The 288358-nt window shown below is 38.5% G+C and overlaps 1 protein-coding gene and 1 long non-coding RNA gene across 6 annotated transcripts; both read right to left on the reverse strand.

The window, feature by feature from the left end:
- Nucleotides 1-3971: 3971 nt before the first annotated feature.
- On the reverse strand, nucleotides 3972-117514 carry DENND3 (DENN domain containing 3). Of its 5 annotated transcripts, XM_072602956.1 has the most exons (24): nucleotides 117318-117436; nucleotides 106671-106793; nucleotides 95562-95841; nucleotides 92601-92716; nucleotides 90310-90452; nucleotides 86238-86349; nucleotides 81950-82069; nucleotides 78994-79212; nucleotides 76526-76656; nucleotides 70244-70399; nucleotides 67425-67521; nucleotides 61644-61747; nucleotides 50457-50659; nucleotides 48649-49170; nucleotides 35138-35397; nucleotides 31540-31710; nucleotides 29325-29454; nucleotides 27277-27384; nucleotides 23221-23360; nucleotides 17988-18148; nucleotides 15902-16041; nucleotides 13028-13146; nucleotides 12788-12925; nucleotides 3972-7181 (listed from the first exon to the last, which is right to left on the reverse strand). In XM_072602956.1, exons 3-24 carry the CDS (start codon nucleotides 95821-95823, stop codon nucleotides 6981-6983), a joined length of 3753 nt encoding a protein of 1250 aa, XP_072459057.1. In that variant the 5' UTR covers nucleotides 95824-95841; nucleotides 106671-106793; nucleotides 117318-117436; the 3' UTR covers nucleotides 3972-6980. The 5 variants fall into 5 exon arrangements, with proteins under 5 accessions (XP_072459057.1, XP_072459056.1, XP_072459053.1 ...); XM_072602955.1 differs by lacking the exon at nucleotides 106671-106793 and having other exon boundaries at nucleotides 117318-117514; XM_072602952.1 differs by lacking the exons at nucleotides 106671-106793; nucleotides 117318-117436 and adding an exon at nucleotides 96307-104326.
- Nucleotides 117515-202321: 84807 nt separating this feature from the next.
- Nucleotides 202322-203953, reverse strand: LOC140500404 (uncharacterized). The gene is made up of 2 exons (XR_011965723.1): nucleotides 203871-203953; nucleotides 202322-203229 (listed from the first exon to the last, which is right to left on the reverse strand). It is a non-coding gene; the product is annotated as an uncharacterized lncRNA (long non-coding RNA).
- Nucleotides 203954-288358: the final 84405 nt, after the last annotated feature.

Consider the following 288358-nt stretch of genomic DNA (forward strand, 5'->3'; position numbering starts at 1 on the left):
ACAAGGCCTGGTACAAACCAGAGCAGGGTGTGACTATAAATGCCTCCTCCCCCTGAAATGCCCCTCTGCCTACAGGCATGTTCTCTCCACCAAATCTTGTCCCTTCCCTTCTTTAAGAGTTGGTAAAGACTATAAAATTCAGATTGAGGCAGTGACCCCTGCATATTTGTTTTTGTTTGGAATGCTGAATTAGTGAGTGACAATTAGAGTTATATTTTTTGAAAAAAAGAAAGAGCATCCATAAAGCAGAATTACCAAGAGAAAACAAACAAAATTTGGAGCAGGATTCAAAGAAGGCAATTTTATTGCTACCATGTTAAATTTAATACATATTTTTTTAAATGCCATATGAGATGACAATTTATATACAATCCTCTTTTTTGCTTTTTGAATACCAAATGCTGAAATTGTTCATGTTTGTCGAGGATTAAGTCCATGATACAGAAGAAAGTAAAAAAAAAGAAAGAGCTAGCTCAAATCTTGTTTCTAAATATTTCCTGAGTACCAATTCTGTGCTTGTTTGTATAAAAGAGACAGATTAAGGTGACAGTCTAGAAGGAATGAGATAGAAGTTCATAAATGACTAATTCAAGTTAGGAAGCTTTAAATGCTATGAGAGAATCACCCAACACATAAACATTTGATGGAAGTCTACTTATTACCAGGCGCTGTGTTAGGCCCTAGGGGCACATAACTCCAGCCACTTAAATTCTTCTGGGGAAGCAACATGTAAATAGAAGGTAAATCAGAAGTAATTTGAGGAGAGAGAAAGCACTAACAAACACTCAGGAGGCTTAGGAAAGGCTTCTCGTAGGCTGAGATTTCTGTGCTGAGACATAAAGAAAGACAACTATTCAGATGGGCAGAGGAAGATGTGCATTCCAGGAATAGAGGTGGTTGTGTTTGTCCTTCCTTCTGGAAGAGGACCATGACATCTGGATGATGACATGACATACAGTTGACTTTGAATTGAGGGAGGGAGGACTGTGCAAGGTCACCAACCTCACTTGCTTCTCCTGAGCCATCTGGGTCCAGTGGGCTGATATTCATCAGGATGACTGGAGATGGCCCAGGATGCAATGGGAGACCCTGGCCCTTTCAGGCTAAGGTCTTAATCACATTCTCACTTTGAGTGAGATACACCATTCAATGAATAGGCTTCTTTAAGTAGTTGCTCAAGGATGGCCCCTTTAATCGGACTGGAAGGAGAAGATCCTCAGGGTTCCTAGGTAAAAGAGAAACAATTATTATTTAGTATTTAAATGGAGGAGAGATTATCTGAATGGAAACAGGAGATTTAATGTTGAATGTAAGAAAGTACCAGTGGAATAAAACTGAAGTAGTAGCTTGGAGCCTGGTCCTAAGCACCAGGCTAGGCAGCTTGTGTTTTATTCCAGAGGTCTCTTTATCATGGAAGCTTTTGACTGAGACTGTGACATGGTCAGACCCAAGTCTTGGGATATTTTGACAAGTATGTGGTGGATAGAATGGAGAGGGGAGAGATTAGGAGTCTGTGATAATAATAGTCCAGTCAAGACTGAACTTGCCTGGGCAAGGGAGATGGCCATGGCAATAAAGAGGATATGAATTGGAGTGATGATGTAAAGGGAGAACCAATAGTCTTGACAACTAATTGAATATGGTGATCAAGGGAGGGAAAGTGGTCAAGAATGAGAGGAGCCCACAATGCAAAGTGGGTGAGAGTCCAGGAGTGAAAGGTCTTCACTGTTGAGACTATATTCCATTGGTTTCCTGCCTCATATACCTCCTTAAACATCTGTAAGAGACGGGTATAGCTGGAAACTCAGCAAAACTGATTGCAATGAGCTCTTATCCCAGCAACCTGGAAGGCAGTTCATGAGTAATTCAAATGTAACCCTAACTCCTGAATTTTTAGCAGCAATAGGACCACATCTGACCAAATGCCTTAAATGAGATAAAAGCCAAGCCAGGAACATTTTCTGGAGCTGGACATAAAACCATTATTGTACAATCATCCTTCCAACTAATACAGCGGTTAAATAAAATTGAGCACAAGCTTCTCACCAAGGTCACCAAACAACTTCCTGCTTTGAAATGCAAGTTTTCTCCTCTCACTACCCATTCTGGGGCTTAAAACTAGATTCCTGATATTTAAATATGTTCTTCTCTACTTTAGGATAAACATATTCACCCTGATTGAATCCAGGTTTTTTGACGACTGTGACCTTGAAATCCCCCTTAATAAATTCAAACTCATCTCAGTCCATTCCATGACAACGCAATTCATAATGTAATCATTCCAAAATGCAGAAACGGAGAAAGCTACAGGGACAAAAGGGGCCCTGTTAAAACAAAGCAGCACAAAGGATCATGTTTAAATAAATACAGAACCTGCCAGTTCTGGTCTTTTCAACTCAAACATTCATTCGCTCATACAAAAGTCTTGAGATTTTTCTTCTTTGTATAACTGATGGCTTTCCTAAAAGCCTCTCCTTTTCCTGTGTGTCATCTGTTTCAAATATAATCCCTGTGAAATAAGATACCAAAGATCATAACCAAATGCAGGAAGTAAGGAAGTTGCTTGAAACTTGAGGGGTAATAAATCAGTGACACGTTTTAGCCTCGAGGTATGAAAAGAGCCCAGGAACAGGGGTCAGGGTTCAAGTTTCAGTTGCATTCCAGTTATGTGCCTTTGGGCAATTTGTTTCTTATCTGAGACTCAGTTTCTCCATGTATAAAGTCCATATAATCTTTATGCTGCCTGATTCAAAAAGGGTTGCTGGTAAGGGACAAATAAAATGCATATGAAAACACACCATTAGTGCTTCGCCAGTTGCAAAGCATGACAGATTTCCACTATATAGTAACAGCTACAGCATTAATAGCTTACATTTATATATCGCTCTGAGGTTTGCAAAGTTCTAGATATGTTATCTCATGTGAACCTCACAACTCTGTGAGATAGGTGCTGTTATCTACACCTTACACACGAGGAAACTGAGGCTCAGAGGTTGTGACTTGCCCAGAGTCATGTAGGTAGGTATCTGAAGGTAGATTTGAACTTGGGCCTTCCTGACTCCAAGTCCAGTGTTCTCATCCATTGTACAACCTAGCTGTCTCCCAATTTGAATATATTCAAATTAACTGTCATTTGGAAAAATGAATCCAGCAGTACCAACTCCTCTTCTCCCCTCCCCCTTCTCATTCTTTGCTTCAAGGGATTAATAGTTTCAGGGTCAATCATTCAGAGAACTGATATTGAGTGATCCTTTAGATCTCTGGAGACCAACAGAATTCCTTCTCTTTCACCCTAGCTAGTTTCTAGCCACTAGACATCCCACACTGATTTGCTGCTTCCCAATTAATTCATCAACAAGCATTTAGTAAATGTCTATTATGTGCTGGGCTCTGTAGGTAAAAAGACAAAAAGCAAAGTTTCTGCCTTCAAGGGAGCTTACTTTTTCTCTTTAGGCATGTAATATTCTGCACAAAGTACAAGATAGTTGAGTTGGAGGTACTACCAGTTGGTTGGACAAGGAAAGGTCTTATGTAGGAAATGGGAACACAAGTGCCAGGCCTCCTGGTAGGTAGCTGGTGTTACTGGTAGGAAAATGATTTTGCCAGTCTTATCAGCAATAATAAATTTTATGCATATGTATATGTGTATGTGTATGTAAATACACATATATGTGTGTTTACATATATACACTCTCTCTTTCCCCCTTTCCCTGTTTCATTCTTTCTCTTTTACAAGTTACAAAGAATTTAGGTATGCTGTCTCATTTGATACCTACCCCATGACAGCCCTGTGAGGAAATTACGTATTATCCTCATTTTACAGATGAGGAAACTAAAACAAAGCTAAGGACTTTAAAACCAGGTCTTTTGACTGAGTGCAAGGCCAGAGTTTTTACCACTACAGAAAATACTATACAGTTTTAAAGACCTACTTGTGAAACTAAAATTGGAGAAAATAAAGAAACCAGTGATCATTATAAAATAAAAATGTTCTTTATTAGAGATAGGCTTAGTATATAAGTATACATAGCATGATATTAAATAGTTTAAACTATTGATTTTATTTCTATTATAACTTTACAAAAGCAGTCATTTATCTTTAAAAAAACACACTATTTACAACCTTGAACACAACACGTTTATTTTCCTTCATCTGAAGATCAAGTAGAATCATCTCTTAGGAGGGAAGTCTCCAACATCATGTAAAAATGCTCGTAATTCAGCTAAAATACACTATGTGTGCATAGATTCCATGATTTAAGACAGGAAAGCTACACTTTCACTGAAATAGCATTCTCAGAAACACATTTAAATTACTGCCTGTTGCATTATGGCAATCTTAACCTTCAGACACATTTATAAGCATAGCCCATATAAAGATGCAGTGATCAAGGTCATCCTGCAGTAATATCACTGACAGGTATAACCAGATTTTTATCACGATCTCATCAGAATGCTATTAGATAATGCTCATTAGATTGTAGGCACCTTGAGGGTAGGTTTTTTGGCTCTTTTTATATCCCTGCCACTTAGCACTTAGTGTCTGGCATACAGTAGGCGCTTAATAAATGTTTGATGCATTGATGTGTCCATTCCTAACATGAAAAGAATTCACAATTATATAGCCTGCTAATTTGCAAAGCTTTTTACATCTATTATCTCACTCAATCCTCACACTGATCCCACAGTAATATTACTAGATGATGATGATAACAGTATTTATATAAGACTTCAAGGTTTTCAGGGTGCTTTATATATGTCATCTCATTTGATCTTCACAACAACCCCAGGAGGTAGGTGTTATAATTGTCCTCATTTTATAGATGAGGAAATTGAAGTTTGAAGGGGTTGTGACTTGCCAGGGGTCACATTAGGACGTGTCTAAAGCAGGAGTTGAACATGTCTTCTTGACTCCAAGTCCAGCGCTCCACCCACTTTATCACCTACTCTTTGAGGAATCAGTTATTGATTATCAGGCTGGGTAACCCTGTATATAAAAATTACATCCTTGAAAACTCAAAATGTTTGATTCCGTGGGGAATGGGGGTGGGAGGGGAAAGGAGAGATAGAAGGAGAAAGAAGGGGATCAATCATTGACTCTCTCTAAATACCTGGACCATGGCAACTGGACACATGGCCTTTAGACTCAAGATTTTAGTTTCCATCCATTATGTCTGACATAATGGATAGAGAGCCCCAAATAGCTTGTGAAAAGAAAGTCTTGTTTCCAAGCACTGAAGAAATTTCATTAGGGACCCCTGGAATAAGGGTGCCTTATTAGTGTTCGAATGGAAGGTCTAGGAAAGTACATAGTACCTGAGATGGAGACTCACAGACATACACGCTCATTGTGTGTGCTGTGTTCTCTCCAATGCTGCACATATGACATGTTCAAAGTATAAATCCTTCCAATGGGTTGATAACATTTGTTTCCATTGTACTGATGTCGTCCTAGACTTTTTTCTGCAATAAGAGAATGCTGTCCTAACAAAAGAATTATTTTAAATTATTTTCAATCTCCATGCAAGTTCTCCTGTAACGCCTCCTCTTGGCACAGGGGTGAACCAGGATGGGGGACTTAATGTTCATGTCAGAAAAAGGCAAGCTCTAGAAAGTTTGAAAAGCTGGGAGTATGGACCTTCTGGCCGGTGGGGTTTGCAGTGTGAGAACTAGCCTAATCAAGCCCAACTTTCATCAGTAGGAAGTTGGCAGCCAGGTGATTTTTTTGGGGGGGGGGTTAGATTTTATAGGACTTTTGAAAGTGTCTACTACAGAACAGAAGAATTTCAGTTTGTCTGAATAAAGAGAGTACTCACACTGATGAAAATAGAGATAATTGAATTACTTAGAAATATAAACATTTTTAATATTGATGGTAAACTTCCTAGAACCTTTTTCTCCCTAATTTAAATAATGCAGCACCATATACATATGTAAGTAAGCATGGAAAAAACCCTGAAGCTGTCCCTGTATATCTGGCAGGCAGTTTCTACAGAGGTGACGTTAACAACCAACCAGATGGCTATATCATACTTTAAAAGTTTATTTTGTGGTGTGTGCTTTTTTAAGTGCCACCCTTACATAAGAATCTTGTTATTCAAGTATCAACTAGAGATACTTAAAAATGCTTATGAAAATTTCTTCATTACATGAGTTATAAGTTCATTAAGGAAAAATCCAGGCCTTGGCCACAGGGGGTATGACACAAATAGCCAGCCAGATCAGTCATTGCTCTGCTGTCAATACAGCTTGATCATATACAGTGTCAGGATGGAAATTTTAATGATGAAAATAAGAGTGCTCGTGAAACTCACCTGAAAAACAAACTATAAATACAGAATATTTAATCCCAAACCCGTGAATATGCAGGTGGACTCATGACATGTCCAACAGACAAAGCAAAGGGTTATCACTCAAACATCCAGGGATCTCTACTGAATTTGGTCAGAAAGTTTTCCAATTTGCTTTTACAAGTCACAGCACCATCGTTACTGCAGTTTTCAAGCATAGCCAGGAATTCACTGCATGGATAGTCTTGGGATTAATGGTTTTAACTGTGGGATTTTTAGGTAAGCAAGATTTGGCTGCTTAATGCTGACATTCCCTCAATCATAATTAAGTCTTAGTCCACTTCCTATTCCAGGTGAAGGATCAGAGCATAACTTAGCATGGCAAAGAATGCGATTGTCTTGGCCACATGAATATAAAACATCATGGTAGAGTTCACTCACAGTTCTGTGACCTCAAGTAAGTAACCTCCCTTTTCTGGGCTTCAATAAAATGGTTGTTTGAGTTGAGTTGATGAGATAAGTCGAATGAGTTGAACAGAAGGACTTCTAAAGTTCCTTCCACTTAAAAAAAAAGTGATGAGTGTATGATAACAGCAAGAATATGCATTTATTTAACATCACCCCCAGTGGTCCTATTTTCTGGGCATCACAGTAACAGTCTGTGGGAAATACATTTTAAAGTGCTAAAAATTATTCAACTTTCCAGATAGCAATCTTCCCCTCTTCTTTGCCTGAACCACTCAGCACATATCGGTCCTCTGCTGAACACAAAGCCTTCACTATGTCAGCATGGGCCACCAGCTCCTTCTCCACAATTTTCTTATCAGCATCAATTACATAGATTTTTCCCTTGTATTTTCCCTGGGATAGTCCTTTGCTGCCAATCCAGATCTGAAAAAGAAAAAATCATGGGAGTACATTAAAAACTGTAATTTATAATTTTTTTCTTTTGTTTTTCTCAATTCCATGCACACAATTTTTTTTAACCATTCCTTTTTTTAAATTATGAGTTCCAAATTCTCTTGCTTCCTCTTTACTTTCCCTCCTTGAGAAGGCAAGCAATTTGACACAGATTATATATGTGAAGTCATATAAAACATATTTCCATATTAGCCATATTGCACTTAGGGGCATAGTGGATAGAGTACCAGGTCTGGAATCAGGAAAACCTGAGTTAAAATCTGGCATCAGACCCTTATTAGCTGCGTGACCCTGTCACTTAACCCTGTTTGCCTCAGTTTCCTCCGCTTATCAAATGAGCCAGAGAAGGAAACGGCAAAACTAGTAGAGTATCTTTGCCAAGAGGACCCTGAAAGGAGTTATGAAAAATCAAATATGACTGAAAACAGCTAAACAATAACAACATGTAGCAAAAAGAAAACAGACAAAAAAGAGGAAAAAAGAACTATAAAGAAAGTTAAAAAAGTATGCTTCAGTCTGCATTCAGACTCCATCAAGAACTATCATTTTTTAAAAAGCATTTCCTACCTCCACCCATCATCCAAAAGCATTGTACAGATGAAATAGATCCCTCTCTACTAGGTACTTACATTCCGGTTTTGGCCACCACCAATACAAACAAAAGACATGATAATAACTCTGGACTGATGAATTTTGTAATAGGTCCTGCACAATCAAATGTGACAAAGACATTCTAAATCTTGGAGGTAAAAATTCTTATAAAAAGGTACCTTGGGAAAACAACAATGATGAATGATGAAAATAATGAAAATTATGATGATGACACATTTATAGAGCACTTCAGTCCCAAAAGAGAAAAGGTGCTGAGGCCTGAAGAAGGAACAACTTCCTCATTTCTATTTGCTGATGCTATGAGTTAAAGGGATGGTATAGATACCTGGGGAAAGTGGAACTTTTAGAGGAAAATGATCATATTTTACTATTTATGAGTTCCTTGGAAATTTTTATCGGGTTAAACATAACCTGTCCTATCAATATTTTGTTAGTCTGATTTCTTGCATGAGAACTGAAGGTCCTTCTTTTTAAGGGAGACCTAGGCACAAGCTGAATTCTGATATTCCAGTTAGGTGGTGCAGTGGATAGACCACTGGGCCTGGAGTCAGGAAGATTCCTCTTTGTGACCTTGGACACTTACTAGCTATGTAACCCTGGACAAGTCATTTAACCCTATTTGCCACAGTTTCCTCATCTGTCAAATGAACCAGAGAAGGTGATGTATCTTAGTTAAGAAAACTCCAAATGTTTTGGACACAACTAAATAACAACTGTATATATCTAAGAAAATTACTGAGAAGCACTCCAAGACTGAACCTAGGCCACGTAAACTCTGAGCCACAGCTTTTATATAAATAAGACTTTTTAATATATCCACTTAATATATCCACATTTTCTTCTTAGTAATTCTGTGACATAACATAATTAGCCCCATTTAACAGATGAGGAAACAGTCTCAGAGAAAATGATCTGCCCAAAGTCACACAGTCAAATAACACTCTTGCCCTTATGGTTGCCTCTTCTAATTTATGGGACTTTTGTAATTTTTCTAAAATGTTCTCACTTTCATCATCTCAAGTGACTTTCATGAGAGCCTTCTAAATTAGGAAGAATAAACGTTTGATTTAACTGCCAAACCCAGTGACCTCATTTCAATATAAATCCTTCTTGACCTCTCTTGACACTGCTGATAGTGCCCTCCTCCTCAGCACTCCCTCCTGGCTCTCCTCCCACTTGTCTGACTGCCTATCAGTTTTGTTGTTGCTTTTGCTGGATTTTCAACCATGTCATACCCACAAACTGTGGTTGTGCCCATGGCTCACATTATCCTGAGCCCTCTTATTTTCTCCAGTCTTTCATCACCAACTGCCTACTGGGCATTCTGAACCGGCATCTCAAATGCAATATGTTCAGAACAGAACTCATTTCTTCCCCACACCCTCCCCTCTTTTATAAACTTTGTTATTACTGCCAAGGGCACCCCCATCCTTTCAATCCCCTAGGCCCAGAACCTTGGTGAAATCCTTGACTCCTCACTCTCACTCATCCCATATAGCCAATCTGCTGCCAAATCCCATCATTTCTATCTCTACAGTTTCCCTAGCCTCTCCTCTCCATTCCCACCATACCCACTGGTTCAGGCCTATTATCTCTGACATGGACTACAGCAACCTGAACATCCTGCATTAATTCCAGCAGCCGTAACAAAGCTGCTAGAGGGGTTTTTCTAAGGCACAAGGATAATCGTGGAAAAGTCCCTCCATACTCAATAAGCTACAATTACTCCCTATCACCTCTAGAGTCAAATATAAACTCCTCTGTCTGGAATTCATTCATTCATTCATTTATTAGATTCCATTATGTTTGTTGTTTTTTTAAATAATATTTTAAAATTATTTGACACAGATTATATATGTGAAGTCATACAAAACATATTTCCATATTAGCCATATTGCAGCTAGCGGCATAGTGGATAGAGTACCAGGTCTGGAATCAGGAAGACCTGAGTTAAAATCTGGCATCAGACCCTTATTAGTTGCGTGACCCTGTCACTTAACCCTGTTTGCCTCAGTTTCCTCCTTTTATCAAATGAGCCAGAGAAGGAAATGGCAAAACCAGTACAGTATCTTTGCCAAGAGGACCCTGAAAGGGGTTATGAACAATCAAATAAAAACAAAAGAGAAATATAAAGGAAGTAAAAAACGTATGCTTCAATCTGCATTCAGACCTTGTGTGATCTCCCCTTCTGCTAGTGCTCTATTTCTCAAACTACTCTGGATTCATTTGATATTTATCTAGTTATCTACATATGTATGTATGTATACATATATATATGTACATATACATATACACACACATATACATACACATACGCACACACACACATATATATTCTGTATATATTTGGGCAGCTAGGTGGTGCAGTGGATAGTGCCAGGAATAAGTTAGGAAGATCCATTTTCCTGAATTTGAATCTGGCTTCAGACACTTACTAGGTGGGTGACCCTAGGCAAGACACTTAACCCTATTTGCCTCAGTTTCCTCATTTGTCAAATGAGCTGAAAAAGGAAATGGCAAACTACTCCAGTATCTTTGCCAAGTAAACCCCAAATGGGGTCACAGAGAGTCAGGCACAATTGAACAACTACTGTATGTATATTTATATATGTTCACATTTACTTTCCCCCTTTAGAATATAAAGTACCTGAAGGTAGGAACTATTCCTTTTGGCACATAAATACTTATTGATTATCTACCTTTTCAAATAAAGAAATTAAGGTTCAGGGAGAGGAAGTGACTTAAGCTTGCTAGGAAGTGTGGGAGCCAGAATTTGAATGCAGGTCTTTCTACTCCATAAGGTTTACAGATGTCTCATACATCATTCCTTTAACTCACATGGGTCTGATTCTTCCTCATGTTCTGGATTCCATTCTTTAAATACACACAAAGAAAAACTTATTATATTCCACCTCCGTCAGTATGTAGGTCTCTGTCGAAAGGAGCACTGTAATGACGGGAATGGTTTCAGAAAAACCTGAACGGATGCAAAGTGAAGTGCACAGAACCAGAAAATAACTATACATAACAGAAATACTGTAACGATGATCAGCTCTGAAAGACTTAGCTACTCTGATCAATACAATGATCCAAGACAATTCCAAAGGACCCATGATGAAAGATGCTCTCTATCTCCACTATCTCCAGAGAGAGATAACTTATGAACTCAGTGCAAACTGAAGTATAATTTTCTTTATTGCTTTTTTTGTACCATGGCCAATAATATGGAAATAAATTTTGCATGATTTCACATATATAACTGATATATTGCTTGCCTTCTCAATGGATGGGGAGAATTTGGATGGGGCTGGAAGGGGAGAATTTGGAACTTAAAATGTATTTTTTAAATGTTAAAAACAAATAAACAATAAATTTAAAAGAAAAAGAAAGAAGTGCAGTTTGGGATTAAATGGGAGTCTCTAAGAGGTAAATCACATCATAGCCACAAGATTCAAGCAAGAGGAAGGCTGGAGGTCTTACGTCTGATTCTATGTCCTTTTAGTATGTATTCTCATGGCATTCAAGTCCTTTAGAAGTAAAAATAATAATATAACGCTCAGAACCATGGTATCCTGGGATGAAGTCATAAAAGTTAAGAGGTATTTTACAAAAAGAAATGTATGGACCCCCAGAGAATTCGAAGAAAAAGGAAAATAACTTATTTGTACAAAAACCTAACAACTTTTTGTAGTGTCAACGGACTAGAAGGTAGGGGGATGGATGAATAAACTGTGGTCTGTGAATGTTATGAATATTATTGCACCATAAGAATTATGAAAGGGACAATTTTAGAAAAATCTAGAAAGATCTGCATGAAATGATACAGAGTAAAGTGAGTAGAACAGGAGAATAATTTATGTAAGACAAACAACTTTGAAAGACTTAAGAACTGGTTGATGCAGTTTTGTTGTCTGGTCATTTTTCAGTCACGTCTGACTCTTTGTGACCTCATTTGGGGCTTTCTTGGCAAGGATACTGGAACAGTTTGCCATTTCCTTCTCCAGCTCACTTTACACATAAGGAAACCAAGGCAAACAGGGTTAAGTGATTTGTCCAGGGTCACATAGCCAGTAAGTGTCTGAGGGCAGATTTGAGCTCAGAAGGAGTATTCCTGACTTCAGGCCTTGCACTCCATCCACTGAGCTCCCTAGCTGCCCCACTGATGCAACGATCAATCACAATTCCAAAGGACCAGTGATGAAGCGTGCTACTCATCTCCCAACAGAAGTGATGGAGTCAAGATGCATAATTAGATTTGGGAGAATGGTCAATTTATTTTACTTGGCTTGACTATGTATATTTGATAAAGGGCTTAGTTTTTTTTTCTTCCAATGGAGGATGGTGGTGGGAGAGAGAGGGAATAAATGCTTGATAATCAAAAAGAATAAAAGAAAATAAGATTTTAAAGTGACAGGGGAATACTGCTCCTCAGCAGCATCCATCATGCCTTCTGTGAGGCCTAAACTCCAACAACCCCAGCCCAGTTTTAAAAGTACAATAAAGCAAATTTGTTCCAGAGAACAAGACTAGCACTTCCATGCATGAAAGCTTTAAGGTGGTATATTCTGACTTAACGTAAGAGCCCTCTAATAATTAGAGTTTTCCACAAATGGTATGGTCTGCCTCATGAGGTGCTGGTTAGGTAACTGTTGCATGGGGAGTGAATGCCCTCAGGGCAAGAGGTTCCCATATGTTGCTTCAAAGTCACAGATATTGCGCTTGCACAAGGCCCTTGCCCACTTTACTGCCCTCTTCTATAAAACAAGGAAGAAATTGGACCAGATAGCCCAAAGATCACTGTCGTACTGATATTCTATGAGTTAATGACTGGTCCTGGGACACGTGTCCGTGGGATAATAGGCTTGTATTTGCTCACCTGCACACCAATATATCTCTCTTTCTATTGCCCTGGGTCAGGGATCAACCCCTATGACTTTGACAAGTGACACTGAAAAAGTTGATACCTGGTTCTTTACTCTGATCATACAGCTGATCTCTGAACAGTCTTGAAGCTGAATTTTATGAGGTGGCCTTGAGAAGTCCTTTATGTTCCAGACATATATGTCTCTGTGTCCAGCACATGCTGTCCAGACCTGGTCTTGCTAAAAATACAAGTGACAGTGTGACACTTTTATTCAGGTGTTTTACTGCTAAGCAGTATCAGACTTACTAATTATGTTCCACAATGAAATGTTTTGAAATACCTCCGGAATCAGCTGGAAACAGAGGAAAGAGGGGAATATTTCCTTAAAGAGCTCATCAACTTTCAGTTCTTGACGAAGAAATCCATTTGTTGTCACAACTATAATGCTATAGCCTATACCTGCAATGTTTAAAAAACAAAAAAGCTGCTCAGATTGGGCACGTCTTAAAAGTGAAATATGGCTTAACTACTATATACCAGATCAAGTGCAGAGCTCAGGTAGAAGTCATTTAAATGAAAGAAAAACATCCTTTCTGCGTTCCTAGGAGCACTTGTTTATTTTTTTACAAAGTACTTTTCAAATCTTTATGTTAAATATCAAATTCAAACATTTGTTAAATTCCTGTAATGTGCAAGGTCCTGTGAGAGGCAGCTAGGTGATACAGTGGAGTCAGGAAGACCTGAATTTGAATCCAGTCCAGACACTTAATTAACTCTGTGACCCTGGGCAAATCACTTCACCTGTGTCAACCTCCCAGGGTTGTGAGGATCAAATGGGATAATATTTATAAAGCACCTGCCACACTGTAGGTGCTCAATACATGCTAGCTGTTAATATTATTGCTAGGGTGGGGTGGGGAGACACGGATGAGTAAGATTAGGAGCTTCTGTTCTAGCAGGGACATGCTACATATCCAGATATCTATAAAGCAAAATAGAATGGTAACTGCACAAGAAATGTGTAAGAGTAAAATAACTTTTTAAAACATTTAATTAGAATGCATTTGTTGAAAAGGAGAGAGACCTATAGGGATAACTGTGGGACAGAGGAATGAAGTGAGTGCCCTTGGATAAATCACATCACCTGTCTGCCTTAGTTTTCTCAACTATAAAATGAGATAATAATAGCACCTACCTTGCGGGGTTGTTGTGAAGATCAACAATGATGAAAATAGAATTTACACAACTCTAACTATGGGCCACGCTCCATGCTAACTGCTTTATAATGAATATCTCATTTCATCTTCACAACAACCCTGAGAAACAGGTGCTTTTATCATTCCCGTTTTACAGATGGGTAAACAGAGGTTACATCACTTGCCCAGGGTCACAAAGCTAATAAGCATCTGATGCCAGATTGGAACTCAGGTCTTCCTGACTCCAGGCCCAGTGCTTTACCCACTGTGCCACCTAACTCACTCATGAGATCAAATGAGATATTATTTGCAAAAGCGCTTAGTGTGGCAGTGCCTGGCACATAAATGCTTATTCTCCTCTCATCTTCCAAATAAATAGTATGACCAGATCTTTGCATAAGATTTTCCAGTAAAGTTCCTGGAAGGTCAATTCTGTTTCATTTTTACCTCTGTGACCAGTAAGCAGCTAGTACAGTACTTGGCACACAGTGCCAAGGTGCTTAACAAATGTCTATTGATTTGAATAAGGAAGAATAATTTGGCAGCATTAAGAAGAATGGATTAGAATAGAATGGTCTTTCTCCTCCCCTCTGCCTCCTAGCTTCCCTCAGTGATTCAGCTCAAATCCCATTTTCTACAAGAAAGCCTTCCTGGCCTCCCCCTAACCCCTTCCCCTCTGCCTTCCCTCCAGGATCATAATTCCACTCACACCTGTGTGTGTCTTGTATGGACCATATTTTGCTCCTTGCATGCAGGGTCCATGTTCTTCCTTTTCTTTGTATCCTTGGGACATAGCACAGTAGCTGGCATGCAATAAGTGCTGTTTATTGACTGACAGAGACTGGGGGTGAGAATAATGAAAGAGCTCCCCCAGAAATCTCACTGGGGGGTGAGGGTGTAGATTGGTAGTGGTGGAGACAATGAGAAGGGACCCAGAGGGAGGGATACTGCAGAGACCTTGGCAACCTCAGCCAAGTGAGGATGCCAGCAGCAAACCCAGCGGAGACCGAGGACTGTCTTTGGGGAACGGTTTGAGTAGATTTTCACTGCCCTCATAATGTTCCCTGATCAACATTAATTCACAATAATATCCTTAATATGTTATAAGCTCCTTAAAGCTGGGAAACCCTGCAGCACTTTTAGACAGATCCCCATTTATAATGTTATTTCCCCCGGAATGTCATTCTGGGTAATGTCACGTTTTCACACAACCAATTAATTATGTTAGGGAAGCTATGCCTGCTTCTACTTTATTTCTGTGATCTTGTTACATATTTCATTTTGACCTTTAATGAAAACTTTTGAGTTAAAAATAACTGATATGAAGCACTGAAAAATGAGCAGAAGTTAAATTTGATTAGACTTAGAGTTAAGGGGATGAAGTAGGGAAAGGGCTGAATTTGGAGTCAAGGGAGACCTGGGTTTGAATCCTGCTTCTGATGACTATTAGTTATATAACTATGGATGAGCCACTGAGCCCCAAGCTCCTCTGCCAGGAGTTATTAACACCTGTATTAGTTACCTCCCAAGGTTGTTGTAAGACCACATGAGACAGACAGGCTTTGCAAACTTTAAAGCACTGTTATGTATGACTGTTAAAGGAAGGGAGAGAAGGAAAGGAAGGAGGGAGAGGGGGAGAGAGAAGATAGGAGACAGGACAGAAAGAGAGAGAGAGAGAAGAGGAAAGGAGAAAGAGAACTAGTTTTATGAAAATCAAAAAGTAGAAAGCAAAAAGAAATACAAAGAGAATCTACATGCTAAGACACACACACACACACACACACACACACACACACACACCCGCACACCTAGTCATTTACATTTTGTCTCCCCCCTCAGAACGTAAGAGGGTGGAAGGTAGGGACTGTTTTGGCTTTTATTTATATCCCTGACGCATAATAAGGGCTTAATCAATGCTTGTGGTTTTGCTGACTGAGGAGTGAGAATGAACTTAAATAAAATCACAGTGCTAAGTTAGTTTCAAAATACATTTTGATGGTGTGCATCCCCAGACTTACAGCACCAAAGGCGGCCATTATGAAGCTTAATGGAAGTTAGAGTTTGGCACGGCAGGTGAAATCTCCTGATCACTTTCAGGGTACTGACATTCCAAGCAATGATTACTCCATCCAAACTGCATGAATAGACTTCACTACTGCTGAAAGAAAATTTTAGGACTCACTGTTGTGTATACTTTAATTCAAGAGAGAATATAAGTCATCCCTGGATAAAGCTGTATGTAAGCCATGGGAACAGTAAACAAATTACATGGAGAACTAGGGTTGAAACATCAATGCTAAGAAATAAGAATGGCAATGTGGGATTGCCAAAAGTTTACTTAAACTTAATTAAGTCAAGGCATGACTGTCGGTTTGATAGGGTGACGGCTGCTTACTTTCCCTGACTACGCCTCTGCCTTCGATGCTTACTAATTACATGTGACCTTGTATAAGTCACTTGGCCTCAGTTTCCATATCTGTAAAATAAGGGGCCTGGACTAGATGACTTCTGAGGCCCTTTCCAGCTTCTGGTCTATGGACCTGAGATTCTAGGATTCTTTGTGGGCAGTATTCAATGTCATATTAGAGGGACTTATTAAACTCCTATGGCGATGATGTTGGTGATAATAGTAACAGCTTCCATTTCTAAAGGACTTTTCAGCCCTTTGAGAGATAATATTATATGATTAGTAATATTATTGATATGCATTTTTAAGATGAATGAACAGGCCAATCTGGTGGATTTAGTCATTTACAGGACTGTAGAGGCAGTGGGATAAGGTGAAAAGTCAGTCACGGAACCAGGAAGGTGTATGTTCATGTGCAACTGGCACAGTGAAAGGACGGCCGGCTTTGGAGCCAGGAAGGTCTGAATTCAGGCCCCACCTCTGATACTTATTGGCTGTGTGACCCTGGACAAGCCACCTATTCCCTCATTGCTCTGTGTGAATTTCCAAGATTATAAATAGTATTAAAGATGTTGACTTACATGGATAGAGGGAGTTTCCTATGCCAATGAAAACATTAGGTTAGTCCCTCACACCTCTCCCTGTCCATACCACTAATAAGTGGGGCAGTCAGGCCTCAACTTAGTTATCTGACAACAGACAGTGGAGGGCCCCTTTCTCTAATACAGGAATTATGAATATCTTTTTGTGTCATGGACCCCTCTGGCATCTGGTAAAGCCTACAAGCTTCTTCTCAGAACCGTGTTTTAGATGTATAAAACACAATATAGAGGACTACAAAGGACTGTATTGAAATAGATTTATCAAAATATTTTTTTAAAAAACAAGTTCATAGATCCCAGGCTACACAAACAAAACCCCGAATAACTGAAAAGCTAAAGATATAACTTATAATGCTGAAGTTTAATTTTTAACATGAACAATAGTTAGATACCCAAAAATGAGCCTTACAGGATCAGATTTTAATGAAGACAACACATTACCTTTTCACCCTGTTTTTGTTTAATTTTCACATTAATAACTTCTAGTTGGTGAACTCATTTGAACAAAACTTCCATTATTCAAAATGAAAGACTGTCTCATGGTGGGAAGGAAGTTAAGTGTTAACACAGTCAAAATATCACTGAGTGGTGTCAAGTTACTGGGCATCTATGTCTGGCTCTGCTATTGATTTGGACAAGTCCCTTCACCTTTCTGGGCTTCACCATCTTTATCTGTGACCTATCGGGGTTGGACTAGCTCAGAGGTATCAAAATTCTGGCATTCTTGAATCAAATTAAAATGTAACTGGGAAATGTTTAACAACAATATATAAAAATACACTACCAGCATAGATAATGTGAATTTGTAATTTCCTAAATCAATATGCAGTCCATAAGGATGCATTTCTATTTGAATTTGATACCATTGGATTAGATGATCTAGGGTCCTAATAGAATTAAAAATTCTAAGATTTGTTGGCAAAGGGAAAAATGCCATTCAGACAAATTGCTGCCTATTTTTATAGCCATGAAGACAATTTAATTCAGATTATGACCTCTTTCTGGAAACAGATTTCAAAACATTTTTCTTTTTTTAGTATTTTGTTTCTTATTAAAAGCCACTCGTCTTATTTCACTTCTTCAGCCTTAATTTACCTAGATCCCTTGTTTCCATCTTCTACAATTAAATCCATGATGCTCGAGCGATGATCAGTGAGCTGCTTGTTACAGGACATACTATGGATGTTAATAATGTAAATAATCGAGTCCTGAGAGCCGATCCAGACTTGATTCTGCTCTGCCATCAGCATGCAATTCTGCAAGATGCAAAGAGATTGAGAATTTTCTTAACAAATGAATAAAACTGAACATTATATCTAGAGATATGGGTTCAAAATTTTTGTCTGATTGTATAACCTTAAAACAATTTTCAAAAATGAATGATTTTTAACTTGTATTAAATGGTATTAATAGATGCAAATTATGGAAACCAATTAAATATTGCTTTTCACTTAACCATTTATAAAGGACTACAGTAAATGGAATTATTTCATTTCTGTGTTCCATGATGGTTCTATCTATTAATACAGATAATATGATTTTAAATTTTATCATGGAGGTAGGAGGAAGCCACTGGAGTTGATTGAATACGGGAGTGAGACAGTCAGACCTGTTTATTTGGGAAGATCATTTTAACAGCTTATTGGGGAATAGAGTGGCGTGGGGAGAGATTTGAGGCAGGCTGACCCACCAGCACACTATTACAATAGCCCAGGCACGAGGTTATGAGGATCTGCACCAGAGTGGCTGGTTGTGCTGTCAAAGGAAGTGTATATGAGAGATATTGAGAAGGCAGAATCAACCAACAATCAACTGGCTCTGTGTGTGTGTGTGTATAGTAAGAGAGAATCAAGGATGACAAGCAGATCACAAGCTTGGTAAAAACCAAGAGAAAACTCCCCTTTTTGTGCTTGTGAAGTTGATTTTTTTTACACCAAATGTTTTATTCATCATTATTATATTTCATCTTAAGAGACTGAGTTCAAACTTCTAGCTAACCAAGAACTTTTTGAATCCTGAATGTCATGTAAAGTCTCTATTTTGTATTACTTATAAATATATCATGCATGCCATTGTGCAATTTACCTAAGTAACTGATAATAACCTGAGTAATACATAATCTAATAACCTAAGTAATAAAGATACTGTGTGTGTTCATCTTTTGTTGCCAAAAAAGACCGTGCCATCAGAGAAATAATGACATGACTTGCACTTGACTTTGTTTTGAGTGAGGGAGGGCTGTGCAGGTCACCAGCCTCACTTCTCCTCCAGAGTCATCTGAATCCAGTGACCAGATATTCATCAGAATGACTGGAAATGACCCAGCATGAGGCAATTGGGGTTAAGTGACTTGCCCAAGGTCACACAGCTAGTGGGTGTCAAGTGTCTGAGGTGAGATTTGAACTCAGGTCCTCCTGACTCCTGCACCGTACCACCTAGCTGCTCTAGGTCAATATAGTGGTCACAGGGATCCATTTCTATTTAAACCTGACACCACTGCTTGAGACAACCACTAACACACTATTCCTAAAGGACAGACAGGTCTGACAACATCCTCCCCTGTTCAAAAATAACCACTGGCTCTCTACTACCCTTATGACCAAATACAAACTCCTAAAGTTTAGCGTTAATACAACAGGGTCAACTACAGATCTCTGGGACACTCAAAGATTTCCCTCCAGGATAACACCAGGTCATTAATTACTACACTCTGAGACAAGATTTTGGGGTGGGAGGAACAAGTGAGAGAAAAGAACACCCTAGCATTTGTCCAGATGAAGTCTCCTTCCACTGTTGTATCATGTGTCTATGTCAGATTTGTTGTCCATTTCCCCAAACTTATCTACTCTTTTGTTCAGCTGATTTGTAGTATATTTTCTTCACAATCTAAAAGCTCTCTGATTTTATGGTTCTTGGACTGGCTTCCATGAGCATATTTTCTTGTTTTTTAATTTTTTAATATATTTATTTAATATTCTATTTCCCCAAATTATATGTAAAGATACTTTTGTTTTTTAAAAAGTCTCTACATCCCTCCTTCCACTCCACCCTTCATTGAGAAGGCAAACAATTTGATATACATGTGCAGTCATGCAAAACATATTTCCATATTAGTCATGTTGTGAAAGAAAACACAAATCAAGAAAAAAACAAGAAAAATAAAGTTTAAAAAAGTATACTATCTGCATTCAGACTCCATCGGTTCTTTCTCTGCACATGAATAGCATTTTTCACCATAAGTCCTTCAGAAATGTCTTGGATCATTGTACTGCTAAGGCCAGCAAAGTCATTCACAGCTGATCATCGCTGCAGTACTGCAGGTACTGTACACAATATTCTCCTGGTTCTGTTCATTTCACTTTGCATCAGTCCATGAGTATATTTTCTTAACATGTAATGCAATTATTCAACATTACACTTCTCACATTCAGTCCCCTTCCACACACTCAACCTCACACTTATCTACTCTGTTTTCACTGAATGTCTTGTCTTCTTGTACCTGGAATTCACTCTCCTCCTCACTTCTGGCTGCCAGAATCTTGTTCTTCCTAAGAAGCTTAGCCTGGGGGAGACTTGAAAAAATTCATTTCCCTCCTTTCCTTGCTGAGATGTGGGAACCACAGGGTAGAGTACTGCATAAGTGAAGGAACATCCAGCAGGAAACCAGGTTAGTAAAGGGCTTTGAGATTATGGCATATGAAGGACATTTAAGGGAAATGGAGATGTTTAGCCAATAGAAAAGAAGACTTAAATCAGGGGCTCTTAATCTTGAATCTGTGGATGGCTTAACAGGAGGTTCATGAACTTGGATGGGGAAAAACATTACATTGTGATAAAAAATTTGATAAACTAATGTTTTTGTGGCCAGAAATAGCTGATGTTTTCCAAGCATCCAACTTGTAAGCAGTAGTATAACCTAGACCTGGAGAAAATGAATAACTAAATGGATAACTAAAATAATAACTTAATTTTTTAATTTTTTTATTAGTAGCATGCGACTGTTGTTCACTTATCTATCATTTGTTGCCAAATTTTTGGTCTTTGATCAGATCAAAGGCAGATGAGTCCAAGAGACAACACCTGCCCCACCTCCCTATTAGACTCACAACTACAAATACTGCAAATGCAAATTCATTATGACTAATGAAATTACTGCTGAGGCTAAATCTGGGTTGTCAGAGGTCTTCTGGGTGAGAGAGGTATCACTGGGTCTATAACTGCCTAATGCATTGCTAGTTTAGTGTAGTAGTTCTTAAATGGTGGCCCAAGATTCCCAGGAGCCCTCCAGGGAGGCTGTGGTTTTGTCTCTTTTATTACATAGGTTTTTAATAATGGTGGGTTTTTGTCTTTATTACTGATATCAATTAACATAATTAACCAGTGCTATTTAACATACATCCCTAAACACTGAACTTACTACCAAAAGTATGAGTGGCAGAGGGAGTGGATTAGATTCACCCAATGTGTCAGCACACTCAGGGATGGGCATTGCCATTAGCTCTTCTCTGAGGTAAAGGAGATGGAGAAAATGAGAACCAGAAAGATGACATGACTTCTCCAAGGTTAACAAGCTAACTAGTGAGGGACTCTGGGAGAAGAAGGGGAGGGCCAATGATAAGTCAGTCTTCGGGTATGCTGGCACGATAGCCAATGTTACATGCCTGGGACCAAAACAAGAACAAGAATCTGACTGATTAAATTATCAAAGATGATTCTTCAGATTGGAAGACAAGCAACTACTCTTAGCATTCAAGACATCAACATATAAAAAAATGTACACAGTCTAAGCACAAAAGACTGATGCTGCTCACTCATAAGGTGATGGCTTTATTTTGTGAATTTGATTGGAGTCGTCTGAGATTTAATCCCAAAAGCACAAAAAAGTAATTTAAATTTCTGTTTTAAATTACTGGACAGAAAAATATGAGCAAAGTGTTTTATATATGCCATCTCATTTTGTCCTCCCAACAATCCTGTGAGGTAGGAGCTATTATCATCTCCATTTTACAGATGAGGAAACTAAGTCTGAAAGGCTAAGTGACCTGAACAGGGTCACATAGTGAAGAGATGACTGAGGTAGGATTTGAATTTATATTTGCAAAACTTTTAAGAGCAGAAGCCTTAGATTTGAGTCTCAACTCCCAAACTTACTGGATATGTAACTCTGGGAAAATGATTTCATTTCACCTTTCCATGCTTCAGTTTCCTCACCTGTAAAATGGCGTAATAACATTTTCTCCACCTGTCTCACAGGGTTTTTGTGAAAACGTAACTTGTAGCATTTATGAAGTACAATATAAATATGAGCTAATATGGCGCAAAGGACAAAGCCCTCGGCTTGGGATCAGGAAGATTCATCATCACTAGGTGGGTGACTCTGGGCAAGTCACTTCACCCTGTTTGCCTCAGTTTCCTATAAAATGAAGTAGAGAAGGGAATGGAAAACCCACTCTAGTTTCACTGCCAAGAAAACCCCAAATGGGGTCATGAAGAGTTGGACTCAACAAGACAACTACAAAAACCCTCTCTTATTTGGACAGCTAGGTGATGTAGTGTTGATCCTGGAGTCAGGACAACTTGAATTAAAATCTGGCCTCAGACATGTACTAGCTGTGTGACCCTGGGCAAGTCTCTTAACTCTGTTTGCCTCAGTTTTCTCATAAAAGTGTAATGAAGCCAACTTAAATGAATCAGAGTATTTCAGATTTAAGTTGGATAATTTAGTAAATTAAAAGGAGTTACATGATATTGTGGAATATTATAACATGTTGTTTTGGTTGTTGTTAACCTTCATTCTTGAAGAGGACCTATGACATCATGAGTTTGTGATGTCTTGGCATGTGCTCAAACTGACTTTAAGTGAGGCAGGGCTGCTAAAGTCCTCCTTCTCTCCTCCTGAGTCATCAGAGTCCAAGGACAAGACAAATGTCACGATGGCTGGCGATGGCCTGGGATGGAGTGGCTGACCTGGCCTTTCTAAATCCAGGTCTTACCCAGGCTTCAATCTGATGAAGCAATGCCCATTCAATAACTAAGGGCTAGGTAAGAATTGAGATAAAAGACAGCCTAATTTACCCTCAAAAAATGTCAATCTAGGAGGAGACGATCCTTAAAAGTTCTGGCCAGAACAGAAAACAATTGCTATTTACACTCATTCTAATATTCTGGAATAAAATGGATCTGATTTTCACCCCCAAACTAAGGCTAGTTTATATTGGGACCTTGTCTAAAATTTCCAGAATTTGAGAGAAGAAATGCTGACAAGTTGGAAAACAGGAGTGAGGAGAGGACAGTAGGTGGGAAAGACTATGTCCTCCTTGTTACTCACCAACTTGGCAGTGCCTACTTTAAAGGACTGCTGATGGATTGTCCAGGAGGATGCATCAAACACAATCACTTTGCCTTCACTTAAAGCGCACCACAGCTTGGGATGAGCATCTTCAATCTTTTCTGCTGGATCAAGATGTCCTATAAAAAAAAAGGAAGTCAATCCAGAAACCACAAGAGAAACTTATCACTGCACTACACACAACAAAAAAAAATGCTAAATGATTTCTCATAGTCAAATCTTTTCAGAGGTAGGAATCCATCAATTCCTCAAATAATTATTTTTAATTTAAAAAAGACCAAAATCAGGTTTCTCTTTTATTCTATTGCCCAAGTCTCTTTTTGAAATCTTGTTCATCACTAACAGAGAAAATGATTAGTCACAAGATAAAAAGAAAGGCAGGCACATGATGGTGATTCTGCTTATCGAAGCACTTGTGGGTACATATGTTCTGCCATGTTCAATCAATCAACATGTTAAGCACCTACTATGTGCCAGGCACTGTGTTAAGGGCAGGGGGATACAAAAAGGGGCAAAAGACAGTCCCTACCCTTAAGGAGCTTACAATCTAGTGGGGGAGACAACATGCAAATAAATATATACAAACAAGCTATATACAGGATAAATAGAAAATTATTAGCAGAGGTAAGGAACTGAAATTAAGAAAGGCTGGGAAAAGTTTCCTATAAAAAATGGAATTTTATTTGGGACTTGAAGGAAGCCAGGGAAGTCAGTAGGTAGACTTGAGGAGGGAGAACATTCCAGGAAGGAGGGGATAGCAAGTAAAAATGCCCAGAGCCAAGAAATGGTGTGTGTTGTTTGTGGCCAGTGTCACCAGATTGATGAGTACATGTTGGGAGTAAACCAATTATAGGGAAAACAAAGATTAATTTTTTCCCATCTGAGCTCACGAACCATGTACCCCAGTTAAGAACTCCTGAGTGAGATGGTCACTGAGGTCACTTCTGACTGTGACATTCTGTGACTCTTTTATAGCATAACATCACAAGGATTTGAGGTTTCCTTTCAAATTGTTGGACATGGCACATATGTGCAACAGGAGAGATAAAACCACAGGTTATAGAAGTGTCCTTGAATACATGCACCTGGACCACACTTACACTGATTCTCACGTGTTTTCTTCCTCATCACCATCATCACTGATATTTTATAGTGGTTTAAGGTTTACAAAGCACATTATAAATATTATCTCATTTGATCCCCATGACAACCGTGAGAGGTAGCTAGGTGCTATTATTATTCCCATTTTATAGCTGAGGAAAGTGAGGCAAATGTGCCCAGGGTCACAGAGAGAGTTAGGTACCTGAGGCCAAATCTGAACTCAGATCCCCCTGATTCTAGGTCCAGTGCTCTATCCACTGTAGTGTTGTTCCAACCTAGTTGTTCCAATTCTCCTCCATCTTAAAAGCAACTTTGCCTGAACATGACTACTTGTCTATTTGAAAGGAAGGCATATACTAGAATAAAAAGAAATACTCTTTTGGACTAAATTCAGTGAACAGAAGGTACTATGCTCCTATGACTTTTCATGGAATTCTTTGACAAGTAAAATGAAAAAATTCTTATCAAGGAGACAGCAAGAAGCATTGTGGTATCTGTAATGTGCTGATGGCCAGTCATCAACAATTCAACACTGGATTTAAAATGAGATAATCTGCATCTAAATTCCAGCTCTGCCTCTCATTTCATGTTACCTTAGGAGACATTCCATCTCTCTGGTCTTTAGTTTATCCAACTCTAAAGAAGGAAGGTGGGACCTACTGATATCTGAGATCACTCTAGCTTTAAATCTAGGGTATTGTGATACTATGAATAAGCGATTATGAAATGCTTACCATGTACAGGGCCTTGTGCCATGTATTGGGATACAGAGCCAGACTGGAAGAAGCTTTAGCTTTAAATGCTAAGCAGCGGAGTTGGTATTTTATTTTAGACAAAGGGAGTCACTTCAGTGGGGAAGTTAAATGTTCAAACCTCTGTTTTAGGAATATCAATTTGTGTGGATGATGGTGTAGAGAAAGGAGTAACTGGAAACCAGAACACTAGTTAGGAGATTATTGCTGAAGTCCAAGCTTGATCCAGGTGATGGCCATGTTGGTGGGGATACAATAAGTGATGTGGACTCAGAATTGATACAACTCGATGCCTGATTGGCTATGGGAGATGAGTGTGACTCCAAAATCTTGAACTTGGGACAATGGAAGGATGGTGGTACCCTTAACATAAATGGGGAAGTGAGAAGGGGAAGGTTTATGGGGAAAGATGAATTTTGTTTTGGATATGTTGATGCCTGTGAGATATATGGTGGAGAAGTCCAGGAGACAGTCAGAGATGTCTCATGAAAGAGATAAGGGCAGAATATATAAATTTGGGAATCATCCTCATAGAGATGACAAAGGAACTGATGGAAACTGATTGGATTACCAAGAGAGAGTATGACGAAAAAAATAGAAGAGGATCTAGTATAGATACTTGAGGAAAATCTGTGCTTGGGGATGCAACATGGGTGGTGGGTGAAGCAGCAAAGGAGAATAAAGAAGGAACAGTCAGACAGGTCGGAGGAGACCCATGAAATAGTAATATGGCTAAGCAGGACAGAGTATCCAGGGGGAAGGAGGATCAACTGTGTCAAAAGAAGCAGGGAAGTAAAAAAGGATGAGAACTGAAAAAAGGCCACTGAATCTATCATTAAGAGTTTGTAGGTAACTTTGGAATGAGCAGTTTCAGTTGGGCGGCAAGGCTGTGAAACAGTTTACAAGGTACTGAAAAGTGAGTGAGAAGTGATGAAGTGGAAGGAGCAAGTGTAGATAGCTATATTTTAAGTGTTTGCTTAAAAAACTGGAAAAATAGGAAAGAAGATACAGGAAGATAGCTTAAGGTGATGGAAGATTCAAATGACAGTTTTTAAAAGATGGCCTATAAGGGGGATCTGGACATGCTTTCAATCAGCAAGGAAGAAGCCAGTGAAAACTCAAAGTTAGGGGGAAAAAAGTGGAGATGACTGAGCGATGATATATGTGACTTTGTTCGGCAACATTCAGCAGTATGCAAGGAGAAGCAGAGGAAGTAGATGATAAGAGTGATGTTTGGGAAAGCATGAGCAGCAATGGGCTAGGGGAAAAGGCATTTAAAGGGAGGCATCAATGGAAAATTGATCTGTTTAACTATAGGGTTGAGAATGTAAAGTGAGAAAACTGAAGTCAGAACAGAGGTGACTGGGAAAGCTGGCAAGGACAGAGTGACTAGAGGTCACAATGACCACGACACATAGTTTTAGGATGAATGAAGAAAAAGAGAGGGACAGATGGAAAGGTACATATAAACATAAGAAGTTGAGAGAAACTTTTCAGAGTTCTAGATCACGTAGGCTGACTAGTGATGGGTGATGGTGAAGTCAGAGGTATGATGACTGTTGGGCCTGACTGGGGTGGAGTGAAGGGAAGGGTGATGAACTGGTAGGTCAGGATGCTTGAGGGCACATCAACATGTACACCAATTTCCCAGTTAAGTGGAAAAGAAGAATGAGCCAGGGGCTAAACTTGAGAAGCAGGGGCGGGGGGGGGGGGGGGGGGGGGGGAGTCGAATACAAGAGTCAGCAGATTCAAACAATCTAAGACATGGATAGAATGGTGCAGATAAATGTAAGCTATTATCATCATTAATAAATGTCAAAAGAGGTAAAGTTGCTGAGTGATGTCAGCTAAAAGAGGATTTGGAAGTGGCAGGGGGAATAATGAGTATCCCAACTCCTCCTTCTGGTCAATGAGTCAGGATTTTTCAGAGAAAAGAAGCACCCAGGACTAGAGAGCGTGCCTAAGGCTGCAGCGTCTTCTGTGAGGAGACAGATTTTCATGAGTGCAAGAAGATAGGGAGGAACAGCTTCCTCCAGAACAGGCAGCCCTGCCCACGGTTATTCGACTTCTTTCCAATTCTCCATCTCACCCCAAGGCTTCCCATAGCTTAAACCATAAACTAATGTTTGTTTAAAAGTGCCGATCTCCCCTACCTTCCCCCCTCCCCCAATGCCCAACTCACCTGGTGTGTATAACAAGATATCTATGGCTTGTGGGCAAGTTTCTCCCAAGGAGGGATTTATTTTATGCTTCAGTGTTTCTGAAGTTGTTTTTGGAACTGACATAGGCACTAAAATAAATGAAGCAAAATAGTTTGAAAATTAGTTAAGTTTTCAAGAGTGGCATTCATTAATCTCCTACTACATACATATAAGGCATGATGCTAGTTGTTGAGTATACAAAGACAAGGGAGATGACATTCTTTCAGGGAAAGACAACATGTATATAGATGTTTATGAAAAAAGATATAAAGTAATTTCAAGAGGGAGAGAACATTCAACTGGGGAAACTGGTAAAGGCCTCCTGTGGTACACAGAACTTAGGGTATGCTTAGAAGGATAGTCCAATAGTCTCAAGATTTCTTCTTTCTCTACTGAACTACATTTTTTTGAGTGTGTGGGGAAAAGAGAGGCAGAAAATTTGCTAAAAGGACACGAAATATTTGTATAACAATAATTTGGATTATATAATAGCTATAGTATTAATAATGTGTAATATAATAATGAGTGGTTCCAATATATGAGGCGCAATGTATAAAGTATTATATTTTATATTATGAAAGAGGCTTAGGTGGCTTAGTAGACTGAGTGTTGGGCCTGGAGTCAAGATGACCCAAGTTCAAATCTGGCATCATTCACTAGATGTGTGACCTTAGGCAAGTCACTTAACCTCTATGCCTAATTCATGGGACAAGAAGATGGTAAACCACTTCAGTACCCTTGACAAGAAAATCCCATTGGGTGTCATGAAGGCAGACATAACTTAACAACTGAACAACACCACCAATTGTATAAAGTATCTAGCATTTGTATAGTAGTCTAAGGTTTGCAAAGTGCTTTACATACATTCTCATGCAATCCCCACAATAACCTGATGAAGTAGGTGCTACTATTATCCCCATTTTACAGATAAGGGAACTCAGGCAAACAGAAGTGAGATGACTCACCCAGGATCACATTAGTTAGTAAAGTGTCTGAGGAAAGATATGAACCCAGGTCTTCCTGACTCTGCTGGCCACCTGGCTGCCCAACACACACACTCACACACAATCAGATTTAACAGTCTTGGAAGATTCTCCATCATGTCCTAGATCCATACCCCAGGAATATAACAAACTTTCCACTGTTAAGTCTGGCCAACAAACGGGTGCCTCAGTACCCCTCAGAAGAGAATCCCCAGTCACCACTCTCTGATCATTCTGCCCCTTATGAGACGACCTCTCTGATGACGGCACCTATGGATTCATTATCTGAAGCAGGTTCCAGGGCCTTCTTCTTTGGGAGGTGCGTTCTACTATAACGCTGCTCCAAGTATTAAGGGAGGCCTCTTTCCAGTCTCTCTTGACTCTCTTACTTCCTCAAGCAAGGCAGGATGCCCTTTGTTTTCTACCTTGAAGCCCTAATTCTACTCCTTAAAGGAACACTTTATTTTTCTGGATGCCCTGGAGAGTGAAGCCTTGTTCCTCTCCTCCTGCAGAAAGGAGACCTTCCTACAAATTGAGTACAAGTGGTAGTCACTTGATGGGCATAAAAATAACTGTCTCATGCACATGCTATGCACGTCATTGCAAAACTCTCTGGGACCTGCTGGAAATGAGATTCCCAGGGCTGAGTCTTCTTGGGAATTCCTATGGTTAGTTCTGGCAAATTAGGACAATCTTTAAAGAGTTAATCATAGGTTTTCAAAAAGAAACAATTTCTATTTCTATTTTCTAGCTGATTTGCTAATTTGCATTGGAGGCTGTATAGTTTCTATTGATAGTTGTACAAAAAACAAGGCAGACTTTTTAGTGGATCATTTCACCAATAAGCAATAATACGCCAGAATAAAGAACAAGACATCAAATTAATTCAAAAGGAAAAATAATTCCTCCTAACTTCAAAACCTCCTCCATTCAAACAATCCCTAGAAAAAAAATTATTTGAGAAAATGATTTTGAATGATATAACAAAATGCCCATTCGATTAGAAACAGGATTGAATATTGCTATTCCAAAAATATTAATCTTACTTTCATTCTTCATCTTATCAAAATAAGATAATTTGGAGGCAGCATAAATGGCATTTGATGATTGGAGTGCACCAACCACAGCATCCATTAGCAGAACATTAGTCAGGGCTTGCTGGATATATTGGGGATCCTAGAAGAGAAAGAATCCACAAATCAATGCCAAATTATTCATCGGTTACAAGAGTGGCATTGCTACTTAAGGGTAAATTGTTATTATTAGCACCCCACCTAGCCTTCTCACAACCAACGCTGATTTGTAATACCTCTGTTAAAAACATAATAACTGGTTTGGCATATCTAAACACGATTCTGACAGAGAAATAAAGGATATAAATAAAAGAATAACAGTAATAAAGAGAGCCAGTATTTACATGATGTTTTCAAGGTTACACAGCACTTTATATATATTGTCTTAATTGATTCTCACAAGGTTAACCCCTGTGAGGAAGATGTGATTAGCACCCCCTTTATACAGATGACAAAACAGAGGCAGACTGAGGTTAGTTGGCTCATCCAGCATCACACAACCACTTAGTGTCAGAGGCTGGATTCAAACTCTGGTCTTCCTGACTCCAAGTCTAGCACTCCTATTCCCTCTGCTCAGTCCTGCTGTCAGGTGAGTCCAAGTTAAAACCTATCCAGTTCAGTCTTTACACTACCTACCACGTGGCTGACCTTCCCCGATGACTTTTTACCCCGATCACAGTCTGGATACCCCACCTCTCTCCTCTGTTCAGATAAATTCTTCAAAAATTAAGTATATCCAGTAATGATGTAAGCTTCTTGAGGGCGGGGGACATTCATTGTTTTGTCTTTTGTATCTCTGCCCCATGCCTTACACATAGTAGGTGTTTAATATATGCTTGTTGAAATGAATATGTCTTTGTAGAAATAATTAATAACATATTTCTATTTTTTAAAAGACATTAAACTCAGATGGAAATGTCCTGTGCATTTGAGATTTTTGTTTACATTTTTCTTGCTCTAAATTTAATATAACCTACAGTAATAAAAAATAAAACATATAACATAGCTAATAAAACCAAGTGGATAGTTCCCCAGCTGGACCGGAAGGTTATCCAGAATCACAGAATAGTGCGGTTCACAGTACTCTCCTCTTCCATTTCTGCCTCTCTACCTCTATCACTACAGAAGCAGAAAAAGGGCTACAGAGTAGGTGCCATTTTTTTGGTTATTTTTGTCCAGTTTGTGGGTAGCTGTAGCCAGAAATGTCATTACTTGATCAAGTACCTCTTTGTGCTTAGCTGGAACCACAGGAAGTTTTGAACCTGGGCACACACTCAAAGCCTTTCCCATGTAGAAAGGTCCACCTAAGCTTATTTTGGGCTGATCTCGCTGGGTCACCTCTATGCCATGAGGAGGCATCAAAGTAAAGGGGAAAGTTTGTAGTTGTGTATTGATAAGAAGAGTACCCAAGCTGCAGAAATCACACATATAACATGCCACAAATCAAAAGCTAATTTTATTCATATATTGGAAAAAAGTAGATTAACAAATGTTACAGGTATACATATAGGAAATTAATGGATTTGGGCACACTATATTTTAGTGTAAAGCTCAATGATTAGATCCTTTAGAATGGGTCCAATATTGTTGACTGAAAAAGCTTTTAAGACTTTACCAAGTATTTTAAGTGTTTACAGCCAAGTCAAGGCAGAGAGGGACAAAAAAACCAAAACAGAAACTCTGGTGAAATCTACTTTTGGTTGACCAAGACCAACACAGTCAAGCTTCTTTTTAACTTCTTCCTCTTAACCAGAACTAGAGCAGTAGAAACTGAGAATTTGAATGGGGCAACCCAAGTGATAATTGGGGGTGAGGAGGAGGCAGCTGCCAACACAGACATCAAGGTATCTGCCATCCTGTTTCCTAATCCACTTCTCTCCTAGTTCCTGGTTTTTCCTTCCACATGAGATGGTACTCGCCCAATTGCCACCAAGTCCTTTTTGGAGACAGACAGGCAATATGGTCTTTTCAAGATTTTGATAATTAAGACCTCATTGGACCTAATGCAGAAGCAGCTTGGTTATCTGCAGGAGACTGCAATGTGGACATCAGGTTCAAATGACTATTTCACAGGACCAGTGCCTAAGAGCTCAGCAGTTTGACATTCTGGCAAAAGAAACTGATATGATGAGGTCAGCAGTGACAAAAAAAACCCATAAATAAACAATTCAACCACAAATTCTCTGACCTTATAATCATCAGCCATTTTCTTTCCAGCCCACATCTCCTTCACCATCAGGTGCCAAAGATCACACTCCGTTTTAAGATTAGCCTCAAAGACCTCCTTTCTGGAAATAGTTTTAATTTTTAGAGTGGGTATCCGCAGAACCAGAAAGGCTACAGTTGTACTTTTCACTTCCTGTAATCAAGAGGGAAATAACAAAAGGAAGATTAGAGACTTCTACTGCTATCACTAAGTCAATTAGTTGTGTTGACTCTTCATGATCATAATCCCATTTGGGGTTTTCTTGGCAGAGATAGTTCAGGGGTTTGTCATTTTCTTTTCCAGATCATTTACAGATGAGGAAACTGAGGCAAACAGGGTTAAGTGACTTGCCCAGTGTCACAGATTTAGGAAGTATCTGAGGCTGGATTTGAACTCAGGTCCTCTTGACTGCAGAGCTGACATCCTATCCACTTTACCACTCAGCTGCTCCATAGACTTCCATAGTAGCCCACTCCTCAAAAAATCTTTAAGCTAAAAGCAAACACTTACCAATTTAAACTAATTGGAGAAGAAAGTAAGTTGAATTTTTGTTTGAATTAAGGAATATTTTTAAAGCTGTGCAGAGTTACCACCTGTTAATTAATACGTACTTGAAGGGTGGCCAAGGAGTTCATAGATTCTACAACTGGAAAGAACTTTGGAGGTCATTTGGCCCATCTCTCCCATTTTACAGAAGAAGAAACTGAGCCCCAGAGAAGTCAAGAGATATGCTGAGGTCACAGATAGTTAGGGGCATAGCTGGGAGATGCATCCTTTGCTACTCTAATTATCTAGAGCTGTTCTAATAATCAGGGGGAAATGACTAACAACTAACAGTTGTGAGTATACAATTTATTTCTTTTAAAGCTTTTTAAAGGAGTTTATTCCCTTAAGTACTAAAATACTTAAGATTTCTAGCATGAGGTTTGGGAAGACTGGCCTCTGAGGTCCCTTTCAGGTCTGGATCCTATAATAATAACAATGACAAAAATATTAAGGATTTGTAAAGCATTTTAAAGATTCACAAAGCGCTTTATAAATATGATTTCATTTTAGACTCACAAACACCCTGTGAAGTAGGTACTATTATTATCACCATTTTATAGTTGAGAAAACTGGGGCAAACACAGGGTCACACAGTTAGAAAACATCTGAGGCCAGATTTGAACTGAGGTCTTCCTGACTCCAAGCCCAGAGCTTTATTTATCCACTGAAGCGAATTATACAAGTAGTGTGAAGTTTCTCCATATACATTAATAAACAATTTTCCTGGACAGAAAAAAAGATTAGCTTTGGAATAAACTTTGCATTTAAAAGATAACTGTCAAACCCAGAATTATGCTTGCTTGCTAGAAATATATGAAGTGATAGTAACACTTAACTACGCTAAAAACTATACTAAGAGGTAGCATTGACATTGCACTTTAAGGTGTGTAATTTCCATATATTATTTCTATTGATTCTCACAACAATCCTGGGAGGTAGGTGTTATTATCATCACCTCCTTTATACTGAAGAGGAAACTGAGGCAGCAGAGATTAAATGACTTGCCCCAGGGTCACACAGCTAGTAAGTATCTGAAGCAAAATGTGAACTCTTGGGTCTTCCTGAATCCAAGTCTAGCATTCTGGTTACTATCCCATTTAGCTACTGATTTCACACTTTGATATAATGAAGCTGTTTCTTCTGATAAGCCTCACTAGAGATCAATACACTGACCATTTGCCTCAAGTAACCTGAAACCAAGAGTTGGGAATAGCAGTGACCAAATTGCCAAACATACTTCCAGTCCAGCTTCCCCAGTCATCACTGAGGAGGGACTCACCTGCCTCGTCCCCATCAGCAACAACTGCTAGATGAACACCAAGAGGTAGATCAGCTGAGGAGCCCTGTGAGTGGCAGCATTGCTTCTCCTCACTCTCACCCCCAGACCACCAGTTCCACATCCAGTCCAAGCCTCTGGTTGAGTAAATTCTGAGGACAAGGAAGCAGCTATGCTTACCCAGTGCCACTCAAAAGGCAAGCAAGCTCGCCTAGCTGAAGCAGCAAGCCCCCCTGAGCGAGAAGAAAAGAAGGTAGCATGGGCCTAGCAAGTCAGACTGGTGCCATGACCATGTCTACCATCTCCCCTCAGACCCCCAATGGAAAAAGACCAGGGCCTTGAACCTGAGAGCTTAGCGAACTGCAACCTTTCCAGCCCAGTGCCCACAGCCATCATCCAAGAAACCAACTGGAGATGCAATCTGGCCACTGTTCCTGCAGGTGCTAAAGTCGCATCTAGCAAAGACCCAGAAAAGAGAATTCCTATCACCAAAGTCCTTGGCACCATCAAATGGTTCAACATCACAAACTGATATAGTTTTATCAGTAGAGATTACGTTAAAGAAGAGGTATGACCATCTCCTCTGCTGCTGCACCTTACGGCCCATGAGACACTCCTATCTGAACTGTAGTTGAAACCTTCCATATGTGTTGTCTCCCCCATTAGAATGTGAGCCTCGAGACCAGGGACTGTCCTATTTTCCCCGGGTATTCCCAGCACTTAGCACAGCTCATATACAGTAAGGACTTAATAAATGGCTCTTTAAAGGGAGGGGCAGAGAGCTGCTTTCTAGTTCAACCTCTAACTGGGACCTCTCTTAGCCAACAAATAGAGTCTTGGTCTCAAAGGCCCCTGGATTTTTTCCATGTTCCCCAACTCTCTTGGATTAGCTGGTCTCTTCTACCTGAGAGAAGAAACCCACCTCTGTAGAAAGGACTCCTCGAAAGAACCCAGGGACAGCTATTAGGATCATAGATTCAGAGCTGAATAGGGTCTTAAGAGGATGTCAAGTCCAATCTCCTCATTTTATTGATGAGCAAACTGCAGCCCAGGGGATTGATGACTTTCCTAAGAATCTCATAGCCAGTAAGCATATGAGGAAGGATATGACTCTAAGGACTCTGTCCATTGTGCCAATTTGCTACCAAAGAAAGATTCCAAGCATCACTTCTTCATACCCTAACTGGATGTCTCATCTACCACTGAAAGAGTCTGGTGGTGACCACTTGCAAATTTGAAGAACATTTGTGGGGCAGCTGCCAGGTCACCTCAAGGACCCTCCTCTACTGCTGCTATGAGGGAAGGGTTTAGGAGCTGGAAAAATCAATTGAGAAAATCCTAGTGACTAAGGTTCTTCTGGATGATAGGAAGAAAGTTAGCCCCTGATAGAGAGAGCATCTTATTGCCCTGAACCTTAACTAGCACTCTTAAAAATTATATTTTATTTTTCCCCAGTTACATAGAAAGACAATTTTTAATATTCACTCTTTTAAAAATGTGATTCCAAATTTTTTCTTTCCTTACCTTACCTCCCTTCTCCCTGACACAGGAAGCAATTTAATATAGGTCATACATGTTCAATCATCTAGCAATCACTTTCATGAAGTAATGGTGCCCCCTTTCCCTTGAACTCTATCTAGTTCTTCCCGCCTCCTTGTGGTCACTGTTCTGTACTATGATCAATTTTTTTGACAACTTCAAGTAAGACACTGGACTCATTCTCACACTAAGACAAGATGACAATGACTCCCTTCTTACCTCTATATTTCTGAAGGTGGAAATTTCCACATAGCCAGGTCTTCCCTCCATAAGAAGGAACAAGCGCTTCTGTGTCATAGCTATTTTCCCCACTCCAAAGTTCGTTTTGACTGAGCTTGACAGTTTGTAGACACATTCATTTTTATCTAGGTGCTCAATGACCTCAGGTGGAAGATTGACTTCTTGGGCCTCTGCTTCTGTCTCTTTCCAGTAGTTGTAAAAATCTCTGAAAGTTTCAGGGTCAATTTGCTTCTGGTGCCCTTAATTTCAAAGAGAAATTACTCCTAAAATTAGAACCATCATGACATTCTATAAAACCCCAAACTTCCATGTAAGCTCACCAAAACAAGATAATGCTCCAGTCAATCTAGTTCTATGAAAATGATATCTCTAAATGTTCTAGGCCAGGTAGTTAACATGCATCTTCAAGTCAGTAGTTCTGTGAGAACGACATCACTCTGTGTTGTAGGTAAGGGCCTCAAATGGCCAGTAGAGTTCATGTACTCTCAAGTTAGTAATTCTATAAGAATGCCATTGACAAATGTTGTAGGCCAAGTCCTTAGTTTGAGTCTACAGACTTTTAATTAGGTCTGGTTCATTCAATATGAAAATGATATCTCTAAATATTTTAGACCAGTGGGTTCTTCACCTGGGGTCCACAGACGTGACAGATTTCGGGAGAGAGGAAGTCTGTGAAGTTGGATGAGAAAAAAATAACATTTTTAATTTCAGTATAATTGGTTTGTTTTGTATTCTATGTATTTTGTTTTATGCATTCAAAACTCTTATTCTGAGGAGTCCATAGGCTTCACCAGATTGCCAAAGGGATCCATGATGATAAAAAAAAAAAAAAAAGGTTACAAATCCCTAATTCTCTGCTCTAGGCTCTAGTGGAGAACTGAGGTAGCCTGTGCACAGAGATGGAAAAAGCAGTAAGATTAAATTACTAGCTCCAATTTCTACGCTGGATGGAAAAGCTCTATGGAAAAACTAATGGGTGATGATGGTAGTAAGGAGATGGTTTTTCTTTTGTGCATCTCCTGCGTACTTGATATATATGATGGGCTTGAAGATTTCACCCCAGAATCTACTACCCAGTCTGAAGGCAGTACCAGTTATGTTTCGTGTTACCAAACCAGTTAGGAAACATAATGTCTCAGCCTCTTATAAACCATACCAAGCACAACCGCTGCCATTGGTACCTAAGCCCTTGCCCCAGGACCTACTTCCTCACTTTCACTATCACTAGATCTGAGGGGAAGGGACTCTTACCTTGGCCCCCTCAGAAATAGAGTTTGGGGGCAACATTTCTTGACACCAAGTGCCAAGGCAGGTGGAATCTCTAGCCTGGTTTTAGAAGCTGTCTGACCTTAGAACTTATTGCCATGTATGAAAGCAATATCTACTCTCTCCTAAATTACCAAAATTACTGAGAAAACACCACCTTCATCTTCCATCACCTCTGAGCACACAGATATGGGGGTCAATTAGAAGCTGAATTCATGTTTCACTTGTGGGATCTGGATGTGTTTCATGGCCTATGTTCTTTGGATGAGGCAATGGAACTAGCCCCAAGGGTAAGTTCATTCAGGACCTGATCACCAGAAGCAGAATGTACAAGGAACTCAGCCAAGAGTAATGTGACTGCCTAGGGAAGTCACCAACCAACTTATATTTTAAAAGATTTATATAGCCAGGTGTGGCAGGACATATCTGTAATCTCTACTATCAGAGGTAGCTAAGAGTGGTAGATCTCTTAAGCTTGGAAATTCTAAGCTGCAAAAGGTTAGGATGACTAGAAGTCCAAACTAGCTTTGTTATCAATATGGTAAACCCCTGGGAATGAGGAGCTCTCATGCTACTTAAGGCTGAACTGGACCCATGCTGAAAGGGAACAGATCAAAGCTTTTGTGCTGATCAGTGGTGGTACTAGCTCATTAAGCAGCCCCTGCATTTGTATTCTGAGCAAAAAAGGAACACCAAATATGAAGACAAAACAAGACAAAACATTTAAGTAAAAAGATATATACAGAGGATGAAGTCAAGTACAGATAAAAGGATAAATTTTAAAATGTGGAATAATCCTACAAGAATAATGCTAAAGTATAGAATAAGCTGAGGTTGACTAGGAAAGCTCCAGATAACAAAATGCTGGGGTTTTTCTTGCTTTATCTTGGAGAAGAAGGGAATCTAAGTAGAGATAAGATGATTGCTCAGGGCTGAGGGGATGATAACTGATGACAAACAGCAGAGCTGCTCAGCTCGTATTTTACTTGTTTTCTGTGCCAAAGGAGAAAAAAAACACCACATACCCCACCCCCCAAAAAAAATAGATAAGGAGTTGATACACAAGAAAATTGAGAAGAGAGTAAGGAACCACCCAGCTGTCCCTGATGAGAGTAATTCATCCAGCCATGATATGCTACACTAAAGGGGGCTAAAAGAATTGGCAGGTATGAATGCTGAGTCACTAAACAAGTGAACATAGAGAGGAGGAAAGGAATCCTAGGACTGAAGAACTGCAAATATTGCCAATTTTAGTAATAATAAGAGATTGGAGCTCTGACTTTGATGCTTGGTCAAAATCTAAAATAGATTACTAAAGGGATGGTTAATAAAAATCTAGGAAAGGAAACAGTAATTACAAATAGCTGATGTGACTTCCTTGAGAAAGTCATGCAATAAAAAACTTGCAAAGACTTTGGTCAACATAATGACAAATTATGATTCCAGAGGATTTGTGATTAAACATGACACCCACCTAAATAAAGAGAGGTGACAGACTCAGAATGCAAAAGGAAGAAGAGCTATTTTTTTTGACACAGCTATTACAAGAAATTTGTTTTTCTTGACTATACATGTTTGTAATGGGTTTTGATTTCCTACTTTCTTAATGGTGGGAGAGGAGAAAGTGGTAGGGAGATAATTTGAAGCTAAAAATAAAATAAAACTTAATAAAGGACAAGTCACAACAGACTAACTTTATTACCCTTTTTGGTTTGTATTTCAAATATTGGAAGATCAAGGAAATTCTGCAGATCTTAGTAAAGCATATGACCAAGTCTTTCATGGTATGCTTTTGAAAAAGCTGGGGGGAAATGGGTTAGATGGATGTAGAATGGGTTGAATGGCCAGGCCCAGTGAGAAATTATTGGTGCAATGTCAAGTTGGAAGAATCTTCAGTAAAGTGCTCCAGAATCTGTGCAGAATTGTGCTGTTTAACAATTTTATCAATGATTTAGAAAAAAAGCAAAGACAATGTCCTTATCAGATTTGCAGATAATAGCAATCTAGGGAAAATAGCTAACACATTGGATGACAGGGTCCTGGATTCAACAAGTTTTTATCGATAGAATAGAACACTGGGCCAATTCTAAAAACTTCAAAGTTTGATGAAGTAAGTATAAGGGTTTATAATAGTGTTCAAAAAATTCCAATGAACCAACATGCATTTATGAAGTATCTGCTATGTTCCAGGCATTGTTCTAGAAACTGGAGATATACAGACCAAAACCAAAGAGCTCCTTCTCATAAGGAGTCTACAAGCTGGACTATAGTGTATGTAGGGTATGAAGGGGAGAAATATATAAGGCTGGAAAGGTAGATTGAAGCCATCTGATCCTAGAGGCAATAGGGTGTTACTGGAGTTTATGTAGTAGAGAGCCAACATAGTCAAATCTATACTTCAGGGAAATCATTCTGGCAGCTGTGGGGAGGATGGATAGGAAAGGGGTAAGCCAAGGCAAGAAAATATAATGTTAATGGTGGGGGTAGGGGGTAGGAAAAGTTGAAGATCTTCCCCATCCATAATAGGTCTTGTTAATTTCTAATGAACTGGGTCACAAGGATCGTGCCCTCCAGCTCTGAAAAGCGTATATATATTGTGAGGTGGGATTTTACTTTGGGGTTTATTTTTTGGAGGAAGGTTGGTATGCCAGATGAGATTCCAGGTAGCCCCTAAGGAGGTCCCCAGCTTTGAAAACCCAGATGTTGGTGTTTTTCTCTCTGGTAACTATGTATGTATTGTCTATGGTCAGACAATTGGAAGCCCTGTCTGTTGGTCTTTCTGCTTGTAATTTCTGTCTATATTCTCTCTCAAGTTCAGGGTGCTGACTTTTCCCCCTGAACTAAGTGAATGATATATGTGCTTGATTAAAGTAGATTAATAAAGTTGCTTTTCTTTTAGAAAAGCAGATCTAAGAACCTTTACAGCAGGCCCTCCTGTGAATGTCGGGGTCCTTGCTGTTAGAGAAGACCAGAGAGTTAAGGAATTAACTAAGTTAAGGAATCAGGTCAGAAGAGTATTTCAGTAGTCAAGGCAACAGATGACATGGGCCTGAACAAGGACAGTGACCAAGTGAATAAAGAGAAAGAGGAGGATGAAAAAGATGTAGATGAAGAAAAAAAAAGATTTGGTAATTGACTTGATACATGGGACCAGAAAAAGTGAAAAGGTTGTGAACATGGGTGACTAGAAGGATAGTAACAGAAATAGGGAAGTTTGAAAGAGGAGTGAGTATTGAGGGAAAGATAATGAGTTGTTATGGACATACTAAGTTTGAAATGTTTCTGAGACATTCAGTTAAAAATGCCTAATGGGCAGTTGGTGATGTGGGATGAGAGTTCAAAAAACAGATCAGAGCTGGATGCATAGCCCTAGTAGCTATATGTGGAATCAGAAGAACTGAGTTTAAGTCTTGGCTCTGCAATTTACTACCTGTGTGAGCTTAGGGAAATCAACTAAATAATCTGGGACTGTTTCCTCAACCATACAAAAAGGAATTCGACCAAATGGAAATTCCTTCCATTCCTAAAATCTATGATTCTACAAATTTTGGAAAGAGCAGTTTCAGTGAGTGATGACTGCCAGAAGTCAGATTGCAAAGAGTTGGGGACGTGTGTCTAGATAGCATTCTGAATGAAAATATACAGAAGTTTTAGGGGAAGTTTAGTATGACCTAAAAGTGTGACAAAATAGAAAGTCAATACAATCTTAGTCTACACTGAGAGGCAGAGCAGTCAAAAATAAGGAGGTAACAGTACCATTTGTACTCTGCTTGAGTCAGACTCGACCTGAAGTACTAAGTTCAGTTCTGGGTACCACATTTGAGGAAACACATTAATAAACTGATGAATACTGAAAGAAGGCAACCAGGATGGTAAAGAGCTGTGAGTTTATAACATATGAGGACTGAATGAATGGTTGGGAACGTTTAGCCTGGAAGGAGAAAACTCAGGGTGAACATGATGGCTATCTATGCATCTGAGGTGCTATCATATATAAGAGCAATTAGGCTTATACAGAACAAATGGCAGAACTAGGGAGGATGGGTGAAGATTACGGACAGGAAAATTTAATGAGAGTAGGAAAAACTTCCTAATGATTACAATTATCCAGAAGTGGAATGGTCTACATCCGCAAGTAGTAGGTCCTTCCTTCCATATCAACCAACTTGAGGTCTCCAAGCTAAGACTAGATGACCCCTTATTGGCTAAGATATAGAGGGAGATTCTTTTTTTCAGGTATGGGTTGTATTAGATGGCTGCTGAAGTATCTTCCAAAACTGAGATTCTGTGATTCTGTACTAACCAACTTAGACACCTAACTTTATCCCTTTGCTGACTTCAACCCTTCCCCACCTCCCACCCTGAGTTTCCAAATATTCAGAGAGAAAGCAAGATAATGGCACTTCCCTGCACAAAGGTTATCATAGGACAGTGGAATTGGTGGCCTCAGCCCAAGTGGTACTTGCTCAATCCTATGACTAGAAAATGAACCTGTTCCTTCTCCAATTCAGGTAATTCAGATCTTCCAACTGCTCAGGCAAAACTTCCTTTTCCTCCCACTACTCTGCTCTCTCATGCATAGCTAGATCAACTATGAGCTGCAGTCTCAGCTCTCCTCTGACTTTTTTTGTGTGTGCCAAAACTCTGTTAAACTCCCTTTCATCTTGTATATCATTTTACTTTCTTTTGCTTAAGGTCACTCTCTCTCTTGTTTATCAAAGAAAAAGGTTCACCTGATTCACAACCTTTTTCTTTACTCCAACCCCTGGGTCATACCTGGGGATTTCAATAAAACTCATGCTGAACATCCTTTAAACACCCTGGCCTTCAACTCATCAACTTTCTCACTTTCCATGACCTATAAACTCAGATCTACTTCAGCGAACTCAAAAGGCTGGTCATGTTTAGGTATTCCTATTAAACATCACTTCCCTGATCCTTAACTCTGAAATTCCCTTCTGAATCATAACCTCTTGGTTTTCCAACTGTCCCTCTTCTTCATTCCTCCTAAAGTCATTTTTCATCCTCACTGTGACCTTCAGTTGTTCACCTCCTTGTTCTCTTAGTCTATCACTTTTTTTACTTACCTCTTTTGAAACCCTGTAGCTGATTAGCTCAATTACTACTCCTCCTCTTCCTCCTACCACACACACACACACACACACACACACACACACACACACACACACACACACACACACACACACACACACACACACACACACACACACTTCTCTACCCTTGATTCCCATATCCTATCATTGGTCTTGGCTTGCCAAACCCTAAATGACATCCTCCTTCTCCACTCTTGCACTTATGCTGCTAAAGGAGGTCACAAAAAATCTCCTGATGGGGTCAGCTATAAATTCAGGTGCTTGTCTCAACCAGGACTTCTCACTGCTGCAGAATGATCCTTTTCTTCTTTCCAGCATGACTATCACATTCCCTAAAGCAACTGTCCCAAACCTTATTCTCTTTCCTCAAATCCTTTGCCAATCCTGTCCACTTTCCTTCTAGTAGAGGCCCTCACCTCCTACTTTATGAAGGAAATAGAGGCCACCCTTTATGAGTCTCCTCTCCACACCATTGAACACTCCACATACCATCTCCCCATTCTCTCCTCTCCACAGATGAGGGGCCCTTATTGCCAACACCAAGCCCTTTATTAATAACCTTGATCCCATTCCCTTCCATCCTTTTCTTCTGATTGCTCTTCTGATAATTTCCTCTAATTCATATTCAATCTCTTCCTAGCTAACTCCTTTGTTGCTGCCTATAAACATATCCAAGTCACCTTCATTCTTCAAAAATCTTCACTTGATGGTATACTGATTCAACCGTTCCGTAGAAATTTGGAACTATGCCCAAAGGGCTATAAAATTATGCCCTTTCACCAAGCAGAAAATCACTACTAGGTCTATATACCAAAGAAATAAAAAAAAAAGGAGATGGACCTATATGTACAAAAATATTTATAGCAGCTCTTTTAGTGGTGACAAAGAATTGGAAATTAAGGGGATGTCTATCGATTGGGGAATGGCTAAATAAGATGCTGTATATGATTGTGATGGAACACTATTGTGCTAAAGAAATTACGAGCAAGATGTTCTCAGAAAAACCTGTAAAGGTTTACACAAACTGGTGCAAAGTAAAATGAGCACAACCAAGAGGACACTGTATACAGTAACAGCAATATTGTAGGATGATCAACTGTGAATGACTTAGCTATTTTCAGCAATACAATGATCTAAGACAATTCTAAAGGACTTATGATAAAAAATGCTGTCTGTCTCTAGAGAAAGAACTGATGGATTCTGAATACAGATTGAAGCATACTTTTTCTTTATTTTTGTCTGCATTTTCTTTTACAACATGACTAATGTGGAAATAAGTTTTACATGACTGTACATGTATAACCTATATCAAAATGTTTGCCTTCTCATTAGGGGTGGGGAAGGAAGGAGAGAATTTAGAACTCAAAAATTTTACAAAACAGATGTTAAAAATTGTTTTTATAAGTAATTGGAGGAAAATAAAATACTAAAAAAAATTTAAATCTTCACTGCACCCTGCCCTATCTACTAGCTATACTTAGATCTCTTTTCCTTAACTAAATCCTTGAAAAAAAATCATCTACACTCACTTCCTCTATTTCTTCTTCTCACAACCCACTTCCAATATCACCACTCTACTTACTTTCTTAAAAGTTAGTAATAATAATCTTTTAACAGTTAAATCTAATTATCTTTTAATATTCTCTACTCTCCTTGACTTCTTGACAGCTTTTAACTACTCCCCCTCCTCATTCAGCTTTGGTGACACTGCTCTCTCTTGATCCTCTTTCCGTATATCTGACCACTTCTTATTCACTTCTGTTTGTTCATTCTCTGTCTCCTGTCTAAGAAACTGTATATCCCCAAACCTTATTCTCAGGGCTCTTCTCTTTTCTCTAAGGCATACTATCTACTGTTATGTGATCGAATATCACCTCTATACAAATCTCTGTGCAGCATCTCTATAAATATATAAGATATATACTCACAGGTGTGTATGTCCATTGTGTGTGTATATATGTTTATGTATTCAGTCCTCATCTGTTTCAGATTTCCAGTTTCCTATTTCTCCACTGCCTTCACTACCACCTCCATTCTAATATCCAGTCTTTTCTGTCTACCAATTCCTTCCGTGCTCCTGTAAACATGCCCACATCTCCCCCAGCATTAAAAAAAAATCACTTGATCTAACCATAACTATCATATATCTATCCTCCCCTTCCTGTCTAAACTCCTTAAGAAAGCCATCTACACTAGGTTCCTCTCACTCTTCTACAATCTGCACACTCTTGCTTCCAACCTCATCATTCAACCAAAACTGCTCCTTCAAAAGATACCAACGATCTCTTAGTTGCCTGATCTAATGACTTTTTCTTGTTTCATTCCTCTTGACATCTCTGTAACCTTTGACACCACTGAGCACCTACTTCTCCTGGATCCTCTCTCTTCTGTCACTACTTTCCCTTGCTTCTCTTTCCTCAACGATATCCCCCTTCTCAATCTCTTTTACTGGCTCTTCATCCATGTTATTCCCACTAATTCCTCACTTTCACTCATTCACACATCCAATCCACTGCCAAATCTTGTCATTTCTTGTTTCCCATTATGTCTCATATATCTCTCTCCCCTTTTCTCCACGCACAAACAGCCAGCAGCACTCTAGCTCAAACCCTTCTCTTCTGTCTTCTGGACTATGGCAATAGCCTCAAGTCTCTCCTCAATCTGATGCAACCCAGTCACACATTGCATAACAAGTGCTTAAGTTCATGTGGTACCTCATAGTTTATAAAGTGCTTCATAAAGTGCTTTCCTCTCAACAGCTCTGTGAGGCAGGTAGTGAAATACCCTCATTTAACAGAAGGTTGAGTGACTAGCCCATAATCATGTAGCTACAAACTATCTAAAGTGAGATTCAAACCCAGACCTCCAGACTCTAAGAGCATCACTTGATCTACTATGACATATCACCTCTTGCACAACACACTCAAATGTATTTTATTCAGTCAATTCTACTACGTCTATTCGTTTTCTATTAAAAAAAAAAACCTCAGAGAATCATAAACTCTTAGAGCTGGAAAGGATGCTGGAATGCATCTCTTCTTTTACCAAGGACAAAACTGAAGCCCCAGAAAGCTGAAATGACTGGCTCACAGTCACTGGCCAGTCAGCTACAGAGCTAAGATGACATCCCATGTTGAAGCAAGAAGGCTTGCGAAAGACCACTGATCTTTCACTCCATAAACCCGGATGTGAGACTCAGCTCCAACATCTACTCAAGATGTGAACTTCGGGAAGTCATTTAACTTCTCTAAGGTTAGTTTCCACAGCTATGAAATAGGAATAATAAAGTTTTCATCACCTATCTCAAAGAGTTAAGCCAAGGAAAGGACTTTGCATTTTTTTCTTTTTTAAAAAAAATTAAATTTATTTATTTATTTTTAGTTTTCAACAGACCCACAAGATTTTAAGTTCCAAAATTTCTCCCCATCTCTCCCTTTCACCCACCCCAAGACAACATGCAGTCTGATTAACACTTCCCCCAATCTGCCCTCCCTTCTATCACACCCCTCCTTCTCTTATCCCCATCCCCTCTGTTTTCTTGTAGGGCAAAATAGATTTCTATACCCCACTGCCTGTATATCTTATTTCCCAGTTGCATGTAAAAACAACTTTCAACATTCATTTTAAAAACTTTGAGTTCCAACTTCTCTCCCTTCTCTCCCCACCCATCCCCACTGAGAAGGCGAGCAATTCAGTATAGGCTATACATGTGTAGTTATGGAATACACCTCCATAAGAGTCATGCTGTGAAAGACTGACTATATTTCCTTCCTTCCTATCCTGCCTCCCATTTATTCTAGTCTCTCTTTTGACGCTGTCTTTCCTCAAAATTGCTTATTTCTAATTACCCCCTGCTCCTTTTTTGCTCTCTCTTCTATCATCCCCCATCCCCCTCTTATCCCCTTCCCCACTACCTTCCTGTAGTGTAAGACAGATTAGGAAAGGACACTGCAAAAAGACCCTATCAACACAAGCTATTATTAACTGCCTCCATACAGAATGTAGCTAATAATCAGGTCCATTTTGGTCTAAGTCTACTAAACATAGAAGCCCAATCTAAGCTTTTTTAACTGTAGAAATGAGACGCAATGGTGATTTATGAATAAGAACTGGATAATCTACAGTCTTTTTACTTTGTGAGTCAGTTTTTAGGTGTTTTTCATTTGAGTCTGGTAGTTTTTCATTCATTCATTCATTACCTTCTGGTGGCCAAAAGGTGGCACTGTAGTCTCTTCTACACATGCTCTCCAGCTTAGCAAGAACAAAGAACCGAGATTTTAGGACCACACTGGTGAACTAGAGCTAGAACCAGAGGTGTGCTGGACAAAGAACACAGATCTTAGGACCACACTGGAGAATGAGAGGTAGAACAAGGGTGTGCTAATGGATGGTCACACTTGTAAGTTTAATCTGCATTATTAACATCTTCTCCATCACTTTCGTAAGTCTTGACAATCAACAAAACAAAAAATCAAGCCCTGGATTTGTAGCCTTTGTTGATATCATGTGTAAATGCTCAAAATGAAAATTTAGCAATTGGGTTAGCCAGTATGAGCTGGCTCCCATACACCACTATCTAGAACCAACCAACCTCAATGGCCTTCACTGACAGAAGAGGAAACTATACACCTGAGAGGTTAAATACCAGTTTAAGGTCACCAAAGCAGTAAGTCCAAGAGCCAGGATTTGAACTCTGATTCAAATTCTTGATTTAAAATCCAGCAACTTTACCACTACACCTTTCACATAAAATAAACGAGCATTGATATTATCACAGGAACCTTTCTGACAGCTGATACATGCAGAGAACTTCCCCCCTCTTATGTAGACTTCTATATCACCTGAGATTTGCCACTTATGGTCATAATCCAATATGATCATGTAAAATTTCTTCTCCCTTATGCAGATTACCATATCATCTGAGGTCTCTTAGGGTCATAATCCAGTAGGACTTTGTAAAATAATGACAAAAATGTAAACGTGACCAAATTTCAGATGTGTTTCCATAGGGTATGAAAACAATTTAATGAATTCCACACCTACAGCTAAAGTGTTAGGTGTGGGAAGTGGGATATTTCCTGGGTTAGAATGAAAGGGATCAGAGAAATTCAGCCATGTGAGGGTGGAGAAAGTCAAAGAAAAAGGAGATATAGTCAGAGGCCAAAGGACTAATAAGGAGACCCAGCCAGCAAATCTCAAGCTCATAGTTCAAGCAAAAAAAAGAGGAAAGGAGAAAGGGAGGTAGGAAGGGAGAGAGAGAAGGAAAGAGAAAAAAAGTGAGGGCAGAAAAATGTTAGTATATGTTCAAAGGGTCAGCCTGCCTAATGCAAGTCACATGTATTACAGACTAAAAAAGTCAAATTTTCTGTTGGAAAGAAGAAATGGCACTTATATATCAATGACCATAGTACTATTTAGCTAATAGTGTTAAGCTACCCATGTTACCAGATATATAGTCCATCCTTACAAGAATATGCGTGATGCCATTCACAACTAAAAATAGGAAACATCTTCACCCTAGCCCATCCTGGCCATTTCTCTTTTCTGAATGAATGAATTCACTACTGGCTCTGCTACTCATCTGAGCGACCGAGGTCCCATTGCTATCGCCCTACTTTGTGTATCTCTGCTTTCCAATGAGACTATAAGCTCCACAAAGGTAGGAATTAGGTTTAAATACTTTTTTTGTAAATGTAATAATGATTGTTGCTGTTGATTAGTCATGTCTAACTCTTCAGGACCCCATTCGGGGTTTTCTTGCAAAGGTATTGGAGTGGTTTGTCATTTCCTTCTCCAGCTCCAGGAACTAAGGCAAATAGGGTAAAGTGACTTGCCCAGGGTCACATGGCTAGTAAGCGTCTGAAGCCAGATTTGAACTCAGGAAAACGAGTCTCCTTGACTCCAGGCCTGGCACTCTATCCACTGTGCCACTCAGCTGCCCAATAATAATGATTAACGACTGAATTTCTATAGTACTTTAAGATACATAAAGTGTTTAACATTTATTATCTCCTTTGATTCTCACCATAATCTTGTGAGGTAGACACTATTAATATCTTCACCTGACAGAAGAGGAAACTGAGGCTCAGAAAAGTTGAGTGACTTGCCCAGGGTCTGAGAGTAAGTTTCTGAGGCAGATTTTAAATTCAGGAGTTCTTGACTTCAAATCCAGTGTTCTATCCACTAAGTTATGCTGTCTCTTACACCACCCTGTCCTGGTCCCATCCCCTCTTACCTCTTAAGACACATATGTAGCTTCTAACACACAATTCTAATCTTGTATTAGGTGTTCAAAAAATACTTACTGAAGTCAACCATGCTCAGACTAATAATGGGAGAGAACTAATGAGAAGTGTATTAGAATTTATTCTGTCATTCCTTTCTCATCAGGCTAATCAAGACTAATAAAGAGTTCCAGCGTATTGTGAGGAAAGTATTTTGTGAACTGAAAAGCACTTTGTAAATACAAGCTATTATTATTATTACTTAATAGATATTTCTGTCCACGTTACACCAAACATGCACACATAGGCCAGCCTGCCTTTAAGAGCATTATATCAATAGAAAAACAAATAAAATTATCATATTTCCCTTTCATATTATACTTCAGTCACTGGATTCAGATGACTCTGGAGGAGAAGTGAGGCTGGTGACCTTGTACACCCCTCCCTCACTCAAAACAAAGTCAAGTGCAAGTCATGTCACCTCTTCTCTGATGGCATGGTCTTCGGCAACGAAGGATGAACACACACACATACCTCAATACTACAAAAACTGTTCATGAAACATCTGCTATGAGTCACTACACCTAATGAGATGGTGGTGACTTTCAGGGGAACCATAAGGGCACCCAGGAGTGATTTCCCTTCCCTATTCCACTTTAAAATTCTCTTTCTATTACTCCCTAACCCTGAGATTTAGGATTTAGGAACCAAGGTAAGTAGATACAACCTATTTCTTAAATCTCCAGAGTGCTGATGATTCCAACAATAGAAAGGACTGAATGCACACACATTACTGAATAACCTCTAAATAAGGTACAATTTAATAGGCATCATCCCACCCATACGATGTTTATATTGAGAGAACCATAATATACTTTCCTCTTACCGACAGTCAATGCCTCAAACAACCGGTGTATAATTTTGATATCCTTCACAATTCCTGATTCCTGGACTCTCTTCACAAAATCATCCAGATGCATATGTTTCTTTGGTAACTCAAAGTTTTTCACGTGGTCATCTATCTTGGTGACTTCTCTTGGTTTTTCCATTATTTCACTAATGAGTCTTTTGAGCTCAGGCTGCCATTCAGCTTGGGAACGCTCAGAAGAAGACATTGACTCCACCAGTCTATTTACAAGATCAGCAGGAAAAATACTTATGTCCGTTCTGTACAGACTCTGAAAATCTGAAAGTGCACCCAGGAGTTTCCCTTGCATTAAATTAATGAGTCCTCGAAGGTAGAAATACCTTGCCAGCAGCACAGAGTTATCAGATGGTGGGAAATTGATAGCCTTACTCAGAAGGCTGATAAAATCAGCAAAATAGGAATGAACACACTGACTCACCAGCGGAAAATGAATTTCTGGTATCTTGAATGTGTACACTGATTTGGAGGTCAGCTTTGGAACTGGAAGCCAACAACAACAACAACAACAACAAAAATACGGTTAAAAGTAAGAAAATTGTTGACATATGCCCTCAAAGTCATAGTTATTTGTTCATCATGACCTTTAGGTGAAATATTTGTATACTCTGGAAATCATGTCTATATGCCCCAATGTTACAAAAAATCCAAAAGCTGCAGAACCTGAAAATGGAGTGAGTTAATAATCTAGCATACATTGAACCAACCTCTGAGCATATTCCTAGACCTCATACTGGAAGTGTCTCAGAATCTGTTTTAATCAATTAATCAATGTTTATTAAGCACTCTTGTGCCTGGTATTGTGCTAGGCATTGGATTTTTTAACTCAGATTTTTTTCTTTTTCATTATAAATCTGACAAACATCAAACATGAACATTTAAGTATGCAAAAGGCAGGTAAAAGGGAACATATATGAAATTGTGAACTTCTATCATAGTTTCTTAAGTATATGTTAAATTGAAAACAATAGTAACAAAACTGCGCTGCTTATCTATGTCCCTTCTAAACTTCCCTCCTTCTGTTCTCTTCTGTGTATATTTTTTATATTTCATCGACACTTGTCTATTTTCCTTTTTTATTACTGCATCACTATCAACTCTTCACCCCAGGCAAAGAATTTCAATATAAACTCTTCTCATATTGTTCTGGATATAAGTCAATCAGTATTCAGATCTCTCCAAGGGCTCCATCCCATCCACTCATGAAATCAGGGATTCAAAATGGAACTGGAACTCTCCCTCTACTAATTCCCAAATTAGAGATAAAAAAGTATCTTCTCAAGCACTCTGAAGTCCCCACCATGGGGGCTTCTGGTGACCAAAAACTAGCCCAACAGATATTCAACTTGCCATGGCAGTTCCAACAGGGGTGAGTGTCCCAGCTCTTTTTGATACTTAGAAGGACCTCAGAAGCTCTAAAAAAAGCTGATGTTGCAGAACGACAGGTTATAGTTGACCCTGGACTAGTTTACAAACAGTTGGTCTTACACTGGCATATGATTTGTTGCAGCTCAGAGAGAAAATGTGTCAAGGGTCAAACTGTCGATTTATATTTTAGTGTAATTTATATATTCCAAGGGCTCTTTGGAAACTTCAGGATGACATTATGAGCTAAATTATTTTTACAAATTCAACGATTTCACATAAACATCCATTATATCATCCAGTTAGATTATTTTTAAAAATATTTATCTACAAAGACTAGGATTACATTTCTGAATTATAAAAAGTTGAGGGAAAGGAATGACACAGATAAAATACTTTATCACCTGTATTATTGCTTTTACAACTATTCACAGTTTCTATTTTCCGAAGTGATGAATTCCTTGGGGGTAATTCAGGTATTTTTACGTCTTGTAGATTTGGCATGCTCATTACCATTCGTCTCTTAGCCATGTGCTGAGGGGAAAATTTTCGAGAAGCCATTTTTTCAATCGTTGGTCTTCTTGGGCTTACAAGCATAATACTCATTCTGAAAAGACAAACAAACCTTAAGAAACCATATTCTACAGATGTTGCAATATACTGAAGAATATGATTTCCCCAAAGGCCAATATGAATGGCAATATAACAAGCAGAAAAGTAGAAATTAGGGCTGTTAATGAAATGGCAAGACATACTATATAATTAAAGAGTTGATCAGTAACCATTTATTAAGTACCTACTATGTACAGTGTGCCAGACCATTATGACTAACATCTAAAACTTAACCTGCATCCAAAAAAAAAATCCAGAAACTTAGCAGTGGTTGATATCTTTAGCTTCAGAGTAGTCTTAAGGAAGGGATTCTTAATAATATTTGTGTTATAAATCCCCTTGGCTGTCTAGTGAAGCCTGTGTATCCTCTCTTAGAATAATGTTTTTACATGTATAAAATAAAAATACATAGAGTGATTAAGGAAATTAATTGAATTGAATTAAAAGTCATCAAAATATTTTGTAAAAAACAATTTCATGGATCCTAGAATAAGAAGATATTCTAAACAAATCCAATTTAAGATATTTTGAGCTTAATATTTCAGCAGACTCTCACCAAACATGCAGTTTAACAGTTCAAGCATGATTATGTGTTTGTTCTGGGGAAATTCTAAAAAGGATTATTATGAGAAATGGTTTGTGAAAATAAAATTGGGTGATTTCAAAGAACATGGTTTCACCAAGAACAGGCTAAGCTGAACTATCCTAATTTTTAGTTGTTGACAGAATTGCTAAACTAATAGATGAAAGGAATACTATGGCTACAATATCACCAGATTTCAGCAAAGCTTTTGATAAAGTATCTCATATTATTCCTCTGGAGAAAATGGGGAAAGGCAGATTAGATGACAATACACTTACATGAACTCAGAGCTGGGTGAATGACCAGACTCAAAGAGTAGCCATTAATGGTTCAGTGACAACATGGCAGGAGATCTACAGTAGAGTTCCCCAGGGATCAGGGTCTGGTCTTATGCTATTTACCAGTGACTTAAGTAAGAGCTTAGATGCCACTCTAATCAAATTTGTCGATAACACACATCTGGAAGGGACGGCTAACACAACAGATAAAGGTCAAGACACAAAAGAGTCTTGACAGGCTAGAGCAGGGGTCAGCAAGCACCTGTTCTCACCCACAAACTAAAAATAGCTATTACATTTTAAAATAAAGTCAATTGCATTAAAAAATGTAAAAAAAAAAAAAACTGTTCTCAGTTCATGGACTTTACAACACCAGATCAATAGCCAGCCATAATGTGCTGACCGCCTAGGCTAGAGAACACCGGGCTGAATTGAATAAAAATATAGAGATAAATGTAAAATTTCATGTTTGGATACAAAGACAATCTACAAGTACAAAACTGGGAATGGGGAGGGGAGTGAGGAGAGAATGAAATCATTCTGAAAAATATTGGAAGGTTTTAGTGGACTGAAAGTTCAAAGAGTTGGCAGCGTAATGTCAACTCCAATTATTATTAATGCAGTCTAGGGCTGTGTTAAGAAAGTCACAGCTCCCAGGAATAAAAAGGTGACAGTCTCACTGTACTTTGCCACATCAGACCGCATCTAGAGTACTGTGTTCAGTTTAGGGAGTTTAAGAAGGATACTGATAAGCTCCCCAGAGGAGGAGTGACCAGGACCATCCAGAGTCTTGAGTCTATGACACATGAGGGCTGGTTGAAGGAAATGAGTAGAAGACAAGACTTAGGGGAGACATGATAACTGTCTTCAATTATCTCAAAGGCTGTCAAGTTGAGGGGAGATTAGAAGGGTTCTATTTGGCCCCAGAGAATAGAACTGACCACTCTAGGCTTGATGCTGTCATAACTGTAATAATGAGATCTGTCCCAAGCAGAATGGACCACCCTAAGAAATGGTAGGTTCCTCTTCTAGGAGGGCTTTATGAGGAGATTAGGTGGCCACTGTAGGAGGACCTAGGTGACACAGTTGATAAGAGTGCTGGTTGGGAGTCTGGAAGACCTGAGTTCAAATTCAACCCCAGGTACCTCCTAATTGTGTGACCCTGGGCAAGTCACTGTATCTGTCTCAGTTTGCTCAACTGTGAAAAAGGATAGTAACAGAAGCTACCTTCTAGGGTTATAAGAATCAAATGAGATATCTGTAAAGTGCTTAGCACAATGTCTGGTACATAGTAGGCATTTAATAAAGGTTTCTTTTCTCTCTCCCTTCTTCACTTGTCTGATATGTCACAGGAGAGATTCTTTTTGTGTGTGAGTGCTACTGAGATAAACTTCCAACTCTTAAATTCTGTGATTCTGTGATGTATACAGGAAAGACTAAGTGGATAAAGAATGCCTATTGTTAGAAGGACCACTCATCCATCAGTATAGCTAAACATATGTGTGTTCGCCCTTTGTTGCCAAAGAAGACCATGCCATCAGAGAAAATACACATACACACATACACACACACACACACACACACACACACACACACACATCTTGGAACAGATATTGCAAATGAACAATGTGAGCCAAGGACTGAGCAGAAGGAAGAAAACAGGCAATAGTCTTTGGTAAATTAAAAAGTTCCTTCAACGATCCAAAGGGTCTCCCTGAAACAAAAGTCAATCTTTATAATACCAATATTCTTCTGGTGATGTCTTGGGCAATAAATCATGGAACATTACAGTCTCTGAAGAAATGGAGCTAAGGGGGTTTTGGAGAAGTTGTGGTAAGTCTAATAGACTCTACAATATTATAAATGAAGAATGATGCAGGACAAGAAATATAAAAGTTGTCATCAGAGAAATATATGACTGGCAAAACCAAAAGAAAAAACATGATTGAGAGAGGACCAATGGACAGACAGCCTGTGTATTCCTTGGGTGCCCACAAAATGTCAAGAGAATAACAGGAGTTTCCTTACTAATTTGGGTGGGCCTTCCATGGAGGATTTATGGGAAGGTGGGGAGGAAGTCCCATAAGACAGAGAGATGGTATCTACAAGTCACAATTGCTCTGTTGGAAGGAGTGCTCACAATGATAAGATCACAAACACATCACAGCATCAGGAGAGAAGGGCAACACTTCCATTAAAGTAAGAAATAGATGATATACATATTTTACTATGTATATGAGAGGCAATTTTTGACACACACACAATATGGTACTAGGATTCAGAAGACCTAGACTCAAATCCTGGGCTTGCCATGTACCAAATGTACTACACTGATCATGCTGCAAGTCTCATCTGCAAAACAGAATGCCATCTGCCCAGCCCACCTCAAAGGGTGGTTGTAAGGATCAAATGGATCTATGATCTCACAGATTTGGGAGAGCATTCCAGTGACTGAGCTCACAGTCTTCATATGTCTGCCCATATGTATAACTCTTGTCCATGTGTTTCCTGAAATTCACAATAGGAAGTTTACCCCTTGTGCTGAGAATTTCCTGGTTTCTTTCTGCCACTGACAAGGTACCAGAAGAGTATATCAACTTGATCTATAGCCAGATAAAGAGTCCATCTTCTCTTCCACCTTTATTTTTTTATAAGCATCAAACAAGACAGTATTTGTAAATCATTTAGCACACTGCATGTCACATAATAGGTGCTTCTTAGAGCTTGTTTCTTTCTTTCCTCCCCATCCTATATTTCTTGGATGACATATCTTACTCCACTTCTATGTTTCTCATTGGTTCTAGACAGCTCACACACATAATATACCTCTCCACTGTCTTCTGTGGGAGATTAATTTTTAAAATTTTAATATTTTGTTATTTTAAACCTGACAAGTACCAACAAATGTCAACTCATACACAGAAAAGAAAAAGGATTGCATGTGAAACCACAAATGAATGCATTTTTCAATTTGAGTTTGTTATATTTCATATCTTGCTGCCATATAGGAATATGGGAATAAATTTCATATAGGAATAATATTGTTTATATTAAAAAGATGGGTCTATGTGTTCACAGGAAGCTTGCGGTTACTAAAAGATCCTGCAACTTCTAGTAAGACAATCTAGCCTACTCTCTTCCTCCTGTTCAACTCCAGGAACAGCTTGTTGTCTATCTGTACTCTCTGTACCAGATGTACAAACTGACTAGCCACTCTTCATGCACTTTTTCTTTCACTAGCCACATCAAACTCCTCTGATAGTTAGAAATCTTTTCCAAGAGGCTCTGTAATGTTCTAGAAGATGCTGTAACCAACACAATGTCATCCAAAAGTATCCAGAATAACTTTTTTGACTTGGACTCTGAGTTGGATCTCCTCTATCACAATGGTGAACACCTTTAGCAAACATACATATCTCTGATTTATGTCTTTCTGATGTTTATGAGCAAAGGCTGTTGAATAGGGTTATATCTGTTATTATGTCTTTCAAGGAATTCTGGATGCTTTTGATATATAGATGGGAAACACATTATTGGAAAGGTACCTTTAAGATGTCTTTTTCATCTATGTTCATAATCAAGAAAAAATAAGAACATTAGAATCTTATATTCTCTACATTTTTGAAGCAAAAATCAAGTCAACAGGTCAAATAAATAAATATTTATTGAGACCTACTATGTACCAGGTACTGTACTAAGCACTGAGGATACAAAGAAAAGCCAAAAATAATCCCTGTGAGCTCTCAAGGGGCTCATGGTCTAACAGAGGATACAACATGCAAACAATGACGTACAAAAAAAATTATCTATATGGGATAAATTAGATCATCTCAGGGGGAAGGCACTAAAATTGACTGACTGATGACTGGCAAAGGCCTTATCTTGAAAGGTAGCCACAGAAGCCAGGAGGCAGCCATGAGGAAAGAGTGTTCCAAGCATGGAGGGAAAGCCCATGAAAATGAACAAAGCCTAGAGATAGTGTTACCATGTTTGAGGAACAGCAAGGAAGACTATATCACTAGATTGCAGAGTATGTACTTTAAGGGCAGGGAATGTCTTTCTTTTTATTGTATCTGTATTTCCAGTATCTAGCACAGAGCCTGGCATGTAGTAAAAACTTAATAAATGCTTTGTTGATTGACTGATATGAAAGATGCAAGCTATAAGAAAACCAGAAAGGTAGGAAAAGGCTAGGTTATGAAGGGCTTCAAAGGCCAAACAGATGATTTTTAATATCATTTTATTTTTTCCCCAATTACATGTTGAGACAATTTTTAACATTCATTTTTACAATATTATGAGTTCCAAATTTTTCTCCCTCCCTCTTCTCTCTTTCTAAAATGGTAGACAATATGATATAGGTTATATAAGTGCTACCATGTAAAACATATTTCCATATTAGTCACAGTTGTGAAAGAAGAAACAGATTTGAAGGAAAAAAACACAAAAAGGAATAAAGTAAGTGGAAAAAAAAACTGGCTTCGATCTGCTTCCAGACTCTATCAGTTCTTTATCTGGATGTGGATAGTATTTTCCTTCATGAGTTGTTTATACTACTCTTGGATCATATTGTTGCTGAGAAGAGTTGAGTCATTCATAGTTGATCACCACACAATGTTGCTGACACTGTGTACTACGTTTTCCTGGTTCTGCTCATTTCACTTTGCATCAGTTCATATGAATCTTTGCAGCTTTTTCTGAAATCTACCTATTCATAATTTCTTATTACACAATAGTATTCCATTACATTCATGTACTATAGCTTGTTTAGTCATTCCCCATTCAGTCATTCAGCACAATAGTATTCCATTACATTCACATACCATAGCTTGATCAGCCATTCCCCAACTGATGGGTATCCCCTCAATTTCCAATATTTTGCCACCGTAAAAAGGGCTGCTATAAATATTTTTGCACATGTAAGTCCTTTTCCCTTTTTTTATGATTTCTGTGGAATACAGACCTAGTAGTGGTATTGTTGGATCAAAGGGTTTGCACAATTTGGTTGTCCTTTGGGCATTCATAGTTCCAAATTGCTCTTCAGAATGATTAGATCAGTTCACAACTTGACCAACAATGCATTAGTGTCCCAATTTTCCCACATCCTTTCCAACATTTATCATTTTCCTTTTTGGCCATATTAGTCAATCTGATAGGTGTGAGGTGGCTCCTCAGAGTCGTTTTAATTCGCATTTCTCTAATCAAAAGTGATTTAGAGCACTTCATCATTTACCTAAAGATAGCTTTGATTTCTTCATCTGAAAACTGCCTTTTTCATATCCTTTGACCATTTATCACATGACTTGTATTCTTATAAATTTGACTCAGTTCTCTTTATATTTGAGAATGAGGCATTTTTAGAGACACTTGATGCAAACTTTGCTTCCCAGCTTTCTGCTTTCCTTCTAATTCTGGTTACATTGGTTTTGTTTATGCAAAAGCCTTTTAATTTAATATAACCAAAATTAATTTTGTAATGCCCTCTATCTCTTGTTTGGTAATAAACCTATAACTCACTTAACTTCTTTAAGAATTTGGATGCTATACCACTTTATGCATATATGTTTACTATTAATGTTACTACATTATCTATGGTACTTTTTAGCAAAATATAGTTTCCTTCCTTAACTCTTTTAATTAGGTCTATTTTTGCTTTTGCTTTGTCTGAGATCAGGATTGCTACCCCTGCTTTTTTTTTTAACTTCAACTGAAGTGTAATAGATTCTGCTCCATCTCCTTATCTTTTCTCTGTGTGTCTCTCTGCTTCAAGCATGTTTCTTGTAAAGAACATATTGTAGAATTCTGGTTTTTGATCCATTCTGCTATCCACTTCTATTTTGTGGGAGAGTTCATCCCATTCACATTCACAGTTATGATTATTAACCATGTATTTTCCTCCATCACATTTTTCCTCCTGTTTGCCCTCTCTCTCCTTTCACCCTTCTTCCCTCCTCAGCAGTGGTCTGCTTCTGTCTACTGTCACCCTCAATCTGTCCTCCCTTCTGTCAATCCCTTCTTCTCTCCCCCCCTTTACTTAATCTCCTCCCTTCCTACTCTCCTGTCAGGTAAGAGAGATTTCTATATTCAACTGATTGTATATGTTATTCCCTCTTTGAGCCAATAATGAAGAGACTAAGTTTCAAGTGAGGCCCATTGCTCACCCTCCCATCTCTGCCTCTACTATAATACGTTTTTCTCACCTATTCATGCGAAATAACTTAACCCTGTTCTACCTCTCCCTTCCTTCTGTACTCAGTGTATTCCTCTTCCTCATCCTTTATTTTCTGATGTATTCCCTCAAAATCACCTTATACCCATATATTCCTTCTAGCTGTACTATTAGTGGTACAATTTTAAGAATTAGAAGTATCATGTTCCCACATAGGGATGTGAACAGTTTAGTTTCATTGAATCTCTTAGGTCTTTTTTTCCCTTTTGTCCATTTTAGGTTTCTCTTGGATCTTGATATTGGATATCAAATTTTAGTTCATTTCTGGTCTTCTCCTTATGAAAGCTTGAACTATTTCACTGAATGACCAATTTTTTTCTTTGAAGTATTATACTTAATTTCCCCAGGTAGGTGGATCTTGACTGTAGTCCCGGCTCCTTTGCCTTCCAGAATATCATATTCCATGACCTCTGATCCTTTAATGTTGCAGCTTCTAAGTCCTGTATAATACTGATTATGGTTCCTTGATATTTGAATTGTTTCTTTCTAGGCACTTGCAGTATTTTTTCCTTCACATGATAGTTCTGAAATTTAGTTATAATGTTCCTTGGAGTTTTTATTTTGGAAACTCTTTCCTGAGGTGGTTGGTGGATTCTTTCAATGCCTATTTTGCCCTCTGGTTCCAGAATATTAGGGCAGTTTTCCTTGATAACTTCTTGAAAGATGCTGTCCAGGTTGTCCCTTTGATTATGGAGTTCAGGTACTCCAATGATTCTAATATTGTCTCTGCTGGATCTATTTTCCAGTCAGTTGTTTTTCCAATGAGGTATTTTACATTTTCTTCTATTTTTTCATTCTTTTGAAGTTGTCTGATTAATTCTTGATGTCTCAGAGAGTCATTAGCTTCCACTTGCCCAATTTTAATTTTTAAGGAGTTGTTTTTCTCAGTAAGCTTTTGTACTTCCTTTTCCATTTGGCCAACTGTACTTTTTAAGGAGTTTTCTTCAGTGGATTTTTGTATCTCCTTTTCCACTAGTCAATTCTACTTTTTAAGCAGTTGTTTTCTTTTTCCAAGATGTTGGCTCTTTTTTCATAATTCTCTTGCATCACTCTCATTTTTCCCCCAATTTTTCTTCTACCTTCTTATATGATTTTAAGCTCCTTTCTTGAGCTCTTCCATGAGTTCTTTTTGGGCTTGAGACCACTTCCTCTTTTCCTTTGTGGTTTTGCCCACTGTTGTTTCCTTCTGAGTTTGTGTCTTGATCTTCCCTGTCACCATAATAACTTTCTATTGACAGACTCTTTTTTTGTTGGGGTTTTTTTTTGCTCATCTTTTTTGGTCTTTTCCCTTTCTTTTAAATTTGAGTTCTGCTCCCAGGGTGGAGAGGGCAGTCTCAGGCTTCTTGTGTCAGGGGCTGCAGGTCCTGGCTGTCTACCTGGTGCTGTACTGATGCTGCCCTAAGGGCTATTGGGGACCCCTCATGTCTGCTGCTGTGCTGAGGGAAGAGAAAGTGGCTGCCACTGCTGGAGGCCATGGGGTCTAGCTGAGCTAGAGCCCTAGCATCTGGCATCTGCTGAGGCTGGTGGGGTGTTTCTGTGTTCCTCTGAGACTATACTAAAGCATGTGGAGATATGGCCCCAAACAGATGATTTTATATTTGATCCCACGGGTAATATGGAACCACTGGAGTTTACTGAATAGGAGGTGACATGATGAGATTTGGATTTGTACATAGATGGCTCATATAAAGATTTTGTAGAGTTGGTAGAATGGGCATATAGGTTGGTCGTTGTGATTTTTTTTTTTTTGGTATTAATAAGGTCAACGTTTTTTCTACACTTTTGGTATTTTCCTATCCTTTGGCTACTTCACATATAGGCCCTCAGGACTTTCACTCTTGTGTCTTCCTAAAGCATGACTTGTTTCCATATATTTGGTCCAGTCCAGCTGCTTCCTCCTTTACCACCACTTCTACCTCACTTATCAACATATTTGAGACTGATATTAGATGTCCAAGGGTAGGAATACCACTACCCTGGATGGTGAAAACTTTGTCACCATAATCTTTACAGTCTTTTCCATTTTCATCCTTAATGCCCTTGGTATGATTTGGTTCAGTTGGCTCTCTTAACCAAGTTTTCCCTAAACTGGTTTTAGGCTCCACTGTTTCTCTCTCCTTCATAAAATGCTGCTACTCATGTAACCTACCACTTTTCTGCACAAGAGTATACAAATAAGCTTACGTTTTGAACAAGTGTTACCTTTGGCCACATCTCTCTACACTTGGTAACTAAGTCATTGTTTGCTTTCAGGGTTTTGTCAGTTTCCTTTTTGTAGCAACATATTTACAGCAGGTCAATGTCTCTATAAAATTATGTGATCAGTGTTGATGTTGAGTCATTTCAGTCATGTCCAACTCTCTGTGACCCCATGGGGTTTTCTTGGTAGATATACTGGAGTGGTTTGCCCTTTCCTTCTCCAGCCCATTTTACAGATGAAAAATTAAGGCAAACAGAGTTAAGTGACTTGTCCAGGGTCATCCAGCTAGTAAGGCCAGATTTGAATTCATCAAGATGAGTCTTCTGATTCCAAGCTCAGCACACTAGCTACTGCACCGCCTAGTTGCCCATGCAGTGTTGACACCATTACTGAAGTCCATTCCCATTTCTGATTGCTGGTACTTGTTTAAATCGTTCAAGATTGAGTTGTTTCAACTGTTGAGCATTTATTTTTCTAATTATCATTCTTTTTTTCTAGTTTTTTACTAATTCTATCTTTTGTCTGATAAGTCAGTGGTCTGACTTATCAAAGGTAAGTGATTTAGAGATAACACTGCCTCAATAACAAATATTTTTCTCTCTGGGTAAAATGCAATCTTTTTTATATTTTTTAGTGTTATTTGATGCTTGCTATGTATAGCACCTATAAATTCTTTTCTCAAAAGAATTTCACAATATGTAAGCATCAGGATTATGTTTTTTGTTGTTTTTGTTAAGTCATTTCAATTGTGTCTGACTCTTTGTGACCCCATATGGGGTTTTATTGGCAAAGACACTGGAGAAGCTTGCTATTTTCTTCTCCTGGCTCATTTTACGAGGAAACTGAGGCAAACAGTGCTAAGTAACTTGCTAGTATCTGAGACCAGATTTGACCTCATGAAAATGAGTCTTCCTGACTCTAGGCCTGGTATTTTATCCACTTATGAGTGATCTACAAGTCTTTGGTCTCTCTTTGATTTTCTCTGAACCATGTTTTCCCACATATTTCTCACCATCCTCACCTAAGTTATATTATTATTCATTGTATTCAAAAAAAATTAGTAGTTGTAGCAGTTACATCAAAACATCAAGTATCTATGATTTCATTGTTGTATATACTCTCTCCCTACATACTAATGGTAGCCTCTCCATTTCTTACCTCTTTCTAATTATAAATGGCCAAACAAACACCTGGTGGCCAGTCATCTGATCGTGACTCTCCCTTAACTTGGTCTGGTCTTTGAATGCCAGATCATTTCTAGATGCAAAATTATCATTCCATATGGATATATTCTTGGCCTAAGAACTAGGAATCACCCTCGAACCACCATAGACACAAGAAAAGGACTTTAATGGAAGACTCTTACAGTGTTAATAATAATAAAAAATAATTTAGACTTTAAAAAAGGGATTATCCTGAGACAAGTTTTAAGTAGTTACTGACCATCTTATTCAATATTCCCTTAAGAAATGAAGCTATCCTAAAGTAAGTTTGAAGTAGCTACTGACCATCTTATTTTGGATTTCAGACAGGAAAACAGTTTCTGAAGCAAGTATACTATGAAGTATAAAGTTTTTTTTAGCCAAAATAAAGAAATGTTTCTTTCCAATTTACTATCTCAATAAGTGAAAAATTATGACCCCCAAATCCAGCCATAGAGTAAGCCACTAAGGAGGGGAAACTGTGTACCTGTCTTCTTCAGACTCAGTGCTAAGTTCCATTTGAGCAAATGCATCCATCCTTCTGTTAAGACGAGCTTTAAGAAAAGAATGAAATATGTAGGTCTCTAATACCTGAAATGCAAAATAAAATTTCAATTACAACTAAGCAAATTCAAGTGTACTAAGTTTCCTTCTCTATAATCCACAGTTCCTAGCACATAGGCATTTAATAAGCATTTGTTAATTAATGGAATATCACATCTATACAACAAAAAGTAGGGGTGACTACAGAGGATTTGACTCAAATGATGAAAGTGAGAAGTAAGAATTATAGAGGCAAAGGTGTGGAGGGGAAAATCTTCCCTGAAAGAGGATAATCAAATGAGGAGACTTCATCTGGGAGATGGACATTATGGAGATCTCCTTCAATGCAGGACTGTCTTGGCTACCAAGAGCCTTGGCCTAATTCTCTCCTTTCCCATTATAGTCAACTGAGGGGACCCCACATGAGAGACACCATCAGCAGAGGACTTCTCTAGCCCATGACTAGCAAATTTCTTCCTCCTGTTGTTCTAATCCTTAAATCTACTAAGTGAAAAATCTCTTCCTCTTGCTACCTCTTTCTCCAAGTCCTTATTCGCATTTAGATGAGCACTACAACTCTATGGTTCAAATTCTCTTCTTCCACTTGGAAGCCCCACTCTACAATTAACAAGCTCCATTTCACCCTCTATCTCTTCCTCTTACACTCCCTTTCATCTTCTGGTACTAACCATTCTCCAATGATGCCTACTCCTCTCAGACACCACCACACACGGCCAGGAGTTAGCACAGTGTTTGCTCTTCTACTGTTCTCAATAAACTCTTTTTACTGAAGTGCACATAATCTGACTATGATACCCCATTCAGATTTTTGCTGCTTTTATGCAGTGATTTCTAAGTCATTCACTCTCCTTCCTCAAGGAGTTCAGTACGTAGCATAGCCTTCCCAATATCGAGGGTGTCTCCTGACCTCCTCCTCCTGGCCCTGGACTATCTGATAACCAACCTGAAATGGCCAGATAGTGGGGAGAGCCTCTACTACCACTGTGGGGATGCTCTATCTCCTTACTTTCCTCCTTCCCCCATACATCTCCTAGGTTATCCCAGGATACACCTGACATGGCCTCATCCTCTTTTTGGTCTCTATGCCCCTGAGTCCCTCCATTGTCATCTTAACTATTTTAGTAACTTAAGAATGTCTGGGTGTTGTCATTTGCCCAACCACTTAAGGCTGAAGACTTTGGGGCCTTTCCATCTACCCTGGAGCTAAACTGATTTATAAACAATCTTTATGAGAACAGAGATTCTCTACCTTTTCCTATTTCCATATCCAGTGCTTAGCACTGTGTTTGGCCCAAAGTAACCACTTAATCTTTTTCTCCATTCATTCATTTCTTGTAGAAAATCCATATCCTAACACTTAAACTAATCCTTGGTACCAAAGTCATACAAAAGATTTTTCAAACATCTGGACCTCCCAGGTCATTAACATTCTCTATTCTCATGACCTCTATGATCATCCTATCTTAATCAACCACATGAGTGGACCTCACTTAGTTAGAATTCACATCACCAAAACTTTTTCACCCTCCCAAAATCTAAACTCTGAAAAGTTCTTTCTCCATTCACAACCTCTGGTCCTTCTACTTTTCCTAGGACTCATTCCTCCTAAGCCTGCTCTTGTTCCTTCCCATAACCTGTAGTCCCTCCATCTCTATCTCCTAGCCCATTCTCTTTGTTCTAGTTTCACATTCTTTCTTTCACAATCTTGACCCTAGTTTAACAAAGCACTGTCTTCCATCCTCAAATTCCTCCATGCCTTTGTTTTCCCATTCTTCAAGGACTGCTGAGCCTCCACCATGGACCACACTCATCATCTGCTTTTACTCCTAAGTCACTGAACCCTAAAAGGGAAGCCACAAAATTACAGGAATTGGCTCCACTACAAATTCATGTTACTTAATAATATATGGCATTTATACAGCATGTTATAAACCACTTCACATACATTATCTCATTTGAATTTCACAACAATCTTATGAAGTAGGTAGGAAAGGTCTTACTATCTTTATTTTATGGATGAGGAAACTGATGGTCTAAGAGAGTATGTGTCCATGGACACAGAGCTAACAGGTGTTGGAAGCAGGATTCAAACCTAGGAATCTCCTGACCCTAAGTTCAATGTTCTTTCTACCACACTACATTGCTGCTGAACTCAACTAGACCCTCACTGTTGTATGGAAATCTTTTTACTCACTCAAACCTTCTCCTCTTTCCTTAAATCTCCCCTCTACCTTTCTTTCCACTTTGCTGAGCTTTCTCATATTCCTTCCTCCACACCTCAGTCTTCTGCAGTGGTGTACTGGAGTTGTTCATACTGGCTTAAGAGAGATGATTGTTAAATTTCAGGGTGAGTATTTACACCTCAGAAACCAGCAAATGCTACAAATCAGGTCTTGACTTATCATTTCACTGATTGCCTAGATTTAAGAAAATGATGGAGAAAATGTTAATAATGATGATTAAACATAAAAGGTCTTATTCACACACTGTTTCCCATAGAGCTGGATGCTAAACATTTACCAGCACATACTACCAGCTTCATCCCAGCTCTCTGGGGAAGAAATGGGTTTTTTCTTGGCCAAGACTAACCCCTTCACTGGCTCCCCTTGTCCCATCCCTTCCCTTTCATAAACTTAACTTCTGTCTTCTTCTCAACTTCATTCTCTTTCCATCTACTTCCTTGCTGTCTGCAAACACACTCATGTCTCCCTAATACTTAAATTTATTTTAAAAAAGAAAACATCTTAACTTTACCATCTACCTAAGCTATTTTCCTATAGTTCTTTCCCCTTTCAAATAGAAAATGAGCCTCTTACTGACTTAGAAAATCACAAATTAACATTATCTATAATATGTTGTATTTTTTGTTAACTATTGCTAATAAATGAGCAAATTAACAAATTCCCAATTATACTTTAATCTGGTTCAGGTGTCACTTAAGAGTTTTGCCAGCAGAGTGACCCACAGACCTTTATTTAGTCTGATGACTCTGATGATAACCATCACTTTTGAGAGGGTGTGGGAAAATGGAGAGAGCTGGCTTTGAATCCCAGAGAGTCTAAATTCTGCCTCTGACACCTAATTATGTGGTGCTGGACAAGTCACAACCTCTCAGCATTGCAGGAAACTCTACAAGGCTCTAAGTTGCAGAGAAGATGCAGACCTTCATTTGTGGAGGGACTTTCCTCATCAAGGACTTCCCCTTATCAATAAACTATCTTAGTTCTCATCTTCCATTAACCATTCCTTCTATTTGAAGGATTTTCCTGCTCTAATCAGTTCAAAACACTGCAGAAAATGAAATAAAAATTGCTAGATTGCTGTTATGATAACAAATACCCTCAAACAGGAATTTTTCATTGGGTTTCCATTATATTTGATGTAAAATTTCATATAAATCCTTCTACTCTGATAGATATACATAGATAACTAATGGATATTGAATTGCTAAGCTCACATGAACTTGATTTGCATTCATTCATTTAGTCAATCAATCAATAAACATTTATTAAGCACCCAGTTTGTGCTAGGTACTTTGCTAAGCACTGGGATGCAAAAAGAAGCAAAAGATAGCCCCTGTCTTCAAGGAGTTTACAATTCAATGGAAGAGAAAACATGGAAACAAATACATACAAAGCAAGCTAAATACAGGATAAATAGTAAAAATTAACAGAAGAGGTACTAGAGGTAGTAGGAATAAGAGGGGTTGGGAAGACTTTCCTTAAAAAGTTGGGATTTTAAGTTGGGACTTAAAAGAAGTCAGGGAAATCAGGGGGAAAAGCTGAGGAAAGAGCATATTGGGCATGGGAGACAGAGAAAATGCCCAGAGCCAAGAGATGGAATATCAATTGTTTGGGGAATAGTCAAGATGCCAGTGTCACTGGATTGAAGAGTACATGGTGGAGAGTAAGGTGTAAGAAGGCTGGAAAGAAAGGAAACTGGGGTTCAAATCCCCACAGTAAAACTTGCTAGCTGCTGTATGACAAAACCTCAATTCCTCTGAGTTTCTTTCCCCATTTATATATTTGAGATAATGCCACCTTCCCTGATTTGTTGTGAGATTCAAATAAGAAATCCTACACAAAACTCTATAAATGACAAAATATTATAGCAGTTTCAGCTACCATTATTTTTATTTCTTTTTTGATACTATTAGCTAATGAGTAAAGTCTCTTCTGACCTATATACCCAAAAGAGATCAAAGAAGAAAAGGACCCACATTCACAATATTTATAGCAGTTATTTTTGTAGTGGAAAGGAAATGGAAACTAGAAGCAGACACCATCCACTGGGGAATGGCTGAAGAAATAAAGGTATATGAATATAATGGAAGACTATTGTGCCATAAGAAATGAAGAAAGAAAAGATTTCAGGAAGTCATGTGAAGATCTGCATGACTTGATGCAAAGTCAGGAGAAAGGAGAATAATTTATTCTACAACGTAAGTATTGTAAAAATGAACAATTCTGAAAGACTTAAGAACTCTCATCAACTAAATGAACCATAATTCCAGAAGACTGATGAATGAGAATGCTACCCACCTCATGACAAAGATGAAAAACTAATAAATAGAATGAGAAACACAGTTTTGGACCTCACCACTGGGCTGAACTATGTTTATATGAATTCTTTATTTCTTTATTCTCATGGGTAGGAGAGAGTGGGAGGGGGAAAAAAATAAATGTATGATCATTGGAAAAAATTATTTTAAAAATCTTTTTAAGTCTAATACTTTAGTCTATTTGCAAAGGTGTCAGAATAGGAGATTACACATACACATGCAAACACACGCAAACACACACACATACTGTGTTGGTGAGGCTAACTAATAAAGATATTAACATGTTTTCTTATGTGTCTGTGGCATTCTGTTAAGCATATGATGGACTTATTCCTTACTATTCAAGATGCTTATATCTAAAATGAGTGTACAGGCAAGTATTTATAAACTTAAAAGCTTTAACTTTATGAAAATAAAAATATGCTAAAGACATTGAATTTTGTTTTAAAGATGACTCAGTCTGGTGATTTGTTGAGTTTTCTTGATCAAAAACTAATGTCATCCAAAGCATATGGGATCAATAGAAGAATTCTTGTAGGTAGGAAGATAAATTACAATTATCTGATGTTTACAGAGCACTTCAAAGGTTTTCGAAGCACTTAACAAATATTATTTGTACCTTACCATAACCCTTGGTATAGCCCATGTGACCTCAGCCTAGAATATTCCTGGCTCACTAGTCCCACTGGTGAATTCTTCCTGAAGTTTCCATTTTTTGGAGGGGCCCCAGCGTCAGCCGCTTTCAGTCCCTTCCTAGCCCTGTCCTGACTTCCTGAACTTCAAAACTAAAACTCATTTACATTATGCAAACCTAATAATGTATTTATCTTGTCTCATCAAAGTATTGGGTCCACTGTATAAACATTATATAAATATAAATATCCAATATTTATACAATGGGTATTCCAAATATCTTATTACAGTTTTAAGTTTTAAATATGTTTAAAATTTTAATTAAGCTCCGCCTGCATGAAAACTTTTGGGATATCCTGTATTACGATGGAATAAATAATACTTTTAAACTATAAAAATAAATAATTGTAATGTCTAAGAATATCAATAAAATTATTTTAATTAACCTATTTTACATGTAATATAAATATTTACAGATGCTACATAAATTTAAAAGTTTTTCTTTTTTACCTTTTTATAAAATGGTTGATCCCCTGGTGCTCTTGTTTTGAGAAATTCTTCACTATTGAACACTCTGTGTTCATAATTAAGATGGTTTTTTACTTCTCTAATAAAAGAAAGTACATTGTAAGTCATGAAACATTTTAATATATGAAACTTTTGTACAGCAACAGAACAAATACCGAAAAAAATATATACTTTGCAAGTATTTTCTTCAGAAAATCTAGCCCCTTCTGTCAGTGACATGGTTTAGATGACACTGGGTACTTTTGTTTTCCAGCTGTTTCATGCACACAACATGCTTTCTTATAAAAACAATAAGGTCATAAGCTCCTCCAGGATAAGGACTGCCCTTTCCTTTTCTTAGTTCCCACTCTCATTTCAGTTAACTCATAGAGTAGGAAATCAATCAGTACTTCTTTATTCAGTACATTTTAAGAAGGCAGAATCAACAACCTTTTATGTTTATCTTATACATCATATGGTATACCAGAGGTGTCAAATTCTGGGTCTTCAAGCTGCAAGCCTCCCCCCTAGTAAGTCCCAAGCCAGATTAAAATGGAATGGGGAAATACTTAGTAAAATACATAAAAATACAATAGGTAATGTTAATCTGTAGTTTTCTAAATCAACATAAAGACAGGGATTAGTTTCTATTTGAGTCTGACATCACCAGAGTATACATCTAATCTGTAGTCTCTTTCAGACAGAGAAAAGATATATGGCATGATATATTTGTGAATTAAGGACGGGATCTAATTTAATATTAATAATAGCTAGCATTTATGTAGTGCCTTAAGGTCTACAAAGAATGAACATATGTTATCTCATCTGATCTCCATCATATACTAGGACTTTGGGTGATATTCAGGGTTTTTGTGGTTTTTTCCAGGAGATTTCTCTGAGTTTTCTTTGGCACTGTGATATAACTGCAACAAAGTACCATTTTTAGCAATCCCAACATTTTAAATGTTTTCCCCTTATTTTTAAAGATTCTGATTACAAAGTTATACTAGTTAAATATATTTCTTCATTTCACCATGGCTTTCTCAGCTCCCTGAAAATTAAGTTCTTCCTCATATACATATATTATTATATTGAGAAAAGTTAGAGCACTGTAGAATAGTGGGGAGTATAGTATAGTAGAGAGGGAAGAAGTCTAGAAATGGAGTCAGTAAGATCTGGATTCCAGTCCTGTATTGGCCACTCGCTAAGTTTCCTCATCTGTAAAAGGGGATAATATCTGTACAATTTCCCTCACCAGAATTTTGTGATAAACAATTTATGATCTACAAAGTTCTATAAAATGTGAACTAAAGATCACTTATACATGAAGATACTCTAAAAAAAAGCTTCTCTCATTTAATTTCTGTTTTTATATGGACTTAATTTATAAAATAAATACTATTTAAAAGTTTTGCCCCTTCAGAGAACGAACAAAAAGAAATATACAAGAAATGGACTAAAAACTGAACTGTATGTACAACTGGGAGTCAGAAACAGCATGAACTGTCTAAGCTGAACAATCCATTTTTTTTCATAATATGAATCATTATTTGGTTCAAAGAAATAAATACATAGTCAGTCAGTCAACTAGCATCTACCATGAATCTATTACATGCCAGGCACTGCACTCAGTGATGGGGATCCAAATAACACATAGCAAGCAAAGGTTAGCAAAAGTTACATGATAATAATCATTTTATGTCTTTTGAAATAAGAAACCTCTACAGTGGCTTCCAGAGAACTGACAGATCTCTCCTGGAACAGGACACAAAGTGACAGCAGGAGCTATCAGGATAAAGTACATCAAAGAGACTGTTTTTCTTTGCTAGAGGACTTTAGTAGATGAGAAAGTATTACAGAATGAGAAAGGGAAGTGATGGAAAAGAAAAGGAAGAACAGAGAGTTGGAAAAATGAAAGACTCTAAATTCTCTGGCAAAGATCAATCTGATTGAAAAAATATTTCCAATCAATATTTAGATTGCATCATTTTGTCAAGTATTTAGCATGCTTTTCTTTATAGGATATAAACTGTACATCAGAAAGAACAGCGGCTGGATCCCTGTATTGGTCCAACAGTGATCCATGTCTTGATAGGTCATATTAAAATAAATGTTGTTTCAATATTTACTCTACTAACTCTACTTTAGTACTGGGTACCTAATGGAAACTCAGATTCTTGATGATGATAATCATCAAAGAAAAGAGACACAAAAATATTTGCAACAACAATGAAGCCACTCCAGTTGTCTCAAATTTTCAGGGTTGGCTTATCCAGTTTTGGAATCACATGTAATTTTTGCTTCCTTCCCTGATGACTGTCAATTACTAATTAGGTCAATAATTGACTGTTAGTACCTTTGCCCTCCACTGCAGTCCTCCTCCAATGCCTCCCCTGTGCCAGAAAAGTGACCCTACAGTAAATTCTTGAAGGCTGTGTCCACGAAGCCCAAGTTCCTACACCAAACTGGAAAAGCTTCCAAAGTAAGGCTCCTGCAATGAACTGTGAGCTCCCATCTACTAAGACATTGAGGGTTTGTCTGCCCTAGTAAAGAGAATAACCACGCTGATGAAATCAACCACGGCTTGTTTTAAGAATCCAAGAAGCATTCCATCAAAGCACACAGTGAGAAAAGGATAAAATGCCACCTAATTCTGTTAACACTTAACAGTCATACTCAAAAGATCTGGTGAAGAAGAAATATGAAATTCATAACTAAAATGAACTTTATTGACAGCTGATGGTTTTAATTTAACCATGGCCTCTCATTATCATGTAATTAATTGCATGACTTTTGCAAAGAACACAGTTACAAGTGCATACCTGAAGATGTTAACAATTAGTTGTAAAGTAATTTGCTGCATTTCAGAATTCTGTTTTTGTTGCCATGCCCTTCTACGTGCTTGGACTTCACTTAAATCTGTGCCTGACATTAGATGGGAGAGCTCTAGATCATAGTGCAACTGAAGGCTTTCTACCCTAGAAGAAAAAAGGAGATTTTTATGAAGATCATTACATTTTTAAAAATAATATTTTATTTTTTCCCCAATTACATGTAAAAACAATTTTTAAATTTGGAGCTTTTCTTTAAGTCTTGTTTCAAATTCTATCCCTTCCTCCCTCCCCTCCCTAAGATGGTAAGCAATCTGATATAGGTTATACATGTGCAATCACGTAAAACATTTTCATATTGAGTCATTTTGCAAAAGAAAGAAAGGAAGGAAGGAAGGAAGGAAGGAAGGAAAAAAACAGTATGCTTTAGTCTGTATACAGATGCCATCAGTTCTTTCTCTGGAGATAGACAGCGGTTTTCATCGTGAGTCCTATGGCATTGTCTTGGATCATCATATTGCTGAGAATAAGTCATTCACAGTTGGAGAACATTACATTTTAATAATAGCTAGCATTACATGGCTTTCTCTGGGAGCAAACTGTTTACTTCTAGATGTAAATTAGCTATGAGTCATTCAAGGTCTTGATAGAGAGGGGAAACCACTAAAGGCATTCTTTACCTTTCAAAAATGAACAAATTTACTTTTACAATGTGGATTCTTTATTATAGAATCTTCATTTACAAAATGAGGTTAGATTGAAGGAACCTTTAAGGTTTCTTCCAGTTCTGAAATTCTATGATGGTGATTCAACAACTTAATTAAGTCAAAACAAACAAATTTCCCCTGAAAAATTAATTTTTTAACCAAGTTAAATGCTCTTTTATTGACCAAAAACGTTAGCTTTAGATACTGGCTATAATGATGTTATTGATGAGGAGGAGGAGGAGGAAGAACTGGTCTAATACATATTCTCAAAGCACATGAGAGAAAAAGAGCTATAAGACGCTGTCCCTTTCACCTAAGCTATCTGTATCCCAGCCTACTTTTTATCTAGAGGAACCTCTAGGATCAGGAACCATGAAAAGCCTTTCCCAGCCCAGTCCTCTAACCTTCTTGCCAGTTCTCTTATTCCCTTTCCCCTCCTGACTGGGTGCTGACCTTCCATCTCCACAGCTATGGGAAAAAGCCCAGAGTCCCTAGTCTAATCCAGTTTATGGGCCCACTCCTCTAGATGGATATAATCCTCACACCACTTAGATGGAGGAAGCACCAAATGCAATACTTGCAGTGAGATGGAAGACCATTTATCCCCACCATCTGCTCTACCACTGTGCCTTAAGGTATACAACACCTTACTACCTCATACCCTTCAATAAAGATGATAAAAGAGGAAAATGATAAATGTTGGAGAGGTTATTGGAAAACAGGCATAATCATCCATTGCTGGTGGAGCTGTGAATTGTCACAGCCATTTCTGAAAGCAATTTTGGAATTTTGCTCCAAAAGTCACTAAACTGTGTATACCCTTGACTCAGTGATAGCACTACTAGGCACATGCACAAAACAGATTTTTAAAAAGAGACAAAAGATTCATATATGCAAAAATATTTGTAGTAACTCTTTCTGTAGTAGCCTCAAACTGGAAACTAAAGATGTATCCACCTATCTGGGAATGACTAAACAAATTATGACATGATATAACAGAATATCATTGTCCTATAAGAAATGACAAAACAGACAGTTTCAGAGAAAACTGGGAAGATTCATATGAACTGATGCAGAGTAAAGTGAGCAGAATTACAGTAACAATTTCTACAATAATAGCAAAATTATAAAGACAAGCAACTTTAAAATTCTGATCAGTACAATTGTAAACTGTGGTGGCTCAAAGAGGAAGTATGCCACTCACCTCCTCCCATTGAGGTAAAGGTCTTAAAATGCAGAATGAAACATAGATTTTTAGATGTGGGCAATGTGGGAATTTGTTTGATATGCATACTTGTTAATGAGGGTTCTGTTTGCCTTTCTAAAAGTTGTTCAATGGGGGAAAAAGAAATAAATGCTTGTTAACTGGGAAAAATAATAAAATTAAATTTGGGGAAAACTTGAGCACTTGTAAAACATTTAGAAAGACATGATCAAGGGACCAGAATCATACAAGAGAAGTACTCGATGCTTCACAATCTAACAGATGACAAATCACTGAACTACAAATACAAACCTCAAAATCTCCTTGAGAATTTAACACAAAAATGTACTGTAACCAGCGCATTATCAAAGATAAAATTTTTCATCTAGGATTGCTCAAGCATAATTATGATCCAGAAACATCTAAAAACCACATTTTTTTTTTTAGCGTAGCAAAAGATTTAATGATGAAAGGGAATTTTGTTGTTGTTTAGTTGTTTCAGTCATCTCAACCTTTCATGACCCCACCTGGGTTTTTCTTGGCAGAGATACTAGAATGATATGGTATTTCCTTCTCTAACTCATTTTCCAGATAAGGAAATTGAGACAGATGGGGTTAAGGGACATGCAGGTGCTTGAGGCCAGATTTAAAGTCAGGTCTTCCTCACTCCAGGCCCAGAACACTGTTCCCTGTGCCCCCTAGCTGCCCTGAAGGGACATCTATTCCAATCTTCATGTGACAGATGAGGGAATAGGCTCAGGGGACTGAAGAGACTTGCCCATCTTATCTTGGGGAGGGAGGAAGGAAAGGAGAAAAATCTGGACTTCAAAATTTTACAAAAATGAATGTTGAAAACTATCTTTACATGTAATCAGGGAATTCTATTAAAAAATAGAAAAGTAGAATAATGAAACAGGCTTAGACAAGGAAGAATCAAGAATAACTGAACTCAGTAATTCAGTCTTTAATAACACCCCCCCCCACACACCAAACACAAATTATCTAGGAAAGAATTCCATATTGTTTTTTAAATAGTATTTTATTTTTCCAATTGCATATAAAGACAATTTTAAATATTTTTTTTAAATTTTGAAGAACTACATTTTTTTTGAAAGATGTTTTGAATATCTTCAATGTTTTAAACTTATAATATCCAAATGATGTGGAATGGAAATCTTTCAAAATATTGACAGACAATGGCAGTAATAAAAACTATGTGAAAAGAGAAAGTACTTTTCATTCATGTTGTCCTATCTGTACTGGATTGTACCTCAAAGGCTTGTAGCGAGTTACAGAAATTAGCCTTGAGGCCACTACTTTCATTCCATTACAAAAAAATCATTTTATCTAGCTATGGAATAGCTTCACCAAACACTAGACATAAAAGAATGTTAGAAAGTGACATGTCCCCATACTATCAAAATGAAAGATTAGACGAATGAAGTTAATAAAAATGATGACAATAATCCTCAGAAAAAAGGCAGTGTGGTGGTATAAGTGTATAGAGTTGGACTGAGTCAAGAAGTTTTCCCTCTGATACATACAGACAATGTGACCCTGGACAAGTTAGTGAATCTTATAGTTCCACTGGGAATTCTTTTTTTTTTAAAATTAATTTATTTGTCTTCAATTTTTTGCAATCACTTCCATAAGTCTTAGATTTTTCCATTGGGAATTCTTAAGGTTATAAGCCATGGAAAAATTGTCCATATGCATTGGCAGAAAGAATGTCCTCACAGGGAATTCCTTATACCAATGAAATCACAGGTCTGAACTAAACAATATTAACTAATCTTATTACATCATAATAGTATGCATACATAACCCCATCTTCTACAGGAAGCTTTTCCTAAGTCCTCCTCATTCTAGTCCCTTCTCTCTCTTAACTATTTCCTAGATATAGCTTGTTTGTGTAGATTAGTTTGCATCAGACTGTAAGCTTCTTGAGGACTAGGAGTGCCTTTTGCTTCTTTTTGTATCCCCAGCACTAAGCACAGTTCCTGGTGCACAGAAGGTGCTGAATAAATATTTACTGACTTGCTGACACAAAACATCACATTATGCAAAGAGCATATAACAGATCTGCCAGATGACATACAGGGAGCAACAGAAAATGGAAGGTACATATATTATAAAGGGCATAAGTGCATTTGGTTACTAGTCTCCTTTAAAATGATATAGAGCTTTATGCTTTTCAAATAATTTTCACATCCACTATCTCCCTTTCTAAAAGAACACATGGGATAAACAGGTGAAGGCTTACTTTTGTTTTTCAAAGATAAGCATAAAAAGATACAAGATATACTTAACAACACACCATACATCAGGAAAAGAAAACAAGTCCCCCAATTCTAGTCCAGTGAGACTTCCCATCACACTCCCTGGCTTCTGCAACATCACAGGCAGTCAATTGGTATTTCCCATTGGTAATTCTTTCTATATGGCGAAAGTGCAATTTTGGGAGGCAAAAAACTGTCTACAGCTTCCGTCTTGGAATTTTGCAGCTGATGGGGAGTCATTTTGTGTTATGGCTTTTCATTCACTGCTAATGTCAGATAATGTTCTTCAAACAGCTGGGATGCATTATGCATACTGTATGGTACATAGAGCACGTTTTCACCACCAATTCCCATAACTGATGGTGATGGGTATATACTTCATTTGGGCATTTAGTGACCGTTTGCATTATTTAGCAGAACATCTGACAAGCTGGCCGCAGAAAATGGATTTAGTTTTGAAATATTCTCCACACAGGGAACCTATGGTGACATCATAGACTCTATCCTACTTACATCTGGTTAGTGTAGGTTAGGGCTGACAAAAGATTTCAAAGGCCCACAGATTAAAAAAAAAATCAGTCAGCAAATTGATTCAGAAATGGTATTGGGTTTCAAAAAATTATAAAACTAAGTATAAGAAAGAGCTCCCAAATCAATATTTTTAAAAAATGATGTTATAGAGAGTAATATTTAAACTCTAGTACATAGAGTTTAGAAAGTGAAACTTAATTCGTAGTCAAACAGGAAAAGAGAACAGGAACTACACAACAAAGGGCCTTCCTAGAAATGTTAATAATACTAGAGCTAGATCTTTCTGAATAAACTCTCCTCCTCCTCTTCCTGTCCTTCTTAAACATAGGCACCTACCACAAGGAAGACACACTTAGAAATTCATTCATTCAACCCATAGTAAGGAGCTACCCTGTATAAGGCACTGTCCTAGGCACCAAGATGAAAATGCCATCACCTGCTGTCAAGAAACTTAAAATCTAGTAGGAGATTTACAAAATATATCAGTGTAACATAAGCCTCAAAACAGAATGTAGGAGTTGTTGGATAAGAAAGGCATAAGCAAAGAAGTCCTTCCTTCTCCTTAGAGGAAGTAGTATTTCAGCCGGGTCTTGCATGACCAGTAGAATTTCCAATGAGGAAGATCTGAAGGTGGCATGGAGGAAAGAAGGCGAGTTCTAGGCAGAGAAAATGACATAAGCAAAAACACAGGGGTTAGGAAGAGTACAGCAGGAGAGGAGCTGAGTTTGGTGAGGGTCAAGAACAGGTAGATAAATACTGGGAAGTTAGATTAGATTAGAGCCAAACTGGAGAAAGTGCCAAATGCAACATGAGTTTTTACTTTCACTTTGAAAGCCAGGGAAAGCCCTCCATGATCAAAATGACATTTTGGGAAGATTACTGTGCCAACATGTCCAGGATGGATTGGAAGGGGAGCAGCTGAAGGATAGGACTCGAAGGCTCAGGTTCAAGGGGTGTGAGATCTACAGTAGGGTGGCAGCAACAGGTGTTAATATAAAGCAGGTATAAGAACCTTTGGGAAGGAACAATGGCTCTGACAGCTGATAGAATGTCACAAGGAGGTTAGAGGGAGAAGGTAAACATGATTCTAGAGTTTTGACTCTATGAGTAAATAGGGAAATGGTGGCACCATTGAGGAAAATAGGGAAATAATAAGGAAGAGCTAGTTTTAGAGAGAGATGAGAAGTTGAGTGCTAGCCATGTTGGATTTGAGTTAAGAGATGAGATAACCAGGTAGAATCAGCCAACTGAAGGTTGGGAATACAAGATTAGCTAAAGCTTCGAAGACAGGGTAAAACTATAGAGATAGAGATATTCATCTCTTCTGACCACTAAGGATCAATTTAGTGCTACCTACTATACCAAATACTTAGAACTTTAGACTAACCCTAGAATTATAGAAAACATTTTTTTAAGAATTTTTCACAAATTAAAAATAAAAACTAGTAATCCACAAATTCAGAAAACATGTCCCAAAGCATATGACCACATAGCCTAAAAGTTAAAAAAAAATTTTTTTAAGTTTTCAAATATATAACATTACCACTTTTACCTTTGAATGAATGTCTGGGCAGCTTGTAAAGGAATGTCTGGAATATCAATATCATTGTTATCATCATCCAAGGATTTGGAATAGGTAATGTTTCCATTGTCAATATTTATTAGGATTAAGCCATCTGCTTCCTTTTAAATAAGTACCAAAATTAAAGGTTATTTTATAATGAAATATTTTCATAATAGATCTTGAAAATTCAAATACAATACATTTTGCTGTCAAGAATTTAATTGCATCAATGTACTTTGCTAAGATAAAATTTCAGTAATTTATAGGCTTCTGCATATATGACATTTTCTTCCATGAAAAGCTAAGAATATATCAGAAGCTGTTGAAAGCAATAATTAACACAACTGAACCCCTTCTTTCTTCTCCTCTGGATTAGGAGAAAAAATTCCAATATATGTTTGTGGAAGATTTTTTTTGACCTATTCAAATCCTATGATCTTATCCACCAAATCCAGCTAAGTGCATTTTTGACAACTTGAAAAGCATTTAATTCTTTTTTAGTTAGTAGGACCTTTGCAAATCATGTCTAAACTAGCAGAAAATCCTTCTTGCCAGTACCCAAGTTCTCCTTTCATCTTTCTGGATGTGGAAAACACACAAGTGCAGTATAGGGGCAGAGTCCTAAAGCAGATGAAGATACAGAGCAAATAAATTTTATTTTAAAAGACTGTTTTTACGTTAAAAATTAGTGAGAATCATGGGTAAATACAAGCCTATACTTGCTCACTTCTTATTTCTATATGCCCTAAAAGTCAGTTTTATAAATATTAGAGAGATCTACAAACTAAATAGTTTGTAGTACACAGCTCCATACCCTATTTAAACTAAAATGTTAAGAATCATTCTGGTTCAGCAGTCTTGAATAAGGCTATGCTTTCAAATGATATACACATTAGCTTTAAACCCCAGTTCTTTTTCTGGCCTCACAGTTCTTGGAAGTAAAATAAAATATAAATCTGAAAGCTAAATAGAGGTGTCCTTTGTCTTACTGATACGGAGGGGGGAGAGAACTACACGTAAATGTTTAGATATTGTAAATATCTCTAACATGCTGTTGGAATTCAACTTAGTTCCTTCCCCTGGCACAAGACTACTGGTGAATAAAATTGGAGAACTAAATTCAGAACTCTGTTAGTTAAAACATTTGTCTTCACTTGTGAAAGTTTCCAGAGTCATAATATGGGTAAGATCCTTCTACTAAAGAGATTTACTTAACTACAGCCAGCTGGAATTAACCGTCAGTAAAAAAAAAAACCAAAACAGCCTTCCCTTTTGAAAATTCTGGAGACAGGGTGTTGCTCACTGAGGGCTAAAAATAGAAAAAACACATTAATACTATGATGGGGGTTTTTTTCCCTTTACTACTCAGACTAGATGACGTCTTTTAGTTTCTTCCATTAGTGTCTGAATAGCCTTTTCTTGATGCATATTTTTTTTCCCAGTGAATCATGCATTTCAGCATCAACACTTAACTACACCCAATTATCCTAATTACTCATATCCTTAAGTATGACTAACACTAGACATATCTCCTGTGATCATGCTGGCTGGTAAAAAGCACTTAAAAATAACTTCATAACCAGGCTACTGACCAATCCAAGTAGATTTTTAAAAATGTAATGACCCATATTTATATAGTGCTTTTAGGTGTTAAAAAAAACAAAACACTTTCCCTGCAAAAATGTGAAGTATGTAGAACAAGGATTATAGTCCCAATTTTACAAATGAGGAAACTGAGGTGCAAAGAGGTTAACTGATTTTTTCCCCCACGACTATACAAGTTATTAAGTGCAGAATAAGAATTCCAACTCAGGTCTCCCAACTCCATGTCAAATGCTCTGATGTCACACTGCCCCTCCAATTTACCTCTTCTCCTATTTAGGGTAATGTGTTCTCTAACTGAATCCCGTAACCTACTATGGAGCCTGCCCACAGTGAGATATAAAACATATCCTATCTTGTCACATACTAGATTATGCTACAGAACTTTCATTTTTAAACAATTCTTTACCAGGGAATAAATAACTTGAGTAAAACTTACTTGGAATGTTATGTATTGAAGTGAATATAAATAGATTTAAAATGTATGTAACCTCACACTACTGGCTATCAAATAAAAACAGAAAAATAGGTTTTGATTTCTAGAGGCATAATTGATTTAAATTACTACATGCCCTCAAAACTATGTCTGATTATATTATAATCAGTTTCTATAACACAAAGGGTATGATTTTTGTCTAAAAATTAATGTTTAAAATTAATGACATGTCTAAAATTAATTGTTTTCAAGATATGCTTAAATTAACCTTGCTAGCTGATGATCTTCCCTCCCCACCCTCACAGCATCCATCTTCCAAAGACTTCAGCTCCTTTCACATATATTATCATTAACTCATGAGTCCTAACAATATTGTTCTTAGTAGTTAAAAGGTATAGTCAGACATTCTATATCTCACCTTGCTAACTTCTTCAAAGTGATCAAGATGACATCCCATAAGGAAAGATGTAGGTGCCATTACAAAGTCCAGCATCTGACCAGAAAGAATGGGTACAAAGGTGTGCTGCCACTGAATAGGGTGAAGATACAGCATAAAGCACTCAGCAATGAGTGTGAGGAGAGCCCAGTCCGAAGAGAAAAACACCATCCGCTGTTCAGTTAAAATGCAGGATATGATCTAGGGGGAGACAAATAGTATTAAGAATCTGCTCATGCACTGATGAAGTTTCAGATGGAGATTCCTGACTCAGGCTATTTCCACTGGTGGTTCCCCATATGTGGAATGCCCTCTCAGGCCCTGGCTTCCTTTAAATCACACTAAAATCCTACCTTCTACAAGAAGAGTTTCCCAATCTCCCTTAATATTTGTGCCTTCCCGCTATTGATTATCTCCAATATTTTGTACATAGTTGTTTCTGTGGTGTTCTCCTATTAGATTGTGAGTTCTTTGAGAACATGGACTGTTTTTTGCTTTTCTTTCCACCCCCAGGACTTTGCACAGTGTCTGCCATGGAAGGAGCTTAATATATGCTTGCTGATCTGATTTTATGTAAATGCAAAGCATTTAACATAAAGAGAACCCTGTAAATATTAGTCAAATAAGTACAGGTTATATCCTAATACTTTGTGATAAGGATTGCATTGAAGCATCCCTATATACATATTACATTTTAAACAAAAGAAGTCTAGAAATGTAAGATATTGAACTAATCACGAAGATGGGGAATAGCCTGTTTACTATGGGCAAGTAAGATATAAAGTTTTCATGGAATTATATAATCTTAAGAGGTGGGAAGGACTTCAGATATCATTTAATCCAATCTGTTGCTAAAAAAAATACTCTCTACAGCTGTTGTTTTCAAAGTTTTTAATCTCAGGAGTTCTCTGAAATCTTAAAAATTATGCTGTGTATACAATATTAGAAGTTAACCATATTAGACTACAACCTTATTAGAAATTAGCCAATATTTATTCAAATATCTTAGTATTATTATGAAAAATAGCTTTGACCTCACAGAGGTCTGAAAGAAGTCTCAGGGACACACTTTGAGAAATACTGCAATAGACCATCCTCAACAAGTATTCAACAGCCTTTGCTGGATTTGGAATAATAGCTAATATTTATATAGCACTCTGAGCTTTGCAAAGTGCTTTACAAATATCATCTCATTTGACATTCACAATAACCCTGAAAGGTAGATGGTAGGGATAATAATCCCTGCTTTACAAATGAGGAAACTGAGGCAGACAGAGAGCAGTTAAGTGACTTGTCTAGGGTCATACCACTAATAAGTGTCTGAGTCAGGACTTGAACTGAGGTCTTCCTGTTCCCTGGTCCAGGACTCTATTCATTGTGCCACCTAGCTGCCTGTATATAACCTTAGCCCCTGAGGCAGTCTATTTCCTTTCCAGGTAATTCTAATTATTTGGAATTATTTCTGCACATCCAAACATAACCTACCTCCCTTCAACTTCCTCTCATTACTTTAAATTTTGCCCCTGAACTTCATGCAAAACCCATCTAATCCTTCCATACAAAGGACTTTCAAATACTTGAAGATAACAGTCTCTTCTTAAGACTAAATATCTCCAGTTATTTCACCCAGGTTTTTATGGTCTGGTTCAGTCTGATCAGAGATCCTCTCTCGATCTGCCTGAGTTCCACTGTCACTTTTTAGGTGACAGACAAGAGCAAAAGCTCCCAGGCCATGGTTCTAGTTGCAGGCAGCCATCTTTCCTTCTATTCCCCCAACACTCAAAAATACAGCTACCATCCTTCCTCCATCCCTCCCAGTCATAGCATGAAAGCTCACCGGCAAGCATATGAGCAAGGATATTTCTATCTACAAATGCATTTTTAAGACACTTATATGGCTGCTAAAAAGAAGTTTAAGTGGTTTTAAAATAAAGCATTAATACAAAGATAAAAAACTGGGTTTGTTTCTGGTTTCCATTGAGTGTTACTCTGACATACCACATAGCTGACATCAAAACTCCGTGTCAGTTGTGCTATAAGAAATGACAAACAGGCGGACTTCAGAAAAACCTGGAAAGACTTATATGAACTGATGCTGAGTGAAATGAGCAGAACCAGGAGAACATTGTACACAGTAATGGCCACAAGGCTGTTTCTCATGTGAAATCTGTTCAAGGACTGTTTCTGACAGACTTAGCCCCTCACAGCAATGCAAGGACCTAAAACATTCCCAAAGACTCTTGAGGCAAAATGCCATCCATATCCAGAGAAAACTATGGAATCGGAATGCAGAATGAAACAGACTATTTTCTCTTGTGTTGTTTTGTTTTGGTTTTTCTCATGGTTTTTCTCATTCATTTTAATTTGTCTATGCAACACGACTAATGTGAAAATGTGTTTAATAAGAATGTATATGTATGTAAGATTACACGCCATCTCGAGGAGGGACAGGGGAGAGAAGGGGAGAAAATTTAAAACTTGTGGAAGTGATTGTTGAAAACTGAAAACAAATTAATTAAATTAAAAAAAAAACTCTATGTCAAAGTATCAAACTACCTTAAGGTTCCAATTAGGAACGCTTCTAGCTCTAAAATGCTATGAGCTTAATTAATCATTAAGTGTTACTATTATCAGCTCTAACCACCTTTTGAATCACCCCATTCCAAAATACCACAACCCTGTTATTTGCAAATAAGGTATAAACTGAACATTTGTTTTATGCAGGGCTTACAAGACTCTTCTCCTGGAAATTCTTAATTGTGATAATACTGGAATCACGGGATTTAAAGTTGGGGCCTCAGAATTTCATCCAGTCTAAATGCCTACCTTATAGATGAGGAAACTGAGGCCCAGAGAGGTTAAATAATACAATACAGCAATTTTGATGCTGCATTAAACTAGCAAAAATGGGATTTGACTGGAATAAAAAGATACTTACCTGTAATACCTTCTCAGGTTTGAAACACAGTAAGGGAAGGTGAAGGTCCAGGTCTATAATGGGGCTGTCAGGATCCGCCCGTGAAGGAAACACTACCTGTAGTGGCTTCATGTTAAATACCTGAGAAAACCAACATTAAGGTTTTAACACTGACTTGGCATGATAGGCATGACAGCTTAAAAATAATAAATCAAGAAAATCTAAAACAACAAAAATCTCACTAATCTACTAGAAGGGGAGGGGGGAGAGTCTGGATTAAAAGACATTTCTAAAAAAAAACACACACAATGCTATTATATTATGTTCATGTTAGAACCCCCATTAAAATGCTATCTCCTTGAGAAGAAAATGATTTTTTTTTTGGTATTCCTGGCACTTAGCATAACATAAGCATTCAATTAATGATGGTCTGTCAACTGGGTGACTCAAGCACATGCATTAATTCAAACTAGACTAACTAATGTGTTGCCAAAGAGAAGTCTTTGAAAATCTGCTCTCATAGGTAAAAATGATTTATAACTGCCATATCAATTGTTGGCATGCAAAAGAATTCTCCTAAAGCACTTAAAAATTGTTTTGCCTCTTAAGCAGGTTGAGTATGGTCTGTAAATATTTCCATTTTATTCATCTGCTTAGCAAATCCTTTTCTGCATAGTTAGAGCAAAAGTCAACTTCAGATTAGGTGATTGTCCAAATCATCGCAACATTAGTGGAGTCCAAATTTATCAAATTGCTGTTCCTAAAATATTTAGTTCTAATTTGGTCATTTAATATTTCTTGAAAACACACTTGACAAAAAATGTTCTAAGAATGAAAAATGTTCTAAAAATGACGTGCTATAGAAGCATTTATAAATGTCAAAAAATGTCAAAAAACTAATTGTTAATTCATCTGAGATGGAAGAGAGGTAAGTTGCCTGATGAAGTCCAATTTCACATGAGAAAACTTTAACTAGGAACAGTTGAATTCAGTTATGGCACAACAGGAAGAACTATACAAAGGAGGGTTTCCCAATAACTCTGTATTCAGAATGTTTTTGTTTTTATCAAGTATCAGCTATTGGGAAAATAAAGAATTCTAAAGATGAAACAAAGTAAAATACGACCAGCTTTAGCCTATCAAAGTTTAATCACAAAAGCTGTATGGAAAACTATCCTTGTAGGTGAGAAGAATAGTTTCTCACGTTAAAAAATAGTAAGATACACAATGGGAGACAGTGGTTAACTTCTTCCCCAATTCTTCTTTTATAGCCTTTGGCACCCCTACGTTCTCAATTTAAATCTTACTATGTTAATAAGCAGAATGTACGGTACTCTGGCAGTTACATTTATCAGGAATGTGAAATGAACTTAAAATAGGCACAAGACTCCTTTTTTGGAAGTTATGTTTTGATCTTAGTTGAATGTTGTTTAGAAAAAAATCAACCAACAAGAAACATGGAGGGATTTTATACTCTGCTCTTTTTAGTCAACTGAGTAACCAGTTTAATGTGAGGACAAAGAATGCTACAGAAAATTATTACAAGTGTGTTGGTTTCCTTCTCATATTTTCATCAAGGTTGTCCTTAATACATGTGAAGATCATTTTCATAATGATTTTATAAGTAGTCTGCTACTGTTGTGTAGGATTAGTCTGTCCCTCTCATTTGTAGATTATATTGGACACAAATCTGGGGATTGATACTGACTATATCCATCTCCAGAACATACCAGGGTCTCTTCACTGAGATACATTATTTTTCAGTCAGTCAAGTAAGTATTCTGCACTTACTACATGTCAGGTATTATGCTAAGTACTGAGACTACCAAAAAAAACCCCTCAAGGAGCATAAATTCTAATGGGAGAGACAACATGTACATGACTAGGTCCATGTAGGATAAATAAAGATGGAAAAAAATAGATTCACGCTGAAGAGATAGGTACAATAATTTATAAAGGAAAAATTAGACAGAGTGTTTATTTTCAAGTTTCTCATATAGAGTTGGATGCCCAATTCATTAGAGCGTGTCTGTATGTGTGTATGTATGTATATGCGTATGTATGTATATATGTATGTGTATATGTGTGTGTATGTGTGCGTGTGTGTGTGTGTGTATGTACAGGACACTACAGATGGACAGTGAATGGGGCTCAGCTGAGTTAAAAGCAAGCTAGGTTGCATTTGGGAAACTGTGCAGGGTTTCCAATGACTCTAAGCTGGTCCTAGGTCCAAAAACCTATCTTTTTTAATGCAAATGTTCTGGAGGTGCTATCTAGCTGTTAGTAATTAACAGCTATCCAGTTGTTAATTAAGGTTAATCTCTACAGAACTGAAAAAGTCATGAGTAATACAAGGGGAAATGGAATGATATACAGTAGGCATATTTCCAAAGATTATTTACATATAAGATGCAGCCTGGAGATGTTGAGTAGGAAATACCAGATGGAAAAATTATATAGGCCAGTCATGTGCCAAGAGTAAAGGAGATGAATGTCCAGAGTGTTGTCCTGGTAATGTAAAAAAACAAAAAAACAAAAACAAAACAAAACAAAACACCCAAAACAAAACAACTTGGAGGAAGGGCTCAAGAACATTGGGTAGATAAATCCTCTGTGAAGGACGTAAGGCATATATAACATGAGCAAGCACTGCATGGATGAGTTGTCATCTGCACAAATGGAGGAAACAAATAATAGCGAATAGATAGAACTTTTATAGCACTTCAGGCTTGCCAAAGTGCTTTACATACGTGAACTCACTGGATTAGTGAAATCACAAATCTAATGAGATACTAAAGACATAACCCATGCTTCAAATGACTACACAAAATTTTGCTCACCAATGGAGAGGGCCTGTGCCTAGAACCAAAGCGTCTACTAAAGTATTTCCTCACTAAGTTGCTGGGGTTCTACATCCAATTATGCTACTGATAAAAGTGTGTGACCATGAGCAAATCACTTAACTTCTCTGAAATTATCCATTTTTCTGGAATGAAAGAATTTTGAAACTGGACAGAGACCTCAACACTCAACACAAGTTCAACACTTCATTTTACAGATGAAAAACACTGTGACCCCAAGAGATAAATTCAAAAGTCCTTCTGACTTTCTCAAGTTAAAGATAGGAGCCTCTTGACACATCTCACAATACATGGCTGGTTGTTGAATCACAACCAGAATCTGAATCTCCAAGCTCCCAAATCAAGGTTGTTACTGCTTCACAATTATGATAAACTATCATTAGCACACATGTATACGGAGGTATTGTCGAGATTTTTGGATGAGAGAATGCCAGACCAATCAACTTTGATGGCACCTATTTAGGAATTCATTAACAGATTTTTTTTCCTAAGCAATTTTAACCTCTTGATATTGGTTCAAGTAATGCTAAAACACATCCTCATTCCTGAGAGGCAATATACAATACTGAAAAGAGAAGTTGGTTCACATTCTGATTCAGACAGTTTCTAGCTATGTGAACAACAGAAAAACACAGTGTGTCTCAAAAGTGTTAGTGCGGTTTAAACTTCAATAATCCCATGCTATTATTAATAAACTTTAATAGCATAAAACAGCATTAAGACTTTTGAGACACCAGGTATGAATTCCTTCGTCTATGAGTATTATCCTTGCATGAAACACATTACAAGGTTGCTATAAGAAAATAGCTTAGTAACTTAGAGGAAAAAAATAAGGGATTATGGATTTGAAAGAAACTTTGAGAGATTATGTAGTCCAGAAAGTCTTAACCTAGGTTCTGTGAACTTTTTTTTAAAAAATATTTTGATAACTACATTTCAATATAATTGCTTTCCTTTGTAATCCTATGTATTTTACGCATTCAAAAACATTATTCTAAGAAGACCTCCATAGATTTCACCAAACTGTCACAAAAAATATTTGGAATCTTTTGATCTAGTCTAATCTCATCATTTTATAGGTGAAGAAACTCAGGCCCAAAAGTTTAACTGATTTGCACAAGCTCACCTAGCTAAAAGACTGTCTAAGAGCCTGAGCTCAAGCATCCTTCTGACACAAAATCCAGTGTTCTTTCAATACATGCACTGTATGTTGTCTACCTGCTAATAACCATTAATTTGTCATTAGTACAGCATGTGACACATTTCCAATAATTTTTCATGTAGACTTCATTTTCAGAAATAGTACAACCAAGCAAAGTTTAGGTACAGTCTTTATATGGGTTAATTTAGCTGAACAAATCTAGTTTGTGAAGCACAAGGTTAGACTGTGGTAGGTGAGTTTATATGGAAGGTATCATAAAAGGATTGTTAATTCCTTAGCTAATTACCAGATGGAGTGGTCCAGGTGGAGGGCTGGGGATTAAAGACAATTTTGCAGCAAAATCTTTTATTCGCTCATCAACATCAAAATCCTTACAAAGTTTCAGTTGTGCCAATAAACTGAAAGAAAATAATCATTTCTGTTAATTTAGTGAGGAGAAAAAAATAAAATCAAACAGTCCTGGTTAATCTCAATTATATACCATAACCTAAATTTTAATTTAATGACATCATCTGAAAAAGTTAAATGCCCTGTCCTAACAGCATGTCTCAGAAGAAAATTACCAAGAAATTTTACTTCAATGTTTTAACTATCTCCATGCACAAAAAGCTAAAATTTACTAACAAGGAATACAATTTTAAAATTATTGTGGCCTAAGAAGGAAGCTTTTCAAAAAGTAACTAAAATAAGACATTATAATTTAATAATAAATGGTGATGAAGGGTGATAAAGTCATTCCAGACGATTCCTCTTCATACGCTCAACCTTCCAACCAAACCAGTCTACTTATTGCTCCCCCAGATCTGAATTTCTATCTCTCACCTCTGCGTCTGTTTTGCTGGCCTAAAAGAAACTCCCCCAAATCATCCCTACCTTCTTTAAATCTGTTGATTTCTTCAAGGCCCAATGCAGGTGCTTCCTCTTATAGGAAGCTTTGCTTGATCCTCCAAGTGCAAATTACACTGATCAGTCTGGGTAAATGTTGTTCTCCCCTTTTCCCCCAAAGAATGTAAGCTCATTCAAGAAACAGACGATTTTTTTCATTTTATGTCTCCAAAAGAGAAGACAGTGCTTTGCACACAGTAGGTACTTAACAGATAAGCATTTAATTATAGAAGCATATAATTAATGAAGAGTTTTAATTATTACAAAGTTTTTTGTAAAGACTAAATCTGCCTTTCTGCAATTTCTACCTGCTGTTTCTACAAACCTGCCCATTTCTCCCCCACTTTCAAAATCCTCTCATCTACATACCTGATGTCTCTATTGCCTCTCTGCTCTTGATTTTAACCCTTCACAATCCAGCTTCTGACCTCAGTATTCAACAAAAACTGCTCTCTCCAAAGTCACCAACAATCTCTTAATTACCAGTCTAACAGCCTTTCCTTGATTCACCTCCTTCTTGACTTCTCTGCATCTCCTGACCCTGTTGATCACCTTTTCCTTCTCCCTTGACTTTGTTTTGACTTGTCTTTCCCTTCTCTAGTTTTTCAGGACATTGCTCTCTTCTGATTCTCCTCCTACCTTTCTGACTGCTCTTTCCTAGTCTCTTGGGAGAGATTCATCCAGATCATGCCCACTCATCTGAGACATCTCCCTCAATATTCTGCCTGGGCCCTCTTTTCTTTTCCCTTTCTGCTACCTCACTTAGTGATCTCATCAGTACTCATGGGTTCAATAACCATCTCTACGCAGATGATTTCTAGATCTACATGTCTAGCCCTAATCTCTCTCCTGAACTCTAGTTTGGGATTTACCCACTCTCCTTTGGATATCATGGACTGAATGTCCCATTGACATCTCAAACTCAACATGCCACAAGAGAACTCATTATGTTTCCTCCCAAGACTTCCCCTTTTCCAAACTTCCTTATCAGCATCAAGGACACCACTATCCTCTCAGTTACTCAGGCTCATCATAATCCTCCATTCATCACTCTTGTTCACTCAACACACCCAATCAGTTGATAAATCTTATTGTTTCTATCTACACAACATAATCCCTTATACATCCTCTTTTTTCCCACAGTAACCAGGCCCTCATCACCTATCACCTGGACTAATGCCATAGCCTTCTTAATTGGTCTTCCTACCTTAAGTCTTTCTTCATTCTAATCCATTCTCAACTCAGTTGCTAAGGTGATTTTCCCAAAGAGTAGGTCTGACCATGTCATCTCACCACCCAATAAACTCCAGTGGTTCCCCAGCACCAACAGGAAAAGATATAAAGTTATCTTTCTGGCATTTAAAACTCTTCATAACCTGTACCCTTCTTTCCAGTCTTACCTCCATGCTCTCTATAATTCAGTCATACTTGCTGTTCAATGCACAGATCATTCCATCTCCAAGCTCCATGTCTTTGCATTGGTTGTCCCTTGTACTTAGAATGCTCTTTCCCATCACTCCCACCTCTTAGTTTCACTTGCCTTCCTTCAAGACTTAGTTCAAACCCCCCCTTCTAGAGGAGGTCTTTCCTGATCACCCCACCCATCTGCTAGTGTTTTACCCTCTGAAATGACCTGCCATCTTGTGTGTTGCGGGTTACTTACAGGCTGTCTCCCCCATTAGAATACAAGCTCCTTGAGGGTAGGCACCAGTTTTGCTTTTTTTTTAATCCCCAGGTCTTGGCACAGTATCTGAAAGTCCTTAATAAATATTTTTGATTGACTAACAGAATCAAATAGAAGCATGATCCCCTTTTTCACATATCACCATACTTAAAGCAGCTAAGTCTTCTCCAGGCTAAAAATCCCTAGTCAGTACAAATGGTCCTCAGAGGTCATGACCCAAAGGCCATTCTTCAGCCTGGTTACTCTTTTCTGGACATTCTCCATTCATCTTATCAAATGTTCTTTTTCAAATGTGGTGCCCAGAATGGAACACAAAATCCCAGAAGTGGTCTGATCAGGGAGGTGGAGTATATCACCTTCTTGGTCCTAGATACCATACCTCTCAATATATCTTACAACCATAACCACTTCATGGCTGCCATATCATACTTATGACTCATTTATAACACACTTGAGGTTTGCAAAGATCTGATCTAGCCACAACTTCTTCATCTTGTATTTATGAAATTGATTTTTTGAATCCAAGTGTAAAGCTTTATAAGGACCCCTTTTAAATTTCATGTTTTTAGTTTTGGCCCAATAATGTAGCCCATCCAAGATTTTTTTGAAACCTGAATGACATCCAGAATTAGCTACATTTAGAGGTTGGGAAGTGGGCCAATGGATAGAGTGCTGACTTGAATTCAAGGAGATCTTAGGTCACAACCAGACTCAGACACTTGGTAACTGGGTGATCCTGAGCAAGTTACTTAGCCTCTGTCTACCTCAGTTCCCTCTACTGTAAAATGAATATAATAATGGCACCTACATCTCAGGGTTGTTGTGAGGATCAAATGAGATAATATTCGTAAAGTGCTTTCCAAACTTAAAAGTGCTTTATAAATGCTCCCTATTATTATTACTTTCTAGCTTCATATCATTGGCAGATTTGATAAATAACATTAGGGTAGCATTTAATGTGATGTGTCCCTGCTAAAGTCTGGACACAGGGCTCTGTATATGTTCTGTATATATTTTGTACTATACAATCTGCTTCTGTTACTGAACAGTCACTGTCCAAAATGAAGAACAACAAGGCTGGCCTCTTTTGTGATTATGTTCTTCAACATACATGAGTAAAGGAAAATGTACTTCAATTTCATATGTCTTACAATTCATAACAGGGTTCTACCTACTCCCAACTAAGCCCAATGCACTTTGTATGCATATTCAACTTGTAAAGAATTACCTTCATAAGGAGATCAAACTGGTCCTAATTCAGGAATGTATTATTTTTCTCACTATAGACATAGGCTGGTGTTTGCTTTTTAGAATGAATAAATTTGCTCGTTGTTTTTCTCACTATGAACATTCATCTACACTCATTTAGTTATTAGTTAATAATATTAGAAATTTTTGTAATGGAAATATAGAGAAATCATAATTTCATTCAATTTCATACATAGAAGAGGTGTGACTGTAATGAGTCTCTTTCATATGTAGCTAAAGATGTCAACCTCATTTCTCTATTACTGCATACTGTCAATAAAACTGTTCTTGTGATATGCATTTTGTTTCCTGCGCTGCTTATTATGTTGTTTGTTTAAATGAAATATAAATGGACAATGTATAAATTATTTGTATCGAAATAAAAACTTCAAAATGTGGCCAGAAAAAATGTAAATAAAAGTCAACAGAAGTAAGTCCTTTGATTTAACAGAGTATCAGACAATCTTTCCAAATATTTGTCAATTATTTTGACACTTTACAAACTTTTACTACAAAAAAAAAAATAAGCCATAGTTCTTACCAGGAAAGACAATCTCTGAGGGCATTATAATATGGATATCTAGATATAAGACAAATTGCAAACGGCACAAAGCAGCTAACGGCATGTGTGCTCTGCCCAGGCAATTCGAAGTGTGTTTTGCCATTGTAGAAACAGTGTTCATCCTGAAAGTAAAGTCAGACAATTACTATCTTGACTTTTTTAGTCACTAGACCTCTCCCTCTCCCTCAATAATAAGTTTTAGGTAACTGGTGACAAGCCAAGGAAGGTGAGATAGTACAAGTCAGAAGTGCCAGACATCCTGGCACAGGGAAAAGAACACTGGATTTGGAGTCAGAGGAGAACTGGGTAAGAATCTAGGCTTTCCTGCTTTCTGTGTGACCTAAAGCAATGGCCTCAGTTTCCCTACCAGATATCAATCAGCAAGAATTTCTTAAGTACATACTATGTGCTGGGCACTATTAGTTGCTGGGGAGACAAGGATACAAAGAAACAGCACCTCCTCCTCCTATCCCCCCTACATATATGTATGTATATGTGTATTTACATTCTATTAGAAGAGATAACATACGCATATGTATAGATATGCAGTGTACACATTCATATGTTTGTATAGGCATACAGAAATATGTACACATGTGTACTGTGCACATCCATACACATGCATATTCTATATGCATATAAACATAAATACACATGCATGTGCATATTTATGTGTCTGTATATTTATATGCATAGACAAACACACAAGAATGTGTACATTGACAAAGGTATGTGTAATTATACATGCATGTATGAATATACATATATGTACATTATATACACTATATGTGTATATAAAATGCATAAATATTTATGTATACCTGCATATTTATATGTGCATATAAATATACATGTAAATTCATATGTATTAATACACGCCTTATACTATACATACATAGAAATATGTGCAAGCATGCAAGTACAAGTCTATATTAATAGGTCTTTACTTCTATGTGCATATTAATTATATACATGCATGTATGTGTATGTTCATACACATCTGCATATGTATATGCACATGCAAACAGATGTATGTAGTCATATATCAATACATTTATACATTTGTGCATATATACATATAAATAGTACCTAAATACACATGTATATTTTTGCATATAGATACAAACATATATTTACACATAAAAGTCAAAATACATGCAAAATAAATACCTAAATAAAAGTTACTTTGGAGGAAGGTACATGGAACTAGGGGGGTGGAAAGGTCAGCAAAGGGTTCATGGAGAAGGTGATAATTGAGCTGAACTTTGAAAGAAATCTGGGATCCTAAGAGGGGGAGGTGAGGATGGATCACACAAGAGCCAGCCTGTGCAAAAGGATGGAGACGGGGAGATAGAACACTGTTTGTATGAAGCAGGAAGGCTAGTTTTGCTGGACTGTGAGAGTATGACAGGAGTTAATGTATAATAAAGTTAATAATAAATGGGTCTGGGTTACTTAGGGTTTTCAAAACTATTAGGAAACTATCACAAAAGTCCAGGCAAAAGGTTGTGAAGGCCTCTTGAATAAGGGTGATGATCATGTGAGTAGAGAGAAGGAAATCAATGAAAGAAAACTTGGAGAGGTAGAAATAAAAAGACTTGGAAAGAGATGCTGAAATTGCAAACCAAGAACAAGGTACTTTGTAAGCCTCAGTTTTCGTCTTTAAAATGGGAGTAATACTTGTAATGTTTCCTTTACAACAAAAGTTCTTCATCATTTTTGTGTCATGGACTGCTTTGACAGTCTAATTAAACCTACAGACCCCGTCTAAGGATAACGTTTTCAAATAATTGAAGGAAATGCCAAATTTCATTTAGAGGCTAATGAAAATAAATGTTACCTTTTTTCCATCTAAATTTTTGGACCTCCTAAAACCTATCCATGGACTGGAGCGGGAGTGGGGGCGGGGGGAGGAGGGGACCATAGATTAGAACCCCTTGCCTTACAGGGTTGTTGTAAAGATTGAGATAATGCATGTAAAGTACTTTGTAAATCTTAAAGTACTCTATAAATATGAACAGACATGCCTTGGTTGAGGTGACACATTTAAGACTCACTTTAAACATCACCAATAAGTCAAACTGGCAAAAAAGCACCAGGATCTTGGACTCTCATTTAATTGCTACTTTAAGCAATGAGATTACCTTCTCTAATGTAGAGCATAAAAATCTTTGCGTAGTTTTATTTCCCTTTTGAAAATGCTTTAAAATAATAAAATTACTCAAATCTACCAAAATATCAACAGAAAATGTAAAACACAAATAACCTACTTGAATAGGTCTGTAGTATTGTGCAACCACACCATACGTTCTGTTCCCGCATACATCAGTAAGGACCAGAAAATGTACCCGATCTTCCTTGTTTTCAGGAGCAACACAGAGTCCTCCTATAAAAAGAAAGTAGGGGTGGGAGGGTAGGGAGGAAATTCTCATTAGTCACCTACACAGCACAAATTCTTAAAGAAATGGCACCTCTAGTTAGTATAGCACAGGAGTACTAAGGTCCTGTCAAAGCCTTCATTTATAGAGTGCCAAAATTGGACTTTCAGTTCACTCTTTTTTCCATCTGCAGATGACATGAAGCTAGTAAGTAATAGTAATAGGTAGCATTTATAAAGCACTTCTAAGTTTGTAAAGGGCTTTACAAATATCTCATTTGATCCTCACAACTATTTTCGTGTATCTGGTTTGTACATAGTTGTTTGTATATTGTCTCCTTCATTAGACTGTGAGCATTTTGAGAGCAGAGACTGGTTTTTGCCTTTCTTTATACCATGAATTTAGCATTATGCCCATGCTAAGTCCTGGGGATACAAAGAAAGGCAAACTGCCTGGCACACAGTAGGTGCTTAATGGTAGTTGACTATTTTTGCTCTCACATTAAGTAAATACTTTGTTTCAGAGTACTAGTATGTAATTTTGTTGATCTAGGAAGCACACCAGTGGGGGCTCGGGAGTTACAGTGCTAAGAATTAAGAATGTATCCTCTCTCTCCCTGCTAAAAGGTTACCTCCAGAACCCCAGGAGAGTTTGATTCCTGGCCATGAGGTGACAAGACCCATAAGGCAGTAATAATAATAACTATTATAACTACAATAGCTACCATTATGTAGCATTTTAAGTTTTGCAAAGCATTTTAACACCTACTGGTGAGAGGGCAGACTGGAGTGAGCTAGCCAATTCAAACAGGAGGTGGCCACATCCACTCTGGGGCTACACAAACATAACAGTAAAGTCTTACTGACAAAATGCTTTTTCCAGGGTACAAAAGGAGTGAGGAAGGTGGTGTTCTGGATTAACTTCATGTCTACCCAACCCATGGTCATGGTCACTGTAGCCTGCAGGGATCTGACTTCAACTTCTCTGTATAAGATCAGCGTAAAAAAGGGGAGGGCAGGAAGAGGTAGGTAGTTATAATTTTAACAAAACATGCTTAAACCTTGGTTCCCTTCCCTTAAGCACTTCAATCTTCATTATTATCAGTGATAAACTGGTGCCCAGAATACCATGCTCTTTCCATGGGAATCAGTGTATCTGCAGGACAGCTCTGCATAGAACTGCTACAGGTACACCTTTGTCTTCATTTGTCCTAGCATCATGAAGAACAATCGGAGGTGGGCAGTGGGCAGCATAGGTAAATGTGGCCAATTCAAACTCTACAAGGTGAACAGAATTTTGGGGGAGGTGATGACTTTTTAAAACCATCTGCTAAATCTTCTTGAGAAATGTTTAAATTAATCTCAAAGTTTTAATAGCACTTATCAAAGCAAGGGAATTTAGATTTGTTTTTGTTGTTTAGTTGATTCAGTTGTATCCGACTCTTTATGACCCCTTTTGGGGTTTTCTTGGCAGAGATACTTAGAGTGGATTCCATTTTCTTCTCCACATCATTTTACAGATGAGGAAACTGAGGCAAACAGGATTAAGTGACTTGCTCAGGGTCACACAGCTAAGCGTCTGAGGTCAAATTTGAATTCAGATTCTCCTGAGTACAGGTTCAGTGCTCTATCCAGTGCACTACCTAGCTGCCCCAAATGTAGATCACATTACCACAAAGAATGACACATATGAAGAACATATAAAATATGTAAAATGTTTAGAAAATAATGTAAAATAAAAAGGCACAACTAAGAGATTTATATACACACTAATTCCTTTATACCAAAACATTTGGTATAATGTATAAGTGAACACAGAGCCATAAGGAAGTAATAATAATTACAATTATTACAATAAAATATTACAATAGCTACCATTATAAAGCATTTTAAGGTTTGCAAAGCACTATAAATGTCATCTTATTTGATCCTCACAACAACTCTGGAAAGCAGGTACTATCCCTATTTTACAGAAGAGGAACCAGAGGCTGAGACTGATTAAATGATATCCTCAGGGTAACATGGCTCACATGCATCTGAAGCAGTATTTGAACTCAAGTCTTCTTCATTCCAATTCTAACACTTTTTCTACTGTGCCACATAGATAGCTTCTTTTGTTCTAAAGAAGTTAGGGCACTTCCAGTTCTCATAATCTGATAAAGCTACTTAACAAACCTAAGTATTCACCTGGTTTGGCTTCCTGACATGTTCATCTTGACATGTGCAACAGTTCCAGCACAAGTTGGTGTTATGAAAACTGTGAGCCTACTTAAACACAGGCTGATTTCTTGCAATAAATTATTTTATGTGAGTAAAAATGTACATTTTAAAATAAAAAACCAACCTCCTATAATTGAAATTTTTTAAGTGCTAAAGTATGATATAGGATTGTGATGGAATACTACTGTGCTATAAGAAATTATAAGGTTAATGATCTTAGAAAAACATGGAGACCTACACGAAATAATGAAGAATGAAATGACCAGAACCAAGAAAACATCATATACAGTAACAGCATTAAGAATGACTTTGAGCAAATAAGTCATTTTGACTATTGTAAACACCCAAATTAACAAAAAAAGACACTATCTGCATCCAGAGAAAGAAATGATAAACAGAAGTATGGATAGAATAATTTTACTTATATATATACCTATTTGTGAATAATGGTAATAATGGGAAGGGAAGAAAAAATAAAAAAAGGAAATTTACATGACAATTTTATTATATATTTAAAAGGAATAGCAAATTGTACACAATAGAGTTGCAGTTGCATATGCAAATATCTTTTTTATTAAACTATGTTATGGAAAAGCTTGTTATATTCCATAAATTAAATATAAAGAGACCATACCTGGAAAGCATAACTGTGGCAAAGCACTCAGATCAACACCATTTGGAATACTAACATCTTCCACATCAAGTACTTTCTGATCTCCATGGGGGCTCTTCCAATTTTCAATTCTGAGTTTGTCTCGTTTTTTTCTGAAAGATCGTCTTCTTGTTTTATTCAAATTAGTACAACTGGCACTAGCTGCTGAACTGTCCTCTTTACTGATGAAGGGAGGCACAAAAACGGAAAGAACCTCAGGCTCAAGAGGAAGAAGTTTTTTCATTCCTTTCTTCTGGGAAACCTAAAACAAAAGCAAAAAAAAAGGAATAAAAATGTGATTTGTTTTTTGCATGGCACTTTACTACTTAGCCTACAGCTTTCAAAATTCACAGAATCATAAATAACTTTGGAGGTCATTTAGTCCAACTCCTTTATAATTTACAGATAAGGATGAACATTCATCCCTGACAACCATGGTCCTATATCTCTCTTCCCTTTAGTGGCTAAATGCTTTTAGAAGACTATCTGTAAAAGATAAGGATAATCGTCTATCCCTGAAAGCAATGGTCCTATATCTCTCCTCCTCCTTGGAGTGAAATGCCGTTAGAAGACTATCTGTGCTACGACTTCCTCTCCTCTCACTCTTTTCCCACAATCAGGCTTCCAAACTCATTATTCAGCCAAAACTGCTCTCTCCAAAGTTTGGCAAATCCAAATTCATCATTCTTCCTGAACTCTGCAGTATCTGAAATCTGAAACTACTGACCATCCTCTTCTGGATGCTCTCTCCTCTCTGGATCTGTGTAACTGTCTTCTTTGCTGAACTGTTTCTCCTTTGCCCCCTTTGTTGGATCTTCATCCAGGTCACTTCTATTAGCTGTGTGGGTGTGCTCCAAGACTCTGTGCTGGCCAATATATTATTTTGATAGGTGATCTCATCAGTTCCCATGAGTTCAATTATCATTTCCATGCAGTTAATTCCTAGATCTCTCCAGCCCTAGTTTCTCTTCTAAGCTACAAATACATCATCACCAAAGTTCCTTTTAGAAATCTCCAACTGGATGTTGTATATACATCTGAAACTCAACATATTCAAAACAGAACTCATTATGTTCCCCCTAAACTCTAACTTCTTTTGAACTTCCTATCTGCCTGCCTCACTTCCTGAAGTCATCTTTCTCACTTACCTCATGTATCTCTTGCTAAATCTTATTGTTCCTACCTGAACAATTTATCCTATAAACGTCCTTCTCTCTACTGACACAACTCTAGTTCAGGCCTTAACTACCCCATTACCTCTCACTTGGACTATTGCAATAACTTTTAAACTGGTCTTCCTACCTTAAGCTCTCCGCACTTCCATCCATCTTTGCCTCAGTTGCTCAAATAATTTCCTAAAATATAGATTTGACCGTATCATTCCTACCATTTCAGTGAGCCCAAGTAGTTTCCTGTTACCTCTAGGAACAAATACATTTAACAAATTCAATGATGTATACTTTTTACCAGTCATTACTATTGGTGAAGTGATGTAATTTTGTTTCAAAAAATACTTCTGTAGGCTTTACAGTTGTTCATCTTGTGTTCCATCTTCCTTGTCCTTTTTGACAAGGCACTACTACTCTTTCCATAGCTGTCTTAAGTCCTAGTTTCATTCATATGTATTTATGTTCAGGGGACACAGTGAATAGAATGCTGAACCTGGAGTCAGAGACATCTTCCTGAGTTCAAATCTGGCTTCAGACACTTACTAGCTGTGGGACCCTGTAAGACTTTCTGTAGGCAAGTCACTTAATCCTGTTTGCCTCAGTGTCTTCATCTGTAAAATGAGATGGAGAAGGAAATGGAAAACCACCTCAATATCTTTGCCAAGAAAATCCCAAATGGGGTCACAAAGAGTTGGATACTACTGAAATTACTGAACAACAAAATTTCTGTTAGCATGCTTTCCAAATTGGTTATGGTCTGTTTTTACAGATCTGAAAGCATAATAAAGTGGGATCTAGCTATTGCCTTTATTTACTGTTTCAATGAGACGTCTGCATTCAAGAATGAAATTTTTAGTCTCTATCTTTCCTTGGCATGCATGAAGAATTTTACAGTTAAGTATTTCAAAAGCCATTTTGATATCATTGGAAGAAGATTCTATAAGCTGTTTAATATGGTTTTTTTTTTTGGTGAAGTCATATAGTTTGATGGCATTCATGCATATTAAATGATTAATAAGGTGGTTTGGTTTGACTCCCTCTTAAATTTGAAGCTACCCCTAGAGTTCTATTTAGGAGAAACAATGATGGACTTCAAGCAAGGTAGAACCATACCTTGCTTACATCATTAACTCGAAAGATGCCATGTCTGAATGTTGGTAGCATGTATTAAACAGAGAATAATTTTCCATGTGGCCAACAACTGTAATGTTCTCACTATATTTTGGCCCATTCTGTGTATCTGCAGAACATGAACAACCGTAAGTGTTAAGTTAAAACAAAGGTTTTTACAATAATCAACAAAAGCAGTTAAATGTTCTTGAATTTTCTGGTCACTTGTTCAATCATGACTATACGGCCAATAAATTGTTCTATACACACTCAGGAACTTTTTGTTGTAGTTGAGTCTGTCTCATCCTTCATGACTCCATGGTAAATCCAGTCCATGGGGTTTTCTTAGCAAAGATAATAGAGTGATTTGCCATTTCCTTCTCCAATGGATTAAGGCAAACAGAAGTCAAGTGACTTCCCCAGGGTCACACAGCTAGTAAGTATCTGAAGCTATAGCTAAACTCAGGTCTTTCTAACGCCAGGTCCAGTGCTCTATCCACTCATCAGCTAGCTGCCTCCTAGTCAAACAGAGGTTATGTGACTTGCCCAAGGTCACACAGCCAGTAAGCCTTAGGCTGGATTTAAATTGAGATCTTCCTGACTCAAGGCCCAGTGCTCTATCCACTGAGTCATCTAGATGCCCTGAGACCTTTCTTTTGGTAAATCCTTTTTGTTCCTCAATCAATATGCTATTTTCTTCTAAATGTTTGTAGGTTTTAAGTTTTGTAAATGATATGTTTTGTATAAAATACATAAACATGTAACTGGCCTGTATTTGGAGAAGTCATTAGTGTTCTCGTCTGTTGGTAGTACATTTGCAATCCTTCTGTTAAAGGAGGAATCAGATTGGTGTCTGAGAGGAAGCTGGTAAAGTTCTTTACTAGAAATTCATCCTGAGAATCATTTTGAGTTTAGAGATCCTACCCAGTCCTATCACTTCCCAGTTTTTCAGAGAAACCTGAGTTTGAATCACTTTCCTGGACATCAATATCCTATCATTCATGAAAGTAATGGTGCATAAGCTTTCTATTTCATGTCTGATATAGCTTGCATTCTCATTGCATTAGACTACTTGTAAACATACAGATCACCAGAAATTTTCCATATCGACTTTCTTCAAGGGTTTTCTTTTGGTTAATTGCCTTGCAATTCAAGCCTCTGTAGTAAAGATTTTGAATGATGTAAAAATTTTTTTTTTCACACTGCTTTAATCTTTTGAGTTTAAAACTTTTCTTACTTATATCTTTTTTTACATCAACAAAATTTCTCCCAATATCCTTCTCCCTCCCTCATTCCACAGAATCATCTCATATAATATTTTTAAAGGAAAAAAAGAGGTTGAAGAGAAAAAATTGGCATAACTGATCAATACATAGAAATAGCCTAAAAATATATTTAATATTTTGCACCCATGGACCTCCTACCTCTGCAAAGGAGTATGGTGGGTCTCATATTGATTCTTTGGGGCCACGTGTGTTCTCTGTAATTTTGCAACATTTGCTCTTGACTGTGTTTGTTGCTCTTTAGTTATTGCTTATATTGCTTCTTGGCTCCAATTACTTCATTCTGCATTATTTCATGTAAATCTTTCCATGCTTCTCTGTCTTTAGTATATTTGTTGTTTCTTATAGTACATTTCATTACAGTCATGCCCCACAATTCAGTCATTCCTCAACTGATCGACATATGTTTTCTTTTGACTTTTATAGACCATTACTGATTAAGTAATTCTAGAATTGCAAATGTGCTTTTATTTTCCAAATTCCTTTCCGTTTTAATTGAGAGACATGATGTTCAATTTTTCTATTGTGTGTATGAGTTAGATGTTGATATTATTTTCTGATGCCTTGCTTCTGGTTTTTGATAGCTTTCTCAAGATGATTTTTCCATGGTGGTATGTGATGCTACTCCTTGAGAGTATTCCTTGATAATTCTTCCTTTTTTTCCTATCGTCATTTCTGTTGCAATGGACATGGAACATACTGCTGTATAAAGGTCCTGAAATGCTTTTACACTTTGTCAAATATTATGGGAGAATGTATTCATTCATTGATAAAGATTATAGCAAATCTCAACCTTTTTAATTACTCTATTTTAGTACTGTGCTAATTCAAAAGGGCCTTTCAAAATTCCTGCCTAACGATGACCATCTCCTCTTCAAAATAATTTGAGATGTCAGTATTATGTTGTCATCTGTTCTGTTACTAGGTACCGTTTATGGAATTTGCATTAAGAAGATTATCAGTGACCTCATCGGTTCCTCCTTCAGATTTTAGTAGATCCCCAATCTTATCTCATCTAATCTGGGTTTAGGGTTGGAATGATTTCTTGCGTTCACCATGTACTGGCAAGAAATACATTCCTGTGTGTCTTGGAGCTGAAAGAAGGCTGAAGAAGTCTTTGTCCATAATTAGTAGGATCTGTTTCTAATTTTGTTATGCTCTAGGACTAGAAAATAATGAAAACATTCAAAGACTGAGTGCATTTAATACCTCTTTGGGCTTTGCTTTTATAATGGTCTGCATCATCTGCACTGAAGAATTTCCGGCAGGTGAGGGATAGTTATTTCTGATTTTTTCTGGTATGTCTTGACTTTCTGTGGTACCAGAACAAGGAGAAGCAACATTTTTTCCTGCTATCTTCTATGTCAAGATGATCATCAAGACCCTACCAGGTAGCATTAGCAGGGCAACCCTGTCTTGTGCCACTGATTTCTTTGATGGGAACAGTTGTAGCACTCTGTCTGTGGTGATAATCAATAAATAGTACTGCCAAAAGCCCAATTCTCAGCATTTGGGGTTTCTGAGTATAAAGTGTTTCATAGCAGGCCTTCAGAGTTATCATAGTAGTCTCAGGGTACATGAAGTCCAAGTTGGCTGAAATGCCCCTGCTTTGTCATTCTGGCCTCCCTGTCCTGCCAAGGCATGGAAAATGGGTTGGACTTTGAAGGAGTTATTATAGTCACAATAACTATTATTATCATCTCATTCTTTTAATCTTTTGCAATGCATTTCAGAGAGAAAAAGTCCTGGGCTAGGTCTCCATCTTGCTGTCTGTTGTTGCTGTTATACGCACTGGAGGCTATGCTGTATAGTCACCCAAGGAGGAAAAAGGGAGTGCACAAAGAGAGAAGGTAAAGAAGAAACTTGAGATACTGAGGTTGTGTGAGCCTAAGCCTGAGAGAGGTTAGGTGACTTGGATAAGATCACATACTCCTAGGCATGGCGTCAGAAGGACCTGAGTTCAAATCTGGCCTCAGACACTTACTAGTTGTGGGTTATCTGGCTGCCTGGAGAAGTTCATCAGTATTGTACACCAGTTTCATGAGGGTATGCTTGCAAAGGTTCTGGATAATGGACAATGCTCATGTACTTTTCTAGTCACCAGTGGAGTAAAGCACAGCGTTGTGCTTGTTCCCATGCTTTTTTTTTAGCATGATGTTTTCAGTGATGCTGTCAGATACCTTCAACAAGGACCAAAATGACATCAAGATCAGCTACTGCACAGACAGTAAGTTATTTAATTTGACAAGCTACAAGCCATAACTACAGTATAGAGAGAGCTGATGCGTGACTTTTTTGTTCACAGATGATTGTGCAATCAATGGAGCTTCAGAGGCTGAGATTCAATGAAGTGTGGATGGATTCTCTGCTGCCTATACTAATTTTGGCCTAACAAATAACACCAAGAAAAACACAGGTTCTCTACCAGCCAGTACCACAACACCCATACATGGAACCATGTGGAGAAATAAGGAATGCTGTGGATAAGTTCTGCTAACTTGGGAGTATATTTTCCAGAGGTAGCATACTAGCCAGAGCTAGCTCAGTGTTTGGGAGGCTCCGAAGCAAAGTATGGCAGAGAAGAGGTATTAGACTGCCTAACAGACTGAAGGTCTACAGAACCTTTGTGGTGACCTCATTGTTCTATGCCTGTGAAACCTGGAGAGTGGACCAGTGCCATGCCAGGAAACTGAATTGCTTCCATTTGAATTGTCTTAGGAAGAGTCTGAAGATCATCTGAAAATAAGGTTCCAGACACTGAGGTCCTTTCTCAAGCTGAACTGCCAAGGCATTCAAACTCAGCTATAGACAGTACAACTCTGTTGGACTGGTTCTGCTGTCTGAATGTCAAACATACATTTGTCTAAAAGACTGTATGATGGAGAACTCATACAAGGCAAGCACTCACACAAAGATCAGAAGAAGCAATACAAGGACACTCTCAAGGTCTCTCTGAAGAACTTTACATGGGAGACACTGGCACAGGACCACCCAGCATCCCACATCAAAGAAGGTGCTATGTACTGTGAGTGAAGCAGAATTGCAGTAGCTCAAAAGAAACACGAGATGCGCAAATTTAGAGATCTCTCCACTCCAAATGTTCATGTGGACTATCTATGACCAATCTATGGTAGAGCCTTCTAAGCTCCTCTTGGTCTGATCAGCCACAGTTGGACACACTGTACCTTGACTCCAACGTAATGATGTAATTTTGGTCCTTTTCAAGAACGAAGGACAACAACCAACCAGCTGTGTGACCCTAGGCAAGATACTTAACCTTATTTGCCTCAGTTTTCTCATCTGTAAAATGAGCTAGAGAAGAAAACGGCAAACTACTCTAGTCTCTTTGCCAAGAAAATCCCAAATCAGGTCATGAAGAGTAGGACACAACTAATTGATTAAACAACCACCACCAAGATAAAATCTCAGCTCTTCTCCCTCTTCTAACCTCCTTCACAGTTCCTGATTCATGGCTTAATATTAAGCACTAAAGGAGCATTAATACAAAGCACTCTGTTGACAGAGTGACTAATTTTATGAGATTTTTCAATGAGGGTACATGGTATGAAAAGCCTTTTAGCACAGGGAAAGAGCATAGGGCACCAAATTAAGAAGAGATATCAATGACAACTGTTGAAGTGCAGACAACAGGCAATGAAGAAGACTTAAGGGAAGTTAAAAATTTTTGAGAGGCCTGATGATGGATGTTAAAACGAGAATGAGATGGCTAACCCAGAAATTTGTTATGCTTGACTAAACATTTCTATAACAGGTTTTATGCTTCATAGGGGCAGCTACATGGTGCGATGGATAGAGCACAGAGCTTAGGGGTCAGAAAAACTTGAGTTCAAATCTAACCTCGGACTGTTACTATCCGTGTGACCCTGGACAAATCATTTCACCCTGTTTGCCTCTGTTTCCTCAACTGTCAAATGATCTGAAGAAGGAAATGACAAACCATTCCAGTATCTTTGCCAAGAAAATCCCAAATGGGCTCGTGAAGAGTTGGACACAACTGAAAGTGACTGCGGAATAACAACAAATTTGTGTATCTTGCTTTCTCAGTGGCAGGAAAAGGGAATATGGGAAGGAGAGAATTCAGAACTGAAAATAAAATAATTAAAAATGAGAAAGAGAAAGTTACCTGTGAAAGAAGGTAAGTGGGTTAAATAGATGAAGCAGTTAATATTTCTAAGAATTTTAGCATTACAAAAGCAAAGCCTAGTAAGCAATTCTAAGCAAATGAATTCACACAATAAGCACTTTATACCTTAGTGGCTCAAACTAGTGGCTCTCGTCATTAGGGTTATTTTAATGTGGTACTCTTTAGATTTAGTCAAGAAATCTTTTCTACTTCTAAAAGAAGTATTTAAACAGGTCAAAGTTCACACCTTCACCTCCAGAAAGAAATAATCAACTAGAGGAAGTCATTCTTTTTTTTTTCATCACTGAGAAAGGTCATCAATACATCATTCTTGGAAGCAATCCATTTTAATTGTTGGCTGAAACTAAGAAAGGTCATCAATACAACATTCTTGGAAGCAATCCATCTTAACCATTGGCTGAAACTTAACGCTATTCATCAGCATTCATCAGAAAGCCTGATCTAATTTCTCACAGTTTTAACTATACATTTCTACATGGATTTTTATATCACAAAAGAATCTCTCAACATTAGTTGAAATATGAAATATAAATATAAAAGGGGTGAGCTTTTTACAATGGATAGGGAGGAATAACAACATTGGAAAAAGGAACAACCCTAAAAGACTTCCGAACTCTGATCAATGAAGTGATCAATCAGGATCCCAGAGGACCAGGTCCAGAGTGGTGAGCAAGGACAGAATGTCTCCAAGTCTGGTGTGGAGTACATGAAGGCCAGCAGTATGAGATAAGGCTGGTTCTGCTTTGGACACATGGCAGTTGTGTGACCCTGGCAAAATTCTTTATCTCTCAAAGCTCCAGAGAAGCAGTTCTCCCAGGGACTCCTGGAGTTCCCCAAAATCACTTCAAGCGGTTCTTCAGGTCAAAACTATTTTCATAATAATACTAACTTGTTATTTGCTTATTAAAATATTCTTTCCTTTTTCAACTTACAAACCTATGTGAAGTCAATTTTACTCATAAACTTCAATATGCTGAAAACAAATTTCTTTATGCTTCAAAACAATATGCTGCAATAAACTGAATAAAGAAGTGGATATGAAAATCCAGTTCAATTTTATTAAGACAGACATTAAAGAGATTTACAAAAATGTAAAATGCTATTTTCTCACTAACTTCTTTGTTTTGGAAAATACATTTTTTCATAAAATATGTTATTTATGTTATAAATCATGAAGTTGATTTGGTGCAATTTCAATTAATACACATTTTTAAAAATATCAGTTTTAATGTCTAATACAATAAATATCAACAGATATAACCAGAAGTATGATGGGGTCAGATTGTACTGACTCTCAAGAGCCAATTTTAGGACAAGTATTTACAGCTCAGAAATCAACAAACTACAAATCAGGATTGGATTTATTGTTTTCTTGATTGTCTAGATTTCAGAAAGTGATGGAGAAAATGTTAATAATGCAGATTAAACTCTGGGTTTTGGGGGATTAAGTGACTTGTCCGGGTCATATCAGATTAAACTTAAAAGAATATCCTGAAATATATTTTAATGATTTCACATGTATAGCTGATAATCATATTGTTTGTCTTCTCAATGAGTGAGAAATGGGCTGGAAGGAGGGAGAGAATTTAGAACTCAAAATTCTTAAAAATTAATGTTAAAAATTGATTTTTTAAAAGACCAAAAAAGAAAATATGTCCTAAGTACCTTTTCCTCCCCAGAAAGTATTGGTTAAACAGTTACTAGCACTCCTAGATATACTTCACATGAACAAAAGCTCTGTGGAATCCTCAATAATTTTTATGAGTATCAAAGGATTCTCAATAATTTTTAAGAGTATAAAGGAGTTCTAAGACCAAAAAGTTTGATAACCACATGACTCTCTAAGACTGTAAGTTGCAGAAAAAGTGTAGACTTGCATTGGTAGAGTTAGTTGAGAACTCTGGTGCAGCAAAGTGACAAGATCAGCTCTGTGCGTTAAGAAATGCCTTGCATGCCGTATGAACTCTATAAATATTCACTTAATTTATTTGGAGAATTAAAGATTAATGTAATCACAAGTCAAGAGTTGGAAGGAACCTTATAAGCCAGCAATTCCAACCAATATATGAAAAAAATCCTCTCTAAAACAATCACAGCCAGTGGGTTGGTTGGTCATTCAGCACTTGCTTGAAAAATCTATTCACTGTTGAAGAGTTCTAATTACAGAGAAAAGAATGATCAAGCTGAAGTGGGATCTGAGTTCAAATCTTGGTTCCCCTATTTACTACCTACGTGATCTTAGGTAAATCACCTCATTTCTGTGTGTCTCAGTTTATTTCTTCATTTAGAAAGTGAAGGAAGTCTCTTCTAACTTGAATTTTCTGCTCCTATGACCCCTATTATTGGGAAGTTTTTCTGTAAATCAAGCTTAAATCTGCTCCTCTCTAACTTTTACCCATTGTTCCTAGTTCTTACTGGTGCCAAATAAAATAAATCTAATATTTCTTCCATAAAACTGTCTCTCATCTTACTTTCAGAAAGACTTGGAAAGATTTACACGAACTGATGCAAAGTGAAGTCAGCAGAACCAAGAGAACATTGTACACAGTAATAGCAACATTGTACGATGATCAACAGTGAACAACTTAGCTAATCTCAGCAACACAATGATCCAAGACAATTCCAAAGACTCATGATGAAAAATGCTATCTACCTCCAGAAAGAGAGAGTCTAAATGTAGATTGAAGCATATCATTTTTAATTTTTTTGGTTTTTTTAACCCTGTTTTCTTTCACATGACTAATGAAAATGTTTCCTTTCTTACTGCAGCCCATCCTCAAATTACTGCCACATAGTAAGCACTGTTCACTCATACTGAGTTTGTAATACACTAACCATTTTTGTTTAACCATGTTTTCCCCTCTTATGTATGTCTAGTTGACTTTCATAAGTGTGCCATCTTTGTCTTCATCCAAGTCACCAATAAAAGGGCCAAGGACAGCCCTGGGACATTACACGAAAAATTTTCCTCCAAGCTGACAATGACATTAATTATTATTTGGGGTAAGTCATTCAACCAGTTCTTAACGTACCTAACGGTATCATGATCTAGACCACATCTTTCCATTTTGACACCAAGGATAGTATAAGAGACTTTGTCAAGTATGGCAACAATTTGTAGAATGGATAAGAGAGGTAAGGAGACCTATTGAGCTAATGAAATTATACAGAAGAGATATGATATGGGCTTGGACTAGGGAGGTAAGAATGGAACTGAAGGAAAAAATTACAAGAAAAATACTGCAAAGGCAGAAAAGACAAGCCAAGGTTGCCATGTTTCAAGCACATATGATTGGGAGACTGATAACAACATGAGTGGTTTGGAGGGAAATAGGAGGTCAGAATCTCTAATATGATTATTCACCTCTGATTAAATACCTCCAGCATCAGGAAGCTCAGTCCTTTAAAAGGCAGCCTCTTCCACAGTTGAACAGCTCTCATGATAGAAAATTCTTCCTTGTATGACTCATGGCCAGTACTTCAAGCTCTGGATTTACAAAGACAAACTTCAGTCTTGGGGGTACTCACCTCCCCTTCAAAATTATATCTCTTTGGTTTGCTTTACCCCCACCTATAGTTTCCTCTGAGAAATTTCAGTGTATACCTTGACTAGAGCTGTTGAATATGGGTCTCCAGCGATGTGGGCACAAAAGAATCTCTACTGCCCATGCAAACACATTCAAGGTAACAATGCACTTCAGGCACAGGATAGCTTTTATATTACCTCATAGAAATTGTAGGCAATATCTAAAATTCTCATAAGAGCCAATAAATCATCAATCCAATTCTTCTACTTCTCCAGTGAGTCCCAATTTCCCCCAGGGATCTCTATAGTTCTCCAGACTTAGTATCACCTTGTGATTTAGATTCTCTTTGTGAGAGAAAAGACTTCAGAGTTGCCAAAAAGGCATCCTGTTGGCATCAATAAATCAACAAACATTTATTAAATAAATACAATGCACCAGGCACTGTGCCAAACACCGGGGATACAAAAGAAGCAAAAGATGGTCCCTGCCCTCAAGAAGCTTACAATCTAATGTCATTCCAGTGAGGCCACTCTAGGAATCCACATAGGCCTCTAGTGTTATGGTGCTATCAAAGGCTAAGATTGGTTAGGTGGGTTGTTACAGAGAGAACCTTCTTCCTATTGCCACTGTATTGTCTCAATAATTCACACTAATAAATAGCATGAGGTAAAGTACTGGTCCCCTCCTGTATCACTATTTTGTGGTGGAGGGACCTGAGTAACTCAACGACACTAGGAGCTACATCATGCAGGGTTACCCAAAATGGACAGGTCATAGTGGAGGATTTTGACAAAAAGTGATCCACAGGAAAAGAAAATGGAAAACTATTTCATTAACTTTGCCAAGAAAACCCCATGGACAGTATAAAAATGATAAAAGAAAAGACATTGGAAGGTGAACCCTGCAGGTTGAAAGGAGTCCAACAAACTACTGGGGAAGAGTGGAGAACAACCACAAGGAGCTCTAGTACTAGTGAAGTATCTGGACCAAAGATGAAAGGGAGTTCAGCTGCAGATGTGTCTGATCATGAAAAGAAAGACCAGTGCTATAAATTTCAATATTGCATAAGAACTTGATCTATAAATCAAGGTAAGCTGGATGCAGTAAAGCAGGAAAAACTGATATCTTGGGTGTCAGTGAATTTAAATGCACCGGAATGGGCAAATTTAATTCAGGTTTGCATATTCTGTGGGCAAGAATCCTGTAAAAGAAATGGTCCTCATAGTCCTAAGGATGAGAAAAGCAGTACTAGTGTATCATCTCAAAAATGACAGAATGATACTTGTTTAAATTGTTTCACATCACAGTAACACAAGCCTATGCTCCAACCACTGATGTTGAATAGGCCAAAAGTGATCAGTTGTATAAAGACCTACAACATATTCTAGAAATAATACCAAAAAAAGATGTCATATTCATCATCAGACCCTAGAATACTAACATAGGAAATCAAAAGATAATTGGAATAACAGTCAAGTTTGGCCTTGGAGTACAAAATGAAACAGGGCAGAGACTAATAGTTATGTCCAGAAAATATGTTGGTTATAGCAAACACTTTTTCAACAGCCCAAAGGGCTACTCTACGTATGGATATCACCAGATGATCAATATCGAAACGATATTGATTGTATACTCTGCAGTCAAAGGTGGAGATGTTCACTAGTCAGTTAAAAAAAGATCTGGAACTGACTGCGGCCCAGATCATGTGCTTCTTATTGCAAAATTTAGACTTCAAATAAAGTAGGGGAAATCATTAGACTATATATAGTTTTGACCCAAATAATATTTCTTATGAATATGAAGTGGAGGTGATGAATAGATTTAATGGATCAGATCTGGTAGATAAAGTGTCTGAAGAACTAGGGACAGAGATTTGCAATATTGTACAGGAGGCAGTAACAAAAAAACATTCCAAAGAAAAGCAAGAAAGCAAAATGACTGTCATGGGAGGCTTTACAAATAGCTAAGGAAAGAAGGAATGCAGAATTCCAGAGAACAAGGATAGATAAGTAGGCTTTCTTAAATGAGCAAGCAAATAAATTTTTAAAAACCAATAAAACTGGGAAGATAAGAGCTCTCTTTAAGAAAATTAGAAATATGAAGGGACATTTCATGAAAAAATGGACATGATAAAAGATAAAAATGGTAAGGACTTAACAGAAGCTGAAGTGATTAAGAAGTGGCAAGAATATACAGGACTATACAAGAAAGATCTTAATATCACTGATAACCACGATGGTGTGGTTACTGATCAAGAGCCAGATAACCTGGAGAATGAAATCAAGGGACCCTTAGAAAGCATTGGTAACAACAAGGCTAGCAGAGGTGATGGAATTCCAGCTGAGTTATTTAAAATCCTAAAAGATGATACTGTTAAAGTACTGTACTCATTGTGCCAACAAATTTGGAAAATTCAACAGTGGCTACTGAATTGGGAAAGATCAGTTTATGTCCCAATCTTAAGGAATGGCAATGCCAAGGAATGTTCAAATTACATAACAATTTAGCTCATTTCACTGGCCCTCAAGGTTATACTTAAGATTCTGCAAGTTAGGCTTCAGCAATATGTGAACCCAGAATTACTGAAGAGCAGGATGATTTTCAAAGACGCAAAGGAACTAGGGACCAAGTTGCCAACATTCACTGGAGAAAGCAAGAGAGTTCCAGGGAAAAAAAATCTGCCTCATTTACTATACTAAAGTCTTTGATTGTGTGGATGACAACAAAATGTGCTAAATCCTCAAAGATATGGGAGCACCAGATCATCTCACTTCTCTCCTGAAGAACCGTATGCAGGTCAAGAAGCAACAGCTTGAACCAAACATGGAACAAGGAACATGTTTTAAGATTGGAAAAGGCGTTTGACAAGGCTGTATATGGTCACCTTATTTATTTAACTTACATGTAGAATAAATCAGCAAAATGCCAGGCTGGACAAATCAAAAGCCAGAATTAAGGTTGCTGGGAGAAATGCGGATGATACCATTCTGATGGCAGAAAATGAAGAATTAAGAACCCTCTTTATGAGAGTGAAAGAGAAGAGTGTAAAAGCTGGCCTGAAGTTCAATGTTAAAAAACTAAGATAGTGGCAACTGGTCTCATCATTCTCTGACAAATATAGGGAGAAGAAATGGAAACAATGTCAGATTTTATATTCTTGAGCCTAAATATCACTGCAAATGATAATTGCAGCCATAAAATTGAAAGGCATTTGCTCCTTTGAAGAAAAGCTATGGCAAATCTGGACAGCATACTAAAAAGCAGAGACATCACCTTCCCTACAAATGTCAATATAGTCAAAGCTAAGGTTTTTCCAGTAGCAATGTATGGCTGTGAGAGTTGGACAATAAGGAAAGCTGAGCAACGCAGAATTGATGCTTTCAAATCATAGTACTAGAGAAGACTCTTGAGAGTGCTTTTATATTATGGTGCTAGAGAAGACTCGAGAGTACCTTGGGCAGCAAGAAGATCAAATCTGTCAATACTTAAAGAAATTAATTCAGACTACTAATTGAAAGGTCAAATATTGGGGCTCAAGCTTAAATATTCTGGCCACAAAATGAGAAGACAGGACTCAATGGAGTTCTAACATGTCTCTATTTCAAAAGGTAACAATTTGTTGCCTTGGTATGTAATAATGAGACTACTGACCAAACAGACATATTCCATTGATTTACTGAGTATTCATTAAGTGAAGTATATGCCACAAGTTGTAGGGCAGTAGGGCAGTGGATAGAAGGGAGAGCCTGGAATCATGAAGACTCATCTTCCAGAGTTCAAATTTGGCCAAACACACCAACTAGCTGTGTGAACCTGGGCAAATCACTTAACCTTGTTTGGCTCAGTTTCTTCATCTATAAAATGAGCTGGTGGAGGAAGTGGTAAACCACTCCAGTATCTTTGCCAAGAAAACCCCAGATGGGGTTAGGAAGAATAACAACAAACATGTCTCAAGTTATTTTCAAGTAACGGTTATAGCTTTGCATCCATAATCCATCCTGACCCTTGTAAACTAGAAGTCATGACTTCGTGAGACACCCTTTAATCCTTTATAGAATTTTTTAAAAAATAGCATTGGACCTAGGATCCAAAATCCTGGACTGTTTTCCCACTTCCACCACTCATTAGTCATATGACCTTATGAGAGTATTTTTTGCTGTTCAGTCATTTCAACTGTCCCCAACTCTTTGTGACTTCATTGGGAATTTTCTTGGCAAAGATATTGAAATGATTTGCCATGTACTTCTCTAGCTCATTTTATAGATGAGGAAACAGAAGCAAGCAGGGTGAAGGGACTTGCCCAAAGTCACACTGCTAGTAAGTGTCTGAGGCCAGATTTGAACTCAGGAAGAGGAGTCTTCCTGACTCCATGCCTGGCACTCTATCCACTGCACCACCTAGGTACTAAATAAACATATGCATGTGTAAAATACAGACACACACACACACACACATATGAAAAATCTCTGTAGTAATAATTATAAAGTAAAAAAAATAGCTAACATTTTTATAGCTCTTCAAAGGTTTACTAAATGTTTTACAAAATTATTTCCTTTGATCCTTACCTGCAAGGAAGATCCTATTATTATTATCATGTCCATTTTACAAATGTGTAAACAGAGGTCCAGAAAAGTTAAATGGCATGCTCAAGGTCACATAGCCAATAAGTGTTTAAGACTGAACTTAAAACTCTGGCCTTCCCATCTCCAGGCTCAGTGCTCTAATCACTTAGCCACCTACCTGCCTCTAAACAGTCACACCTAAAATAACATAGAAAGGATGTACCAGAATTGGTAAGTTATTTCAGTCTTGTGGGTTTCAGCTCTCCACTGACATCAGGTTAGAAGGCTTGCCAACGATGTTGTGGAGAATTATGATAAAGCCACCAAAACAAATGGAAATGATCTAGCCACCCTGATTAATAATGCTATAAAAAACAAAACCAAATGAACAATGGCATTTATGGGGGCTTTAAAAGCAAGCGGTTGCCCACCCACTGCCCTTTCTCCTACTGCTTGGCTCTTCTGCCCCCTTTTCCCCTAACAATGTAGAAAAAAGAATAAAAGGGGCTTGTCTATTTATGCTGGCAGCCCTTTCCATCAAATGAGAAGGGCTCTGCAGTCGGTTTCAGTTTGTTAATTACACCATTTACAAACATTTCAAATGGATTCATCCTGCTCTCTGCAAATCATGACCCAATCCAAGGCAACTAAGCAGACAAGTTATAACCACACAAAAAGCAAAAACTTTATTACCAGTAAGAGGTACAGTAATTGAAAGCAGGTCATTTCCTATTTCAAAACACAAAGACATGGGAAAGATGTCATTTTGGCATGTTTGAGGAAATGAGACAGCACAAAGCTGGGGTAGTGGGGGGAAAGGAGAAGGGCAGGGGAAGTATTTCTATTCTGGGAAAAATGAAAAAATGGGATAGTTTCTTAATAGAAGACAGCTTTTTCACTAGGATATAATTAGGAATAAACAAATTGAGACACTAAGATGAAATCACTCATTTCAAATCCATTAATTTCTGTTAGAAACACAATGTAGTATGATAGCAATTGTGCTGTACTTGGAGTCAGGGGGTCTAAGTTGGAACCCCAGCCCTGATTTGTATTATAACACAGTGACCTCAGTGGCCTGCATCCATAACACAGGGACAATAATATTTGCTGTACTCAACTTATTAAGTTTTTGGAAAGGAAAGAATAAGCATTTATCAAGCACCTACTAAGTGCCAAACAACTTATAGATATTCTCTCATTTGATCCTTATAACAACCTTGAAAGGTAGGTGTTATAATTATCCCCATTTTACAGTTGAAGCAACTGAGGCAGAAAGGGGTCGTCTTTGCACCAGATCACATGGCTAGTAAGTATCTGAGGCTGGACTTGAACTTTTATCTTCTTGATTTTATCTTCTATGACTCTATCCACTTCGTTTTCCAGTTGTAAAATGCCAAAAAAAAAATGGTAGTTATTTTCCTATAAACATTAATCCACAAGCACTTTGAGAACAGGGACTGTCTTTTCTCTTTCTTTGTATCCCCAGGGATTAGCACAGTGCTGGGGACACAGAAGGCACTTAATAAATGCTTATTGACTGACGTTAGCCCTCATTTTCAATTGATAGCCCCTTTAAAAAATTACAACAATTTACGAATGATTAAGTTAATAAATTAAATAACAAGCATAAGTGACTCGGTAGCAGAGTCAGGACTGAACATAATTAATACATCAAAAATATTGCTACTACTCCCATGCCACTCACTCACTAAGGAAAAATGACAATATAATACTCAACGTTGTGTCTAACACCAGCAAGAAGAGAATAATGGAATTCAACTAGAAATCAAAATGATTAAGAACTCTTAGAATTAACAGAGAAAGGGTAGGAAAGGAAGGCAGCATGGAATTAGAAAAATCCACATCAGAATGGGCATATCTGAACTTCTGTAGCTTCCACAGAGATAGTGACAGACATTCTCTTGGCAGTAATGAGGCAAGGTGAAATCACAGAAAGGGGGGCTGCCACAAGGGAGAAAACCAGCTCACTTTAGTCCCCAACACACTGGACTCTAGGATTAGATGTCGCGGATCTTATATCTGACTCTACAAAAGTAACTCTCAGACAGACTGAGACCTGGAAAAGCACTTCATTGAGAAAGGCCAAGGTCACCACTGCATGGAGGTCCACTGCCTACAATCCTCTTCATTTCTGTCTTGCCACTGGCCTTTAATGACTCCAGAGTAGAGAGTAAGGCTGATGACTTTGCACCCCTCTTCCTCACTTAAATTCAATTCACTCTTGAGTCAAGACATCACCCTTGTGATGTCATTGGTTCTCCTCAACAACAAATTACAACAGTAATTTTCTATGGGACAATATATTCATATTTGCTGGGATAGGAATTCCTCACAGATGATAATCTCTGAGCATTAAACAACTGCCCTAAGCCCAGTAGGGTATAGCTAGGTTCCTATTAGAGTGAACATTGAATTCCCTGGAGCAGCTGTATGTATGTGAACTTACACTATTCCAAATAAATATGTATATATGATATACAATATATAATATAATATATTATATATTAATATATAATAATAATAACTAACATTTATGTAGTGTCTCAGAGGATAGAGTGCTGGCCCTGGAGTCTGGAGGACCTGAGTTCACATTCAGCCTCAGATACTTACTAGCTATGTGACCCTGGGCAAGTTGCTTAACCTTGTTTGTCTCAGTTTCCTCATCTGTAAAATGAGCTGGAGAAGGAAATGGGAAATCAATCTAGGATCTTTACCAAGAAAACTCCAAATACGGTCACAGAGAGTAGGACATGGCTAATTGACTCTACAACAACGTATAGAGTCTGTGAGTTCTACAAATCTTATCTCACTGAATCCTCACAAAGAACCCTGGAAAGGAGGTGTTACAATGATTCCCCTTTTATAGACAAGGAAATTGAGGCAAATAGAGGTTAAGTGACTTGTCCAGAGTCACACAGCTACTAAGTATCTGAGGTCAGATGTCAACTAAGGTCTTCCAGATTTCAGGTCCAGTGCTCTAGCCACTGTGTCATCTAGTGGTAAAATGTACATTATGTGAAATATGGTAATTGATTCCAGACTAATAGAAATATGCAATCCAAATTCAAACAATACAACTGCTTCCAAGAATTCCTTGTTGTTTGCTGTGATAGGGTAATATGGTAATTGATTCCAGCCCAATGGAAATATGCAATCTAAATTTAAACAATAGAACTGCTTCCAAGAATTCCTTGTAGTTTGCTCTGATAGGGACCTAGCTGGAATCACTGAGTTCAAATGCTGGCTCTGCCCTACCCTACCTCAGTAACCTTAGGAAAAAACCTCCATGGGCCTCAGCTTCCTCACCAATAAGATAAACTTGGGCATGAACTAGATGACCTCTTAGAACCACTTAAAAATCAACTGATCAACTTTGGGCAGCTAGAAAAAAAAAACTTTAGACAGCTAGGTGGCACAGTAGATAAAGCACTGGGCCTGGAATCAGGAAGACTCATCTCCCAGAGTTCAAATCCAGCAGACACTTACCAGCTGTGTGATGCTGGGCAAGTCACTTAATTCGCTTCGCCTCAGTTTCCTCATATGTAAAATGAGCAGCAGAAAGAAATGACAAACCCCCTCCAGTATCTTTGCCAAGAAAACCCCAAATGAGGTTTTATAAAGAGTTTGACTGAACAACAAATTAACTATTTAAACAAGATGCTGCGCTAAGTACCACCAGTACAAAAAGACTAGAAGTATTCAATCTGACTTAACTGAGCTTACAATTTAATTGTGATGATAGATGCACATACTAATGATGATGATAACAATGAATTTTCTATAGTGCTTTGAAGTTTGCAAAGTGCTTTACAAAGTCATCTCAGGTAATCCTCACAACAGCCCTTTAGGTAACTACAGGACTTATTATTATGCCTATTTTGTAGATGATGTAATTTGAGGTTTAGGAGAGATTAAGTATGACACACAAGGAACTGTGAGAGGTAGGATTTGAACCCAGGATTTCTGGAATCTAAATCTTATTCTTTTTCTACTACAAGACCTCAGTACAAAGCAATAAAGAATAATGGACAGATATCACAGGAATATTTCCAGGAAAAAAAGATGCAAATGAATTTAGAAGTAGCAGGGCCAAATGCCAGTGATTGCTATCCTCGGGGTAGGGGTAGGGTGTGGATGGGAGTTAGACCAGTGATTTCCACAGTGTAGGGACCTTCCAATAAAGAGCTTCCTCTTCCCCAATGCAGATGACTCTTGACTAAGAGCATGGAGGAGTTAAGTGATTTGCCCTGGGTCACACAATGAGCGTAAGCCAAAGTTGAGATTTGAACTCAGAAGTTCCTGCCTTTCAGTGACCTGCCCTCTCACCGTCCCCCCACATTCCCACCCCGCTCCAGGTAATGTCATATTGTAGGCATCATTGCTGCAGCTGAGGAGCCACACTGACAAAAGGGTGCAGGTGATTCCAACTGTTACGGAGTGAGGTGCTGTCCATGGAGAACAGTAAAGTACAAAACTGAGGGGACGCAACCATTTGTTCACAGAATCCCAGAAAGTTAGGGCTGGGAGGGACTTTGGTGATTATCTCCTCCAGTGACCTCATTTTGCAGATAAGGATGCCCAAGGCCTCCCTCAGTGGTCAAGTGTGTTGCCAAGGTTACACAAGTAGCTAGTGTCAGGGCCAGAAAGAGAGCACGGGTCTCCAGGCTCGTGTTCTAGGGCTCTTTCCCTTTTACTGGTATCTCTCATTATTGTGGGGAATGGAGTCTCAGAATGTAAAGTCTGGAAAGGCAATCCACCGAATCCAATCCAGTCATCGGACAGATGAGGAAACTGTTCAGTGAACACCAGACTACCTGTCCCTATTTCTTCTTTTCTCATAGGACAGAAGCCTCAGAATTCATTTCCACCTGAGCAGCAACCCTTCCTTCCTCTCCACGCCTTCCATCATTCACTCGTGCTCCTTAAATGTTTCCTAATCTCTACTAAAGATCGTGTCCTGGGAGATCCTTTCTTGTTCCATAACTGTCCAGCTGGCAGAGGCTAAGGGGCAGCCTGACCTCGGGGCACAATTACTAAGGTAGATTTGTAGTCCATGGAGTGTCTCTGAGGATGGTCACGAGTTAAAGACCCAAGAAGGGGTTCAAATTCAATCTATATCTATTAAGCGAATGCAGCTTATTTAGCAGCAGCATCACATATTGAACAGAAAGCTGGCCTCGTGATTAGGAAGGCCTGTCACACCTATAGGAAGTATGACAAAGCCACCAACTCTCTCCGGGCCTCAGGCACCTCTCAGAAACAAAACTAAAAAAAAAAAAAAATAGCTGCGAAGGTGTAGAGCCAAAGGAAGTTCCACACCCAAGCTCTCCTACCCTAATGAAATCAATACATACACACAGGACCAAAACCCATTAAAGAAGCAATACATGAAAAGTGGGGCAATCGTGAAGATCTCCAAGCGGGGAGAACAGGAAAGGATGGGGAGGCATCTGTGTAAGACGAGAGGACCCGGGCACCGCGTGGGCTCCGGGGCAGAGGAGATCAATGCGGCGGAGGGGACCCCAGGGCGCGCCACTGGGCAGGAGGAGCGGGCTCTCCTAGGATCCCCGGCACACCGGCGGGGGCGAGGTCAGTGGGTCACCCAAGGGAAAATCCACAACTCCTGGGACAAGGAAGGCGCCTGGGGGCACGGGGAGGGAGGGAGGCGGCCGGAGAGACGGGCATCGGGAAAGCCCGGGGAAGCGGCCGGAGGAGAACTTTGACCACCAACCACAAGGAAAAGGAGCGGAGAGAGGAAAGTGCAGCCGAGAGCCCCGGACAGGGGGGGGGGGGGGTAAGAGAGGTGTCGCTGGGCACCTTGGGGCAGTCCCTCCGGGCACCTGCGGAGCGCGCCCCTCGGGGCCCCCTCCCCTTCATCCCAGGCGGGTCCCCGCTCACCTGCTCCACGTCGCGCAGGCTCTCCCGGGGCACTCCCAGCAGCGCGCACAGCTCCAGCAGCCCCGGGGGCAGCAACAGGTGGGGCGGCACCGAGCCCGGCTCCGCCATGGCTCCCAGAGGCTGGCGGCCCGGGAGAGGGGGCAGGGGCAGCTCCTGCCGCCTCGACCCAGGCGAGCCCGCGCCCGCGCCCAGCTGGACCAAGATGCGCGAGCTCGAGGAAGGGGGCGGGGCTGGAGGGGGCGGGGACGGGAGGGGAGGAGACGGAGAGGCGCGCATGCGCCTCGGCCTCCACCAGACCCGAGCGGTCCTCTGTCCTGAGCGAAGAGAGGGAAGCGTGGGGCGGCCGTGTGCTTGTGTGCATGTATGCACTGGCCTTCCCTGGCTCCATCTCCAACCTGAGGACCAAGGGTCTGAGCCGCGAGAGACCTCAGAGGCAGTCTTAGTACACCCCACCTTCATTTTACAGATGGAGAAACTGACACCCAGACTCCACTGCCCTCTGACTTCAAAGCTCTGCACTTTCCCCACTGCCAAGGTTTCCTTTCCCTCTCAGGTTAAGTGTGTGTCGGGGACCGAGTGAGAAAGCATGGTGTAACTGGAGAAGGCTTTAGACTCTGGAAATGGTCGTAGAGTGGAGCAGCTTGCCCAAAGTCACACAGCAAGTCAGTGGTAAGAGCGAGACAGGAATTCAGATCTTCTGACCCATTCATGGGTCTTCTTGTCATACCAGGCTAAGGAAGAGTCCAGACTGAGGTAAAGAGGAAATGAGATATAGAGTCAACTCAACCGAAGCAAGTTTTATAGCCACGTTGATAATGATATTTATAGCTGACATTTGGATAAGCCTTATCTAATAAGGCATTATGTTATAACCAATACCCCAGAGCCTCCCTTCTGATTTACCAAAACTGAATTCAGTCTTGAATTCAATTCTTTCTTATCCTGTCCTTTGGCTCATGTCTCCAAAGGGTTTAAAATTTCCACCGCAGAAGTTAGCTACTATCTAGGTCTTCATCAGAAAAGAAAAATGCCTTCAGTTCCCTTGCAAACACACAGGCTAACAACATACTAAATACAGGACAGACTTTATTTTATCTCAATGGGATTCCTGTCAATGCCTGTCCCATTCTGGTGAGCTTCCATCACTCCCAAGGACTTGTACAGTCTCCCAGATTGAGCTCAATCCACTCTACCACACCTGCCTCAAGGATCAAGCCTCAAGGATCAACTCAAGGATATCAGAGAGTTAAGCCACCTAACCCCTCAAATGAGCTTGGTCTCCCCCAGAAACCTATATACTCCTCCAGATTTATAGTACTGTCTTGGAATGGAGGTCCTTAGCAATAGGAAAATGCTGAGGATCACTAAAAAGTTGACCCCTTTTCTCTAGATCTTTACAGTCCACATAATGGTACTAGTAAGACATGAGATCTGGGCTTGCTCCCTCCACATTTGACGATTAATAGTGGAAGGCTCCGCTATTGCTGTGAGTAGAAGTTGTAGAGGGACAGATTTAGGTTTATGGAAACCATCTTAACAATCAAAGCTATCCCAGAGAAGAATGGGCTGCCTAGGGAGATAGTGGATTCTCCCTCACTAGAAGCCTTCAAGGAAAGACTGAAGATCACTTGTTGGGAATGTTGGAGAGGAGATTCCTATCAGGTATACAGTGGGCCAGATACTCTCAGAGGTCCTATTCAGCTCTAAGATCTTAGAACTGTTTTGAGTTGCAATAAGTCACATCCCCCATAGATTGGAAGCAGCATGGTCCAGTGGAAGGAGTGACTCTAGCTAGAGTCAGAGCACTCAGGTCTGAATTTTGGTCCCTTATCAGTTGCTTCCTGTTACCCTGAGAAAGTCATTTAATCTCTCTCTGAGTCTTAATTTCCTTATCTACAAAATGAGAGGCTTAGACTACACCAGAGATGTCAAACTCAGCAGACAGGCTAAGTGCAACCTGGATCAGATTAAAATGCAATTTCAAAATGTTTGCCAAAATAAATAAAAAATACAACACATCATAGATAATGTTAACTTATGATTTTCTAAGTCAATTTATCTTGAAGAAATTATTTCTATTTAAGTTTAACACCACTGAATTAGATGACCTATAGGGTCCCTTCCAGGTTCAAAGCTAAGATTGTTTTAAAAAAAAATGACCTAAAACCAAATCTTTTTACACCAGGCTCCATGTTTAACACAGTACCTAGCACATAGTAGGCACTTAATGAATTCTTTTTTAACTGACCTACTGACCATGTTCATTGTTCCATTCAATATACTGAGTGTCTCCAAAGTCTTAGTGTAGTTTTAAGCTATTAAAATTTAAAATCTTTTTTACATTATTAAAGCTTAAAACTTTTGGGACAAATGTAAGTTGATACATCCTAGGAGATAGCACGATCAGCTATGGGTATCAGGCAAGGAGACAGAAAAACAGAGGGGGCATCTGAACTGACCTTTGAAGGAAGATAAATATTTTGACAAGTGGAAATGAGGAAGGAGACTTGGAGGCCCAAGTTGGAATGTTTAGCTTGGAGAACAGTTAGTCATCTGATTTGCCTGGAGTGAAGGGGAGTAATATGAAAGAAGCTTGGAAGGGTAATTTGGAGACATATTAAAAAGGACTTAAAATGGTAGGATGGTGATTGCTGAAGGTTGGGGTGACTGTAGCAAGTTCTTAAAATAAGACAACAGTGAAGTTGGCCACATCAATTGACTCTTCCTTTCACAAAACATTTCTTTTTTGATAGTATTCTACTGACAATAGAACTTCTTTTAAAATTGGAGTCAATCCTCTCAAATCCTGCTGCTAATTTATCAACTAAGTTAATGTAATGGTCTCCAATAATGTTGAGTCTCAGGGAATAGGTAAACCTGAGGAAAAATGGGAAACAGCGAGTCGATAAAGCAGTCAGAACACACACAATATTTATCAATTAAGTTCATGGTTTTATGGTTCATGTTACCTCAAAACGGTTACAAGAGTAACATTAAAGATCTCTGATAATTATTCCCCATAACAGATACGGTAAAATGAAAAAGTTTGAAACATTGGGAAAATTATCAAAATGTGACACAGAGACTCAATGTGAGCATGTGCTGTTGGAAAAATGGCACCTATAGATGTGCTCACGATGAGTTGCCACAAATCTTCAATTTGTTTTTAAAAAAAGCAACATCTGCAAAGACAATAGAACACTGATAACCATTGAAAGATGATTTTTCCGTAATATGTGGCAGTCAGAAGCCTGATTATGAAGGGGGTAGGGGGTAGGGGAAGAGAAAGAGAGAAATACGGGGGAAGAAAGGAAAAGGAGAGTATGACCAGAGATGACTTTTTTTATGAGTTTGTGGAAGGAAAAGAGATATAGGGACATACCCTTAAGGAATGATAGTCAGATGAAGGCTATTTAGCAATGAGGGAGGTGTGGTATGTTTGTAAGTAGTGGTGAGAAGTCAGTAGATAATAAGAGAGGAAATGAAGGCACAAGCTTCCTGAGCATTTGGGAGAGGCTGGGAGCAAGGGCAGAGTTGGAGAGCTTGGTCTGAGCTACAATTTTTTCTTCCTTCTCAGAGAAGGGAAGAAAAGAGAAGAGATAGAGGATGATGTAGCAAGGTTTTAAGGTGGTCAATATGGAAGAATAATTTATAATAAATGACCTTGATTTTCTCAGGAACGTAGTAACCACATCTTTGGGTGGTCAACCTCTGGGGATGAACTACTTCCTTAGCCTGGTTCCTAGATAATAAATCCAATCTGTGGTAGGAAAGTACCTATACTAAATTTAATATAAGAGACACAGAATCGTTCTGGGCTCAGCTGTGTGCCTTGTTTTAGTCATGTGGTCACAGTGCCAGAAAGTTTTGAAAAGCTGGTCAATTAAAACCACTAGGGACTTTTGCACTGAGTACAGTTTGAACTCTAATGACTTTTTAAGGTCCATCCCTGGTTGGTTGGGTTGTTGGGTTTTGTTTTTTTTTTGAAAGTTAATATTTTAGTTTTTAAAAGTTTTAAACTAAATTTTGTTTCTTAATCAACAACAATCTACCTTCTCTCCCTCCCACCATACCTTGTCCTAACATTGAAAAAGAAAGGAAAAAAAAAACCTGCGTGTTTGTGTGTGTGTGTATATATATATATATGTATATATATATACACACATATCTATATGTATATATAGACACGCACACACACACACACACACACACACACACATATATATATATATATTCAAACAAAACAAATTTCTGACTTAACTCTGTCCAAAAAATTATGTCTCAATCTGTACTCTGAGGCCATCACTTTTCTATCAGGAGGTAAGTAAGGCTGTTTCGGTGTCAGTCCAATCATGATTGGTCACTGCCATGATAAGAGATCCTAAATCTTTCAAAGTTGTTTTCCTTTAAAAGGATTGTGTTATTGTATAATTTGTTCTAGGGCAACTATATGGAAAAGTGGATAGAGTAGGGGGCCTGAAGTCAGGAAGACTCATCTTCCTGAGTTGAAATCCAGCCTCAGACTGGCTGTATCACCCTGGACACATCACTTAAGTCTGTTTGTCTCAATTTCTCTTCTGTAAAATGACCTGGAGAAGAAAATGGCAAATCATTCTAGTATTTTTGACAAGAAAACCCCAAATGGGGTCACAGAGAGTCAGGCACAACTGAAATAACTAAACAATAACGGCAGTAAATTGGCCTGTTCCCTTCCCTCTCCATCAGTTCATACAAGTTTTCCCAGGTTTCTTTGAAATAGTCCCCATCAATGGTATACCAAATTGATTGGCACCCTCTCTATTTCCAGTTCAGCTACAAAAGTTGCTAAGAACTACTGTAAGTATTTTTGTACATATAGGCCATTTCTTTCTTTCTCTGATTTCTTTGGGATAATAGACCTCTAGCAGTGGTATTTCTGGGTCAAAGGGTATGCAGAGTTTAGTGCCTTCGGGAGCATGGCTTATTATTCTCTACTCCATAAATACATCCTTGAGGTGTGTGTTTGCTTAAGATATTCGCCACTGCCATGGAAGATATCTTTCACAAGTTTCAAATAGAATAGTGATCATCCTTATAGATGGTGAGATTTTATGGCTGCTCCTCTCTGAGGGTGATATTGTATTGTATTGTATTAAGCCAAAGAATATCACAGAGCCTCACCGATGAACTCCAAGATACCTCAGAAGACCTGGGCCTAAAAATCCATTAAAAAAAAAGAAAACCACCTAAGCTTACAGCATTAATTCCTCAGCGATCATGGCATTCAAAAATTCACCATTCAGTTTAAACCAACAAACATTCATTGAATGCCTGTTACATATAAGGTACAGAGTCTAGGCACTGTGTATTTAAAGACAGGAATAAAATAGTCCTTGTCTTTGAGGAGTTAGCCTTCAAATGGTAAGGAGGAGCCAGGTAGGAATAAAAACATGTATACCAACACCTAAAATCAAAAGACAGAATTACATTGTGCACCAAGAAAACATTCTTATATGTGAGGAAATCTAGAAACCCAACATGGGGAAGCATATTGCAGAGAATATGGGCTTAAGTGAACAGAAGGAGAAATAAGCAGTATTATAAATAGAAGTACTCTTAAAGGCAACCGAGAAAGAAATAGATTCCAGAAAACAGACACAAATCCAGAAAACAACACAAATCCAAGAAATACGGAGTATCATCAGTATGACAATTTGTAGGCAAGGTGGAGCTTTGCATCCAAGGGATTGCTTGGGATCACTAAAAGAACTGTGCAGTAAATCACATTCACAAGGGAGAGATGCATGGAGGGTGTGAGTTAGCTATATCTTATACCAAGAGATGATCTGCATTCAAGAAGTGGCTTATGGGGACATCATTAAAGAAAAGTATTGTGAGAGAAGGCGGTAGGCCCAGTCATGGGATGAGAGCAAGAAATAATGGATGCACAGTCTAAGTATCCTCCTGGTGTCCTAGAAGAGGGAAAGTATCTTAGAAGAATGCTTTTTAGAATGTTAGGTGAATGCTTTCTGGAGAAGAGTATGAATTTCCTTTGCTTAGGATCAGGAGGTATGAAGGGAGAATTTGAATTGACAAAATCTCATGATCCTCCAAATCATAAACTCCTTGAAGCAGGGATCATGTTTTATTTATCTTGGGACACAGTGGATAGAGTGCCAGGTTTGGAGCCAGGAAAACTCATCTTCTTGAATTCAAATCTGGCCCCAGACTCTCCCTAGGTGTGTGACCCTGGGCAAGTCACTTAATTCTGTTTGCCTCAGTTTCTTCATCTATAAAATGTTATGGAGAAGGAAATGGCAAACCCCTCCATTATCTTTTCCAAGAAAACCCCAAAATAGGGTCACAAAAAGTCAGACACGACTGAAACAACTGAAAAACAACAAAAACACCTACTATAGGGAAGGCAGTATGGTATGGTATGTAGAATACTGGACTAGAAGTCAGAAAGACCTATGCTCAAATCCTGCCTCTGATGCTTATTAGCCATGTGACCTTAGGCAAATTATTTTTCTGTACCTCATTTTCCTATCTGGGAAATGAAAATAATATCTGGGGTACCTACTTTACAAGGTAGTTCTGAATATCATATAAAACACTTTGTGTAAAATGCTTTACAGTCTGGTAGTGTGAAATTCAAATAGAAACTCAAGTAGAAACAGATCCCTGGGGGCAGCATACTGACTTAGGAAACCAGAAATTAACACTATCTATATAGAATTGTGCTTTTATTTATTGCAAAATATTCCTCAATGTATTTTAATCTAGTTCGGACAATTTATGAGTTTTGCTGACCTCATCACCTATACTAGAGAGTTTGACACCTTTGGTTTACACTATAGAAGTATGCTTTATAACACTTCCTGCTATGTAAATGTCACATTTTAAAATATTTGATGAATGAGAGAAAACTTCCTTTTCAGAAGCAAAAGAAACTAACATGTGCTAATAAACAGTGAATTGGCCAAAACACAGGCCACTTGATGAAGAGAAACAATGATCTAAATATTTCTGAATAACAAATTTAGTCACTGGGGTAGTTGGCATAACACTTGAAAACAAATAAATTAAAATGAATTAGAAAAACACGGTAAAAACTGATATCAAGAATGAAACTAAAATGTTTCCTCAAGGGTTGCAACTTGAATAAATAAGAAGCAGAAAAGAAAAAAAAGAGCCTGGAATAAGTAAACAACCTTTCTTGAAATTACAGGGCAAAAACTCTTTGAATAATTTAAAGCTACATGAAATTTCATCATTCCACAAAGGCTGTAAAATCACCATGCTTTAACTATGATTCTTTCAGGGCCGGACATAGTTTTATTTTTTCAAAGTCTGTGGTTTTATTGATGTAAGAAATTCCCATTACCAATGAAGATGGAGCACTGTTCTGCATTTCATAGTCTTGAAAAGTGACTTAGGAACATTGGGGAGATTAAGTCATCTCCTGGGGTCACACAGTCCAAGTGTCACATTTGAACTCAAGACCTCCTAATTCCAAGGCCAACTCTCTATCCATTATATCCACTGCTTCTCATAAACTTTAGCACCCATCAAATAGTGTATTATGGTTTCTATTAAATTACCTAATAAAAGCTTTTAGTGGATAAAAAATGATGACTATCCAAACTAACTATGCAGCTGCGTGGCTATCTCATGAAATCATTACAGCAGCATATACATCTGGCTTAGATGGACAGATGGATAATGAACTGGAATTCAAAAGAAGAAAGGGAGCAGAATGGATTACATCTGGAAAACTGAGCAGTGCTTTCAGTGATTCCAAGATGGCCTCCATGTTATACTCAATAATTATGATAAAGGTATTAACATCAGAAGTAGTCATTTTTTCCTCTATGAATGCTTAACAAGTAGGTAAAAATTGGGGGAAAAATCTGTTGTACTCCCCAAAAGCTTCTATGATATATAAAACAGTATTAAAAATGTTCTATATTGGAAAAATCAAATATGTGGAAAAAATAAAGAATCTAAGCAGGAAAAAGGAAGGAAGAATATAAAAGCCCTAAACTACTTTATTATAGATGCTGATAATCTTGAAATTTCCAAAAGTCATCCAGAAGCAACAATTCGATTATAATGAGAGTTAAATTATATGCAGTTATAAAGTCTAAATAATTAGCCCAAACTAGAGAGACTGAAATAACCTAATCTTGAAATTTAAGGAGCTTGGCAAAAATGTGCTTTATGTAAAAAAAAAAAATTCAGAAACCTCTCTCCTGAGTTCTGGCCCTCCATTTCCAATATACTGTTTATTTCCACTTGGATATTCCCATCATTATCTCAAATAATAACTAAAAATATTTTTATTATATCCCTCCATAAATCAGCTCTTTTTCCTGATTTCCCTAACCTATTTGTTAAATTGTAAATAATCTTAAGGGTAAGGGGTCAAAAAAATATCTACTCAACTGAGTTCAAGAGCACCAACATTTTCCAAGTCACTTCTACTTAGAGTTATAGTTGATTCCATCCATGGTTAATCCAAAATTCTTGATTCTTTGAAGATGGGGTCCAAGAATTACATTCCTTATATCCCCTTCAACACCTAGTATAGGGACTTGCTAATAGTAAGTATTCAATAAATGTTTACTCATTTATTGATGATGCTGTGGAGGATTGTTGTAAGAATAGAATGAGATAATATTTCTAAAGCACTTTGCAAGTCTTAGAGCAATATATAAATACTAGCTATTGTGGTTATTATTATTTCCTATTGGATTTAACTTTGCTTTGTCCTAACAAGATGTCATATTTCTCCAGTTTTCATGATGTACAAAAAAACCAAATACGCATTCTCTTATGAGCATTGCCTGAATTTCTCAAAACTATTTTTATGGCTTTTGCTGGATACTTATTATTTCCTTATTGACCCAGATCAATGAGATGAATCAGATTAATGCAGCCCAAATGCCTCCATCTTGTCTAAACAATTCTATTTTATGGAGTTCTGGAATCATCACATTGATTAGCCTCCTTTGCCTTATATTCATTTCAGATTTTCCAAACAGCACATCAAAATAGACTTTGAATAATTAGTGGACTGAAAATCTTTTCAAGTTGTATAAAAAACCTCAGTCATGGACACTCAAGGCATTTATCTACATGGAAGGAAGGGGAATTCAATGGCAAAATTCAGTTTTCTTGATTTATTCTTATAAATAAACATTTGAAAAGTTTGGAGAATAAATTAGTAAAAGGAAGCATATCTCAACATCTTAAGAAGGGTAATATGGATATAGCTAGATTACTATGAGTACCTAATGAAAAGGATTCAACTATCTCTAACTTCAACTCATCCCTCATTGTTAACAAGACTGGAATAATATTCCATAATGCCTGGCTTGCAATGAGAAAAAATATGCAGCATCTCCCTATGTAGCTGAATAATAAATAAAAAGCTCCTTAGGAAGTTGAGAGTGACAAAAGTACCAGAGGTATAATTTCCTTAATGAAGAGATGCTGGGTTGGCAAAGAGACAAAAAAATACACCATCAGACTCAGACACTAGAGGACCACAAACATGACAAGGAGGCCAAAACCTCAGCGGGATCATAAAATCATAGAACCGCCAAGTTGAATGATGCCTCAAAGATAATCTAGTGCAACCCCTGCCTATATTTATAACATGAGATCATCAAGCCTCCATTCCAAGATTTCCAGTGTTGGGGCATTCAGTTATATTTTCTACCATCAATTTTTAGGAAGTTTTTTTCATATTGCCTTGAAATCTCTCTTCCTTTAATTTCTACCTTATTTTGCTAGTTCTAAGCCTTTCGTGTCTTAGACCCTGTTCCCAATGGTGCATATAAACCAACAATCCAATTATTTGGAGGATAATGGAAATAGTAAGTACAGGTTTGTGGGTTTGGGTATTTAGTGAATCGGTGCTCTCATCAGAGATTCAGGATAAATGAATGAATTAACAGCAAAGCATTTTGTGTGCTAACAACATAGCTTTAAAAGAGAGTAAAACACATTTCTGCATTTTTATGAAATTTCATACAAATATTTCAAACTGTAACAGAAGCATATAGTTATAAAAAAAATCAGACTGTGCACTTGGCATCTTAAGTACTTTTAGCCTCCTGTGCCTGGACTACTAGGCATTTCCATATTTTTTTTTGTATTTACTGGATGTATGAACCTGGGCAAGTCACTTAACCTTGTTTGCCTCAGTTTCCTCATGTGTAAAAATGAGCTAGAGAAGGAAATGGCAAACCATGTATCTTTGGCCAAAAAAACCCCAAATGAGCTTACAGAGAGTTGGATGTGACTGAGACGACTCGACAACAACGACATTTTTTCAAGATTGTTCTCATCCTTATTCTCTCTCTTTCTTATTACATAACTTCCCTTTAGCCTTTCCCTTTTTTTCCCTTTGGGTAACTTCCTCCCTTCCTTGTAGGTACGTTTTAGGATCTAGGTTCTAACCTTAGAGGGACTGGTTTAGCAGATAATTAAAATAATTCCCTCTCTGGCTCATCCTTAACTTTGTTAATCCTAGGATAAATCAAGATTGGGGAGATGGGACCAGAGGGTATGGGGTCCTTTGGCAAAAATAAACCGACAGAGGATTTTCAGAGAATGAATGAGACCCCTCTCCAAGATGGAAATAGCGTCTTATTAACCTGTTATTAAAAAACTCAAGGGAGAGGAGGAAATGAACTCTTAGAGTTTCAAGTTGGACACAACTCTTTCAACAGGCCTTGACTGTTTTGATATCAAGGTCACTAGGATCATAGTCCTAGAGCTCAAAGTGTCTTCTCGTTGGCTGTCTAGTCCAACCTCCTCTTTTTACAGCTGAGGAAACTGAGACCCAGGAAGCTGAATGATTTGCCCAAGGTCACAAAGCAGCAAACATCAGAGGCAAGACTATAACCTAGGTCCTCTGATTCCAAAGTTCGTGTCCTTTATAATGTATCTCATTACCTCCCAAAAAGAGGTACTCTAGGTAATGTAATTGAATTTTGTTTTGGTTTTGGTTTTGGGGTTTTTTTGTTTTTTTATATTTATTATTTTTAATGTTCTACAATCACTACCAAAAAGCTTAGATTTTTACCACACCCCCCGCCTGCCCCCCACCACCCCCTCCCTCCCTAAGATGCCATACAATTCTATATAGGCTCTACACATACTTTCCTATTGAATATGTTTTCACTATAGTCATGCTGTATAGATGAACTAAAATAAATGGAAGAAATCACATAACATATCAAAACATAATACACACACATATACAAACATGATCTGCTAATGTAATTGAATGTTAAAAATGGACCTCATCTCAAAGGTCACTAGATTCTAAATGTAGTTATGTAATTGAATTGCTACAAAACCCCAGGTAAAACACTTAATTTCTCTGGCTGAGATTTTCACAGTTGAGAACCCATAAACGTATCCCCTAGACTTTTGAAATTTTCATATTTCTTGATTCTGAAAACATAGGTAGGAGTGGGAGAGGTTCTTAGGAACAGAATCTTAGTTGTACTAATAGAAGATCTGCTAAAAAAATTTTCAGATGAGTGAAAATGTTAATGGCCCAATGGTTTTTTATCCATTCTGCCCCATACTTAATCCGCCAACTTATTTCAAACAATCTAATCAAACGAATCCCTACTTATATAACTACTCTTTTCATAATAACACAGTATATTACTAAAACCAAATTACCTGCCTGCCTGTTCCTACTTCCTCTTCACTTATGCAGTTGGCATAGTTCCTATCCAGCCTCCTAGAATCATGGCGAAGGGGGCATTGCCTTCTTTCTCCCACTGCAAGATGACCTAGTATGCCTTTCTAGAAATGGCTCCAGATCCTTGAAAGGTGGTACTGATCTTTGTAGGCTAGTCTGCTTAGCATGGTCTCAGGCACTCTCTCTTCATCATCGCCTTCTTTCTGGGACATGTTTATTCATTTTCTGAATGTTTATTGTGGGAGAAACAAGTGTAAATGAGACTTGATTCCTATCTTTACGGAGTTTACAATCCATGGCAGGTAGATAAGGTTCTATGTCAAGTCCAAAATATCTTTCCTAGGAGCATCTCTGCATTGATCAATTCAATATTCCTGAATATTCACTATGCCAACCAACACTCTCCCCAGCAGTGGTTAAACTACTGTTCATGTGACGCATCTCCACTTAACTCCCCAAGCCCTCTCTCTCCATTTTGACTTAGTTGCTATAAAATGTTGTTTGTTGTTTAAGTTGTATCTGTCTCTCAGTGATTCCATTTGGGGTTTTCTTGAAAGAGACACTGGAGTGGTTTGCCATTTCTTCCTTCAGCTCATTTTACAGATGAGGAACTGAAGACAACAGGGCTAGGTGATTTGTCCAGGGTCACACAGCAAGTCAGCGTCTGAGGCCAGATTTGAACTCAAGAAGATGAGTCTTCCTGGTTCCTGGCTCAGTACTGCCCTACTGTGCTACCATAGAATAGAGGTTTTTAACCTGTGGTCTGTGAATTTTTTTTTAGAATGAAAAAGTAGTATTTATTTGCAAAATAATATACAATTTAATTTTACATCTTTTTAAAAATAACATGAAATGTCAGATACAACTATTATTTACATATAAATAAAACTAAGCATCAGAGAAAATTATGTGTTACAGATAGATATATTTTAGAAATTGGGGTCAATTGGCTGATATCTTGTGATACCTGATGCTATTTGGAAATTCTCGTTGAATGTCTTTTGAGAGTAATGCCAAAGGCAGAGGAAAATTTTAACATGAGATGAGCGTAATATTCATGACTTTTGATCTGTCAATTCCATGTTGTACAATAATGTCAGAGTTATTTAAAGTCCTTGGAATTGGGGTATCCAGGAAGTAAGTGGACAAAGGAAGTTTATATACAAGAAACGCTTCATTTAAACTTCATGTAACTGTATGAATTTGATTTAAAACAATTAACTCTCCTCTTTCACAAATTCAGTACCATTTGTAATATAATTTTTTCTTATTCTGTGTGAATTTATTTTTAAAAATATTTTGATAACTACATTTCAATATATGTGGTTCTTTGTAATCCTCAGTATTTTGGGTTATGCAATTAATAACAGTATTCTGAGAAATGATTCATAGGCATCACTAAACTGCCAAAGGGGTCCATGACAAAAAATTGTTAAGAACCCCTAAAAGTTAGCCACTGGAACATCAAGGGCCTCGTGTTGTCTTATTTTTCAGTGCCATCATTGTTTTGTTTTTTTGAAGATGCTTTATTTTCTTTATTGTGTGAGTTCTTTTGAGTCATCAGCATAGGAAGCTCACTGTGTGGAAACTCCCTCCAGTGATGCAGATTAACAACTCCTCTGCAACTTCTAAGTCTTTTTTTTCTTCAGGTTCCAGGGGAGGTAATCAAGGTTAAGTGACTTGTCCAGGGTCACATAGCTAGTAAGTGTCTGAGACCTGATTTGAACTGAGATCCTCCTGACTCCACTTAGTTCTCCCGGAGCTTCTAGACTTTTTCTTTTTTAAATTTATGGAATAAAACAAATATTTCTATAACATAGTATAATTGAAAAGATGATTGCACATGAAACTTCAAATCCATTATTTAAAACGTGATATTCCCTTGAAATATACAACAAAGTTTTCATGTAAATTTCTTTTTTTCTTTTTTTCCTGCGCTCCTCCTCTCCCGTCCTAGAGATGGCTAACATTAGACACAAATTGGTGTGTGTGTGTGTGTGTGTGTGTGTGTGTGTGTGTGTGTGTGTGTGTGTGTGTATGGATTGATGGATATACCAGGATGGATATACCACATTCTTGAGGCCACATGTGCCCTTCTAGATCCTTAAGTGTGGCCTTTTAACTAGAAAGCCACATGTGGCCTCAAAGATGCAGGTTCCCCACCCCTGGTATACACATATGTGTGTGTGTGTGTATAAAATTATTCTATACATATTTCTATATATCATTTCTTTCTCTGGACACAGATAGCATCTTCCTTCACATGTCCTTTATGAACTTCAAGCCTTAAAGAGTTGCCTGGTAGAAGGTAGGATTTGAACCCAGGCCTTCCTGACTCTAAGCCTGACCCTCTCTCTCGATGACACCTCTCACATTCATAAGGAGGGGGAAGGGGAAAAGGAACAAGCATTTCTAAGTGCCTACTATGTGCCTGTGCCAGTAAGCACTTTACCACCTCATTGGAGTTCTTATCTCGTTTTGATTTGATTTCATCAGATTACAATTTCTCATTTGTTTTTATACATTACCCAGTTCCCCTCATGTCAAGACTTTACTTGGAAATAACTCTTTTGCCTGTGCACAAAGTTAAGTCCTGGATGCATCATTTTCCCTCCCAAGTTTGCTCTTAGTTATTACTTCCCCACCCCCTCCCCCTTCACTCTGTGGCACTAGTCCAGACTGGTTAAATATTTCTCACGTCTTTCTTCCTCTTTGATCATCCAGAAGGCCTATGTGCAGCAGTACCTACTCAAACAGACAAACCACAGTTTCCTGGCTTTCTTCATATAGACGAGAATGAAAATAGAGTAAGCTACCATGTGTTTGTAAGGTTCTCTGCAAAGTACTACGTCCATTTTTTCTACCACCTCACCCTCATTTGTATATAGTACAGAGTATCCATATTTACCACTAACTCTAAAGTAAAGGAGATCTGCAGTTTCTTCCAAAACCTTTTCTGTCTTCTTCCCATCTTTTTCTTCTCTCAAGAGTCTGTGGTTCTGAAAGCATCTCTTTTGTGGGGAAGCAGGGAGGGAAGCAGTTTACTAATGTCTTCCCCACATTTCCTGCTCCTCTTCCAACCTGAACCCCATCTTGTGACACAGAAAACGATGCCTATAAAAACATCCACTACAGATACGCTTTGTGACAATGTAGACAACATACTGTCCTAGGAATTCTCTACCTCTCTGCCATTTTTTATTTCTCAAAAGTTTCTAAGACAAGGTTTTATTTCTTCTCAAGAATGACAAAACTAGTTAATGGGCTCTACCATTTTTTTCCCTGGAGCAGATTGTGTAGTATAGAAGATAAAGGGTCTTGCCTTGGAATCAGAAAAGGCCTAGGATCAAATCCTTCCACTGACAACTTGTAGACGTGTGACTGTGGGGAAATCACTGGTCTCAATTTCAGTTTCCTAATCTGTAAAGTGGAGATAATAACAGCTGTAATACCTCTCTCCTGGGCTTGTTAGGAGATTCAAGTGAGGCAATGCATGCAAAGCATTTAGCAAATTTTACAGTGCTATACCAATGTCAGTCCAGTAACAAAGAAACAACATGGGGCAATGGATAGACAGTGCTGGGAGTCAGAAAGACCTGAGTTTGAATCTTGTCTTAGCTACTCTCTAGCTGTGTGGCCATGGGCATTTACCCTCCCTAAGCTTCAGTTTACTTATTCATAAAATGGAAAGAATAATAATAACTGACATTTGTGTAATATTTTAAGGGTTTAGAGAACAGTTTGTAACACAAACACACACACACACATTGTTGAGTTGTTTTGTTTCTTTTGCGACCCCATTTGAGGTTTTCTTAGCAAAGTTACTAGAATGGTTTGCCATTTTCTTTTCCAACTCATTTTATAGATGAGGAAACTGAGGCAAATGGGATTAAGTTAGTGTCTGAGATTTGAACTCAGAAAGAGGAATCTTTCTGATTCCAGCACCAGTGCTCCATCCACTGCAACACCCAACCACCCCTATTCTGAGAATACATTCCCCTAAATATAGTATGAGCTTAGAGCATCCTTTAATTTGGAACACCAGCTCTCCCCAGCTTATACCTCCTTCATGAATAAAAAAGATAGTGTGGTTTGGGGGAAAAAATACTAGATCCAGGCTCAAATCTCCAGCTCTGCTACTTACTACATGTGAGACCTTGGGTGAGTCACTTCTTGGACCTTAGTTTGCTCATCTGTTAAAATACACAGGGGTTGGTCTAGATGACATTTAGGGTCCCTTGCATCTTTGAATCTGTGATCCTAGGATTGTAAATGACAGAATCACAGAATTTAAGAGTTTGAAGGAACTTCCATGACCATGTGGTCCAACCCATATCCTAGAGGAATCCCACTATAACACATCTGACAAGTGCTCATCTAAGTCCTCCTGTCCTGAGGGGAACCCAGTACCTCTTGAGACAGCCCATTTGTCTTTTAGATAATTCTAATTGTTAAGAAGCATTTGAAACTATAATAATTTGAACTATTATAATCATTTATTATATGATATTATTGTATAATAAAATATCCATTTATTATATAATATTGATATATAATACAATAATTTATTAGAGAATATTGTTATCTAATTATATAATTATTGTTGCTATTATCATCAGAAATAACAGAAAACAATTATTTGTTTGTTGCTCTAAAAATATCTTTTTAACCCCTGACCAGTTTAGTATGTATTCTGTGCGTACTGAGAGTCCTCAGGAAGAGACGGGCATAGTGTTATATATTGATATGTTATGTTGATACATGATATGCTGATAGTTTTGTCAAAAACAAACTTTTTTCTCACTCAAGGATTTAGGCGAGGCTTTCATAAAGCCTAACAGGCAAATTCTAAGTAAGTCTTGGGCAACTCTATGAGAACTCCTTAAAGTTGGAAGTAATCAGTGTGGAATTTCCTTGTTGTCATTTTGAACCCATTAAAAGGTTTGAACGTTAACTCTCAGGTCAGCTTATGATTCTGCTATTATGGTCCGAATGAACATCTGCTTTTTCCAGAACAAAATTACTTGGTTTAAAAATAAACTTTGCTTGAATTACTCTTTTTCAGGGTCACAAATTTCTAAAATGTAGGAATGGTGCCCAACCATGCCCTAGGAGGAGTTATCCTCCAAGAAAGTTGGAACTTGGAATAAGAAAGATCCGAGTTTCACTCCCATCTCTGACACTTACTGGCTTGTGGCCCTGAATGCGTCACAAGCTTTTTGAGTCTTAGTTTCCTCATCTGTAAAATGAGGATAATTTCATACCAATCTCTCAGTGGTGAGCCTCAAATGGGATAATAGATGTAAAGCAACCTGCAGCTATTGTTATTCATAATCGCCTTATCTTGAACAAGACATGAAATGCCCTGGGCCAAGTAAATTGTGAATAAAATTTCCAATTAAATCCTATGATTCATTCTTTCTGCTTGTTGAGTTGTTTCAGTCATGCCTGACTCTTTATGACCCCATTTTGGGGTTTTCTTGGCAAAGATACTAGAGTCGTTTGCCATTTCCTTCTCTATTATTTTACAAATGAAATAATTGAGGTAAACTGGGTTAAGTAATTTGCCCAGGATCACACAGTCTAGTAAGCATCTGAGGCCAGTTTTGAACTCATGAAGATGAGTCTTCCTGATCCAAGCCCAGTACTGTATTTACTATGCCACCTATCTGTCCCCCTTTCTACCTACTGTTTAAAGGAATAGCTAGAGACATCTAGGTTACAAATTGGATAGTATACTGGGGCCTGGAGTCAGGAAAGCCTGAGTTCAAATCTGACTTCAGACACTTACTAGGGGGCAAATCACTTAACCTAAATTTGTCTAGGTTTCTTAATCTGTAAAGCAAGGGTAATAATAGCCTCTATCTTGAAGACTTGTTGTGAGGATTAAGTTGTAAAAGCACATATATAAATTCTGTCTATTAGTAGTAGTAGGCAAACACATAATCCAGCATTGAAGTTGAAGAGTGACTATTAGAGATATAGAAAGTCAGAACTGGAAGGGACCTTAGAGAGAATCTATTCTATGCCCTTTAATGAGGAGACTGAGGCAGAGAAATGAAAGGCTATGTCCAATATTACCGAGTTAGTTAGTGGCAGAGGTAGCGTTAGAATTAAGGCCAAGGAACTTACAGGTCAATACTCTTTCCACTGCATGGTTTTGCCTCTCAAGGGAGGTCTTTTGTGGGTGGAAAACAATTTAGGATATCTCTCCTAAGCACAAAATAAAGGGGGAGATAAGATGTGCCAATAATCCCATTTAATGTAATAAAAATATCAATCCTTCTAAACTTCTAAGGGTTGAACAAACTGACCCACCCTTCATGCATTAGATCCCCATTTTACAGGTTAAAAAAACCCTAAGATATAGAGAGAATAAATTCATTGATTCTAGCTTGCTATATAGAGGCAAGTAATCTAATCTAAAACCCATCCTCAAAGGATTTTTTAAAGTGAAAAATGAAAACAAATTTAATGTAGAAGATGACGCATCCAAATAACCATGATATAATACAGAGTGTGTGATAAAGTGAGGAGTCAAGATAAAGTGCTTTGAAAAAAAATATGAGAATGATTTTAATTGGGGTAGTGGATAGTTTTATGGAGGAAGTAGCACCTTAGTTGACCCTTGAAGGAAGAGATATAGTAGAACCTTGGTTTACATATGCTTCACAGGACAAGGAAAAATTTTTCACAAAATTTGTTTTGCAGGATGTACAAAAATTCACGATATGAACATCAAAATTTTGTTGAAAAACATCACCCAAATAAGGTTGTAGTAATTAGAGCCACTAATATTTTTAACGATAATGCAACATCACATTTCTGTGACATTCTGAAAAAACTTCAAAAACAAGTGTCGTTAGATTCCTAGTCAGAAGCGAATGTAAAGAAAGAAAGTGAGTCAAAACATGAAAGTGATTCTAAAAAACAAAAATAAGTGAAGACAATAGTATCAGTCTTACTTTTAGTGAAAGGAACATAAGAGACGACACTCCCAACTTTGAAATGTCAATGTTCTCATAGGAGATTCTCCTTCCAAGCAATAACCCTTCCTCCTCTTCCTCCTTCTCCCTCTCATCTCCCTCACACCAGCCACAACTCTTCTCAAAGATAAAGTACAGGTTAATTTATTTTATTTTTGGTTTATATTGTGTTCTAATCGTTGCTATTGTATTTCAGCTGCATCAGGGACAAAATAGCTTACTTAAAATTATAAATAATAATTTAAAATGAATATTTTTGGTAATGTGGTAACGATCATCTGACTTTACATTATTTCCTATGGGAAAATCTGCCTTGCAATACTAACAAATCTCATGACGAACAGAATCTTGGAACGGATTAAATTCATAACCCAAGATTCTTCTGTATTTCATTAGACCAGGATACTGAGGTGCAATCCAAAGAAGTCCATTGTAGGCATGGGGGATGAGGGGAACAAAGGCATGGGATGTCAAGAGGGCAAGAGACATACATCAGAAAAATCTACAGTCCTCAGTAGAGTGACCAGCCCATGGTGGCTGATGGACTCCAACAGAATTCAGGGTCTTGCTTTATCAACTAGACTTCTTCTACCATTATCTTTTAACTCTTTTTGTTGTCATGGATTCCTTTGGCAGCCTAATGAAACCTGTTGGTCCTTTTGCCAAAGAAGGACTTGAAAGGAGGTAGCCAATATGGCATCGTGGCCAGAACCCGACTTTGAGTCAGGACGACCTGAGTTTGAAGGTGGCCTCAAATACTTCTTAACTGTGTGACCCTGAGTATGTCACCTAACTTCTTTCTGCCTCAGTTTCCTCATCTGTAAAATGAAGATAATAACAACATCTACTTCCCAGGGCTGTTGGGAGGGTAAAATGAGATGATTATTTGCAAGGCAATCTGCAAAGCTTAAAGTGCTATTTAAATGATACAATTTGTACCTATGCGCAGAATAGAATTACAAAAGAAATAAAATATATTGAAATATCATCATCCAAATAATAAAAAAAGAACGCTCATGACTCCAGGTTACATGCTTCTGCTTTACAAGTATGTTACAAAAGAAAGGAGTAAGGCATGGTTTAGGATTGTTGGGAGAAATCACCAGGAAGTCAAACAATGTAATTTACTCTTTGAAAGACTGATTTATGAAATGTACGTAGGACAATTAATCTGGGCAACCAACCTAATGTTTTAGGATGTTGGTGTCACAGTCATTAGAAACTGAGTTCGATTTCATTTGAGTTTCACAGAGCTACAAAGGACTTAATCTAAAAACTGAAGAATTCCAGCTGAGCAATTCCAATTGAATTGGATTCTACAGTAACAACACTGAAAGCAAGGAAACACCTGCTGTTTTTGGTTAGAATGGAAAAATCAAAGGATTTCAGAAGTGAGGATGAGAAAAACAATGTCAAGGCTTGTTTAGACACTGGGGCAAGGAGTCTGTCTCCACGAAAGTGGACAGAAGAGTGAATACAATTCTGTCTCTGGAAAATGAAGGGATATTGATCTCATTTCAGGGTCATCTCATATGATTGGGGATGCTCCCCAAACATTCTCCTCATTCTTATTTCAAGGGAGAGAACTTTGGAGACATCCAGGTGCCCCTCATCAGTCCCTCAGAGCTATCAGGATACTATTAAAAGCTTGGAATGTGGCTTTGGTTGTGACTTTACAAAACCTATGAGGTCTCAGGAAACCTGATAAAGGTTATTCTAAATCAGGGGTTCTTAAACTAGGGAAAATGAAACTCCAAGTGGTCTGTCAACTTGGATGGAAAAATAATTACATCTTGATTTTTCACTAACCTCTAATTGAAATGATTATTATTGATTATGAAATAATTATTATGAATTAAATATTATTATGAAATAATTATTAACAATAACGATGGCTAATACATAGCATTTTAAGGTCTGCAAAGCACTTTTTACAAACGTTATCTCATTTGATCTGAAATTCAGAATTTCTTCCCACTACAAATTTTTTTTTTATAAATTATTTGAGAAGGGGTCCACAAAGTACCACCATTCTGATTTTTAAAAAAAGGTTAAGAATTTTTTAAAAATCTTCTCTAAAGGTAGGATGTTAGGGAGACTGTAGCAACTGACTGTTACCTTTCAGAATACAGAAGAGTTTCTCCTCACCCCCAAGTTCCAGTTCTGGGAGTTTCAGGATATTTAGATTATCACCTCTCCTTCCTTTAACTTTTAAGTTCTTCCCCACACACAGGATTCAAGGAACAGTCACTAGAGGATCCCTCTTCCTTTTCCTGGATAATTTCCAGACAAACACCTCTTGAATCCTTATTCCAGGATTTTAAAGATGAAGAAACTGAGACCTAGAGGATAGAAAGACAGCTAACAGAGAAGCAAGATTAGAATCTGGAGTGACCAGTGATCTTCTCAATACTAGGACATCTGTTAAGGTTTAAGCACATAGAGAAAAAGAAGAGGGCATCTCAGAGGCTTTCTTGAGCAGAGAGAGGAAAAATGTAGGAATGGGGATTTTCTCTTTTCTATGTACAGTGACGAGAATAGTCTGACTAAAGCAGAGGGTATATCTTGGGGAACAGGGATGTCTAGACCCCTAAGGACAGCACTCCCATAAATTGTGTCTTTAGTCCACCAAGGGGCAGATCCTTCTGACAAGAATCCATCTACTTGTGGCAATGGTCCACCCCCATCATATTATCAAGTTGATTATGGGATGTGGGGACACTCTCCAGATGGCACCTGCTGTAACAGTTTGGGTTTAGCCTACCATACCAGTAGTATTTCTAGAGTGGTTTATAAAGTTTAGCATCAGCTTGGCAGTGCAGTGGATAGAGTGCTGGCCTGGGAAGTAGGAAGTAGGAAGTCCTGAGTTCACATCTGACCTTAGATACTATTCTAGTTGTGTGACTTTGAGTATTTAACCTCTCTCAGTCTTGGTTTCCTTATCTGTGAAATGGGGATGATAATAGTACCTGCCTCCCAAGTCTGTGAGGATCAAATGCAAAAATACAGACAAAGTGCTTTCCCAACTTTATGGTGCTACAAAACTGCTAATTGTAATTATAGCACTTTATTTAGCACCAACCACCCTGTGAGGGAGGAAGTGAAATTGAGATTAAGTGATTTGCCTAAGGTCTTGCACCTAGTAAGTCTTCTGAGGTTCTTTCCTTATTTAGAGACTTTTCCTTATGTACTGACCATAGACCATCCCTCTTCAGGGTAGGAAGGGACCTCAATTTATAGAGGAGAAAACTGAGGTTCAGGTATGATAAGTGGCAGAACCTAGGTCCTCAGCCTCCAACCTGGAGCTCTTTGCACAAGATGATACTATTTTCTCCTTACTTCTTGCTGTGACATTTTGCAATTTTCCCACCTAGGTATAATTGCAGGTTTTACATTGTTAATACTCTAATGCTCCATTGGTTCAGTGATCTCATCAGTGTGGTTACTCCATACACACATGCAGATCTAGAGCCTGGCACAGAAAATGTATCTTTGCTGATTGCATCAACTCTGCCTGTTTGCCCTGTGTGATTCTCCTCGTCACCCTTCTGTGAGCTCAACACAGACTGTTGCTCCCAGTGTGCCTGTCTCATGTTCTCTGAACATCTGAAGCATACCAAGGTTACTCTTGCAGAGTGACCCAGCTTTTGTCTTTTTCAGTCATACAATTGCATTGTTTCACCTCATCTGTAATGCGTTGAAGCTTGCTCATACCCATCTCTTTCTCTCTCTCTCTCTCTCTCTCTCCCTCCCCCTCCTTCTCTCCCCCACCCCCACTCTTTGTCTGTTAACTCTTGGCCAGTTCTTAGATCTTAAAAAAGATTTCCTGTTACCGACAAATGTGACTCCATATGCTTTACAGGTAAAATGAAAACAATAGAACCCAGTGTGTTTTGCCACAGGTTTAAGAGTACATGTTTCCCTTTTAAAGCAATCAACTAAACCACTGTCCTCAGGCTAATTGGCTATCTTCTCTGGCTAATGGGGCCTCATTAAAGCTTCATAAATGGCTTTATTAAGGCCTAAATGAATAGATATGCCTCGTGTATATTTTCAGAGCTCTGAAAATTCAAGTTCAGCTCTTTCTAAATGTCAGATGAATCAGATTGCTCATTTGCTGGTCCTCTCTTAAGAAACCAAAACTGAAACCAAAAAAACCTTCTCCTCTGATGTCAGGTCTTACTGATTAAAAGTAGGGTTGATGGGGAAATAGTTTGGGAAGAACTGGTAAAGACACTAGAGTGGTCTGCCATTTTCTTCTCCAGTTTTTACAGATAAGGGAACTGAGGCAAATAGGATGAAGTGACTTGCACAAGGTTACACAGATGATAAGTGTCTGAGGTTGCATTTGAACTCAGGTCTTCCTAACATCAGGCCTGGGCTCTATCTACTGCACCACCTAGCAGCCTAGATGTCAGAAAAAATTTCATAACAATTAGACCTACCCCACATTGAAATGGGCTCTTTTGAGAGGTAGTGATTTCTTCCTCATTGGATGTATTCAAGCAGAATGTGGATGACAATTTTGGGGTTGTGTTACAGAGACAATTGTTTGCCGATAGTTCAGGCTCCTGACTGATGGGGTTCTTCCGATTCTGAAATTCTGAGGTTCTGGTAATCTGTTCTGTATGTTACTTTCAGGAATGAACCATGTTTGGTAATTTAACAATTATTATTTTTTGGCTAACTAAGGAGAGAAAGAGAAGTTGCCTCCATTTAAAAACCGTTGCAACAGAGAGGAGAAAAAAAAGTCACCCCTCCCTGCTGATTTACCTAAGGCTGCACCAAAAAGTTGGCCCTGCATGATTTGATAAAGTTCCAGGAGAGATGGGGTTAAAAGCTTTTCTTCTGGCAGGCAGCAGTAACAGCTGCTGCCAATTACTTTTTCTGGAATGTAAACTCTCTTTGCCTGCTTCAGACAGGAATGTAATCTCACCACCTTGGGGGAAGGTAATCGAGTGGAGGAGGGGCAATATATTAGCCCCCTAGTCTGGCTCTGTGGGGACAAAGGATTAGCTCTTCAACACGACAAGGGAAACTTGTTTCCTGCCCTTCCAGCCACAGAGATAAGTTTTCCTCCATCTTCTCTTCCGTGATTCACAGCAGTACTTAGCTGGGGAAAAATCTTTTTGGTGGGGACAGGATGTTTCATTGTCCTTGTGTGAGTTACTCAACATGAGTAGCCTAGTGACTAAGATTCCATCTCCAGAGAATGTCAAGATTCATTCTTGGGATTTGGAACACAGCAGCCTTCTTTGGTAGTGAGGTAGAGACAAAGGGGGACAGGTAAGGAGAGTTTAAGTATGGCACATCTCAGAAACCGAGGAGTTAAACTCACTCATGGACCCAGGGAGATTGTGAGGTTTAGTGTCTCAATTTGGGGTACAGGGGTTGGGGAAGTTTAGTAAGAAGTGAAAGATGAAGTCCCAGGGGTCAAAAGACAGAACTTGTGGATTTGTTGTTCAGTTGTGTCTGACTCTTCATGACCCCATTTGGGGATTTTTTTTGGCAGAGGTACCGGAATGTTTTGCCATTTCTTTCTTCAACTCATTTTGACAGATGAGAAAATGGAGGTAAACAGGGTTAAGTGACTTACCCAGTGTCACATCTGAGGTCAGATTTGAACTCAGGAAGATGAGTCATCCTCACTCCGGGACTGGCGCTTTATCTGCAGTCCAAATTTGTGGATACCAAGTTCTTAAGTGAGGAGCAGGTATCATGGGAAGCTAATTGTGGGTCAGTGGGGCCAAGACTCTGGACTAGATTCTTTCACATCAAAGGGTAGACCATCAGGGTCATAAAATCATATTTAACCTACTGGCTAGCTGAACATTGTTGAGACCATAAAGGCTAGTGAGCCTCATCAAATCCAATCCTTTAACTGCTATTGTGGTTTGCCTTGGGGTCATCTTTTTAGGATTTCCTGATTTCTCGATAGAAGACAGGCTCCCAAATTCTTATATTCATTAGTTCTTCACCCCCACCATACCTATAGGAAAAGTTGTTACTTACAGATTTGCTAACTGTAGAAGTGGTTTGGTCTCGTAGTTTGTGTTCTCCCCAGCAAAGGGCAAAATGAAAAAGTTACCCAGTGTATAGCATGAATCAGACATGGAACATGTAGTTTGTTCCTACATAGAAACAGGAATGCCAAGCAATAAAGAATTTCAGCAACATCTCAACTAGAATAATAATTTGGAAGGCTATAATTTAAGTCTCTTGGACACATAAATGGCTCTTTCAAAGATGCTAATTAAATGCCAGCTCACATTTCACTTCTTCTAAATACAGTTCTGGGCAGCTATGTGGTGCAATGGATAGAGTACTAGTCCTGGAGTCAGGACAACTTATCTTTGTGAGTTCAAATCTGGCCTTGGACACTTATTAGCTGTGTTACCCTGGGCAAGTCATTTAACCCTGTTTGCCTCAGTTTCCTCATCTGTAAAATGATATGGAGGAGGAAACAGCCAACCACTCCAGTATCTGCCAAGAAAATCCCAAATTGGATCATGCAGAGTTGGACATGACTGAAATGACTGAACAACAACAAACCTGTCCTATCAGACACCAAATGGAATCTTCCCTCAGGAGGACCTTGCTCTCCAACATCCATACTTTTCTTTCACAATTCAATTCTGCTGCTGTGACAATCATACTCTGATCAACACTAACCTTGTCATTGGCACACTGAGGCCTTCTGGGATCTTTTGATGTTCAAAAAGAAAACACAAGAAAAACACAGGACAGCCACAGTGCCAAATACCTCTAGCAGAAGCCCCTTAGGTTGAATCCATTCTTCATATGGAGAATAGAGCTCTTGCTCACCATTATACTGGGATAGAGAAGGATCCTTCCTTCCTCCATTCCTGGGCAGTAGTTACAGCTGATCTTCTCAATAGTAGTCTCCAAGAGAGATACCAACTGAAAGCTGCATCTTTTTTTTTCCTACCAAAAAGGTTTTCTTCATCAATTTTTTTCTTCATCAGCTTTTCCGGCTCAGCATCCTATCAAGGAGACTCAACCCTTCAATGATTCATATATAACTGGAAACTCATGCTCAGGTTCCTGCGTGGTCACTCAAGGAGGACAAGGAGAGAATATCAATGCATACTCCAAGGGGTGATGGGATGAAGGGAACCTGTTTTGCATAGAATTAAAACTGGAAGGAATCTTACAAGTAGACTAGGCCAATTCCCTCATAGAGGCAATTAGATGGAATAGTGTATAGAATGATGGAACTAGAGTCAAGAGGTTTCACTATCTGTGTGATTTGGGGAAAATAATTTACCATCATCTTAGTTTCCTTATCTGTAAAATGATAATAATAGTGGCTGATTCATTCTCTTATCATATGCATTTTCATATTGTGTTTCAATTCTCTATTAACTATGACTGTTACATCTTTTCCCAGCCCAAAGATTTTACTTCACAAGGCTGTTATGAGATCAGATGAGTTCGCATATGTAACGTGATGATAATGATAGCTATCATCTGTATAGAGAGTTTTAAGGCTCAAAAGCAATTTGCCGATATTATCTCATTTCGTCAACAACCCTGAGAAGTAGGTGCTATTGATAGCCTCATTTCACAGGTGAGAAAACAGAGGTTAACTGACTTGTCCAGAGTCACACAGCTATTAAATGTCTGAAGCAGGTCTTCCTGACTTCAGGTCTAATGTTCTAATCTAGGGGTTGGGAACCTGTGTGCTCATGACTATTGAAACAGATTGTTCTCATCCACCCATTCAACTAGAGGGAAGTCTTCACATCCTTGGGATACACAGCCCCCTATCTCACTAAAAGATTTGGGGCCTAATGGTTCCCCCCAGCCTGGTTTAGCCCATCTGCCGAGATGGTTTTACCAGGATATAGCTGCTGTGCATGCTACAACTTCTTGGAGTCACAGGTGAGAGATGGGTGGCAGATGGACACCACAGGTGGATGAACAGGGCTGAAAAGGGCTTGGCAAACTCTCCCACCAGAGGTGCTAGTCCTCCTTGAACACCCACTCCACCCTTCTCAGGAGTTAATGGATCCACCATTACTAGAAGTCTTTAAGGAAAGGGAGATCAAGCTCAGTTCATCAGTTCTATGATTCTATATTTTATCTGGAGAGAAAAGACTATGTTGAATGCTTCTTTTGTACACCACATTATAGCTAACTAGTTTTGTGCAGAGTAGGCATTCAATAAATGTATGTTGGTTGATACTGAATTAATGGCTTGTGAATATAGTGTGAATAATTTGACGTCTAGTATTCTGAACTTAGAATCTGAGAATATTCGAGAAGGAAGTTTTAGACACAATTCAACTTACAAATGAGGAACGTGGGACCCAGAGAAAGGGAGTGATTTGCTGTGTTCCCAGAGCTAAAGAGTAAAGGAGCCAGGCCTAGAACCCTGATGAGTCCTGATGATTCTTCTCTACTCTCCACCATCTTTGTAAGGAGCCACTTTGTTTATTAAAGGACAGTAATCCTATTTTCCCCAAGCTGTGAAGATCAACAGGATAATGTTTGCATCTGAGAGGGAAAAGCAAAACTCTCTAAATTCAGACTGGATTTTTGAGAAAACATGAAATAGTGGGCTTGGAATCAGATCTGGATTCAAGTGTATTATGCTACTTGGACCCACTGTGTTCTTGGATACTTCATCTCTACTGTCTCAACATCCATTTCTTCTTCTCCCCTCCACTTTCAGCGTTCCAGACAAACTGGCCTGCTAACTTTTTCCCCAGGGTTGAAGCCCTATCTCCTAGGATCCCTGCATTTGTGCAATCTAGACTGCATGCCTGGAAGTAACTCCCTTTCCACCCCTGTCTCTTGGAATAATTCACTGCCTACAAAGTTCAATTTACATACTACTATCTTTGTGAAGCCTTCCTTGATTTACCCAACTGAAAATGTTTTCCCTCCTCCTGAAATGTTTTTAGAGCACTTTAGCCTAGAGGCAGGTGGAGAGTGTAGTGGATAGAGTATTGGATCTGGAATCAGAAAGACTTGAATTCAAATCTGCCCTCAAACATCAGCTGTGTGACCCTGGGCAAACTGCTTAACCTCAGCTTCCTCATCTGTAAATTGGGAATAATGATGACAATAATAATAGTAATACTTACCTCCCAAAGTTGTGAGGATCAAATGAAATAACATTTGTAAAGTGCTTAGCAGCTCCTGACATGCAGTAAGTGCTTAATAAATGCTAATTTCCTTTTTTCTTTTAGATCTCTTCTTTGCATCCTATACCCTATCTTGAATCATATTTATCATATTTTCCTCAATCAAACGTGAGCTCCTTGAGGGCTGACATTGTGTCATTTTGTCATCATTATTATTATCTGCTATCATCCTCATCCTCATTATTGCTCTCACAGTGTTTAACACATTGCCTTGCATATTTGATGGGAGGGGGGATTCTGAACCTATGATTTCATTGGTAAAAGGAATTCCCTTTGGGAAAACTCCCTTTACCAATGCAGATGTCCAAATGTTTTGTAACTTTAAGTCTTAGACAATGCAGAAATTGCCTCTGCTTGACCATGTGTATTTGTTATAAGGGCCTTGTTTTCTTTCTTTTTTTTTAAATCAGGGGTAAGGGAAGTGTGATGGAGGGAGAGAAAGCAAGACTTGGCAAATAAAGAATGAAATAAAGAACAAAACAAAAAATTTACCATCTTAGGGAGTTGGCCATAGACTCTAAAGGGTTCATTGACTTTCCTTAAGTCACATATGTGGCATATGCAAGAGTCAGGACTTGATCTGAAAATGTCCTGACTCCAAGTTATCTTTCTCCCCGCTATGCCATGCTGTCTCTCCTGCCATTCGTATAGTAGAAGTCAACTAATAAATATTGTTGTTCAAATGAGATGATAGAGTAGATAGAGCAAAGAGAGGAGAAAAGTCAATGACATCATTGGGAGAGCCTAAGCTCAACCCCAAACCCCTCTGAACACCTTTAAATAATTTCACAAAACAATTCCTGGAGGAGCAGAACCTACAAAAGGATGGGGCAAAATAATTTTTCAGCCAAAGACAACATAGAAGGTCAGTAGAAAAGGTCTGTCACACCTGGGTGAGAGTGGAGCACAATCCAACACAGACCATGCCAACACAGACTGGGTCCAACAATCCAGGGGCAGACCTTGGAAACCACTAGATTAGCAGTGGCAGCAGCTACTTCTGGAGCTCTCAACCCACAGATGATAAGGAGGTTAAACAACTGGTCAGAAAGAGATTACAGTGGTCTCTTTGATAGCACCAAGGCAGGACTCTGTTACTTTGCCCATACTTGGATCCAGATCCCAGTCCCAGATGGCAGTCCCAGGGAGAGGAGCAGCTCTAGCATACCAGGGCTTGGGCCACAGTGGAAGGGGGACCCTCATCATAATTCCAAGGCAGAAAAGATTGCTTGTGGTTACTCACAGACCAGACCATAGTCCTGGAGAGTAGCGAATACCTCTCCTTAGATCATACCACCTTGGAAGAAATGAAAACTTACAGGTCCCTAGAAGCATCTCTGAAAACAGCTGCACAAAACTGCTAAACCTTGGGACAGTGCACCCTCCACCTTGGAAGCAGAGCCTCACTTTATCAGAGAGTTAAAAGTAAAAAATAGACTGGAAAAGTGAGCAAACAATAGAAAAAAATTCTGATGAGAGTAAGGAAACAATAGAAAAAAATTACTATGGGACAATGAAGATTAAAACACACTCAGAATATGACAAAGTCAAAGCTCCAACATCCAAAGTCTCCAAGAAAAATATGAATTGGTCTCAAGCCATGGAAGAGCTCAAAAAGGATTTTGAAAATCACGTAAGAGAGGTAGAGGAAAAATTGGGAAGAGAAATGATAGTAATGCAAGAAAATCATGAAAAAAGAGTCAATAACTTGGTAAAGGACACACACACACACACACACACACACACACACACACACATACACACAAAACCGAAAATAACATCTTAAAATACAGAGTAGACCAAATGATAAAAGAAGTACAAAATGTCAATGAGGAGAAGCAGAAATTGACCTTGAAAATTAGAACTAGCCAAATGGAAAAAGAAGCACAAAAATTCACTAAAGGAAAAAAAAAAACCCTTACACAATAGAATTAGTCAAATGGAAAAGGAGGTACAAAAACTCACTGAAGAAAATAATTCCTTAGAAATTAGAATTGAGCAAATGGAAGCTAATGACTTTGTGAAAAATCAAGAAACAATAAAACAAAACCAAAAGAATGAAAAAAATACAAGAAAATGTGAAATATCTCATCAGAAAAACAACTGACCTGGAAAATAGATCCAGGAGAGATAATTTTAAAATTATTGGATTACCTGAAGACCCTGATCAAAAAAAGAACCTAGATATCATCTTTCAAGGAATTATCAAGGAAAATCACCCTGATAGTCTAGAACCAGAGGGTAAAACAGATATTGAAAGTGTCCACTGATTGCCTCCTGAAAGACATTCAAAAATGAAAAGTCCCAGGGATATTATAACCAAATTCCAGAGTTCCCAAGTCAAAGAGAGAATATTGTAAGTAGCCAGAGAGAAAGGATTCAAGTATTGTGGAGCCACAGTCAGGATAACTAACACAAGATTTACCAGCTTCTACATTAAAAGATTGGAGGGCTTGGAATACAATATTCCAGAGGACAAAAGAACTAGACTTAGAACAAAGAATCACCTACCCAGAAAAATTGAGTTTAATCCTTCAGGGGAACAAATGGAAATTCAATGAAATAGAGGACTTTCAAGCATTCTTGATGAAAAGACCAGAGCCAAACAGAAATTTTGACTTTCAAATATAAGACTCAAGAGAAGCATAAAAAGGTAAACAGGAAATGGAAATCATAAGGGACTTAATAAGGTCAAACTCTGTACATTCCTACATGAGAAGATGATACTTGTAACTCATTATTAGAGGAGTTAGAAGTAGTATATATAGACAGAGGCCATAGGTGTGAGTTGGCTATGAAGGGATGATATCTAAAAAAATAAAATTAAGGGCTGACTAAGAGGAATGACCTGGGAGAAAGGGAAAGGGAGAGGCAGAATGGGGTAAACTATCTCAGATAAAAGAGGCAAGATAAAGCTTTTACAATGAAGGGGAAAATAAGGGAGATGGGTGGGAGCGAGTGAACCTTACTCTCATCAGAATTGGCTCAAAGAGGGAATAACATTTACACCTAATTGGGCATAGAAATCTATCTTATCTTACAGGAAAGTAGAAAAGAATGGGATAAGAGAAGCAGGGGTAATAGAAGGAAGGTCAGACTGGTGGAGGTGGTAATCAAAAGCAAAACACTTTTGAGGAGGGTCAAGGTGAAAGGAGAGAGAGAATACAATAAATGGGTGGGGGCAGAAAAAGGATGGAGGGAAATACATTTAGTAATCATAACTGTGAAAAAGATTGAAACAAATGTCTCTGATAAAGACCTCATTTCTCAAACATATACAGAATACTTAAATTTGTAAAAATAAAAACCATTCCCCAATTGATAAATGATCAACAGATATGAGCAGTTTTCTGATGAAACAATCAAAGTTATCTAAAATATGAAGTTATCTAAGTTATCTAAAATGTTATCTTAAAAAGTTATCTAAATATGAAAAAGTGCTCTAGATCACTGTTGGTTGGTGTAATGAAAATTACAATATTTCTAAGATACTACTGCATACCTATTAGATTGGCTAATAGACTAGGAGAAAAATGATGAATGTTGGAGGGGATATGGGAAAAATGAGACATTAATGCATTGTTGGTGGAGTTGTGATCTGATTCAGTTATTCTTTAGATCAATTGGAATTATGCTGAAAGGGATATTAAACCATAAATACCCTTTGACTTTGCAATACTAGGTCTGTATCCCAAACAGATAAAAAACAAAAGGAAAAAGGACCTATATGTACAAAAATTTTTATGGAAGCTCTTTTCTGGTGGCATAGAACTGGAAATTGAGGGAATGACTGAACAAGTTACAGCATATGATTGTGATGGAATACTAGTGCACTGTAAGAAATGATGAGCAGGACACTTTCAAAAAAACCTGGGAAGACTTACATAAGCTGATGTAAAGTAAAAGGCACTGTGGACAAAGTATCAGCAATGTAATATGATCAGCTGTGAGTGACTTAGTTATTCTTAGTAATACAGTGATCCAAGGCAACTCTGAGGGACTTATGGTGAAAAATGCTATCCATTCCAAAAGAAAGAACTGATGGTGTCTGAATGCAGATTGAAGCATACTTTTAAACTTTATTTTTCTCAAGGTTTTTTTTTTTTTTGGTCTATGTTTTCTTTCACAGTACAACTCATAAGGAAATATGTCTTGCATGACTACCCATGTATAACCTAATTGATTGCTTACCTTCTCAATGAAATGGGTGGGAAGGGAGTAAGGGAGAGAATTTGGAACACAACATTTTTTTTTAAAAAATGCTAAAAATTGTTTTTACATATAACTGGGGAAAAATAAAATACTAAATATGGAAAAAAGAAAAGTTAAAAAGAAATTGTTTACCCAAAAATAAAAAAAAGTTAAAAAAAACAAATGAGATGATAATATTTGCCTTATCTACCTTGGTGATCAGCTCAAATGCCACCTTCCTTGAGTAGCTGGGTGGTGCAGCGGATAGAGCAACAGCCTGGAGTCAGGAAGACCTGAGTTTAAAATCTAGCCTCAAACATTTACTAGTTGTGTGACACTGGGCAAATCACTTTACCCTGTTTGCTTTAGTTCCTCTTTCGTCAAATGAGCTAGAGAAGGAATGGCAAATCACTCCAGTTTCTCCACCAAGAAAATCCCAAATGGGGTCACAAAGAGTTGGATGTGACTGAACAATAGATATGCCACTCCTGTGCCATCCAGTTTTTAGCCTCTTCCATCACCAGAAATCATCTTATATTTACTTTGCAGATTTTTGTATTGCTTACCTGTGTACATGTGTTTCCTTTCTCCCTCTTCTCCCCCACCACCCCAGCAGAATGTAAACTCCTTGAGATCAGTGGCTATATCTTTAAGTGCAGTGTCTTGCACACACAGTGAGTGGCATGCTTTTTGATAAACTGAATTGATCAAAAGAGGTAACATATGTAAAGCACTGTCATGCTTCACTCTATGCTAGTGTAAGCAATTTTTATTTTTGTTGCTGCTTTTAGCAAGTCTGTGACTAGTTTTAGAATTTTGACCATAATTTCTCATCCAGCCTTCTCAACCAAACAGTTCTCAACTCTGTGGTTGTTCTGTATTCATGATGGTCTTTCCCCCCACTCCACCCCTGCCTCCCATGGCTCACATTGGGTTGTCCCAGCAAAGATACATGTTTTGTCTGCACCTTCTTCTTGAACAACTAAAGCCTCAAAAACCACAGTTGTTTGTGACTAATGGCTTCTTCATATAGCTAGGAGCCTAGCGCCCACAGTCACCAGGCAGATCATTACTAACCCAAGTCATTATGTGGCCAAGTGTTCCTTTTATGAGAAGTGGTAGTCGTCAGAATGTCAAGAATGACCCTATGCAGCCTAGGACAGCTGCTTTGTGAGAGGGAGGAGGGGATAAAATAAGTTTGCCTGGATTTCACTGTAAAATAATCCAAATAGTGACAGTAAAAATGAAAGGGGGAGCCAGGGGATTCCAGAAGGTCAGAGTAGCAAGGGGATTCTCAGGGGCCATCTTGACCAATCCCTACCTGAACAAGAATCCTCCCTGCCTGATATATTAATCTGCCCTACAATATTCCTGCTCAGTGGTCATTCAGACTTGCTTGAAGACTTCCAGGGATAGAGAATCCATCCTCTTCTGTGAGGACTCATTCTACTTTTGGATTGTGTTAGGATACATGGAGGAGAAGGGTGCAGCACAGATCTTATATGTGACTTGGAGACAGATAGATGAGTCCAAAAGTAGGAAAATAATGAATTTGATGCTATTGTCCCAAATCCACAGAAATATGGTACAAAGCACAACAAAATAGGAACCATAGCTTGCTATAGCTGGTAGGGGCTTTAGAACAGGGAATAGGGAATGATGGAGCTGGAAAAGACTTACAATACAGAACATAGAAGGGCACTGAATAGAGCACTGGGCCTGGAGTCAGGAAGACCTGAGTTCAAATCTAGCCTCCAACACTTACTAGCTGTGTAACCCTGAACAAGTCATTTAACTCTGTTTGCCTCAGTTTCCTCATCTGGAAAATGAACTAGAGAAGGAAATGGCAAACCAGTATCTTTGCCAAGAAAACCCCAAATGGGGTCAAGAAGAATCAGGCATGACTAAACAATTTGCATGAGAGTTGGACATGACTGAAACAGCTGAACAACAACAAAAGGGACACTTTAATGTAGGAGAATGAATGTTGAATGTTGAGGCAGGGGACCTGCTTTAAAATCCTAGCTCTAATAAGACCTGTGCTAACTTAATCAAGTCACTTACTGATCAAGTCACTGGGTCAAATTCTGCCTATAATTGCTACTAACTATGTTACTATCCAAGGCAACCTCCCAGGCCCTCACTTTCTTCATGTTTAAAATGCAAGAATTGGATTAGATGGCTTCTGAGATTTCTCCATCTCTTGATCTTATGAGCTTTTCTTTGCAAAAATGTCTTCATCTGTAAAATGAAGTTGATGGAGATTAGAGGTGTTACACAGACTTCTGGCAGCCAGCACCAGAACATAAATACAACTAAACCTAAGTAATGACAATTTATGGTTTTCTGAATCAACATGTGGCCTACCAGGATCCTTGTGCATGGTCCAGAGTCCTGCTTCTTTTTGAATTTGACACCACTAATCTAGATGATTTAAAGATCCCTTCCAACTCTAGATTTATGACTCTTTCTATAATCTATGAACCCCTGGAGGTCATAGTTTCCTGATAGGTAGAGGGAAAAGAGTGGAATTTATAATCCCTTAAAATCTCTTCCATCTCTAAATACTGTGATTTAAAGAACCTACTGTTTTAAAATTGAAGCTCTAATAAGACGTCTCTGTGTTAACTTAAGCAAGTATATGCATGATGCTGTGATAGGTCCTAAGGTTTCAAGAATGAAGAAAAAATTACACTGTTCCTCTCATCAAGGAAATTATAGTTCTCTAGGACAAGATGATGTTGTATGTGCACAGAGGAGTATAATAAAGAATAAAATGTGATAAGAGGCATCCGAAGTATGCTAGGAAAGTTTAAAAAGGAGAGAATACTTTGAACTGGAGAGTTCAGGATAGACTTCATGGAGGTCTCACTTTCTCTTCCAGAGTCATCAGGGTCCAATGACAAGACATAGTCAAAACAATGGTGACATTCATGGAGCTGTCCAGAAATCAGATGGAAATTTAAGATGAGCTCAGAGACAAGATTGGGGCTGGTTATATAGATCTTATACATACATACATATATATATATACACACACACACAAAGAGGGTCATTGACACAATACAAGTAGTTGAGTTCACCAAGGGAGAAGATACAGCGAATGAGGTGAAGAAGACTCAGGACATTGTCTTGTGGTGAACCTTCACTTCAGGTGTGGGTAAGTTAGGACTGGCACATAGTAGGTACATTAAGTAGGTACTTAAAAATGTTTATTGACTGATGAATTGATTGTTGAACTAGTGAAAGGAGATAAGACAACTTGGGTTGCAGTGGATGATCTTGGCACCTTTGATGTCTAACCAAACTCTAAGCACTCCGTAGTGCTTGTTTCCACTGCCTTCATGTCTATTGGAAAAAATTGTCCTCATTTTCCCATTCCACTAAGGAAGTGTTCACTTTCTTGGGGTAAACACCCCCTCCCCAACTCACCAAAGGATTTGAGACCCCTTGTTACTTTTAACCAGTTAACCTCAATCTTCTCAATGGAGAAGGTAGCTAAACCTTGAATGAAGAGAAGGATTTTAGCAGGTCAAGATAAAGAAAGAACATATTCCATGGGGAGCACCTTCATTTATGGGGCAGCACAAAGATAAGAGATAGTAGGAAGAGATCCAGAATAAGCCAATAGTCCAGTTTAACTGGAATTTTGGGCACATGAAGGTTGTTAATGACATGTAAGTCTAGCAAAGTTGGAGGCAGAGTGTGGAGGGCTTAATATACTAGCTGAAGCTGATGTCACTGAAAGTTTTTGAGCAGGGAAGAATCATGGTTGGACTTAGACATTAAAGTTGCTTTAGCATCTGTGTGAAGAATAGACTGGTGAGATGAGAAATGAGAGGTAGAGATGTCAGTTAAAAGGTTATTGCTGTAGTTCAGGTGGGAGGTGATAACGGACTAGTCATAGTATGAACAGAAGAAGAAGATTGCCTTGAGAGATATCATGGAGATAGAGGTGGTGGTATGCTGGCAAATGTTAACAACTAGCTCTCCAGAAAAAAATATGGACATGACATACTTTTAAGTTCAATATGTATTAATAACATTTTCTCCATCACTTTCTTAAGGCTAGACAATCAACAAAACAATAAATGAAGCCCTGATTTTTAGCATTTGCCAATTTCGGAAATGGTCACATTGAAAATTTAACAATCAGCTCTTGAGAGCTGGTAAGATCTGGTTCTAGCACACCATTAGATACAGGTAGGAGAGAAAACATAACATAGTGAGTAGAGGGTTAGCCTTAGAGTTGGGAAGACCTAGATGAGTGGCTAGTCTCAAGAAACTGAGAGAATTTTATCTCAAGAGAAGAGAATTTTGTCATTAGGAGCACACTGATGAAACCATAGGTCCAGACCACAGAGAAAAACACAAAAGTAGGATCAAGGGCAGCTAGGTGGCTAAGTGGATAGAGCACTGAACCTGCAATCAGGAAGTCATCTTCTTGAGTTCAAATCTGGCTTCAGATACTTGTTGGCTATGGGATGCTGGGTAAGTCATTGAACCCTGTTTGTTTCAGTTTCCTCCTCTGTCAAATGAGCTGGAGAAGGAAATAGTAAGCCACTCCAGTATCTTTGCTAAGAAAACCCCAAATGAGATCATGAAGAGTCAAACATGACTGAACAGAAAGATTAACAACAGGCTTGAATGTGTGAGAGAGGAAAGATTCAAAGACAATTCTTTGTTTTTGTGTGTGGATGGCTAGAAAAATAATGGTGCCATAAACAGAAATACATAAGTAAGGAGAAAGGGCAGACTGAGGGAGTAACGGTGATTAAGTTTTGCTTTGCTGAATTTGAAGTCTACCATGACACATTTGGAAATTTAAGATGAGCTCAGAGACAAGATCTACACAGAGAGAGTTATTGACAAGTAGCTGCGCTTACCAGGGGACAAGATACATAGAGTGAGGTGGAGAGGACCCAAGACATTGTCTTGTGGTGAAGCTGCACTTCAGGGATGGGAAAGTTGGGACTGGCACCCAGTAGGTATATTAAGTAGGTGCTTAAAACATGTTTATGAACTGGTGAACTGATTGATGAACTAGTGAAAGGGAATAAGAAAGAATGGTCAGATGATTAGAAGTAAAAGAAGTTAAACATGGAAGTTAAAAGGAGAGTGATCTTGGGAAACTCACTTGTTCTCTCTTGGTGTTAATTTCTTCGTCTCTGAAATGAAAGAATTGCAGTAGCTCAGGGGTCAAGAACCTGCAGTTTCAAGACCGCGTGTGACCCTCTAGGTCCTCAAGTGTGGCCCTTTGACTGAATTCAAACTTCACAGAAAAAATAAGGTCACAAGTTCCCTACCCCTGGACTAGATGAACTCTGAGGTCCCTTACCTCTCTGCATATATTATCCTATGATCTTTCCTTGAACTTTTACATCATTCAGATATTAGAAGAGACGATAACAGTCATCAAGTATAGGAAAGGCTGCCATTTAGAAGACAGATTAGATTAGCTCTGCTTGGCCACTGAGGACGGTACCAGGAGCAAAGTTACAGAGAGACAGATTTAGGATTGATGTAAGAAAGTCAGTGCGGGCAACACAATAATCATATCAGATAGCATTTATGTGGTTCATTAAATTTAGCAAAGTGCTTTGCAAATATTTTCTCATTTAATTCTCACAACAGCTCTGGGAGGTAGATGCTATGACTATTCCCATTTAACAGATGAAGAAATTGAGACAAAAGTTAAGTGACTTCAGCAATTATGCAGCTTCAAGAGTGTTCTGAGGCTGGATTGGAATTCAGGTCTCCCTGATTCCAAACCCTGCTGTCTATTGTTCTCCTAGCTACCTCCTCACAAGATATAGGGAGTGAGGGGGGGGGGGGCAGAAAGATCACTAGATTATGAGTCCAGAAGATGTGGATGCGGAACCAAGATGGTGAGAACTGCAACACCCGGCACATAATAGGTACTCAAAAAATGCTTGTTGATTGGTGAATTAAGAAGACTAGAGACCAAGTCACATGGGGGCTGGTTTAAGGAATTAGGGAATATTTAGGTTCTAGAAGAGCAGACTTGGAGGTGACATGGTAGAATCTGAAAGGCTGTCACATAGGAGAGGGATCAGATTTGTTCTGCTTGGTCCCAGAGGGCAGTACAAGCCAGAATGGGTGGAAGTGACAGAAAGTTAAATCTACTTTTGATAGAAGAGAAAAACTGCTGAACAATTAGGGCTGCCAAAAATAGAATGGGCTTGAACTACCAGTGTTATGTTTGCCATAACTGGAGGTCTTCAGGTTAAGGCTGAATGACCATTTATCAGGAACATTGTAGAGAGGATTCTTGTTCATATCTGAACAGGGTAAGCTATACATCTCCATATATCCAATTCTGAGATGCATTATTTCTGTGACATGGAATTTGGGATTTGTGTAACCTCCGGCAAGTCACTTCTATAAAACCATGTTAGTGCCTACAAGGTGTCCCCAAAGTCTTAGTTCCATTTTACAGTTTAATAACTTAAATTAATATTTTAAGTTTTAATAGATTAAAATGGCACTAAGACTTTTGGGATGCTTGTATAAAACACAAACACATATAAGGGATGGAAGTAGTGAGGAGGTGCAGTAGGTAAGAGTGTTAGAGTCAGAGTAAACTCAATTTCAAATCCTGACTTAGAAGCTTACTAGTTATATGACCCTCTAGGCAAGTCATTTAAATTCTGTCTGCCTCAGTTTCCTCAGCTGTAAAATTGGAATAATAAGGCACGTATCTCACAAGGTTATTATGAGGATCAAAAAGAGATAACATGTTATCTTAAAGATAATGAAGCAAACTCCAAGGTGCTATACATATACGCTAGTTATTATTATTAGAGCTACTGAGAGAAAAGGGGAAGGGGGAGCCCGGTAACTTCCTTTGTGGGTACTGAGTTGTAAAGTTAATATCTTTTCATACTTCCCTGAACTTTAGTTTCCCCTTTTATGGTATGAGACAAACTGTGTATCTGGTAACAATTCGTGTGCATGTGACAATGGTACCGTTTCTGTATTGGCATCTGCTGCTGAGGGAGGGTCTCACATAACTCTGAGACATTTTTCTTGCCAGATTTCTTTGAATGCAGGCAGCCAGGATTACCCCTGATTCCCCTAGTTTTATAGCCAGAGAGAGACACAGAGAGGTAAAGTGACTTACCCACCCAAAGGCACACAGGAAGGCCTTAACAGTATTAGGACTGCAACCCCTGTTTCTTCACTCCTGGTTCTAATGTGCAATCCTTGGTCACCCTTCCTCTGCCTCAGTATCTCAGAAAACTGCGTTCATTAAAGCATTTAAAACATTTCACAAGCATCCTCCTGGTAATTTACACAGCTCCATTCTATTACTTGGCCTGCCCTCAATGCCTCCACCAGCTGGCTGAAGAGGTAGAGAGAAAGTATTTTGCTCCCTACAGGTAACAGGTATCCAGAATCTCAGTAGGAAAAGAAAGGCCACTTTTTAATGTGACAGTACTGATTTTAATACTTGACGAAGCTAGAATTCTGTCCTGTATGTTCCCTCCACCAATACAGAGAACCACACTTGATCTGCTGTGGCCATCTCTCTAATGGTAAACCTCTCTGAGCTAGATTAGTGCTTGTGGGACACATAGTAGTCCAGTAACAATGACCTTAACTGTCCTTCAAGTGGAAAGATGTTACTTGAGATGATGGTGATATTACTACAGTCCATAGCTACATGGCATTTTATATAAGGCTTCACATTTCATTTGATCCTCACAGCAATTCTGTGAGGTAGGTAGTCAAGGTAATAGTAACAATTTATGTTTCTAGCATGCTTTAAGGTATGCAGAGGACTTTTCTGGCTGCAACACTGTGAGATAAGTGGTATTAAGGACTATTACCCCAATTTTGCTGATGAGAAAACCAAGCCTCTCAGATGGAAATTGATTTGCCTAAGGTTATATAGATGGGAAGCATCTGCAGTGGGGGATTCAGAAAAACACAATATCAGATTTGAAAAAAAAACAAAAACCTTAGAGATCATCCAATCCAACATGGACCTGAAAAATAATCTTTTCTAAAGAATAACTGAGGCAGGGTCATGGCTAGAAGTCTCTCCATCTTTATCTCAGCATCCTAGCATCTCTGGCTTCCTAGATGGTCCAATGAATCTGAGAGTCAGGAATCAATCAATTAACATTTATAAAGCACCTACTATGTGTCAGCCACTGTCCTAAGAACTGGGGATGCAAAAAGATGCACAGTCCCTGTCCTCAAGGACCTTACAACATAACAGGGAAGTCAATATGCAGACAAGTCTATAAAAAGTGAGCTATGCACAGAATAAATAGGAAATAATTAACAGAAGGAAGGCACTAGAATGAAGGGGTGTTGGGACCTGAGTTCAAATCCAGCCTCAGAAACTTATTAACTCTGTCACCCTATAGTCACAAGTCATTTGATCTCTGTCTCAATTTTCTCATCTGTTAAATGGGAATAGTCATAGCATCTACCTCCCAGGATTGTTGTGCAGATAAAATGAGAGTATTGGTAAATTGCTCTGGAAACCTCAAAGTGCTATGTGAATGTTGGACATTATTATAATTCACCTTTCCCTCTTTTGATGGGCCGCCTCTACCCCCTGGATATAACTGGATAGTTCTTGCTCTGTAACCTTGAGCCACTATCTTGCAAGTAGAGAACTCAGGGAAAATCCTCTCAGACTGAGAGGATTCAAGGGTCTAAACTCCTAAACTTTGTCCCTCTGCTTCTTGGTCACTTGTCTACTATGTGTCTGGGCTTTGTACCTCAGTTTCTCGGAATTATCTGACCCAAGGAATATATTTTGATTCTCTGGGACTAAGCTTCTCTAGGGATCTGGCAGCATCTAAAGTAGCCTTGGCATAGTCCTTTTTTGACCTTGCTCAGCCTAGATACACCATTGGTCCAACCCATCCATGCCTGAGGAAGATGGGTGACTGCCAGGCCTAGAGGCCTGAGGGCTACCCGAGTCTTACCTTACCTGTCCCAGGTCTTTGGTTGGTCAAACCGGATAAACATATGAGAGAAGAGACTTTCCAGAGTCGAACAAGGGTTAGGCTTTATTCAGGGTCCTGGTTACATGTGCAGGGGGAGCTCTTCCTTAGGAGGGAGAGAGAAATCTCCCAAGGAGGCAAAGATCTTACGGTAAGAGATTGGAAGTAGAAGTGTAAGTGGGGAAAGAGGGGGAGGGGAGAGCGAAGAGAGGAAAAACGGAGCCTTCTGTCCTCTAAGGGCCCCTCAGCGCTAAGAGCGCCTTCAGGCTTTCCTGACCCTAATTAAGCTCTCCGGCCGTGTAGTTTGCACCTGAATACCGTGCCTGTTAGATAACAATAGGTGTGCCCAGATCCAGGACAGTCTCGAGGGCGGGGATGCTCCTCCCATCACGTTTCTCACGGGAAGAGGTGGAAATACACGAGATAGCTCGGTCTCACTCCTTGATTCCCTGGTATTTCATGGGGGCCTCATGAGAACTCTAAGATTTAGAAGTTCCCACCTTTACCCACCCGAGACTGTCCACATGGAATTGAGCTTCCATCCCCAACAGGTGACTAATTCCAGGAAACAAGAAAACAGAGAGTTTCCTGGTGGGTGTAGAAGGATGACCTTTGGATGATATTCATGAATAACTCCACAAGGATGAACCTCAGAAGCAAAAACAGCTCTTCACATGCCTTCTTTGTCAAAACAGAAGACTGGTCTTGTCTTTACTCATCCTTTTATTATTATGTTAATATGTTATTATATTATTATATGTTATTATGTTATATGTTAATAATATACAATTATTATGTTACATTTATATGTTACAATTATATGTTAATAATATACAATTAATATAATACAAATATATTAACAGTGATAATTAATAATGATAGCAATGATACACCTTTGGAATAGTAAATGGAAGACAATGGATTTAGAAGGCAACCAACCAAAAACTCATACAATACTAATGAAACACAGGACTCATCATTCTAATGCTGCTGTAGAAAGGTTAGCACTTTCTAATAAAAAAGGAGGAAGAGAAAAGATAGATGTTGTTCTCAAATTAGCTATGAGGAGATTAAAAATTTACAGAAATATTTCTTGATCAGACATCCCTTCACAGAGTAATAGCAAAAGTTGATTATGATGTATCTCACTGGACACAACAGAAATAACTTAGATTCATTTACTATTAGTTCAAGCCTAAGAAATGGCAAAAATCCAAGGATGGAACCAAATGGTCTTCCATAGGTGATATACATGTGAAATCAACCAACATTGTATTGACAAAGAAGCATGAAAAAAATGATTGTCAAGGAGGTTTGTTACAGAAATAGAGGGGTTTAGGATAGCAATATTGCATAAAGTCATCATTCCCAGAAACTACTTAAGGAATCAGGTTATACTAATTGATATGAACTTGGAAAGGGAAATGGATGAAACTACAATATGTAACTGCAGATTGCTAAAACTTAGAATCATGTCTAGAAAGATACGATCAAGTGATTTGTCTCATACACCAGAATCTTGCTATTCTTAATAAACTAACATACAGCAAAAACTGTACTCCAAAAATAAATTGCAGAATGTCCTCAGTAATTCAACTAAAATGTATTGCAATCAGAGCATTATTACAGATAAAAACCATCACCCACAATTCCCTTGACATTACACTGATATGCAAAAATTTAATAACAATATTTTAAATGGATGTTGCCAACCTGAATACTCACAATATCCAAATTATATGGAATGAAAAACTTTCAGAATATAGAGTCCCAACAAAAGTAATAAAAACTATACAGGAACAGGAAAAAGTACATAACATGCCTGCCACTCACTGTCTATAGGAGTCTCCATCCCAATATTTTCATCTGATTGACAAAAAAATATCATTTTTCCCCACTTGAACAATAAATAGTTCCTTGAGCACCAAACTCAAAAGAATAATATTGGGATAGCAACTTGTCCTGTGCTCTTTTCTGACTGAGATATATTCAACATAATGTTGAGAACACAATAATATTATTATTATACTATATTATTAATATTATTGTTCAATGATATGAACGTTATTTAAAGTTGATAAGATGCTTTCCCACACATTTTTGTTTGAACTTTACTACTCTGCTGTGAGGTAGATCCTAAAAGTCAGTCAGCCAATCACATTTTCTTTCATGCCTACTATGTACCAAGCACTGTACTAAACCCCAGGGATATAAAGACAAACAGTCCCAGTCCCTGAAGAACTCACAATCCAAAGGAAGAGATAACATGCAAATAACTGGTATTTTTCAGGTTTTGCGAATGAGAAAACTGAGGCCCAGTGCCTATAGTCACTCAGCTAATAAGTGTCAAAGATAGGCTTTGACTCCATTTTTTCCTGACTTCAGTCCACCTCTATCTGCTAAGACTGTGGGGTCAAACTCAAATAGAAATGAGGGTCACCAAACCATATATAAGAGTTCAAGAATGAATATTAACTTAAAAATCACATCCTAACATTATCTTCTATTGTATTTTTGCTTATTTTATTAGATATTTCTCGATTATATTTTAATCTGGTTCAGAATGTTGCATGCTGCAACAGGAGAGCCTGCTGGCCCCATGTTTGATACCACTATACCACATCATTCAACAAATTTTCACCATGTATCAGGGCCTTCTCCCAAAATATAATCATAGAAATTGAGAATTGGAAGAGATTTCAGAAGCCAACTATTCCAACCCATTCATGAAAAGAATCCCCATATAGTAGATATAACATGCCCAATCTCATTTTTAAAAATCGTAACCTGCTTTTCTTCAGCTGTGCTTGGCTTATATTATTTTCATTTTATTTTTTAAAAATCATTTTTAAAAACATTCATTTTGGAAAATTTTGAGACATGAATTCTCTCCCCTCTCCTACTCCTCCCCTACCCATTGTGAAGGCAAGAAATGTGATATCAATTATACCCATTAATTCATTCAAAACATATTTCCATATTAGTCATATTGCAATAAAAAGCAAAAAGAAAAAAACTGAAAAAAATCATGCTTCAATCTGCATTCAGTTCTTTCTCTACCAGGTCTTTCTTTGGAGGCAGATAGCATTTTTCATCATAAGCCCTTCATAATTGTCTTGGATCATTGTATTGATCAGAACAGCTAAGTCATTCACAGTTCATCATTGTACAATATTGCTGTTACCATGTACAATGTTCTTCTGGTATAATTCACTTTGCATCAGTTCATATAAGTCTTCCCAGGTTTTTTGAAGCCATCCTGCTCATCATTTTTATAGCACAATAGTATTCCATCACAAATCATATATTACAATTTTTTCAGCCATTCCTCAGTTGATGGCTTCCCCTCAATATCCAATTCTTTGCCACCAGAAAGAGAGCTGCTATAAATATTTTCATGTGTATAGGTCCTTTTCCTTTTTCTTTGATCTCTTTTGAACACAAATCTAGTAGGATATTGCTGGATAAAAGGGTATACACAGTTTTATAGCCCTTTGGACATTGTTCCAAATTGCTCTCCAGAATGACTGGATCAGTTCACCACTCCACCAAGAGTATACCAGTGTCCTCGTTTTTCCACATCCCCTCCAACATTTGTCATTTTCTTTTTATATCATATTAGCCAGTCTGTTATGTGTGAAACAGTACCAGAGAGTTGTTTTAATCTAATCTAATAGTCATTTAGAGCATCTTTTCATATGACTATAGATAGCTTTGATTTTTTTCTCTAAATAATGGGGATTTAGAGCATCTTTTCATATGACTGTAGACAACTTTGATTTCTTCATCTGAAAACTGCCTGTTCATATTCCCCATTTATTAATTGGCGAATGATTCATTTTATTACAAATTTGACTCAGTTTTCTATATATTTAAGAAATGAAATCTTTAAACATGAACCTGCTGTAAATTCCTTCCCTCTCCACCCCAGTTTCATGCTTTCCTTCTACTCTTGGCTGCATGGTTTTATTTGTGCAAAACTTTTTAAATTTAATATAGTCAAAATTACTCACCTTATATCCTGTGATCCTCTATTTCTTGTTTGGTTGCAAATTCTTCCTTTATCCATAGATCGTGACAGGTAAAATTTTCTGTGCTCCCCTAATTTGATTATGAAAGTACCCTGAGTGTTTAAATCATATACCCATTTTGACCTTATATTGGTATACAGTGTGAAATGTTGGTCTATACATAGTTTCTGCCAAACTACTTTTCAGTTTTTCCAGCAATTTTTGTCAAATAGTGAGTTTTTGTCCCAAAAGACTGGATTTTCAGGTTTATTAAATATAGATTACTGTGGTCATTTACTACTGTGTCCTGTGTACCTAATCTATTCCACTGATCTACCACTCTGAGTCATTACCGGATTCTTTTGCTGATTACCATTTTGCAATATGGTTTGAGATCTGATACTTCTAGGCTACCTTCCTTCATATTTTTTTCATTGATTTCCTTAATATTCTTAACCTTTTGTTCTTCCAAATGAATTTTGTTATTATTTTTCTAGCTCTATAAATGAATATAATTTATGACATAAATATATGGTACTGGTACCTAAACCAGGAAGAACAAAATCAGAAAAAAAATTACAGACCAATTTCCCTAATGAATATTGATACAAAAATTTTAAATAAAGTAATAGCAAGATCACATTCTGATCATGTGAGATTTATGCTAGAAACACAGGGGTGGTTCAGTATTAGGAAAACTGTTAGTATAATTGACCGTATCAATAACAAAAAGAACAAAAATCATATGATTATCTCAGTAGATGCAGAAAAAACTTTTGACGAAAATACAGTGCTCGTTCCTATTAAAAACAATAGAAAGCATAGGAATAGAGTTTTCCTTTAAATAATAAGTAGTATCTATCTAATCCCATCAGAAAGCATTATCTGTAATGTGGATAAGCTAGAAGCTTTCCCAATCAGATCAGGGGTGAAGCAAGGAAGCCCATTATCACCACAATCATTCAATATACCAGAAATGCTAGCTATAACAATATAAGAAAAAGAAATTGACAGAATTAGAAACAGCAATGAGGAAACAAAATCATCACTCTTTGCAAATGATGTGACAATATACATACAGAATCCTAGAGAATCAAGTAAAAAACTAGCTGAAACAATTAACAACTTTAGCAAAGTTATAGGATATAAAACTAACCCACATGAATCATCAGTATTTCTATATGTTACCAACAAAGTCCAGCAGGAAAAAATAGTGAAATTTTATTTAAAATAACTGCAGACAATATAAAATCTTGGGAGTCTATCTGGCAAGACAAACTCAGAAATTATATGAACACAATTACAATATACTTTTTACACGAATAAAGTCATATCTAAAAAACTGGAGAAATATTATTTACTCATGGGTAGGCCAAGTTAGTATAATTAAAATGACAATTCTACCTAAATTAATTTATTTATTCAATGCCATACCAATCAAACTACCACAAAGTTATTTTATAGAGCCCATTCTGTTCTTCAGTCATCCCTTGAATAAAGGATTCCAAAACAGGTCTGTCTAGGGTTGTTACTATCTTTACTAGGAAAATGAAAGACCTCATTTTCCTCCCTTTTGAATGGTTTGAACTGGTTTTAAGAAGTGGGATGGATGTAAATAAAAGAGGAAACACCCTCCTGGTTCATTCTTTGTTTTAAAAAAGAGGCATCAGCGCAATGAGTTCCATTGACATCACATTTCCTTCCTCTGATCCTTGGTCCTGCCCATCAGTCCCTGTGGGAAATCATTGTGCTGAAATAGCACAGAGGTGTTGTCCTGTTCCAGCAACTGGCTTATTGTCATCTCTAGTAACAGGAAACTTTTGAACTTGGACTTGTTGTACTTTACAAAGGAATTTTTAAAAAACCAACAACAATCTGATAGCTGTAGTAAGTCATCTAACCATTTCTCAGGTAGGATCCATTTTCAGAGCCACTGTCTGGTTGTAATTGTACTAGGGCTTCACCTGTGAGTCAAAAAGCATTTATTACGCGCCTCCTATGTGTATGGTCTCTACTAAAGCCCTCTTCCTATGCTTCACAGAGATGTCAAGGTCATCTGATAATCTCAAAGTTGTTGTCAGCAGAACCTAAATTGGAAAGGCTATCAGAAGGCCAGGCCAGCTAAGTTTAGAAAGGCTAGTCAGCAGAAATTTGATGAATTTTTACTTAGAGTTCAAAGACCTGATTCTATATCCAGGCCCTGATAATTCCTAGTTCTGACACCCTGGGCAAGTCACTGGTGTAGTGGAAAGAATAGTGATTTGGAAGTTAGAGAATCTCTGATACTTACTACATATGTGAATTTAGGAAGTCACATAATCTCTAAAATGAGGAGGTCAGGCTAGCTGAGTTCTGAGGTCCCTTCCACCTCTTGTTCTACAATCCCCTGAAGCTATTGTCAGTAAAACAGTAATAATAATATTTGCACCATTTATTTCATGAGGATATTGAGAGGAAAGCACTTTATACAACTTAAAGTGTAAAGTTTTTTAAAAAATCATTTTATCATATTAAATTTTTATCATATTGCCATACATGTGAGTTTTGTTATTGTTAATATTTCTTTAATACAGAAGAGGTATAATTTGTGCTGGTGGAAATCACACTAATGAAATCATGAGTCTTTTGAAATAGTGAAGGATGTATAAAGCATAGTGTCAGTCACAGAGGAAAATGGTAAAAGGAATAAGTCATGATCACTGCCCTCATGGAGCTTATAGTCTGTTGAAATCAACAAGCATTTATCAAGTATCAACTATGCGCTAAGCACCGTGCTAGATCTTGACTTGTGTATGAATTAGATTTAAGTGAGATAGAGCTGCACAAAGTCATCAGCCTCATTCTCTTCTCCAGAGACATCAGAGTCCAGTGGCAAGATAAAAGTCAAGATGACTGCTGATGGCCGAGGATGTCACTAGTTCTCTTTGAAAATGAAGGACAAACAATAACTGTGCTAAGCATCAGAGATGCCAAGATTATGTAACCATATGGAACTGCAAGTGGGCCCACTGTGCACCCTTTCCATCTAAAGAAGCCCTTTAGCTTTAGACTCACTTGGGCAGACTGGGTTCAGTCCTGGAAGAGCCTGACTTCTGAAGAGAGGGATCAGATGTTTTCTTACACTCTATGCTCCCACCCCAGAACCCCAGGGAAAGTCTGAGCTCTCCCCAAAAGAGACCAAACAGTTACCTGATATGCAATGTACATCAGGTATAGGACAGCTATTTATTTCCTTCTTACAAACAAAATGCTTAGAACAACAACAAAAAAAAAAACCTCACCTGTCTGCATTGACAGAGATCTAAATGTCAAGTAGCAGTTTATAACTCTTATTGTACTCTTCCAAGAGGTTAATGCCTAAAACATAAAAACATGAAACATTTTGTGGGACTGCTGAAGAAACAGATCACCTTCTCCTCAGTTGTATATTATCTGAACTTCCTCAAGGTGATAACTTCTGGAAAGCCCAGTGTGGGGTGGGATTACTATTGTCTATAGAGTTGTACTAGCTACAAGGGTTCTATCCAAAGTATAGCCAGACCTGACTGAAGAATGTAGGAAACTCTGACCTCCCAGGTATCCACTCCTAAAAAGTCCATCTCTCAGGAGTTTTGTTTTATTACCTATGCTCAGGGAAATAAACACAAAGCAACAGAGGCAGCCAGAGGCCAAAGATCCAGATTCAAGCTCTCTTTGTCAGCACGTTTGTATGAAGACATCCTAACAGCTGCCTGCCTTCAAGATGTTGATATTCTGTTGGATATGAAAGATAAGAACACAACATGTGCACATACAAGAAAGTAGAAAACACATACAAAGTAATTTGTGGGAGAAATTTCCTGTAGGAGGCACAGCTTGAGCTGGGTGTTAAAGGAACTAGGTGTTCTAATACAAGATATGAGGTAGGATCACATTCCAGTCATAGAATATACAAAGGCAGGGAGAGGGGAGTCGGAATGTCATATATAAAAGGGGAAGGGAGCTAAGAATTTATATATACCTACTATGCACTGCCAGCTGCTGCCTCTCTGTTTCTGTCTGTGTCTCTCTGTCTCTGTCTCTCTCACTCCCTGTGTGTGTGTGTGTGTGTGTGTGTGTGTGTGTGTATATATGTATATATATATATGTCTGCATGTGTGTGTGTGTGTGTGTGTGTGTGTGTGTGTGTGTAAAGATAGCAATTAAGGCAGCTTGGCTAGAAAATAAAGTGTAATCAGTTTGAAAAGATGATCTAGAGAGCTGCATTGTGAAAGGCTTTAATTGCCAAATGGGAATTTCTATTTTATCCTAAGTGAAATAAGAAGCCGCTATAGGAATGACAGGGAAGTCTAATCTGCTAATTTGGTTACTTTGTGGAGAATGGATTGGAGAGGGGAAAGAATGGAAACAAATATCCCAGTTGGGAAGCTATTATAATAAAATGTCCTGTTTTTTTGTTGTTCACTTGTTTCATTTGTGTCCAACTCTTCATGATACTATTTGGAGCTTTCATAGCAAAGATACCGGAGAGGTTTGCCATTTCCTTTTCCAGCTTATTTTACAGATGAGGAAATGAGGCAAACAGAGTTAAGTGACTTGGCCAGGGTCACAAGGCTAGATACTTGTCTGAGGCTGGATTTGAACTCAGGTGTTCCTGACTCTAGGCCTGGCACTCTATCCACTGCACCACCTAGCAGCCAAAAAGTGCTATAATTCTATACAAAGTGTCCACAATGCAGAAATGATCGTCAGTTGATTCCTCTTTTGTAATCCTGCCAATTTCAAGTAAAGATGTCTCAGATTTCTCTGGCTCAGGTAAGAGTGTCCCTCAAGCCTCATCACAGACTTTTGACTTACCAGTAATTCTGCTTACAATCCACTTTGCTTTGGGGACCTGATAACTCCAACAGAGCAGATGGACCAATGAGGATTCATAATAAGAGCCAGCTTGTCCTCTAGAGAATGAATGTGGTAAGTCAACCCTGTCCTGAGCCAATGCCTGAAACCTAGACTTTGGACACCATATGTGCGTGCGTGTGTTCATCCTTCGTTGCCGAAGAAGACCATGCCATCAGAGAAATAATGACATGACTTGCACTTGACTTTGCTTTGAGTGAGGGAGGGCTGTGCAGGTCACCAGCCTCACTTCTCCAGAGCCATCTGAATCCAGTGACCAGATATTCATCAGGATGACTGGAGATGACCCAGGATGAGGCAATTGGGGTTAAGTGACTTGCCCAAAGTCACACAGCTAGTGAGTGTCAGTGTCTGAGGTAAGATTTGAACTCAGGTCCTCCTGACTCCTGCACAGCTGCCCTGGACACCATATAAACACCAAAGGAAAAGGGACAGTTAGCTAAACAACTGGTATCCTGAGGATCTGCAGTTCTAACAAATAATGATACTGTAATAGTAATAATAGTCTAGGCTCAGAGCCAAAGCTATGAGCTCAAGTGGAGAGATAAGTGGGCTTATAGCTAGCAATGGGTAGGACCAATCTGTTGCTGGTCCTCATAACAACATCCAGACATCCCTCCTCTAGTTTTGCTAATAGTCTAAGCTTACCAAAATGTTGGATTTTTTGTTTATTTGTTTTGGTCTTTTGTTAGGTAGGGGACAAGAGAAGACTCAAACAAGGAACTGATGATGGTGAAGATGGGATGATAATAAGACTTTACTGAGAAAACGGAATTATACGAATGTCTTTTAGCTACTATTTTTCCAAAGAGAATGATCTTTGGACTGGTGAAAACAGAACCAAAAATGGTTAAGAGGGATTTGAAATTAAAGATAAGTAAGGCAAGAGGAAGTGAACACCTATCTGCCCTCAAATAATTCAGGGCAGCAGGCCAAGACAAGTTATAGCTCAGGGCAGCTATCTCCAAAGTGGGATGCCTAAGGTGATCTATTGGGGGGGTACAAAGAAAATATTAGAACTGAGGAGAGCAGCCTAGCTGTGGGGGATGATGCTTGTACCTGCCTACTGTTCTGCCCTTCTTTCCCCTGAATATACCTGCTGTGGGCTTTCCCTACTTGTCCCAGGTATGCCCCTGTCCTTCCTACCCAGACTCATCACAGCAGCAATGCACAACCTTACATATGGCCTGGCCCAGGCTTGGATGCAAGCTCCTTGCAGCCCACATCAGTCCCTCTTTTCTCTGTCCCTGGGAGAATAGTGGAGTTCAGATCAGCCCGGAAGGGGCTGCCAAAAGGAGAACCTGAGAGCAGTAGGAAAAAGCAGCCTTTCAAGAAGCAAGGGTTACCACTGGCTGCTTCTGCCAGTGGATCAAGGGTTTAAGTAGCCGAGCACAGAACCTCGAACCTGCAGTCCTACTCCCAAGGTGTCCTAAACTCATCAGATAGCTTGGAAGCCAATGAAGACCATCAGGAAACCATGGCCTCCATAGGCATTTGGCCATCTTTCCTACTGATGCTCCCTTTTCTCTGCTTAGAATAATCACCTTCTGGACCACGGTATTCAACCTCTAGAGACCAAGCGTGTCAAGTAATATGGAAATTTACTTGACAATTTAAAAAAAATCTTTGTAAAACTGGTGAATCATATTGAAAAATGAAGATAATGATTTTGCAAGATAGCTAATAATAATAGCTAACATTTATATAAAACCTGAAAGTCTGCAAAGCACTTTACAGATGTTATTTCATTGGATCCTCATAGAAATCCTGTGAAGTAGGTGCTACGATGATCCACATTTAACAGGCGAGGAAACTGAGACTGAGAAAGATTATGTGACTTACATAGATTATCCAATTAAACGCACGGCCAAGATAGAATTAGAACTCCAGTCTTACTGTCTCTGAGTCAGGCGCTCTATCCATCATGTCCCCTAGCTTGACTTCTCCCACTTGGATACATATACTATCGTGAGGCACCATTTTCAACCAAGGCAGCTGCTGAAACCAAGCATGAACACAAACTGAATTTAGAGCTAGAGTTTCAAATTACAAAGAGTCAAACCAAAGTTCTCCAAAAATAAATATAATTAATACTATATTAATAATAATAAAGTATATTCAAATCATATTGTTCTGACCTTTTTAAAGTTTTTTAACAAGAAGGAAAAAGTTTTTTTTGTTCTGTTAACAAGTAAAATATTAAAAATATCTTTAAAATGTCACTTATTTCATTTAAGTCATGTAGTGATAGTCTTACAGCCTGGAAGACCTAAGTTCAAATCCTGCCTCAGACACTAGCTGTGTGACCTTGGGCAAGTTACTTCTCTCAGTTTCCATTTCTTCATCTGTAAAATGAGGATAAAAACAGTGCCCACTTCCCAAGGTTGTTGTGAGGGTAGAATGAGATAACATGGAAAGTACTTTGTAAAGCTTTAAGTGCTATATAAATGCTAGTTTTTATTATCCTTTCATCTTTTTAAATTTTGGTTTATGCTTTATGGTGTGCAGTAGTATGTATATTTTACAAATAAACAAATATTATATATGTATATATACATATATATATACACACACACACATATGTACCAATGCGTGTTCAAACTTTTTTTTTGCTAATGGAATATTTAGAAAAAATAATAAATAAATAATAGAAAATTGGAAGTCACTGAACTGGGGAGCAGAGGGGAACTGAAAGGATTGGCAGAGGTTACCATTCAGATGCTGTTGGGGATCTTTGGAAGATCCTGGAGTATGGGACAAGCACCAGAAGGCAGGAAAAGGAAAATTATTGTCCTGGTTTTCAAAAAGGCCAAAGCATGAAGTCTGCAAACTACAGACCAGTGATCTTGGCTTCAATTCCTGGCAAAAACACAGAACATAAGACTAAAGGGATGATTTTTGGATGCTTACTGAGGGGAAAGGGAAACTAAAAGCCAGCATGTCTTCATTGAGAACAGGTCATGCACAGCTAATGGAGGAATTTGTTTTGCTTGACTATGTCTATTTGTTACAAGGCCTTTGCTTTTCTTTTTCCCCAATTTGGGGGTGAGAGGAGGATTGGAAAATGAAGGAGGATTGGAATAGGGGGGAAATGAATTCTATTTGCTTTGGGCAGCTAGGTGGCACAGTGGATAGAGTGACAGATGTAGAATTAGTAAGAACTGGGTCAAATTCAGCCTCGGACACTCCCCAGTTGTATGACCCTGGACAAGTCACTTAACCCTGTTTGCCTCAGTTTCCTCATCTTTAAAACGAGCTGAAGAAGCAAATGGCAAACGGCTCTAGTTCTTTTGCCAAGAAAACTTCAGATGGGATCATGAAGTGCTGGGCATAACTGAACAACAACCACAAAACTCCCTGATTCCTGGCTGGTTGCTCTGTCCATTGTGCCATCTTGTTGCTCTATAATTCTCTTTTTCTGTTCTATTATGCATATGAAAATGCCATTTTTATTTAATATTTATTAAGTTCAGGGTTAAAATAAATTGCATGTTTTAAAAGAATGGGTCACACCAAACCAAGTTCATTTCCTTTTCAATAAGATTATGATAGACTAAGAGACTGCATATCTACATTATGGAAAAGTATTTGAAAACCTCTCATGTTATGTTTGTGGACAAAATAGAGAGTTGTGGGCTTGATGATGACATACTTAGCTGAATACAGAATTCTTTGAATGACTGAACCCCAAAAGTAGTCATTAGCTGGATCATGTCAACTTGGACAGAGTTATCTAGTGTAATGTCCCGTAAAGTTATCCTTGGTCATGGATTATTCAGTGTTTTATCAGTGCTCACCCTTTTGATGGAGTTCTCTTTCTTCAGTCTTTCCTTCTTACAGATTTCTACTACATAGCTGCCAAACCATAATGATAAAGGTGCAGTCATGCCACTCCCCCAGCTCAAAAGTAAAACCAAATTCTTGAGTTGGCTTGTAAGTAACTTCACAATTGATCTCTAACTCATGTTTTCAACCTTATTTCACATCACTCCCCTTAATGCCAAATTTAGCTACTAGCTATCCCATATGCCCCACCATTTCTGGGCTCTACGCATTTGTAGAAGCCATTTCTAGTGCTGGGAACGCACACCATCTCAGCTCCACCTCCCATAAACCTTGTCTTTTTTCAAGTCTTGGTTCTTGTGCTGTTATATCCATGCTTTCTCCTATCTACTTCCCCCACCTCATCCATATTTAAAATCCTCACTTTTTTATCTTTGTGTTTCTAGTGACTTATACTTTGTTAAGTAAGTAATAAATATGAATTGAATTGAATCAAATGCATTGAACTTTTGAAATCTGCAGATGGCACAAAGTTGGGAGGGATATAAAGACCTTTCTAGCAAATAAATTGCTAAGTAAATTATTTCTATTTTACAGATCTAGAAACTGAGGCACACAGAAGTTAAGTGACCAGCTCAAGGTCATTCAGCTAGCAAGTGTCTTAGGCCAATGCTTAAGGCAGCTAGGCGGTGAAACAGAAAAAGTGCTGGACCTCAGTAATGAAACTAGGGCCAGATTTGGAGATCTGAGGATAGATCACGTAGGTCTTTTGCATCAAGAATACAGTCAATTCCCTGGCAGCAGATGAGGTAATAGAGCGTGGAAGAGGGGAAAATCTGGGGCAGAACCCTGGGATGTACAGGGTGTGGGATGAGGATCCTTCAAGGAAATGAAGTTGCATTCCAATCACTAAAAAGAAAACAGATGAGGGTCATGGAAACTCAGGGAGGAGAGAGCATTCAGAAACAGGCAGCTATCCACGGTGTCAAACCCCACAGAGAGGTCAAGAAAGAGGAGAACAGAAAAAGGGCCGTAAAGCTAGATATCAGCTGAGTAAATGGAAAAACTTTTATTCTGCCTCAATAAAACTGTCCAACAGTGAACAGGCTGCTTCAGAGGTAATAATGATAATAGCTTATACTTCCATAATGCTTTGGGGTTTATAAAATGAGCCAAAATCATAATATCTCAGAGCTGGAGGGGATGTCGGTGATCCTCTAGTTCAATGGTGTCAAACTCAAATAGAAATGGAGAACATTATGTATGTTGTATTACATTTTAAATTTATTTTGTTAAACGTTTCCCAAAAGCATTTTAATCAGAAGCAGATCTACTCAGGAATTTTGTCAAACAGCCTGAGTTTGACTCCCCTCTGATCTAGTTCAGCCCTTTCATTTTGCAGAGGAGGGGGCTGAACCCCAGAGAGGGAAAGGCACTTGCCAAGGTCACACAAGGAGTCAACATGATAGAATGTCAGAGCTGGAAGGATTCTTTGATAATTCCATCTAATCACACCCTCTTTTTTATAGAAGGAGAAATATGGAATCTGAATAGGGAAAGAAGAGATCTTGGAGAACATTTTCTCTTAACCTAATCTTCCCATTTTACAGAATAGGAAACCAAAAGGGGAAAGGACTTATCTGTGGCCACACATTAAGTTATAATTCTAATCATAGAGTCTCCAGGTTATAAGTCACCCATATCAGAGCAACAGTATCCAATATTAATCATCTAGTCTTTTACTTCAAGACCTCTGGTAAAGTAGAACTCACTACCCCACACCCCACTCAAGTAGTCTGTTTTTTTTCATAGCATTAATTGTTAGTAAACTGTTCCAATAGGGTTAATAATTGACACTAATAATGTTGTTTGTTCTTCATTTTCAAAGAGGATCAATGACATCACAGGATGATGTCTTGACTTGTGCTTAAATTGGATTTAAGTGAGAAAGAGTTGCACAAAGTTATCAGCCTCCCTCTTTTCCTGAGTCATCAAAGTTGGGTGTCCAGACAAAAGTCAAGACAATTGGTGACAGCCCAAGAAACACATTCCATTCCCACCCCAATCCTGGTTGTATCTTACATAATGTGGTGATTATAAATTTTCTTTATAGCCAGTTATCTTTGGCAAACATTGAAGAGCTAAATGGGTTCCTTGGGATAGAATTAATACATCAGGGAGTTTTTAGAGACTGAGATAAAGATGAGACAAGAACACTGTTATTATAAAAAAAAAAAGTAAGAAGACATTTAGGAGACAAATATAAAAATGGACAAGAAAAAAATGACACATCACTGTCCTATGATGGAAAGTGAGAGACTAAATAAAGGCTAGGCTCCTTTTCAGTTCTGAGATTCTATAGTGCTATGTTTGCAAAGTTTATCAGAATGGTAAGCCATATGTAAATCGAACTACATAGGGGACAGGATTTTTAAGTTTGCAAATTCCTTTTCTTAGAAGAGACATGTAAAAAATACAGAAAGCACAGCAAAAATGAGGAAGGAAGTGTCAATTAAATATTTCTCATTCACTCCAGTTTTGGGGACAGAAAAGCAGCTTTCAAGTTAGTTCAAGCCTCTGAATAAATATATTTTGGTAGGCAAACCGAATGATGGTCTATATAAGAGGCATCAGTGTAGTTCAAGGTACTAATATGAAGAAAAAAGGGGCACGATTCTTATTGCATATCTAATGGGGACTATATAGCACTTTAAAGTTTACAAAGCATTTTAAATACACTTTCTCACTCAAGCCTTATAATAACTTTATGATGTAGTTACTCATGGCACTATGATCTTCATTTTATAAATAAGGAAACTGAGGCTCTGAGAAATTGATTTCTCTATGGTCATATAACGAATAAGTGTCTGGTGTAGAACTCAAACCCAGATCTTGCCTGACTCCACATCTAGCTGTTGCTCCACTGTTTGGAAGACTTAAACCCTGGGCAGCTGAGATATAGTCTGGGGTATTTAAGGGTCTGATGGAAGGGTCAGTTTGCCAGATGACATAAATTTCCATTTAATTCTCTGTAAGCATTTACCAAACCTCATTATATGTTCAGAATTGTTCTTCGAGACATTGGAAATGGGGTTCCCACCCTTCAGGGATTTGTAGTATAAATAAGGAGGAAAAAAATATAAACACAAGACACTTAAATAATAATGCTAGCCAGAATATGTACTACAAGTAGTAAGCGCTATATGATGAAGTCAGAGACAGGAGAGATCTGAGCAGGGGAGCAGGGAAAAGAGCATTAGACGTGAAGGGAGGAGAACCAGGTTTAAATACAAACCTCTACACTTATTATTTATTTGACCAAGGGCAAGCCAAACTTCTCTGAGTCTCAGTTTCCTCATTTGTAAAATGGAGAAAAGGATACTTGCAGTATCTCACAGGTTATTATAAGGGAAGCCATCCATAATAATAACATATCTAGTTGTAATAATACAATATTCATACATATGGTATAACATATACAATTAATTACTATACATACTAATATATATTTATAATATTGTAATAATAATAAGACATTGCCATGTGATAAGCAACACTGTACTAAACACTTTATAATTGTTATCTCATTGGATACTTCCTGCAACCCTGGGAGGTAGGTGCTGCTATTAACTCCATTTTACTTTTGAGGAAACTGAGATAAACAGACTTGTCAAGGATGACACAGCTGGTAAATATCTGACGTAAAATTTGAACTCAGGATTTCCTGACCCCAGGACCAGCACTCTATCCACTGGGTCACCTAGCAGCCCACTATATGAATTGTATTATTAATAATAATATTACAATATACAAATACAAATAACAATAGAATAGAATATAGAATGAACTATGTCCAGGGTTGTTAAGAGCAAAATGTTTTACAGACCTTAAATGGCTAAGTAAATCTAAGTTGTTATCTTAGCCTGGTTCCCCTTTGGTGTGGCTCACTTCTTGATTTTACGCCAAGGTTCATGGTACTATTACAGTAGTTTATTCAAATTCACAATTCTGAGCCCCTATCGATATACCACTTTGTACCAGGTCAAGTCAGATGATCCATGAATTCAAAGGAAAGCTATTTAATTAAAACAGAACGGCAGCGTAAGGATAAGGAATTGATTCAGGTATTATATGTGCTTGGCACTTATTCCAAATGACTTCCACCCCTATGTGCTTCCTAGAAGTACTAGTTCATTCTCAATAATTTCCTTTGGCTCTCCACCCGCAATGGGAGAGGGATACATCAGTCTGCTCACAAAAAAAGGCATTTCACCGAATCATTTAATTTTCCCCAAAGGAAAAAAAAACACACATACGTTTTTTTCAGTTGAACTAATATTTAGCCACAGCTCCCCTATTCTATCCTCATTCAGCTCATTCTTTGAACCCAATATAAGACTTCATACATATATTAAATTTCATTGCATTATATTTAACCCTTTGTTCAAATTTATGGAGATGTTTTTGATTCAACATATGCTTTGTGTCTTTTCTGTAAATTTGATAACCGTGCCATCCATGCCTTCAAAGGAAATGTACATCAAGTAAACTTTGCATTTTCCCTACAACCTGGCACAAAGTTTTGAACATATTAGGTAGGCATTTAATAAATATTTGTCATGTTGAAGTGAATTGGGCAATTATTTGGCACCCGTCTTTCCCAGCTACTCTGGTTCTGGGTAATACAGGGTTCAAAGAAATCTGAACGTACCTGTTCCAATTTCCTTTGGCTAAGATGAAGGCTTAGCAGATCTGAAGATTATGATCTCTTCCTACTTGAACACTTCCTACTTCCAGGAGGGAATTGACTGGGCTGGTAACCAGGAAAGGTTATTGTATGAAAGTTGGGTGAAGTCTGCTAAACACTACAGAATTACAAACTTATTTCATAATAGTTAGGAATGATTCACTTCCAGCTCAACACAGAAATGAGTCCTAATTCCAGATGACCCTAACTTATTGCATAACCATTGGGCAAGTCATAGACTTGCTAGAGCTAAAAGGAAACTTCAAAGTTTATGTAGTTATTTGACATTTATAAACATAGATTTTGATCTATAAGGGACCCCAGAGTTCATCTAGTCAAATCCCTTCATTTTATAGATGATGATCTAAGACCCTTGAAGGTTAAGTGACTTGCCCAAGGTCACACAGGTATTAAGCATAAGAGATAGGATTTGAATTTAGCTCCTGTAAGGGCATTGGATTAAATGTTGTCTAAGATATCTTTAATTTCTGTTATTTGGAATCTTTGACGTGGTCAATCTACCTCCTGTTTATGTCACCAGTCATACTCTGCATTTCATTCTCACTGAGAAACTCACTTCTTCCTAGAAAATTACTTTTAATCACATGCTAAGAGTATCATGATATAGTAGAAAGGGAAGTGGATTTGAAGGCAAAGGACTTAGGTCTGAATCCTGTTTCTTATGATCTCTGCGGCGTTGATCGAGTCACTTGATCTCTATGGGTCTATGGCCTCGTCTTTTTCATCTGTAAAATGAAGGCCCTGGACTAGAATCAAAGGTTCCCAAACTTATTTGGACTGCTGCCCCCTTTTAAAAAAAAATTACTCAATGCCTCCCAAATCTACTTTCTTTAATCCTTTAACTTTTTAAAAATTTGCATCACCTGAGGGTATTATTGCCCCCGATCTTTCCAGTGCCCCCAGGGGCAATATTGCCCACTTTGGGAACCCATGAACCCATGAATCAGTCAATCAATAAACATTAATTAAGCAACTACTATGTGCAAGACACTGTACTAAGCACTGGGGATATAAGAAGAGACACAACACAGTCCTTGCCCATAATCTAATGAGTGTGTGTGGGGAAACAAATGCAAATATATACACAAACAAAATATATTCTGATTAAATGTTGTTGTTCAGTCGTGTTAGTCATGCCCAACTCTTTATGAACTCATCTGGGATTTTCTTGGCAAAGGTACTAGAGTGGTTTGCCATTTCCTTCTCTAGCTCATTTTACAGATAAGGCAACTGAGGCAAGGAGTAACCCTATTTGTTAAGTGACTTGGCCAGAGTCACACAGCTAATAGGTGTCTGAGGCTGGATTTGAACTTAAAATGAGTCTTCCTGATTCCCAGCCCAGAGTTCTATCCACCGTGCCACCTGGCTGCCCCAAATGAACAGGTAGGAGCCAAAGAACAAGATTTGGATACCTAAGACAAACTTTAATTTAAGTTCAAGTATACTGATTAAGTGCCTACTATGTTTAAGGACCTGTTCTGGGTATTGAGGATATAGAAATGAAAAATTCCAGTCCCAGTTCAAAGGAAATAATAATAGTAACTTAAATTTTTAGTGTCTTGAGATTTCCAAACTGCTTTTAGATTCTTATTTCAGTCCCACAATAATCCTGTGAAGCAGAAAATTAGTAATAGTAATGATTCACATTAATATGGAATGTAGCACCCCAGGTCCCTAGAAAGCTATCCCAGGTGGCTTAACTCAAGACCTTAGCTCATAAGCCCCCATCAATGTGTTCCCCTTTATCAGGCAAAAAAGGAACACATTATTCAAAACAAAAGATATTTACTCAGCGTAGCAAATTAAGGAATAAGAAAAGATCCTTCCATGTGCACATGGCATACCTTTCTATAAATTAGCCCTTCACCAGTTGGGGAATATAGACCTATGGAAAACACACCCAGAGAGCATATAATAAAGTAAATGGAATAGGTTTCATCTGAACTGGGCTTTGAAAGAGGAGAAGAATTTCAATAGGGAGAGAAGAGGATAAAAACCAAGCATGTAGAACAGCCTACAGCTCATGAATCCAAGAAGCCAGGAGATGAGAGAACAGATAGTGGTTTATTTTGGCTTTAACACAGAGGGAGTGAAGTCGAGTCATGTGAAATACAGCTGGAAAGGTTGGTGGGAGTCAGATTGTGAAAGTCAGATTAAGGCTACATCTTACCCTATAAACTGTAAAAGAGGTTTAAAAAAGAGGAGGGGAAGGAAAGTGCAACCTCTGAAGATTTTTGATTAGAGGATGATGTGGTAATATTTGTGTCTTAGTCTACTACCTCGATAGCTGACATTTATACAAAGATTTAAGATTTGCAGAGATTGTGAGATTCATAGCAACCTTGTGAAATGGGTACCAGTAGGGATGTTATCCCCATTTTGCAGATGAGAAGACCGGGACTTAAAAAGGCTGAGTGCCTACTCAAGGTCACATAACTAGTTAAAGGTCAGAGTTGGGATTCAAACTCTTAAATGCAAGTTCAATAATCGTTGTACTTCTCATTGGGAAGATTATTTTGAAAGCTTTTAAGGGGACTATCATTTTACCCATCTCCAGCTTCCCAATGACTCTTTCATTTCCTTTAACTTTAGTTGGGGTTTTCCTCCAGCCCACTAGGATAGTTCTGCTAACAGCTGGGCATTGGCATATTCATGTTTCCTTCTTTTTCTCAACTGTCCACAATCTTTGACCTGAGAGAAATTCCCCTTTATCAGGGCTGTGCTGGAACCAAGAACCAACTCAAACCAGAAGAGCCCATTACTATGTTTTCAGAGTGAACATTTATACCCTAGAAGTTGGCAAGCTACAAATTAGAGCCTGATTTATTGTTTTATTAATTTTCTACACTTTTAAGAAACTAATAGAGCAGCTCGGTGGTGCAGTGAATATAGCACCAGACCTGGAGTAAGGAAGACTCAACTTCCTGAGTTGAAATCTGGCCTCAGACAGTAGCTGTGTGACCCTAGGCAGGTCACTTAACCCTGTTTGCCTCAGGTACTTATCTGTAAAATGAGCTGGAGAAGGAAATGGCAAACCACTCAAGTATCTTTACTAAGAAAACCCCAAATAGAGTCATAAAGAGCAGGACATGACTGAACTACAACATAAGAAAATGTTGATTATACAAATTAAACTAAGAAGTATTGTACGTACAACTTTTTTTCCCAGAGTCAGTTGTTAAGCATTTACCAGGATACCCCTGACTTAAAAAGTTTAGCAGAAAGAAAAATGGATTTCCCTTCCATGCTGCTCTCAATTAGACTTGTCAGTGACCTTCCCATTCATTCTCTACACACTCAGCATACCATCCTGTTCTTAGATTGATGGCCCATTTCAGCAAACAAGTTTAACAACAGTCACTTATTGTTCCCTTATGGGGGGCTCTGACACAGATGAACCTGAAAATTCTTTGATTTTTTTTTATCTTAGAAAACATCTTTCTGGATTTCATATCATCATTTTGTTCTCTGGTGCCTGGTGACTTCTGGATGGAGGCCCTAAGTTCACATGCGCATGCCCACCAAAGTCATGCACAGTGGCAAGTTAGCTCATTACCAATTTCAGGAAGTTCAGTCACACAGACTTCTCCTTGGACCTTAGCCATCAACTTCCCTCATATCCGTTCTTCTTACTAAGAACAAGCAATAATATCTTTCATTTGTACTGCACTCTTAATTACAAAGCATTTTACATTCACGTTCTGTATCTTCATGGCAAGCTTTGTGAGGTAGGCAGAGAAGGTGTTATCCCAGCTTTACAGATGAGAAAATTGAGGTTTAAAAGTTAAGACAATGTGCCAAAAGAGACACAAGTGGTAACTGGTAGTGCCAGAACTCAAAGCCAGGTCTTCAAGGTCTAGGACTTTTTCCATCATACCATGTTGTCTTTCCATCTGCTTTCATCATATTCTCTGTTCTTCTAACTGTTGCCAAGGTAGTCATTCTTTTCACATATGTCATGTCACTCCTCTGCTCAGAAATCCTCAATAACTCCCTATTGGCTATTAAGGAAAATTCAAATTTCTTTGCCTAGAATTCAAGGTTCTCCACAATATGGCACCTTTCCCATTCCTAATTCCATTTGATATTACATTGTTTAGGATACCGTACTCTCTGGACCTCCATGCTTTTGCTCACATGACTCTCCACGTCTGAAATTTACTGCCTTTCTCTTTGGCCATTCATCCATTAACTCAAATCCATCCAACTCAAATGTTTCATCCTCTATGTAATCTTTCTCTGATTCTCCTATTGAGTAAAAATCTTCCTTGTTAGACCTCACATAGCACTTTAAAAAAATAATTCTCCAACCTACATAATCATGTAATATTGCATATAAGTTATCTGTACTTGTGTCGTCTTCTCTCCTTAGTCTATATGCCCATTAGAGCACAGAGCTCTGCATACAGTAGGCATTTAATAAGTGTTTGTTTTTATAGGAGCTAATTTTTTTAAAGTTTAAGGGAATCATTGTTACCATCCTAACTTTTCCCCAATTGTTCTCAATCTTTTATTTATTTTAAATACTTGATTTGTTCGCCTTCCCATATCACAATTGCCCATCCCCTATTCCTACACACATCAGTGACTCAAAGATCTTACAGCCCGAACATCTTGGTGCTGGCAAGGCATCATTAATTTTACAGATGAGAAGACTTAGGACAAAAGTGACTTGAATTGTGAGATGATGAGAACAAGCTCTGCCAGTTACTACTTTCGCAATATCCTTATTGTCATTCCCAAGATCAGCTCCAGCATCTAAGTGCTATTAGCACAAAAGGTAGAGACTGTGAATATTGCCAGCCATGAAACCAAAGAGTGGGAAGCAAGCATGCTTGACCCCCACGATGTACTAGATGCCACATAGAAGTCCCAGGATATAGTCCTTTGCCATTAAGAGACTTCAGTCTTAAGCAAGTTATATGACAGGAGAATGCTAAATAAATTGTGGCACATTAACGTAATTATTTAGACAATTAAGATGGACAAATATAAAAAACACAATCATCTAGCATGTGTTAAGTGCCTACTATTTGCCAGGCACTGTGTAAGCACTGAAGATATCGAGATAGGCAGAAACCAAACAGTCTCAGCCTCCAAGGAACTCATCGTCTCATAGGGGAGACAACAGGCAAATCTTGTTGATGGTGTGGTTGTGACTGCTGAGTCATGTCCAACTCTTCATGACCCCATTTGGGGTTTTCTTGGCAAAGATGCTGGAGTGGTTTGCCATTTCCTTCTCCAACTCATTTGACAGATGGGGAAACTGAGGCCAACTGGGTTAAGTGATTTGCCCTAGGACATACAGCTATAGATTTGAACTCAGGAAGATGAGTCTTCCTGACTCTAAGCACAGGGGACAGCCAGAAAAAAAAACACAAAGAAATCAGGAAAGACCTTTATGAAATAAAGCAAAGCACAAAACATACAACCAAAGAAGGGAGTATACACTCTGATCATATGAGGAAAAATAAGAATTCATGAGATGAATGAACAGACAAAAAATTCTGGCAAGGACTTAGAGAGTGGAATTAAAACAGTGTTGGGATATTTTATTTATTGAAATTAATTAATTAAAATGCAAATAATTAATGAGCGAGTATAGTTGTTCACTTTGGGGTTTAGTGTTAAGTTTCTAATAAAACATCTATTTTTTAGAAGACAGATTTCCAGTCTCAAAAGAAACACATCCATTAAAACACTTAGTCAAACAATGCCAAAGAATGAGCTCTTCGGTAATTTTTTTTCCCTATGGAGCCTCTTGCTCAAGGTTTTGAGACACTCACATGCTGCTTTTCTTACTGTAAACTGGAGCAGATGGTTTGTTTGTGGTCTCAACCACATGGCAGCTGTCTGCTCAGGTCTCATTTTAGCTCTGAAAAATCATTTTAATTTGAACCTTGTGGAGAGGGGCCAAATACTGAATTCAATGACAGATTTTTCATTATTGCTCATGGTAATTACTGCAATGACTTTTCCAGAACCTGCAACAGTCTTTTCTTCTTCTGATCAGAGCCTCCCTGATCGTTGTTCATTTCCGGCAGCACAACCAGAACAGACCTGCTGTCTGAAACAGGTACTATCTCTCACCTCCAGTCCACTCTTGTGCAAGATTGGGAAGAAATTCCAGCACCTTCACCACTGACTGAGGTCTTGGAGGTCTGTTTCTTTCTTTGCCAGTCTCAGTTTCTCTCTCTGTCTCTCTGTCCGTCTCTCTCTTTCTCTTTCTCCCTGTTTCTGTCTCTGTTTCAGTCTCTCTGTCTGTCTGTCTTTCTCCTTTATGTCCCTCAATCTTTGTCTCCCTGTCTTCTCTATCTCTCTCTATTCTCTTTCTGTCTATCTTTGTCTTTCCATGTTTGTCTTTTTCATTCTCTCCCTCTCTAATCACTCTATCTCTGTCTCTCTCTCTCTCTGCCTATCTATCTCTGCCTGTCTCTCCTTTCCCTGTATCTTCTTGGTTACTAAGTCTTTCTCTGTTCTCTCTGTCCTTTATGTCTTTCTGTCTCTTTCTCTCTTTGTGTCGGTAAGCCTTTCTTTCCTTCTCCCTCCTTTTTCCTCGCCTCCAGGCACAATCTCAGGCAGTCACACAAGCATTTATTAAGAGCCAGTTTTGTGCCAGGCACTGTTCTAGGTGCTACAAATAATAAAGAAAACCAAGAGATGAGTCTCTACTCTCAAGGAGCTCGTAGTCCAATTTCTGTCTCTATTTCCATCTCCTTCTGTACATGTCAGCCTCTGTTCTCCCTCTGCCCTTTGCTCTTCTCTCTATCCTTTCCATGTTTTTATTTTCCTCCATCTGTTCTTGATTAGATTGCCTCTAGCAGATCAGAAACCCTTCTTGGTCTTCTCAGGGACTTCTCTCTTCTCTTCTGCCCCCTGCCTTCCAGCCTCAACAGGAAACTGCCTCAAGGCCTTGGCCAATCTATCAAGGCTGCTGGGATTCCTTTGGGCTCCACTCTCCTTCCCAGAATGCCTCTGCACTCCAAGCCCTGAGGTCTGAGGAGAGATAATAAGGTGTGCTTAACACTATTTTGTTAAAGTGTAGAGGCTGACTGAGGTGACCTGGAATCTGGCTTATTCTGGTCTCCTAGGATCATAGATCTGGAGTCAAGTTAACATACATTTACTAAGTGCTTATTTACAAAAGAAAGATAGCCCCTAACCTCAAGGAGTTTACATTCTAATAGGGCAAGATGACCCATTAGAGTAAGCTGAAAATCTGGGTGTGAGGGTAGTGCAGATGAAAGTAGTGGGATGAGGACCTGGTTGACAAATTCCTGTGGAGAGTCAGGAGCACAGGTTGGAGAGGAATGAAGATATGATTGGCCTGGTCTTCCTGAAAGTGGAAGTTCTGGACTTTAGAGGCTTTCTGCTCCAATTGCCTCATTTAACAGTTGAAGAAACTGAGATAAGATACAGATGTTCTCAGCAAAAGAGTGAATTTGCTAAAGGAGATAGGTACTGCTCATTTAAAAAGTTTTGTCATTTTAAAACCATGGCATGGAGACATTTTGAAGTCTAGAGACTCAAGGGAAGGAGGCAGCAGTCTCATTGACTTCTGGTCATCTCCCATTTGGAACGTGATGCCCATTGCTGCTCTACTTGCTCCTGCCCCCATTGTCAGCTGCTGAAATCTACCTCTGTTAACTCTTCCACCAGGAAGGCAGTCTCATCCCCACTGTCCCCCCTTCCTCCCCAGCATTGTTCTCTTTCCTGGACATTTGATCATGTTCTAATCTGTGTGCAGCTAGGTGACACAGCAGATAAAGCACTGGACTTGGCCTCTGGAAGACCTGAGTTCAAATTCTTCCTCAGACACTTGTGAGCTGTTTGACCCTGAGCAGGTCACTTAACTTCTGTCTTAGTTTCCTCATCTGTAAAATGAGGATGATTATAATATCTACCCTCCTGGGGTTGTTGTGAAGATCAAATCACATCATATGTGTAAAATTCTATGTAAATCATAAAATACTAATATTATTACTAATTATGGTAATACTAGCTAGCATTTATGTAGCATTTTATGGTTTACATGGCATTTTATTATTATTAATTATTGTAAGGGCAACTATCTATCTCTATCAATGGATAGAACACTGGGTTTAGAATCAAGAAGACTCATATTTGTGAGTTCAAATCTGGCCTCAGATACTTGTTATGTGACCCTGGGAAAATCCCTTAACCAGGTTTGCCTAAGTTTCCTCATCTGTAAAAATGAGTTGGAGAAGGAAATGGCAAACCAATGCAAGATCTTTGCTGAGAAAACCCCAAACAAGGTTACGGAGAGTTGAACATGACTGAGCAACAACAAATTATTGTATTCTAGTTGTGTCCCCTATTACAAGGGCTATTGTAAGTATCAAATGAGATAATGGATATAAAAATGTTTTACAAACCAAAAAATAATGTAGATGTGTCAGCTGTTAGGATCATCTCATTATCATTTCCCTTAAGAATAAGAGTTGTTAACTTACAGAGGGAAACCCTGAAGTTTTGCATTGGTCAGTATACAGAGAGAAGACAGCTCTAACTGAAAATCCCTGGTTTTTGTGGTATATTGTGGCCAGCTTAAAACCTCATCCACTTAAGCATCTTTGTATAAACCTCCTGCCCTACCCCAGTGTCTGACTCAGGGCCTAGCAAATAGATGCTTAATACATGCTTAAGTCAAACGGAATTCAAATACTTGAACTGAGTTCAAGTATTTGAAGAGGAATCATGTGGAAGAGGGAATGACTTGATCCACTTGGTCCTAGATGGGAGAAGAAGAGCAAGGAGTGGACTTTTCAGGATTCAGATTTCAGTAGAGCTAAGGCTATCCGGAAGTGCAATGGGCTGTCTCGGGGAGTGGGCTGGGTCCTGGCATCCTTGGAAGTCTTCAAGCAGAGGATGGATGTCCACTTGTTAAAAATGCTGGAGAGGGGATTTCCACTCAGGCAGTTTGGTGACAAGCTTTTATTATGCACCAGGTTCTAGGCTAAGCACTAGGGATAGAAATACAAGCAAAAAAAAAGACATTCTCTGCCCTCAAGGTACCACATGTAAGGGAATGGTGCATGGTTGGCATGGGCCTCTCCCCAAAATGGCAGCCCTCACAAACTACTCAGGTGTTAGATGGCTCCTTTCCAGCTTCAAATCCTATGACCTCTGAGGTCCCTCCCCATCTCTTGGTCCAGTGATTAATTCAATTGAACTGAACTGTTTTCTGGCTCTGACATCTAGTCCTCACTAGCCTCTTGCAGAGAAGTAACCAAAAGAGGCCTGTGTTCAGCGATCATCTACAACGTCAGAAATATAGACTAATTCCAAGGCATTCTTGAAGGCAGTGAGAAATGTTTGTGAAGTCTGGAGGGGAAAGAAGGGAAGGAAGGATCAATGGAGACAAGGGAAGGAGGGATGGAGATGAAAACAGGAACAAACAAGGGCATGTGAGGGAGAAGTGGGTGAGGAGTAAGATTCAAACATATCTCAGTGATCAGTAGGAGTTCATTGATCTTGTTTTATCCTTGGTGGAAACATAACCCAACATTACTTCACAGGGCCAACCCTACACTTAAGCCAGGTATGTGGTATGATTAGATTGCCTTTCTCCCACATTGAATCATAGCAGTTTCACATTCCTTAATCAAGCCAGTTTCACATTCCTCATCACACTTTATCCTCACAAAAGCCTTGTGAAGTTAAGTAGAATGGATATTATTAACCTTTTTCTACAGATGAAGAAAATGAAGTTCAGAGGGTAGGAGTGTGGCTTCTCTTTACCAATGCACTATTCTATCTCCACAGAGAGTGACGGAGTCTATTGAGGTTAGGGGAGAAGGGAAAGGTAAATTTGGAATATGGAGTCCTTTTGAGGGGGGGGGGAGGTGGTAGATCTAGGTACCGTACCAGAAATGGGGTTTCTGGACCTCCAGAAAGCAGAAGGAAAGGAAAGGAGAGGAGAGGAAAGGAAGGAAGAGAGGAAAGGAAGGAAGAAAAGAAAGGAAAGGAGGAAGGGAAGGAAAGGAGGAAGGGAAGGAAAGGAGGAAGGGAAGGAAAGGAGGAAGGAAAGAAAGGAGGAAGGAAGGAGGGAAACAAGCACCTATTATATGCCAGGTACTTTACAAAAATCTCATTTGATCTTCACAACAATCCTGGGATGAAGATATTATTATCCCCTTTTTTACAGTTGAGGAAACTGAGGCAGACAGAGGTTAAGTGATTGCCCAGAGTTATGCAGCTAATAAATGTCTGGATTTGACATCTTCTGAAGTCAGGTCTTTTGACTTCTGGTCCAGCACTCTACTGTGCCTCCTAGCTTCCATTAGAAGTGAGAGGAAGGCTAGAAGAGATGCCAGGAGGTAGGAGAAGGGCCCATTTAAACTGACTTTGCTTTTCCCCCTTGTCAAAAGAAAACTGGGCTGAAAATGAGAAGACTGAAATCCTAGTCCTATCTCTGTCATTAACTCAATGCATGATACTCTGGACCTTAGTTTCCCCATCTGTCTAATGAAAGGATTGAACTAGAAATCATCCAATGTTCCTTCTAGTTCTTAAATCCTATGGTATTATAGGATTCCATGGACACAGTCTCCTGTCTCATCTCTGCCCACTCTTAGTGTTTCAGCCATCTTCACATAATCAAAAACTGTTTATAGAGATCTCAGCTGTGCCTGGTGGGGATTGATGTACTTATTGCCCCACCTCCAACTCTCAGCTGTCTCTCCTCCACCTTCAGACATTGGATCCTCTCCCTGAGCTTTGGCTACAGGCCATATATAAGTGACTTCCCGGATTTTCTTTTCTTTCCTTCTCTCTCTGTCTCTATTTCTCTCCTTTACCTCCTCTCCCAAATCCCCAGAAATTTGCCTCCCCCACCAGTGGAATCACCAATTTGCAGTCAGAATGGTCCTCAGAAGCCATCTAGTCCAATCCACGGTGCCCCAAGAGCTCCCTCTACAATGTCCCTGACAAGTAGTTATCAGCTGGTAACTCATCACTTCCTGTAACATCCTTGTTCAATTTTGGACAACTCTATTAGAAAGTTTTTCTATCTTTCAAGTCACAAGTGACATGCCCAAGTTCAGTCAGCAAGTCAGTGAGTGGCTGAGTAAGAATTAAAACTCAGATCTCCTAACTGCCTGGCCAAGGTGCTTCCCTCTTACCAATGAATCCCTCTGTCTATCTTCAGGATGGAAACCAACTAGAGAGTAATGGGGACTAGGGGAGAGGAGGAAACGTCCCTACAGATCCAAGCTTTTAGGGTAGGAATTCACTTTCTGATAAAAACTTCAGGGAAAACTTGAAAGCAGTATGGCAGAAACTAGGGATAGACCAACATCTCACATCATATACCAAGAAAAGCTCAAATTATAGAAGGTGATATCATAAACAAATATGAGGAGAATGGAAAAAACTATCTGTCCGATCTGTGGGTCAGGGTAGAGTTTATGATCAGGAGGATTATGAGAAGTTAAATGGATAATTTTGATTACATGAAATTAGAAAGGTTTTATACAAACAAAACCAATGCAGCCAAAATTAGAGGGAAAGTAGGAAACTGGGGACAAAATTTTACAGTAAGTTTTTCTGATAAAGGCTTCATTTCTTGAACATAAAAGGAACTGAGTCAGATTTATAAAAATAAGAACCATTCCCCAGTTGTTAAGTGATCAAAAGATATGAACAGGCAGTTTTGAGAAGAAATCAAAGCTATCAATTGTCACATGAAAAAATGCTCTAAATCACTAATGATTAGAGAAATGCAAATTAAAACAACTCCAAAATATTATCTCGTACCTTTCACATTGATTCAAATGACAGAAAAGAAAAATGATAAATGCTGGAGGGAATGTTAAAAAATAGGGACACTAATGCATTACTGATGGAGTTGTGAACTGGTCCAACTATTCTGGAAAACAATTTGGAAATATGCCCAAAGACTATAAAATTGTGCATGCCTCCTTTTTTGTCCCAGCAATAGCATTACTAGATCAATAATTTTTTTTTAAAGCAACAACAAGGGCCAGGGCCCCTAGATACTCTGCCTCAAGGTCCAGGATCTTGGGGATGGGTTGGCAAGCTCCAGAGAGGTGGTCCCACTATCTCTTTCCAGTCTGAACCCCAGATTCTTCCTCCCTTTCACAGAGGACAGATAATGAAGGATAATAAGGAGAGTGTTGATGCAGAGAAATTTCCTGCAGACTTCTTTTCAAGAATGTTGACAACTAATCCAAAGCCCTTGTTAAATTTTCATTGTGAGCATTTACACCCAAGAAATTGGCAAAGCCACAAATCAAAGCCTGATTTATTGTTGTGCTTGTCTAGACTTCAGAAAGTGTTAACGCAGATTACACTTAAAAGTTTGTTCCTACATTTCCCTCCTGCCCCGTTAAACATTTACCAGAATATCCCTGCTTCTCTCTCACACACAAAAAAAGCCACAACAACAACAAAAAACCCTTGAAGAATGACTCCTGTTGCTCCACTTCTTTGTTTAATGATGAAAAAGATTCATGGTGAGTGAGTGGGAGTGGGAGTGAGGGTGGAGAAAACACAGATGTTGGGTTTTTAACCCACCCAGTCCAGCTGCGGTGTGGAACTATCTGCATTCCTGTGGCAGAGTTTTGAGATGCTGCTGTGAGATGGAATTCAGCCTAGTTCTTCATGTGTCCTTTAATGCTCCCCTTGGCCACTCTGTGTTCTCTTGCGCTCAGTCCCCCTCCCCATATTACTTAAAGCCCTCAGGGATCATTGATCAGATTTTAATTAACTGGGTTGTGCTTAACTTCTACAAGGGAAAGGAATAATCATTTAAGTGCCTACTATGTACTATGTATGCAAGGTGGTGGGGTAGATAGAGCTCCAAGCCTACAGTCAGGAAGACCCGAGTTAAATACAGCCTCAGCCGTTCTCGGCGTGACCCTGGGCAAGTCACTTAACTCTGTTTGCCTCAGTTTCTTCATCTGCAAAATGAACTGGAGAAGGAAATAGGAAATCACTCCAGTATGCTTGCCAAGAAAACCCCAAATGAGGTCACAAAGAGTTGAACATGACTGAACAATAAATATTATGTATCAGGCTGAGGGGTTTACAAACATTATTTCATTTGATCATCAACAACTCTGGGAGATAGATACTGTTATTATTCTTATTTTATAGCTGAGGAAATTGAGGCTGATAGAAGTTAAGTTATTTGCCCAGGGTCACACAGCTAATAAGTGTCAGAGGACAGATTTGGACTCAGGTCTATCCATACCCCAAGTCCAGGATCATCTATCCACTGCACTCCCTAACTGCCAAGAAGATATTCCTTCCCTCAGACACAACTAGGTTTCCTTCCTAAGGCCCTAGTCTCTGTCCGTCTGTCCTTAACCCCAGGACAGGCTTGAACCTCTCCATGGTTTTTTGCCTATATAATTGCTCAGTAGGTACAGTACACTTATATCCATGAAAACTCTTGAGCAAAATGCTGCTAGAGTTTTTGCTGATGAGCACCCCCACCCTCACCCCACTCTGCTAGACTTTTCCAAAGACAATACAGGCACATGAGCAGGAGGTCCGTAGCTTCTTGGCTTGATAGGTCCTGTCACACACTTCTAGAATCTATGCATCCAACCATCTATCCATCCATCCATCTATCTATCTATCTATCTATCTATCTATCTATCTATCTATCTGTCTGTCCGTCCATCTATCTACCTATGTGTATGTATATATACATATGTATGTGTGTATGTATACATATATATGCATGTAAGTGTATGTATATATGTGTGTGTATGTGTATATATATATATATTCTATAATTAGTGAGGCACAGGATGGGGGCATTACCACAAAGTCAGATTTCATCAAACCTGCACAATTCACAATATCTTTTTTCCACCCAGCATCCCACTGAAGTTTCAGTTGTATTCCTACTTTAAATATGAGGAAACTGAGGTTCAGAGCAATAAAGTGATTTTCCCAAAGTCATGCAGCCAGTCTGCATCCATACTAGGAGGTGAGCCTGGATGCTCTGGTTCTTTTTCATCATCCTTTTTACTACACTGTACAATCTCCCATCATTGGGTACATTCCTCCCCTACTCAGTCATTCTGATTAAGTAATAATTAAATGTGGGTGTGGGTGGATAAAGCCAGAGACCCTGGAGAGGGATAGAAGAGGACCTGTTAGCATTAGCCCTTCATCATCTGGTAGCCCTAATTGGTTAATTGTTGTTCTTTGTTCTTGAAGAGGACCAAGGTGACATCACTGTGTTGGAGTCAAGGTACAGTGTGTCTGACTGTGTCACATCTCACTTGGATGCCTACATGATGGCAAGATTACAATAGTGGCTTGGTTGGGTACTTGATTTTACAATAATGGGCACAATTGCACCTCTGATAATTACCAGATGATTATTGTGAAACTTTGAGGATGTGATTGCGCAGTAATGTTGAAGCAAAATCAGCAGATAAATAGTCCAATCATTTCAGTATGTCAAAGCTAGAAGGACTTAAGAGAGCATTTTGCCCGCCCTTTCATTTTACAGTGGAGATCCAGAGAGGGTCAGAAAATGGCCCAAGATCACACAGCTAGCTGCACAACCCTAAAGCAGAGGGGCACCTTAGAGATCAACTGTCCAATTCCGCCATTTGGAGAAGAGGAAACTTAGGTCCAACCCCACACCATTATTTATCATAGAGACAACATTTGAGATATTCTGTTTATGCATCAAGGTCCTTGACAGGGGAGCATCTCCATCCTATCTTTCCAGGTTTATCTCACACCACTCCCCTCAACACATATGCTATGCTCCAACCAAACTAGACTATTTTCTATCCTATTCTCTCCTCTTCCCCCAATTTTCTTCCTTCCTTCTTCCTCCTACAGATATTTATGTAACCTGAACTTTGGTCTGCCCAGAGGGGACAGTGACCCATTGGCTGGCCAAGAGGGTTTGCCCAGAATCCTCCAAGTTCTAATGGTCCTTTCCATCAGCCTGTTCAAGCACAAGGCAAGAGGCATGACCCCAGGGACTTGGAGAATTTTAGGTAAATCCCTCAGTCTAGCAGACAGTCCCCCTTCTCCAAATATTCTAAGTCACTCTCTGGGGGAGGGGCCAAAGGTTGGATTACATTCATTAAACACCCATTTTGTGCACACTGTACTAGACCCTAGAGGACATAATAATAGCTAGTAACAAGGAGCATTCATATAACCCTTTAGAGTTTGCAAAGCACTTTCCATATATTATTTCATTTGAACATCTTAACAACCGCTTGAGGTGGGTGCTAATATTAATCCTTTGAGACACAAAGAAGGTTAAGTCACTTGTGCAGGTCTCAGACGATGGAGTGAAGTAGAATTTGAAGTCAGGCCTTCCTGAATACAGGATCAAGACTCTCTACTGTGCCACCTAGCTGCCTCTCCTGGGAACTGTCCCTGATACCCTAGTCAGAGATGGCCTTTCTATCTTCTAACCTTATAGGGGGATGTATGGGTCGTTCAAGGAGGACTAGCATCTCTGGTGTGAGGGCAGTTCATCCACCTTTGGTGTCCACCTTCATCCAACTCTCACCTGTGGCTTCAAGAAACAGCAGTAGGTGCAGTGGCCACACCATGGTAAGCCATCTGGGCAGATGGGCTAAACCAGGCTGAGGGTAACCAATGGGCCTGAAACCCATTGGTGACTTAGGGGATGTCCACCCTAAGCATAAAGAGACTTCACAACTGAGAACAATTTGTTCCAAAGGCCTTACAGGTAGCTCTGTGGAGCACTTAGAGCTTAGTCAGGTGTCTAAGATTCCAAGGTCATCTCCTGTATCCCAGGCCATTGCCACTGATTTTTGTCTTGCCAGTAGACTCTGGAAGAGAGAACAAGGTCGGTGACTTAGGGCAATTCTGCTGCACTTTAATCCAATTCATGTGCAAGTCAAGACATCACCCTGTGACCGCATTGGTCCTCTTCCAAAAGGAGGGATGATCAATGAGAGCCTGTCATTACTCTCAGCACTTTCTGTCTTATACTGTCAACATTTTGCCAAGTATCTTATCCCACTCCCCTCCTCAAGGGTCTCCCTCCTCCCCTCCCAACATCAATCAGAGAACACATCCACAGCAATATGGAAAGACCCCGGATCTGGAGTCATGAGGCTTGGCTTCTAGTCTTGGTTCTTGTTTCTACCAGTGCTTACTGGATGATGTTGGGCAAGTTACTGGACTACTCAATCTCTTCATCTAAAAATACAAATAGTAATCCTCAACTTCCTATGTACTGGACAGGACTCTCTCAAGGATTATATGAGAGAATGTATAGAAAATGTCTTTTAATCCTCAAACCATAATATGACATCTGCTATTTTTAAACTAAATACTCAATAAAAGTTTGTAAAATTTGTGATTGAGTCTCTGGGGGAATTCTGGGACAGGTACAGATTAGACTAGCTCAGCATGTCTAACTCAAATAGAAATGGGGCCAGTAACTGCTGATAAGCCCTGCTCCTGTATATTGACTTTACAAACCACATATTAGCATTATCTATGTTCTATTGTATTTTTATTTGTTTTGTTAAATATCTTCCAATTGCATTTTAATCTGATTTGACTGTACATGGGAATGGTGAGGACTGCAGACCTACCTACGGCATGCTTGTCACTTCTGAACCAGAAAACCTCTGCACTTCCTCCAGCTCTGAGATTCCATGATTCTGAGGTTGTCAAGCAAAAGTTTTATTAACCTGTTAAACAGCTGTTTCACATCCAAAAGAGAGGTGTCAGGCTAGGGAACTGCCCCAGAGACATACAGATGGAGAGTCAGCCTCAAGGTCAGGAGGATCTGAGTTCAAGTACCACCTCTGATGAACACTGGCTATGTAAGCCTGAGCAAGTCATTATATATATGTGTAAGGATATGTGTGTGTATGTATGCATGTATGTATATATGCACATACACATATATACTCATGCACATGTATACACATGTGTGGTATGTGGTACACATCTGCATGCATGCACACATGTATCTATATATGTGTGTATATTCTGTATCTACATACATATGTATATTGTGTGTATACTCACACCCCTCACTCTATACTCTGAATCCATCCTTTTGGAGGTAAGAGCATGTTTCATCCTGAGTCCTCTGGTATTGTGATTGGTAATTATGTTGATCAGAGTTCCTAAATCCGTATAAGTTGTTTCTTTAAGACTCTAAGTTGCAGGAGAGATACTGACCTACCTTGGCAGAGGAAGTTTATTCACCTGAGAATTCCCTATACCAGTGAAATCAAAGCTCCCTCTCCCTTCCTTCCAGCATTTGAAAGCAGGTGGGCAAGCATTTTTTACAGGGTGGGATAAACCAGGATTTTGACCAAGGATCGTATATTCAGGGGAATTTGTTTCCTCTCTCTGGAGGCTCTCTAAACCATCTCATCCTACCAATGTGCTCTCTCCCTACTTCCTGCCCCCACCACCTGCTCCCATGGGATGGGACCTGCTAAAAGTCTGGGGTTACACTCTCTGGTAGACAGACTTCCCTCTTTTCCAAAACAAGTACACTAAACTAGGAGCAGCAATCCATTGTAACACCCCTCCCCAATTTAATTAGCCTTGGAGGGGCTAGATTTCCAAATGTCATCTCTGGGTTGAGAGGATTTTCTGTGATCATCCCAAAATCCTACTAATTTAACTGAACATGGTGTGTTTCCACATTCTGACAAGGTAGGTCCTTTGTCAATCCATAGGGGACTGGCCCTTTGAGGGCTTGCTATGGAAAGGATGCTGTGTAAGGGCAAACATTGCTTCCATTTGCGGGAAGTTAACAGAGAAACAGATTGCCAGGGTCAACACCTGTGTATAAGAACAAGCCTCAAGGGCAAAGGGCTGGGAGCACACGAATCCTGCTTTTAATTCCAGGTCTGTTTCCTATGCAGTTGGTTTCTCAGACCAAGGAATTCACTGGCAATACTTCCTGTATCTCTCTTGTCAGAAAACCCTATTCTCACACCTTCATAAACTCATCCAACACGCCCATACCCCTGCTTTCCATTTCAAACTAATATCCTTGGTATCATTCAGTCTCCAGCCCTAAAATGACTCAGAGGGTCAGTATTGTCTGAGACTCCCCGTGGTGACCTAGTCTCAGCTGTGGCTCCATTGAGTGACTGCTGCAATCTCAAACTTTTGGTCTCAGGACCTTTTATTATCAGGGTCTTCAAAGAGCTTTGGTTTATGTTGATTCTGTATCTCTATATTGGACAGCTAGGTAGCATAGTAAATAAAGTACTAGGTCTGGAGTCAGGAAAACGCATCTTCAAATTCAAATCTGATCTCAGATTTTTACTAGCTGTGTGACCCTGGGTAAATCACTTAACCCAATTTGTCTCAATTTCCTCAGTCGTAAAATGAGCTGGAGAAGGAAATGGCAAACCACTCCAGCATTTTTGCCAAGAAAACCCCAAATGGGTCATGAAGAATTGGACACAATTGAACAACAACGCTTATCTATATTAACTAGATTAGAAATGAAAAACCTTAGTATTATAAAATGTTTTGATATGAGACATACACTTCAGCATGAGGACAATGGTGTGAGAGCCACTGCCCTGAAGCATTGCCATACCCTCTCCCAACATTCTAACCTTGGTTTGTATCTGAGCTTTTGCCTCATCTGTTTTTCATCTGACTATCTAACCCTTTAACCTGGCTTTAACTCTCAGCATCTGCTTCTATTTCTTTACTTGACTGGCAAGAGAAAGTGCCCTGAAGATGATGTGCTTGCACACTACAGGAGAGAGTTGGAGATAGTTTATACTGCCAAAGCCCCAAACTTGGACGTCACTTCAGCCTTCCGTGCCTCAGTTTCCTCTTCTGCAAAATGAGAGGGTTGAACTTGATAGAATCACTAACGTCTCTTCCAGCTCTGAGAGTGTATTTTTGAAGCCCCTTTATGACTTTCACATACATTCCTAGCATCCTTCCCACATGAAGATTCTATGTTATTTTTACACTGTTCCCTTCTAATTTTGACTCTCAGCCAATAAGCATTTATTAAGCTCCTACTACCCGCCAGGCACTGTGCTAAGTGTAGGTCATAAAAAAAGAGTCAAAAGAGAGCCCCAGTCTCAAGGAGCTTACAATCTAACGGGAAAGACAACAAGCAAATATGTACTAATGAACTATAGGTAGGACAAACTAGATAATAGTTCAAAAAGGAAAGGCACTAGAATTAAGAAGGATTAGGAAAGGCTTCCTGTAGAAGATGGCATTTTAGTTTAAAGGAAGCTAGGAAAGGCAGGAAGCAGAGATGAGGGAGAGCATTCTAACCATGTGGGATAGCCAAAGAATAGGCCTGTTTCTGAGAGATGGAGTATCTTGTTAATGAACAGCCAGGAGATCAAGGTCACTGGATTGAAAAGCATATGTGATGGGTATATCAAGAAGCAACCTAACATACACAGGAGGCCTGCTATCACAGGTTCTTAGTTCTGCATTTATAAAAGGAAAGGTAACTTTTGAGGGATCAATCACTTTAATTAGTTCAACCAGATATTTCCAGACACACTTTCTTATCTTTTACATTTCCAAAGCTACCAAGCCTCTCTATTCAACAAACAAGGAAAATACAGAGAAACAAAAACCAACAGACAGGGCTCTACTACCTGAATCAGAGCAATATTGCCATACATTTTACATACATCCCTGGATCGAGACAGCCTTTACATCTGAGTGGTCAGGGTTCTGAACATATGAGCACTCAGATTACCACCAGGTAATCACAAGATCCTTCTCATAAGCAAACCCCTAAAATAAAATACTAACCTCCCAGTATATATAATGAAAACTTGGCTCCTGATTGGCTCAGTCAGCAGGCATGAAAACCTTTACGACTCAGCTCAGCTGTGCACTATCAGGGTCCAAAGGCGATTGAACCTTCAGGTGCTCACAATTTAGTCTGAACCTGGAAAACAGCTCCAAACAAACAAATCCCACTTTACTTGCTGTTACGTTCCACCCCTCCAGGATCCTGACCTTTACAATCTAACACTTAGCTCTTACATTCTACACCGATGAAAAGAGATTGTTATGGCCATGGATCCTGGAACAAATAGAGGCATTAACATTGCTTAAGAAATATATATATATATATACACACACACATATGAGATTAACATAATTCTCATCATATTCAAGGAATAATCACAAAATAAATACATCATGAGCTTCACATTTACAAAATACATAACTTATTACCAGGGTGGCCATATGGCTTTAAACCAACACAAAAGTATATAATATCAGAACTCAACATACTCCACCCATAGGTCACAGTAAATCCAAAACAAAATATCCAAATAAAGTCCTCTTGGGGACGTGTCCTCCCCACACTGCCTTTGCAGGCTTCCTCCAGGCACTCTCAGGTACAGGTTCTAAAGAGCCAAGTCCCGGTCTTAACACTGCTCCAGGCCCCCTTCCAAGAACCGAGGGGCAACTGGGCAACATAGCCAACAGTGGGGGTCCTCAGGGGTCCACAGAACTCCCCCCCCTCATAGATAACCCCACCTCCTGGGTCCCAAACTGTCCCAGAATGCTGCAAAAAAGCACAATCAGTGCCTTGCTCCATAGTCCCCACGTTGTCTCAGGGCTGAATTTTGAACTCCTGGGTTCCTCCTCCTCCAGTAGAAACCAGTCACTCCCAGCTTCCACCTGGTGTCTGTGTGCAGCAGGTCTCCACTCCAATTTCTGCTCCTGTTCCATAGCTTACCTCTCCAAACTTGGCACACTGGCAGTTTTCGACTTCTGCTGGGTTGCTTGGCAGGAAGTTTAACACTCCTGTTCCATGGGTCTGCATACGATACAATCTCAAGGTTTTCACCCCTCCAGCACAGTCCAGAGTGGGCTAATCCACTCAAGCCCTGGCTCTGGCCCATCCCCACATCCCAGAGAGCCACAGAACTACAGCCACCACAACTGGGAAACAACAGACAATTATCTCAGTCCCACAAAACCCCACACTTTCCTTTAAATTTATGCAGATTCTACCAACTACACCATAATATCTCAGTAAGCACCCCAACATACACAGGGTGTCTGCTATCACAGGTTCTTAGATCTACATTTATAAAAGGAAAGACAACTTTTGAGGGGTTAGCTATCACTTTAATTAATTCAACCAGATGCTTCCAGACATGACTTTTTAATCTTTTACATTTCCAAAGCTACCAAGCCTCCTATCTATTCAACAGAGAAAATACAGAGAAGCAAAGACCAACAGACAGAGTTCTACTGCCTGAATTAGAGCAGTATTACATTTTACATACATCCCTGGATCAAGACAGCCTTTACATCAGAGCAGGAGAGAAACGGGGATCTGAACATACAACTACTCAGAGTCTCAAGTAGGTAATCACAAGATCCTTCTCATAAACGAACCCCCAAAGTAAAATACTAACCTCCCAGTACGTATAGACCGTCTCCTGATTGGTTCAGTCAGTAGGCATGAAACCTACATGACTCAGCACAGCTGTGCACTATCAGGGATCAAAGGGGAATTGAAACTTCAGGTGCTCACAATTTAGTCTGAACCTGGAAAACAGCTCTAAATAAACAAATCCCACTTTGCTGGCTATTATAGTGGGGAGTAAGGCATAAAAAAACTAGAAAAGTGTATGGGGTAAGGGGGCTAGTTTATGAAGGGTTCTGAATGCAAAACAGAGGATTCTGTATTTGATCTTGCAGGTGATAAGGAGTCATTATTGAGTAGGGGAATGACATGGTTTCTAATCACATACTTAGATCTAGAAATAAACTCAAGTTATGTAGTCTTCTTCCTTCATTTTATAGCTGAGGAAACTGAGGCTAGAGAGAAGAGACTTGCCTAAGTTCACATACTTGTAAGCAGCAGATCTAAGATGTGAATGCATGGACTCTTACTTCAAACCCAGAGTTCCTTTTCACTGGGAAGATATCTTCATCAAAGTTCCTTCCAACTCTAATTCTCTACTACTACTATTAGGAATAACACTAGCAGTAATTACTATACGTAGTAATTGTTAGTAGCAGGAGCAATAACAATAATAATTACCTCTATTCACTTCTATACAGTATTTTCCTTGAAATAACCATGTGAGATAGGTAGTATAAGTGACCATTATCCACATTTTAGAATTTGAGAAACTGAGGTTCAGAGAGGCCTGGTGACTTGCCCGTGCTCACATAGCTAGTAAGTGTTAGAGCCACAATGGGAAAGTAACTCTCTCAATTACAGGTCTAAGGCTATGCCCACACCCCATGGTACCTTCTTTCCATCTCTGCCATTCTTTGGTTCTAGATCAGTTCTCGAAAGGCAGAATTAACTTTAGTAACAGTGGGTAATAAGAACTTCATATCAACAATATTTAGAGCATACAGGGCTTTCTCCCATGTGCTATATCTGCTTAATAATAAATAATTATTAATATGAATTAACTAGTAATAAATTTTAAATTTAAAAATAAATTAAAATATTAATACATAATAATAATAATAAATATGGTTGCTGTTAAAGCCAGGGCTGTTTGTGGCTGCCAGCCACCAGAGCACAGTGAGGCCACATGGACTGTGTAAGAGGACCAGTCATTGTCCCCCATAACTAGAAATTTCAAGAAAATAGAAATTCTATTTGTGCTTATAATAGAACCATTGGATTGGAAATTTGGCTCAATAATGACCAGAAATTTCATTTTAAAAATCCTAAGTAAAAATCTAGAAAATATTACTTTCATCTTAAATACCAACAGAACAGTTCATCAGTTTCTCTGATTTCATTTGACCCTCACAACCACCCTGGGAGGTAGCTACTATGATTATCCCTTTTTTACAGATGAGAAAACCGACTTGCCCAGGGTCACACAGCTAGCAGGTCTCTGAGGCCAGATTTTAACTCAGGTCTTCCTGATTCTAGACCCAGAGCTTCACTCACCAAGCTTATGGTCATGAGACCTTAGGCAAGTCACTTCTTTCTGGGCTTCAGTTTCCTGATCTATTAAAAACAAATGGGTTGCACTAGACATGACTGACTCTTTGTGACCCTATTTGGGGTTTTCTTGGCAAAGATACTGGAGTAGTTTGCCATTTCCTTCTCCAGCTCATTTTACAGATGAGGAAACCAAGGCAAATAGGGCTAAGTGACTTACCCAGGATAACATAGTTAGTAAGCATTTTTAGGTTTTCAAAATGCTTTAAATTCTTTAACTATTTTACCCTCACAACAACTCTACACTATTCTGATCCCCATTTTACAGAAACAGGCACAAAGTGTCATGTAGCTAGAAAGTGTCTGAAGCAAGATTTGAACTCAGATCTTTCTTACTTCAAGTCCTATGCTATTTATCCAACTTTAGAGAATTGTAGAGAGTAAAGTTATTATTGATGAGGTGTGTAGATGGAAGACAGAGGTGGGGAGGAGAGATAAGAAAAGGCTTCTTGCCTGACCCCGTATAAGTCTCGACCCACAGCTTAAAAAGTGCTGAAGAGGTGGTGAGTGGAAAAAGTTTAAGAAGCCCTGTATAACAGGCTTTAAAGAACAGGTAAGAATTCAAAGAAAAAGGATCAGAGCAAAGCACTTTAGGCATAGGGAAGTCATATGTACTACAATGGAAAGAACACTGAAATGGGAGAAAAGACAGGGATTCTTATTTCAGCTCTTCCACAGGCTTTCTGTTTGACCTCAAAAAAGGCATTTCTCCCCCTCTGGGCCTCAGTTTCCCCATCTGTAAAATGAAGCCTAGTTGACCTTTAAGACCTCTTTTCCCTCAAACGTTTTCTGAGCTAGAGAGCTTTCTGTAAGCTAGTTACATTCTGTCGGCCATGTGATATTCTGCAAGTTAGAAAACATTTTTAAGAGTAAGTTAACATTCTATGAGATAGATAACATCCTGGTAAGTTATGTAGAACAAATATAGGTAATGTCTCAAGTGTGCATTAGTGCTCCTACATCATATTCTTATTGTGGTTCAGTATTTTTGGTCATGTCCAACTCTTTGTGACTTCATTTGGGGTTTTCTTGGCAGAGATACTGGAGTGGTTTGGCATTTCCTTCTCCAGCTCGTTTTCCAGATGAGGAAACTGAGGCAAACAGGGTTAAGGGATTTGCCCAGGGTCACACAGCTAGTAAGTGTCTGCAACCAGATTTAAACTCAGGAAGATGAGTCTTCCTCATTCTGGGTCCTGTGCTCTATCCACCAACCCACCAAATTGTCTGGACAATAATGTGTAATTGAGTAGATGATACCTGGAGCTAGTTTATCCCACATATTAGTGGTGTCAAACTCAAATAGAAATGGAGCCATTAAACCGCATGTGAAGATTCCTGTGGGTCACATATTGACTCAGAAAATCACATATTAACATTATCTGTGTTCTACTGTATTTTTATTTATTTTGTTAGCTGTTTCTCAATTTTTGATGACCCTAACCTTCAATATGGAATATAATATAGGCGTTAAACATAATGTATTAATATCATATATATCATAATATATTATATAATTTATATTATATTATAGCCATTAAGATGCCTATGTTATTCTGGTGATGCTTTCTGACTGTGAATTATGAAATGTAGAAGTCTTCACAGAAAGGACAATGGAGAGACGCAAGGTAAGCATGAATAAGTTAAATTAACAATTTTATTTCCTTGGGCCTCAGTTTCCTTTTCTGAACTAGATGATGTCTGAGCTCCTTCCAGTTCTACAGCTATGATTCTAAAATCTAATCCAGGGGAGGGGAGCCTGCAGGCTCAAGGCCGCATGTGACCCTCTAGGTCCTCAAGTGCAGCCTTTGTTCTTTGAAATTTGGATTCCGTCAAAAAGGCTGCACTTGAGGATCTAGAGGGCCACATGTAGTTTGAGGCCTCTGGTTTCCCACCCCTGGATCCCTCTTTTACATGACAATCTTTTTAAACAATTGAAATATTATTATATTCCAAGTCTCTAGGCTAGGCAGCTCAGTAGTGCAGTGGATAGACTCATCTCCCTGAGTACAAATCTGACCTGAGACACTGACTAGCTGTGCCACCCTGGGCAAATCATTTACCTGTATTTGCCTCCGTTTCCTCATATGTAAAATGAGCTCAAGAAGGAAATGGCAAAAAACTCCAATACATTTGCCAAGAAAACCCCAAAAAGATTCATGAAGAGTTGGACATGACTGAAACAACTAAACAACAGCCATTTTTATGTACTTGGTGCTATATCTACAGAAGACCAAAAAAGAGAAACAGTCCTTGTCCTTACATTCTTTTGGAATGAAACAATACAAATATGTTTAAATTTATATAAAGTGTATACAGAGTAATTTTAGGAGGGGAGGGCATTAGCAAGGAGGCTAAGGCAAAGTTTCTTGAAGCAGGTAACACTAGAACTTATTATTTATCATTCCTTCTTAAAGAGGACCAGTGACATCAGGAGGGCGAACCTTGTCTTGTGGGTGAATGGGATTTAAGTGAGGCAGGGCTGCACAAAGTCATCAGAGTCATGGAAGACTGGTGGCAAGACAAAAAAGTCAGGGTGACTATAGATGGCCTGGGATGCAGTGAATGACCTTGGCCTTTCAAATTAACTTATGAGGGAACTAGGGATTCTCCAAGGCAGAGGTGAGGAAGGAGTGCATTACAGGCATAGAAAAAGCCTATTCAAAGGGCTTGGGAGCTGGAGGCACAAACAGCAAGCAAGTAAGTTAGCCTGGAATATGGGAGGGAGTATAATCAGTGTGGAAATTTGTCAACAACTTCTGATTGCCAACGTCGACCTGAAAGTTTAGTTAAAAGAAAAGGCAAACAGGATAAATGCATATTGTTTATTCCCTTAAAGCTGGCAGTTACATGATCATGGAGCCAGAAGAAAACTTCTGTTTGATACAAGAATGACCAGGCTTATATCTGTTTTAGGACAATCCAAGGATGTCTGTGTCCCTCAGATTTATGGTCTCTATATGTGTTTAAACTGTACCATGAGAAAGGAATTTTCTTCATTGAATAAGTTGTAAATACAATAAGATAAGAGAGTTGACAAAGTTTCATTTGAAATTACCACCTAAGATATCTGTGTTTTCTTTACCATTAATATGTCATAACATGTCCACAAAATATTAAGATACAGAAAAAGTCCAATTATTCAAGATAGGGCCTCAGATTAAGGGTCTCATAAAGTATGCTAAGTCAGCCCCGTCTGACCTTGTTGACATAATAAGAGGTATTCTCTGAGTTTACTTCAGAGAACAAAGAGACCGTTAGGTCCAGGCTCTTCTTCTGATTGATTAATTCAAGCTCTGGCCCTTATTAAAATCCAAAAATGATATTAAATGATTATCACCAAGAACTTCCAATGCCAAACAAAGGAGTTGGTATTTTACTCTAGAGGCAATTGGAAGCCAATGGAGCTTTTTGTGGAGGGAACTGATATGATTCAGGCTACGATTTCAAAATACTATGGCAGCTGTGTGGAACATGGATCAGAGAGGAGAGAGTCTAGAAGCAAAGAGTCCCATGAGAAGGTTTTTTGTGGTAAATCAATAGTCCATTTTATTATAAATCTTACATCATAAAATTATGATAATTATATTAGGATAGTATAACAATTATTCATATCTGATCCATTATAATATTAATTATTAGTATCTCATTTATACAGTGCTTAAAGCCTCTCAAAGGACTTTAAACACGTTATCTGATCCGGTGAACAAATAAAAGTGGATTGGATGTTTACAAAAAAGAAAAAATAATTTTGGAAAAGGAAAACTCCTAGAAGTTATTATGGCACGTACTTTGAAATCACTCTCTCAATTCTCACTGGCACTGATGGGTTCAGGGTTCTATGCATAACCCTAAAGAATTGGGAATTTTCTAGTACTATTGCTCAAGAGCATATTCCTCTTAATATCAGTAGCCGATTAACATCAATTAGCTTTTACAAAGGGATATTTACCAAGAAAATGCATCCAGGATTGAAGTACATTGCCCCCCCAGAACTGTAAGTACATTCTGTCCCCCACCCCCCACCTCACCCCCAAGCAATTGGTCTCAGGCAAAGATGGACTCTGATTTAAAGTGATGAGTACAAGACAGCCAGCCCACCTGCAGCCAGCGGGGAAGGGCACGATTTCTTGGCCCTGGTGCTCCTTTTCTCATTTCAAGGAGTCCGTGCCAGGCTCACTTTCCCCATCGCTCAGCTGAGATGGCTCCCTACTGGGCCGGCTCAAGCAGGTTGCTCATCAGGGCTGCTCCAAGGTTTCATCACCAGACTTGACTTCTGTTGCTTCTGGCCCTGTGACTCAGGCTGTCAGAGGGACCTCAGATGGCCTTGATGGATTGTCTGCTCTCCCCAATCAGCTGAGAGTTGCTCTTGATGGCTCCCACGGTGTCACTCATCAGCCAGGCACTCCCATCTCATAAAACTCGTTCACCTAAGAACAGGAAAGAGAAACACAATAGAGACAGAGAAAACATGGGCCCCGTGTGACATATGGCAGCTGCGTGAAGGATCCCCTCCTCTACCCAGGAGCCTAGCCGTTCTGGCCTCAAGTGCCGCCAGGAAAGAGAATGAGACGGACATCATCTGCTCAGATCCCTTTGTATTCACACTCAGTTCCGGCTCCACGGGCAATTAAAAGGATTTTCTTCACTGCACAGCAAGCCTACAGGAAATGGAAGATACCTGCGTACGTCTTCATGGAAGACAGAGAGAGGGTTAGGGGAAGATGAATGGATAAGGGGGAGATGAGATGAAATAGAAGCACGTGTGTGTGTGTGTGTTGTGTGTGTGTGTGTGTGTGTGTTGTGTGTTGTGTGTGTGTGTGTGTGTGTGTGTGTGTTGGGGGATGGAGCTGAACCAGAGGATCCATCAGTCTCCTTCTATCTTTCAATCCCTGGGTGCTAACACTTCAGTGGGTTGCTGAAGATGAACATGTTTCAGATGACACAAAAGAAATCTCTTCTGTCTCCCAAAGTTGGCCAGAAGGAGGCGCAGAATTCAAGCAAATATTTGCAAAGCTGAATTGCTCTCAAAGGTTGGTCTGTATTTTGAGAAGAAAAAAAAAGTATGTACTCATATTTTCCTCCTGCCCAAAGTAGAAGTGGGGAGAATGAAACGCAGTAAGTCCTCCAGGTTGAAACATATTCTCCTTTTGAAAGCTGGTACTGCAGAAAGCTGTCTTGGCTCGCCTTGTGTTCAGCTGCATCTGGCTGGGAGGGCAGCCAAGAAACCAGCATTTCAGCTCAAAGTAAGCAGAACAGGCAGGCCCTAATCACAAGGATAGGCATGATGGTGGATACCCACCCAGGGAGTATCTCCCAACCCTGACCCACAGAGTCTGTGAGTGCATCTTCCCGAGCTCCATCAACAACTTGCCTTAAGACTATGGAAAATCACAGAACTGGAAACTGGTGGGGGCCTTACAGATTTATCTATCTTAACTCCTTCAATTTATAGAAAAGGAAACTGACATGGAGAGGGGAAGGGTTCTGTCCAAGGTCACATAGTGAGCCAAACTGAAGCTAGTATGTCCTACTCCCTTTTATTTCTTAACCACTGTGTTTCTGTTTCTTCATCTGTCAAACAAAAATACTAATATTCATATTACCTACTTCAGGGAATTATTGTGACGATCCAATGAGATAATAATTAATCAACAAGCATTTATTAAGCACCTACTAGGTACCAAGCACTGTGCTAAGCACCAAAGATACAAAGAGAGAAGCTAACCAGTTCCTGCTTTAAGAAGCTGAAATTCTAACAGGAAGCAGTATACAGTATATAGGTATAGACTAAATGCATACGAAACAAGCACAAGTTAATCTTTGTGGAAAAAGCACCAGCAGTCAGGGTATTAGAGGTACAAGGAGGTAGGGAATAGAAAGGCCTAATAAATGAGTGGGGCACTTAAGCTGAATCTTGAAGAAAAACAGGAATTCTAAGAAGTTAGAATGAAGTACTTTCCAAGTCACTTAACCCTGTTTGACTCAGTTTCCTTATCTGTAAAATGGGTTGGATAAGGAAATGGCAAACTACTCCAGCATCTCTGCCAAAAAAACCCTAAATGGGGTCATGAAGAGTCAGGTGTCAATGAGCAGCAATAAATAACATCTTTTTGGACAGCAATCTAGCAGTACCCAGTAAAAGTTATAAAAAATAATCCTATCCTGTGAACCTAAAAAAATTATTAGGAATGCAGAGATAGGGACTAGATGCATGTTAACAGTAGGATGGAAAGCCTCAAGGTGAAGAAACTCTACCTGGGCAGGAGGACACTTTCTCTGCAACCTAGAGTCTTAGCTGTCTAAAGCAAGGATGTCAAACTCAGATAGAAATGGTTGCCACTAATTTACATAGAAGGTTCCCTGTGTATAATGATGACTCAGTTTCAAGATATAATCTATACTGTACTGTATTTTTATTTATTTTAGTAAATATTTCACAATTACATTTTAGTTGGGTTCTGCTGCCCACGCTGGGAGAAAGTCAGCACAAAGCCAGACGGGTTAGGAGATGGAGTATCAGGTAAGAAGTGGCAAGAAGGTCAATTTGATTGGATACACTTTGTAGGATCTATAGTAATGGACAATATTGCCATATTGATCCAAATTAAAATATGGGTATACAGTGCATAGGAATGAACAGTATTATATAAAACATTGCCACACAAAATTATACTTAGTATGAAAGACTTTAGGTTTATTTTTAAAATGATTTTCCATTCAGATGAAGGAGTTCCAATTCTGACATACTTATTTAGCTGTGTGACTGAGCAAATCACTTAACTGCTCTCCTCTTGTTCCCTCATTTGTAAAATGAGAGGATTAGACTGAATGACCGCTGATATTTCTTCTACCTCTAGGTCAATGATTCTGTGAAAGATGCTTGCTTTTCCTTCCTTCCTTCCTTCCTTCCTTCCTTCCTTCCTTCCTTCCTTCCTTCCTTCCTTTCCTTCTTTCCTTCTTTCTTTCTTTCTCCTTTCTTCTTTCTTTCCTTCCTTCTTTCTTTCCTTCCTTCTTTCTTTCCTTCTTTCTTTCCTTCCTTCTTTCTTTCCTTCCTTCTTTCTTTCCTTCCTTCTTTCTTTCCTTCCTTCTTTCTTTCCTTCTTTCTTTCTTTCTTTCTTTCTTTCTTTCTTTCTTTCTTTCTTTCTTTCTTTCTTTCTTTCCTTCCTTCCTTCCTTCCTTCCTTCCTTCCTTCCTTCCTTCCTTCCTTCCTTCCTTCCTTCCTTCTTTCTTTCTTTCTTTCTTTCTTTCTTTCTTTCTTTCTTTCTTTCTTTCTTTCTTTCTTTCTTTCTCTCTGCTTACTCCAGCCATGGTGCAGTGGAAAGAGCCTTGAATGTAGAATCAGTGGACATGGGTTCAAGTCTGAGCTCTGTTAGTTATTTCCTGTATAACTTTATACAAGTCACCTAATTTCTCTCTGAATCTTATTTTTTTTCATGAATATAATGAGGAGACCTCAAAGGTATCTTTCTAACACAAAATCAGTGATCCCATCATCATCATCATCATCATTATCGTGATGTATTCCCTTACTAAGAATAGGATTCTAGGCAACTACTATCCTTTTGGGGCTGTGAGGTCAGCTAGTGGTACAGTGGTTATAACCCTGGGCCTGGAATAAGAAAGACCTGAGTTTAAATTGGGCCTCAGACACTTACTAGCTGTGTGACCTTGGGCAAGTCACTTAAACTCTGCCTTAGTTTCCTTAACTGTAAAATGGAGATAATAATAGTAGCTACCTCATTGAGTTGTTGTGGGGATCAAATGAGATCATATTTATATTTTAAAAATAGCACCAGACCTGCCACCTGGTAGGTGCTATGTGAATGCTTATTCTCTCATTCTTGCACTTGCATCTTATGTGAGCAGATACACAGAACACAGCAAGTCTATTCATGTGCCCATATTTTCAAAGGTTTCCTTTCCACTTCATTTCTTATCCTCTCAACTCTTGGAGGTCAGATACAGTTTTTGCCCTTGTTTCATTTTTGGAATATGTCCTTCTCTTTTCTCTCCAGGAGAATATATTTGTGCAACCAAGTTATGGGAGATAAATTACGTCAAGCTCAGCAGTCACTCAGAGGTGGTCCTCTGTTGTCAAGATCAGTGAGACATATGAATGGATAACTTTCTTTTTAAAAATGCTTAGCAATATCTTTTGTTTTTATATCACCTTAATTTCCAAATATATCCTTTCCTTCTCTTCTGCTCCAAGAGCCATCCTTTGCCATAAAAAGAAAACAAACGAAAAGGAAGAAAGCAATTCAGGTAAAGGGAACCAACAAATCTTCCAAGTCTGACACCTTTGGCGAAACAGAGGAGATGCATTTTCTTATACTGTTTTTGGTCCAAACTTGGTCATTATTATTATGCAGGTAGACAGATGGTTTTCAAAAGAGGAAGTCCAAGTAGTTAATACTTAATAGAGGAAACTCCCTGTGCTGGGGCAAGTGGACACCTTCTCTTCAACATAGAGTCTTAGCTTTCTAAAGCAAGAGTGTCAAATTCAGATAGACATGGGGGCCACTAATTCACATATAAGGTTCCCCGTGTGGATAATGATGACTCAGTTTCCAAATATAATATAATCTATACTGTACTACATTTTTATTTGTTTTGGTAAATATTTCACAATTACATTTTGGTTGGGTTCTGCTGCCCACAGGAGTGTTGTGGGCTGCATGTTTGACCTCTGGTCTAGGGCACAGAGAAGTTAGGCGATTTGTCAGGAGTCATACAGCCGGTATGTACCAGGGTTGGGAAAGTTAGCTCTCTATTCACTACTCCAAACTACCTCTTCTGGGAATATACCCTGAAGCAACAATAACAACAATAACAAAAACAAATGAGCTATGTGTTTGAAGGTTTTTATAGCAGCACTAAATGTAACTGAAAACAAAACAAAACCAAAAATCTAAAAACAACCTACATGTCCAACAATAGGGGGATGGTTAAGTAAATTGTCCACATTAGTGTAATGGAATTTTAGAAACCAATTCAGGCTGTCAATTATAAAGAATACAAAAAAACTTGGAAAGATCTTTTTTGAAATAACATAGAACAAGAAAAATAGAACCAGAAAAATATAGTACACCCTAACTACAACCATGTAAGAAGAAAAATGAATGAGAACAAATGGACAAAGAATTCTGATAAGGTCTTAGAGGGGGTACCTGAAAGAAATGGTTATATTCTCTATGTTGAAATCCATTAATTTAAATGTAAGTAGTTAATAAAGGGGGTGGGGAGCTGGACCTGTGATCTCATTGACATAGGGAGCTCCCAGTGAGAACATTCCATCTACCATTGAAATTAGTAAGTATTCTGTAATTCCTAGATTCAGAGAGTTTCTTGGGCCCTGAAAAGTTTGCTCAGGGTCTCAAAACCAGTATGAGTCAGTCAAGACTTGAGATGAAACCTTCCTGATTCTGAAGCCAACCTTCCTATCTACCATATCAGAGGTCTTAATATGGGATTCATGAACTTTTTATTTTTCATTTTAAAATTTTATTTCTAAAAATATTTTGATAACTATATTTCTATATAATTTGTGTCCTTGATAATCCTAGGTATTTTATTGCAAACATTTAAACCACTAGAATGATAAAAGGGCCTATAAAAGGTACAAAAAGTTAAGAGCTCCGTTAAGAGCTCCTGCACTATATTATTTAAATAATTGGTAGTAAGGATGTCAATGTTAGGTTTTTAATAAAACTTGTTAAATATTATATATATATGTATATATATATAATATGCAAACATATGTAACAAATATATAATAAAATTTAACTTTGATAAAATATTTACTTTTATACTTTTTGAGACTTTACAGTGTCAAAGGCTGCAGAGATTTAAAAAAATAAGCATGAGGACTGAGAAAAGGTCATTAGATTTGGAAAGTAAGAGATCATTGATAACTTTGGAGAAAGTAGTTTCAGAGGAATGATGAGGTCAGAAGCAAGAATGCAGAGTTCAAAAGAGGGTGAGAGAAAAGGAAGTGAAGGCACTAATTGTAGATGACCTTCCTAAGGAATTTAACCATGGAAGGGAGGAGAGATATATAGGACAAGAGCAAGTAGGGATGATGTGTCAAGCACCCCCTCAACTGTAAACCCCTGAGGGGGCTGGGCAATTTTTACATTCTCTGTATTTGCTTTCCTTCTGAAAAGGAAGCTTCTATACAAGATGCTGAACAAGTGATCACCAATTCCTCCGTTTGAAGACTTCTCTAGGAATTAGACTATTTTTGATCATTTCAACAAAGCATAAAATAAAAGAAAGCATCGTTCATTGTCTAATATGTGACCTACCTGTGTAGAATTATTCTCTAGAAACATGCATTATTTTATTATTTTTATCTTGGATGTGTTTATAAGAAAGTCACATTTTTCGTAAGTCATATTTTTTTTTGGACTCAACTACAAATGAACAGTAGGTCTATTCATCTTAGTTCTCTTGCTTTTGTTTCACGAGCTTTATTTTCTTTCTTTTTTTTTTCTTCCTTCCTTCCTTCCTTTCTCTTTCTTTTTCTTCCTTCCTTTTTAAATTTACTTGCCAAAAATGTTATATTCCAAAGTCAAATCATTTTTGGATTATATACTCTTCTGTGTCCTAAGGAGGTCTCTAAGATTATAGATTTCATACTGAGAAATCACTGATTTAACCTCACACCCCAACAAACAAGCCCAAAACATTCCAAGAAGACCATATCTAGAATACATTATGTATGCTACTACCTCTGTTAGTCCATATAATCAGGAAGTGATTATATTCTATCTTCCTCTCTCCCTCACTTCCTTTCTCTCTCTCCTTTCTTCCCTTCTCCCCCCCCCCCCCCCCTTCTCTCTCACTCTCTTTCATTTTCCCCTCTACTATAGGCTGGAAGTGTAGGAGCTACTCACATGATCAATCTGACTGCTGATTAGCAGGAGAACTTTGTCCTACTGCATTTCCAACCTGCACTAGCTTTCCCTTTCTTGGGTGACGATCTCCCATCCTCTATCCTGCTACTCCCAAGGGTTTACCATATTAATGCCAAATTTAGTGTGGATAACTCAGTGGCCTAACTTACTGCAGCTCAAAACTCCTTAGCTCTAGGGGTCTGCTAGCCTCAGCTTCCCAGATAGCTAAGATTACAGGTACATGCCACCATGCTTGGTTGAGCATTTCCTACAAAACTGATGTCTGTCATATAATGAACTAGCTGTCTTTCCCAGTTTCCTGTCATCTGCAAATTCTATGAGCATGGCCTTTGTGTTTTTATCTAAGTCAACCATAAAATTGTTGATTAGCATAAAGACAAAGTCAGATCCTTTGGTTACTTGAGGACTCCTTCCAAGTAGCACTAATATTGGCATTGATCCATTAATGACTACTCATTGATTCAGGTCATTCAATCAATTCCAAATCCACTAAAATGTGAATCATTTATACCATATCCTTCCTTCTTGTCTATAAGGACAGCTTGAGAGATATTGTCAGATGCTCTACCAAAATTCAGGTACACAATATGTGACCCTCACTTGACCTTCCAATCTACTTACCCTGTTAAAAAAATAAATGAGTTTAGTCTACTAAAACCATACTGTCTCTTTAATGGTCATCACTTCTCTTTGCTCATCGATTTAATAACACATTCTAGAATTTAAGCTCTACCTTTACCCATTTTTTATTTTCTCTTTTTACTCTCTCTTGCTTGGTGATCGTTCTCATGGGTTCAATTATCATCTCTATGCAAATGACTCCTAAATCTACATAGCTACATAATCTAGTTTACTGAAGTTGGAGCTGGATACACCTTTTTCTGGAGTGAGTGCAGTGAAAGGGAGCACCGTGAAGTTGGCATGGGTTTTACAATCAAAACTAATCTAATCAGCAAGCTGGTATACCTGCCAAAAGGAGTGAATGGCAGCCTCATGACAATGCCACTTACAGAAAAACACTGTGCCACCATCAACAATGCTTATGCTCTCACCATGACAAACCTTGACGAAGTCAAAGAAAAATTTTATGAAGACCTAGAGACCCTTATCATCAATGTGCCAAAAAAGGACAAGCTTATAATTCTGGGCAACTTTAATGCTAGAGTAGGCTCAGACTACCAGATTTGGCAGGGAGTCCTAGGGAGGAATGGAGTTGGAAACAGCAACAGCAATGGTCATTTATTGCTGAAGACTTGTGCATTGCATGACCTTCTCATCACCAACACTGTCTTCCATTTGCCTAAACATAATAAAACTTCATGGATGCAGCAAACATTGGTATCTAATACAATATGTGATTATAAGGAGAAGAGACAGGCAAGATGTGAGAGTGACAAAGGCAATGTGTGGTGCAGAGTGCTGGACTGATCATAGACTTATCCTTTCCAAGCTAAATATTTGCATTCATCAAAAGTGCCACCCCCAAGGCAAAATGACTACCAGAAGAATAAATGCCAATAAATTAGAGCTCTTCTCTGAACATGAACAGTTTGCTGCTGACTTGGAGGGAAAGTTGAGCCAACACACAGTTGGCAACAGTGGAGCAGAAAAGAAGTGGGCAGCTTTCAGAGATCTGGTGTACAGCACTGCATTTGCTCATCTGGGTCACACCATTCACAAACACCAAGACTGGTTTGATGAAAATGATTGGGAAATTCAGAAGCTGCTAAATGAAAAACAAGACCTCCACAGGATTTACCAGTAGGTTAGTTCATCCACCTCTAAGAAGGCAGCATTTAATTCCATCAAAAGCAAAGTACAAGCAAAGCTTAGAGAGATGCAGGATTCCTAGCTTAGTAAGAATGCAAATGAAATTCAGTTTTATGCTGACAGCAACAATCCAAAGCGCTTCTATGATTCCCCAAAAGCTATTTATGGACCAAAAATCTATGGTGTATCACAATTACTCAGTGCTGATGGAGCCACATTGATTAGTGATAAGGACATGATCCTAGAGAGATGGGCTGAACACTTCCATAATGTTCTCAACAGACCATCATCAATCAATGCTGAGGCCATTGACTATTTACCTCAGGTTGAAGTCAATCTCTCCTTAGCTGAGCTTCCAATTGAAGAAGAGGTTTTGAGGGCCATTAGGCTTCTTTCATGTGGCAAAGCACCTGGTGCTGATTCTATTCCAGCTAAGATTTACAAGGTAAGGGGAACCATTGCTCATACAAAAGCTGACTGAAATTTCCAGGTTATATAGCAAGAGAAGGAGTTCAAGGATGCCTCCATCGTCCATCTCTATAAGGGTAAAGGGAATAAATTGTGCTGTGACAATCAAAAGGGGATCTCTCTCTCAGTCATTGCTGGCAGAATTCTTTGCTAGAGTTCTCCTTAATATACTGATCCTTCACTTGTAAGATGTTCATATACCTGAGAGCCAGTAGGGCTTCAGAAAGAGCCAGAGAACAGTTGATATGGTGTTTGCTGCCCCACAACTCCAGGAGAAATGCCAGGAACAGAACAGAAGTCTGTACACAATGTTTGTAGATCGACCAAGGCCTTTGACACTGTTAGTCATGAGGGCTTATGGAAAATTATGTCAAAATTTGCTTGCCTGGAGAAGTTTTTCAATATTGTACATCAATTTCATGATGGCCCATAATGGACAATGCTCTCATGCCTTCCCAGTCACCAATGGAGTGAAATAGGGCTTATGCTTGCTCCCATGCTTTTTAACATGATGTTTTCAGTCATGTTGACAAATGCTTTCAATGAGGATGAACACAACATCAAGGTCAACTACTGTACTGATGGCAAGTTCTTCAATTTGAAAAGGCTACAAGTCCAAACCAAAGTGGAGGGAGTGTTGGTGCATGATTTACTGTTTGCAGATGATTGTGCACTCAGCGCAGTCTCTCAAGTTGAGATGCAACAGTATGGATCAATTCTCTGCTGTCTGTGCTAATTTTGGCCTAATAATTAACACCAAGAAGACACAAGTGCTCCATCAGCCACCACCAGACCATCCATATGTGGAACTATCAGTTACAACAAATGGAGAAGTTTTGAATGCTGTGGATAAGTTCATTTACCTTGGTAGTATACTTTCCAAGGATGTACACATTGACAAGGAGGTTGATGCATGCATTGCCAGAGCTAGCTCAGTGTTTGGGAGGCTCTGAAGGAAAGTTTGGGAGAGAAGAGGTATTAGACTGACTACCAAACTAAAGATCTATAGAACTGTTGTGCTGACCTCATTGTTACATGCTTGTGAAACATGGACAGTCTACCAGCGCCATGCCAGGAAACTGAATTGCTTCCATTTGAACTGTCTTAGGAAGATTATAAGGATCACCTGGAAGGATAAAGTACCAGATACTGAAGTCCTTGCTCCACTGAACTGCCAAGTATTCAAACTATGCTTCAGAGAACCCAACTCCAATGGGCTGGCCACGTTGTTCTAATGAAAAAGACTATTTTATGGAGAACTCACATGGGGCAGGTGATCACATGGTGACCAGAAGAAATGATACAAGGACACTCTCAAGGTCTCTCTCAAGAACTTTGGATTTGACTGTTCAGCATGGGAGACACTGACACAGGACTGCTCAGCAGAGCGTGCCCACATCAGAAAGGGTGCTGTGCTCTTTGAGCAAAGCAGAATTGAGACAGCACAAAGTAAACGCAGGATGTGCAAATTTGGGATATCCACCCCAAATATTCACACAGACTATCTGTGCCCAACCTGTGGTAGAGCATTCTGTGCTCGTATTGGTCTGATCAGCCATGGTCAGACACACTGAAATTTCACTTTACAATGGTGATGTCAATTTGTTCCTCTTCAAAGAGGAAGGACAACAACCACCTATGCAAATGACTCCTAAATCTACATAGACCACTCTAATTCCTGAGTTGCTATCCTAGATCACCAGCTGCCTACCAGATAACTCCACCTGAATATTCCATAGACATCTCAAACTCAACAAGTCCAAACAGAACTCACCTATTCCTTGAACCCAAACCCCTTCCTAACTAACCTATTTCTTTAGAGGATCCCACCATCCTTCCAGTCACTAAGGCTTGTACCCTCTCAAAAACCTTTAACTCTTCTCCCTCCCTTGCTCCACCATAGTCAATTAGCTCTCACATCTCATCAATTCTACCTCCATTACATTTCACATCTCTCCCCTTCTCTCTACTCACATGACCACCACCCTAGTCCAGGTCCTCATCATCCCTTTCATTGACTAGTATGATAACTTCCTAATTGGTTTCTTGGCTTCCAGACTCTCCTCTCTTCAACCTTGAAGTTACCAGTAGTTCCCTCTTAACTCTAGGATAAATTACCAGTTCTCTGCTTGGCATTTAAAGACTTTCATGATCTGGCCTCCAAACTATTTTTCCAGGCTTATTCCATATTACACACATTTCAGATTTCTGCCAAACTTCGGTCTTTGCTAAGTTAAATGTTAAATGACTGATGAATTGAATGTTATTCACGTTTTTTGACAGAAATCTAATTCAAATTCACCTGTATATAGCTTACAGAGTTTCCTTCTTTCCCTTTTTGAAATTTAGGACAACCTTTGCTGAGTTCATTTTCTCTCAACTCTAGCATTCTGCATGGTTTTTTAAAGATCACCAACATCAACTCAATGATCATATCCACCACCAGCACTTTCAGTGTCCTGAGTAGTGATTGACCTAGACCTGATGTATTGAATTTATCAAGGACAGTGAGGTGCCCTCTTCATGTCTCTGTACTTGCCTTGGGTATCAATTTCTAATTGGTCATTTTTGTTCTACCCTTTCTAGGTCATTCTTTTTGGCAGAGAAGACAAAAGCTAAATAAAAGTTAAACAATTCTGCTTTCCATTATTAATTTTCACCATCCCATCCACTCCCCAAAGCAGTCCTATCTATTCTTTCTTTGAACTTCCTTTTGCTTCCAACATAGCTAAAAATAATTTTTTTATTATCGTCATCAATCTTATCCTGGTCCAAGTGTTCATGCCCCAGATGCTAGTCTAATGAGATGATCCTACTTTTCCGTATTTATCTGTTACCTGTCCTTGCTTCTATCTTCTGTGCATCTCAGTACATTGGGAGATATAAAAAGTTTGAGAGACATGGTTTCTGAGCAACTAATCATTTTATTAATCATGGTAGAGGATAATTAATAAAAGGGGTCAGTGGCACTCTCAAATTCCAAAGACCCCTCATGAAACCCACCCAACACTTATATGCTCTTGGAAAAGTAGGTTTTCCTGAAGTGGCAATCAACTCTGATTGCTTAATAAGTAATGAGAGAATGAATATTATAATGAGAGGAGGGTTTATTCTAATGAAGGTCTGGTGGAATATGACTTTGATCACTCAGTGTTGGTCAGAGACTTATCTATACCCATATCAGTCCATCTAGGGTAATCTAGACAAAAGAAGGAATCCACTTTTACCCAGACTTGTCTGAGTAAAATGCAATGGGATGGAATCCATTGATTCACCTAAACTAGTTTTCCTAGTGGAGTGGGGTCTGAACAAGATTGAGGAGAATGTTAGAGAATAAGGAAATAGGAAAGGAAAAAAATCCTGGATCTCCCCAATAGTAAATGATTATTAATATAAAAGAAAAATATTCCTTTCTCTCAACATCTGTAGGAATCACCTTATATGCCTCATCAAAATCATTGCTCGTGTCTCTAGCATTTCATTCTTGAAAATTTCTGTTTCCTCTTGGGTCAGTTTCCCTGTGGTTTTAGGTCATGGATTACTATATAGTAATTTAACTGGACTTAACCTATGATTTCATTGATTTGTGTCTAATTTCCAGTGAAGAAATTCCCTCTACCAATACAGATTTGCACAAATTCTGCAAGTTATAGTGTTAGAGAGCTGTCTGAGAGTATAATGAGGTTAAGTGATTTGCTCAGGGTCACGTAGCCAATATATGTCAGAAGCAGGACTCAAACTCAAATCTTTCTCACCCAAAAGTAGCTCTCTTTCAACTATTGTCATGCTACCTCTCAGTATATAAAAGGCCACTTCTAGTTCAGGACTCTTTTATTCCTTTTCAGTCTATTTTGCTGGACCATGAATCACATCATACTCCTCATTATGGCTGTGCTCAAGGTTCTCTCCTGGCCCTGTGTTTTCTATAGGTACCCTCATCAGCTCACCTGGGTTCAATTGTCCTCTCCCACCTCATTGTATCCAGCCCTGTTCTCTCTTACAACCTCCAGTTCAACACCAACCACAGCTTTTTGGACATTTTGAACCAGATGTCCCTTTGGCATCTCAAACTCAATATGATCTTCCCCTCAAAAATCTCCTCCTTTAAATTCCATTTAAAGTTACTGCAGACATAAAATATTTGGGAGTCTACCTGCGAAAACATATCCAGGAACTGAATCAACACAATTATAAAACACTTTTCATACAAATAAAGTCAGATCTAAATAATTGGAATAACATCAGTTGCTTGTGGATATGCCAAGCTAATATAATAAGAATGACAATCCTGCCTAAATTAATTTACTTTTTCAGTGCCATACCAATCAAACTACCAAAAAATTATTTTATAGAGCTAGAAAAAATAATAACAAAATTCATCTGGAAGAACAAAAGGTCTAGAATATCAAGGGAATTAATGAAAAGAAATGCTGGGGAAGGTGGCCTGGACATATCAGATCTTAAATTGTATTATAAAGCATCAGTCATCCAAACTACTTGATACAGGCTAAGGAAAAAGAATGGTGGATCAGTAGAATAGGTTAGGTACGTAAGACACAGTAGGCAATGACTATAGTAATCTACTGTTTGATAAACCCAAAGACTCCAGTTTCTGGGATAATTATTCACTACTTGACAAAGACTACTGGGAAAACTGGAAAATAGTATGGCAGAACCTAGGCACTAGACCCACACCACATACCAAAATAAAGTCAAAATGGGTACATAATTTAGTTATATAGTCTAATAATATAAGCAAACTGGGAGAGCAAGGAATAGTTCACCTATCAGATTTATGGAGAATGGAGAAACAAGACACAATGAATATTATAAAATGCAAAATGAATAATTTTGATTATACTAAATTGAAAAACTTTTGCACAAACTAAGCTAATGCAACCAAGATTAGAAAGGAAGCAGAAAACTGGGAAAGAATTTTTATAACCAATGTCTCTGATTAAGGCCTCATTTCTAAAACACATAGAGAACTGAGTCAAATTTATAAGAATAGTCTTAGAGTCATGCCCCAGTTGATAAATGATCAAAGGATATGAACAGGGTTCTATAGTCAAATGAAAAAATGCTTTAAATCACTATTGATTAGAGAAATGCAAATCAAAACAACTCTGAGGTACTACATCACACCTATCAGATTGGCTAACATGACAAAACAGAACAATTATAAATGTTAGAGAAGATGTGGAAAAATTGGAACACTGATGCATTGTTGGTGGAGTTGTGAACTGATCCAAACATTCTGAAAAGCAATTTGTAACTATGCCAAAGGGCTATAAAAATGTGTATACCCTTTGATCTAGCAAGACTGCTTCTAGGACTCTATACCAAAGAGAACATACAAATAGGAAAAGTATGTACAAAAATGTTTATAGCAGTGCTTTTTGTGATGGCCAAGAATTAGAAATTGAGTGGAAGCCCATCAATTGGGAATGGCTGAACAAATTGTGGTATATGAATATAATGGAATATTATTGTGCTATAAGAAATGATGAGCAGGCAGACTTCAGAAAAACCTGGAAAGACTTATATGAACTGATGCGGAGTGAAGTGAACAGAACCAGGAGAGCATTATACATAGTAACAGCAACATTGTGTGATGACTCACTCTGACTTATCTCTTCTTAAGGATCCAAGACATCTCCAAAGGATTCATGATAGAAAATGCTGTCCATAGCCAGAAAAATAGCTATGGAGTCTGAATGCAGATTGGGGAATACTATTTTCTCTCTCCTTCTCTCTCCTTCTCTCTCTCTCTCTCTCTCTCTCTCTCTCTCTCTCTTTATGTTTCTTCTTTCTCGTAGTTTCTGCCATTGGTTCTCATTCATCTTTACAATATGACTAATGTGAAAATAGGTTCAATAGAAATGTATTTGTAGAATCTGTATCAAATTATGTACCATCTTGGGGTGGGGGAGGGGAGAGGTGAGGAGAAAATTTGGAAATCAAGTAAGTGTTGAAAACTAAAAATAGATAATTTTTTAAAAATCACCTCTCTTTCAAATTTTCCTATTTTAGTCGAGGCCTCCAGTGTTCTTCAAAGACCAAGATTTGTAGCCTTAGAATCATCCTCAACAGTGGGGGGGAGAGAAAATAAATGCATATCCACTAGCATAAAAGCATAAAATTAAATTTTTAAAATTAAAATTTTAAAGCCAAAACATACTGGAAAGGAAAGGTACCTGGAATGAGGGAAAGAGGGAGAGTGAGGTGCCCAGGAAGACATGACCCTCCTTCAAGGGACAAAGGCAGTCTTGCTCTCTTATTCTACTCCCAATGCTGCTCCAAGCCTCCCTTCTCAGAGGGCCAACCATGGACTGACTACCTCCCAGACAGCTGCTGGTCATTAGGCTGCGAGGATGTATAGCTGCCAAGCCCATCAAATCATTCTGTGAGACTCCTGAAGGTCCACTGATGTCTGTACCCACTTACTGAGTCAGAGACTTCCCTCCCTTTCTGACTGGACTAGAGTTTTCCCCTGGCTCACATCCTCTACCCTCTCTTTCTATCACAGGGAAAATCTCAGAAATGATATTAAATAAATATTAAATTTTAAAAGAGAGAGACTCCATGAGTTCATTTATGACAATTTTATTTTTTTTCAACTGGGGGAAGAGGAGATTTTAAATTTGAAAACAAAGAAATTTAATTAAATTTTCAAATAAATACCCCAGGTAGCTGAACTGCTACCCAAGGGGCTACAGCTCTATCTCTGCCCCATTACCAGGCTCTGCCTCTATCCGACCACTCAGTTCTATCCTGGCTTTCTTTCTTCAGAGGCCAGTTCTTTCAGCTACTTATTAAATTTCCACTCATGTCTTGCCAAGCACCTTTTGCTCCACCTATGCCTCTGATTCTAGGTCCCATCTGAGCCCCTCTGTCTCTTTCTCTGTCTATGTCTCTCTGTCTGTCTCTCTGAGTAAATCCAAGTGGTCCTCAGATGAACAAAATGGAATTAGTTTATGTAATATATTTTTAGTGGTGGGGAAGGACTACACTCCACCCAGTCTGAGATTTTACCAACCAGGGATTTCTATGGGTTTAAAGAATGTCCTTTTTGAAATAAGGCTTTAATGGCATCTCAGTCATTCACCTCCAGATTTGAATTAGTTCAATCAAATGCTTTCAACCCTAATATTTAAATAAGGTTAGCCCAACTGGATTTTGTTGGAAGGTGGAAATAAGAGAGGTCATTTCAAATCATGTGGCACTGACTGGTGTGAAGGGCAGGCCTAAGTTTGCAATAAACACTAACTTATTACACATACTTTAGCCAAGAAATAGGACTCCCTTCAGTGGAGTGGTTACCCCTCAGCCCACAGCTGGCACTGCAGGTAGGGTTGGAGTTTTATGAAGAATTATGCTTTTGTTCTGGGGAGTCAGTCCTGTGACAGACTTTATCCTCAAGCAATTAGGACTGGTTGGAAGCTTAGACCATTGCTTTCTTATTTTCTTTAAACTTAGACTGAACCCTAAATCTGGTGAGAGAATGTACTCTAACCCCGGCTCCACCGTGAGCCCTGTCTCACCACCACATGCCAGAAACTTGTGTCCCCATTTATAGATTTCTTTTTTGTTGTTAATTTATTCTGTTTTATTAATTAATTTACTTTTAATTTTCAACATTCATTTCCATAAGATTTTGTCTTCCAAATTTTCTCCCCATCTCTCCCCTTCCTCCATCCCTAGATGGCCAGCATTCTGATTATTCCTTCCCTTAGCCTGCCCTTCTTTTTATCACCACCCCCCCCATTTTCCCCTTCCTCCTCACTTTCTTATAGGGCAAGATAGATTTCTATACCCCATTGCCTGTATATTTTATTTCCCAGTTGCATGTAAAAGCAATTTTTTAACATTTGTTTTTAAAATTTTGAGTTCCAAATTCTCTTCCTTCTTCCTTCACTACTCACCCTCATTGAGAAGGCAAACAATTCAGTATAGGTTATACATGTGTAGTAAAGCAAAACACCTCCATTAATAGTCATGTTGTGAAAGACTAACTATATTTCCTTTCATCTTATCCTGCTTCCTACTTATTCTATTTTCTCCTTTGACCCTATCCCTTTTCAAAAGTGTTTACTTCTGTCTTCTCCCTTTCCCAATCTGCCCTCCCTTCTATCATTCCTATGCCTTTCCCCCTTAATTTCCTGTAGGGTAAGATACCAAATTGAGTGTGTATGTTATTCCTTTCTTAAGCCAAATTCGATGAGAGTAAGGTTCATTCATTCCATCTCCTCCTCCACTTTCTGAAACCTTTTTCTTGCCTCTTTTATGTGAAGTAGTTTATCCCTTTATATCTCTCCCTTTCTTCTTCTCCCAATATATTCCTCTCTCACTTCTTAATTTTATTTTTAGATATCATCCCTTCATATTCAACTCAACCTATGCCCTCCCCCCCATTTCCTCCAGCTACCCTAATACTGAGAAAGGTCTCATGAGTTACAAATATCACCTATTCATGTAGGAATGTAAACAGTTCCACTTTAATAAGTCTCTTATGATTTCTCTTTCTTGTTTACCTTTTCATGCCTTTCTTGATTCTTATACTCAAAAGTCAGATTTTCTATCTAGCTCTGGTCTTTTAATCAAGAATGCTTGAAAGTCCTCTATTAAATTTAATATCCATTTTTTCCCCTGAAGGATTATACTCAGTTTTGCTGGGTAGCTGATTCTTGGTTTTAATCCTAACTCCTCTGACCTCCACAATATCATATTCCAAGCCCTTTGATCCCTTAGTGTAGAAGCTGCTAGATCTTGTGTTATTCTGATTGTATTTCCACAATACTCGAATTATTTCTTTCTGGCTGCTTGCAATATTTTCTCCTTGACCTGGGAACTCTGGTATTTGGCTACAATATTCCTAGGAGTTTTCCTTTTAGGATCTCTTTCCAAAGGCAATAGATGGATTCTTTCATTTTCTATTTTACCCTCTGATTCTAGAATATCAGGGCAGTTTTCCTTGGTAATTTCTTGGAAGATGATGTCTAGGCTATTTTTTTTATCATGGTTTTCAGGTAGTCCAATAATTTTTATATTATCTCTCCTGGATCGATTTTCCAGGTCAGTGGTTTTTCCAATGGGATATTTCACATTGTTTTCTATTTTTTCATTCTTTTGGTTCCGTTTTATAATTTCTTGATTTTTCATAAAGTCATAAGCTTCCCTTTGCTCCATTCTAATTTTTAAGGAATTATTTTCTTCAGTGAACTTTTGGACCTCCTTTTCCATTTGGCCCATTCTGCTTTTTAAGGCATTCTTCATCTCTTTTGCTTTTTGGACCTCTTTTGCCATTTGGGCTAGTCTATTTTTAAGGTGTTATTTTCTTCAGTAATTTTTTGGTTGTCCTTTCTCAAGCTGCTGACTCATTTTTCATGATTTTCTTCCATCACTCTCGTTTCTTTTCCTAATTTTTCCTTTATTTCTCTTACTTGATTTTCACAATATTTTTGAGCTCTTCCATGGCCTGCAATCAATTCATATTTTTGGAGGCTTTTTTTATCTTAATATTTTGTATTTCCCAATTATATATCAAAACAATTTTAATATTCTTTTTTCAAATTTTGAATTCCAAATTTTCCATTTCCCCTCCCCCCTCATTGAAAAGACAAACAATCTAACATAGGTTATATATGTGTAGTCATGCAAAACACATTCCCATGTAACTCATTCTGTGAAAGAAAGCATAGACAAAAAAAGAACAAGAAAAATAAAAAAAAGTATCTTTGATCTGCATTCAGGCTCTACCAGTTCCTTTTCTGGAGATGGACAGCACCTTTTATCATAAGTTGTACAGAAGTGATTTAGATCATTATATTGCTGAAAATAGCCAAGTTATTCACAGTAGATCATTATACAGTAATGCTGTTACTATGTACAATGTTCTCCTGGTTTCGCTCATTTAACTTTACATCAGTTCATGTTAAGTCTTTCCATTCTTTTCTGAGAGTATCCTGCTCATAATTTCTTTTTTTTTTTGATAGATAATTTATTTATTTTTCAGTTCTCAACATTTACTTCCACAAGATTTTGAATTCAAAAATTTCTCCCCATCTCTCCCTACCTCCCCACCCTAGGACAACATGCACCCTATCCATCCCTTCATCCAGTCTGTTCTCCCCTCTATTACTCACCCTTCTTCTATCCCCCTTCCCCTCCATTTTCCTGTAAGGAAAAATAGATTTCTCTACTCCATTGCCTGTAGATCTTAATTTCCAGTTGCGTGCTAAAACAAAAAAATAAAGAAATAAAACAATTTTTAATATTCATTCTTAAAGCTTTAAGTTCCTTATTCTCTCCCTCCCTCAACACCTACCCTCATTGAGAAAGCAAGCAATTCCATATAGGTCACACATGTGTAGCAATGCAAAGCACTTCCATAATAGTTATGCTGTAAAAGATTAATCACATTTCCTTCTGTCCTATATTGCCCTCCATTTATTCCGTTCTCTCTCTTGACCTGTCTTCCCGCAATAGTGTTTGCTTCTGATTATCCCTTTCCCCAATTTGCTGTCTCTTCTATTATGATCCCTCTCCTACCCCATTTTCCGTTGCCTTCCTGCAGGGTAAAGTAGGTTTCCATATCCAATTGAGTGTGTGTTATTCCCTCCTTAAGCCAAATCCCATGAGAGTAAGGCTCAATTATTTCCTTTCATCTTGCCCCTCTTCCCCTCCATTGTAAAAACTCTTTCTTCCGTCTTTTATGTGAGATGATTTGCTACATTCTACCTCTCCCTTTCTCTTACTCCTAGTACTTTACATTCAACAGTAAATTTTATTTTTTTAGGTATTCTCCCTTCATATTCAGCTCACCCTATGCCCTCTGTCTGTGCATATATTTACATATATCCATACATACATATGCATACACATACTTGAACATACTTGAATATACACATACATATATACCCATATACCCATATACATACCTACACATACATAATATACACATACATACATTCTCATACACACACACACACACACACAGCACAGGGTGAGTTGAATAAGAAGGGATGATACCTAAAACAAGTAAATAAATTGAGGGGTGAGAGAGGAATATATTGGGAGGAGAAAGGGAGAAATGGAATGGGGCAAATTATCACTCATAAAAGTGGTAAGAAAAAGCTTTTTCAGTGGAGAAGAAAACAGAGAACATGAGAGGAAAAAAGGGAATCTTACTCTCTTCACATTTGGCTTAAGTTAGGAATAACATGCTTAATCAATTTGGTATGAAAATCTATCTTACACCACAGGAAAGTAGGGGAGAAGGGGACAAGTGGAGTGAGGGGGATGATAGAAGGGAGGGCAAATGGGAGAAGGGAGTAATCAGAAGTAAAGAGTTTTGGGAAGGGACAAAGTCAAGAGAGAAAATAGAATAAATGGGGGGCAGGATAGGATGGAGGGAAATGTAATTAGTCTTACACAATATGACTATTATGGAAGTCTTTTGCAAAACTATACATATATAGCCTATATTGAATTGCTTGCCTTCTTAGTGGGGATGAGAAGGGAGGGAGAGAAGTGGGAATTCAAAGAATTAGGAATGAATGTTGAGAACCATTTTTGCATACAGCTGGGAAATAAGAAATACAGGTAATGGGGTATAGAAATCTATCTTGCCCTACAAAAAAAAGAGAAGAAGGGCATAAGGAGAGGGAGGGGAGTGATAGAAAGGAGGGCATATTAAGGGAAGGGGTAATCAGGGAGTAGGGGAGAGATGGGGAAAAAATTGGAACTCAAAATTTTGTGGAAATGAATGTTGAAAATTAAAAATAAATAAATATTAAAGAGAGAGAGAGAGAGAGGTCTGGAAACTGCCACAGCTGTCAGTGATTCAGTGCCCTGAGGCCAGCTCTGGCCAGTCTGTGCTGGCGTAGCCCATGCCACACTGCACTTTGCTCCCAGTCCAGTGCTATATACCCTTCCTGTCCACCTTCCAGGTTGTCTTGGGCTGGAGATTTTTTTCACCCCATCATTTTGTGGATTCTGTAGCTCTAGAATTTGTTTAAAGTCATTTTTACAGGTATTTGGAGGGCTTTGGGGGAGAGCTCAAGCAATTCCCTGCTTTTACTCCACCATCTACACTCTGCTCCCATTCTAGGATGCACAATAAGAGATCATGAATTTAAAGCTTGAAAGGATTTTAGAGGTCATCTTTGTTCAACCCCTTATTCTCCTGATGAAGAAACTGAGATCCACAGAATTAAGTGACTTGTTCACGGTCAAAAGGATCATTTACTAGTGATAGAGCTATCAAACCCAGGTCTTCTGATTACAGATTCAGATCGAACAACTGCCCAAGGCCACAGACCAAAATGATGGAGCTGAATATGAACACAGGACCCTTTCTATTACATGTTATTCATCTCTCCCCACACCAGGGGGAGATGGTGAGGCAACTGGACCCAGACAAGAGAGTGAGACCCTAGATTGGGACAAGGTGGGGTGGGATGGACTGAGCAATTCCTCCTCCTCTTTTTGACTTCTATTCTTCCTCTTCACCACCTCTAGCACGCCCCAACCTCTCTCTGCTTTAGCCTCACTCTGTAGGGATTGCTATCTGCCTCTGATTCCATGAATCCATGACTCTGTGTAACCCTGAGCAGAAAGAGTCAGCCAGCTGATCAATGTGCTAAACACCAGGGGATGAAGCTTGATTGTTGCCAAGGACAGGATTGAGGGTGGAGCAGGAATTTGTTCATCTGAGGACCACTTGGAGATACAGAGAGAGGCAGAGACAGAAAGTAAATAGAGACAGAGAAGAGAGAGAGAGAGAGAGAGAGAGAGAGAGAGAGAGAGAGAGAGAGAGAGAGAGAGAGAGAGAGAAGGAGACAGAGACAGAGAGAGACAAAGAGGAGAGAGAGACAGAGACAGAGAGAGGGAGGAAGGGAGGGAGAGAGACAGAGAGAGGGAGGGAGGGAGAGAGAGAGAGACAGGAGACAGACATATAGACAGAGACAGAAAGAGAGAGAGAGAAAGAAAGGAAGGAAGGAAGGAAGGAAGGAAGGAAGGAAGGAAGGAAGGAAGGAAGGAAGGAAGGAAGGAAGGAAGAAAGAAAGAAAGAAAGAAAGAAAGAAAGAAAGAAAGAAAGAAAGAAAGAAAGAAAGAAAGAAAGAAAGAAAGAACCCATTTCCAGGAGCATAATAGTGTACCTTTGCCTCCTTAAATCTATAATTTTCTGCTTTAAAAATAAGAGCCAAGCCAGGCTCCCTGCTGCTGCCCAGCCAAGGGCCAAGGGAGCTTCCTCTCCCTGCAGGCGACACAAAGTTTTTCAACCAGACACAGATACTTTTTATAGAAACAGGCTCATGACTCATTGCTGGCCCCAGCTTCTGGGCTGCCTTTGTCTAAACCTGGGCCTGGTGGCCTCAGGCCCAGACCCTGAAATGGAAGTGGGTAGCCCTGCCCATTGTTTATCATGACCTGGGGCTTCCTGCCAGATGCTCCTGTGCCCTCCTTTCTGCTGTGTAGCCCTGGGCACAGCGGCTGAGCCCTCTACTACATAACTTCTACAAACGGTCCTACCATCAGAGTACCAGAGCAGGAAGGGACATGGGATGTTAGAGTGTATAATATGGGCTGTTATAGTTTGGGAGGGGTGTTGAACATAGAACACACAATATGAGAGCTGGAAAGGACCTTATACACCAGAACATAAAATATCAGAAAAATAAAGATTTTAGAACATGAAATGTTACTGATAGATAGATGGGGCTTTGGACACAGAATATCATTACTGTTAGAGGCTTGTCTGTAGCAAATCCCAAGTCAAAAATGGCAATACAATGTTAGAATAGGTAGGAAATTAAAGACCCCACTAGGTCACTCTTCCCCCCCTTTTTTTCCAGTTTAGGAAACTGAATTCAGCCCAGAGAAATGGAACAATTATCCCAGGATATGCAGAAACTTAGTGAGAGCTAGGGCAAAATCCCAGAGTCTCCTATACCCAGACCAGTACATGTTTTACTGCATACCTACTTGCATTGACTCAATTCCCTGATCTCTCCAATTTTCCATTTGCTATACAAGATTCAGCCGTGGTCTATATTTTCTAGGACCTCTCTTGCTTTTAACTTGACCATAGCATAAACCATAGTTGGGGAACCTGCAGCCTCAAGGCCACATGTGGCCCTCTAGGTCCTCAAGTGTGGTCCTTTGACTGACTCCAAACTTCCATGCCACAGATTCCCTACCCCTGGCTTAAACCAAATCAACATTTGCTTCACTTAGTAGTCAAAAGAGTAATGTCCTTAAAAACATGTTATGGCTATTTTTTCATATTACAATCAATATACCCCCATAACCAGCTGAATCTTCCATGTAACAAAGAAAAACAGTTAAGCAAAATGAACAAAAATCTCTCTAAATATGTCTGATAGCAAATGCAACACTCTGCTCCTATAGTTCCCCACTTCGCCACAAAGAGGAGAAATGCATACTTTATCCTTTATTCTCCTAAGTCTACTTGTCCAGAAATTAAACTTCTAGCAGCCCAAGCCATCTGATGCACAACTGAGATCCTGGAAGTCATCACAGAAAGAGAAGGGAAAAGAGGAATCAGTCAGTCTGGGATAAACTAATAGGGATAGTCCCATAGTGCTCCCAGTCATCAAATAATGATTAAATGAAATCTAGCAAACTCGGATTTATAGGGAAGTATAATATTTTTTAAAATTTCTATAAAAATTGGTTTAGAAAAAGTTTGTGTGCTAAAAAGCATAATACGTCAGAAAAATCAACTTGTTGCAAAACATGCGGTCCAATGGAAAATGCTCTGCTATGGAGTCAGATGACTTCAGCTCCAATCCAGTTTCTGAAGCTTGCTATCTATGTGATCTTGGACCTAAAATTCCTGGGCCTCAGTTTCCTCATCTGTGAAATCAAACCCGTGATGTTAGCATCTTGTGCTTGATCCAGGGCCTTAGCTCAACTCACGCTACTAATTAGAGGTAATTAATGGATTTTAAAAGAGAAAACCTTAAGGACATAGAAGGAAAGATATAAGCATTTCCATAGAACCTTTGTATATGTGCCAGATGCTGTGCTAAGTACTTTACAAATATTTTCTTATTTGATCTTCATAATAATCCATGGAACTAGGTGTGATTGTTGTCCCCATTTTATAATTGAGAAAACTGAGGCAGGCAGAAGGTAAAATTACTTGTCCAGGATCACCCAGATAATAAGTGTCTGAGGTCAGATTTGAACTCAGGTCTTCCTGAGGGAAGGGGAGCTAGGTTGTGAAATAAATAATAGAGTGCTAGGCCTAGAGTCAGGAAGACTCCTCTTTCTGAGTCAAACCATGTGACCCTGGGCAAGTCACTTAATCTCTATTTGCCTCAGTTTTCTTCTGTGTCGAAGGAGCTGGAGAAGAAAATGGCAAACCACTCTAGTATCTTTACCAAGAAAATCTCAAATGGGGTCCCAAAGGGTCAGATACAACTGAAATGAGTCAAGAATAACAATAAAATTAAGGTGTTAGGGGCAGACCTAAGGCCCACATCCTGTAGTTTAGATCTAATTTTGAGACTGAAATACTCATAGGTCACTGAACAAATAACAAAATAAAATTTACTTAGACTTTATATAGGAAAAGCATGCAACAAGGTATAGTGGGACAGAGATTCTATAGGTGTGCCCCTCACCCTGTGGCTTGCATGTTCTTTAGACTGCCACCTGGATATCAGTATTCCACAAAGTCCAGGGAATCTAAAGTCTCATGACTGAAACTCTTTCAAAAAATAGCTAGCATTTTTATAGTTCTTTAAGGTTTTCAAAATGTTTTACAGATGTTATCTCAATCTATCCTCACAACAACCTTGGGAAGTAGGTGCTATTATCCCAATTTTACAGATAAGGAAACTGAGGCAGATAGTGTTTAGGTGACTTCCATGGGATCACACAACCAGTCAGTGTCTGAGGCTAGATTTGAACTCAGGTCTTCCTGAGTCAATGGAGGCAGGGGCCAATCAGGTCTGCCAACAGCTAACACCTTTGTCATGTTTTAGGGAAAAACAATCCCTTTTGGGAGAAGGGGGAGATCAGAGAATCCTGCTAGATATCAGTCCTACACACAAGGCCTAGGGGAATTAAGTGACTTGTCCAAGGTCCCCCAGCTAATATATGGCAGAACTAGATTTGAACCCAATCCAGCCCCTTTTCCATTGTACCCTGCACCACATTGCTTAAGGTGACCTGAATAAAGTAAAATAGGTAAGAAATAAAGTAATTTTTAAAAAAGAAAACAGGAGTGGAATTCCAGGCCAGATCCTCCTGGATACAAATCCAATGCTCCTTTTCCTATTACACTTTTCTGATCAGTGTTCTTCCACTGATTTTACCCCTCCCCTCTTCCCCCACCACATTCAGGGAACATAGTGTGGCCTCAAGGTCACTGTGTGCTGCCTAATAATGATGCAGTCAGAAAATGCCACCTTGAAGAAGGGTGAAGGTCTGCTGCTTCCAGAGCAGAGCCATGGGAGCTGGCACAGCCAGAGCGGGTCACAGGCAGACCTGGCCCAAGGTCTGTGTTAATCAGCAGCATTGTCTTACACTGAATTCAATCAGGAAGTCATTTGGACAGTTAGCAAAAGCAAACGATCAATGTTCTTTTCAAGGTAAAAATCTGCAGGGGAAGCCAGGGAAGCAGGCAGGCAGGAAGGAAGGAACCAGACAAAGAATAAATAATTGTCATTTGCAGCTTAAGGCACTAAGAGTTTACAAAGACAGCCTTAGAGTGATTTCCCTGCCTCCATCCCCCATCCCCCAGCTCTTTAGCAAGATCCATGACATGTAAAAAAAAATTATAAACTTAATGATCACCAACAGAAACAGGGAAATAAACAGGCCAAACAATGAAGACCATCTCCTTAGGCATTACTGAGGCTTCGAATGAAAACAATCAGTAAACAAAAGATATTTTTGTTCTTGGTGCTCTTCTAGGTTTACACGTAGTTTTTTTTTAATTTTTAAAACATTAATTTATTTTCAGTTTTCAGCATTTACTTCCATAAATTTTGAATTTTCTCCACCTCCCTCCCTTCCCCCTCCCCAAGATGGTGTGCAATCTGATATAGGCTCTACATATACATTCCTAGTAAACATATTTTCACATTAGGTTTACATGTATTTTAGTTCCATTTTTGTTCTGTCTTGCCCTTATTTTTCACCTTTTCCTTCTCTTCTTTCTCCTCTTTTTCCTTCTCCTTCCTTTTCCTTCTTCTCCTCCTCCTTCCTTCTCTTCCTTCTAATTTCTTTCTCCTTCTTTTTAAAGAATGTAGTGGTAGCCGGTATCTACACATTTCTGGTGCTGATGATTTCATGCCATACCACCTCAATAGGTCTTTCCATATCTCCTTCCTAGTATGCTTCGTAATTATCATTGTTCATAGCACTGCAAAGTTTCATTACTTTAATATCCCTTTGATCAAGCCCTGTGATTTAATCATGTACACAATTTTTCCATGAGTCTCTCTCCCCAACCCCTGCTCAATCTAGCATGGTGGCTGCAGGTCTGTAATCTCTGATACTGGGGGAGCTAAGGTTGTAGATTGCTTGAGTTCAGGAGTTCAGAGCTGCAGTAGGGCAAAAGCTAGAGCACATGTCTCCACTATTGGTGAGCCCCAGGAGAGGAGATCACCAGGATGCCTAAATGGGGAGAAACAACAAAGGATGGAAAAAACAAAACAGGTTAAAATAGCTTTGCTGATGCTTTAATGTTGGAATTGGCTCATTGCCCTTCCAATCTGGGAAAGGCAAGATAGGGAGATGGAAGAGAGGAAAAGAGAGGAACTGAGAGGAAGAGATAGAAAAAGAAAGAAGGAAGGAAAAGAAAGAAGGAAGGATGTGGTGCCCCAAGTGGAATACAATACTCCAGATGTAGCAGTGTATGACCAGGATTATCACCAGGACCCTAGGAGAGAGGAGAGCAAGGTTCAATGTCATCAAAGTGAAGGAGGCAGAGACAAGAAGAAAGATCTAGAGCTCCATTGAAGTTCTAGCATCACAGAAATTTTAGGATTAGAAGGGACCTTTCTTGCATGGCCTTCATACCATCAACCCTTTTCATGCTTAAATGGAATGACTCCCAGCTGGGTCCCAATACTCAGCCAGAACTTAGGAGATGGAGGGCAGGTATCATGTCTACTTTAGGCTGTCCCAAAGGTGGAAATTGATGTCTAGAGTAGAAATGCCCTTTTCTTAGACTTAAAACCAGAATTATACTTCAAAATATTTCTGTTCAGGACACTTATCATATCACTCCTTATCTACCAGTTATTTACCATAGGTACCCCTCTATGTACCAACCACCAGGTTGCCCTAAAGATGAGAAATCTAGAGTAAGTTCAGCTGGTACAGTCCAAATAGAGAGCTTAGAGGGGGCAGCTAGGTTGCACAATAGATAGAGCACTGACTCTGCAGTTAGGAAGACCTGAGTTCAAATATGGTCTCAGACACTTGACATTTACTGGTTGTGTCACTTAACCCCAATTACCTTGCCAAAAAAGTAGAGAGCTTAGACTGGATCTGATTACATTTTCAGGATTGCATATCCTGTTAGTTCCGGGTGTCCCTGGTCCCACCCCATGGTAGGATTGGTGTAATGGTACATCATTCTGCTCAAAATGTTTTAATCAATAAATTAAAAGAAAAAGTCTGATATTAACATTAACATTCAAGGTTCTCTATAATCCCTTTATATTCTCGTGAAATCTAGAAGAACCCTCAAGTACAGCCCTGGTAATTTCACTCTCCCTTGATCAAATCTATCCCACCTCTGTGCTGTCATGGAATGCCCTCTTTCCCATTGTCTAACAATCACAGGTTACTATCCTAGGATCATAGATTGAGAATTGGAAGGGACCTTAAAGGTCATCTTCTCCCTGATTTGCAATAATCAATAAGTCGAAGGCCTCCTTATTTTACAAGGGAGGAAATAAGAAAGGTTGTAACTCACCCAGTCACACTGAAATAGAGCACTGGAAAACGGGGTCATGAAGAGATAGACACAACTGAAAAAACCCAAAAAAACAAAAATTTTTGACACCAAATCCAGAGCTCTTTCAACTGCACTACACTACCTCTTTCAAAACCTCCACATCCTGTTAAAGACCAGTTCAACCCCCACTCCCTCAAATGAAGCTTCCTTGGTCTATTCTACCCTACAACGATTTCTCTTCTCTGAATTTCTGAACTAAAAACTTTGGAGTTCTGTGGGACTGAGAGGCTCAAATGAGAAAATGGATGTGGAGTACTTTGCAAACTTTAAAGCTTCATATAAGTATGCCTTTGCCCCAGCTGACTCGCATTCCTAATCTCGCCTCTGTCTCCTAGAATATCTAGAATATTAGAATCTCTTAGATTCTTCAATGATCAGCTCAAATGCTACTTCCTAAAAGAGACTTAGAATAGGTAGAGCATTGGATTGGGAGTTAGAAAGGCCTTTCAAAACTTGTCCCAAATAAGTCACTTTACCCATCACAGCCTCAGTTTCTGGATCTATGTCACCAATTTGGGGGGAGGATCAATGAGATAATACATGTAAACTGCTTTGCAAAAAATTAAGGTTTGCCAAACTGAAAACTTAAATGTGAATTATGCTGGTGATGTCACAGGTACCTTCCCCCCAAAATTACTTAGTATACGTTTTGTACTTACTTCTCTGTGTGCATATTGTTTTCCTCCAATTGAATGTTAAGCAACTTGAGGGCAGATTTTGTTTTGTTTTTGTCTCTGAATGCACAGAACTGCGTGTGGTGTCTGGTATATAATATGTGCTTAATTAATGTTTTTAAGGAATGGAATATTGACTTATCGTTATCTTTGTCTCACCTTCTAGGGGACAGATTTCAGATAGAAATGGTCCTAGGACAAAGTGCTATGTTACGATTGTGAAAGTACTGAGATGTAAATTCATCCTCTTTAGGCTCAAAGAAAGTATCTTTGGGACAGCTCTAGTAGCAGGAAGGACAACAGGGTTGATTTATGCTAGTTCTCCCTCCCATATGATTTCAATTCCTTCTGCTAGGTCTCTATATTTAGAAAGCTTTTCGTTCTTTGTAGCTGGGAAGTTATGGCAACATTTATTGAAAACATTGTTCTTAGTTTTATATAAGCAACTGGGTGGTACAGTGGATAGAATGCTAAGCCTGGGGTCAGGAAGACGTGGGTTCGAATATGACCCCAGACACTTGCTAGCTTTGTGATCTTAAGCAAGTCAATTAACCCGTATGCCTCAGTTGCGCTCAGCTGTAAAATGGGAATAATTAGAGCACCTACCTCCAAGGGTTGTTGTGAGGATCAAATGAGATAATATTGGTAAAGCCCTTAGCATAGTCCCTGGTACATAGTACGCAATTAATAAATACTCATTCCGTTTCCTTCAGTATTATGCCCAACTCAGAGTGAACAATAATTCTGTCTTTTCCAAGTGGAATATAATGATCCAGTTCCAGCAAAATTTATCTGTCCTTCATGCCTATGAAATTTTTTCTCTCATCTCTCTATCTCCTGGAATCCCTGACTTTTTTTCAAGTCGCAGCTAAAATTTCATCTTCTGCAAGAAGCTTTTGCCAGTCTTACTTAGTGTTAAAGCTTTCTCTCTGAGATTGGCTCCAATTTATCTTGATTATATCTTCTCTGTACATAGTTGTTTGTATGTTGTTTCCCTTGTTAGACTATGAGCTTTTGAAGAGAAGGGACTCTTTTTTGCCTTTCTTTGAAATCCCCAGATCTTAACACAGTGCCTACCGGGCACGTGTAAGTGTTTAATAAGTACTTGTTGACTTGAACTGTTGAATTCTCAAGAATATCTTATGGTCTGGATTTGTAATTCAGGAAGTTGTCATCTGTTTACAATCTCTTGGATAATTTTTGCCAGGCATCTTGTAGGTACTAAATTTTTGTGGTCTATAGGGAAGTGTTCCACAGTTTCTATGGTTTCCTTCCATGATTTGTCCTCATCAATAAGCCCAGGTTCCTTAAGAATAACCTTTATGTAATTTCTGGTGGGGATGTCATGGTCCTGAATTGCCATCATAAACCTTTTATTTCTATAAACAAATCAGCATGACTACCTTATTACTCTTCTTACTGTTATTTTTGCTACCATCTCATTCTTCAAATCATTTTCAATGAGGTCCAGATGGAAATGGTCCTGGAACAAATCACTATCTTGCTTTTATCCCTTTATTGTCAATTTTCTACTAACTATTGTTCAGATGGATAAAATAATCACTTCTTTTCATTTGTATATTAGCATTAGGAAGTGAGCTCAGCCTTAGTGGGTTCCCTGAAAGCATCCTTGGAACAACTCCAATAGCACAAAGGAGGACAGGAAAGAGGTATACCTCACCCTGTTCCTGCATGATTTTGAAATCTTTGGATCTCCTGGATCTCTATACTTTGAAAGCTTCCATGTAGCATGGAGATTATGAGCATTTGAAATTATTAGAAACATTGTTTTTAAGTTTTTATGAACCAATGTTATACCCAGGCAATTGTGGGCAACAGCTGGGACTGTGATGATGATCTGATTCCTGGGCAATGTATTGGTTGGGTTTTCTGAGGGTTTTTTTTTTTGTCTGGATTTATAGGATGGAGATTGGCCATTGGCCTGGCCATGGAAGGCTTCTGATGTAGAATTTCAGCCACCAGGTCATTTCTTACTAGGTATTTGGGAGAACTTAAACTTTTATAGCTCAAATGTCATGTGCTGCATGGTATTCACAAGTTCTTTGAAAAATCTAGATCCAGGCTGCTTAAACTTTTCTACTCGTGACCCTTTCAGTGCTTCTTAAACAGTGGGTTGTGATCCCATGTGGGGTCTAGATTGACTTCTGCCTGGGCTTCTTAAGGATAGCCCTTCCATAGTTTTTTATTATAATGACCTGACCCAGAATTATCAAGAAATCACAAAGCTGTATCTGGAAGGAACCTCAGATGCCATCAAGTCCAACACCCTCATTTAACATTTGAGGAAACTGAGACCCAGAGAGGCTAAGGTTACACAGGTAGTTGGCATCAGAGGCAGGATGTCAATTGAGGTCTTCTGGCTTTAGAGGCGGTGTGATAGATAGAGCGCAGGAAGACCTGAGTTTGAATGCAACCTCAGATGCTTACTAGCTGAGTGACCCTGACAAGTCACTTAACCCTGTTTGTCTCAATTTCCTCATTTGTAAAATGGGCTGGAGAAGGAAATGGCAAACCACTCCAGTATCTTTTGCCAAGAAAACCCCAAATGAGGTCACAAAAAGTTGAACTTGATTAAAAAGCAACTGAATGACAAAAAATGACTTCAGAGACAGCATACTTTGATCTTCCTCATTTGCCTTCTTCATTCTACTCTACTTCTCCCATTTTCCACTATCTTTCCAAAATCCCTGATGGTGACTCAGAATGAATTTCATTCTTTCAGTACTCTAAGGTGCAGTTATCATTTCTCCCTATTTCTTCAGTCTAAACATCCCCATTTCCTTTAACCAATCCTCATTTGGCATCATTTCCAGTCTTTCTACTACCTTGGTCACCATCTTCTGAACAAAGCAACCTATCTATGTTCTTCCTAAAAGGTGACTTGTATAATTTTAACAAAATGTATTTATTGGGAGAACCAAAGAAGAGAGTTAATGTATTATCACCTGGACATTGCACCTCTCTACATGCAACCAAAATTTGTTCTAACTTTTTTTGGCTCCCTTCCCTAGGGTCTCACTTTCTTTCATACACTCAACTTAATAAGCACATAGCAACTGTTTTAAAAAGTTCATTTGTTCAAACCTATTTTACTTAATGTATCTTCTCATCTGGCCCTTACCTTATATTGCTCATTATACCATCTTGTATTTAAAACTCATTTCCTCAATTATATTGTAAAGCTCCTTCATGGCAGGGACTGGAACCTCTAACATCCTTCAAAAGTAAATGAATGAATCAATTGGCAAGTATTTATTAAGCACCAACAATGTACCAGGCACTGTGGAACTTCTTCCCAAGTTTTTCTTGATTGCCCAGTTGTTAGTGTCCCCGCAAATCACTTGTCTTTATTTTGTATTACCCTGTATTTAATTGTCAATCAATGTATCAATCAATCAAAAGCAATTATTATGTACTGTCTATGGGCTAGGAGGCATTGTACTAGGTACTGGGGATGCAAAGACATTCTCATGTGGAGATAAGATCTATATCTATATTTGTATATATGTATGTATGTTTGTGGAGAGGTTCTAGTAGCTCACTGGGTAGAACACTGGACTTAGAATCAGGAAGACCTGAGTTTAAATCTGGTCTCAGACTCTTACTAGCTGTGTGACTCTGGGCAAGTCACTTAACCTCTGTTTGCCTTAACCCTCAGGAGAAGAAAATGGCAAATATTTCTTGTATCTTTGCCAAGAAAACCCATTGACAATACAGTCCACAGGGTCATAAAGAATTGGATACAACTTAATGACTGAAAAACAATATGTATATATGTGTATATATACATACATACATACAATATATACACATACACAAAGAAAAAAGTGCAAGGTTATTAAAATAGGAGGGGATTCTAGTTGTTTTGGAGATCAGGAAAGACTTCATGAAAAATGTGATACTCATGGGTAGAGATTGTCTCACTTTTGTATTTGTGTCCCTAGGGCTTGGCATAACATCTGGCATGCAGTGATGCTTAATAAGTGTTTTTTGATTGATTAATTGATCTCTAAATAGGACATGGTCTCTGCTTGGACTATATCCAGCATAGGGCCTTACAATAAGTAGGGTAGCATAGGGTAATGGAAAGAGTGCTGATTTGGGGCTCAGGTTTTGGGCTCAAATCTTGCCTCTCTCATTTCCTGGCATTATGATCTGGGCAAATCTTCCATTTCCCTTTCAGTTCTAAATCTATAAGACTGTGATCCTAGGAGATACTTAATAAATGTTTGCTGACTGAAGGAAAAGCCTACATTAATTGTCACTAATTCATTGGTTAGAGCTGAAAGCCAGCTAAATTTGTCTCTTAAAGAGAGGCCCATTAAAAACAACCACAACATTTCCCAACTAATTCTGTATGGCTACAGGTATTGGAATACCACAGACTATAAACATATGAAGTTAAGAATCACCAAAGTGTAATGGAGAGGCTCTTGGTGGGTGTGAGCAGACTGGAACTAATTATTAAGTAAGAAATGCTTGTAGGATGTGGTGTAAATGATGTCAATAGAGTGGTGAATGGCCAGGTAATAAGTTTAGATATCCATGTGGCTACCTGAAGGAAAGCCTGTATGCTCTATTGCTAAACATACAATGTCAAGAGAACAAGACCATGAGCACTTTGGGCAGACCCCAAAAGGAGTGGGAGAGCACAGACTACAACAAGTGAGGATGAAAAGTCTTGGAAAGGTTGTCTTTTGTATTATAGAAGAAAAGATCCACAGGACTTCTGGAACAAAGATGGCAGAGTGATTGATAAGTGCTATCTCCCTCCCCTTGTTGACCTTGAAGAGCCCAGAAAATATCTCCCCAGGAAAAATCCTGGAACAGTGAGAGCAGAAAAAGGGGTAAACGGTCTCTTGGCACGTGAGGCTAGGAAAATCGCTAAGGAGGGTCCCTGTGCAGGGCTGGAGTTGCCCCAGAGAGCCCCACCTCAGCAAATTGGGAGAGGATCCTGAGCCCCATGGGGATGTAGCCCACAACCACAAACACCAGGACCTCAGGCTTGCCTCAGCACCCCAGGGGAATTGGGAAGACACTAGAACAGATGGGATCACCAACCACTGAGTTTGTCTATGCTCTAGCTCAGCAGAGGAGACCACCTGTGGCCAGACCACCCCTCCCCCACACTTAACACAACTAACTCCAGAGTAACTCTGGGGAAACTCAAAAAAACTTCACCTGGCCTCTGCTTTCCAACACCAGCCAGTTCAACACCAGGTAAGCTGCAACATTTTAGCTTCTAGCTGAAAGAACCAGAGGCCACAACACACAAAGCCTCAAGTTTTAGGCACAAGAACTGTGAGACAGAGTACCTTGTGCCCAAGATACAGAGATCTACTTTAAAAGCCAGGAAAAGGGTAAGAAGCAAAGGAGAAAAGAAAAGACCATAGAATCTTTCTATGGGGACAAGGACCAAGACCCAAATACCAAAGAGGTAAGCATTGAGACTGTACTCCCATCTGAAAATTCAGAAGGGAATATGAACTGCTCTGAACACAAAGAACATTCTTGGAAGAGGTCAGGAAGGATTTTAAAAGCCAAATTAAAGAAACAGAAGAAAAATTGACCAATGATTTTAAAAATATGAACAAGAAATCACAGAAGAATTTAAAATGAAAACTGAACAAATGAGAAAGGAAGTACAAAACCTAACTGGAGAAAAAAACTCCTTAAAAGGAACAATTGGACAGATGGAAAAGGAGATGCAAAAGTTAACTGAAGAAAACAATTTGAGAAAAATTAGAACCAGGCAAGTAGAAGCTAATGACTCTATGAGACATCAAGAATCAGTCAAACAGAATCTAAAGAATGAAAAGATAGAAGAAAAGGTAAAATATCTAACTGGAAAAACAACTGACCTGGAAAATAGATCAAGGAGAGAAAATCTAAGGAATATCGGTCTACCAGAAAGCCATGATGAAAAAAAGAGCCTGGACAATATCTTCTAAAAAATCATCAAGGAAAATTGCCCAGAAGTCCTAGATCCAGGGGGCAAAATGGTCATCAAAAGAAGCCACCGTTTACCTTCTGAAAGGGATCCCAAACCAAAAACACCAAGGAATGTTGTTGCCATATTCCAGAACTATCAAGTGAAGAAGAAAATACTGCAGGCAAGCAGAAAGAAACAACTCAAATATCAAGGAGCTACAGTCAGGATCCCACAGGACCTTGCAACTTCTACATTGAAAGATCAGAGGGATTGGAATATGATATTCCATAATACAAAGGAGCTGGAACTACAACCAAGGATCAGTTACCCAGTAAAACTGAGCATAATATTTTAGGCAAGGAAACGGACATTCAAAGAAATGGGGGATTTCCAGACCTTCCTGATGAAAAGGCCAGAGCTCAATAGAAAATTTGATCTTAAAATATAGGTCTCCAGAGAGGCATTAAAAGGTAAACAGGGGGGAAAAAAAACTTGTTATTTAATATGGGCAAACTGTTTATATCCCTATAAGTGAAGATGCTACTTGTTAATCTTGAGAATTGTATATTTATTATGATACATAAAAGGGATATACATAGATAGAGGGAGTAGTATAAAGTAAATGATGTCATGATAAATATGATTTAAGAGTGCAAAGGGATTGTAATGGGAGATGGGAAAAGGAGGAGTCAGAAAAAGGTAAATTTAATCACAAGAAGAGGCACAAAAATACATTACAGTAGAGGGAAAGAGGGGACGGAGATGAGCATTGTTTGAGAGGTACTCTCATCTGATTGGGTTCAAGGAGGGAACAAGAAACTCAGTTAAGTATAGAAATACAACTAGCTCTATAGGTAGTAAGAGGGGAAGGGGGAAAGAAATGGGAGGGGAGGCTAAAAGGGAGAGAAGAAGTAGTAAGGGAAAAGGGGATTTAAAAGGGAGGGGGGCTGAAAGAAGGGAGGGAAGACTGAGGGAGGCAGTGGTCAAAAATTAAAACTATTGTGGAGGGAAAGGGAGAAGGGAAAACTAAAAGCATAAATGGGGGAAAGGGGAGGGAAGGAAAGACACAGATAGTAATCATAACTGTGAAAGTGAATAGGATGAACTCTCCCATAAAATGGAGATGGATAGCAAAATGGATTAAAAACTATTATCCAACAATATGTTGTTTACAAGAAACACATTTGAAATGGGGGCATACACACAGGGTAAAGGTAAAAGACTGGAGAAGAATATTTTGTGCTTTGGCTGATGTAAAAAAAGCAGGTGTAGCAATCCTAACCTCAGACAAAAAAAATGCAGAAATACATCTAATCAGAAGAGATAAGGAAGGAAACTATATCCTGCTAAAAGGTACCACAGACAGCGAAGCAATTTCACTACTCAACATACATACTCCAAGTGGTATAGCATCCAAATTCTTAGACGAGAAGTTAGGGGATTTGCAGGAAAAAATAGACAGCAAAACTATACTAGTGGGGGACCTCAACCTCCCACTCTCTGAACTAGATAAATCTAACCTCAAAATAAACAAGAAAGATGTTAAAGAGGTGAATAAAACTCTGGATAAGGTAGATATGATAGATATCTGGAGAAGACTGAATGGGGATAGAAAGGAATGTATCTTTTTCTCAGTGGTATATGGCACATATGCAAAAATTGACCATGTACTAGGCCATAAAAAACTCACACTCCAGTGCAGAAAGGCAGAGAGAGTCAATGCATCCTTCTCAGATCATAATGCAATAAAAATTATATGTAATCAAAGGGCCATGGAAATATAGACCAAAAATTAATTGGAAACTAAACAATCTAATCCTAAAGAATGAGTGGGTTAAACAATAAATTATAGAAACAATCAACAGCTTCATTCAAGAGAATGACAATAATGAGACAACTTACCAAATTTTATGAGATACTGCAAAAACAGTTCTTAGGGGAAGTTTTATATCTTTGAATGTCTACATGAATAAAATAGAGAAAGAAGAGATCAATGAATTGGGCATGCAGCTGAAAAAGCTAGAAAAATAACAAATTGAAAATCCCCATGTAAATACCAATTTAGAAATGCTAAAAACCAAAGGAGAGATTAATAAAATTGAAATTAAGAAAACTGTTGAACTAATAAATAAAACTAAGAGTTGGTTTTATGTAAAAACCAATAAAATTGATAAACTTTTGGTCAATTTGATTAAAAAAAGAAAGAAAAAAATCAAATTACCATTATCAAAAATGAAGAGGGTGAACTAACTTCTAATGAGGAGGAAATTAAAACAATAATTAGAAATTACTTTGCCCAACTGTCTGCCCATAAATTCAACAATCTAAATGAGATGGATGATTATTTTAAAAAATATAAATTGCCAAAATTAACAGAAGAGAAAGTTGAATACTTAAATAACCTCTTCTCAGAAAAAGAAATTGAACAAGCCATCAATGAACTCCCTAGGAAAAAATCTCCAGAGCCAGATGAATTTACAAATGAATTCTATCATACATTTAAAGAACAATTAATTCTAATACTATATAGAGTATTTGGGAAAATTGCCAAAGAATGAGTCCTACCAAATTCTTTTTATGATACAAATATGGTTCTGATACCTAAACCAGGAAGAGACAAAACACAGAAAGAAAATTATAGACCAATTTCTCTAATGAATATAGATGCAAAAATTTTAAATAAGATTAGCAAAAAGAATAGAGCAATTTATCACCAGAATAATGCATTATGATCAGGTAGGACTTATACCAGAAATGCAGGGCTGGTAAAATATTAGGAAAACTATTAGCCTAATTGATCATATCAACAACAAAACTAACAGAAACCACATGATTATCTCAATAGATGCAGAAAAAGCTTTTGACAAAATACCACACCTATTCCTATTGAAAACACTGAAAAGCATAGGAATAGATGGAACTTTCCGTAAGATAATAAGCAGTATCTACTTAAAATGATCAGCAAGCATTATATGCAATGAGGATAAGCTACATGCATTTCCAATAAGATCAGGGGTGAAAGAAGGATGTCCATTATCACCATTGTTACTCAATATGTATTAGAAATGCTAGCTGTAGCAATAAGAGAAGAAAAAGAAATTGAAGGAATTAGAATAGGCAAAGAAGAAACTAAGCTATCACTCTTTGCAGACGATATGATGATATACTTAGAGAACCTCAGAGAATCAAGTGAAAAACTATTTGAAATAATAAACAACTTTGGCAAAGTTGCAGATTACAAAATAAACCTAGATAAATCATCTGCATATAATACTAATAAAGCCCAACAACAAGAGATAGAAAGAGAAATTCCATTTAAAGCTAGTGTAGACATCATAAAATATTTGGGAGTCTACCTGCCAAAACAAATCCAAGGACTATATGAATGCAATTACAAAACACTTTTCACACAAATAAAATCAGATCTAAGTAAGTGGAAAAACATCAGTTGCTCATAGGTGGGCCAAGCCAATGTAATAAAAATGACAATTCTGCTTAAATTAATTTACTTATTCAGTGCCATACAAATCAAACTATCAGATAATTATTTTCTAGAGTTAGAAAAAATAGTATCAAAATTCATCTGGAAGAACAAAAGTTCCAAAATATGAAGGGAATTAATGAAAAGAAATGCCAGGGAAGGTGGCCTAGCACTACCAGATCTCAAATTGCATTGCAAAGCAGCAATCATCAAAACTATTTGGTACTGGCTAAGAAACAGAGGGGTAGACCAATAGAATAGGTTAGGTACTCAAGACACCGTAGTCAATGAATAGTAGTAGTAGTAGTAGTAGTAGCAGTAGTAGTAGTAGCAGTAGCAGTAGTAGTCAATCCTCTGTTTGATAAACTCAAGGACGCTGGCTTCTGGTATAAGAACTCACTGTTTGACAAAAATTGTTGGGAAAACTGGATAACAGTGTGGCAGAAACTGGGCATAGACCAATGCCTGACACCATACACAAGAATAAAGTCCAAATGAATACATGATCTAGGTATAAAGATTGATATTACAAACAAATTAGGGGAGCAAAGAATAGTGTATTTGTCAGCTTTAAGGAGAATGGAGAAATTTATGATCAAACAAGAGATAGAAAACATTATGAAGTGCAAAATGGATAATTTTGATTACATTAAATTGAAAAGTTTTTGCACAAACAAACCCAAAGCAACCAAGATTAATAGGGAAGCAGAAAACTGGGACAGAATTTTTGCAACTAATGTCTGTGATAAAGGCCTCATTTTTAAAATATATAGAGAACTGAGTCAAATGTACAAGAATACAAGTCATTCCCCAATTGATAAATGGTCAAAGGATATGACCAGAGAGTTTTCAAAGGAGGAAATTAAAGCTACCTATAATCATATGAAAAAATACTCTAAATCACTATTGATTAGAGAGATGCATATCAAAACAACTCTGAGGTACCACATCACAACCATCAGATTGGCTAACATGACAAAACAGGCAGATGATAAATATTGGAGAAGATGTGGGAGAGTTGGGACACTAATTCATTGTTGGTGGAGCTATGAGCTGATCCAGCCATTCTGGAGAGCTATTTGGAACTATGCCCAAAGGGCTATAAAAATGTGCATACCCTTTGACTCAGCAGTATTGCTTCTGAGACTCTATCCCAAAGACATCATAGAAATGGGAAGGGGTCAAACATGTACAAAAATATTCATAGCACCTCTCTTTGTGGTAACCAAAATCAAGGAAACCAAGGGGGTGTCTATCAACTGGGGAATGGCTGAACAAATTGTGGTATATGAATGTAATGAAATACTATTGTGCTATAAGAAATGGTGAACAGAAAGACTTCAGAGAGCCCTCGAAAGACTTATATGAACTAATGCTGAGTGAAAGGAGCAGAACCAGGAGAACTTTGTACACAGCAACAACCACAGTGTGTGAGGAATTTTTCTGGTAGACTTAGTCCTTCACGGCAACGCAAGGACTTTAAAAATTTCCAGTGGGCTCTTGAGGCAGAGAAAGAACTATGGAATTGGATCACAGATAGAAGCAGATCATTTTCTTTTGTATAATGTTTTGTTTTGTTTTATGGTTTCTCCCATTCATTTTTAATTCTTCTATGCAACATGTATTTTAATAGGAATGTACATGTAGAACCTATATAAAACTGTATGCAGTCTCAGGGAGGGAGTGGGGAGGTAGAGGGGAAGGGGGGAAGGGAGGGGGAAAATCTAAGATATATGGAAGTGATTGTTGAACACTGAAAACAAATAAAATAATTTAATTTTAAAAAAAAGAAGAAAGGATGCACATTGACAGTATTGTAGATACACCAAATATCAAAGTCACTTTCAGGGTCTCAGTTTTCTAATGATGGGGTTAAACTAAAAGCTTGGGGAAGACCCTTGCAGCTATGACAGTCCAAGATTCTCCTTGCTCAGAGTCATGGAAAGAGGAGGCTTAGAAATCAAGAAATCAAGGAGAAAGACACAGTCAGAGTATCAGGAGGAAGAGAAAGCAATAGAGGCAAGAGCGAGAAAAAACAATCCAAGCAGACTCAAGGCTATGGGGAGGACAGAGAAGGCCATGAATCCAGGGCTCTCCCAGAACAAGCTCATTCATTGGCCTTGAGGAAATATCATCTAAAACTGTCAGCAATTATTCAAATTCATTCACTTCTGTTGGATATAAATCTTTTTATAGGAAATTAGCTCCCATTGAACTTCTCTATCCTGTGTCCTAGGGAACTAAGACTTTAAACTATTTATTCTACTGTATGTTGGGAAACAATTCTGGGGAAATATTTCTCAAGGATATAATCAGTGTAGTATTTTAAACCATGAGAAAGGACTATGCTCAAGACACAGGAAAAAGACATCACTAACTGCTTCCACGCTTCAGACCCATATGATTTTATCAGTGTGGGCCCTCTCCTCTACAGAACTGGGGCCAGTTCCTTCTTAGGCCTTTGTTATAATAAAAACATTTGTGTAATACTTCATGGTTTGCAAATTGCTTTACAAATATTCCTTCATTTCATCCTTATGATAACCTTGGAAATTATGTACTATTATTATGAATACTACTATGAATATTATTATTATCTAATATCATCATTATACTGATGAAGAAATTGAGATGGATAGAGATTAAATGACTTGTCCAGGGTTACACAGTAAGTAAATGTTTGAGGCTGGATTTGATCTCAGGTCTTTCTGACTCCAGGCACCTAGATGCTATGGTGACAACATTCATTACCCTACAGCTCCTCTGATGGGCAGCCTCTAGTCTACAGTTATCCCTTCCATATCACAATTTTCCCCATTGCAGTTTCAATATATTGCAGGTTGACGTAAGAAATTAAATGGGAATTTTGGGGGAGTTTTGCGGAAGCCACAGTGCGAAGGTTGGCAGGCAACACAGAAAAAGTTTAGAAACTCAGAAATGCACAAAATATATATATATAGTACTGTATAATATCAATCTAAATTTTATAATAAGGTACTCTAAACACCCCATAAAGGAAAAAGAACAAATCCAGATTTCTCTTCAGAGAGAGCCAAACGTTTTTACACAGATTTTCCCTATCATGGGGGCTCCATGCCCCTAACCCCTGTGATGTGGAAGGGATAACTGTATACACATAGTCTAGTTCTTAGATGGCAGACATGCAAGCCTTTGTCAGTCTGGATTTGCATTACTCTAACTTTTCTTCCCAATAAGACTATGAATTATCTTTTGCCTTTCTTTGTATGCCTGGTCTTTAGCACATTGACAGGAACAGAATAGATTTTTAGTAAATGTTTAATGATTGATGTAAGACCTTTTCTGATCTCCCAAACTGCTAGTGCCCTCTTTCTCCAAACTACTTTACATTCATTTTGCATTTATCGTGTATTTATCTATACATGTGCATGCTGTCTCTCTCATAAGAATAACAGAACTTTGAAGGCAAGGACACTTTCAGTTTTGCCTTTGTAAATAAAATTGTTGATTGCAGGATCTGTAATTTCTCCCTCAGCTGGTATAGATTTTGATGACAATGGCAATCCTTCTATAATTTATGGTTTTATAAAGTTGTTTGAGGTTAAATGACTTGCTGGTCACAGTTAGTACCTGAATCACCATTCCCCAGAATAAAATATTAGTTAGTAATAGCTCACATTTCTATGACCATTTAAGGTTTTCAAAACACTTTCCTCACAACATCCCTGTGAGGTAGGGAACAAATATCATTACTCCTATTTGACAGAAGAGGAAACTGTGGCTCATTGATGTACTGCTAATGAAAGCTAGAGACAAACTATAAACCAGGTCTTTCCTAATTCAGCATTCTTTGTGCTGTGCCACACAGCTTCTCTCCTAACAGCAGAACTAGTTGCTCCCAATACCCAAATGGATATGTGATAACATTGATGTGGGCCTTCCTTTCCATGATTCAGATTTTGACCCATCAATGCCCACCCTATGTGATTCTGGTCTATGTCCTCCCATAAACTTGCCACAAAGCAGCTGGCTAACATGCTAGTGGGTTTCCTTGGTCTCTTTTGACATCAAAAAGATATCAATGGAGCACATGGATTAATTCATTGGTTATTCTTTGCTGTGACCATATGACCAGCTCATACTCTTTTTCAATCATTTCTTTTTTATGCCATCTTTTATACCACTTCTTCATAATTCTTTGTTTGTAATGTATTGCAGCCAACTCACACTGCTACATATGCCCTTGTATTGCTCTCTGGGTGATATTAATTTTCAGTTCTTCAGTTGTGTTCCAAAACTTACATCCATTTAACAGCAATAAGAATATTTGTAATAAAAAAAAATGTACTTTTGTTTTAGGAAATGCAGCCTGTCCTAATTCTTTTGTTCATTTTTGGACCCAAATCATTATTCATTTGCAGTCTCCTTCCAAGATATTCTTTGGAGCCCAGAGTACATAGGATTTAGAGCATTTAGATTTACAGGAGGATTTAAAAATCATCTATTCAATGATTCAGACTTTGACCCATCCATGCCAGCCCATCCAACGTGATTCTTGCCTGCATCCTCCCATAAACTGGCTAGAATGCAACTAGCTAACATGCTAGTGGGTTTCTCTTGACATTAAAAGGGTATCAATGGAGCACATGGGTAAATCCATTGGTTACTCTTTGTTTATTTCATCTCATTTTACACATGAAGAAATTAAGAGACAGAGAAGGGAAATGAATTGCTCAAGATGTCATAAGTCTTAAGTATCAGAGTTGAAATTTATAACTAGGTCCTCTGATTTCAAATCCAGAGTTCTTTTCTGCTATTCCACCCAACCTCTCTCTACTGCTTTGACAGCCTGAATTAATTTGCAAGTGCTCCTGGCCTGCAAACAACTGTCAAATTCTAGCTTGGAACTGCTTAGATCCCTCAAAAAATATTGGGAAAGAATTTGTTCTGAATTCTGAATAATAGTACCCAGGGGACATCCCATTTTATGTCCTTACAATAAAGTCAGAGTGTAGTTCAATGAAAATGACACTGGATTTGAAGTTAGAAGAACAGGGTTCTAATTCTGTTATTTTCTACCTGGGTGATATAATCAAGTTACTCAACCTCTTGGGTCCTCAGTTTATTTGTCTGTAAAACAAGAGAATTGAATTAAATGATCTCTAATGTTCCTTCCAGCTCTAAATCTATTATCCTATGTATCAGTCATCCTAAGAGTACAACCAAGTCATCAATCAGCCTGAGGTACCAGCTTGCATAAAATTATAGATTCTCAGAGTTGGAAGGAACTTTCAAAGTAATCTAGTTGAACTCTTAATAAAGTACGAATTCCCACTTCAGTATCACTCAGCAGTGGTCATTCACACTTCTTGAATAGCACAAGAGACTGGGAAACTCACTCTCTAACAAGGCAGCCCATGACCCTGTCGGATAGCACTGTTAGGATTAGCATGCCTTTGTATCAAGCCCAGATCTTCCCTCTGAAGCCCAAATTTTCCACCTGATGATCCTTATTAATATATTTGAAGACAGAAATAACATTCCCCGAGACTTCCTTTCTAAAGGCTATATACCTTCAACTGTTCTTCATGTGGCATAGTTTCTAGTCCCTGGACATCCTGGCTCCCCTCCTCTGGACTTGTCAAAGTTCTTCCTAAAATGCAGTGCCTGGAACTGAACACAGTACTCTTTGTGTGGTTTGGCTAAAGCAAAGTATAATGGAACTATCACTTCTCTTGTACTAGATGCTGTAATTCTACTCATGTAATCTAAATTCAAATTAGTCCTTTCAACTGCTGTTAACCTGATCACTCATACTGAATTTACAGCCCACCAGAACTCCATGGTCTCTTCCCCAAAACATGTTCTCTTGTACCTGTGCCATTGGGTTTTTTAATCTGTACCCATCCTATACCTGCTATTGGTCTTTTTTTTAAACCCATTACACATGTTAAGCATAGCCTCAGAGGTAAAACAAGGAACAATTGATAAGTTTCAGAGGCAAATTTAGTCTTAATGTAAGGCATTGTTTCCTGGTGAGGTTTTTCTTTGTTCTGCAAACCTCTTTTCAATAGCAACAAAAAAAGTGTTGTGAACCCTGAAGGTAATTTAATATATACTCTTGATGTATTTATTAAGTGTCTGTAGTAACTATAATGACAGCTTTTGTCCAAAAAAGCTCAAATTAAAATTTGTATGATATTATTATAATTATAAAGCACAAAATTTATTCTGCCTATAATTATGGAAACTCAACATAAAATTCTAATTATAAAATATTTGGACAATTATTTACTGCTTTAAATTCCATTTAAGAACTTTTAGCAAGAATTATTTGCACATTTTTCGTGGAAGAAGTCCCCATTCTACTAAATGGAAACCAACAATGTAAGGGAAAAAATTCCTAATAGAGCTATGAAAAATAGAAAGAATTGCTGGTTCAAGAAGTAGTGAGCTTCCCTTCACTGGAGGTCTTTGAACAATGGTTGGATAACCACTTGTTGGTGTTATAGAGGGGATTCATATAAATATAAGGCTGGTACTTGATAAACTCTGAGGTGGCTGCCAACTCTGAAATTCTTTGGTTCTCTGACTTCCATTTTAACAACGTTGGCTTCCATCTGAGGGAAAGCAACCGAGCATGTTTTTGGCCTATATCCCAAGTAAAATTCAGTCTGAGCCCATTTCCTTTTCCATAGCAGCTATCCAGAACCCTATATTTTATTCCATTTGGTTCAATTTTACTGGAGGAGAAAAGGCCTTCAGTCAATGTGTGTGGTCCCTACTCTGAGGGGTATTTGGGAACTGACCAAAACAAGACCACACAGTGCTCTTTCCACTACAACCCAAACCTTTGTTTGTTGCCTCTGTTTCTCCATTCATCTAGTGAGCAAATTAATTCCTGCCCTAAGTCACACTATTGTATCATGACATATACCAGCCATGTAACCATGCAAAAGTTATTTAATCTCTCTCACTTTCACTTTACTCATCTCCAAAATGGCAACAATTATACTTTTACTACCTAATTAATATGGGGTATTTCCCTGTTTACTTTAAAGTTTTGTGTAAATGTTATTATTAATACTATTATGAAGATCAAAGGGCATAATGACTTTTTGTTGTTCAGTTGTTTTAGTTATGTCTGACTCTCCATGATGCCATTTTGGGGTTTTCTTGGCAAAGAAAGTGGAGTAGTTTGCCATTTCCTTCCAGCTCATTTTACAAATGAGGAAACTGAGGCAAATAGGGTTAAGTGACTTGCCCAGAACCACACAGCAACAAGCATCCGAGGGCAGATTTGACCTCAGAAAGAGGAGTCTTCCTGACTCCAGGTCCAGCACTCTATCCACTGTGTCATTTACCTGTACTGGCATAATAAATAGGTCCTTTCTTACTAGAAAGTAGAATAGTTCAAAACTTTTACATAGCACTTTAAGATTTGCATTATTTCATTTTATCCTCATAACAACCTTGGAAGATAGGTGTTATCATCATCTTCATTTTACAGATGAGAAAACTGAGGCAAATAGTGGTTAAGTGACACATTTTTTGGTGATAACGTTACAAAAGTAGTAAGTATCTGCGGTTAGATCCAGTACTCTATCCACTCTGACACTCAGCTGCCCATAAGAGAATCTCAAGGTTGGAAAGGATCATTGAGGTTTAGTACAACCCTTAACTAAACAATAATTTCCTCTATACCATCCTTGACAAATTGTCATTCAGTTTTCATTTCAGGACCTCCTAGGAAGGTTCCTACAGCACTATCTTGGTTCATTTCACTTTGGGATAGCTCTAATTTCCAGCGAGTTTTGCACTCTGGTTGTCAAGCAAAGCAAGCCTACTATCAGATGACACAAAGTGAGGAGGGATAGTTGAGACCCTAGATGACAAGATGAGTCAAGATTCAAAAACATTTTGACAAACTAGAAATACTGGACCATACCGAATAAGACGAAACTTACTGGGGATAAATGTAAAAGTGTTCTACTTGAGTTCAAAAAATCAACTTCATAAGTACAAGATGAGAAAAGCATGGTTAGACAGAGTGTAAAAGATCTGGGGGTTTTAATGAAGTGAAAGTTTAATATGTATCAGGAGTTTGACCTGACTGGTAAAAAAGTGAATGTGATCTCAGGCTGCATTAAGAGGGAGCTTAAATTTGTCCTACTGGCCACAGGGAGTAAAATGAGCATCGATGACTAGAAGTCACAGAGTTAAATGTATTTATTTTTTAATAGTATTTTATTTTTTCCAATTACATGTAAAGAAAATTTTTAACATTTGCTTTAAAAATTTTTTTGAGTTCCAAATTTTCTCTCTCCTTCCCTTCCCCCTTCCCTAAGACAGTAGTAAGAAATCTGATATAGGTTATATATGTGCAATCATGTAAAAACATATTTCCATATTAGTCATGTGAAAGAAGAGATCAAAAGAAAAACACACACACACACACACAAAAACTGTGAAAATAGTATGTTTTGATCTGCATTCAGACTCTATCAATCATTTCTCTAGACGTGGGTAGCATTTTCCATCATGAGTCTTTTGGAGTTGTCTTAGATCTTTGCATTGCTGAGAAGAGCTAAATCTATCACTCATTGCACCACATGGCTGCTACTGTGCACAGTGTTTTCCTGGCTCTGCTCATTTCCCTCAGCATCAGTTCATATAAGTCTTTCCAGGTTTTTCAGAAGTCTGCCTGCTCATCATTTCTTACAGCACAATAGTATTCCATTACATTCATATACCATAAACTTGTTTGGTCATTCTCCAATGGATGGACATCCCCTCAGTTTCTAATTCTTTGTCACCACAAAAAGAGCTGCTATAAATATTTTTGTACATGTGGCTCCTTTTCCCTTTTCTTTGATCTCTTTGGGATACAGATCTAGTAGTGGTATTGCTGGTTCGAAGGGTAGGAACAGTTTTAGAGTCCTTTGGGCATAGTTCCAAATTGCTCTCCAGAATGGTTGAATCAGTTCACAACTTCACCAACAATTCATTAGTGTTCCAATTTCCTACATCCCCTCCAACATTTATCATTTTCCTTTTCTGTCATATTAATCAATCTGGTAAGTGTGATGTGGTATCTCAGAGTTGTTTTAATTTGCTTTTCTCTAATCAATACTGATTTAGAGTATTTTTCATAGGACTACAGATAGCTTTGATCTTTCTGTCTGAAAACTGCCTGTTTATATCCAGAGGCACGTTTAAGCTTAATGCAAAGAAAAACTTCTGAAAAACTAGAGTAACTAGAAGTTCTATGCCTTAAGAGTTGGTGGGCTCTCTCAAACATAGTTATTTGCACACTGCCATCCATAATAGACAGTGAGTTTCTTGAGAGCGGGGACTGTCTTTTGTCTTTCTTTGTATTCCCAACCCTTGGCATGGTGCCTGGCACGTAGCATGTTCTTAATAAATGTTTGTTGATTAACTGACTAAAGAGCACTTTGTTAAGATAAGCTACTGTTGAACCATATCTCCTCTATCTTACAGTTAAGTCAATTTTTTAAACTTATGTAAGACGACATTTATTTCTACTAAATTTCATCCTATTAAATTTGACACAATGTTCTAGCCTGTCAAGCCCTTTTTGCATCCTGACCCTGTCAAACAATGTGTTCGCTATTGTTTCCAGTTTTGTGTCTTTTGTAAGTTTGATATACCAAAAAAATTCCACTGCTTATAATTTTGAATATAAGTCAGTAAAAAGTTTTATTTCATCCATAGTTACATAGCATGAAGAAGCATCATTTGACTCATAGAAAAGTTTTTATGAGTCAAGCAGGCTTTTGGATGTAGGCCACTTTACCATGTATTTTATATCATATAGTATAGAGAAAAAATGTATAGTCATGGAAGGTTCCCAGTGGATAGTCAACCACTCATCATTGGGTGTGGTTTGCTGTGTATCAGAGGAAGGGAGAGAAACTTCCTAATCTGTGGTTGTTTGTCCTTCATTCTCAAAGAGGACCAATGACATCATGAGGGTGGTCTGCCAACCTATCATTGGCCTTCAGATCCCTGGAATTACAGTTAATTTGTCTTTTGATTGGTCTTGTGCAAGAACTGGGGTAGAAGAAAGACAACCCATAGGGACTAGATGGAATTGTCTACTTATACTAAAATAGAGGCTTATTGTAAAATGACATGACTCATTGAGAGAAGGAAAAATACAGGGCCACCCTCTTTTTGCCACCACATTAAGGATGTTACACTCCCTGGAAGATATAGAATTATAGACCAGAGTGCCAATTATATAGATAGATTGGATCCCTCAGGTATAAAAATAAACAGAGAAGTCTAAAAGTTACCATACCTCATTATCCAGGAAGCCTTCCCTGAGCAGTCCCAGCTCACAGTGATGTCTCATTCCTCTAAATTTCTGTAGCACTTACTATCTCAACCCCCTAACTTTATACATTTGTCATCTGAGACAAGTAGCCTTCTGTCATTGTCCTAGTTCCCCAATGACGACAGATTTAGTAAAACATTCAACATTCAGCAGCAACGTACAAAACACTTAACTGTGTCCACGGCCCTGTGCTAGTCCTGAAGAAGATATGAAGTCTCCTGTATTCTTGAGAAGGGAAGGGAAATGATCATGCATTTAGTAAGCACCTACTCTGTGCTAGGCACTGCACTAAGCATTTTATAAATATTATCTCATTCAATCTTCATGATGTTCACAGTTAAAGAGTAGGAGGATATAATAACGAACTGATATAACGCTTAAAATTTGCAAAGTGTTTTATGGATGTTATCGCATTTGGTCCTCACAAAACACTGTTAAATAGTTACTATTATAATCCCCATTTTATGATGAGGCATCTGAAGCTGAGAGAGTTTCAATGACTTGCCCAGGGTCTAGCACAGCTAATGTGAGGCAGAATTTAAAATTCAGTTCTTCTTGACAGCAATTATAATAATAACCAATCAATCAACATACATTTATTAAGAACCTACTATATGCCAGGCACTGTGCTAAATGCTGGGTACACAATATGACATAGAAACCATATTTCCTGAACAATATTATGTGGATTCTGAAGGTTTGGAAAGTTCATTGATAATCAAATGGATCAAAGAAGATTTCATGAAGAAGAGGGCATTTGAGTTGGACTTTAAAGGATAAATTGTCTTTCAGTAGACAAATTGAGTGAAGGAGGACATGTCACACAGGGGAAACATCATGAGCAAAGTCCAAATTATCATGACATGGAAGTGTTTTAGGCTTATACATCTAGAGCTGGGATCTTAGAACCTCTTATTTTATAGATGAGGAAACTGGAGCCCCCAAAGGTTAGTGACTTTCCCAAGGTCATCATGTAGTAAACAGCAGAATCAGAATTCAAACCTAGCCCCATTTGATTCCAAATTCCATGTTTCTTCCTCTGTCTTATACCCTTGGATTTGAGTACAGTTAGAGGGAGTGATATGAAATTAGACTGAAATGACAGAGTGGTTCCAGACTGTGAAGAGCCCTGAATGCCAGATAAAGAAATGTGAACTTCACTTGGAAGTCAGTAGGGACCCCCAGAAAATTTTTAAGTAGAGAAGCAATAGACTCATAGAGGAAATTATCCTATCAGTCTTATGAATTGTGGAATGGGGTGAGGATAGCTTGGAGGAGGGATGATCTGTTAGGAGCTTATTGCAAAACTCTAGGCAGGCTGTGATGAGGTCCTATCCTAGGCTGGTGGCAGTAGGAATAGGGAGGAGGGGACAGAACTGTCTACTATGTCTCTGCAGCCCCCACAGCACCTGGCACAGGGCCCTGCCCACAGGAAGGACTTAGCCAATGTTTCTTGATGAGTTCAAGAATCTTTGGGCACTGAGTCACTCTTAGACTTCAGAAAAAATCTCTCTACTGTGTTATATGGATAATAGATGCTCAGGGCCCCTCCCTACTCCCACCCACCAACTGAAATCTCCTTATCTTAACCTTGTCTTTGTTGATCCAGGCTAGAGCTGCCTGAGATTAGCACATTATTTTTTTTCTTTATTACTCCTTAGTTCCAGTTCTTTTGTCCCACCCCCTCCAGTCCCCACCCCACCCCATTTCCCTTCTCTGCTGGTTGCCAAGGCATAGAAGCCAAACTCATAAAACACTATCTCTGCTCCGCCCTCCAGAGCTCAGCCTTCTGTGGGTCTGTGTAGGAGAGACTAAGAGGGAAATGAAAGAAACACAGGATGTTGGAACTGGAAGGAACCTTGGAGCTTTGGATGCGAAAACACAAAATGTGGAATGACAGAACCAGAAATGACCTTAGAGTCCACCTAGGCCAAACATCCTCATTTAAAAAAAAATTATTGATGCTTTTTGTACTTACATAGTAATCATTTGTGGATATCCCCCCAAATGGAACCCTCCTTTATAACTGAGAAAAAAGGTTAAGCAAAAGCACAGTAGATGGTGTCTATATCTGATGATATGTTCAACATTCTGCCCTGTAGATACCCCTACTCTAGGGAGAGGAGGAAGGTCTCTGCTCTTCAAGACCATTATGGCCCAACGCCATCGTTTTACTGATGAGGAAATTGAATTTTAGAGAGTTTAAGTGACTTGCTTTTGACATCAATAAAACATCTTTCTCAACCAACAAGCATTTAATAAGGGCCTTTTATGGGCCAGGCACTCTGTTAGGTGCTGAGAATATGAAAACAAAAATGAAATCATCTGTATTTTCAAGTTTACATTTTAATAGGGGAGACAATATCTGCACATATACAGAGTGTATATATGTATATATATATATATATATATATATATATATATATATATATATATATATATATATATATATATATATATATATATAAAATGCAATTTATTATATATTTACATATGTATAAGTGGCAGTAGGTGGCACAGGGGATAGTGTGCCCAGCCTGGAGTCAGGAAGACTCATCATCCTGAGTTCAAATCCTGCCTCAGGGAGGATCTGAATGGAGTTCCAGTCCTAGAGTTAGGAGGCCTGGGTTCAAACACTATCTCAGACATTTGACACTTACTAGCTGTGTGACCTTAGGCAAGTTGCTTAACCCCAACTGCCGTACCTTCCCCCCTCCAAAAAGAAGAAAACAAAACATACACAAACACATACTAAAATCCTGCCTCAAACACATACTAGCTGTGTGACCCTGGACAAGTCACTTAACCCTCTTTGCCTCAATTTCCTCATCTATAAAATGAGCTGGAGAAATAAATGGCAAACCACTCCAGTATTTCTACCAAGAAAATCCCAAATGGGGTCGTAAAAAGTTGGACAAGACTGAAACAACCAAACAACAAAAACAGGTGCGTGTAATAGATGCATTTAATTCAATTCAGTTAATATTTGTTAAGCATATACTATGTGCCAGTCCCTGTGCTAAGCACTGGGGATGTAAAAAGAGGTAAAAGAAAGTTCCTGCTCTTAAGGAGCTCACAATCCAATGAGGATGCATGTATATATTTTGCATGTGTCTATATATTATAGTGCATATAATTACTATGCATATATAGTCATTTGGGAGTGGGGTACTAACCGTTGGGGGGGCTAGGCAGGAGGTGTCACTTGAGCTAGGATTTGAAGGAAGCTAGGGGTTCTAAATGCAGAAGTAAGAAGGGAAGGTTTTCCACTGTATTTCTAATCCACATTAGGTGGGAAGGAGGGAGGGGACTGGAGGAGAGTATAGGGGAGGAAGTTCAGCCTAAGTTCTCCCCAACTTTTTATGCTTTTCTGTCAGGCAACAGGAGGCCAGAAGACTCAGGACCCCCTAGAGGTGACAACCACATAATTGCAATGTTTGAGCAAACTGGATCTGCCTGGGTTTCCCTGAGCCAATTCCTCCCTCCTGCTTGTTTTTGGAGATCTTCTGGGAAAGGGCAGGAAAGCAAGCTGAGTTTGGGAAAGAAGGAAGGCGTAATGAGGATTGGGAACAGATTGTTCTGGGAGTTTCACAGGGATGACACATAAGCAGCAGCTTAGCTTTTGGTCCAACAGGAAGGAGAGGGAGGGGACAATCGTGGCTTAGAGGAGCCTGGGTGGGCAAAAAAGAATCCAGCCTCAATAAAAGGGACTTGCTCCTAAAAAAGAGAACTTGACCAACGAGAAAGAAATTCAACGATGTTCTTGTGCACATCACCTTATTTCGGTGTAATTCTTATAATTCTGTACAGTGCTTATAATGAGGGGTGTGATGGTAAATGTTTAACAACTGACTCCTCAGAAGGAAAAAAGTACACAGGACATATTTTAAGTTTAATCTGCATTATGAATATTTTTCTCCATCCCTTTCTTAAGTCTAGACAGTCAACAAAACAAATTGAGCCCTAATTTGTAGCATTTGTGGTTTCTGAAGTGTAAGGGTTCACGCTGAAAATTTAACAATTGACTCTCCCAAGTTTTAAGCTGGCTCCAGCACACTTCTGCTCATAATACTGACAAAACACAAATACTTCAGTTTGGCATTTAAAACCTTTCAAACATCGCCCCAACCTACATTTCCTGCTTTATTAGACATTACTACACTTAATGTTCCATGCCAAACTGACCTTCATGCTCTAGCCAAATTGACTCTGCTGTTCCTTACATGCATTCCCACCCCCTTCATCTTCCACCTTTACACAGTCTGTGCTGCCCCACCCCCCACCATGCTTAGGATGCACTTCCCCCTCACCTCTCCCTCTTAGAATAGCGGGTTTCCTTCAGCTCAAGGGTCACCTCCTAGATGAGACCTTTTCTGATCTTTCTAGCTGCTAGTTCATCACCTCGCCCCCTACAATGTGTAGTTTTTATTTTGAAAATATTTTATAAATATATGTACATGTAGTATGTATGTGCTATATGAATATATACACACATGCATATGTACATATATATACGTACATATAATACATATGTGTATATATTGATACACACACATTGTCCCACTCCCAATAAATTGTAAATTCCTTGAGAGAAGGAACTATTTAACTTTTGGTTTTGTGTCCCCTGTACACAGCACAATGCCTAGCACAAAGGAACCATTTCATAAATGCATGTGGATTGATTGGTTGACTAATAAGACTTTTAATCCAAGAAGTTCAAAACATTTTATTGGTCTCATTTTAATACACCCTTGCGAAAGCCTTTTTCTGTATCTCTGTAAGATAGTTGCAATAATTAACTCATTTTTAATCTGAAGAACAATATAATGGCCCCCAAGTTCCCATCTGGGCAACTTTAGGGAATTTATTTAGATAGAAAATTATGAGTTTGATCACAATCACTCTGAGCACTCAGGAAAATTCCTAACATTTTGGGCCATCTTCCTAAATTTGCTACATATATATATATATGTATATATGTATATATGTGCATGTGTGTATATGTGTGTGTGTGTGTGTGTGTGTGTATACACACACACACAGTTAACTTCAGCTCTTGATTCCAGGCATTTTCTCTGTCTCCATGCCTGGAATGTTCTCCTTCCTCATTACCACCTCCTGGGTTCCCTGACTTTCTTCGAGTCCCAACTAAAATTCCGTCTTCTATAGGGAGCCTTTCCAAAGTCCTCAGCTGTCGTTCCTCATCTCTGCTGACTATTTTCCACTTATCTTTTATATAGCTTGTTTATTCATATTAATTTGCTTATTGTTTCCCCCAAGAGCTTTGAGGGCAAGGACCTTGCCTCTTTTTGTATCTCTATCTCTTAACATGGTGCCTGGCACAGAGTAGATGCTTAAAAAATGCTTCTTGACTGACTAGTTGAGGCAAAAATTCAGGTTATTGACATTTGAGTAAAAAAATAGCTGATAATATTATGTTGTATATGGATAGGCATAAGAGCTAGGGAAAGAGCAGACCTTTTTTAAGGATTTCCTTCTGACTCTGAGTTGATGGCTAGACTGCTGGTCAGCCCCTGAGATGCCTATAGAGCCAATGGTCATCTTTCCTTCCCTGTCACAGCTTAGTCTTACCTTCTTTCTCTCCTTTCAATAGTTGCCCTAGGGTTGCCTGTTCTTGGCTCAACTTTAGCTTACTCTGTGCCTTTTTCTCCACTGCTAGATGCTCAGCATCTCAATCTGGTTCTGAAGATAGGTCTTTCCTTTTACACAAATTCCTTAGGATGTGACTAAGTCTCTCACTCGTTGGCTTTGTTTCAAAAGAGGTTTATAGGATATTTTTGGGGGGCAGAGCCAAGATGGTGGAGTGAGAGCAGCAGGACCAAGCGGGAAAGCCCTGGGGCAGTTTGAGGCAGTGGCAGCATGGCAGAATCTTGGGTAAAATAGCCCAGGATGGGGGTCCAGTGGAACCAAGCTAGTGAGAGTCACAGAGCCCCAGGTACCTGCAGTAGCTGCTCCTGAGACTATCAGCCCACAGATTAAATGTCTATCAGTCACCTACTTGAACTTCTGGGAGTCAAAATGGCAATGATCATTAAATGCTCTCTCCCCCTCCACTTGTTGACCTTGAAAGAATTATAAAATATTTCCCCAGAAAAATCCTGGAACAGTGAGATCAGCAGAAGGGGCAAACAGTCTTGTAGCACTTGAGGCTGGGAAAATCGTTAAGGATTCTTCTTGCTGTGGTGGAGGACCTAAGCTGTCCCAGATAGTCCACCTCAATGAATCAGGAAGAGATCTGGAGCTCCAGGGGGGTGGAGCCTTGCATCCACCAACACCAGGACCCCAGGCATGCCTCAGCACTCCAGGACAAACGAGAAGACACCAGGGACTATGAACTGGTTGCAGGCACAAAGAGCACTCTTGGAAGAGCTGAAGAAGGAAATAGAAGAAAAACTGGCCAATGATTTTAAAAGTATGAAAAAAGAATTCACTGAAGAGAATAGCTCTTTAAAAAGGATAATTGGACAAATGGAAAAGGAAGCACAAAACCTAACTGGAAAAATTGGACATATGGAAAAAGAAGTACAAAAACTTAACTGGAGAAAATAATTCCTTAAAAAGAATAATTGGACAGATGGAAAAGGAGATGCAGAAGTTAGCTGAAGAAAATAATTTGATAAAAATTAGAATTGGGCAAGTAGAAGCTAATGACTCTATGAGACATCAAGAATTAGTCAAACAAAATCTAAAGAATGAAAAGATAGAAGAAAATGTAAAATATCTAATTGGAAAAACAAATAGATCCAAGAAAGAAAAAGAGGTTTACAGGCCTTGTTCACTATTGGTTCTGATTGATTAAATCAAGAAATATTCTTCCCTAATAAAGCTAATATTCCAGTTAAGGGAAATTCTGGAGAACCCTACACAGGGGTATGAATGATCATGTGGGCAACAGAGCTAAGACTGTAGACACAGACACATTAGACTTCTCTCTGATTATTTTCATTAACCACTTCTCTTCCTTGAAATTCATGGGTTTTAGAGCTAGAAGAATAGAAAGGCAGTTGGTCAGGTTTCAAAGGGCTTTACATGCCCATGTTAATACTTGATCTTAATGTATTATGATGAACCATTGAAGTTTATTGAATAAAAGAGTGACATGGTCTACCCTACTCTGGCCTCCTTTTCTCCTTCTAAAATCTTGACACTGTAGTTAAGCTGTTCTCTACTCTCAAGTCCCTTACCTCCTTATCCTCCTGCTACTCATACCTTTCCAAACCCAAATCCTTTTGTATCCATATCACCTACCTTTTCTCTATACAGAGGAAGTCTTGTACCTGTGTAGACTGGGTCAGTAAAATTTTGTTATTTGATCTCAATTTGTCCCTCACTGTGGTATGATAATCTTTTTTTAAAAAAACTCTTCCCTTCTTGACTTACTATCACATTTCCCAGTATTTATTATAAATTTCTCTCAATCCAACTACAACATTCCTCTTTCCCTTCCTCTTAGCAAAGGAATTTGACTCATATTTGATCAAGAAGGCTATCCCTCCTGAGATTATCTTTTCCACAATACCATGCCTCATACCCCTTCAACATTATCCTCCATTTACTTCCTTTACTCCATTTTCAGAGGAAGAAGCAAGTCTTGCTTCTTCTTCCCCTTGCCAGGGTCAAAGAGTCAACTGGGACTTCACTTCTCATTTCTGTTTTTCTGTGCATTTCTTTGTCTTCCTGAGTTTCATGCTGTTGTTCCTCTTGGCCCCATGAGAGACTATCCAGTCACTTTTCTCAAAGTCAGATAGTTAAGAGTATTTTGTAATGATATTGCTACTAATAACATCATCTTACATTTATGCTTTACAAAGTGTCTTATTCACAACTCATTGTAGGATGACATACTGAAGAATTGCATAATTCTGCTTAAAGTACACTTGTTTTTTTAAAATCTTTAATCCCTATGGGCTTAGTATTGTTTCACTGAAATGAGATTAAACCTAAGGCAGAAAATTTCTTTAATTTCTTTTTAAACAAAACTTTTCTTCTTTTAAGGATATTTTATGAAACATTTACTGGAAAGTGACTAAAAAGCATATCTTGAATTTAAAATATCTTTTAAGATTAAACATGAGTATTCTAGGAATAATGACAATAGCTTACAATTATATTGAGTTGGAGTGTATAGATGGCACAGTAGATAGAGTGGTGGGCCTGAAGTCAAGAAGATTCATATTTGTGAGTTCAAATCCAGCCTCAGACACAAACTGGCTGTGTGACACTGGACAAGTCACTTCACCCTGTCTGCCTCAGGTTCCTCATTTATAAAATGAGCTGGAGAAGGAAATAGCAAACCACTCTGGTATCTTTGCCAAGAGAACCTCAAATGGTGTCACAAAGAGTCAGTCATAACTGAAATGACTGAACAACAAAGAGTGTATTATGTAATTATGTATATATTTTAACAAGATCATTAATATTGGACAGCCGAAGTTCCAGCCCTTGGCCTTCCTTCCTAATAGAACTGCAATCAGTTTCCCCATAGTAAGCAAATATCGCATTTGACCATTATAATTTTTGCACTGTCATTATTATTTGGGTCTGCGATTTCATTAGTATGGGGAATTACCAGAATGAAAAATCATACCGTCAATATTAACAGCTCATCTGCAGGTTATTTTGGAGCACTCCCATTTAGTATGTCATTCACACAGGCAATATGTGACAGGAGCAGGATTTGATAGGTCTTCCCTAGCTCTGAGGCCAGCCCTCTACCCACCACCCCCATGGTATTTTTCTTTCTACCTTTCTTTCTTGTTCTTATGAATAACATTTGACATTACCATAATACTTTAAGGTTTTCAAGGCAGCTCTCTTTCATAAATGATGGGAGGCAGGTGGGATGTTTCATATTCTGACCTTGCTATAATGGAAAAAGCACTGGCTTTTCCAGTCAGAGGACCTGGGTTCAGATCTCTTCACCAATTCTAACTACCTATGTGACCTTGTATAAGTCACTTAATCTCCTGGGACCTCAATTTCCTCATCGATAAAATGAGAGAATTAGACAAGCTGGCCTCTGAGATCCCTTTCCTTTCTAGATCTATGATCCTAAGTTTTAGGATCTATGATTCTATCCCAGTTTTACAGATAAAAAAACTGCAGCTCAAAGTGGTGAGATGACCTACTAGTGGTCACCTAATTGATGTCAGTCATAACTCATACTCATGCCTTTAGAGCCCCAAGATCTATGTGCTTTCCACTATTCTGAGCTGCTTAGAAAAATAACTAAAATTCATAGTGACGGTCCCCCCTTTTTCTCACTCCTCCTCTCCCAGTTCCTGGTGTGAAGCGTGTCTAGGAGAAGGAGGGTCAGTGTTTGCAACTGATCCCATCTCCCCACATAGAATAGTCAAACAAGCAGGGCATTCAGCAGCCCCTCAGTCAGGCAGCATCGGTTCCTGTCTCCCTCACTCTGTGGTTGCCATGGCAGTGGAAGAGGGAGGGAGGCTGCTATGATAGTAGCAGATTCTTGAGTGCAGTCCAAAAATGTACACTAACACATGAACCATTCCCCCCTCCCTCTTTAAAATTCAATGCCTCCCTTTGTGGGGCCAGAGAGGACCAGCTCTGCTTCTTCCTGATACACAGATATAAAGGGAGACCGTGGGTTGCCGGGTGGGCCCCCACCTCCCCACCCCCACCTCTGCCAAGGCTAGGAGACCAAGAGCAATCCCTGTCATGTGACAAAGGAACAAATACTCAAGGCTGTTCTTTCTTGGGCCTCTGTGGCATCCGGGGAGGTGGCAAGGAGGGGAGGGGGGTGTCACACGCACCAGGCAGTCTCTTCTCCCCTGGCCCAGGCAGGCCTTGTAGAGATCCGCTGTTACAATGACGGCATTGTAAACTGTGGCCTCAATTGCACACCAACTAATATTTATGGAGCACCAGTGCACCAACTGCTCAGGGACATTCTGAGGACTCAGGTCTTGGCTGGAAATCTCCCTTCCACTTTCCACCTCCCCATTCTCTCCCTACTCCCTCCCCCCTCAGGGATTTATGAAGAGTGTGTATGTGTGTGTGTGTGTGTGTGTGTGTGTGTGTGTGTGTACATCTAAGAGGTGGTCCAAGTAATCATATGATCACGGACATTCCAGTCTACAAAGTTCTTAAAACATAATACTATAACATTGATATTAATACGAAACCTAGTACATTGATTGTCAGCAAGGGAAAGGGCCGAAGAGCACAGACTATCAGAGCAGGGAAGGGCTTTAGAATATAAAATGTTAGAATATGGAACTCAAAAAATTGGAGATAGAATAGACCTTAGAGATCATCTAGTCCAGGAGCTGGGAACCTGCATCCTCAAGGTCACATGTGGCCCTCTAGGTCCTCAAATGCAGCCCTTTGATTGAATCCAAACTTCACAGAATAAATCCCCTTAATAAAAAGGATTTGTTCTATCAAAGTTGGGCTCAGTCAATAGGCCACACCCAAGGACCTAGCAGGCCACATGTGGCCTCGAGGCTGCAAGTTACCTACCCCTGATCTAGTCTAACCACTTCATTTTGTAGATGGGCAGTTATGGGCAGTGGTTATGATTTGCCTAGGAGTCCCAGAGCCACTTAGTGCCCTGGCTAGAACTAGAACCCATTCTCCTAGCCTTCAGTCCAGTGCTTCCTCCACTATGTCATAGTGTGTTTACTCTCACACAGAATCTCCAGAGTACCAGAGCACATTTTGCAGCCTCAGACTACTACCTGGAGCTTTCTGGCATTGCATCATCAGATAGGAGGAGGAGGAGGAGTTATAGAGTCTTCCTCCTGCCTTATCTCTGGCTGACTGAGTAGTCACTCAACATCGAACCAGTCAATAGAACTTGGTACTTGGGGCAAATTCAGTTGAGGGAGGATGAAACAAAGATAAGAACTCTCCTCTTTGCTTCTATCTTCAACTCCTCACTCTCAATCACCTCACATATCCAATTAGATGGCAACTACTCTACCATCTCCACAAAATCTCTTATATACATCCTTTTGTCAACTCACATAGCCACCACCCTAATATATGCCTTGATCACTTCTCATTTGAAAAATGTGATAACCTCCTTTAGACCTCCTGCCTCAAGCTTTTCCCCACTCCAGTCCAGAACTACTCAGCTGCAAGGGACCATCTCCAATCTTCCTGATTTATATCTGGCCACTAGACCCAGATGGCTCTGGAGGAGAAAGTGAGGTTGATGACTTTGCACAGACCTCCCTCACTTAAATCTAATTCATTTGCAAGTCATGGCATCACCTTCCTAATGTCATGGTCCTCTTTGAGAACAAAGGACAAGAGACAAAAACAACTCAGCTGCCAGAGTAATTTTCCTAAAGCACAAATCTATGTCATCTCCTTGCTCAATAATCTTCAGTCACTTCCTTTTACCTCCAGGATCAAACATAAAGTCCCCTGTCTGACATTTAAAGCCCTCCACAGTCCTCTAAGACCTTTCCAATCTTCTTATACTTTACTCCCATATTCAAACTTGGGTTCAAAGCCCTCCTCTGATACATCTTGGCTGTATGACCCAGGGGAAATTCCTTAACCCCTTAGCCCTCTAGGTAAGTCTAAAGACTATAAATTCCAGAGAATGCAGTACTGACCTCTATAATGGTAGACAGAGTTTTCTCACCAGAGAAATCATAAGTTCAGTTCCTATCCCTTTTCCCATCCTATAAGTGCAGATGTATGTATGTATGTGTGTATGTATGTATGTATATGTATTGTTTCCCTCCTCCCTGCACACACCCCCATTAAAAGATCACATGGTGCCTGAAAGCTATGCATTGCACTTAATAGTTTCTTAATGCTTATTGAGCAAACACGTTCTATTTGTGCTAGGGGTTTAACAAGATACCCTGAGATGATTGATGACACAGTCTTTACCCTCAGAGCATTTAGGGTTTAGTTAGGATTTACTTGTACATAGATAGCTGGATATATAAAGGTTCTTGCAGTTAATCATTATTTACACTTGTCAATCCCCTTTATAACCCCAGCTGAAACTTTTATGCTCCACATAGCAAGCACAGAAGGAAAAAAGCTAGTCAAACCAGTTTAGCTATTTTAAGGTAACTGAATCCTACAAGGACCAGGTGTATATGTGTGACTGTGTTGGGGATAGGGAGGGAGGTAGGACTTACAGCAATATTTTAGAGATTTTTTTTGCTTGCTATTATCACTGTAGTTAGTAATATACTATCTGGCTTAGGTCCAAAGCTATGAGCTTTCAGGGACTAGGTTCAACCTTGGGGATAGCTCTCACAAATATTCTTGCCTGCTCATACCCCCAGAAAGTATTTTCCCTGAGAATCTCAGATTTCAGTTCATTTTATCCCTATTCATGGTTTCCATATGCAACAACAGAATTTGGCTCACGTCTAATTATCGATATAAAAAGTAAATAGCCTTGCTCCAATGCCAGCATTCAGACTAACATAATATTAAATATCAAGCAGGCTTTATTTAGCATGCTGAAACACGATGAAACACAAAGGACTTGTACCCCAGTCCACAAACAGTCAAAACTACTTTTCTTTCTTCTCTGTGTGTTTTTAGATGACACTAACTTGAAGGACAAACTAAGGTTGTAGAGTGGGAGGAAGCAGTCAGTATATCCCAGCTCCTCCAAGAACTACTCCAACAAGAATCTAAGGAGAATGTGAGACTAAGTAGTCATCAGGAAATTTAAAGAGAAACCACAGTAGATCATAGTTTCTAGTCCTAAATAATAAATCCAACCTACAAGCAAACGACTATAGCAAGAACTGTGGAAAAGGGAACCCAAACTCAGCACCAGAGCTCTGACTTTGGCCAGTGGGGCTAGGATTCCCAGAGCTGATCTCAGACTCAGGTTCTGGTTTAGGCCAGTCTCCTACAGGGACTGGAGTACAGAGTCAGTGCTCAGAGCTCTCAGCTAATTCAGCAACTTCAGGTTGCCCAGGGCAGATTGTGGAATCAATTCTAAACCCTAATAGGTCTGAGCCAGCAGCACCGTTTCTTTACAGGGTGTATCATGGACTCACCTGCAGACTCAGAAAAGTACTAGGCAAGCAGGAGTGAATCAAGGGTTCAGCTGTGGGCCCAGAATGGGGCTAAGACAGCAACATGCTTGCTCTGGACATGCTGAGTCTCCTAGCCCACTAATAAGGGGTATTAACTACTTGTCTACTGGAGCTCCATCCAAGAGCAAGTCTGCAGCTGTGGTACCTAGATCCAAACCAGGGTCTAGAGTCTAGAAAGCTCAGGAGTGCAACAATCAGACCATGACCTTGATCTGTTTGCAAAGGGCTCACTGGTAGTTTGTAGCTCTCTAACTGAAGCTGGCTTTGTGATCCTTGAAGAATACATCAATCAGTACTTGAAAAATGTAGCAGCAGAACCCTCAGCAACATAGGTCAGAACCATATGGTCACAACATGCCACACCAGAAGTCCATAGTCTAACTCTAACACAAAGTCCTAATTCAGTAACTAATGTTGGAATAATGAGTAAATTTAAAAAAGATAAAAAGTTGTTATCATATCAGGCACCTAAAATATAAAATAAATCAGAAGGAGGAAAATAACTTCATAACACCTACAAATAAAACTCAAAGAAAAATATAACTTGCCCACATGGCCTTTTAGAATTACTAGAAGAAATAAAACAAGAAGTTTTTTTAAATTAAAAAATATATTATTAATGAAATAAGAGCAAAGAAGAAAGAAGTGGGGAGAAAAGGAGTACTTTGTAAAAAAAGACTTGAAAAGTGTATCACAGGAGTTTCTAAACTTTAGTCAATAGACTCCTAGAAAATTACAACGGACCAAAAAGAAATGAATGATTCCATGAGACAACAAAAAATGTTTTTTATAATGAAAAGACTGAGGTAACTTGTATCAAAAACAACTGATCTATAAAGATCAAGGAAAGAAATTTTAAAAATTACTATATTCCTAAAAGCCAAGAATAAAAAAGGAGCCTGGATATCACGTGTTTTAAAAATCACAAAAGAAAACTTCCCAGATCTTTTAGAACAAGGGGCCAAATTGGAAGGGAAAAAAAATAATCCACTGGTCACATAGAAACCCCAAAATGAAAGCTCCAAGGAGTGTGCTAGTGCAAATCCAGGGCTTCCAGGTCGAAGAAGAAATAATGCAAGCAGAAAGAAAGAATGCAAGTATCATGAAACCATAATCAAGATAACACAGTTATATTAAGCTTACAACCAAGAATAATTTACCCAGTAAAACTGACTGTGATACTATGGAGAGAAATGAGATTTTAACGAAAGACAAGACTTCCAAACATTCCTGTTGAAAAGACCAAAGATAAATAGAAATCTTGAAATGCAAACATAGCCCTGGGCCCAGAATAGGTCTAGGACAGCAATGTTGTTCAGGACCTGCTGAGCCTTTCAGTCAACTGATAGGGTCTTGTCTACTAGGACACCACCTAAGGGCAAGTTTGCTGCTATGGTACCTACATCCAAACCAGACTCTGGAGCCCAGATTATGCCCTTGATCTGACTGCAAAGGTTTATTGAAAGTTTGTTACTCACTAGCTCAAAAGAGCTCAATCTACTTCCCATTAAAGAGAAACACACAAAGGTAAATATAAGTGAAAGATAAAATATTTTGCAAGCATAAGGTGTATGTATTCTAATGGGAAGGGAGAGGATACAAACATCTACTATGACATAAAACAGAGATTTCCAAGCTTATTTGACCTACTGCCCCCTTTTAGAAAAAATTATTCAGTGCCCCCCTGGAAATCTACTTTCTTCAACCCATTATATCATTTCAAAAAAACACAAAGTATTTTTTAAAACTATGTACCTTAAATTTAATAATTTATTGTTAATTTGTGATTTTTCCTGCATCGAAATTTTGATGACACAATATTATGTGATGTAACCATATAGTATCATATTGTAAACAAGTCATTACACACATATATTCTGCTGATGTATGTTGGACTTCCCAACAATGAAATACACGCTGGCCTGCCAACACTTGCTTGTTAAGACTTGTCAGCAGTTATAATTTGCATTTTGTGTGTTTATTTGAAAAATAATGTAATGGCTGCAATTTTAACTCTGCTACACTGCAGATGAAACATGTATGAATGGCTTTTTAAAAATTTTCTTCTCTTCTTTCTTTATGCTTTCACCATCCCTTTATTTTTATTCCAAGCTTCCCAATTGAACTTGAGACTACTACCACCTCCTGGATTGGCCCAGTACCTTCCAGGGGTCTTACACCCACTTTGTGATCCTCTAATGTCATCAGTGGTCAAAGAGGGAGTCAAATAAGACAGAGGGCATGCGAAGGGTTTTTGTTGTGTTTTGATCTTAAAATAAGAAAGGAAAAAGAGAGGAAAGGAATGCACTAGGGAAGAAAGAGGGAGGAATAGGAGATATCTTTTATCTCACATACCTGATGGTCACAAGTAGAAATTTATACAAATGAAGAAGGGGTGGAGAAAGTGGGCCGGACTTAAAATTCAAACTCATCTGAACCGATCAGAGGAGGGCAGAACACATATACAAATCAACACACAAAAAGAGTTTGATATAGAAATACATTCAACTTAACAGAAAAATAGGAAGAAACAGGGAAAGGGTAAAACAGGGAATAAGAGGGAGGCTAAATTAAAGGAAGGATTAGTTATAAACAAAACAATCCCTAATTTCAGAGGGGGAATTGTAAAGAGGAGTTAAAAAGGAAAGAAGGAGAAGATAAGATGTTCTGATTGGAGACTGGGTGAGGGGAAGAGAAGAGAGACATGGGAGTGGAAGCTATTTGAATAAAACATAAAGCATTTGTGCCAAGCACAGTCCTGTACTATATCCTTCTTTTCTTTTGTAAAAAGAAGGTTAGGAGAAAAAGAGGAAAGGGAATAGAATGAAGAGAAATACTCAATGATCATGCTTGTGAATTTGAATGAGACAAACTCACCCACTAAATAGAAGAGAATAGTGGAATATGGGATGTGCTAGAACCAACTCTAACCGACTTTTGAAAATTCGATGTTTTTTTTTTTTAGTGTGAACATTTACAACTCTGAAATCAGTAATCACCACAAATCAGTTTTGTTAATTAATGAAACAAGATTAAGTGTTGACAATGAGAATAAATATAATTCATGAGTGTGTGTGCAAATTGTTTTTGAGAGAAGTTACTAAACATTTACCAGCACACTTTGTATTGTTCTATAAACATCACTTGAACTCAGCAGGAGTGCAGTAGAAGATTCAGGAAATGAAGTCACCACCAAACTGAAGGTCAAGTGATTATAAGAGGACAATCATCATCATCATCATCGATCATTTATATACCACTTTAAAGTTTGCAAAATGCTTAACATTCATTATGTCAGTTGAACCTCAAAACACTCTCTAAGAAAAATGTACTAGATAGTCCAAAAATATGCTGTTTTATAAGAAATGCAATTGAAACATAAAGATTCACACAGAGTTAAAGAGCTGGAGCAGAATCTATTTAACTTTGGCTCAAAAAAAGCAGGGGCAGCAATCATAAACACTGACAAGGAAATAGCAAAAATAAACATGATTATAAGAGATAAACAAGAAAATTATATTTTGCATATATTGCAATATGTATGTGTACATGTACCAAATGGCATAGATAGCATCTAAATACTTAAAGGAAAAGTTAAACAAGTTATAAAAAGTAGAAACATCATAATAAAGGGAGCCCTCAATGTACTCCTTTCGGAGCTAAACAAATCTAACAAAAATAAATAAATGATACTAAAGTCCTGGACAAAGCTTCCCTAGAAAAAAAAGAGAAGTTCCTAACAACTCCCAGTTCTAGGACCAAGAATGAATCAGAGCTGAGAAGAAACAGAAGTAAAGAACCAAGCTAACCTGGATCTTGCCTTTTACCAAAATCATAGATTATGTGGACTATGCATGGTCGGAGGAAAAAGAGGCATCTCTCTAGGGGCCCAAAATGCTTTCCCCTTGTGAAGAAGTTGAACCTTAAGGTAGTACTGTAAATTTGGAGTGCTATATGGGTCTTGTGGAAAAGAAGGGCAGAAGTCCAAATGGGGATCCAAAGAAATAGTACAGCCAGAGATATAGTGGAAATTTCAAGCTATAAAAATCTACTCAGGATCAAGAGGTATGCTACCAGGAATGTTAGCAAAATGGCTCTCTAACACAATATGTCTCACCAAAATTTTGGCATTTGAGAATAGTACTGTACAATTTCTGGGCCCACTTGGATGTGACTGGTAGTTATGATCAGGTTTACCATCAATCCTTGCTAATCAGCTTCATTGTTCAACTATGTGAGGTCCAGAGAGGAAATGGTCAGGGAATAGTTTGCTGTTTTTGTTTGGTTGTTGGTTGTTGTTGTTGTTGTTTTAGAATAGGGAAAGGGATAGGAATGACAAAAGAAAAAAAGAAAGAAATGAGAATTGTTGAAGCCTTTTTTTTAATTCACAAAAGAAAATAGAAGAAAAGTCAGTGAAAATCACAGACAAGCATGACAGCTTTGAAAGTTATACATCAAATTAATTATATGCTCCATTTTGGAGATATGCCCAAACTAAACATCCCTGATTCACCCCTTAGCCACCATTCTCCCCACTTACTTGCCCATCTTCCTTTTATGTGTTATCTTTTAGAATATAAGCTCTTTGAAAGCAGGGACTGTCTCTTGTTTTGTACTGTGTTCCTACAGCTTAGCACAGTATTTGACACAAGGTAAACCCTTTATAAATGCTTGTTGATTGACTGACAAAGAAAAACAAACCCAACCTAACAGATTTGCCATTTTGTGTGCAATCCTTTATTTCTATTATGCTATATATAAGGAAATGCTCATTTTATTTGGTGTTGGTTAAGATAAGATTCCTTAAAGAGTTTATGATAGAAGTGGAATTTGATCCAGGCCTTGAAGGATGCATAGGATCTCAGATGGCAGAGATTCAATTCAATTCAACAATCATTTTTAGTGCTTGCTTTGGATCAGGTACAGTGTTAGAAGCTAGGGATATAAAAGGGAGGGAGCATTGGAGTAGGGTAGGCACATGCAGAACAAATATAAAGTAACATTATATGAGGGGGCTGTAATAATTGGGTGAATGAGGAACAACATAGCCCCAGGGGTAACACTTGACTTGAATCTTTTTTTCCACTTAATAGTATTTTATTTTTTCCAATTATATGTAAAGATAATTTTCAGTATTCACTTGTATAAGGTTTTGAGTTCCAAATTTTTTTCTCCCTTCCTCTCTCACCTCCACCCTTCCCAAGACAGAAAGCAATCTGATACAGGCTACACATGTACAATCATATTAAATATATTTCCACATTAGTCGTGTTGTGAAAGAAGAATGAGAACAAAAAGGGGAAAACCATGAGAAAGAAAAAAGAGAAAATAGTATGCTTCAATCTACATTCAGACTGCATTGTTCTTTCTCTGGATGTAAATAGCATTTTCCATCATGAGTCTTTTGGACCTGAGTCTTGAAAGAAGTGAGGGGTTCTAAGTGACAGGGATGAGGAGGGAATGAATTCTAGGTGTGGAGGATAAAAGCACAGAGACAAGAGAAATAATTTTTGTGTACAGTGAGCAGTAAGGAGGCATGTTTCACTGGAATGTGGTGTGCATGAAGTGTAACATGTAAAGCTTGGAAAGGGAGACTAGAGTCAGACTGTGAATGATTTTAAATGCCAAAAAGAAAAGTTTTTATCCTAAAGGCAAGTAGAAATCACTGAAGCTTTGAGAGCTAAGGAATAGCACATTCCAAAGAATGGGGTGAGCAGAGACGTGGAGATGGGAAAGGGCATGGTTGTGTGCAGAGGACGGTGAATCACCCAGTTTGTCTGGAGTGTGTGAGCAAGAGTAGCTTGAGATAAGGTTCGAAGGGTAGGGGGAAAGCCAGATTATGAAGGATCTTAGATTCCAAGCTCAGAATTTTTACTTTATGTGACAGACAAAAGAAAGGAAAAACCCCAAACTCATCAAACTTGTTGTCTTCAATAGAAGCAGTCAGAAATAGTGGATAGAAGGCAGGACTCTAAAGTCAGAAGGCCTAAGTAGCAGTCACTTCCATTCCCTAAGGCTAATTTTCCACATCTGCAAAATAGGATAATTTCCCCTACTTTCTTCAAAAAGCTGTGAGGATCAGACAGATCCTGAGAATATAGGCTATAGAGTCAAAGGGACCAGAGAGTTCATGTAGTCCAACTTTCACATTTTATAAGTGAAAAACTGAGGCCCAAACAAGCAGATTCAAATTCCTCATTTTACAAATGTGATTTCCCTTTTGGAGGGAAAAAAAAAATGTTTGCAAGACACAGCATTAGGCTTAATTTGTATTATTAACATTTTCTTCATTACTTTCTTAAGTCTAAACAACCAGCGGAGTAATCAGTCAAGCTCCAATATGTATCATTTACTTTTCCAAAGTATAAATGCTCACACAGAAAATTTAACAAGGCTCTTACACAGTCCTATCAGGGTCACCCAGCTAGTAAGTATTTAAGGAAGAGTCTGAAGCTGGGTCTTCCCCTCTTCAAGTCTACCATGCCACACTACCTCACCATTCCCCTATTTGCCCTCTTCCTCATGTTCCAGACTCTCCATTTGCCACCAGTGATGCATTATCCTTGACCTTCTGAGTTCTGTTTTCTTAAGCTGTTTACATTCTCCCCCAGATAGGCTCTCACTCCTGAGAGAGACCACTTCAGTTCGTCCTTCATCTATTATGAATGAACCCGTGGTACGCTTCCTTTGAGCATCTTAGATTTCGCTACTCCTCCCTCCTGAGTGATTTAATTCCAACATTCAAAGAATCACTCAGCAGCAGACCATAGTCAGGTTCAGAATTATTACTGTGCTATAATAGTACTAACACGTTTGTACATCAGTTTATAGTTTATAAAACCCTCTCAAAAACTAAGAAAATAAAAACCTTTGAAGTAGAGAATGGCTGTCTCTCTACTTACATTTTATTGATGAAGAAACTGAAATTAAGAGGTTTATCCACACTTAATAGAGCTTGTAATTGACAAAACAGATTCAGACTTGGGGCTTCTGATTACCAGCCTTTTCATCCAACTCTACTCAATTAAGTCTTATTGTCATTAACACCATTGTAGGATTTAGAGAGGGAAAGGACCCTAGAGATCACAGAGTCCAACCCTCTTCTTTTGCAGGGAAGGAAATTGTGGTCCCAAGAGAGTGTGACTTGCCTGAAGTTACCCAATTAGGACATGGCAGAGTCATGTTATGTCTTCACATCCTCTGATTTGTGCTTTGTATTATGCTACAGTCTAATTTTATTTCATCTTACATAAAAACACTTATGTTTCACAAATAAATATTGAACATCTTTAGAATCTATTCTTATGGACCACCCCACCACTAGCTTTGGAAAGAAAAGAATGAACACAGATATATAAACACCATTTATCATTTTGCAAAATTCAACTAGCACCATTTTGGTTTTGAGGTCAAACATACTGAGAAGCAAGGTGGCAAAGTGATAGAAAATAAGAGTGGAAATCATACCATGTGGGGTCAAGTCCCAGTGATGCCATTTACTAGCTGTGTGACCTTGGCAAGTCACTGAACTCATCAGAGCTTTAGTTTCCTCATCTGTAAAAATGCGAATAACACTAATTGTACTACTTTACTACCTACTTCCCTTGTCCTGCCTATATGGAGGACAGAACATGGTATAGAGAGGATTTAGTGTATGCTGCTGGATTTTTGGAATCAAAAGACCTGAGTTTGATTTCTTCCCCAGACATTTACTAGCTGTGTAATTATGGGACAAGTCATCTGATCTCTCAGGGTTTCAGTTTCCACATTTGAAAAATAGGGATAATAACTTTCGCACTGTGTGACTCACGTGCTTAATGAAAATTTTGCGAAACTTAAATCACTATACAACCTAGGTGGAAACAGAAAGATAGGGGAACGGGAGTCAGGAAGAACTGAATTTAAATTCAGTCTCACTTACTAGTTGTGTGGCTTTAGGCAAGTCACTTAACCTCAGTTTGCCTTAGTTTCTTCATCTATAAAATGGGGATAATACCTACCTCCCAGAATTATAAGGATAAAATGAGATAATATTTGTAAAATACTTTGTCAAACTTAAAGTGCTATGTAAATGCTAGCAGTTTATTATTATTTAAACATGAGCCACAACTAGTACCTTCACCTTTTCGAAGATGAATAATCCTTACTTTGGCACTTGCATACAGTTACACTGCTCACAAGATACCTAAATGTAACTCATAAAATTTCTCTTTGTATGGACAATTAAAGAGATTTCTTTTCAACCTAAATCCTAATTAGGGCCTAGATTACCAAAAGGCTTTACCATCACGCTAAGTCTCATCATCTCATCCAAAGTAAGGAAGAAAGTCATTACCATATAACTACATCCATAGGGATGATGGGATTAAGAATTAGAGGAAACTTTACAGCTTCCTTTATTCTACCCTTGCATTTTACAAAAGAGGAAACTGAGAGATAAAGTGACTTTTTGAAAGGAGCAAAGCTAATAAGAGTCAGAACCAGGACTCACTTTCAAGTTCTCTGACTTAAAGTCAAATGATCTTTCTATAATATCATTCCATATTCTCTTAGTTTTCTTTTAATGAGTTACATGTACAGGATGATAAAGGACTGGATGCTCTTGGAAACAGAGAATTTGGGAGCCAAAAATGAACTTTGTTTTGCACAGACAAAACCAATGCAACCAAGATTAGAAGGGAAGCAGAAAGCTGGGAAACAATTTTTCAGCAAGTGTCTCTGATAAAGACCTCATTTCCCAAATATATAGAGAACTGAGTCAAATTTTATAAGAATACAAATCATTCTCCATTTGATAAATGGTCAAAGGATATGAACAAGCAGTTTTCAGATGAAGAAATCAAAGCTAGTCAAATGAAAAAGTAGTCATATGAAAAAATGTTCCAAATCAGAAGTGAGTTTTGGGATCATCTAGTCCAACCCCTTCATTTTACAAATGAATGTGCATTTGTAAAATGAGAGAAGAGGCATTCCTTACCCAAAGTCACCCTGTGAAGTATTGGTCTTTCCTTCCTCATGTTTTCCTAGTGTGCTTTACTTGACCTCCCCTCACCCCCACTCTTTCCCAATTTTCCATCTTACCTTATATTTGTGAACATGCCACATTTAATCTCCTTAAAGGTAGGGTTGTGCCATTTTCCATTACTGGATTGCTACCCTCAAGCATAATATCTTCAACAAGTATTTATTAAAACCTTTCTTGAACTAATGAATAGGTGAGTGAAACCAGGGCTAGGTCTCGGCTCTCATAACTCTCAATATTCTTCCTGCCGTACCACTCCACCTATTTTGAACTGGGCCCAGCATTGAAAAGGAAGAAGGGAACCTCCAGATTGCTTTTGGGAAACTGCCCAGTAAAACTCAATAAATTCCAGGGGCTCCCTCTCACCTCCAGGATCAAATACAAAATCTTCTGTTTGACTTTCAAAGCTCTTCATAACCTAGATCTCTCTTATTTTTCCAGTCTCCTTACACCTTACTCCCCAACACACTCTTTGATTTAATTATACAGGTCTCCTGGCTGTTCCATAAATGATACACTCCATCTCTTGGCTTCTGACAATTTCTCTGGCTGTCCCCTATACCTAAAATGTTCTCCCTTTTCATCTTGGCCTACTGGCTTCTCAAATTCCTTTATTTTATTTTTTAATTTTTTGTTCATTTTAAACTTGAATACAAAACAACAACAACAACAAAAATCATTTCCATATACACGCAAAATACGAGACGATTCAACATAAAACAATTAATTTCCATTTCATAAAAACCTACATATTGTTTTCAAAGAAATCCAACTTTTCTGTGTTTCCTTCTAGGTTTTCTTTTATTCTTGTCTCTGCAGGTTTTTATATTATTTTTTTCCCTCCTTCCTCCCACCCCACCCTAGAGAAGACTACAATTAAATGCAAATATATACATATATATACATACATATGCATATATCATAAACACACTCATATATATACACACACATAAATATACATATATGAAAGATCATACTATGAGTATTTCTATTTGTCATTTCTTTCTCTGGAGATGGATAGCATCTTTCTTCATAGGTCCAAGTCTTTCCTTCTTTTTCTAAATCAACCAGCTCATAATCTCTTATATCACAGCAGTATTCCATCACAATCATATAGCACAGTTTATTTAATCATTCCCCAATTGAAGAACATCTATCACTTTAGCCAATCTAATAGCTGTAAGATGGTATCTCAAAGTTATTTTAATTTGCATTTCTCTAATAAATAATGATTTAGAGCATTTCTCATATAATTAGACATAGTCTTGATTTTTTCAGTGAAAAACTATCTGTTCATATCCTTTGGCTATTCATCAATTGGGAGTACAACTTGTATTTTTATAAATTTGACAAAGTTCTTTATACATTTGAGAAATGAGACTCCTATCTGAGAGATTGTCTATCGAAGTTTTTTCCCCTAATTTTCTGCATTCCTTCTAATCTTGGCTACATTTGTTTTATCTATACAAAAACTTTTTAATTTAAAATAATTGAAATTATCCATTTTATACCTCAACAATGCTCGCTATATCTTGTTTCCTCAAATATTATTCTCCCAACTTCTTTTAAGTCCCAACTAAAATCCCATCTTCTACAGGAAGCGCTTTGTAATGCCTCTTCATTCTAGTGCCATCCCTCTCTTAATTATTTCCATTTATTTGAATATATATATTTATACATAGCTACCGTTTCCTAAGACATCTCTTCTCTTGTCCCAATGTATCCTTCCCCCTCTCCTTCTAGAGAGCTATCTTTTATAATCAGTCAATCTGAGCGAACAAAAATTTATTAAGCACTTACTATATCAGTGCATAAACATTTATTAAACACCTACTATGTGCCAGACACTATGCTAAGCACTAAGGCTATACAAAAAGAGGAAAAAGACAGAAGATTCTAGCTTCCTCATAGAATAATACAAGTCCAGAATTTAAAGTGAACTTAGAAGTCATCATACTTGGCTCTTGCCTGATCAGGAACTCCTTTACAATATTTCTAACAAATGGTAATCTAACCTTTGTTTGAACATCTCCATTAGACTGTGAGCTTTTTTTGGATCTCTAGCACTTGTGTACTCTTTACATACTGGTTGGCACGTAATAGGTACTTTAAAAATGTTTTTTGACTGGCTGGCTAATGGAGAATTTATTTCTTTTGGAAACAGTTGTAATCACCTCTCTATAACTTCCACCCATTGCTCCTAGCTATTCTCTCAGTGGGGAATCAGAATAAGTTAAACCCTTCTTTCCCAGTGACAAACCTTCAAATATTTGAAGGTGGCTATCATGTCCCCTTTGAGTCTTCTTTTTTTTTGTTAAACATCCCCAGTTCCCTCAACAAATCTTTATGTGCCATGGTTTCCAGTCCATCCTTCTCTCATCCCCACTATCTTCAGTAACCACCTGTAGACAGACACCTGTCAACATCCTTCCTAAACTTTGAACTGAATGCAATATTCCAAATATGGTTGGACCAGACCTAAGTATGGTGAAATTATAATTTCTATCATTCTGGAAATTTTACCTTTTCAATAAATCTTGAGATCATACTAAGATTTTTTTAAAACTTGCATTTTATACTATTAAGCTGGTAGTCCACTAAAATCTTCAGTTCTCTTTCACATGAAATGTTTTCTAGATTACATTCTAATGGGGAAGATAAAACATACAAGGAAGATGAAAAGTGGGGGTGAAGGATGGAGAGGAGGTTTTAGGAACATGAATAAGTCCAGAGGAGTGCAGTTGGGTGGGAAATGAGGAGACAGCTGGCCTGAGTACCTTTCTTGAAATGGACATTTCAAGAGAAGCTCTTCCGATTAGAGGGAGGGTCCCCTAGGGTCAAAGGAGGCTAGTGGGAGGTCTGATATTCCAATAAAAGACTTCATGAGGACATCAAAGGTGTTTTAATGAGGGCTTAATTGGCATCAGGAGAGACTAGGCTAGAAATGGCCGGGATAGAGATACAAGACATACCAATTAGTCAATAAACAACTTCTAAACACTTTCAATGACCAGGCACTGGAAGCACTTCACAACAGCAGGCAAAAGTAGGAGAAATTCAGGTAAAGTGAACTGTCCCTCAAGGAGAGAGGCGAAGCAACAGGGAATAGGCAATAGGAACAAAACCCCAAAGATTATGTGGGGATGGAGAAAAAACTAGACAGACAAGAGACTCAGAGGAATTAAGAAACCAAGGCAGAGGCTCAGGCACAAGGAAAAAGCCACCAGGACAAGGGGACAAATTACAGAATTGGCCCCAGAGGTACAAGAAGAGACCTTAATTACATTTCCCTATGCCTGGTCTGGGTCCCCGACTCCACCCAGCCATGTTCCCCAATCACCTTGATTCAATTTCTAACCAACTTAGAAAGCTCAATTCATCTTCTATTTTATCCAAGAAGCTTTCTCTTGGTTGTTCCAGCTGGCAATCAACTTTATCTGTTCAGACCCATGCTTAAGCTTTTGAATATTATGGCTATTGATGCATGTCACATTACCCTATAGAAAGATAATAAATTCCAGGGGGGAGGGACTGAGTCTTAATTAAGCTCCATAAATCACCCAGTGCCTAGGACAGTGCTCTGAACTTTAAATGCTTAATATAAGATTATTGAATTGAATATATACTATAGAAGTAAAGTAAAAGACCAGAGTAAAACTAGTGAGAGATCTTAGAATGATGGGATTTTATAGAATTGGAAGAGATTTTGGAGATCAATGATTCTCCCTCATTTCCCAAATAAACAGGAGAGAAGTCACTTGCTCAAGGTTAACAAAGTATCCAGAGTATCCAGAGATGATACTACAACCCAGTCCTCTGGAATTCCAGTCTGGCTCTTCTTCTTTTCTCTCTTCTCCTCTCTTCTCCCCTTCTCTTCTTCTTTTCTTTTCTTTCTATAATAAACAATTTATTCATGTATTTTGTTTTCATATGTCACGCCTCGCTTGTAAAAATGTATAGTTAAACAAAAACAAAAGACATTGTCCATATTCACATCTGCATTCCACACCTGTCTGTTAAGAGGAAGGAGGAGTCAGTCCCTTGAAGTCAAGATTAGTCAGATGGTTTCCAATATTTGTTTTCCTTTATATTATTGTGGTCATTATGTAAATTGTTCCCTTAAGCACTGCATCTATTTATAAAAATCTTACCCAATTTCTCTGGATTGTTTATATTTGTCACTTTTGAAGGCACAATAATGTCCAAAACAGTTAAGTTAGACAGTCATAAACATCTGTTATGCACCTACTATGTGCCAAATATTGGGTGAAACACTGGAGATACAAAAAAAAAGGCAAAAGATAGTTTCTACTCTAAAAGAACTCAGAGTCTAAAGGATAGAACATATGAAAGCATGCTATCTGCAGGATGAATTGGAGAAACTTAACTGACAGAAGGCTCTAGGATTAAGAAGGTTTGCAAGAAGCTTCCTGTAAGGAGGCAATTTTTAAACTTATACTTGAATGAAGCCAGGGGCAACTAGGTGGTGCAGTGAATCAAGAGCAGGGTCTGAAACCAAGAAGGCTCATTCATTTTCCTGAATGCAAATCTGGCCTCAGACACTGACTAATTGTGTGACTCTGAGCAAGCCACTTTATTCCATTTGCCTCGGTTTCCTCATCTGTAAAATGAACTGGAAAAGGAAACAGCAAACCACTCCAGTATTTTTGCCAAGAAAACCCCGAATGGGGTCAGGAAGAGTCATACATGACTGAAGAACAACTAAATAACAATAAAAACCGAAGGAAGCCAGGAGGCAGAGATGATGAGGGGGAAAATTCCAGAAATGGAGAGCAGCCAGAGAAAATGCTCTGAGTTAGGCATGTCTTATACCTTATACTGTTACATTCAATACCAACCAATCTCCAATTAGTGGATGTCCACCATGTTTTTTATTACCACAAAAGGTATTTTTTTATGTATGGGACCTTCCCTCCATTTTCCTGTTCCTATCCTGTGCTTTTTATTATACTATATATTGTAATTCTTGTATCTTTGATCTCTACTCTTGTATCTACTTGAATTTCTATTAGATTTCCCATTAGATTATGAATCCCTTGAAGGTAAGGTCTGGTTTTTATTGTTGTAGTTTTGTTAATTTTGCCTTTCTTTGTATCCCTTACTTAACAGAATGCTTGGAACACAGTAGTGATTAATAAATGCTTTTGTTGCTTTATATTCCTCTTACTGGGATTGGTACAAGAGTCTGGGAACATGGCTGAGGTTACCAGTAGGAGTCAATTTGCCCAGTTATGAAAATCAAAAAGATCTAAGGACAGGGCTCAGGAAAGGTATTTCTGGATTCAGCATCATCACTGCTCTACATCACCAATCTGCTCATTTGACTGCAAAGTTAAGCAAGCCACACCAATAAAAGTCTACTGAGAATCAGGCCCCAGGCCAAAGCACAGGCTGAAGCCAGAGCCAGAGCCGTTTGAATTCTAAGAAACCTTGAACAGGGAAAACTTGCCAAACTAACCTCCTGGTCCGCCAATCTGAAACCGGGCCAAATTGGACCTGGGCCTGATAGGGGTCCTGTCTCAGCAGAGCAAGCAGCACTGGCCCTCAAGGAGTGAGAAGAATGAAAGACCAATGAGAATTGAACATATAAATGATCCCAGCTAAAACTTATACAAGCAAGAGAAGCAGAATTCTGACAGCTGCCAAGGAAGGAAAAGACTAAGACAACCTAAAATTTTGTTTAAAATACATCCAGATGTTTCGTCCTATGCCCTGAGAAGATATGATTTTTGACCCCACCAAAAAAGAAAAGACAGCTGTCTGGCTCATCAACTGTGCTGATGCTTAATACTGTGGTGTCTATGGGCTCAGACTTCTCAGAAGAGTTCATTTAAAATAGTTCACTATTATGTGTTTAAACAGAGTTTCAACTATGGTCCAAACAAAGAGATGTCAGAATGAGACTGAAAAACTTAGAAGGCTCTGATAATCTTTGTTAATGTGGTTAGTTGATCAGGTACTGGCCTGGAAGTTCCAGGAGACATGGGTTCCTCTTCAGGCTTTACCATTTACATACTGTGTGAGTATGACCACATCTTTTCCTTTCTCTGGGGTTCAGTTCCTCACTCTATCAAATGAAGGGACTCCTAGCTCTAATAATCTTTGTTCTAAGATTCCCACCAGCTCTAACATTCTAGTATCCACACAGATTAGGTCACTCACCCAAGGATCATAGATCTAGAAGTAGAAGTGACCTCAAAGTTCATCTAGTCCTATCCCCTTATTTTAGAGGTGAGGAAACAGAATTTTGGGTAAAATCACACAAGGAGACTCAAAGGTGAGATTTGAACTCAGCCTCTGATTCCAGAGCTCTTTTTTTCATTATTCTACACTGTCCATTTTAAGACTATGTGCTGAAGAAAACTTCCCAGAAAGATGAATGTTAGAGTTCACACAGCTAGAGGCTGGAATAGTATAGAATGAAAATTCCTCCTTGGCTGCAATGGTTTTACAATAAATTGTTTTATGGATTTATAGGTCAAGAGGTCTCTCCTTTCCAATCAAATAAGTAAATCTTTTTGCAAAGTACAACCCCAATGATTGAGACTCTCTGTCATAAAGAAGTCACACCAACCCTACCCACCCACCCACCTACAGATTCTGTGCCCTACAAATTTCCTTAACCATTTGTACCCCCTTTCCTTATTTCCTCATACCAGTAGGCCTACATCTTAAGAATGTTCCCTACCCAGGTAAGGCAATAGAATAAGAATCAGGGAGTTTCAAAGCTGAAAGGGCCTTCCATGGTCTTCTCATCTAATCTATGCCTGAAAAATCACCTTTAGAACAAACCTACAGGGTATCCATCCACCAGTTATTTACTTGACATTCTCTCATGAGAGAGGATGACTCCTAGTCTCCAAATACAGTCCATTCTACTTCGGGATAGCTCTGACTGTAAAGAAAATTTCCCTTAATTTAGCAAAGCTAAATTTGTTTCTTTGCAATTTTGTCCCATCACTGCCTTCTGGAGCCAAACAAAACAAGACTAAACCTTCTTCCAGGTAACAGCCTTTCAAATACTTGACAAGAGTTCTTATGGCTCTACCTTGAGTGCTTTCAGGCAAATAGCCTCTGCCCAATTATCTGTCACACTTAGGGTCATTATTCATAGGATCATAGCTTTTAGAGGGACCTCAAAAGACCACTGCATCCAACCATCCAACACTCTTATTTTATAAAGGAGTTGAATGAGGCCTAGATACAGTGAGTGATCTGCCCAGGGTCACGTAGCTAGTAATAACGAAGGTGGAATTTGACTCTATGTCCTCTAAGACAATGTTCATTCCACTGTACCATGCAAAACTGTGTGGCTCACCAGTGCCTAGCATTACCAAAATCAAATCTAAGGAAAAAAACAAAACCCTATTATCCCTAAGAATGCTAAAGTGTTGTTAGTAGCACCTCCAACTCCCATATCATCAGGTCTCATCTTTAGATGATAACATTATGTACTATGAAGGTAGCAAACTTCATACTTGATACTCCATGTAGTGTCTATGCTACAGTGATGGCCCACTCTGGATAAAATAAATAACAGAAGAAGTCTGGTGTGTAGCACCTCCCAAGATGGTGGTGGTACCTGGCTTTAGGGCAATGAATGGCAAATCTAGTTTGCACCAGTATACACAGGGTAGTGGTATACCACTACAAATATTCAGACACATTTAGGCAGGCAGGTGTTGAAGTGCCTGTAGTCAGGAAGATATAAGTTCAAATCCAACCTCAGATATTTACCAGCTATAGTATTGAAGAACAGGAGAAAAATTAGCATTAAACATTTAAGAGATCCCAGATACAATTTATATAATCAAGAGAAGCAGAATTTTGACAGCTGCCAAGGAAGGAAAAGACTGACAGAAACTTAAAATTTGTTTTTAAAATACATCCTGATCTTTCATCCTATGCCCTGAGAAGATATGACTTTGGACCCCACTGAAAAAGAAAAGTCTGTGCTGATGCTTAATACTGTGGTATCTGTGAGCTCAGACTTCTCAGAAGACCTCATATAAAATAGTGAAACTCTGGCCCAGGCAAAGAGAAACTGGAACAAGACTGAAAAATTTGGAACGTTCTGCTATCTTTTCAAGGGGAAGGCAATGTGGTTTGGTCAAGTCATTTCACCTTTGTTTGCCTCAGTTTCTTCATCTGTAGAATGGGAATAATAATAACAGCTACTTCCCAGAGTTCTTATATTAAATGAAATAATATTTGTAAAGTACTTAGCATACAATGCTTGGGACGTACTAGGTGCTACGTAAAGAAATGCTAGTTATTATTAATATTATTATGAAACACAGAAAATCCATTAAGGCAAAATTGCTTTATGTTCTATTTCCTAATAATGTTATGCAATTATATGTTTATTGATTTAAAAAAAAATACAAGTTCAGTATAAGGCCTGTCATAAATCCTGACCAGCAGCTGGTTTCTGTGATAAAAACCAGCCAAACCAGTTAAATAATCCTAGAAGTCCCATACTTTTAAATGACTGATCTTCAGGCCTCCTGACCCTGTGCTTCCTTAACTTCTGAGACTTCTTTGCTTAATCATAGGGTAGTTGAGTTTTTAAAGCTAGAAGGGCCTTTAGATATTGCAGAATTTCAGAGTTAGAAGGGATCTCAGAGGCCATCTGATCAAATCCATATCTGAATAAAAAGTCTTCCTTACAATATACTCTGATACTGACCAGGAAGCCTTTTCTTAAACATTTCAAATGTGGAGGATCCCACTCCCTCCTCAGGCAGTAGCTGAGGCAGGCCTTTTCACTTTGGTGTAGTACTAATTGTTAGGAAAATTTTCACTTGTATCAAGCTTAAATTTGTCTTTTTTGTAATATCAGTCTATTATTCCTCATTCTGTCCTATGGCATGGAACAAAACAAGTCTGATCCCTCATCTGATTGATGCCCTTTGAAATATTTAAGGATTATCAGATCTTCTCTTTTCCAGGATAATCCCCCCAAAAAACTTTCTTAGGATCATAGCTTTTAGAGGGACCTCAGAGACCACTGTATTCAACCATCCAATGCCCTCATTTTATAGATGAGTTGAATGAGGCTTTCATGCGATATGCAAGCAATGGCAACCTGATATAGAGAGAAGAGTGCTAGGTAAGAATCAGGAAGTTCAGATCCTAACTCAAACACTCATTAGTTGTGTGTCATTAGACTAATAACTTCTATGTGCCTCTGATAATGGCGTAGGACCTTTCTGCAAAATGCTAGTATATTTCAAGGTTGGAAGACAATATTCTGGGGATGTTGAGAATGAAAAGACTGAAATTCTGCTGAGGTTTGAAGTGGGGTTGGGAGGACGTTCATATCATATAAATTCAAAGTCCTTCATCATTCTGGTGGCCCTTTCTCTGGAAACTCTCCAGATTTTCGACGTCCTTTACTCAAGTGCCCAGAACTGAACATAATATTTCAGCTGTGATGTTTTCAGAATAGAGGGCAGCAGCCTTATTCCTGCATGCTGTGGCTCTTAATGTAGCCAAGAAATGCATTATGCTTCTCTACTGCCCCTTCATTTTACAGACGAGGAAAACGAGATTGAGAGAAGGGACATGAGACATTCAAGGACACAGTATTAGAGGCAAAGATGAGACCAGAATCACCCCTTACCTTCCCATATCTGTGGATTCTTTGTTATTCTGAACACTGTCTCACTTGAATCTTTAAATCTGTATACAGAGGCAGTGTAGCCCAGAGAAAAGAACACTGAATTCAAAGTCTTTGAATCATAACCTCTTCTATGAAGAGCAGGAGGGAGTACAGAGATGATCTAGTCCAATCTTACCACAAGAAAGTTCAAAGCCAACATTCCTTGCATAGTCATATGGCCTAACAACAGAAATGGACAGGGATGTGGGAACTTCAACTGACATTAAAGATGATGCATTGCTATTTTCTCTGCCACAGCACCCCAGGGACCAAGATATCTTTCCATCTGACTTAGAACTGAAAACTCTATTTGCTGCTTTCCCCTCATTAGAGTGAGAACTTAAGACCAACGACTTTCTTGCCTTTCTATTTGTATCTCCAGTGCTTGGCATAGTACTTTGCACATGGTAAGCACTTAATAAATGGTTTTTTCGTATTCATGCAATCATTCATTCACAACCAATTCATGAATCTCCTCTGCAATATTCTCAGCTACTGACCCTCCAGTCTCTGCCTGAGGAACTTCAGGGATGGACAATTCACTCCCTTCAGCAGCAACCCATTCCTCTTTTAGATTGTGCCAACCATTTGGAAATTATCCCTTATATTTAGCTGAAATCAACCTCCCTGTAGCTTTTGTACATTGTTCGTAGTTTTGTCCTCTGGCACCAAATAGGACAAATCTATGTAATCTTTTGACAGACTTTCAAATATTTGAAGACAGCTATTACATGTCTCCTAAATCTTCTCTCCTCTAGACTAAACATCCCCAATTCTTTCAACCAGTCCTTATATAGCATGGTTTGGGGTCCCACCAGTTTGAGTCCCAGTTTGGACAACTTACTAGTTGTATGACCTGGGATGAGCCATTTTATCTCCTTTATTTCTTCACACGTAAAAAGGGGTTTATAAATACTACCCACCTCATAGGGCTGTTGGGAAGAAAGCATTTTGTAAGCCTTAAAGTGTTCTCTATATGCATGAATTATCATTTTGGTTCCTGACTACTTACCTGGCTTCTCAGCCACATACCTCAGCTTTCGGGAATATTTGTCTGTTCCCTGGCTCCTGACTTGTACCCTAGATTCTGCACCCTTGTTCTATCTTCATTTTCAGCTTGTAGACACTCCCAAGACCCTTGCCTAGATCTTTCCTGCTGTACCTCTGTGACCTTCCCCTGGGAGGGATCTTTGATCTGACTAAAAGAGTGAAAGAAGCTGAAGATTCTATAGAAGAAGAAAATTACTTCCAAACTGTATAGAATGTTGAACTTGGATTCAGGAAGGCCTGAGTTCAAATTCTACCTCCCCATATACTACCTGTGTGATCCTAGGCAAGTCACAACTTTGGTTTGTCTCAATTTCCTCACCTATAAAATGGGCATAATAATTGCATTTACTTCACAGGGTATTTGTGAGGATCAAACTAGATAATACATACAATGCTTTGCAAACCTAAAGCCATATATATGCTATTGCTGTTCTTATTATATTATTATTAAAATTAAAAAGGTCTAATTTGTGAGCCCTTTAACTTTAAAAGCTGCTAGTTGTAGATCAAGAGAAGTGGCTTGTGTGCCACCGCTCACTCAGTATCCAGAAGATAAAAATATCATATGACCAGAAGTAATTGGTCTTGTTTTCATCTTTGACAGTTGTTTGGACATTTGTGATTTGAAATAGCTTTTTCGTATCTTGGGGTCTTTGAAGCTGAATGTTTCTGATTGTTATGATCTAACATCATAATGCATCCTTAAACTCATTTCCCTTTTTGTTACATAAACACTTTTTCTTTATTTATAGCTTTAATGCAAAACTTTGTAGCATGAAGTAATTTCTTTCTTTCTACAAGGGCATTTAAGGCCCAGACTTTCTCTGTCAAACTGAGATTCAGAGCTAATGAAGCATGTGTACTGGTCTTAAATCCTCCATATAACTGTTACTAAGTCAGTCAATATATATGTATATGTATATATATATATATACATACATATACATATTAAAGTGCCTACTATGTGCCAGACGCTGTACTACAGGCCTTGACTTTTTTCTTGCCACTGGACTTCAATGTCTCTGGAGGAGAGAGTGAGACCAATGACTTCGCACAGTTCTGCCTCACTTAAATCCAATTCATGGGCAAGTCAAGACAACATCTTTGCAATGTCACTGATCCTCAATGAAGGGTGTGTTCATCAACTACGTTCTGGAGGTACAAAGAGAAGGCAAAAGACAGTCTCTGCCTGCAATGAGCTCATGGGCTTCTGGTAGAAAAGATTGAGAAGGGCATAGAAAGCAACCCCCAGCTGGAATAAAGTCTTACAACTGGGTGGGAAATGATGAGGTGGCTATACTGGGCCCACTCCTTCAATGGATGATCTGGGAGGAGCTCTCTGATGTCTACCTTGCACTTTCTCCAGGCAGAGGGAAGGAGGATTCTCCAAGGCAGTGAGCACTGATAAATTAATAAATGTATATTCTACTAAACTGGTTTCCTTTGTAATCCTCTGTACATTATTTTATGTGTAATCCAGACTTTCTGGGCATCCCTCTTTTTCCTCCTGCTCTGAAAAATGGGCCTGGTGGGTGTTTCTTTCTGTTCTATGTTGTTTGTCCACGGTTTTATGTATTGAAGATGATTACCACAGAAGCAAAAGTTCAAACCTTTGAGACCTTAGAGTCAGAACTACAGGTAGGCTGGTACAGCAAGTCAGTTACACCACTCTACCTTGAGAAATTAGGGTGTGACTTCACCCAAGAGGGATTTTGGAATTGGAAATGGGACTGTGCTCTTTAGGAACCTAGTTAAACAATGAACCTAATCCTCCTCTTCCCTCACCTCCTCAGTGAGGTATAAGGGGAGGGGAATTATGCCTCACACAAGTTGGGGAGAGGATATGTTTGTATGTTAGTGGTTATTCCTTTTGAAGGAAATATTCCTTTGTAAAAAGTTCTAGTGTTGAAGTCTGGGGTGCTGAGGGCCCCAAAATCCTGACACGTCAGGTCCTGCTAAATGAATTCGATCCAAGCTTTCTTTCAACCAAAGTAAAACAAAAGTTTATTAAAGATTCACCATATTGAGTTGACTGTTAAGGAGCCTAAGCATTTATGACACTTGTATTAACAAGTGGGCCAGATACAATCTGAGCTAGATTGAGTCTGAGCTAGATTGAATCTGAGTGCCTTCAAGGAGGCAAGATGGATCTTATATACAGAAAGACTGTGGGAGGGATCTGGGGGTGGTCTAGTAGTTTGGAGGTTCCAGGGATGGTCTTAATGGGAGTGGTCAGTATTTTGGGGTGTCTAGAGGTCTTGATGGGAATGACTAGTACCCTGGGGTTTGATTGAATCTGGGGAGGATCTTGATGAAATTTTGATAAGATCAAGGGTGGAAAGTATAACAGAAATTTGGGCATAATGATCCTGAAAAACCTATGGGCCTCAAAAGACTGCCAGATCAAGTGAGAAGACTCAAGGAGAGTTCAAGGAGGTTCCCATCAGTAGTGTTACATAAGCATTATTTTAAAATACAAAACAAAACATTATTCTACAAATGGTCCATCGGCTTCAGCAGACTACCAAAGGAGTTCACAATGCAAAAACGATTAGGAACCTCTGTTCTAGGGGTCTCCTAGAGCCAGCTCTTACTAGATTGCAAAAGCTAATTGTTAAATTTTTCAATATGAGCATTTTCACCTCTAAAATCAAGATTACAAATTAGGGCTTGATTTCTTGTTTTGTTAATTATCTGTTCTTTAAGAAGTGCTGCAGGAAATGTTAATCATGCAGATCAATCTTAAAAGTATGTTGAGCATGCATTCCCACCCCCACCCCCAAGAAAGCTGCTTGTTAAAATTTACCAGCACACCACTGGCCTAATCTAGACTATTAATAATAACAATAACCATAACATTGATATAAATCTTACAGATTTATCAAGTGCATTACATAAATTATCCCATTCAATCTTAGAGACTTTATATTTCAAGTGGAATTAACCTGAGTGGGTAGAAATTCTCTGTATTTAGGTCAAGGTAACCAATCTTTCCATTGCCTGTTCTGGTTTTTCCTACCAATACCTCAGTAAATGTCTGACACAGGACATCTAAGGCCAACACTATACCCACTCCACCATGCTGCCTCACCCAAGAGCAACACAAGTTAACCTTTCAACCTCAGTAGCTCCATGTGAGCTGATTCAACCATTCTGGAGAGCAATTTGGAACTATGCCTAAAGGGCTATAAAAATGTGTATATCCTTTGACCCAACAATATTGCTTCTGAGACTCTATCCCAAAGACACCATAGAAATGGGAAGGGGTCCCACATGAACAAAAATATTTATAGCAGCTCTCTTTGTGGTAGTCAAAAATTGGAAAGCAAGGGGGGTGCCCATCAATTGGGGAATGGCTGAACAAGTTGTGGTATATGAATGTAATGGAATACTATTGTGCTATGACAAATGATGAACAGGAAGTCTTCAGAGAAGCCTGAAAAGACTTATATGAACTGATGCTGAGTGAAAGGAGCAGAACCAGGAGAACTTTGTACACAGCAACAACCACAGTGTGTGAGGAATTTTTCTGGTAGACTTAGTACTTCATTGAAATGCATGGACTTAAAAAATTTCCAATGGACTCTTGAGGCAAAACATCTTTCACATCCAGAGAAAGAACTATGGAATTGGATCACAGATAGAAACAGACCATTTTCTTTTGTATTATGTTTTGTTTTGTTTTGTTTTATGGCTTCTCCCATTCATTTTAATTCTTCTATGTAACATGCACTTAATAGGAATGTACATGTAGAACCTATATAAGATTGTATGCCATCTCAGTGAGGGAGTGGGGAAGGAATGGAAAAAAATCTAAGATATATGGAAGTGATTGTCGAACTCTGAAAACAAATAAAATAATTTAATTTAAGAAATTAAAGAAAAAAAACCTTAGTAGCTCCACAGACCTGCAAGACCACACAACAAACCCCACTCACTACCTTGGAAACACCAGTGAGACAACTCTATCCCAAAGCACCAAGTGAAGGCTGAAACAAAGAAGACAAATTCACAAGGCGGAATGATACAGAGAGAAAGAGAGAGAGCTTTAAGACTAGAGAGGTTCTACCACAGAAATCTTATAAGAGGGTTACTCAGAAATTCCCAGAATCC

The sequence above is a fragment of the Notamacropus eugenii genome, chromosome 4, assembly GCF_028372415.1.
Source record: "Notamacropus eugenii isolate mMacEug1 chromosome 4, mMacEug1.pri_v2, whole genome shotgun sequence".
Lineage (NCBI taxonomy): Eukaryota > Metazoa > Chordata > Mammalia > Diprotodontia > Macropodidae > Notamacropus > Notamacropus eugenii.

What these genes read in the sequence shown, in the direction of transcription:
- DENND3 (XM_072602952.1), bottom strand. Translation starts at nt 96,510, where the DNA reads ATGGAAATGATAATTGAACTCATGGGAACTGATGAGATCACCTATCAA. An exon ending in CACCTGGACCACTCCATCTG is followed by an intron (nt 82,070 to 86,237) that starts GTAATTAGCTAA and finishes TGGTTTTCTCAG; the next exon opens with GTATTTAACATGAAGCCACT. An exon ending in GATGGAAACAAGGGATCTAG is followed by an intron (nt 16,042 to 17,987) that starts GTAAATTAAGGC and finishes ATTTTCTTTCAG; the next exon opens with CAGTAGTGAAGTCTATTCAT.